We start from the raw sequence: 260,697 nt of genomic DNA, 5'->3' as shown, positions 1-260,697 counted from the left end.
TTTCCAAAAAACACAGCTGTGTAGAAGGGGGTGCGCATTATACACGAATTTATGAGTTTTGATGTTTTTTCCCCCATGGAAAGACATTACCGTGAGCACGTAACACAGGAAATACCACATCAACAAATCCATACTGAAGTACGCAAATTAGTCATGTAATTACACTGTCTGGCTATAAAAAGTGTTCTTTGTATATCTGGACTTATGTTTGTAACTTATTTTATTAATTTTATTCAAAATTCCTTTTAATATTGTTTTAATTAATTTCGGCGAAATCGTGTGTGAAGCGATCTTCCGATCGCACAACTCACCGCTTGGAGATGAAGCCAAGCTTTATTGTACTCACAATTGTTAATTTTTATCTTGATATCCCGTATATCGCCGTCTATAAACCAACCCCCGCCTATAAGGCGACCTCCCTGTACAAGCCTTCACAATTGATGCTAATTTATATACCCCGTCTATAAAGCGAATTGGAATGAAGCACATCACCAGCACATACAGAATGTTTGTAAAGAATATTGAATTAAATTTTGAATAAAATTTATAAAATAGATTACAAACATATGTCCAGATATACAAGGAACACTTTTTATAACCAGACAGTGTAATTACATGATTAATTTGCATACTTCGGTACGGATTTGCTGACATGGTATTTTGGGTGTTATGTGCTCAAAGTAATGTCTTTGTGTTGGGGGAAAAAACATCAAAACTCTTCAACTCTGTGTTTCAGACGACCCCTCTTGAAAGCCCCCTAATTCTAGGTATGAAAAAATTTGCCTTATGCACAGCGATAAATGGTAGTACTGTCAGGCGTCACCTATCTGTCTTAGAGCATAGACAAGTTCTTGAGTGAACAGTTTGTGCATACAGAACTTTCCCCTTCCACTCCAACCCAGGTCCCAGGGATGTGGCACTGTTGTATAAATTGTATTGGCTGGAGTACAACATTGGGATCATGTTGTACTACATGTGATCCAAGTGTCACGCCTTTTGGATCAGTGCCTGTACTCTGTATACAGAAAGCTCACATCCTTGAGACTTTCTACACAAAGAGCTTCTCTGTAAGGTTTCTGGAGCTGATCTGTAATCAAACAGACAGCCTCTTGTTTGTAATGTCTATCCAGAAGATATAGAATATCATTCATTTGGTAGACAGGGCGCTGGGTTAGCATTGTCACTCAGAAGACCCGGGTTCAATTCGCCACATGGGTATAATGCGTGAAGCCCATTCCTGATGTCCCCCTGCCATGAATATTGCTGGAATATTGCTAAGTGCAGCGTAAAACTATAGTCACTTACTCACTTATCTACTAGACTGGCATTTAGTCCCAGGAATAAAGTTATCTTATTTAAAAATATAGATAAAATATTTAAAAAATCCAATGGAGTCCAGAACAATCCTAATTTCTTAATCTAGACTTGAGTTGGGCTACTTTTTCTATTCATTTTTACCATCTGAATAACTTAAGATAGCCATCAAGTGACAAGTTCACAGATGGCTGGAGTGTAGGTCTTGTGTAGCACACAGGCTACAGTGTTGCTCAAGTTTGCTCACTTATGTTTAAACCAGATGTTGAGCTGCTGATGTGCGCAGAAAGAGAATTCCATTTTGAAATATTTAGGCCATGTGTCACTTTAGATCTTCCAGCCTTTTGGGATAACTCAATGACTATCTTTAACAAGCATGACAATGTCAAGAAAGTCTTTATTTGAGAGTTGTGTGTGGAACCAATGGCACATTACACTGTACCAGTGATTAGTTTAATCTTGTTTATTTTCTCAGGATCGTTATTGTCTGGATTAGTCAGGTCTCAATGTACACAGTGTTAAATCTGTATTATGCAGTATTGTCATGGCTCAATTTAACAGCTGAGATGTAATGCTGCTGATCTGTGTAAGGTTCTCAATACACAACTCAACATGGGATCTGGATGTCCCTCTTGCTGAAACATCCTTGTTGATTTGACATCTTGATGGTTGGCTTCGTCATCAAGCGGACTGCCTTGTAAGGACGTGAGTTTGGATCTCGTGCAGATTATTTCCTCTGTTGTTAGTGAGTAGAAGGACTTGTTCTGCATGTAAGACCTACACAGTCACAAATGGCATGAAATCCTTTTTGGGCCAACATGCTATACGATGTACAGCTGAAGTTCATACCATTGTATGGTACAGCTAAAGTTTATACCATCGTATGGTACAGCTGAAGTTCATACCATCATATGCTGCAGCTGAAGTTTATACCATCGTAGTGTACAGCTGAAGTTCATACCATCGTATGGTACAGCTGAAGTTCATACCATCGTATGTCACACCTGGATTTCATACCATTGTATGCTGCAGCTGAAGTTCATACCATCGTATGGTACAGCTGAAGTTCATACCATCATATGCTGCAGCTGAAGTTTATACCATCGTAGTGTACAGCTGAAGTTCATACCATCGTATGGTACAGCTGAAGTTCATACCATCGTATGTCACACCTGGATTTCATACCATTGTATGCTGCAGCTGAAGTTCATACCATCGTATGGTACAGCTGAAGTTCATACCATCATACGCTGCAGCTGAAGTTTATACCATCGTAGTGTACAGCTGAAGTTCATACCATTGTATGGTACAGCTGAAGTTCATACCATCGTATGTCACACCTGGATTTCATACCATTGTATGCTGCAGCTGAAGTTCATGTCACTGTATGCTGCAGCTGAAGTTAATACCATTGTATGCTTCAGCTGAAGTTAATACCATTGTATGGTACAGCTAAAGTTCATACCATCGTATGTCACAGCTGAAGTTCATACCATCGTATGTCACAGCTGAAGTTCATACCATCGTATGTCACAGCTGAAGTTCATACCATCGTATGTCACAGCTGAAGTTAATACCATTGTATGCTGCAGCTGAAGTTAATACCATTGTATGCTGCAGCTGAAGTTCATACCATTGTATGCTGCAGCTGAAGTTCATACCATTGTATGGTACAGCTGAAGTTCATACCATCGTATGTCACAGCTGAAGTTCATACCATCGTATGTCACAGCTGAAGTTCATACCATTGTATGCTGCAGCTGAAGTTCATACCATTGTATGCTGCAGCTGAAGTTCATACCATTGTATGCTGCAGCTGAAGTTTATGCCATTGTAGTGTACAGCTGAAGTTCATACCATCGTATGGTACAGCTAAAGTTCATACCATCGTATGGTACAGCTGAAGATCATACCATTGTATGTCACAGCTGAAGATCATACCATCGTATGTCACAGCTGAAGTTAATACCATCGTATGCTGCAGCTGAAGTTCATACCATTGTATGCTGCAGCTGAAGTTCATACCATTGTATGCTACAGCTGAAGTTCATACCATAGTATAATACAGCTGAAGTTCATACCATTGTATGATACAGCTGAAGTTCATACCATTGTATGGTACAGCTGAAGTTCATAACATGGTATGCTGCAGCTGAAGTTCATACCATTGTACAATACAACTGAAATATGATATTGCTGAAATGTTGCTGATTAAGCTCCACTCATTATCCTGCTGATTAGTTACTACTTACATGTAGCTGACAATGGTTTATAAGCCGACATCACTCACTCATTCCTGTTATTTATGGCTGCGGGTGTATCGATCTGCGCTGGCTGAAAGTGATGGGTCCTACGCCTTCAGTCCTGTGATGCAAGGTATAATGTTGTGATAATGTGACATCTTTTAAGACATTTGAGGTAATCTTTTTCTCGACATCCATGCAGTCATGTCAATCACCTGTACATAACCTGTCAATCATTGTTTATATCACTGTCAAGAGTATCAAGCACTGCACTTCTGTGATACATTGTTGTCATGTCCAGCACGTCCATTTCCTACCCCTAACCCTGTCCCAGGGGCATGTATAGCCCAGTGCTGCCACCTGATGCTGTGAAGAGTTGTCACCCTTAGACTTGTCAGGATCAGATTAGTGGAGTCATCTCAGAGTCGACCAGACTATCCTCCTTAGTTTGTCAGCACCTTACCCGCACTCCTAGGTGTCTCCAAAGTGGAAAATGATCTGCATCACTTCAGATGTGCAGTGATGGAACTGAATACTGGCCAATGCGACAATACTTCTCATCTCATACATGATGTCATGTGGCAGTCTGATGGTGCATGTGTGTCCCACACTGGCCAATATTAGTGTGGAGCAGGTTGTCATGGAAACATCTGTAATTTGACGGGGAAAAAGACATGGATTTTGAAGCTACAAGTGACCTGAAAATAGTGATTTATATTGTATTATATGTTTTGGGAACACAGGAAGATCTGATGAATGCAAGTAAATTGACTTTGTTAGTTGTTTGTTATTTATTGTTACAGCCTCAGATGAATGCTCAGTGTGAGAGAAAGTGTCAACCATCTGCCATCTACAATTACAGAACAAATAACTTTTTCACAGAAGTTATCAAAGTAGGAAAATGCTTTCAATGTTATAGATAAGAAACTTATGTATGGCCAAGGATAAAATCACTTGAGTGATATATTTTAATATGGAAGCCTAGTATATTGAATATTTACCTTTATAGATAAAGTTGGATTGAAAAATTACATTGCAAGTAGAAGATTCCAAATGCCAAATACATTTTATGTATTACTGTATTCGACGTAATAAGCGCCCCGCTCTAATAAACCCTCACGGCGATATTTGCTAATATATTGACTAGTGAACAATCCCAATTAGCACCCCTTCGGATTGATCAATGTACACAAGACTTTTTTATTCGCATATAATACGCACTCGTGTGTTATATGCACCCTTAATTACAGGCAATTAAATTCTGGAAAAATATGTCTGTCGTATATAACATTTCAGGCTGTCAGTATAAACCACGAAATTTATCTTTCAACTCTGTTGTTTTTTCACCAGAATAATATTCTTATAAGAGCCCCCTTATTCTAATTTTGAGAGCGTCCTTGGCGCTTATTACGTCGAATACGGTAGTTATTGGAATACATGTATTATTGTACCCTAACGACCTCAGTTATTTTGAGATATTGTTTTTAGTTTAGAATGTACATCATTGCCTCCGTATCAAATGTAATATTCATAATGATGATTATCATTGCACATTGTTTATGACATACTGTATTCCTATCAACTTATTCCAGGAATATACTGCTACTCATCTAACAACTACTTCTGGGATAACACCTTCACATCATCAGGATAACACCATCAGCCATTTGCCATCCATTATGACCGAAAATAAATTTATGGGGCTCCATATATACATTACCAGTCAGATAACTCACCAATTTTCACAGCAAGCTACGTGTCGGGTGTGGAAGGAAGTAACTCACCTTTCAGTAGTTAGCGGAACTTTGAGCTGTTCACCAACATTCATAGTGTAAATCCCAGTTTCTCACACACCATCAGGAATTAGGCAGTTAGGTGATGGAAGACAAGACAAGCCTTTGAAATCATGCTGATACTGTCACCTGAAATTAAAAGTCATTTGCCTTTTCTTTTGAATTTATTTTATGTAATGACCCAAGCAGAAAAGCAGAATCAACACAACAAATGGATGCAAGTTTAATGTTTTGTGTTGCATGAGCTGTGAATAATTGTAATAGTTTCTACTGTATTATTATGTGATTACCATGTGGTTACGTTAACAGATTGACGGAGTCCTGTCCCAGGGGTAGATGTTTGGGTTGAGGAACGTACCACTCGGTTACAGGGATAAATTCTCCTGTTGTGAAAACCGTACACTGTGATGTGTGTCATGAATACAGCATATTCTTGAATTATATAGCATTGTGTTTATACAGATGGGTAGACAGCTTTGATAGAAAACATATTTTCAGTTCAGGGAGTGTCAGTAGAACTTGTTATTTGTTTGGCACAAGAAACATTATTCAATGTTTTTCTTATTAATAAATATATTTTTCACTTGTCTCAAGAGTTACAAAATGGCTGATTTCAAATAAAGAATTGTTCATCCTTCTATTCAAACAATCAAAATAATAGCCTGTACAATCTAGTAAATATATAATTTTCTTAAATCATCTGCCACAATAAGGACTAAACAATATATTCACTCTTTTATTAAAATATTTAAAACATATTAGCATATAAAATCTAATAAATAAAAAACCTTCATAATGCTTCTGACATATTCAGAACAAGTTTTCGACATATTGCTGGAAAACCGTGTATTGTATGCCCTACTCCCCAATGAATTCCGTGTTGTATATTGGACAAAGTTCTGCTGACAAATATATCTGTAGGAGGCAGTGGAAGTGTGGACCCGTTTCATTTTTATTTTTATTTTTCAAAACAATATGCTATTTTATACACAGTGTACCAAAGAATATATCCTGCTTGGGAGTAGTCCCATGATGTGGTTGTGGCATACATAACTGTATTTATGGTTTGTGTGTAAACAGTGCGATCAATGTTGCTGACGTATTAGCGTGATTAGCTTGTGAAAGGAAGAACTTTGTGATGCTCATAGTGAAGAAAACCACCAAATAAATTCAATCTCAATCTAATTAATTACCAGACCAATTGGTTTACAAATTTATTTTCCTGTTTTTATTATTTATCATCCAAAACTGGCTCCCACAGGAGATATCGCTTGGGTGAGATCGAGCGATAACCACAGTGTAGATATCGCTACAATGAAATTGCATCACAATGCTTTGCAGACCATTGTGATGTCATTGGTTACCATGACATCACAATCAAATGACATCACTAATGGCTCTGCTACTGAAGCTGTTAGCAGTAATTTTTACACTTAAGACACTACTTGTTACTGTCTGCAAACTAAAAAAGTTGGGAGAATGATGTTGGATGATAAATAAAAATCTGTTGATATATTTGATATCAAAAGACACTCGGATGAGATTCTCTATATCTCAAAATGATCAAAGTATAATCAGAAATTCAGTTTCACATTTTTTGAGTGTTACAGGTTGCCTCACATTTGTAGAACTGAATAATGGCCTATAGATGCAATCTCCACAAAGCCACATAACACTGAGAATCTGTAGAACATGCACTGTTATGTCACATCAGTCAAGATCCTATAGGTGCAAATACAGTATGTTTTCTGTGATGTTACGTCATAATTCATTTTCAATATATCTTTCCGCTTTGAAATCCTTGTTGTGCAATAAGAACAGCTGTTAATTGTCCCCATGCTATCATGGTTATAGTTATTTTACTCCACTAATCTGCTGTGATTGTGTGCAATATGATTGATTGCTAAACAATGGTTAATTTTCCAAACAAATAGGTGGTAGAGTCAGTAAGTTTTAACAATTTTTATTTGAGCTGATATTAGTTCTAGTCCAGGGAAATGCTTCAGCTATTGATGCTCCACTTGCATTTTATAGAATTGTTTCAGAGGGACATGGACAGGATGAAAGTAATTTTTTTTTAAAAATCTTAAAAAGGATTCTTCTTCTTTTATACAACTGAATATGATGAAAAATGACAAGGAATAACAGTAAAATGTCAGTCATAAAATTAGTAAGCAAGAGGTTTAGGGGAGGGGGTTACATATATATAGTTTCAGTTTCATACCCTCTTGGAGTTTCATGTAAGATGTAGTCGGGCAATCCACAATTTCATTAAAATCAGATCTTAGTTCTCACTACTGCTGAACAAAGATCTGAGGACATCCCATTACGGGTCACGTCAGACCGACCTTGCGCGAACTTTGACAGACAATTGGAATGACCAATCAGAAGCCAGCTTTGTTGCTTTACAGCACAAATTTCAAATTGGCGAAACATATTTTGACAAATTCTCGATAACAAGTAACGATCTTGATTATCGATCTTATTGTTTCGAACTTGGTGCCGCCATTTTGTTTGAAGCAAATGCAATATGAGAGGTGGAATCTGATTGGTCAATGTGAGGGACATAGAAGGGACATAACTCGTAATAGCCACTGGTGGCGCTACCATCGAGCCAAGAAATTCCAGTCTTTTTCGGCAAGGGTTGAAACTGGACTTTTATAGTCAGTTAACTCCCTTGCCTCAAGAAGATGTCAAGTCACCTATTTGTTGAAAAGGGGTGGGTATTGTTAGCTTGAGGGCAATGATGGTTTGTTTTCTACTGGTTGTAACATCTTGCTGTCAGAAAGTGAACTGATGACAATTTCTTTAGTTAGGTATGAGAGTGAGAATGTTTGTAGACTCTGTTTATTTCTAGGGGTGACTTTTGGTCTGGAAATCACTTATATGATAACTATTGATATTGAAAGAAACTATTGCGATAACTATTGATATTGCAAGCAACTATTGCGATAAATATCGATAGTTTTCAGTGTATCATTTTAGATGGATTTTAGAGTTGAATTAAACCTTGGAAGTGAAGTTTCCTTTGAATGTGATAACCATAACAACAAATAAAAAGTTTAGTTTGAGCTATTCCTGATTTGTTTTTTCTTTACTCTAATAATATAAGAAAAAGAAATTTCCACATTACCATATGTAAATTACTACCACTTATGATCAAAAGAAAAACAAATTTGAACAGCATTGCATATATTTTTAATTCAATCAAAACTATCGATATTCCTAACTGAAATCAATACTATTGATCGGAAACTGATATAACAATTGATTTATTGACTTCAAGTGCTTACCAATAGCAATATATCGATATTTCAATTTATCGTGACACCCCTATTTATTTCAGTGTGTGTGTGCGAGCTGATGGGTTGCTGTTTGTTTGTTAGCATGGTTAGCAGTTTGTTTGCAGTATGAAGTCTCACACAGATGTGTCATACTTGTGTGTGGCATCTCTCTTCATGAAAGAATTCCTGTTGAAATCATACATGTGTACATACGTTTTATGTATATACTGTAACTGAAGTTAATGTAATGACGCAAATAAATAAACTTTACCGTTTCAAACAGTGTGGTTATGTTGTCTGAAAATAACAGTGAAGAAGATGAATCTGTCACTCCTTGACCTTCTGTGCTCCCAGAACCTGGACCCTGATGTGATACTGGTGCAGAATAGGTCCCCAGTACTCCATGCTTGTCTTCCTGTGGGGTTTCTGTGACAGAATAGGTCCCCAGTACTCCATGCTTGTCTTCCTGTGGGGTTTCTGTGACAGAATAGGTCCCCAGTACTCCATGCTTGTCTTCCTGTGGGGTTTCTGTGACAGAATAGGTCCCCAGTACTCCATGCTTGTCTTCCTGTGGGGTTTCTGGGACAGAATAAGTCCCCAGTATTCCTGCTTGTCTTCCTGTGGGGTTTCTAGGACAGAATAGGTCCCCAGTACTCCATGCTTGTCTTCCTGTGGGGTTTCTGTGACAGAAGAGGTCCTCAGTACTCCATGCTTGTCTTCCTGTGGGGTTTCTGTGACAGAATAGGTCCCCAGTACTCCATGCTTGTCTTCCTGTGGGGTTTCTGTGACAGAATAGGTCCCCAGTACTCCTTGCTTGTCTTCCTGTGGGGTTTCTGGGACAGAATAGGTCCCCAGTACTCTATGCTTGTCTTCCTGTGGGGTTTCTGTGACAGAATAGGTCCCCAGTACTCCATACTTGTCTTCCTGTGGGTTTTTTGGGACAGAATAGGTCCCCAGTACTCCATGCTTGTCTTCCTGTGGGGTTTCTGTGACAGAATAGGTCCCCAGTACTCCATGCTTGTCTTCCTGTGGGGTTTCTGTGACAGAATAGGTCCCCAGTACTCCATACTTGTCTTCCTGTGGGTTTTTTGGGACAGAATAGGTCCCTAGTACTCCATGCTTGTCTTCCTGTGGGGGTTCTGTGACAGAATAGGTCCCCAGTACTCCATGCTTGTCTTCCTGTGGGGTTTCTGTGACAGAATAGGTCCCCAGTACTCCATGCTTGTCTTCCTGTGGGGTTTCTGGGACAGAATAGGTCCCCAGTACTCCATGCTTGTCTTCCTGTGGGGATTTTGGGACAGAATAGGTCCCCAGTACTCCATACTTGTCTTCCTGTGGGGTTTCTGTGACAGAATAGGTCCCCAGTACTCCTGCTTGTCTTCCTGTGGGGTTTCTGTGACAGAATAGGTCCCCAGAACTCAATGCTTGTCTCCCTGTGGGGATTTTGGGACAGAATAGGTCCCCAGTACTCCATACTTGTCTTCCTGTGGGGTTTCTGGGACAGAATAGGTCCCCAGTACTCCTGCTTGTCCTCCTGTTGGGATTCTCGGGCAGAATAGGTCCCCAGTACTCCATACTTGTCTTCCTGTGGCGTTTCTAGGACAGAATAGGTCCCCAGTACTCCATGCTTGTCTTCCTGTGGGGATTCTGTGACAGAATAGGTCCCCAGTACTCCATGCTTGTCTTCCTGTGGGGTTTCTGGGACAGAATAGGTCCCCAGTACTCCATGCTTGTCTTCCTGTGGGGTTTCTGGGACAGAATAGGTCCCCAGTACTCCATGCTTGTCTTCCTGTGGGGTTTCTGGGACAGAATAGGTCCCCAGTATTCCTGCTTGTCTTCCTGTGGGGTTTCTGGGACAGAATAGGTCCCCAGAACTCAATGCTTGTCTTCCTGTGGGGATTTTGGGACAGAATAGGTCCCCAGTACTCCATGCTTGTCTTCCTGTGGGGTTTCTGGGACAGAATAGGTCCCCAGTACTCCATGCTTGTCTTCCTGTGGGGTTTCTGGGACAGAATAGGTCCCCAGAACTCAATGCTTGTCTTCCTGTGGGGTTTCTGGGACAGAATAGGTCCCCAGTACTCCATGCTTGTCTTCCTGTGGGGTTTCTGGGACAGAATAGGTCCCCAGTACTCCATGCTTGTCTTCCTGTGGGGTTTCTGGGACAGAATAGGTCCCCAGAACTCAATGCTTGTCTTCCTGTGGGGATTTTGGGACAGAATAGGTCCCCAGTACTCCATGCTTGTCTTCCTGTGGGGATTTTGGGACAGAATAGGTCCCCAGTACTCCATACTTGTCTTCCTGTGGGGTTTCTGGGACAGATTAGGTCCCCAGTACTCCTGCTTGTCTTCCTGTGGGGATTCTCGGGCAGAATAGGTCCCCAGTACTCCATACTTGTCTTCCTGTGGCGTTTCTAGGATAGAATAGGTCCCCAGTACTCCTGCTTGTCTTCCTGTGGGGATTCTCGGGCAGAAAAGGTCCCCAGTACTCCTGCTTGTCTTCCTGTGGGGATTCGGGGGCAGTATAGGTCCCCACGACTCCATACTTGAGGGGATTCCAGGTCAGAAAAGGGCCACAGTACCTCATGCTTGTTGACTAAAGTGAGTATTGGTTAGTCGGGCTCTGTGACTTGGTTGATTTCATTGTTTCATGGCTATCAATCACTGATTTGCCTGGTTTGGAACCACAGCAAAACCTTTCAATCGTCATGTCACTTTAGGATGGTGTCCTAATTGAAGCCCTCATAAAATATAGTTTACAGGATGCAAATAAGAGAAGATAACTCTAGAAGGAATATGGACAATCAGTCGTGTTTGAGTACGAAGGGTCTGTACGTTCTTGAGGTCCAATGTTCAAAATTTGAAAAGGTTAAGAAATCAGTAAATTTCAGAAAGATCACAATACCAGCATCAGAACAATTAATCACAGTTCTAAAATAGGTTGTTTTTTATATAGAAGTTCCAAAAGACAGAAATATTAATTGCGTTTTTGTAGCTGAAAAATAAATGACCTGAAAGTTGAAAGTTTCAAGCACATTCTAAATTCTTATAACATTCCGTGGTACGGTAATCCTCAAAATAAATCTCTTCAGCATTGCTGTTGAAGATGGAAGGTCATATGATTTCAGATACAAAGCGAAATCTGTATAACAGAGCACTTGTCAATATGGCTGAAATATTGCCCACGCGAGGTTAAACGCTGACTCAGTCATTCATTCGTAACACATAAATTCACAAAATGTCACCCAAATACATTGGCTCACAAAAGACGGATTCAGATTTGTAACGATAATATTGCCATCCCAATAAATAGTCAAAGAACAGATGCTGTTTTCGTCAATTTTCATGCTCTAATTTTTTCAGCATCAAGACCTTGTGTCTGATGGTAGCGTCCCCTGTCAACGATCAATGGGCAATACACAACGTGGACAGTCCATGCTGCCGGCGTTAAGCCTCGCCCACATCTTTTTCTATGGTTTTCCACACTAAGGGACATAATTGACAGATATATTTATTCAGACATTAAGATCTATTTACATAACTCAGATTTAGTTTTATTCCCATTGTAATTGTACATGTAGGATGTAAAAGATTTTTCAGAGATGCGTATTTATTATTGTTATGGTCGTTAGGAATTTTGTTGGTAGTTAAAGGTAATGGCCTAGCGCGACTCAACTAGAACCAATTATTGTGATTAACTGAATCTACAACAATGTACCACAAAACATGGACAGGTACCATTGCTGTGGAACTATGGGCGCCGTCGCCAAGGAACATGCTAACAGAGCAACCTTAGTAGACTAGTCCTTTCTTCTGCTACACAAACTGGAATCAATTCAATGCGTGAAACAGCAAACACCAGGGAAGATTTCTTCAGAGAAATACGGTAGAACTGTGACACATCATGCATTTGCAATACGTCCCAATGTGATACCAAGCCGTTCAACTACAGAATACTGACTCCCAGCCGACCGGTCCCTTAACGCCGAGCGCCAGGCAGGGTTACAACAAGTACAATCTTTTAAAAGTCTTTTGGTATGACGCGGCCAGGTGTCGAACCAGCGACATTCCGCTCTCCGGGCAGACGCTCTATCCACTAGACCACTGAGACGGTATTTGGAATTCGGGAAACCGAACTCAGAGTCATACAAATACGAATAACCAGCAACTGGCTGATCATAATCACACCCTCAAATTTTAACGTCACAATTTCGTAATGTGTCACCAAGCATTGCAAACTGTGATGTTAAATAACATTCACTCTACCAACCAGGGTGATCTCCCTTTAAACACGAAATATATCATGAGCGAATGTGAATTTGTCGACAATGAGACCACTCACACCTCAAACTGCTAAACATAGATTTCGTGTACTCATTAATTGTTATGAGTTGTGTTTTTATTTTTCCATTTAATATGTCTTCATTTGACAAGAAACCACTTAAATGATTATGCCTGAAAGGACAAACTGACTCATGTAGTTTCTGCTTAAGTTGTCACATATTATATCATATACGGCTATAAAACAGACCACCTGTCAAATGAGTACAGGTGCAGCAGACATCGGATCACAAAACTGAGTCCGCTTTAACGTGATACCAATAATAAACTCATTATACGAATATTGTATGTTAAACGCACAACATTAACTCACATTGTCATCTTAATCACAACCTAACCTAACAGTAATAATACTACATACTATAAATATTGTATACACTTTGGAAATCTAGATAATTAAATCGTGCTCCAATAGCCCTCGGTTAAAAGCTGTCAGTTTGTTAAGAATACATGCACTAGCTAACCTGCTACAACAAATATTACCGGAATAGCGTCAAGGAATAAAAATCGATCCTGCCACGCATATTCTGATTGATTGAGTTCCGAATCGGTAGCGGGAGGGGGTGGGGTGTTAAGGGCACCTGTCAACGGTGCCTAATTGTTAGCTTTATAACAAAATGGAGGCCATGGTGTCACATATCACGGAGACTGACAGCATCATTTTTCATATTTGACAAAGTGTCAGCTTAGAGAATATACTTTAAAAAAATTCATTACTTACTGCCAACGACGGTAGGGCGCTTCATGAATTTTATGACAAAGGAAGTCCTGTATTTCGTATTTCGTGTCATGTGTTGTTTTTCGAAACTCATCATCAACATATTTAACCACTTTATGTTAAAGTCGTTAGCTCTTTAGCTTTGATTATGTAGAATACGGCCCCATGACCGGTAGCCCTTTGACCCACAACAGTATATCGAGTTATCCGTCTAGTTCGAGACAAACGAGTGCGATATGAAACATGAGCTAACAATGATTACACCAGGACGATGTTGTAACAAAGTCCAGTTAATGGAGATCCATATTTTGAAGTTTCACTGTAATGGGACACAGGCAAAACATATTGCCTAAGATATTTAAGACATTTATTGAAGATGAATTTACTATTATTGGAAATGAATAATCAATACATTAGTGACATATGTTGTATATTATTGATGGGAAAGGATTCACGTTGTCACATATAGAACAAAAGCCGGTTATTTGGGGGGGAAATGGGGTTCAGTTATAACTTCTGCAAACATATTTTCCTTATTAATTTTTCTTATTAATGTTTTTGCATTTTTTTCAGTGTCAGTATGTTAGGCTGGAATTGGTTTCTGTTGATAGCATGGCATTCCAATGAAGGTATCGATGTCCGAAACATTATCACAAGCCTCCGTTCAAGGCTTTTGTTAATAATCACGCCCAAGAAAAATCTTTAGAATTTTGACAACAAGGACCATTCGGTGGTTCTGTCATAAAACAATGCAAGTGGCACGTGTCAATGAAATCAATGACGTCGCGGCGTTTTATTAAGACAAGACCCGCCATTATGGTGAACGAGGTCGTCAACAGCGACATGGTGTACTGCCAATCTGGGGTTGTTTAGCTCCGAGGGACGTGTAGTAGAACAGGAACATATGGCGTGCCACGAATAACTAAACAGTCATGGCGGAGACTTTAGACTACAGAGACTTTAGACCAGGATGCATCGCAAGTGCCCCGTGTGTCGCCGAAACACGCAAGATGGATGGCCAAGACTGTGAAACAAGACATCAACTGTGTCGTCTGTTTGATTGATAGGGGATGCTGGGATTGCGTACTCCCGGGAACCTGTGTTACTTTAGCACCAAGTCACACTATCCGGAACACATCACATCATGTTTAAAGAAATCTTAATTTACGATATTCTTCCTTATTACTTTTTTATGTAAAAAATGTCAAACAAGGTGCTTTTTCGTAATTTTGAATAACGTTACGCTACCAGCGTGGACGTCAGTGTATGACATGGGATGAAAGTCGAATATACTATTGTGAAGTATTTGGTGACACATTACGAAATTGTGACGTTTTTAAAGTTTAAGGGGGTGATTATGTTCAACGAGTTGCCCGTTAATTATATGGCCTCCGTCGTCTACTGGATAGAACATCTTCCCGGAGGGCGGAAGGTCGATGGTACGTTCTCCGTCTACGTCATACCAAAAGACGTACTTGTACTTGTAGTTGTTACAATGTTACACTTCCTCGTGCTCGACATTAAGAGAAACTAACAAGGAACCGTCGTCTAGGAGTCAGTATACTGTGTCTGAGAGGTTAAACTGTTCAACTGCGGGAGGGTATCTCAGTGGGCTAGCACTAAAAATCCGGCATTAATCCGGACTAGTACGAGAAGCCATATACACACAATGCATGCACGTCGCTAGCTGGGGACACACGAAATAGCTTCTTCAACTGGAATCGAATCAAATCTTCAGCGCGACGAGTCAACGCAATAAATCTAACTGTTTGAATAGCATTCTAGATGTTGGTGAGTGAAGAAGAGCACGTGCACCTTACTGGATATCAACTTCTGGTTTATTGCACATAGGGACGTTTCAATGTAGATTCCAGCTTTACAATGGTGTAAGAATCTACACGAAACGTCGCTGATAGAATAAACCAGAAATGTTGTCCATAAGTCGTACGTTTTCTTAGGTATAATTATATACTTTATTCTAGCAAATATATTTAAACTGCGATGTACATGTTTAAAAGGTGTCTCTTAATCAATATTTGCTGGGTATGTATTCTTCTTACAGTGTCAAATGACTTTTGATTTACATGTATGTATTACGTGATACTATAATATACCATTCTCCTTCTTCCCTCTCGTCGTCTTTTTCTTCTTCTTCCTCCTCCTTCTTCTTCACCTTTCCTCCTCCTTCTCCTTCTTTTCCTCTGCCTTCTTCTTATCTTCTCTTCCATCTTTCTCTTCTTCTTCTCTCCTTCTCATTCTTTTCCTCTTCCTTCATCCTCTTCTTCTTCTCTCATCTTCCTCCTTCCTCTTCTTTCCTCTTCCATCTTCCTTTCTTCTTCCTCTTCTTCTCTCCTCTTCCTTCTTCTTCCTCTTCTTCTTCTCTCCTCCTCTCCCCTCCTCATTCTTTTCCTCTTCCTTCTTCTCTCCTCTTCTTTCTTCCTCCTATTCCTCTCTCCTCTTCTTCCTCTTTTCTCCTCTTCTTTCTTCCTCTTCTCTTCTCTTCCGTCTTCCTTTCGTCTTCTTCTCACATCTTCCTTCTTCCTCTTCTTCTCCCTCTTCCTTTATCTTCTTCTCCTCCCCTCCTCTTCCTTCTTCCTCTTCCTTCTTCCTCTTCTTCATATCTCCTCTTACTTCGTCCTCTTCTTCTCTCCTCTTCCTTCTTCTTCTTTTGTCTCTTCTTCCTCATCTTCTTTTCCTTCTTCTCCCCCTTCCTTCTCTCTCCCTCCTCCATCTTCTTTCTCTTCTTCCTCTTCTCATCCTCCTTCTTCTCTTCCTACTTCTTTTTCTACCAGAATCTACCAGAATCCTACCGCCTTTTATATTAATGAGGGTATTGTCTATGGATAAGTACACTATTGGATAATGGAGACCATCACCGCTTCCATTTAATGTGTAACCAGCTCTGTTTACTTAATGTGTTCAGAGTAACAAACGAAACCAAAACCATATCCAGCTTTAGACATACTGCTTTTTTTTAAAATGCGTTCCTGACAGAAGTTAAACATATGCCAGGTGAACAGACTTGGCTATGTTCCCATTCTCAACCCCGGGAAACACACAACTGACATTGTCATTCATAACCAGCCCTTAAACATGGTTCGCTTCATGGGAATCGGGCGCAGTAATGTGCCAACCCCAGTCTAACAAAATACAGACATGACCCCCTAGATGTCACAGTACAATAAAACCGCTGATGCGTGACATCACCTGCTGCGTATATAGGTATCATTATACTGGTGTCCCACCTATACTTACCCACATTCATGAATAAGCCCACATATCATGTTTTGTAAATCTAATATCTGCCTCATAACATCTATCTGTAGCGTTGTAGTGTAACTACACTAAGCATGGGCGGATACAGCTTTTTTGAAAAGGGGGGGGGGGGGGGGGGGGGGTGCACAATTAAGATCTATTTATTGTCTTTGGTGGTAATTTATACAGGAATAAAGATTTTTTTCGAAATAAAAAGGGGGGGGGGTGCGCACCCCCGCACCCCCCCCACCCCCCCCCCCCCCCCTCTGTATCCGCCCATGCTAAGATCGTATGGGAGATGTGTCATTTCATTGGTACATGTGACCACCCTTTATAGATATTTAAATTTAACGATCTGCATCAAATTTGTTTTTGTTTGTTTGCTTAACGCCACACTCAATATTCCAGCTATATGACGGCGGTCTGTAACTATTCCTGCCAGAACCAGACAATCCTGTGATTGACATTGTGAGTATCGATCAACGCAATTGGGATTAGATGACATGCGTCAACCAAGTCAGCAAGTCTGAACACCCGATCCCCTTTGTCGCCTCTGTCGACTAGCTTGGGCCGGGTTGCTGAAGATAATTTATGACCTGGATCTTCACGGGCCTCTGTATTACGTTCCCATGAATACAGACAACATATTTTTGAAGAATTATTTTTTTTAGCCGCAGTTGTAGTTATCCGTAGCACATTAACAAGTATGGCGATTGAAGTGTGGATAACACTATTACTGCTCATTCCTGTGACCGCCAAAGTTAAACCACGCGTGACCAGAAATATGAACATTATTACATAACACATCAGCCATAAACATGTATAGCTGAAAAGCTGTTCCTATTCTTCTAAATGCCTATTTTCAATTGGAAAACGACGTACGTTTTTATTGTCGAACTTTGATGTGCCGAACTTGACCTTGCCTCGAAGTAAAAGCTGAGACCCTGCGTATTCCTTCTTTATTCACCACTTTCGGTTGTGTCGAACTTCGCATAAATCGAAGTATTTTTATGGGTCCCTTCAAATTCGACACAACGGTGACTGTATTGAATTCTGGATGCAAATGTAGACAAGAACCATTTGATATTTACGAATGTTGCTATGAGACCATAAAATCCGTGTATGGTCTGCTACTTTATATATTAATATTAATTATATCACCATAACGAGCTGTTAACGCACAGATCGCAGAACTACCGTCGCAGCGTCCTAGTGACATCAGAGCCATCAAAGTCACGTTACCACAGCCCTTATATAACCTTGACCCCTATAGCACTTTTTCTCTACTCCACGTTGTGACTCAAACGTTATAACGAACTGATAGCAAAACATACAGAATCGATTCGAAGCCAAATATGTTCTTGACATGAAAATCCGTATGTGACCTGAAGCTGACAGACTTTGTTTGTCAACACAGCATTTTTTTCACTTGGTGGCTATTTTTGTTGATTTCATTGATATACTTCCGTTAGCATTGTGACGTCATTCAAATCATTAATTTTGTCGTAAATATGATACAGTATTTGCCATGTCTGGAAAATAAAACAATGCATAATTATCTTTATGATTTATGTTTCCGAGAAAAGGGTATTTGAACGTCACTTTAACTAAATCGTTGGTTGGGTCTTGGCTCGTTTTGAAAATTATGTATTTTACAAAGTAAGTGATATTTTATGTTGATTCACTGTAAAATGTATTCAGATCCAAAACACAAACCGGATCGCGTTCCTTGTATCAAAATGTTGCCGCGTTTTGGGTGTAAAGATGTTTAGGGTTGTGTTTAATAGCTAAACGTATTTAAGATCTTAATGTGGGAAAGATGCCCCGTCACTATTGAGAACGAGGTCGTCAACAGCGACATGGTGTACTGCAAATTTGGGGTTGTTTAGCTCTGAAGGACGTGTTGTAGAACAGAAATATGTGGCGTGCCATGAATTTACAATGTTATATATGTTGTCATAAACATGTTTAGATTCTAAGCAGAGTGTTGGGGTGCTGTGTTTAGGTGGTGTCAACTATAAGCTTTTTCACGATAACCCATTCTATGTGTTAAGACCCAAAACATGTTTAGATAGAACATACCAAATGTGTATTCCGTTTTGGATATACGGTTATAACGAACTAAAAATAGTAATCCCTTTGAGTTCGTTATAACCGTAGTTTACTGTAAATGCGCCCAAACATGTTAAGGTCACTTACTCACTCAAGGCCTGTTTTGAAATAATCACATATTATTATTAGATCAATGTCAATGTTGATTATTTCAATGTCAAAGCTTAGTTTACTCGATGTGGAATATGCATTACATACTCTACAAACTTCAAAGCTTTCATCAAGGTCCAGGCAGAACACATTGATAGGATCCACGACGACGACAGTATGTTGAAGGAAATACGATCGTCAATTAAAGCTGTTGATTGTAAACCCATCTCTGACGGACAACCTTCTTGACCCAAAGGATGACCTTGAGTAAACAATGTAAGATGATGTCTCACTTGTGTCTTTGATCCACACCGGTACCCACCTGTCACACGATCATTAACACAGTTCTCCCGAAACACACCGTCGCTGATCAAATACACTCATGGTTCAACGTCCTATAGAATAAACGCTGTATATGGGGGCGTTTTAGCAGTGAATAAAGATCCTTATCCGTCATAGTACAACAGATCTTGAACTAAAGGTGGATCTGATAAAGCAAACGGTAAGGACATCGGTACAACATATCAGAATTGTGTTGATGTGTTCTGTTGTTTTATACTGACGAATTGTTTGTTAGAACTGAATTGATCTTACAGTGAGTGAGTTAGTGAGTGAGTGAGTGAGTGAGTGAGTGAGTTGGGTTTAACGCCGCTTTTAACAGTATTCCAGTTATATCGCAGCGTGTCAGCTTAATGTGGGAGGAAAGCCCGAAGTGATGCAGGTCTCAGACGTTTACCACTTCGGTGAAACCCACGAGCACGGGTATGGTGCTGACAAACCTAGAAACATAATCGGGGCGAACCGGGATTCGAACCCACAATCATAGGTTTCTGGCGTGCCCAAGGGACGCAACTCTGCACAGCGAATCGCGGCGCCTTAGACGACTTGGCCACCCATGCCCCCTCCAATGATAGATCCCAGATGGAAATAAAAATAAAATAGTGTTTGATGGAACGACGTGTTGCAGTTATTCGGGACAACAAGAGGTGAGGTGAGGTGAGGTGAGGTGAGGTGAGGTGAGGTGAGGTGAGGTGAGGTGAAATGGGGTTTAACGTCGCGTCCAAGATTATTGCACTTATATAGCGACGTGCATGCACGTGTGTGTGTGTGTGTGTGTGTGTGGCTGCTTGTACTAGTCCGGACTGATGCCGATTTATAGTGCTAGCTCATTGAGATACCATGCCGCAGTTTAACATGAATACCCCTCTCAGACACAGTATACTGACTCCGAGCCAACCACACCTTGTTTTAGCCCTTAATGCCGAGCGCCAGACAGGGTAACAACAAATACCATATTTTAACGTCTCTTGGTATGACGCGGCCGGGGATCGAACCCCGAACCTTCCGCTCTCCGGGCGGACGCTCTACCACTAGACCACGGAGGCGGTCAGGGACAATAAGAAGCTGAGATCTACTTTTAGTGTCACACGCAGATTATATTCCCAGTGAAATAGCAATTCTCAATTCTCCCTGTATCAAAATCCTTAAAGATGTTACGGTACATACTGAACATATTTTACGCCATGAAGGAAGTATGTTTGAGACTGATCAGGTGATCTACAACATACGTCTCTTCATACAACACTATCGCCCAGAGCCAAGTATCCGGCACAAAGGACAACAGAATGCCAACACCCCGTGGTAAACATTATAGCTATGTATTTAAATGTTTTCAAAGCTTTATAGGAACATTTTTTACATTCGCACATTCGTTTCACATTATGTAGGTGACTGTGGGATATTGTTATGTACAGAGCCCATTCAGGTGTCACGCCCGAAAGGCTTGCTAGGATTGAATATGCCTTATAATAGGTTAATCGTGTCTGTCTAAAGCTGCATATCAGTCACATAGCGTAGGTGTCTAGATCACTCTAAATAATCGTGCGTATTGGTATTGCACAAGATGAGTGCTTCTTTGTAACAGGTGAAGAAATTAGGACGCATGGTTGGTTATTTCTGCTGTGGGAAATCATGAGTAGGTGGCTTTGAACAGTGTTTCAGTTGTGTCTGCATTCGGGGGTGGGGTGGGGTGGGGGGTGGGGGAAGCCACTATAGTCATCAACTATGGTAAAGTCCACGACAACAGGTGCAGTGCTGGAGCCGAGGAACATAATTGGGAGGAATTAGACACCTACGATCAGCAGATCCTGTTGTGAGTAAGAGACGATACTCCGAACAACGAGACATGACGCTTAATACAACTCAGACAGTCGTGCCTCCATAAACCATACCATCTTATCTCCATAAATATTTGTTAGATGTAGATATATTGCAGTCATGATATAACATATATGGTGGTCAAAAACAGCTCCGGCCGGTCGGTAGCCTAGTGGTTAAAGCGTTCGCTCGTCGCGCCGAAGACCCAGGTTCGATTCCCGACATGGGTACAATGTGTGAAGCCCATTTCTTGTGTCCTCCGCCTTGGAATTGCTGGAATATTACTAAAGCGGCGTAAAACCATATTAACTCACAAAACATATGGTCATGTTTTTCCCCCCATTTTTGACGACCAATACAAACTGCGGCAGAAAATGTCTCGAAACTAAATGATCAAAAGAATTACCAGTCCACCCGACAATCCTAAGTCATTGCATCTGTTTGTCACCAGAGGGCGTTGGGTCCTTCATGACGTCACAATCCCTAAATAAACACGAATCCAAACATATGAATCAGTGTTAGCGTCTGCCGTACAATGGTCAGGACGTGACCACGGCTCACGAGCTGTAGGTGTGGTGGGTCGCTAAATCAGAGCTGAATCATAAACCCAGCTAGAAGTATTCAATGATTCAGCAGTGCTGTGGGTAGGGGTGAGAGGCCGAGGGGTGAGGGTGAAGAGCGTGGGCGAGCTTTATGGGCGATAAATACTTCCTGTGTACTGTCCCCATAAGATCCCATTCATTGAACACTGTTTTGTCCTTGTCATTAAAAGGAATGTGTCAGAACTCCAGTCGTCACGCAGTCGTCACGCAGTCGTCGTTATGTTGTAGGCCTGTCTGCGTGTTGACTTCAAGTTTGCATTCTTTCGGAAATTAACACTCTGAATATTATTTTTGCACTGCCCCGATCACACAAAAACTGCAAAAATAATATTGTAAGATTAATTAATATCAAACTTCGTTATTGCAAACGGTTATGTGAAGCACGTATTAATTACTGTTATAACGTGTATGGGGGAAGAGTATACCCCTTCGTCTTGAGGCTACTAACGGGATCGAGTGATCAGGCTCGCTGACTTGGGTGAAGCATGTCATCGTATCCAAAATGAGTAGATCGATGCTCATGATATCAACCACTGGATTGTCTGGTCCAGACTCGATTATTCACAGACCGCTGTCATATAGCTGGATTTTTGCCGTGTTAAACAAACAAACCATGATCGTACTCAGTTCGGGTTTTCACACATTTATCTGACATGCAGTCATAAATCTGAATTACAGGCAGAGTTGCGACGATAGTGAAACATTTTGCCCGGCCGTTACGCACAGCAATGCCCCTAAAACGATATTTGAGATAAACATACTTGAAACCCCGACTGCGGGTTTTTATAATAAATGCATCTATTGAATTCCAGAATCTTACAAACCCGTCCTTTACTGAGTCACATACCAGATACCAGAGATTGTGAACACATCTCCACTTAGCTACAGTGTTATGGGGCAAAAGACAGTATACATCTATATTGACAGACACAATTGTCCACAGAGATTAATCGGCCTTCCTTGAAAGTGTCAAAATCAGGAATGAAACCCTGCGCCCGTGTGTGTCGCTACTGCGTGGGCAAGTGCAAACTATAGGATGTGTTTTGGCGGTCCACACACACCAGAGATTTATTTCCCCTTCTCACTGCTATTTATATTCTACGGCATATCTCCTAAGCTTACACTAAGAACAATATGTACTTTGAGGGACGCAATGTCCAGTTTGACCTGTTGGCTGACCCACTTCGACCAATGTCCCAATGTAAATGACACGGAGCAAACTGTCACGACATCTTTAATTGTAACCTGCATAAATCAACATTGTAACTACCTGTACAATCATTGTAAATAAAAGTACCAACACAGTTCTTCCAAAACACGCTGACCTCCTGATGAACCGATGCGACAGGTGCTTAATTTCATGTAACACCTCACTTCCGAGGTGTATCAAATACAATATACAATCCCCATTCTAGGCGGGTTCTGCTGCAAACGTCAAAATTGAATAAAAATGGACATTACTCATTTCCATGCCATTCGATAATCCGGTCTCATCTACTAAACATGATACGCTTTCAATGCTACAACTGTATGTATCATTGCTACAACTGTAGATGTCAATGCTACAACTGTAGGTATCAATTCTACAACTGAAGATATCAATGCTACAACTGTAGGTATCAACGCTACAACTGTAGGTATCAATGCAACAACTGAAGATATCAATGCTACAACTGTAGATATCAATGCCACAACTGTAGGTATCAATGCTACAACTGTAGGTATCAATGCTACAACTGTAGGTATCAATGCTACAACTGAAGATATCAATGCTACAACTGTAGGTATCAATGCTACAACTGTAGGTATCAATGCAACAACTGAAGATATCAATGCTACAACTGTAGATATCAATGCCACAACTGTAGGTATCAATGCTACAACTGTAGGTATCAATGCTACAGCTGTAGATATCAATGCTACAACTGAAGATATCAATGCTACAAATGTAGGTATCAATTCTACAACTGAAGATATCAATGCTACAACTGTAAGTATCAATGCTACAACTGTAGATTTCAATGCTACAACTGTAGATATCAATTCTACAACTGAAAATATCAATGCTACAGCTGTAGATATCAATGCTACAACTGAAGATATCAATGCTACAGCTGTAGGTATCATTGCTACAGCTGTAGTTGTCAATGCTTATTACTGGCAGTATCAATGCTTACAATAAAACTAGCACTTTCAATGCTACAACTGAAGATGTCAATGCTACTACTGTAGGTATCATTGCTTATAACTAGCAGTATAATGCTTGTGATATAACCAGCACTTTCAACGCTACAACTAAAGATATCAATGCTACAGCTGTAGGTGACAATGTTTATTACTAGCAGTATCATTGTTTACAATATAACTGGCACTTTCAATGCTACAAATGTAGGTATCAATGCGTATTACTAGCAGTATCAATGCGTATGATATAACTAGCACTTCCAAAGCTACAACTGAAGATATCAATGCTACAGCTGTAGGTATCATTGCTTATAACTAGCAGTACCATTGCTTGCAATATAACTAGCACTTTCAATGCTACAACTGAAGATCGCAATGCTACAACTGTAGGTGACAATGCTTAGTACTAGCAGTAGCACTGCTCATGATATAACTGGCACTTTCAATGCTACAACTGTAGGTGTCAATGCTTATTACTAGCAGTATCAACACGTACATCTTACAAGCTTCATTAATACTTATATAGCAGTATCCACGTTATACCTTACATCATTCGATACGTAGAACTACCGTTAAGAACAGTGGCTAGTGATGTTAATGCTGACGCTTGATTAAGAATCTGTATGTTTAATGCATGAAAATAGCAGCCAGGTGTTTTAATATACATTTGCATTTATAAAACCAGTCAGGACGGAACACACTGTGTGGCGTGTAGAGCCGAGAAGAGGTAGGCGTGTTTGTAACAAACAGACACAACACTGATACAGACATCTGCACTTGAACCTATCCACTCCCCAAACATGTAAACATTTGAACTTCTATTCAGATATAAATTTGTAGAAGCTGATATCAATAATAAGAGTGACAAAACCCTTTCAATATTCAAAAGAAATCTCCATTGTACGATTCCGACTATATCATGAGCACGTGTGTGTGTGTGAATCACTATAAAACAGTGATGATACCAGGTGTTCGTATACACATACAGGTGACACGATCGATTATATGAGTGCTACTGTGAGTGACGATGTGAAACGTACTTTCTTGTGGATTGAAACGTGAATAGACTGAGTCAAAAAGTGGATCACAGTGACTTCATCTCTAACCAACGCAAATTCCAAATAGTGTGTGTTTTAGTAGATATTTCTTATGAATATGGAAAGGGTTTTATCACTTTTATGTGTAGAAGTATTTGTATAAAGTAAGTCCTACACTAACTGGTTGGATGGTTACAGCACCGCAATTGAATTATCTGACTTTGGTTGACTCAGGTGGCGTTTGTATACGTATCCGTCATTCAATTAGTAGGTTTGCAGGTTAATAACATCAGATTTTGATAATTTCTCTGCTCTAAAGTAGTAAAACTGTTGTTTCCTAATGACAGAAATATAAATTTGATATGTACTTATTTCTCACGTATGATTCGCCATACTATAACAATAGCAACTCGAAATGTAACATTGAACTGCTGGACCAGTTTTTATCAGAAACATTAAAGAAATTAGTGATTCTTACACAGTTCTTTGTGGTGATATGAACTGACGTACAGGTGAACAAAACAACCAGTTTGCTAACTTTGATGATACTCTTGGTAATCACAACATTCCATGTAGAGAAAAGGAAGATATACCCGTTGATAATTGTAAATCCCATGACTATGTGATACACAGATTTGTTCAGATTATGTTAGACATGCGTTATTCATTTCAGTTATATATTCTCAACGACGGGGTATATGCAGACTCAAAAAGGGAATATACCTATTCTGGTCACCAGGGATGTAGTGTGGATGATTACTTTATCTGTTCTCCAGTTCTTTTTTCATTACATTGACATGTTAAACATTGGAGATCGTATAGATTCTGATCAGTTACAGTTATAAATGACGTGTAAATTGCCAAACATGAACAGCTCAAATGATAAGCCGACATTTGATTTTTTGGAATGAATCCTTTTGTGAAACCTTTTTGAACAGCCTGCAGGAAAGGGTGATGTCTTGTTATCAACTACTTCTGAGTAAACTGGAGGTTAACATAGATGGGGCTATTGATGATTTCGTTCATGTTATCTTAGATTCTGCAGATTATATGAAGAAATGAACTACATTTATCAACAAAGTAAGTCACCATTAAGTGACGAATGTAAGATTGCTAGACGAGAAGCTTTAGACGTAGACACACTGACTCTAATAGAAATATTTATTGCAGAAAGAGAAATTAATACAAAGCTCTCTGTAGGAACTATAATTCTGACTTGTGCACATTTAGGCTAAAACACCTCAGAGATACTCCATTCTCCAAGTTTTTGGAAACAAACACGTTCATTTAAAAAGCAGTCAAATATAAAAGATATTCTCTCAAAAGCCGAGTGGCTGATACCAGGTTTGTTCTAAAAACCTCAAAGAATTTGCTTGACTGTTTTACAATCTCAGAAAAGAACCCGGTTCAATTCTGTCAAAACATTTGATTTTTCAACTTTGTACACCACTATCCCACATGGCAAACTTAAGTCAAACCCTCATTCCTTGATCCATGGGGCTGTGGCGGTTCCTTGATCCATAGGGCTGTGGCGGTTCCTTGAACCATAGGGCTGTGGCGGTTCCTTGATCCATGGGGCTGTGGCGGTTCCTTGATCCATGGGGCTGTGGCGGTTCCTTGATCCATAGGGCTGTGGCGGTTCCTTGATCCATGGGGCTGTGGCGGTTCCTTGATCCATAGGGCTGTGACGGTTCCTTGATCCATGGGGCCGTGGCGGTTCCCTGATCCATAGGGCTGTGGCGGTTCCTTGATCCATGGGGCTGTGGCGGTTCCTTGATCCATGGGGCTGTGGCGGTTCCTTGATCCATAGGGCTGTGGCGGTTCCTTGATCCATGGGGCTGTGGCGGTTCCTTGATCCATAGGGCTGTGACGGTTCCTTGAACCATAGGGCTGTGGCGGTTCCCTGATCCATAGGGCTGTGGCGGTTCCTTGATCCATGATTTGTGTTTGTGACGGGTGCCACAGGGGAAGCAGGATACGTTCACCTTATTGCGAACAACTGGTATCATCACTTTTTGTTAGTGATTCCTAAATACATGCTCATGATATAGCCGGAATCGTACAATCGAGAGATTTCTTATGAATATAGAAAGAGAATATAGAGAATCTTATTCAACCAGATAGACACTAGCATAAACATATATTCAATTTCGGTTTGGACATCTCATGATAAATGAAGTAAGAAAAATGCCCACTGAAAAATCGAAGTGGTTATGCCTATTATGTCAAACAGTTTAACTTTGTATGTTCTTATTATTGTGATCTAAGAAACATGTTTATACTAGAACGCTATAAGTATCCTGTACCTGCTTTTGTCTCTTCTCTCTTCAAAAGTTATTTTATTATAACTAGCTACATATTTTAAAAATACAATTTCTTTCAGAAACGAACTCTTAAACATTGATTTATCCTAAAGTGTAAAACTACTTTTGTGTAACGCCTATGTATATGTTGGAGACCTTAAACACAATAGATATCTTTGACATATCCCTCCTTTGTATATACGAATTGCCTTTCATCAGAACTGCTGGCACCGGAGGCGATACAGAAGATACCTGATAGCAGTTCCACCCAAGAACATGACTGATAGATTAATTGTAGAGATTTAACATCTATAGGTTAAATCTGTCTTAATCCCTTCACCTTTTGCCCCCAAATACCCCCCACCCCCCATATGGAAAACCTAGATTTAAATGTTGAGTAATGTTGAAATTACGAAAGCAGCATGTTCAACGACAGTCCGTCGGTCTTAAGAATTAGAATAATATTTTTATAATTTGAATAAGAATAATAACGCACTTTTTGAATTCACTATGACTGTTAAACAATAATGCCATTAAATTTCTTTGACAGAATCGATTGTACGTCCTGTTATATGTGTGTGTGTGTGTGTGGGTGTGGGTGGGGGTGGGGTGTGTGTGTGTGTGTGTGTGTTTGTGGGTGTGTGGGTGTGGGTGGGTGTGTGTGTTTAACTTATTCATATTCATGTACATGTTTTGAAATGAAGAAAAAGATAGGCGAAAATAATTCTTAAAGATCTGCCCCCCCCCCCCCCCCCCTCCCCCCACACACCCCACCCAACCCCAGACCCACCCCTTTCTGTTGAAGTGGGGCTTTGGATGTAGTGGAGCTCCAATATTCAATGTTTTCTAAGACTAAATGATTCTGATAATTAACTTGGCAGATGTTCTTATCTGAAAGCGGACGACTTACTGATAATTAATTCTAAATTTTAGTTTTCCCTCTGTTGAGCCTCAAATGAAATGCCTATTCCCACAAAGAGATTTGAAGTAAGACAGAGATTTCAAAGCGCAAATACTTAGTTCTCTTTCAGGAGAGACAACAGGCACCGACATTTTAAAGAAATCAATTTAAAAACGCCTGAAGCAACTGCCAGCGTATCTCAATTTGATCTGCCCATTATCTCCTAAATGTCCCATAAACTGACCATTCAGCCCTGGGGCCGGAGGCTGGACACCAGGCATTGTTTGACGAGGGTTCAATCATATTTAAAACATGGACACGTGCTGGTGCCACGCCCTAAAGTCTAGACGGTCACGTGGTTTAAAACAGCATCTTAAACTGGTTAGATGTCTAGTTGATAAGACATGAATGGCGTGTTGTTTTACCCCTTCACTTTGATTGATGGGGTAAATCGTCGATCACGAACATCAAGGCGTGGATAACGAGAGAGGTGTATTAATTGATAGATAGTTTATTTTGTCAGAAAGGCCACATGCCCATATGCCATTCTAACATATGCATGTCATATATATGCAAACAAAATGACAATTGGTCCTGGATATTGAGCATTCTTTGAGCGTTCAGAACTAAACTGGGCGGCAAAAGAAAGTATATGTCGAGTTTCATGATCGATAAAAAAATAACAAGAAGAGGTTTTGTGAATTATAATATAATCTAGGGAGGGGTAACACATGATTGATCAACCACAGTTTGAATGAAATTGTGCAATCACAGGTAATGTAAGCTCAAGGTAAACAATGGTGGGGTAAGAAATTTTTAAAAGTTGTCTGAAATGTCACCTAAAAATTGTCAGACACACTACAAGTTCATTGTCCACACAGTTGCCTTCAACAGCGTGTCTGATGACGTCGACTGGAATCCCTTTGCATATCGTCTCTCAGGGCCTGCTGCAATTCTTGTCTGTTGACGGGAGGCTGATGGCGTGCTCTAATCTGTCTGTGAAGATGTTCCCACAGATGTTCAATAGGATTCATATCGGGTGAGTGGGCAGGCCAGGGCAAAACGTCAACGTTCTGCTGGCTTAAAAAAAGTTCCGAGTCAGTCTTGCAGTATCTGGCGTTGTCGTGTTGAAACAATGGCCCCTGCTGTTGGTTTTGTAAGCACGGAAGCACAACTGGCTTCAACACTTGGTCTCTGTACTGTACAGCGTGTATAATCACCAAATCAGTCTTCTGATCTCCACAAATACCGCCCCACACCATGACACCTCCCCCACCGAATGGATGGACCTCTCGAATACACGCCGGAGCCAAACGTTCCCCTCTGCGTCGATAAACTCGTTCTCTGCCGTCATTTTGATGAATTTGTTGAATTTGTTGAATTCTTAAATGGAATTCTTAAACGGAATACACATTTAGTTTGTTCAATCTAAACACGTTACAGGGTCCAACCACATGAAATGATATCGTCTCACAGCATAAACACCACCTGAACACAACTTCCTCATAATCTAAACTCGTTTAGGAGTTATCATTGCGTATATTATTCCGTATTATCCTAATAATCTGAACAAGTTTAAATAAAGTTCATATCAATTGGAATTATGTCAAATATGTATAAAATGTATACTCTATATTGAAATAAGATGTGAAAATCAGATTCATAGGCATCATGCTCATAAATGTGTTGCTATTGTGACTCAAAGTATTTCTGTCATACCGTAAACGGAAACCGACACTGAATTCGCACCGTTGTCCGAAAATAGAAAAGATCGTTTGTGAAACGGTAACGGCTCTTGTCAATATCCAACACCAGTTACACATTGGTAATACACTGGTAAAGAGCTGTTACAGTTTCACAAACGATAGTTTCTATTTTTTTACTACAGCGCATTTTTTTCTGACGTAAATGAACTCAATGCTTAAACATATTTTCAATTCACGCGAAGCCAAACAGTCCGTTTGAAATTGTATAGACTAGATTTTGAAACAGATGAAGAGATTACTCAGTGAATCCGACGGGCCAAAAAATGCTCCAAATACTTCTTTTTCCTGCGCCAGATTAAAGAACAGTTGGGCAATGCAATACATTGAGATGCTAATTATATGCAACGAATTAATTGTGATAACATTTTTCAAATCTTTAACCACACGTGCACGGTTTTAGCAAACATCGGTGATCCCCGGATGAGATTAAATGTCTTATTGTATCAGCCTAGACAAACACCATAATCAGTGGAGGATTACGCAACACACTCTGTTTATGTCGTAATGCTGAGAGAGACATACACCATAAAGGATATGTCTGGAATTTGAGTTCTTCCTCTTCTTCATCATCATCATCATCAACATCATCATCATCATCGTCGTCGTCGTCGTCGTCGTCGTCGTCGTCGTCGTCATTGTCATCAATATTGCCATCATGCAACTATTTTCCAAATGGACTGTGCTTTTAGCAGAGATCATTTATGATTGTGGAAAGGGTTTGGTCGGTTTTATTTATATTATTGTTCGTGTACTGCCACGTGTCATAAACAGAAACAATGCTTGTATTATGTTTGTTGACATTTAACATAATATTGTCACGAAGCAACGCCACTGAAATCTATTCCATGTCTGGAGACTATTTCATGCCCAAAACAACCCGTGACACGTCACATCCAGTACAACTAAACAGCCTCTCACGTGACAATAAGTCATTGTGACCTGGCTTGTTATGGCTGTCACGTCCATCAATCAAATGTCACTTTCAGTTTGAACTGTTAAAGTTTAAACGTTCAACCTTTTCACCCCCTACCCTGCCTTAATGTGCAACGTCTTTGGTTTAAAACGATTTGAGAAATATGTGTCGAAAGGCAAAATGCGACCCTTGACTTCGTTGACGGCGCTGGCTGCTGATAAGACCTGAACAAAATGCACGAAGGATCAGCTGGCGTATCGGGTGATGGGTGAGTGAGTTGGTTTTAACGCAGTATTTCAGTTATAAGAGTGAGTGAGTTGGGTTTAACGCCGCTTTTAACAGTATTCCAGTTATATCACGGCGTGTCAGCTTAATGTGGGAGGAAAGCCCAAAGTGATGCAGGTCTCAGACATTTACCACTTCGGTGAAACCCACGAGCACGGGTATGGTGCTGACAAACCTAGAAACATAATCGGGGAGAACCGGGATTCGAACCCCAAATCATAGGTTTCTGGCGTGCCCAAGGGACGCAACTCTGCACAGCGAATCGCGGCGCCTTAGACGACTTGGCCACCCCTGCCCCCTCAGTTATAAGACGACGTATGAGCAAGGTGTGGCGGGAAAGACCAGACGTTTACATCGGATATAGTGCTGAGAGATAACCTAGAAACATAATCAGGGCGAATGTAGGATTCGAACTCACGATCGTACGTGTGTGACACGCCTTATGGACGCAAGCTTGCACAGCGAGGTGATATGAAATGGGGTTTCACGTCGCGTCCAAGATTATTGCACTTATACAGCGACGTGCATGCACGTGTGTGTGTGGCTGCTTGGACTAGTCCGGACTGATGCCGATTTACAGTGGTAGCCCACTGAGATACCATGCCGCAGTTTAACATGAATACCCCACTCAGTAGACTCCGAGCCGACCAGTCCTTGTTTTAGCCCCTTAATGCCGATCGCCAGACAGGGTAACAACAAGTAAAATCTTTTATCATCTCTTGGTATGACGAAGTCGGGAATCGAACCCCGGACCTTCCGCTCTCCGGGCGGACGCTCTACCACTAGACCAAGGAGAAATTCCAACCACACAATCATGACAAGAATGCCAATTGGTTTTGAAAAGAATTTACAATAGATGAATAAATCACACAAATAAACTTTGCACAAAAAGTTTACACTTGAAAATTGGATTTACCAAAACATTACAAACGTTATCAAAACTTTACTAGGCTGAAAGCAGTTGCCGAAACAAGGCACACTTATATATATATATATATATATATATATATATATATATATATATATATATATATATATATATATATATGTTCTGTACTGTCCGTTAATAAACATAATTTTCTTTTATTTCTCCGCTTGAGAATGGTGTCATACAGATGTTGAAACATTTCATTTGATGTGTTAAGCAGGGAAAACGCCACGTGATTTGACTTTGTACATGAAAACAGGTTATTGTGAAAAAACGTCTTATGCATATATGAGAAATAAATATGTCTACAATTGGAAACAAAATATGTTTCTGACGTTAAGGGTGTAAAGGACAACGACCTGCATGAGAAATTACTCTCACAGTTTGTCAAACACACGCATTTACACCGATGTTGAGGGCTTCTGTGCGATGTCACTTCATCGCGTAAAACAACACTGCTTACAAGCGGCCCCTCGATGCATCATCCGGATAGAACAGCGACGCTGGGTATATAAGAAAGATAAGCATATATATATGAAACCACATTAAATTGTTGCATTGTTTATTTTTATGTACATGGATATATCGAAATGCAATAAACGTAAGTTCATTCGCAAAAAACCCTTATCATTACTCTATTGATATGTATAAGTCTTATCAATAACATTTTATTTGAAATAACTTTTTTTTCTGTGTTAATTGATATTCATGCGGAACGTAGTTCAATTTTCTTAATTTGTCTTGCATTTGGTGGATTAACAGCATTGTATTAATACAAAAACGATATATGTCACTCCCCTGTACACAAGACAGGCGAAGATACTGAGCGAACGTTGCTTTAAGACGTGGTCGCACCTGAAGAAGACCAACTCATGGTTAATAGGTTGAGCAATGACAGGGTCCAATGAGACAAGATGGCATTCCCATAATAGTATTCATGATTGGAAGACAGACCAACAAGCCCTCACTTTCTGTTCCGAAGTGTGCCTTATGGATAAAATTGATGCCATGTACAATGTCGTTCTTCTAGTTATCATGTATATAAACATTATATATATATAGTTTTATCATAAGTTTATATATAGAGAGCGTCAAAACCCTTTCCATATTCATACGAAATTTCTGCCCATAACCGAGTCGATTCCGACTTTATCATGAGCACATGTTTATGAATCGCTATTAAATCACTTTCAAACAATCCCAGTACAGCATACTTTAAAGAATAAGATTAAGATATATTCATCAGTTTTGATAACCCTTGTTAACACCGTGTCCCACTGGTGGCCACGAACACTAGGCTGTTCTGATAACGAACATGCTTATATGTATGTCACAAAAGAATGCCGATGTACAACATTATCAGGTTCCAAATCGCATAACATGCTTATCTTACAAAAAGAAATAATGAAATCGCTTGACAATGTTTAAGCTTAAGTTCGGAAGGTTGCATGTATACTCCTTTCTGTTGTTTATCAAAGGAGTAATCTCAACGAACGTTCCTGTTCAGTTGACACAAATCTGAATTTATGTAGAATTTAGATGATTATTACAAATGTCCGTTTGATTAACTGTTACTGTTGGTAACTCAGCATAACATATGAGATTAATCAGTAGTCAAGGTCATATAATTATATACAATGGTCACTAACAAGCATAGCCTTATTGAGGTAAGCTTAATATCTGTTCATTGCCAGGGGCATTCATACTCTAGGCAAGGCGCCTCGGGTTAATGTTGAAGTGGCGATCTGGGCTATTCTAATTAATATGCGAGGTTTCACAGCCCAACTTAAAACACAGGATCTCCCATGGCCACTTCTCTACAATACCTATAAAATACCACTCCTAAAACAAATACCTTCCTGTTAGAAGTCGTGATATTAAAGAGCAGCGATTGGGAGTTTAACAGTCTCCCTGTGCTAGCTACGTCACATTGATTTTGTCGTCTGCACACTCTCTCACAAGGCAGCCGACAGCCGCTGGGAGCAGACGATATTTGTCAACGCTGAGTCTGCCTTATTTGGAAACCAGTCCGACCGGTCGGCTCATGGTAGGACCTAAATAGCATAGTAAGTCGCTAGCGCTTCGATGATACGCATTGCTTCACACCGATCTCGGGGACACTCGCGGCTCGGACATGTAGACAACATGGCTGCCACCAGTGACACACCTTCAACCGTGTCCCCAGAATGGGAGACGGATTCAGTGACTTTGAAGGAGTTTTCGTCCAAGAAATCCTTCCCTACATACGCCAAGGTGGTGAAGGGCTCCTATATGAATATAGGATCGTCGAAATTTTCGCTACAGCGTCAACACCAGGATGTTTTCATTCACTCAATCAAAATGGGGGTGAAGGTGCTAGCTCATTGTGTACGTCGGATAGACACTACCCAGACTAGAAGAGGCTTCCCGTGTACCCGACTACAGACACTAGACCAGAGATTGGCTATCCCTGTGTCGTACCAAGGATGGTTTGAACTACTTTCCGAGGATGGGAAATCTGCTAAGCCTTATACCAGTGTACCAGAACTGGCCAAGATATTTCCGGAGAGGTGTTTGGTACGAGAGAATGTAAAAGCCTATTTGGCAAGCTCGGAGGGGAAACATACGTTTGATAAAACCCGTATTGTGCCAGCAGGGGAGCAGCTGACGTTGTGTGGGGAGGTGTCGCTCCCGTCCCCGGCTCATAACAAACGTGTGAAGCTGCTCAAATGTACGGACTCAAAAGGTGAGAGCTTATATCTCAGTTTCGATCAAAAGGGAATATTCACCCCGATCGCTGGGCCGGATGAGTTTACCGGCGTGTTTACAATTCGGGATATCATACGGAGATTTCGTCTACCATTGACTGTCAAACTTATTCAGGGGGTGAAACCAAAAGTTGATTCCTCACGTTTCACAGGATTAATACGTCTGGATTGGGTGTATACCGACGAAACAGCTTTCGTCTGTCCTTTGGAAAAGACACATGTACGTATGTTACCAGTGCCTACAGACATAAACCTCATGATATCCAAGGCCAAAAATCAATCGGATATCAAGGATACAGAAGCATTTAGGACTTTGTTGACAAAATGTAACCGCATGGTGTCTAACTACAACAATACTATCCATCTTATCGTGTCACTTCCGGATTCGGTAGTGAAGAACAAAAACCGTTCCAGTTCAAATGTTTTCTCCGTTCCTCAACGATTTGACAACAGTGAAACTAGGTCAAGTTTGAAGAGATCCAAGAGCAAAGAGGATATGTTAATGGACGAAATTGACGATCTTTATCAGTTTGTCAGGGATGGTGGACCAGCACCCAAAGCCAAATTTACTTATGATTCAGACGAGGAAAGTTATTGGGAGGAGCCAGCTTATGAACCTATTGATCAGTTCCGCGCAAGGCTTATGGCTCTAGAAGCTGGCAAACCTTTCACCCACCATGAGAAATACAAACCAACAGATCCAAGCAAACTTCATCTTGACAACGACCCCGATGTTGCTGCAAGTGGGGGACCTATATATGGCCAGCTTACAAATGGGGGCTCGGACAGTTCTTCCACCCCGTCAGCTCCCCCTCCTTTACCCCCAAGGCCTTTGTCCGCCGCTGTTGAGGGGTTCGAAGTGGATCAGATGAAAGGATCTCCCCCTCCCTTACCCCCAAGACAATATGTGAGATCTAACTCTGTATCCGCCATACCTTCAGCTTCTTCTGCTGGTGGTGGATCTCAAGCAAGAAGTGGTAGCAGTGCAGAGAAGAGCAAAAAGCAATCCAAAATGAAGAAATCACCTTCTAAAGACTCGAAGGACTCCAACAGCAGTAGCAGTGGTGGTCACAGGAAAAGTCTTGGGAGGGACTTCCGTGATTCAGACATCAGTTCACGAACAAGAGGCTCTTCTGGAGAGCAAGGACACACTAAGAATATGAGAAAACGCATGCAAACGTTGTATCTGTAATCGCAAACCAGATAGTGGGACAGTTCTGAAAGTGGTATATGAGATAAAAGTGATCTCATGATCCATTTTAATTATGATTATTGAGGGGATGGTGGGTTTGGGGGGCGGGGGGGGGGGGGGGGGGGGGGGGGGGGGGGTGTATCGCAGGCTACGGGTTGTCTTGGCGATTATATTATAGAATAAATATGAATAGGACCATAATAAGGGCACAAAACAATTTTATGTTATAAATGCTCATAATTAATGACACAATTAGCCCTGGCAAATCATTATGTTGTAAATCAATTTGACCTTCTCGCTTGTGAGGATTAGGACATGAAAAATCAATGGCATTCATAACTTATGGGTATGTTTATTAATGCATGACAAATGAGCAATAACATGACAAGACTATTAAATATCCACTGTTATAACCACCGTCTAATATCGTCATGTTTATTGCTTTACAAAATATGTGAAAACCACAATACTGGATATACAGCAACATCTGTGATGGCTCAATAGACAGCTATGAATACCTAAGAGCATCCATGCAATTATGTGCACGAAAGTTTTAAGGGGAACTGTAGGGAAAGACACGGACAGAGAAGAAATCCCGTGATGCCACCAGCAATGGATAGAAAATTGCAATAGGCGGGCGTGAGCCTTCTTTCTGTGATATGTGTAGAATGACGAATGTTTGTGTGTGATTTCGTCTTCCATGGGTCATATCATGGCCAGTGTTGTCTGCGTCTGATAAGAAGAGCTGTAGCTCACCTGGTTATTTATATATTCACATAAAGGTCCATGCACAGTCACTCGATTGTCGGGTAGGACTGTCGAACCGAACTGAAAGTGTTTTAAGCTGACGAGCGGTGTTGAGCATTGTTGCCTGGATATAAATCAGTTTTTATTGCATGTGTTATCCCTACCCAGCACTGGATTGAACGTTCATGGGCTTGTGTTTTGAGAATGTCATGGCATTGTTTTTTGTTTTTCGTTAGAGTCATATTTATGCAACGAAAAATTGAGATAAAAGAAATATTATCAAACATGTGAGTATGTTTTGTATTTAAACATTTATGTACTGTAAACGTATATTTTGTTAATAAAACACAGCTGATTTAAAAGCGGCAAAATGTAACCTACTGCTTACTTGGTATATTTGAAGTTTGAAATTACTATTATAAACTACAGGGTACCTTAGGCCTCTCTGATAATGTGTCTACGTCTGTCAGCAACATCCACAAACTAGGGGCTTAACAAATGTGGAAAACGTGTAAATATTAACGTCAAATCCAAAAAATAATCAGTCTCGATTATGTGCCAAAAAAGACATTCCATTGGGCGTAAAAGGCAAGATAGTGGTGAGGATTATATGAATGGATAATTAAAAATCAGAAATGACACCAGGTGTTCGCGAAAAGCATTACAACCGATATCAAAGTAAAACACAACCTTAAGATTTTTATTCTTGAATGGTCTGCTGTCCTATATATATCATTGCTTAAACAACATAAACACATGTTATCTTGAAGTCTTCCTATCTCAACTTTCTTTCTCACGCGTAGTACAGATGAGTCACACAAATGTGATTGTCATGTATAGCACTAGAGGGCAAGTGCTTCCACATAATTGCAATATATTCCCAATGACCCACCCTCGTCACGGGGGCGTTAAGAACCTAGGTATGGATATTCAAGTCTACTGTATACCATTGCCGTCCACAGAAGGTCTCACCGAATTACATGAAGCAGTTTTTAAGGATGTGGTCTCCGAAATATTTGAACAAAGCGTCAGAGAAGGTTTGCCACAAACGTGCCTTGAATTCATTCTGAGAGGTGTGAGCAGTTCTAACAACGATAAATGTCAAACGGACAATACAGAAGTTGTGAAGGGTCACCCCGTCCTCTCTATATCAATAAAATACACACAGTATGCTTCAGAAATAACCAGATATGCTTCGTTGAGGAAGAAAAACAACAAACGGAACCTTGTACAAACGTGTTTTTATCGTCCAAGGAATGAATAATGCAAGATGACTTTACAATAGTAAATGTTGCCTTTTGACAACGTAAGCCTGATTTCATATTCTAAGTTTCATAAGTCAAAGTTTGCCATCATAAATCGCTTACGAATTGACATCATTGTGTCTTGTGTAGTGTTGTGGACTTTTGGCAATTTGAGGATACGGCTACTGACTTCTGAAAAAGAACATTGTAGATCTAAATGTCATGTTTTGTCGCTGGTTGGTTTTAGAACTGACACAACGACCCGTATTGTCGTTACTGTGATATCAGACAAACAACACTGACAGCAACCCTAACCCTTTTTTCTGGAAGTGTTTGAGAACATGACGAAACGATTTGATATCCAGCAAAATGAAACAAAACAATCAGCCTTGTTTGGGGGAGAATGATACTTGATACATAACACTCGTGTTCTTTTCACACGTACAAAATGAATGTAGGAAGGACGACGACAGTTGTATTAAAGCAATTCTTGCAGCGAAGGTTAATAGGGAGGTTTACATTGTGGTCGACAGTTGTCGGTTGATTAATCAATACAACGTTAATACAATATACGATCGCTAATCCTTTAGGTTTATGTTATGTAAATGCAACATAACCACCATTAACCTCACGTTATATTTAGTGTATACGCCATGGCTCACTAACACCAATGATATGGTTGAGTAATTCTGCTAAGGAGATTTAATTACTAATGTCTGTGATTAGTTTGACAAGTGCTTGCTGAAACATGTCCAAACAAGTGTAATCCTTTTTATTCTGTCCTTGCTCGAGTATGATTGGATAAGTCTGAGGCAGGTTACTTACATTAAAACCTTTGTTTCCCTGGCTAGTCGGACTGCTCATGAACATTTAAACGCACAATGTTCTCAGGTTTCAACGCGTACATTCTTGGTCGCCATGGTAACTCATAATATTTTTATTGATAGTTTAGCGCCATGTACTTCAGAAATAAGGAGTGGTTGACGGGATACGGTTGTGAATGTTTAGGGATGAAGGAAGGCCCATCATGGAAATAGATTTTGTTTAAGAAATGCTTAATTGCTTTGCTCTAAATGTAACGTCTGATATGGATTCAAATGACTGCAATTAATTCCCGTTTGGGACAATGGTGTCTGTTGCGTTAATGATGAGAGTAAGCAATAAAATGACAAGTCGAACAAAACATGTCCTGGCTATTCCCTGGCCTCAAAAAGAGAATATACAGATGTCCCATTTTAGTTCAAGGAATAAGCAGGACAGTTTGTCTTCGACTGTACTTTACATAATGTATAATTCCGAAATGACTACAAGGCAAAGAGACCCGTGAAGATTCCGGGGTAGAATAGGTCTTCAGCAACCCATGCTTGCTGTAAAAAGTGACTATGCTTGTCGTAAAAGGCGACTAACAGAATCGGGTGGTCAGGCTCGCTGACTTTGTTGATGCATGTCATCGATCCCAATTGCGTGGATCGATGCTCATGATGTCAGTCACTGGATTGTCTGATCCAGACTCGATTATATACAGACCGCTGTCATATAGCTGGAATATTGCTGAGTGCGGCGTTAAACAACAAACAAACAAACAAGGCGAATATATTTGAACTCTGGATATACTATTTGTAATGTAATTTACAATAAAATTTAATGAAATTTAGCTGAAATAATTTATATATTTATAAAACATTTCGTGAGCAACTACTTAATCTGATGTAAGTATAACTTATACAGAGGGGAAGAGAATAATAATATACTAAGTTCGTACCGTTCTGCACTAAATACACCCGAATTAGCAGTCAAACACGAATTTAGGTCTAGGAAATAAAAACAATTTCGGGACCACTATTAACGAACATTTTGTTCCCTCAAGGTTTTTAATTCACGAATAATCGGACAGTGCTCGGCAAGAGCTATAACAAGAGGACAGCTCCCCACGGGATGACAATAAAGAAGTCCAGTTTTAGTAAGTACAAACCGAGTGTAGAAAGAATAGCATAATATTTGTCGTCGTGGATGTTGTGTCAGACTTATTGAATTAATTAATCGTCGACATTTAACATCAAGCGTGTCTAGTAACCATTCTAACATTACATAACGTCGACGCGTCAGTGTTAACCTCCACATACCATAGACACGTAGCCCTTCCTCTATAATCTAACTCGGGGGTCTATAAACATAAACTGCCGGAAACAAAGTAGAAACTTGACAATAGGGTTTGACCAAAAAACCCAAACGTTATCAAAACGTTACTAGGCTGACCGGTTATATCCATTGATATTATAATGTAATATCGCCTATAATACCTGTAACAAATACATCGCCATCGAATAACCATTTCTTGTTTATTTTTTCAGTTTTAGCACCATCAAAATGGTGTATACTTTCTTTTGTCCAACAAACAACGACATCGCATTGTTCAGTGACGTGGAACAATTCACACTCTTACTCATTTAATCAATAGCTCTTAAGCTGTTTCCTATTAAGTAAGTGAGTTGGGTTTCACGCCGCTTTTAACAGAATTCCAGCTATATCACGGCGTGTCAGCTTAATGTGGGAGGAAAGTCCGAAGTGATGCAGGTCTCTGACGTTTACCACTTCGGTGAACCCACGAGCACGGGTATGGTGCTGACAAACCTAGAAACATAATAGGGGCGACAATCATAGGTTTCTGGCGTGCCCAAGGAACGCAATTCTGCACAGCGAATCGCGGCGCCCTAGACGGCTGGGCCACCCGTGCCCCCTCCTATTAGGTTCACGTGAAAACAGTGGCAACGAAGGACGCGAATACAGGCCCCACAAGACAACGTACGCATGAAGTACTTCACATTTAGCTACACGTGAACACGTAAATATGTACTGTGGTTATGCTTTCACTACATAATACCGTACTGATAAAGAGTTAAATATTTAACTACACTTGGACCCACTACTGGAGTCATGTACCAACTTCACCTAAGCACTGTTTCATCCAATCCACACGGGGGCACGGGTGGCCCAGTCGTCTAAGGCGCCGCGATTCGCTGTGCAGAATCGCGTCCTTTCGGTACGCCAGACACCTATGATTGTGGGTTCGAATCCCGGTTCGCCCCGATCATGTTTCTAGGTTTGTCAGCACCATACCCATGCTCGTGGGTTTCACCGAAGTGGTAAACGTCTGAGACCTGCATCACTTCGGGCTTTCCTCACACATTAAGCTGACACGCCGTGATAAAACTGGAATACTGTTAAAAACGGCGTTAAACCCAACCCACTCACTCCACACGCGAAAACTAAAACACCATATCTGTAAACATGTTGGATGTGGTGTGGTTCCATGTCGTCTAGAGATACCAGACATGTTTAGTAATAATGTTTTTGTTATTATTCATAAACACATGCTCATGATATACTCGGAATAGTACAATATATACTGCTTTCAGCAGAGATTTCTTCTGAATATGGAAAGGGTTTTGTCAAGTTTATTTTAATAGACCATCGTTGCGTCTGGCCCTTATGCAAAGGCTTATGTGGCCACTGAAACGTTACATAATGTACTGTTCCTCAGAGGGTCACTGCGTTTATCACATTAACATAAATATATAATAATATAAGTTTACTGTGTACTTCATTTGTACCTGAAATGAATAAAATTCTCTCACCAGTTCGAGCAAAACATTCACGAAATACTCAAAACATAGTAAACTATAGTTGCATGAAATACTCAAAACATAGTAAACTATAGTTGCATGAAATACTCAAAACATAGTCATCTATGGTTGCATGATTTGACAATATTCATCAAATAGTTTTGAAATTTATTTGAGTTAGTTATTGTTGGAATGAAGTTCAAACATTTCAATCTTATACATGGAACAGGAAATTTATCATGACAAATTGATATCGATGTTATAGTTTTCTAAGACTACAAAAACAAGAATTCTATTCAGGTTCATGCAAGATGTTCATAGCAACGAGCTATATAATATACATTAAGCAAAACATAATACATGTAACATTTAATGTTTCTTTATCTTTGAGGTAGTATCGAGTGCAAATATACTTTGCAGGTTTACGACTTAAAAAAGCCAGCAAATATTTTTCATTTATCTTACAACCATATCATCCTATATTGCTTTACCGTTTCACTTACCTATATTAACTTATATAGGAGGAAGACCTCATCTCGCCAAGTATAATGGAACGTGGAAAGTAATTTACAGTTTAAGAGGCAATTTTCAATAGCGCCAGATCACCCATGTTTCGAACCTGCCCAATAACAAACAACAGGTGAATGTTCACTTAGGTTTATTTTGGCAAGCTTAAATAAAAGTTAGCCGTAGCTGCGCACCTGCCAGGTTGTCATGGAAACGAGGGGGTCTAAGGTAAACAAATGTTGCTGAGTGTTGTTTCTTTAAAAAATTGTTTGAAATGTAAATACTTGCGAGTCGACAGAATATCTAGCAAGGGGCGGTTCTGTATGGGTAAATTCGTCTGTAAACATCACCTGTTTGTGTGTTGCGTGGCGGCAACAAGGGGAAATTACAGGTAAAATACCGTAGACTATCCAAAATATATTGGAAATAAAAGCAACCATGTTGTAATTGAATACGTTTTATGGTGTCCGGGCTTTATTGACGGTTGTACAAGTAGTTCACATTGTCTTTGTTTGTTTGTTTGTTTGTTTGTTGTTCAACGCTGCATTCAGTACTTGTCCAACTATATGCACGCGAAAATTGTTTGATATGCATTACTTGTTGTTGACAAGGTAGACACAATTTTATGGATAACAACTTCTTTAATAATGTAAAAAGCGACGTTTCGGTATAGATCCTTATACCGTTGTCAGGCAAGGACATGCGGTCTGTAAATAACGAATCTGGACCAGATAATCCAGTGATTTACATCATGAGCATCAATCTACGCAATTGGTACGATGACATGCATGAATGAGGCAGCGAGCCTGATTACCCGATCCCGTTAGATTACATGTGTCACATGAGGTGAGGTGAGGTGAAATTGGGTTTAACGTCGCGTCCAAGATTATTACACTTATATAGCGACGTGTGTGGCTGCTTGTACTAGTCCGGACTGATGCCGATTTATAGTGCTAGCTCACTGAGATACCATGCCGCAGTTTAACATGAATACCCCACTCAGACACAGTATACTGACTCCGAGCCGACCAGTCCTTGTTTTAGCCCCTTAATGCCGAGCGCCAGACAGGGTAACAACAAGTACAATCTTTTAACGTCTTTTTGTATGACGCGGCCCGGGATCGAACTCTGGACCTTCCGCTCTCCGGGCGGACGCTCTACCACAAGACCACGGAGGCGGTCTATGTGTCACATGACAAGGAACATATGTGTCGGCATGTACGTGTAATTGGCTTGCTACGTCTTCCTTTAAGGAACGTCTCTTTGTTAAAACAGGATAGGCATCTTGAATATGCGCTCAACACACGGAACACGATTGAATGAATGAACAGTTGAAACATGGCTCTTATGTTTCTAATTATATTCAGAGAATGACCCCATCCTGATCATCGTCATCATCATCAACACATGTGCTATGATGTCACGGAGACTTTCGATGTGTCACATCTGAAACAACTAAAACACATTTGCTGAAAGAAGAATGCATTTAATCTAAGGGTTATCAATATGATTGTCATTGATCAATTGGAAACAAGCATTGTACTTATATTTGTCTAAACCATCAATTGTCAATTGTTCTTTTTTCGCTTTGTCACATATCGTTTGAAATCACGTTGGTCATTCGGAGAATTCACGTGAACTATCTAAATAAGCCACAGGCATTCCAGAGCCAAACTGGTATCCAATTCATCACGATTCCAATGCAGGGAAACTATGTCCCACTGTCTAATACTCACGTTCTGCCTTGGTCTAGACAGTGTAATTAATACCACGTGTGAAGTTTACACATTCTCTAATTAGTATGAACGTCACAAATGGTACTTTTTTAAAAAAATAGCCAAAAGACCAAAGAGTTATTTGATGGACGTGAAAACAAAGAGCAAGTTATACGAGCCTAGGCCTCCTTTTAGAGTCAGTGGGCATGGAGTGGTCATACTGGCAGCTGAATAGAAATAATGTTTGGTCAGTTGACAAGGAATAGCACATTTCCAACTGTGACCTGTCTGATAGTGATATCAACCACCAGTTTGTGTGTTTTGTCTTGGTTATCTACAGGTCACCGTGAAATTGCTGTAACGGCCATTCCTTCCGTATCAAGATGTGAAGCGCGCATTTTGTGTTGACTACGGCCTGGGCGTTCTTTTTGAGGTGTTGATCCAGCACGGGGCTATTGTAATATGCTTTTATTTGTCTGTCCCAACAATCCACGTTACAGAAGGGAGACGTTGTGCGATTATAGAATTATTCTAGATTTGTATCTGAGAGACAGGAATTCGTCACCTCACTAGAACATTGACATGACGTAGTGGTTGAAATTTCCGGATATGCCCGGTGTAAACTGGAAAAGAAGTCCTAGTGCCTTTACAATTTCCGAACACGATGCAGAAATACTGCTTTTGTATAAGAATATAATACTTTCAAACAACGTTTACATAGAGCGCGGAAATTATGGCAAAAACTTCCTTTATGCACTGTCCCTTCAAATTAGTTTCCTCGACATGCAAACACGGAAATTTGATTTTGACGGTTGGGCGTGAAATGCCAATACTGAGCGTGACACATAACGGGAGTGAAGTCTGCTGTATGATGTGGTTGGACAGGGGAATGGCTACATGCATCCCACACGCTCAGTTGCTTCCATCTGGGCTTAATCCATACATGTGTATATGGGTACCCGGTAGGTTAGATGGTAATGTGACTGTTAACCTTTTAGCACCTTACATGCAGCTTGGGTTGCATACTACCCAGGGAGCCGAGAATGAAAACATGACGTCGTACCTTTATCATGTTGTAAAAGATGGGTATAAAGTCTTTCCTTTGTTAAATGGGTTGATGATTAATAATTTTTATCATGTAATGGGAAGGTGTGTCGACAGGATAAAACCAACGGATAACGATATCTGTAGTGTATCATTTAAGGATTGACTGTGTATTTTTTTCGGTTCATTGAGGTATGAATCGAAAAACCAATGTGCAAACTGTATGAATCCGCGTAGCGGATTCTTATAAAAGTTTGCACATTGGTTTTTCGATTCATACCTCAATGAACCGAAAAGAATAGAATACACAGTCAATGCTTATAATTAAATTCGATAGCATAAAACATGTTTTATCTACAAAAGTTTAACCAAAAACAGTTGTATATATCAAAACAGACAAAAATGACGAGATTGATAAACGTTCCAGGTGTAGGAATACATACTGTGGCGTGACATGAATCAGGTGATTGTTTAATTTATGCACATAAATTGACACGCCTACACTGTCAGTAGCCAATCAACGGAGATCAGGATCAAAACAATGTTCATTGGACCTGTCAGTTAAGACAAGAGGCGAAAAGAACTGCAACAGTCAGACTGTAACGAACTGAAAGAAATATGTCCGGGAGAAGGCGACTGTTTCAAATAACATGGTCAGTTACCGCCAGATTCAAACATTACTTCCCTGATTACGGTAAAACACAGTTGGAAAAATGCTAGTTAGAAAGGAAACCCGAAGACATGAAAGTTGAGCCGAGGCGAGCAGAAAAAAAACAGGCGAGCGAGCCTGCACGTTTGCTGTTTCATTCATTCTCGGCCATCGGTTTCAAAGGGTAGTTTGGACAATGAATATGCATGAAAGTCGCTAAATGTCATGCGCATGACGATACACGTGAGCAGAAAGGGAATTCCCTCGGCTGTAATATTGGGATTCCCCGACATTCCGAAGTAATAAAAGTAGTGCGCCGCGGTCGGCGTGGCTTAATTTTTTACATTCATTGGGAAATGAATGCAATAACACGTGACCAATTCAGCTAATCAGAATACAGGAATTTCAATGAACACAACGAAAATTTAATTATTTGCGGATAAATAAGCAACTGACAGGATCAGGTAGGTACTACTGTAAACGTTTACACACAAACATGGCGTCGTTCTGGTCAGTGATCAAGTCAGAATTAACCATCGGGATCTGGACAAATGCCTGGGATAATTGTTATTATTATCTTAATGATAGACTAAGATACCGAACATCAGTGTCTGACAAGCGTAGCTGAGACCTTCTACAAGTGTAGGAAACGTGGGAGATATAAATTGCGAATCAATTTAGCGAGTTGACTTTCCATATCAATGCTTAAAGACCTCAGGGGCGTGGCGTCTTTTCCCAAATTTTAAACTGTTGGCCGGAATATGGCCGAAGTTTATTTTGTTTCAATTTGACGTTGTGCAAGAAGTCATGTTAATACAATGGGATGACAGATGCTGAACAAACGTGACTTCTCATAGCCTAGAGTAGCTTCCCTTTGATAAAGGGCAATTACTCTAGCGATTATTGTAAACTATTCCGTTAGGACTAGTATTGCATGTAGTCACTGTCAGACTGACTTATTGTCATTGTTCATTGTGCCCACGCACCTATATAACCCCGCGTTGTAACTTAATAGATTAATGTCCACATTCCTGGAAAACTTGCAAGCTTTAGGTAGAGTTTGTAAGAGAGAATAATACCTTTTTTCGACGACAGAATTTAATGATGGCATTAAATGATTATATGAGGTAACAAAACCGTTGTGTGTTTTGGGATAGTAAATATCCTCTTAAGAATAAACATTGTGTATTAGATAAAAGCTAAAAAAGCTAAAGCTAAATATTATGATTGTTCCTAATTCAAGATATTTACCATCCCAAAATACACTCGCGTGATAACCGCTATTTATAAACTATTAGGTTGTTCGTCTTGCTCAAATGCCATGTATAGTCGTTTCTGTATGAATATATTATAATATTATAAATATACGATATATGGCCTATAGAACAGTTCCTTTTGGGGGACCTGATTCTACAAATGCTCAGTTATAACTTGACCTGTAATGATAGAGTGAGTGAGTGAGTCAGTTCAGTTAAAAGCTGCTTTCAACAGTATTCAGCTTGACGTGGGAAGACGTCGGAAAGGGTGCAGGCCTTGGACGTTTTCCATTTAGGTGAACCCACGTGCTCGGGTGTGGTACGACGAACCTAGAAACAAAATCAAGCCGAATCTGGGATTCGAACCCACATCCCTGGGTTTCTGGAACGCCTTACAGACGCAACTTACAGCGAATTGCGGTGCCTTAGACGACTGCGCCATACGCACTCAGTAAGGATACTTTCCAGTGTATAGTGAACTTAGGCCATGTTATTATGTCATACAGAATATAAAAACGAATGTTTCTTCCTTTTATGGTAGGTTGGACAAGTAACTTCACGACGATACACTTAAATCAGTAATACACTTGTCCGGAGGGCGAGTGTTTTCAGTTTCAACTAAATCAGTAAATGCTCTATGGTGTCGCTGGATTGTCTTGTCCTCTATTACTCGATTGTCTGGTCAGTTGTTGATTTTTTATTGTTTGTTTAAGTGAATGAGTATGGTTTTACGCCGCTTTTACAATATTCCAGCAATATCACGGCATGGGACACCAGAAATGGGCTTCACATATTGTACCCATGTCGGGAATCGAACTCGGGTCTTCGGCATGACGAGCGAACGCTTACACCACTAGGCTACCCGACCGCCCCTTGTTTGTATAAATGCCCCGTCGAGGGGAGCTGATCAGGCAACAAACACTACGTCTTACATTCTCACGCAAATTGAATGGCGGGTACTCCCGGTAGAACAGAACATGCTTGCCCTTTTCTCGAACACCTGGTGTCATCACTGATTTTCAGTGATCCAATCATTTATTTTTTATCACTATTTTGCATTTTGGCCCAGTGGAATCTGAATATTTTCTGTCGATTACATTTTATTTCAAATCAGTAATACGCCTCTACACAACGTGCGTGCTTTCCATAAATGGCACCTTTGTCCCCCAGGACCTTCTGCTAATGATTAGGGATTAAAGTAATCCTCTGTAAATCCCAAGCACTTCAGGGTGAATACACTGACACCTGTCTGTGGTCAGTCGGTCAAGTAACAATCAACAATGTCCACCTGATGGACGTAAAGGAGGAGGTCACTCACCGGACTGCTGTCTTAACACAGCTTGGACGCACAGCCGTGTTTGGTTACCTGGCGTTAGCCTCTGTTGACTATTACGCGTGAAATGAAAAGTCGTTTACACACCAGACAGGTTAAATGGTAAATCAGTGCTTCAACGTATATTTACACTTCATTAGATCGATGAAGACAGTTTATGCAATACATGGAATCAAGTTACATGAACGAGAAGTGATTAAACCTTGTTATGCAAAAATGGTGTTGTGTGTATGCGTCAGTTTGTAAATACATGTACTCTGACTTTGGTGTCAAGGTTCTTTATTTTCCAGTTTGATCAACGTCGTGGTAATTACAGTGTCGTATACATGTAGCACTGTAATGAACTCAGTTGTAGCTTTTGTCCATTTAGTCAACGTAACAAAAGAGGTTTATATTTATAGAAGCAAGACAACACCAGCACTGCTTAACATTACATAAGTCTGAGCTACATAAGTAATAGGGGAATGTTGTTCGAACAGATGCCCACCTGATGGACGTAAAGGAGGAGGTCACTGACCGGACTGCCGTCTTAACAGCTTGGACGCACAGCCGTGTTTAGTTACCTGGCGTTACTCCTATGTTGAAAGAAGTTTGATAAGGAACCTATTTGGCCCACTTAACTATAGAATTAACAAATGCGAAAGTCATGTAACAAGAAAACCATATATTTTCGAATGTGTTCAAATACCACCATGTAACTATGTGATAATTCAGGTATAGTATTATTGTTGAAATCCTTTAAAGGACTGATTTCACGAACTTCTAGAGGAAAACTAATTATCACTATGATGGGACCAAATATTTTCTATTAAAATCTAAGAAAACGACTTCGATCAAGTATTTGCTCATGTGTAACTACTTTTATATGTGTTTTTGTCACACATTTATTTCATTTCAACCATGAAGGTGATGTTATAGTTTGAAACTTGGCAGTGTTAACACGCATGTCGGCTGTCAGAGAAAAAAACAACCATTTCAACAATTAAACAATAGTCATTATTTTTCAAGATTTCACCAAATTGGAAATTCGTTTGTTCTTGTGAACGAGAAACGAACATTTAATACCCAGTCATAAATCATACTAAAAAGTACATTATTTAGCGGATGAAACAATAGCAGTTTAGATTATAAATTCTTTTCCCCTGACTGCATCGGTGTTTATTGCGACCATTGCGATGGCAATATCACAATGTTCTATAAATGTTATTTTTAAACGGATATTAATTAAAGTAACGATGTACGTGAGAATATATTTATTAAAAAAACTAATTAACTTTTCAAACTGTTGTCAAAATTGACTTTTTACAATATCACATTTGCAACGCATTGTTGTAGCTTTCAAACCTATTATAAATCTTGCGAAAAGCACCCGAGGACAATATTGACAATTTGGCAATAGACTAAAAACGTGACAATTCCAAAAGAAGAAAAAGAAGAAGAACGTATCGTACATTTAATTTGAAAAAAAGGTGGGAAATTGTGGACAACTCCCGGTCGTATAGAGCTTCGAGACACTATATATAGAGAGATACGTGACAGTTAAAATGTTAAAATATGTACATGCCACTGGCTCGGCCACTGTGGCACTCTACAACAAACTTACATAGTGATCAAACGGAACTTGCATTTCCGCAGTGAACATATTTGGGCAAAAGAACATATGAGGAGAGACAGGCATGTAGAAACAGGACGATCCCTCTACACAAGCATCCATGACGTACCCTCGTGACATAGGTAACACACAACAGCAGTGTGTATGGGAATATTATTGGGTTGATTCGAAGTCTAACCCAGCCACTGCAGCAAACATGCATGTCTTACCAAGCGGGGTCAGCGTGACCTTGGACATGACCTCCCGGGTCACACCTGTGTACCGGCCTCAACTGTCTACAAATTCCTCAAACTCACTCAAAAATGCCCGACCTGTTTTGAGCAATTCCCATTGAAAGATATACGCTTGGTGTGAATGTCAACACACAGAACCCAGTGTTAGAGCGGCTGAGCCGGGACTATTTGCTCTACAATATTCACACCCCCTGTGAAATACCATGCTGGCTTGTCGCTGCTATCTCGGTGTACATGCACGGCATTGTCAACGTCGTGGTATTCCCCCGCTCTCTCTCTCCCCAACCCCCCCCCCCCCTATCCCCATACCCCCCTCCCCCTTACACAGTTTTTCATTTTGAAGATAATTCAGATTTAGGAGAAACACGAGCAGGAACTAGAACATAGAATCTACATTTTGCCATCTGCATCACGAAGTCTACACTTATAGTATTATTACGAACTTATAACAGTTAGATACAGTTGTTTCTATCAACAACGAGGAAGACACTGTTAAGCCACTAATAAATCAACGTCCCGCGTCATAGGGCACTCCACAACGCAACATAACGATTTAAATACAACATTAATTGTCATGTATACGACTGAGCAGCACGGTAATGGCTGTGCAACGCCGGATGTAAACTGTCGTCTTGATAAATGTACATGCACGGAAAGCAGACACAGTGTTTTTGTTTTTTCAATTAAATCGGATCTCTCAGTCGAGATATGAAACACTCCCCGGGGCACGGTGCTGACATGGCGACTACCGTCAGTCATGGGTGTGGCATGCGTATACCCGACAAGTCACATCGTGTGGGGGCGGTCGGGTAGCCTAGTGGTTAAAGCGTTCGCTCGTCACGCCGAAGACCCGGGTTCGATTCCCGACATGGGTACAATGTGTGAAGCCCATTTCTGGTGTCCCCCGCCGTGATATTGCTGGAATATTGCTAAGAGCGGCGTAAAACCATACTCACTCACTCACATCGTGTGATTGGTTTCTTTGTTATTAGTCCAGCTAATGACTGCGACCTGTAAATAATCAAGACCAGACCAACCAGTGATTGATATTGTGAGCAGCGATCCACACCGTCAGAGTATCATGTCAGCCAAGCAGTCATTTCACTGAGACTGATCATTCCATCCATTAAGTTGCCACTACATATCACCGTAGGTTACTGAGGACCAATTATACCCGGAATGTGTTTTCATGCTGGTTACAGAGTGGGAAGAGAGAAGATATTAGCTGCTGCAGCCGTGGTTGTAGCACTGGTTGTATCGATGGTTGTAGCCTTGGCCGTAGCGGTGGTTGTAGTAGTGATTGTAACGTTGGTTGCATCGATGGTTGTAGCGTTGCTTCTAGCGTTGGTTGTAGCTGTGATTGTAGTGTTGGTGGTAGCGGTAGTTGTAGCTGTGGTTGTTGCGGCGGTTGTAGATTAGTGAACTCGAAGATGTCTTATATTCCCCACAGATGCAGAGACAGTGGGCGCCGGCGTGCTTTTAGTTTTTCAACCATTATGCATAACTTGTGTGTCCTTTTAAAACATCGTTATTTAGATCGGCTGGTTGGAGATACAGCCACGTATGTCATATGTTAATGTTAGTGGTGTTTACAAAAACCCTAATATATTTTTTATAAACGACTACTTTTTATTAACAGAAACATTCAGAATATAAATATATGCTTATTCACAGTACACTCAAATTCGGATATTAATCTCATGATTATGATAAAAATAAAATAAAAGCGACAAAAATCCTTTCCATATTCAAAAGAAATCTTAACTCATAACTCATGCTATGTTTTTTATGAATATTCATCGTTTTGAAAAATACGCTTTCGTGTTTAAACGACGCACAGAATGCTACACGTTAATGTTAACCATTAAATTGTTGCAGCAAAACGGTTGGGTGTCGTCTTCACATGGTGATCGACAGTGTAGGGGAGACAACTCTAGCCGAGATTAGCTGCTCTGTACCACGTGTGGGTTGGACGTCCCGGCGAGATCCGTGAAGAACGAAGTCTTGTACACAACAAGAGGCTAAAGGGAAAGTGTGTTATGAAATAGAGAATTCGCCTTGTTGCCTTCTACCCTTCATGGCGGAGTTACGGTGACATAGCGGCTTGGGAGTCTGCAGTTTTGAGATGCATCTCTAGTGTGTCACTCAGTGTTACATATTAGAATATACATTTGTAGCTTGCTAGACTTCACTTTACTGATCATGACTTTCAGGAAGTCTACAAAAGACTTAAAATCAGAAGCCCCGATTTACGGTAGCTAAGTATCGAATGTTAGCAAGAGCTAATTTGTGTTCATACTTACAGAAATTGAAAAATCCACCAAGCACTGAATGAGACTTTGGTGATATTGAAATTATGTGCAAACTGTGTATAAGATCATATAGTAAATGATGACGTATTTAGTACACAGATTGCTACCTAGGAAAGCATTTATAAAGTTAAACTCAACTCAACGAAAAAAATGATTTAAATGACAGCTTCATCTACTGGCAACCTAGTTCCGACCCATAGACAAACACTTAGCCTATGAAGAGATTTCTTTAAAATAATTGTATTTTATTTTGTTCAAGAGAAGCTTTCCTCGTCTGGAATCAAGGAAACTAGACTTTGTTTAGGTTGGTCTAGACGAGCCAAGATTTTTGGTAAATTAAAAAAAAATCAATTGGGGAATATATGTATAATATATATCTCACAGTCATGGCAGGGCTATCAAAACCATTGAATCGGTATTGTACGCAGGAACAGCCTTGTGGCAATGTTGGCAATGCTCTTAATAACAAAATAGTCACTGAAACTTTCAAAATTCACATGAGCATTATGACAGTTTTATAACATGTTTTCCGAATAAAATATTTTTGCGAAATGACATAAAAAAAATTAATTAAATATAAAGAACAAACTTGTTCGAAATTCATCGATCTCTTGATAAATAGTAAGCATTTGTCAAATTAAATTAGTAAATTCACGATAAGTATTCTAATACGTGGATCACTACCTGTATGGAGTGAGTTTTCTGCATGCTTTACAGTGTAAAGGTGTTTACAAGCGGATATCGTGTCACGTGACTAGAGATGAATGTCACGTGGAAGACGTAAAATCCAAAGTATTGACAGTTCTCTGTTTGTAAGGGTGACAATCAGAACGGCAGCAGGCAGCTCCCTTGTCGAACGTCGCGGCTCTATAGCTCAGTTGGTTAGAGCGTCTGCCTAGTAAGCAGAAGGTCGAGGGTTCGACTCCCCCTGGAGCCTTTTTGCATTTTTCATTAAAACAAAACCACATTTTGCAGACACATTTATTGTGTAACACAAGTATGATGTTATGATACTGAAACGATAACAAGCTAAAATTAACTACAGCATGTAGTTTAATATGGTAATTGATATGAAATGTAGAGAGTTGAATGAGGAGAAGTGAATATATACTAATGGCACATGTCTTTATACCAGGCACAGTGGGGTAGCCTAGTGGTTAAAGCGTTCGTTCGTCACGCCGAAGACCTGGGTTCCTTTCCCTACATTGGTACAATGTGTGAAGACTGTTTTTGTTGTTCCCCGTGGTGATGGTGATGGAAAAGTGTTAAAAGCGGCGCAAAACAATACTCAGTAGCGATTAATTTTAAAATCATGACAAGAAGTAACAGGTTCTTATAACCCTTCATACTGTTGCATTTTCATATCGCGCATAATTCATGAATGTTGGTGTAGATTAACAAAGGAGTACCGTTTTAAACAAAAGCCCGGGCGTATATTCCTTTAAGACACTCTTTATCCCCGACGTTTAATCACAAACTAATAATGGGGAGAATTCTGTGCATAAATACTACCCAGCGTTCACTTCCGGCGTTTAATCGAGACCCTGACTTTTATTCAACATGGACTTGACTTGTTACAGGAGAGTGGATACAAAGTGATGTTTGTTTACAAGAGATTAAATGAGTTGATAAATATGATATTAATATTGTATGTTTGTGTATATATGTCATGTTCTCCCACTCTGCCATTTCGGTGTGTATACCAAAGAGGTTGTTATCCATACTAGACCTTGTCATCCTACGTCTAAAGGCCTATCAAGATTGATACTCTAATTGTTGTAAAGGGTCTGCAAAAACGGGAAAACATAACAATATGTAGCCAAACATGGTCATCTGCATCACGAAGTCTACACTTAGTACAATTACGAACCTGTAACAGTTAGATACAGTTGTTTCCATAAAAAAATGAGGAAGACATTTCTAAGCCACTAATAAATCAGCGTCCCGCGTCATGGGGCACTCCACAACGCAACATAACGATTTCAAACAACATTAATTGTAATGTATATGGCTGAGCAGCACGGTCGTGGCTGTGGAGCCACGCCGGATACAAACTGTCCTCTTGATAAACCTTGCTGGTTGCATCGATGGTTGTAGCGCTGCTTCTAGCGTTGGTTGTAGCGGTGATTGTAGTGGTGGTGGTAGAGGTAGTTGTAGCTGTGGCTGTTGCAGCAGTTGTAGCGGCAGTTGTAGCGGTGATTAGTGAAGTCGTAGATGTCTTAGATTCCCCGCAGATGCAGAGACAGTAACCATGGCAGTAGCGGTGGTTGTAGCGGTGATTGTAGCGTTGGTGGTAGCGGTTGTAGCTGTGGTTGTTGCGGCGGTTGTAGATTAGTGAAGTCGTAGATGTCTTAGATTCCCCACCAAAGCAGAGACAGTGGGCACCGGCGTGCGTTTAGTTTCAACCATTTTACATAACTTGTGTGTCCTTTTAAAACATCGTTATTTAGATCGGCTGGTTTGAGATACAACCACGTATGTCATATGTTAATGTTTCAGTAAGTTTCTGATAAAATCACAAAGAAACATGAAGTCAAGTAAAAGTTATAAACGAAAACATAATAAGTTAATAGTATTGTGTGAAGTTCCTTTTTATTGCGTCAATGGTGTTTATAAAAACCCTAATATATTTTATAAACGACCACTTTTTATTAACAGAAACATTCAGAATATAAATATATGCTTATTCACAGTACACTCAAATTCGGATTATGATTAGAATAAAAATAAAATAAAAGCGACAAAAATCCTTTCCATATTCAAAAGAAATCTTAACTCATAACTCATGATATGTTTTTTTATGAATATTCATCGTTTTGAAAAATACGCTTTCGTGTTTAAACGACGCACAGAATGCTACACGTTAATGTTAACCATTAAATTGTTGCAGCAAAACGGTTGGGTGTCGTCTTCACATGGTGATCGACAGTGTAGGGGAGACAACTCTAGCCGAGATTAGCTGCTCTGCACCACGTGTGGGTTGGACGTCCCGGCGAGATCCGTGAAGAACGCTGTCTTGTACACAACAAGAGGCTAAAGGGAAAGTGTGTTATGAAATAGAGAATTCGCCTTGTTGCCTTCTACCCTTCATGGCGGAGTTACGGTGACATAGCGGCTTGGGAGTCTGCAGTTTTGAGATGCATCTCTAGTGTGTCACTCAATGTTACATATTATAGCTTGCTAGGCTTCACTTTACTGATCATGACTTTCAGGAAGTCTACGAAAGACTTATAAACAGAAGCCCCGACTTACGGTAGCTAAGTATCTACTGTTAGCAAGAGCTAATTTGTGTTCATACTTACAGAAATTGAAAAATCCACCAAGCATTGAATGAGACTTTGGTGATATTTAAATTATGTGCAAACTGTGTACAGGATCATATAGTAAATGATGACGTATTTAGTACACAGATTGCTACCTAGGAAAGCATTTATAAAGTTAAACTCAACTCAACGAAAAAGTTGATTTAAATGACAGCTCCATCTACTGGCGACCTATTTCCGAACCAAAGACAAACACTCAGCCTATGAAGAGATTTCTTTAAAATAATTGTATTTTATTTTGTTCAAGAGAAGCTTTCACCTCTGCTGTTAATACCTCGTCTGGAATCAAGGAAACTAGTCTTTGTTTAGGTTGGTCTAGACGAGCCAAGATTTTTGGTAAATTTAAAAAAAATCAATTGGGGAATATATGTATGTATATCTCACAGTCATGGCAGGGCTATCAAAACCATTGAATCGGTATTGTACGCAGGAACAGCCTTGTGGCAATGTTGGCAATGCTCTCAATAACAAAATAGTCTCTGAAACTTTCAAAATTCACATGAGCGTTATGACTGTTTTATAACATGTTTTCCGAATAAAATATGTCCATGTATTGAAATTTGCGAAATGACAGAAAAGCAATTAATAAAAGATAAAGAACAAACTTGTTCGAAATTCATCGATCTCTTGATAAATAGGAAGCATTTGTCAAATTAAATAAGTAAATTCACGATAAGTATTCTAATACGTGGATCACTACCTGTATGGAGTGAGTGTTATGCAAACTTCACAAAGTGAAGGTGTTATGAGCGGATATCGTGTCACGTGACTAGAGGTGAATGTCACGTGGAAGACGTAAAATCCAAAGTATTGACAGTTCTCTGTTTGTAAGGGTGACAATCAGAACGGCAGCAGGCAGCTCCCTTGTCGAACGACGCGGCTCTATAGCTCAGTTGGTTAGAGCGTCTGCCTAGTAAGCAGAAGGTCGAGGGTTCGACTCCCCCTGGAGCCTTTTTGCATTTTTCATTAAAACAAAACATTTTGCGGTACAGTTATTGTTTAACACATGCATGATGATATGATATGATTAAAATTACCTACAGAATGAAGTTTAATATGGTAAATTGTATGAAATGTAGAGAGTTGAATGAGGAAAAGTGAATATATACTACTGGCACATGTCTTTATACCAGGCGCGGGTGGTAGCCAAGTGGTAAAGCGTTCGCTCGTGAGGCCGAAGACCTGGGTTCCATTCCCCACATCAGTACAATGTGTGAAGCTTGTTTCTGTTGTTCTCCGTGGTGATGGTGATGGAAAATTGTTAAAAGTGGCGCAAAACAATAATCAGTAGCGATTAATTTGTTTATTATGAAAAGGAGTACATTGTAATATGTTCTTAAAACCCTCCATACTGTTGCATTTCATATCGCGCATAATTCATGAAGGTTGGTGTAGATTAACAAAGGAGTACCGTATTAAACAAACGCCCGGGCGTATATTCCTTTAAGACAATCTTTATCCCCGACGTTTAATCACAAACTAATAATGGGGAGAATTCTGTGCATAAAAACTACCCAGCGTTTACTATCGGCGTTTAATCGAGACCTTGACCTTTATTCGACATGGACTTGACATGTTATAGAAGAGTGGGAACAAGGTGATGTTTTTATACAAGAAATTAAATGAGTCGATATATATGATATTAATATTGTTTGTGTATGTATGTTATGTTCTCCCACTCTGTCATTCCTGTAAGTATACTAAAGGAGTTGTTATCAGTACTACACCTTGTCATTTTTCTTCTTAAGGCCTATCAAGGTTGATACTCTAATTATTGTAAAGAATCTGCAAAAACGGGAATACATAACAAGCTTAAAAACTAATTGGCTTAAAAACGAAAAACATTATTAAAAACACAATTTGGACGGGATCAAGTTTTATATGAGGGCACTGACACACAGAGAACAAAATGCACACAATCCTATATCAGTTCAAGTATGCACTGAAAACAGTTTTTTTCCTGCTTCATTTCCGTTTATTTGTGTCGATCTTTGCGGCACAGCAACTGGGATCTCTTGTGTTTCAAAAATGCTTCTTCAGTGCTACGTTTTGTTTTAGTTTGGATAAGCCAGGTTCCGGAAAATCCAACATTGTGTACGCATATATTCCAAAAATGGTTATCAACAATAGGAATGATATTTAGAATGACAGGTACGATGATAAGATATCAAGCAAGTCATCAAGCCTGACCACCCGAAGCAATTTACTCGCCTCTTATGACCAGATGTATGATTCAATGACCTACTCGAACTCGGGCCACCGCCGGGGCATTCATCAATCGACTCTTCAAACAAAGGAATCTGTCACAGACAGCACAGGTATCGATTGTTGAAGAATGCTTTGCCTACCTTTATATCTTTATCTCTAGTTCTTCAGAATTTACATGTCTAGAATTAAAAAACAAACCCAGAATTACATCTTCTAGGAGACGGTATACTGTTTTGTCATTTACTGTTCAATAGCACTATGTATTTTCAACCAAAGAAAACAAACGGAAATGTTAAACTGCCTTAGCATTTAGCTCTCATCAGTCAACTGACAGAAAGGTTTAGACAAATAATGATGTACTGTTTCAGTAAAATAATTTATGAAAAATACCCGTTATATGGGAACCAATTAATATTTAAATTGTGTTGTCAATTAACGATGACGTATTCCATCATCTTCAACAACACATTAAAAAAATTATTCATTCGCATTACTTTCTTTGTTAGCTGTTATCAAAAAAGGGAGGCAACTCTACCCTTTCTCTATACATGTCCGGTCATTCTACTCCTTGACGTAAAAATACGCATGAAGAATTTCAAAAATACAATATTCTAACAACACTGCGTAATTACCTAGAGTAGCCGTTTCAGGCTGCGGACACTTATGTCTGAAGAGGCGACTAATGGGATCGGATGGTCAGGCTCGCTGACTTGGTTGATGCATGTCATCGTTTCCCAATATAGCTGAAATTGCCGAGTGCGGCGTTAAACAACAAACAAAGCAAGAAACAAGCATGTACTCTTTTCAGATATTTGGTTACTTTCGCGAGCTATCATGATGATCTCAACGGAGTGAATAATGCACAAGACCTCTTTGTCCTGCTTATCCACGTGACACTTATCCATGCACACTGCGCAGTAGTGTAGACCCAATGTAACCAATATGAACTACTATCTAAAGAATATCTCTATAGGTATATATGCCGAAATCCAGAAAAGTGAGAAAAATACGATATTTTTTTACAGTCCGCACACAATAAGTTGACGTCTTTCTTTACGACGTCACAGCACAATTGTATCCTAGCACCCATAAGGTCCCTTTTCTCCTGGTGGGTCACATGTTTTAATGGTTTTTGAAACCGTTGAGGATCACTTGCCCTCTTGTAAATGAAAGAACTTCACCTAGTGGTAGTTTTCCACAGTTTTTCAAAGGTCTTTGAGTAGTTTTTAAATCATTGAAATAATTTTTACCTCCATTTTCAGAAGCAGGTTATTATTGAATATTAGAATTTTTGTAAGCAGTTATTAATAACCTGTCACGGCGCATGTTCACCCTACTGACTTCCAAATATTGGTTTCAGTGCAGAATTGAAGGGATATAAACTTTTGCTATTGTACTCGCGTATTTGTCTGTTTAATCCTATGTCAATAAACACGGATTCACGAAACTTCATTACTCAAAATAACGTTGACTTTCACATTGAGGAGCCGATCAGACTCATCACGCTTCTCAACTGAATCCGTCTTCGATTGCATTCTTGTCGCTTTCATCCTGCAAAATAGAGATATGGTTGTACATTAAAGTATTTTCATCATCATCAAGCAACACCCATTGTATCCTTAGCTTCCACATTATCTTGGAATGTCACTAAACACAATCTAAAACACAAAGACAACATGAATATGTATATTGTAAAATCAGTCAATTTGTAAAATGGCTGAAATTGTCAGTCATTTTGTAAATTGACTGAAATATCAGACAGCATATTTGACACATTGGCGTAAACGTATTATGCAACATAACGGACTTCGAGTAACCAGGTACAAGTGGTACATCCAGTTGGTCAACTGGCTCAAACAGAATGCATGGTAAAGCACAGTTGAGTAGAACTTGTTGCTGGCAACCCTGGCGATAAAGACACTGTTCCCATTCCTTTAACAGAACCTCGAAACATCCTGGCTGTCACCCTGGACACCCTCAATAAATTTCATTTGATTCTGCATGTTTTTGTATTTCTTTTTCAAACAGAGTTGTTGTCATCATGTATGTGGTATGTTGAACGGAATTAAATGAATTATTTCTGCATTTTGCTGTATCGCCAGTATTGTGTGATGTTGACATACCTGGTGATGGCGATGCTGACGATGATGAAAGTTATTACTGCAGATAATACAGCAACGCCAGTGAGGAAATATGGGGATATTGACCATCTGTCACCAAGGGGTCTTGACGTCATTGCAGAGTGTTGATGTAACTCTAAAACAGAAAAAAACCCATTGTACTCACACATTGCTTTTGTTGAAATTTAGTAAGTTGATACACGTTGATGTGGACCTTCTGTTATGTGAAGATCCAGGTAAAGAGGTCTCCAACAACCCATGCTTGCCTTAAAAGGCGACTATGCTTGTCGTAAGAGGCAACTAACGGGGTCGGGGGGTCAGACTCGCTGACTTGGTTGATGAATACCACCGTGTCCAAATTTCGTGGATCGATGCGCATGATGTCAATCACTGGATTGTCTGGTCCTGACTCGATTATTTACAGACCGCCGTCATATAGCTGGCATATTACTGAGTGCGGCGTTAAACAACAACAACCACAACAACAACCAACAACAACAACCAACCAGTTATGTATTACAAATGTAAACAATGAGGAACAAGGAACTGTTGATTAAATTTAAAAAAAATTATATGTGTGTGTAAAACAATATTTTTTATGTAAATAAACATTTAATCGGTTTGGAGGGTTCTTGACAGCCCCTTACCTGCTTTGTGAATGTCGTGTGTCTTGTTCACGTGACTGCTGTGAGTCTTGTTAATGTCGATACCATGTGTCAGGCTTAATGTGATTTTGTGTATTATCGGCAATAGGTCTGCATCAACAGAAGTGTTAGGCAAACATACTCCGTTGTTTTTGTCACATCGGGAACAGGTATATGGACATCGCTGTAAGCATCCAGGTCCGTAGAAACCATCCCTGCATCGCCCTACACAGTCTCCAGTGTATCTCCCACACTCCCGACAAGGATACTTACATCTAGTACTACACGTTAACCCCCGCCACCCCTCCACACAACCCTCCGTACAGTTGACGGCTCTACCATTGGCCAGTAGGGCACACCTTCCATTCAAGCAGTGTCCTCGGCAGCTCCTCGTACAGTCAGACCCATAGAAGCCGCTGTCACAGTAGGTACATTCCTCGGGACATTGGTCCTCGGGACAGTAGTTCATACAGCCATCCTTCAAGAGTCGGCGAGTTTTGTACACGCACTTGGTGTCACCTGCAAAATACGACAGCACATACACATCAAAATACGACATGGTTTGAAGCTATTCTTATCAACTTGACTTTTGATCAATAATGAACTTAGTGCTGGTAAGACCCGTGAAGATCCGGGGTAGAATAGGTCTATAGCAACCCATGCTTGCCGTAAAAGGCGACTAACGGGATCGGGTGGTCAGGCTGGCTGTCTTGGTTCATGCATATCAGTGTATCCAAATTGCGTGGATCGAAGGTCATGATATCAATCTCTGGATTGTCTGGTCCAGACTCGATTATTTACAGACCGCCGTCATATAGCTGGCATATTGCTGAGTGCGGCGTTAAACAACAAAAAACTAGTACTGGTAAATGTAAAATATTGTGAAGGACAAAGATATTACAGACAGAAATGCAGTCCACCTCATCCATACATTGAAATATCCTTAAGTAGTGTGAGCTGTAGTTTTAAATACCCTCCAATAAATATCCAAGCGTTGATCATCGTTTTCCACATGGAAAATAAGTGAGGCAAATAGATGTCTGCACACTTATAGCAATTTGAGAAGAGTGTTTCATTGGCAAATGTTTAAGAAAGGGAAAGCGAAAAAAACAAAGGGCATAATACATAAAGAAAACAAGCTACATGTATCAAGCTACTGTTGTGCTTATTAATATTAATAAATACTTTCCCAGTGATTTAATGTATTCACGTTTCAACTTCATAGGTGTGATTGATCTTACCGTGATACATCAGGAGAAAAACGTACACAACAAACAGAAATGTTGGTAGCAATCCTCTTTGTCCATCCCGAGTCATTTTGTCTAGAGAAAAGAAATAACTGTATGCACAAATATTAAACCATCAAGCCATGTCCTGTTTTTCAACGTTCTGAAGCATAACTATTTTCTTCAAGAATGTTCGGGACAATTTATTTTTTTCGATAAAATCCCATTTGGCTCCACGTTTCCTGTACAATCCAATAAGTTTATGGATAAAGCTGGACAGTAAGTACTTCTAGTTATAGTTAAACATCGAATTACAAGAATACATGTGTTTATATAAATATATAGTATTAATGCAGGAGAATACCCAGCCTAGATTCTCTGTCTAAATAGATTCAATTTGGCGTAAAGGGCAAAATAACTGTGGACATTTTATGAATAGACCACTAAAAATCAGTGATGACACCAGGTGTTCGCGAAACGTGTTAGCACATCCTGTCCTACAGGTTGCACCCACCATTCATACAATATGCATAAATAAGTACAGTAAACTACGTTTATAACGAACACGCTTATAACGAACTGACGGATATAACGAACTTACTTTTTTGTCCCGACTATTTGCTATAGTTATGCTGTATATATGCTTATAACGAACTACGGTTATAACGAACTAAAGTTAGTGGTCCCTTTGAGTTCGTTATAACCGTAGTTTACTGTAAGTATTTATTAGCATTACTCCTGCCATGCGACATCAGCCTGTAAACAAAACAGACAATCAAATGATAGATGTACCAGAAATCCAGTCACACGATAGTATTATGACTGATTTTGTTGAAAGTAATAAAAACGATATGTTACTTCTTTATTACGTCTGCTGTGTACACGTGTACAATACTGCTGCTTGTAAGTAAAGAAAAAATACTTTTAAGAAATATGTTCGCTTTGCAACACAGGAGGGCGCAGTTTTAAAGTCTCCGCCCAAACATTTCTTTTGTAGTTGACTCAACATAGATGAAAACTACTGAGCTTACGGTGATATAAATAATCTAGTTGTGATCTTTGATTGCTGAACATATTGTAGGTTATACACCTCCACAATCAGTATGTCGCAGTGTTTCGTCTGTCTTCATAGATTTAGTAATTTCTAATTTCTTATGATATAAAATTAATTCAAAGCAAGACAAATGTTAAATTTATATAGAAAGGAGATACCATTTCGGTTACACAATGACTTACCATAACAGACCGCCTGACCATAATCATTATATATAGCTGCACAAAATGGCGGCAAGTATGCTATGCGGATGAGTACGTAGGCAGTACAGTTTGCGCTTGCATATAACTTCGATGACCTACTTATTTTAGATTTAGAGATAGAGTTCTCCGAAACAAGTGACCTACTGTCTCATACCACCACGTATATTTAGTTTCAATGTCATAGCAATTACATAATGGCGGAGTACATGAAGAATTGTTTGTGGTGACACGAAGCAGATCCACGGAGATTAAAATAATTCAAATTCATTTTTTGCACAGCATATTCATGAATAATGTGTTTATTAACGGGTGCCACCAGTGGGGCAGGATTGAATTTTTATTTATCTTTTATATTTCGCTCACCGTTCAGCACAATGTTATTCAGAAAGTGGTCAAATGTAACAAATGTTATATTTGGGATAACACTCTATTTGGTTGAGTCCCGAGAATCTGTACTTTACTAAGAAAGTGTTACACTATATCTATGACGCATCTCATGTGTTATACGTAAAAATAAATGCAAATTCCCATATGCATGTCGTAATGGAGAAATCATAACCATCTATGATGCGAGTGATTTGTCGTACTTAAACCATGTAATGGTTGATGAGAAGTTATGTTATAAAATCAATTGCATAATGACTTGTAGTTAAGTCAGTTTTACTTCTTTAAAGTGTATGTTCAGAATGGCCATTGGATTCCTCGCTCAGAATCAAGTGCAACAACAACAGTGTGCATTACAGTTTGAGGGCAAGGACACATGTTGTTATTGGGATCTGACATAAGAACACCCTGCCGTGCCTTGCAGAACATTTTATCCAATATATAACGCCGACACTACTTGAGAATGTTTTCTTGTTGAAACAGAAAGAAGTGGAGTTCATGTTACTTCCCTATCGGTCTGCCTCGTTATGGTGAATATAGAGGTTATCACGCTTGTGTGTTTGGGGATGGTAAATATCCTGCATTAGGAATAAACATTGTATTTAGCGAGCCTTGGCGAGCTAAACACGTGGTGTTTATTCCTAATGCAGGATATTTACCATCCCCAAACACACAAGCGTGATAACCTCTTTATCATATAATGTCATTCTTTAATTCTGTGATTCAAAATCGCTTTCCCTCTGTCCCGAAACATTGCGAGTTTTCCTGGAATGGGCGCATTAATATTTATTACGTCACAGGGTAAGTGATGTGTCAGTCGGACAGTGACAGTAGCCAATATAGTTCCAACTGAAATCTGTTTCTTATACAGTGGCGAAGCAAAACAAAAAATGTTTTTTAATTGCCTCTCGTGGCAATCCATCGGTCTGTCCGCTAGAGTAACTGCCCTTTGTCAAAGGGAAGCTACTCTAACCCTAGTCTATAAGACGTCACGGCCACGATCAGACGTTGTTGACAGTCGGTCTGTCCTGTCATAACGTTAAGTAGTGTAGTCAGATGTACACACAGCGACAAAACGAAACAAGGTAACAATTCAAACATATTTCGGCCCAATCCAACTATTTTAATATGTGGAGAAGGTTTGAAGCCGCAGAGGTCTACAGGCACAGATATGGCTACTGGTCCCGCTTGGCTAGACCTCGTGCCCTCGCAAAATTGTTTCGAAATTTATATCTCCAAAGTTGCCAAAACTTATAAAATGCCTTAGATACGTCAAAGTTAGACACTGATTTTCAGGATATTAGACTGTTCTTTTGATAATTATAGCAATCATCTCTGTAGTTTATCTAGATTCCCGATGGTTAATTCTGACTTGATCGCCGAATGACGAGGGCGACGCCATGTTTGTTTATAAACAGAAAGTAGTCCCTACTTGACCTTTGATATTTGCATATCTTTCCGCATATGACCCGAACGGATATCGTTTTTTATCCGTTGGCTTTATCCTGCCGAGAAACCTACCCATTATATGATAAATGGTTTTACGCCGCTTTTAGCAATATTCAGGCAATATCACGGCGGAGAACACCAGAAATAGGCTTCACACATTGTACCCATGTCGGGAATAGATCCCGAACAAATGCTTTCATCACTAGGCTAACCAACCACACCTTGCCTCTTGATGTCCTGCATTCTGGCGTATGGATATGAATAAGTTATGATCAACAGCCGTTATACACTGAAAACACCATACATTTGTACATCGAAAAGGGAGATATTTTCATAGATATGTAATGAAAATACCCTGTCATCAATTCCTATATGTTAATCTAGAGAGGATGTGTACTTACGTATTTTCTTACAGATATTCGTGACCTCATTATTGTACAGACATTACATGTTGTTCGTGCTTCGCAGTGAATAACTTCCTTGTTACTGTGTAGCATACTGATAAGCGTCGCTGTGTTTGCGCAATACAGGCGATTGTAGAGGGCGCTGGATTGTGTCTGTATTTATTGCCAATTCACTTACAGGCGGATATTGTTAGGAACGACAAGTGGAAATAACGACTCAGTGTTTTGGGGTAAGTTCAGACTAGATACTTTGTAAATATGTTTCATGATGATGATATGTGATGACATGCATAATCCAAAATAAAACTGGATCAATGAATTATCATTTTTATTGCATTGCGGTTAGGGTTCAATATCAAAAAGGATAATCACAGCTCAGTGGTGCGAGTGAGCATATCCTGAGAAGGAATATCGGCCCCATGCATGTATTGTGAGATGGTTTTGTCTGTCTTCTTTTTCTATGCAGTAAATATCTCAGGTTCTCAGTTAAGATTTTATGATATTATTCTGGGATTGCCTAAAAGTCGGGCCAAGAAAAGGGGGCCCGGGCCGGGTCAGCGGGTAATTCTAAAAAAGGATTGCAGAATAATAAAACGAAACGCGCATATCTAGGCAGATCTCAAATGTCCACAAACGTATAGTTTTTCTCATTTAATTGAGTTTGAATAAAAATGCACCTTCAACAATGTAATTAACTGATGATTATGACTACATACCGTGAGTCTCGTAGAAAAGTCAGCGTCTTGACTGTGTGTATTCTTTGATTAGAATGCTTCTCACCGACCTTAGCGTGTAGGGGTGTGATGTCCTGGGCAGGAAACGAAAGTGTTTTGACTACCCTTCTTTCATTAATTAACGTGTTAAGGTAATTAACCTTTACTAATTCGTGTTAAACCAACACAGGATGTTTTCTGGAAGTGGATATTCGCGAATGTCAAAGGACTGACACGACACGTGTTAATAACTGTCCAAGCACTTCTAAAGTTCCTACAATTATTTATATCTAAAGACTAGTATTATATCTAATTATTTACCACTTTATTGTCTCATATTTCAGTAGTTAAAGAAAACACAGAGCTCAAAGTGAAGCCTTTTTCACTCCACATTCTCAACATAGTCTCTATCAGAAGTGTTTGGCTTGTGTTGGGTCCGACTTGGCCCGGGCGGTCAAAATCAACTTTAAACACACATATGTATCTTCAAATGTGTTTACATCTATAGATTAGTGTTATATCTACCTATACACCACTTTATGATGTCACGGTACATCGTATTTAAAGAATACAAGGTGCTCAAAGTGAAGCATTTTTACTGTATTTTCTTAAGAAAATCTATGTCAGAAGTGTTCGGTCCGACTTGGCCCGGGCTGTCAAAATCAACTTAAACCTCACAGATGTAACATCAAATGGATTCACATCTATAGATTAGTACTATATCTACCTAAATACCACCATATAATGTCACAGATGGCTCAAGGTGCTCAAAGTGAAGCCCTTTTCCCCTCTACATTCTCAACATAGTCTCTATCAGAAGTGTTTGGCTTGTGTTGGGTCCGACTTGGCCCGGGCGGTCAAAATCAACTTTAAACACACAGATGTATCTTCAAATGTGTTTACATCTATAGATTAGTGTTATATCTACCTATACACCACTTTATAATGTCCAAGTATATCGCATTTAAAGAAATCTGCGCCGTTAAAGTGAAGTATTTTTACTTTATTTTCTTTAAAATATCCAAGTCAGAAATGTACGGTCCGACCTAGCCCGGGCTATTAAAATCAACTTAAACCTCACAGATGTATCATCAAATGGATTCACATCTATAGATTAGTATTATATCTACTTATACACCACTTTATAATGTCACAGATTGCAGTATTTATAGAAAACAAGGTGCTCAAAGTGAAGCCCTTTTCCCCTCTACATTCTCAACATAGTCTCTATCAGAAAAGTTGTTCTTACGATATACGTAGCATGACCGCGTCCGTAGCATGGCAGGTGTATTGTTGTGCGGCGTCAGACATAACACTTACTTCCTTATGCAAATTATGTTTTCGCCCAACAACTGGTGTTATCACTGATTTTCAGTCATCCATTCCTGTGATGTATTGACTTTATACGTCCAATGGAATCTGTTTAGGTGAGTAATCGAGTTATTCTCGTTCACGTTTCATAAATATGTGCAACATACTCGGTAACAGAGCATGGCAGGTACTATGTTGTGACGAGTTCGAATATAGCGTCGAATATTTCGTGGTAACCAACAATCTTGCTAGTTATATTAATCATATTATTATACAAAAGTACGATAAATACAGACGTATCTCCATCTAGTCTGACAACAGAAACACTCTTTATTTTTTTACCCTTTGTTGTTAATTATAGTTAATGAATCGCCGATAACTGCCTTTTAGGGAATCATATTCTCTTTGCACTCAGCTACTTTGAAGACACAGGACCCGAGGCCACCCCGAATGAAGATAGAACAAACCTCTATTTGTTTACTTCTCAAGCACACATCATTATGGCAAAGGAATGAAGGTCTCATAAAACCTCAATTTTGCACGTGTCTTTGGAATCTGCAATACCATATTTAAGTCGATTTCCACACACGCTTTGAATATTTTACAATAGAATCTTAAACCTACTTAAGTATATGCTACTGGCTATCGGTATGGAATGAGAAATATTTTTCTTTTGTGGTCATCTGTTTGTTTGAAGAAAAACATGTAATTATAAAACGTCTCATGGAATCTCTCGTGTTTCCATTTTGGAATGGTGTGTGGGAGCTTTCTTTGTTATTTCATGTAATTGTATATTTAGACTGCCCGGTCAAATTCTTGTATTCTACAAAATCACGGTAGAATGTTCAATGATGCGTTGTACATTGCTGCAGAACACCAACCTAACCATACACAGCGACAGCCACATAAAATCTGATTTATGGATATGAAGATGAACATACTCAGTTAATTGAAATGTTTTATTAAATGTTATTTTGAAGTTTCACATTTATGGTTGGACACAAACCTTATGTACTAACATTTTAGGACAGGTATAACAAGTACAAACCTTTATGTTGTTAAAGTGTTATTTTTCAAAGATGATATTTAAAAGGTTAGTTTGATTGTTGTTTGGTCGCATCTGGGGATATAATCTAACCCGAAATCCCAACGGGGGATTCAAAATTTGAAATCTCTGATGTACAATGGAAGCAATAGCCACGAAGCAAACTATTATATTTCACTTTTCATGTTAAGAATTGATTTTGGTGTAATTATACACCTTTTTGGTACATTTATGATTTGGAACGGTACAGTTATCAATTACAGTTTGATCTATATATGTTTCGACATGTCAGTGCACTGATGGGACATTGAAAACTTCAGAAATTGAATATTGTCAGAAATAATATTGAAAACGTTAGTTACCCATTGCTATATTTTATATATTTTAATAACAGTAAAATAACTATACAATGTGCAGGTATTCTTGTAAAGTTTGTAAAGAGGTTCTTGGTATATTTCCCTGTGCAACCTTGACCCACACATACAAGATTATTCAAATGTTGTCCAGGAGGCAGAGGGCAGTGCACGTATTTTATAGTGTTTTTATCGATTACGTCGTCGCTATATGGCCGAAACAACTTCAATGAAACGTTAAAGTTTAACTCTGTCACTATTTACTACGTCTGTTATTTTTTGCAAAATAAATGCTTTGTTAGATAAACAAAACAAAGACTCACGTTGACCTTCAAAAGACGCTTTGGTTAAGACAAAAACATGCAGTGTCTTACCTTCATTGGGTCCAATAATACTGTGGTAGACATCTATATGGATTAATATAACTATTACTATTACACAAGCGATAGTAATGAACTAGTATCTTCACCCGTTTTGAAGTAACAGCCGTTATTTAGGGCGCTTTCAACTTTTACAGCGTTTGTTGCTTTCAACCAATGCAATCACCCTGATCGCATGACCTCCTTTGCTGACACGCTACCGGATTAGTATTACACAACGTAGCATCACCTGCCCCGCTTGCCCTATCATTTACAACGTTGTCCTAAGACATATTAGTTTTTCGATACACAAAGAAATCGTTTACTTGGGCGCTTGAACTATAGTACATGTCTCTTACGCCTGGCATCGAGGCTACTTTTCATTTAAAGTGATATAGTTGTCAGCCAATACGACACAAATTCAGATGGTATAATAGACAAAGAGCTATATTGCACATGATTATGCAATCTCTTACGTAATTACATTTGCTGTATTAGAAGTGTCTTAGTGGTATCTAATAATAATATTTCCAGTCAATGTTTGTTATGTCTGCTGACGCACTTTTTAGAAACTCGAAATATATCACTCAGTGTACACATAAAGATGTCATGTCCGTTAAAACAGTTTTGATATTAAATCCATATAGTCCTATGCTATACATACATGTATACATAAACAAACCAAAAGGTGTGTATTGCTAATATCAACAAATTGGCATATATACAGTACAAAAAGTCTTTTGTTTATCATAATATTCAATGTTCCTATTCCAATTATGGAATTGTCTTTTCTTGTCATATAACATGTTTATCACATCGAGTGACCTGACTATGTTGATATCTTCATCAGTAGCACAGAAAGATTATGTCTACTTGATCACGTCACGAGTCGGTGATACAATACTATTTTCTTCATATAAACGATAAAACCCTTTTTATAATCATAAGGAATCTCTGCTTATTGAAAAATATGATTCCGAACATATTATCAGCATGCGTTTATGAATCATAATGAAATAGTGATGATACCAGGTGTTCGCTAAAAGGTGCGCGTATCAGGCCCCTTCGGTGGCACCCGTAACAAACACATTAACATAAAAAAACAGATGTTCTGTCGACTCCACCCCTGTAGACCCTCACAATGTTTCTGAGGCCGCTTAATGCCAGACTTAAACATAACTATCAACAGACGTACAGACAGACATATTTATTCGGTATAAGGCCTTACGTATCTACAAACGTTAATAATTTTATAGACATAGCACAGAAATAAACCAATGTTAAAGATGGCTTCATGGTTTTCATTTTTACAAAAGACTAACTGTTGTATGCATGGTATAAGGTTCATGAATAAAATTACCAATATAGTTTTTTCCTAATTTTTAATTTCTAATTCATCGTTAATGTTAGAATGACTCCTTGATTTGCAATATGGACATGATCTTTCATTATGTTCATATATTCATTTTCAGTATATCTACAAGTTTCAACTGCAATATTATGATTACTCCACCTGAACCTAGAGATAACTATTCTTAAGTGTTTTGGAATATCTCTACAAAAGTATCTGTCAACATTTAACATAGTCATATATACTTTATAAAATACACACTTTGAAGATGCATTAACTGATGAATACCATGACTGTTTTAAATTATCACCTAATCTCTGCAAAAATCAAGTAAAAAAAATACTTTGCAGTCCCAATTTCTTGGACTTGTCAAACATAGCCAAAACCATACTGAAAGAGTATTTGCCTGACTTTTGATGCCAAAGTAATATGTCCTACATCATCCAAAGAACTTAACAACAACTATCAACAACTGCAACATACTTTCCCCTGGCACCCTCATGTGTTCCACTGTAGAGATATATTGCTGGGTCACCACATCCTAATATTTGTATGAAATAAAGCGACAAAACCTTTATCCGTAATCATAAGAGTCCATTGTACGACCCCGACTATATTAAAAGCAATGTGTTTATGAATCGTTATCACTGGAAATGAAAATGGGACTGTTACGGCAAGCTTCAATGCGGTTACTTAAAATAACTCCTCAATTGGTATGGCGTCAGCTATCACGGTATTCATTCCTACATTTCAGGTGAAGTGATATAACAGTTATTACGGCCGAAAGATAGGAGTGTCAGATATTCGTCACCTGCCATGAAGGTGATTGTCCTTTAAGCAAAAACTTACATAAACAAAAATGTAGATATTTGTTTCTCCATAATCATCCCCGATAATCATAAGACATGTCTGCGAAAAGCAGAGTCCATTGTTCGGTTCCAAATAATATGACATTGTACGATTCCAAATACATATGACCCGTGAAGACCTGGGGTAGAATAGATTTCAGCAACCCATGCTTGCCGTAAGACGCAAAAACGGGATCGGGTGGACAGGCTCGCTGACTTGGTTGATGCACGTCATCGATCCCAATTGCGTGGATCGAGGCTCATGATATCAATCACTGGATTGTCTGGTCCAGACTCGATTATTACAAACCGCCGTCATATAGCTGGAATATTGCTGAGTGCGGCGTTAAACAACAAACCAACCATCCAACCAAATACATATGTATGCGTGTGCTTATGAATCACTATCAAATATATGATACAAGATGTTCGTGAAAAATTGAGCGAAAAGTGCTCCATCGTTGGCACCTTTCATAGCACAAACACTCGCAAAGGCAAAGCAATTGTTCACCTGAAAAAAGGACTCGGAAAGAAGTGTTGGGGCCTTCAAATAATGTAAAACTGGTCAAACAACTTTGGAGCCAGAGTCGTACGGTGCTCTTTGACATCTTTGTGGACGATGCATAACAACGGGCATTGGTACACCGGCTAGAAAACCGAAGTATTAGAATTAGGTTTGTTTGGCACAACAGATTAATGCCTACCTCATAGATCAATTAACACTTCGAATTGTCAGTTGAATGAAACTAAGTATAGAGGGTCTACAAAATGAATCTAAGTTGATAATAACCACACTACGTCGCACTCTTATTGACACTATACCCAGATCATTACCATTGTGATGAACAGATTCAAGGCAAACTGCAAATGATCTAAAACGTCTTTGTTGTGTTGTGTATTTCCGAGAAGAGACTGGGTTATACGTAACACATGGCCAAGCTATTCACAAAGTTAACACAATATCGCGGTAGCGGATGAATGTACACACTACGCGTTGTATCCGTTTTACTAAAGAGACACAGAGGTTATCACGCGAGTGTGTTTTCGGGATGGTAAATATCCTGCATGAGGAATAAACATTGTATTTAGCGAGCCTTGGCGAGCTAAATACCTAGTGTTTATTCCTAATAATTATTGGCGAAGCAACATATACGCAAAACAAACAATTTTTTTTGCTTGCCTTTCGCGGCAATCCATCGGTCTGTCCGCTAGAAGGGAAGCTACTCTAAACCTAGTCTACGAGACGTCACGGCCACGGTCAGACGTTGTTGACAGTCGGTCTGTCCTGTCATAACGTTAAGAAGTGTAGTCAGATGTACACACAGCGACAAAACGAAACAAGGTAACAATTCAAACATATTTCGGCCAAATCCAACTATTTTAATTTGTCGAGAAGGTTTCAAGCCGCAGAGGTCTACAAGCACAGATATGGCTACTAATCCCGCTTGGCTAGGCCTCGTGCCCTCACAAAATTGTTTCTCCAAAGTTGCCAAAACTTATAAAATGCCTTCGCTACGTAACAGTTAGACACTGATTTTCAGTATATTAGACTGTTCTTTAGATAATGATAGCAATTATCCCTGTAGTTTATACAGATTCCCGATGGTTAGTTCTGACTCATCGCCGAATGACGAGGGCGACGCCATGTTTGTTTATAAACAGTGAAAGTAGCCCCTACTTGACCTTTGATATTTGCATCTCTATCCGCATATGACCCCAAGGGATGGCCTTTATCCGTTGGCTTTATCCTGCCGAGAAACCTACCCATTATATGATAAATGGATGTATCGCGGGTGTAGTCTTAAATAATTAAAACATATTCTGTAGTTTTGATGCTTTGAGTGAGTGAGTGAGTGAGTATGGTTTTACGCCGCTTTTAGCAATATTCCAGCAATATCACGGCGGGGGACACCAGAAATGGGCTTCACATATTGTACCCATGTCAGGAATCGAACCCGGGTCTTCGGCGTGACAAGCGAACGCTTTAACCACTAGGCTACCCGACCGCCCCTTTGATGCTTTGAATGATAACAGCGACATTAACATATTCAGTATAGTCTAAATGGGGGTTTAATACAAGGATACGCCAAAGGGACTGAGAACTCTACCAACATGACGACTCACCTCGTGACATGAAAATAGGTTCACGGCTTCTTGTACAGGTACCCACTATTTTATACCTCTGTGCGTTATACACGTAGCTGGAACTACGCTGTCGTAATCCTGACTAGTGATGTAAGCAACTTTGTTAGTTCCACGTATTTTTACTTTCGTCAGCAAAGGAAGGTGAGTAATGGTTTATAAGTGACTTCTTTTCTATACATAGCTCATTAAAGTTTGTTGTGTATTTTCAAGCTTCAGCATCATAGTATTTAATTTTTTTTAGATAGAAAAATTATATATGTATCATGAAATTCACAAATGAGCCAAGAATTTTAAATATTATTTTTAACAATAAGTTATAGGCGCGTTAATGGGGAGGGGAAATCACACTATCCCATACAGAGTTGCTCGTTCACTTCCGTTCACGGGATACTAACTAGACTGATGGAAAACCTATTGTTTTGTCGCTACGTTGCCAAGTAGGTATTGGCTGCTTCACCAGGAAGAGTGTGGCCTGAACTACAAACGATCAATCTATTAAGCAAGTCAATCTTAATCTTTTGTTTGCCTAAACTCCTTATAGTGAATCACAAAAACTTACTGCACTCAGTAACAAAACTAATTGTTAATCATTTTCATATAATAATATGGACATTCATACTTTTCAGTTTCAGAGGTGATTGATTATATTGTCACGAGTAGCAAGCCAACTGCTCGACACATGCTTGTGTACATGCATAGGCATATTTAATTCCAGGCAAGCTCCTATCATTACATGTCACAGGCTTGTTTACGACAAGAGTAGACTCACCCATTTAGGCAAGGACGTTCACGTTGGTCCCGCTTCAGGTCCATTGATCATACATTTACAGTTATGGAGGCTTATTATATTTATTTAGTTCTTATATTTCAGTTCTTGTCAGCCATTCCAAGTTACAATTGACATGGCATTTAATGTTTGTATATATTGTTGCAGGCTATTGATTAGATAATAGTAAGTTAAAATGAAACACTATCATCATGGGCGGATACAGCTTTTTTTAAAAGGGGGGGGAGGGTGGTGGGGTGCAGTATTAAGATCTATTTATTGTCTTTGGTGGTAATTTATACACTCCTGTCCCCCGCTATTTCCGGTGTCGCGTTGGATCTGAGCTGTGGCTATTTATATCCCCTATCCCCTATGCCCCATTCGAAGTCGAGGCTAAAGGTTTTACAAAGCTCGAGAATACCGGCTCAGCTACCGGCTAGTTCAGGTATGTAGTTTATTAGATGTCATATACAGCATGATATTCCCCACACTTATGTGAAAACCTAGAGGTGTTTTTTCATTGGATGTTTTCAGTATATGAAGTGATCGTTGCCTTGAAAATCTAGATCATCCGACAAATATATGTATAAATTTACCCATTGGTCTGGTCGGCTTTTTAAAGGAATTTGTGTGAGTGGTGGGTGCTACCCGTGGGGTATGACATGCTTATCCTTTCCGCGAACACCTGTTGTCATCACGGATTTCCGTGATCCATTCATATACTTTTCACCACTAATTTGCCTTTTACGCCAAATAGAATGTGTTTCGACAAGTCCCCGAGTTTCATCAGAACCTCAATAGCATGTATCTATGCTGAGTCAACCAAAGAAATGTTTGGGCCGAAACAATAAAACTGACGTAGGTACGCACGCACCGATGTCACATTTAAAAAAACTCTTCAGTTTATTGTTATGTATGTAAATCGATACTGAAATTCAGTTTATTGATGTATGGTTTTGTACATCTCGTGATATTGCCTAATCATATCCGCCTTGTGCTTTGATGTGTTTAGGTTTATTGTATTGGATTTACTGTACAAAACCCTCAAAATTCAGCTCACTGTGTACAGAAATCCATGGAAATTGTTGATCTACTATTTGGACAAAGCTTTCGTTTTTCAAGCATCGGTTTTTTTAATTGTTATTATTTAATATCAGATCCCATTTTAATTTAATACAAACACATTTTTCAGTAAAAATAAGATCCTAAGGAGGCAGAAAAAACAATATCAAGTAATGCAAACACTGCACACAACTTGATTTTGGCTATCTTTAAATTTAGCTAATGTTAAATTAATTAAGATTCCTTACGCTGTAAAAATGATTTTAGAATGTAGTCACGTACAAGATATGTTCAGATCTAGATCCTAAACGGAATACAAATTTGGTGTGTTCTACCTTAACAGGTTTATGTTCTATACACATGAAATGAGCTATCGTTTCACAGCCTATACATCACCTAAACACAACATCAACATGATCTAAACATGATTAGAATTTCAGCATGGTTAAACATGTTTATAAGAAAGTGCATATCGTTGTTTATTACTTGCCCGTGAAGAGATCACCCGTTTAAACATACAGCTGTATTACACATTGTGTAATACCAAAACGGGTGCTTGCGTGTGTACTGTCGGAACAAGTTTCACCAACAAATATAGAAAGCTCTCAACATACCTTGGCTTATTCAACGACATTGGGTGTGGAGATGATAGATCACTGAGAGGAGCTTATGCACACACGATGACCCCAGCAACCTTGTTGCCAGGCTGACGTCACATGGCATTGTTTCGCCGATGGATCTTGCAACAAAATTCCACAAATTACGTCATCGGGTATTGTGACGTGAGTGTAAACTTTGTGGTGCAGGGCCCCGTTCCACAAGGCGATCGTACTGTAGCGCAACGACAGTCGTAAGTCTATGTTAATGTATGTGAGTTGCGATAACCTTAACGCTACGATAACTCTGTGGAACGGACGCCTGAATTCTAAAGGTGGACCGTTGTATGGTATTAAAATAACACGTTTCAACTTTTGACGTGTTTTAAGTATTATTTTGTTAAACTCAATTGGATTATGCCGTGAATCGTGTAGGTGTCAGCCTATTCACACTCAACAGTATAATTCTAAAAAAGTTATAAATGGCAAGTAATAAATAAAAGTTCTATCAATCAACAGTATATTTGCCTTGCAATTTCAAATGAGCTCCCGTGTTATACCAATTTTATGAAACGAGTGAATAGTTCTGGTGAGCGGAAGCGAGTCAGATACCCCAACTATTTACGAGTTTCATAAAATTTGTTTTACACGGGAGCGAGTTCTATTCGTAATATGTCTCAAAGTATGTTTACAGTGTTTGGATAAATAAGGTTTCTCATATATCTATCCATGGTGACGTTTCTTTTGCGGTTCAGTATATATTAGATAACATGCACAGTTTTCCATATATGTAACTTCCTGGTTGTGTCGTCGCTTTCTGCATGGAAAGGACCTCGAGCGGATCTGACGTATGCGTAAGATTGAGATCTCCCGAGTTTAAGTTGATACACAGACGAACGGCAACGAACCTTGAACCATACTGATCATGTTCTTTTATATTTCGAATACAAGGGATCCTGTTGCAACGTTTAAGACTGAGGTAGTACGTTTGGTTGAAATTCCAAGGCAAATATATTGTTGATTGATACAATTAAAGGTTAAGCCTCACCGTGAACTCTCTTGACGATACTTAAGATATTAGGTTGTTTTATGGATTCATTAAACGACTCTCAGATTGGGAAGTCTGTTTGAAAATAACTGTTTTGAGGACAGTCCTTGTTGTTTTCTCCGCGTTGCTTCGATCGTTGATCTGATGTGTGCCTATTTATATCAGCTCTGAAGTGTGTAAAGCAAAGGAACTTAGGTCTGATTAGTATGTAAACAACACTATTGTAGAAGTGCTAAATGTAGACATTTCTACACAAGAGTTATGGAGAAGTACCAGACATTTCTCAAGAAAGGGAACCAGTTCAGTACAATTCACCCCTGGAGATTGGTATGAACACTTTAAGGGACTATAAGTAATGCCTTGGTTGGAGTAGACCATTAGTTTAATCTTACGTTGATAAACACACTACAAGGTGTTGAATGTGAGCCCAGTGATATTTCGGTAGTACCTGTAAGATCGAGCAAGTTATATGTGAATTGCCAAAGGGCAGGGCACCAGGACCTGGCGGTATTTTACATGAATACTTGACATGTGCAGTATCACCATATCACCATATTAGCACTTGCCTTTTAACAAAATACTTACAGAGGGTGTGCTTCCTTCAGTATGGGCGAAATCGATAATCGTCCTACTGCAAAAAAAAGCAAGTAAGACTGTCCAGACAGCTACATAGACATATAATTGATGTCTGTTATTGAAAAAACAAACTATTCACCAATCAGTTAAACAACAGAATCAGTCAATGGTGTGATGTAGAGGACAAGACATATAGAAATCAGGCTGGACATAGAAAATGTTTAGTACCACAGGTATCATTGGTGTTCTTCAATCCTTACATTCAAAAGACGTTGCTATTGCTTGGTGATTGATTTTCCAAGGCTTTTGATTGTGCACAGACTCACCTATGTACTTCTACAAATATGACAAGTATTTTCGAGTGATATCATCCCTAGACTGTCAACTAACATCATGTGTAGTGATAGACAGATTGATATTAAAGGAATACTTGCATTGTACAGTGAGTTGTGTGATTTGCCCCATAATGTTAACTCTATTTCTGAATGATCTTGTTAAACTACTACAATCAGAAAACTGCAAATGTATACTAGTTTTTGTCAATGAGTCAGTTGATAATATTAGCACATTGATGTTTGCTCATGATAATATGAAGTCAAGTGACACTGGTTTTAGAATGCAGAAACAGACTGTGTTGCAAGCTTTTGTGTCAAATCTGTTATGAAATTAAATTTGGACAAGACAAATATTATTGTATTCCGCAGAGGAAGATTAGTCAAAGAAACTGAAAATTGGTGGTTCAGAGGCGAAACACTTGAAATTGTATCAGCAGACACATATTTGGGAATTTTCTTTACCCAACAGTTATGACTATGTTGCTCAAATTTGTATATACTATGAAAATTCAAATAAATTCTTTGTGTTTGTCTGACAGACTGATTGTGCCAATCCTTTGTTGTAGATCAAAGCTAGAAATGTGTCTTTCATGTATAAATAGTAGAATCTTAAGCGTCGTCTTCATTGTATTCAGATGTTGAGATCACAAGCTATATATAGAAACAGGGCGCTGAATGGGAGTAGACAAGCATGATCGCACTGTTAATATTGTCCAAATGACTTGCAGTATGCAGTTGTAGAAGATTAAGTGCGTGTGTCCATGATATGAAGCTGTTACCATGAAAATTAATTTATCAGCGCTATGAAAGATAATTCACGCTAAAGGTATGAATAATCAATGTGTTATACAAAGTGCCAAGATCAGGGGAACCTTTCATATAGAAAAGGGGGGTAATTTATGCATTGTACTATTGATGCAATGTGCCAGATAAGTCTGGTTAAAGGGACATAATATTTTAAGTTCCATTGTTAACATCGATCCTATGTACATGTACTTATATACTACAAGTTTGTTTGTAGTGTTGCACATAAGCTTGAGCATATAAAATGTCTATATCAGTGTATACATTGTAGATCTGTATTACATTACAAACATGACCTTTAGACCAAAATACCCTGAAAACTGAATAATATTTGAACTGATATCAGCTATTGAGAAATTGGGTCATAGCGCGATTGGGCGGATGGGCGTTTGAGTGTGGTGTAATATTCTTTGTAAGAATTTGTGTGTGTTTACAGTATTGTAAACGTAAAAGTCCAGCATTTCGTTGACCTTTGCTCCCGAACTGAGCTCACACAAAATCATTTAACTGTAAGCTCTCATATAAATCATTCACTCCAATAGCTACAAAACATAAAGCAGAATTTGCGCGTTTGTGTAAATACTGTAACAATTATTAGTGGATGTTGAGTGGCATCCGATTGTTCCCTGGTCACGGTTCATCGCTGGCTGGTGTCTCCTGATGTCAGTGGCTTGTTGTACTTGACTTCTTTCTACTTATAATATCTGATTCTTTTTCAGTTGACTATGCATTTCATCAAGATTCTGGTATTGGGTCTCTATTGTCTTCAACTAAGGATAATGTCTGTAACATGTAAGTGTCACAGGAAATATATCTATTTAACTTTAAACAACATATTTAAAGACGTGAAATATTTCAGTAAATGTTGAAATAAAAGTTTAAAGTTCATGTTAGTGGACGTTATCTAACAATTAAACAAAAAAGAAACACAAAAAACATATGTGTCATGAATAACAAGTGTTTGGCACAGTAACGACCTGAATCAACGGCGATATGTATTTCAACATAGCATGCTTTACCTCTCTTGACGGATTTCAGAATGATGAGATTGGAGGTATCAAAGTAAAATGAATACGAGCGTCTGTGAAAATCACTCTGTATGAGAATATTAAACACATAAAGCATGAACAAGTGGGTTATGCGTACTTTTTGTATGATAATTTTTATATCCATCTTTCTACAGGTTCTTGTGTCAAATTTGGCACCAACTGCCTTTATTGCAATGCAACACATTGTACTGAATGCTCCCGAGGGTTTTATGGAAGCGATTGTGCGTCGCCATGCATTGGACATTGCCAATATGACTGTTATATGCAAAATGGTTCTTGTAGAGAATGTACAGATGGCTTCTATGAAACCAATTGTTCACTCCGTTGTTCAGACAAATGTTCAGAAACGTCTTGTAACCGATCTACTGGGGCTTGTACAGGCTGCATTGCTGGACACTGCTCTCCTAGCACTGGATGTAAAGAAAAATGTAGTGGAAATTGCTCCAATTGTGACTTTGAAACATGCAAGTGCAGAACCTGCAACCCTGGTGATGATTGTTACGGAACGTCATCTACACTCCCTTCTACTGGCACAACTCCTTCCCCTACACACGGACAGAGCCTCATTAAAAGTAAGTGATTAGGAGGAGGATTCTTTTGTTTGTTTGTTGTTTAACGCCACAATATTACAGCTACAATGTATATGACGGCGGTCTGTAATAATCGAGTCTGGACCAGACAATCCAGTGATTGATATCATGATCATCGATCCACGCAATTGGGATCGATGACATGCATCAACCAAGTCAGCGAGCCTGACCACCCGATCCCGTTAGTTGCATCTTACGAAAAGCATAGTCGCAACTTCTTTATTACAATTAGGAGCGACGTTTCGGTGTACACCGAAACGTCGCTCCTAGTATAAGAGGGAATGAAATAAATGTAGGACTATAAATCATTTCAGAATAAAATGGACAATTAATGAGAAAATGTATGTCATCTTCTACAGCCTTATCAGTACATATTTACAAATTCTATCCTGTAAAGGGGTGATAGGTTTAGCAAATCTACCAAATTCACCTTATAAGGGTAATGTGCCGCAACGTAACTTGCTTAGGATACTACGATGAGACCTGTTCATAATACATGTAACATAGGGTTCAGCAGACAGCGAGTGTTTGAACAATCTATAACTACGAAGCTTATTTCCATTTTGTAAACATCTATCATTCCACAATTCTGAATACCATTATGCGCATCTAACGCTAATAACTTATATTTAACTGGGAAAATCGGATTGGGTTAAATGCATACCGCCAGAGACATTTAGATCTAAACTATTAAGCAAAGTCAAAACATTGTTTACCCAGGATTTAAGGAATTTTGTAGACCATTTACTAATCAAACAAAAAAGCCAATTGGAGTCGACCGCTTGAATTCGCCGCTAAAAACGAAATATTTCAATACGCTGTTTTGTGAGTGGGCTCGTCCACCCCATTTCGCCACGGACTGATAAATTTGGTGTTTTGTTTTTTTCCGCTAGGAAGAAACGAGCAGCTCTGTTTTGAACAGAATTAATACAGCTGAATTGCTTGGAGCCCCTTATAGCCGAACCGTACGAAAGTATAGGCTGAACAAGATTATCATAGAGTTTATGAAAAACTGAAAATGACACACCACCCTCTAATTCAAATTTACAGAGCTCTATTTGCTGATTTGCTTATTCCTTAACAGAAAAATTATAAAGAAGTTGTTCATCCATATATCTTATCCTCACTCATTATCGCCTTTTACGGTAAGTATGGGTTGCTGAAGATCTATTCTACCCCGGATCTTCATGGGTCCCACACTTTTGTATTTGAGCATGTCAGAAGTCCACAACTTGTATGTGTAATCAACCAAAAAAACATTTATAAATGTATGACACTTTTCATACCAAAATTGCAAAGTTATCGTTTCTAGTGGGCCAAAAAGGGATATTTTCATACCTCATTATTTACAAATATTTAATCTTTCTACATTCGAAACTTCGAAACTGAGATCACACTGTCGGTTAGGGTATCTACTAAATACCTGCAAACTTCACCTGAACATTAATGACCTCCATAAAGGTTTGGGTTGGTTACGTTTTTTTATTTAGCTCGGATAATCAGTAATTGACCCTCTCTTGTTGGTTTACTGGTCAGATTTGTTTTATGAAGACATTGTTCCTGTTATTTGCCTGTTGTATTCAATAAATGTTTTGTCACATATTTAATTAGATATGCTGATAATCTTTCAACTTGATTACCTTTGAGTAACATTGATGACCGTTGTCTCTATTTAGATGACTGTTCTGCAGCGTATTGGATCGGCACTACAGTTAACTCGGTGTATGTGGTTCTCTGGTTCATCTTCTACCGCTTTGAACAGATATTATGGGAAAAAATTCAGCAGTTAAGGTAAGTAGTTTTAAATAAACATTAAATATGTGCGTCAATCTTTTATTTAGTTTATTTTTTCAACTTAGAAACACGATTGTTGATATTGCTTACTTCTTTTGTGTTCATATATCATACAGTATCAAATATTATCTGACCTTCCTGGAGATCCGGGTACAAATCGGTCTTCAAACAAACGACTAATAATGTTTAAAGGGATGGGGTGGTCAGACTTGGTTAATGCATGGGCAACCTACCATTTGTAAGACAGCTTAAAACAGCATGTCCAGATGAACGCACAGCTAAGTTGCCTTCTGTTACCTTAGATAGATAGAGAATACATAACACCGAAGTAATCTGTATCATATTTATTGTTACTTTGAGAATGAATAATAATGATAATAATAAAATAGATTCAGTTGTCTTATTAGTGGGGCGGTTAAGGCTAAAATTGTGCACTTTGGGTTAAAGCACCAAACTTGGCACACTTATACATTGAACATTCCAAACATTTTTGGGTATGGATCCACCGCTGCAGAGCCCCCTGGTGGTAGAAAATCCAAGATGGCCACCAACATGGCTGAACTCTCTAATGGTATCAATATATACTCAATATATCATACTTATCCGATCCTTTTATACATATATCCATACTAATACATGCGGCATGAATTGCAGCAGAGCTGTATATAATTCAAATATAGTTTGCAGCGCCCCCTGGTGGTAGAAAATCCAAGATGGCCGGCAGCATGGCTGAAATCTCTAATGATATCAATCTGTACTCAACACATCATAGTTATCTGGCCAATTTATACAAATTATCATTGTAATGTATTTAGGAGTAATCACAACAATCCTGTATATAATTCAAACCTAGTATGCAGCACCCTGGTGGTGATGAAAGTCCAAGATGGCCTCCAATATGTTTTAGTTTTCAGAAATTGTCTATTTCTACAGCAGATATAGATATCATTTGATATCTTTGGACTAAGGATAAGTTGATAAGTTTTGATATGATGAATTATTTTAAATGACATTGTATCAATTAATATGTATTGTCTATGATCTATTCTCGGCATATTAATTTATAAATCGTCTACTGAGAAAGGTTCCACCCAGTTTATATTAGATCACCCAAAAATCATTCAACTGGGAATGGATTCATATCTTAAAAACAAGAATGTATGTAAAGGTATTATTGACATTATTGCCATGAACCTATGACATTGACTTACTTCCTACTTAAGTAGGACCAGGAATATCGGTTCAATGTATGTGTTTACGGTTCTATAATTCACTTACAGTGAACTCTTTCCTTCCAAGTATCACATAGCACTGTACAGGCAGGCAGTGTAAAGTTTACTAAGGTTTGCAAGATTTCTTGCAGGTGTAGTGTTAGTTTATGACACTTCTTTGTACCTGACCAAGTGTTGTCCACTTGGGTATCTATATATTACTGCATGTCCTCTCCCAACCCCTGGCTACAAGATTCTGTAGTGTGGGACGTTTGTCAAGCACCTATCCCCATATATGCATTGGTGCTGTCTCAGAGCTGCCTCTTTGGGTTGAAATGTCAATTGTCTGAGATCTTCATGAACAGAGATTTTGACCTTCCAAAGAAACCAGTGAGAACGACAAACCGCTCAAGATTCTGCATTTTGTTGTCAGAGATATCTGCTGATGATGGGAAAGCATTGGTGACTTCAGGAAATACTTGACACGTATCCCAAGCATATGAACCGGTGATGGCAGAAAATAGTGACAATGTCTTTGAATTCCGTGGGCCTCTAGAAGAAAACTCTCGGCTGTTTCAGTCAATCCAACTGCATCTCTATCTCCTTTCATACGGCTATTGAATTGTTCATGTGTCTGACCTTGTGCCACACAAGAGAATGTCCGTTTAGTCTTTAGTTTAGTGTGTCACGAATCCACGGGAACAATGTTCCTTCCTCTTAGCTTTTGAACGCTGCTGCAATAGTGAAATGTTGGTACCATGAAGTGGATATGTTGCTGTTGTAGAGCAGGGATTATGATAGATGTTATCTTTTTAGAATGTTGGTGGGTATACCACACCTTCGTCTTCATAAACACCACAAACTGTGCTATATCTGTTCGAATACACCATATTTTGGAATGTGTCAACAAGATCACGTTTTCTTGTTAATACCAAGTAAACTGGGACTTGTATTTCTCGGTCTCAGTGGTGTCTTTGTGTTGATGAGCTGATACACCCAGATTTCACACTTTGAAGACAAGATGTCCTGAGATACAGTAAACTATGTTTATAATGAACATGCTTAAAACGAACTGGCGGAACTGGTTTTTTGGTCCAAGCCATTTGCTGTATATATGGTGTATATATGTTTATAACGAACAACGGTTACAACGAACTCAAATTAGTGGTCCCTTTGAGTTCGTTATAACTGTAGTTTACCGTAGTTTTTTTCATACCTGGTCCTACAGATTTCATACTCACTAGAGCTTTCAAAGAGACAGGTACAATCTGTTTATGGCAGTCAGAAGGAAATGTTCCTCTGAAAGTTTGTTGCAACCTTAAATCACGTCTGTGGATAAGTGTTGCTTGTTTAGTTAGCCTTAATGATTCAGAATCAAAAAGGCATGTTTAAGTGCTGGTCCAATATTTTTATCACATTCCAAGTTCTGTTACCGAATTTTAACCAAGTTCATGCAGTCCAATATATTCCCCAGATCTGCCTTACGGAATACAGATCTTGCTTCAAGTGAATGAATTTTAGTACCAAAAGCTTATACATTCAGTAAAGCATTACTTGGAATGGTTTTGAAGCCATATTTGATTGCAGTGATTGCAATGAGCAAATGCTACTGATATAGTGGACAAACATTTGACATTTTTTGAAGATTAAGTCATTTTGGCGGCCATCTTGTATTTTCTTCGCCACCAGTGGGCGCTGCATATTAGATTTGAATTATATACAACATTGACTCAATTACTTTTATATAAATGACTAAAATTGACAACATAATGATGATATATTGAATATAATTTGACGTCATAAGAGATTTTAACCATTTTGGCGGCCATCTTGGATTTTCTACCACCAGTTGCTGCTGCTGAGGTCGATCCATATCCAGAAATGTTCGGAATGTTTCGATGTATAAGTGTGCCAAGTTTGGTGCTTTTAACCCAAAGTGCACAATTATGACTAAAATCCAGCCTTAACCGCCCCACTATATGTTTTGTTGAGACACGACAGCAAACCATTGATCTCACAATATTCGAATGGCATCACATCTCACGTATTGTTCACCAATAGTTTTCCAAGAGTTTATTTACCCAAGTAAGGTTGCCGAAAGCCTCCAGTCTTCTGTTCATGGGGAAGGTGTCCCTTTAGTCTCAATATCCTGTTTGTTTAATATTCTTTTCTGGCTTGGTGGTACAGCTCCGAAGTTGAGCTGCGCAAGCCTGGCCCTGTCCCTTAATTCAATTCCCTTATTACTTCAAAGAAACATTTTGGCATCAGTTCAATTTGTATATCTGTTAGAGAGCACACGTATTATCACTTGAATGTTCTGAATGTCTTGAATTGTAGTTTATGAAATGTATAATAGCTGGCACATCCAGGTCACGCATGGATAATCACCAGAAATATTATATGGGGACGGCCTTATCCCCACGTGTGGAATGAAATGGGTTTGTTGATGTTAGAGTGAATAGACTAATTGAACAACGAATGATGAAGTTCAGGATAACCACTGTGATATTAATACATCGTAAACATACACAAGTTTATGTTTTACCAAGGTAGCAATATAATAATCATACTATGAAAGCTGAAAACCATATGTTTTAAATGATATCACAAATACTGTAGAATACTTCTTGTAGACGTATTTACTTGCACATTTTCCAAATGAAATATTTGATTTCAGGTGTAAAAAGACGCGAGGCGAACAGGGGAAACGCACTGATCCAGCGGGACGTAAGATTGTTTTCTCCTTTGTATCTGTGTGGAATGTGTCTGTTTATATCAAGTTTATGTTTCTTTTGTACTCAGATAAAGGGAAAAAAGCCGAACCAGATATTTTGCGAGGAGACGCGACCATTACACCGGGCATCCAGTTTGGGAGTTTCAGTCAGTAAACAAATTAAATGGATTATGGGTTTTCGTTATGTTGCCTCAAATAGACTTCCATTCAGATGGTCCATGGAACATAGGAATTCAAATAATTGTGTTTTGTGTATGGTTAAGTAAAACATAAATATATGAAAACAGACATTCTTGACCACAGACCAACTTACGCGTTTCCCAGTCACTGAACATTTCCAACAGTGTTATTAGCATGTGTTCCTTATAACATCGTCTAATAGAAGACAGTTTACGACCAAAGAGTCCGCTAGATGCGCTGAACTTGATATCAGTTCCTGAATTTTGCACTAGCGCTGAATATCTCAAAGCAGTCATGGTAATCAACGAATATTTATAGTCTATGACTGAAAATGCGAAATCTTATTGATACAGCCATAATGGGTTTAAATTGTGCTTTTAGTTAAAGAACCCAATGAATGACAGGATAACCTTCGCAGAAAAAGAATTCGATTTAGAATACAAATATAGAATAGTCCCCCAAAAGTTAAACATTTGTTTTGTAAGCTGGAGAGTCACTGTCAAATTGTCACTTTCTTCAGAGCTATCAATTATTCAAATATATTTTGTGCAGAAAATATTTGATGTCAAAGCAAACAACAACAACAACAACCTTTGTTGTTCACGGCTATTTTGCCGTTTACCCCAATAGAATATGTTTCGACTGTTGAGGTCCTCAGTAGCATTTATCAAGTTTCGGCCAGGGATAACATGTAACTGTTAGTTTCAATCGGATAAGTAAATTCCTGCGTTTTCATGTCATAGATTGTTTGGTGTGCATATGCTGCCGTCGCATGCCAGGAATACCGCTGTATGGTGTGAGACAACAAACACATACTATTTATGCAAATTGTGTCAGTGGCGGGTGCTACCGGTGGGGCAGGACATGCTTACCATTTTTGCGAACATCTGGTGTCATAAAACTGATTTTAAGTGATCCAGTCACATAATTTCCACTATTATTTTGCCATTTACTCTTAAAGGTATCTGTTCGTCCGATAATCGAAACGGGTATTCTTTGGCGTTATATTGAAGTGGCACGTTGTATTCAGTTGAGTGATTTCATACTTGAGTATATAGAATTTGGTGATGAAAACCCCAAGAAAAATCACTCATACTGCTTTACAGAAATTGTGACTACATTTAACTACAACATATGCAAATCCGGATGCAAAATATAAGCTTTCAAACGAGCTGTGATGTGTCTGTATCATTTTCGGGGGTATAACTTGACAAAATACGCCTTCCTGCCTCTCTTCTATACCTGCATTAGATGTGATAGTAAGGAACAGTTTACTAGTGCAACATGGTTGTGATAGCATGCTGAAAACAATATCATCCGTAGTCTGGATTTCCCTTTGTTATTCGACATGATTTCAAGAACTAACACGTCTGTGCAGTAAAATGTTAAGGAAGATGTTCACAGTTGGGAGAGTTTGCTATCATTATTACCTAATATACGTCATATTTCTTAACAAAGCGTAATTGAAACTAATAAACAGTATATTATGTATATTTACCTTTGATAGTATTGATATGAATTTATATCAGCTGTTATTTTAAACACTGTCTTTGGCCATCGGATTATTTGCAGATCATCGATCAATCGGTACTTCGTTGTTTCGTCTTTTATTTCGGCCTTCCAATTGATATTTTGTGTGATCTAGGGCGTACCATCAATTCATATTGTTACGTAGTTACTGCTATGAATAGTGTGGATTCAATACTGAAGTGTGATAAAATAGTTATTAGACGAGACTACAATTTAACGATATAAATGTCATCATTATTTAGATATATTTCTCTAATGCAGTTTCTTTACCTCTTTTGCACAAGCAGAACCCTTGGCCGACGACACAATAGAGAAAAGGTTTCAGGTATTGATCAAAATTGTTTTTGAAAAAAACTACTAATGCAATATTCACATATTGAAAAAACAATCAAGTATGATGAGTCATATTGTTGCGACTTTGTAAATCAATCCCAACCGTATCTGTATATATCTCTTACTAACGGCTGCTACTGGTAGGGTAGGACATGCTTACCCTTTTCGCGAACACATGGTGTCATCACTGATTTTCAGTGTTCCATTCATGACATTTTCACCCCTATTTTGCATTTTACGCCCAATGGAATCGGTTTCGTAGCAAAATTGAGACTGGTTATTCTCTAAATTTACAAAAGTCCTGGCGCCAGCACATCAGATTCGATAATATGATCCAAACAATGTATTTCAAGGATGAAATAGCAACTCTACAGATAACCAGTGATTCTTAGTTACGTGGTCTAATAATGTTCCTGACCGAGGCTTGAAAGCGCATTTTCTAACTTTACATATATGTTTACTGCTATGTTATATGTATTTGATATTTACAGGAAATACCGAATGATGAAGACGACGAAGCCGCTAGCGTTGCTTTGGAGAACAAGGCCAAAAATAACAACAGATATTCGTATCCATGTAAGATCACTAGTCTTTCCTTTATGGTTCAAATAACAGGTAGAAATTTATACACGCTATTCAAAATACACCTTACCTCTGAAGTGTTCATTATGTAAAGTATTCAGCTATACCAGGTCACTCCCATTATACAGACATGTCAATAGTAACACATCCAGTTATCAGGGATGCCTAAGACATCAAATTCTGTTATCATTCCTAAGTCGGATTGTTGATCAACTTCAAACAATAAAACCACACCACCTGGTGTCCTCACTGACATTCAGTGATCCATCAATAATCTTCACGGCTGTTTAGCTTTTTACGCCTAATGGAATTTGTTTCGACGGATAATCGAGCATGGTTTATCTCTGGCGTTGGCATTCATGTTTCACAGCTATGAGCAACGGAACACTTTTACTTAGCAGTTTTAAACTAACAGGGTGGACGTGCCAATAATTACAAAAAAAGACAGAATACATTTATCATGCAAATAATACAAGATATTTTTCAAAATCTAACATAAAAATCAATAATATTTTCTCTTGTTCGTGTTATCTGTCAATCTGTAATTGAAGGTCCATACGGGTTTCGCCAATAGGTAATAGCTAAAAGACAAACTAAGTGGCTATTGCAATATTGTGTTACTTTAAGTTGTCTGGACACTGGCATGTCCAGCTTATGAGAAGACCACTTGTAAAAACATGGTTCACATGTTTCGTAAAACAAATCATAACATTATTAATTTGTTTATTCATTTCATTAACGATACTAATGCAGCAACAGGACATGGTCATATTAACCATGTTTAAACGGGTTTTCTTTCTTTCATTCTGTATATTTCTTCTTTCCAGATGATTGCAATCGTGTCAGACTCTCAAATGACGAGTACATCAACGCATCTCTTGTAAACGTAAGTTGTGTTCTATTCCTGTTGACTGGCATCTTTCGATTTTTGTGTGAGGTCTGTGGTGACTCCCGGATATATTTTTATAGTGTGTCTGTGTTCTCGACTTGTTGCTGAGACCTCTGCGAATTTGTGTCATGTACATGTACTATGATCTTTGTTCTTGAGTACTGGACATGCTTTGTAGAGATATGCTTTAGGTAATACTATTCATATGCCAATAGAAATATTTGAAAAAATTCCTACCGTTTGGGACTGAGAATAAGTTCTCCTTTATAAACACTTTCTTCACCAATGGTTGCTTGAATCAGAATCAATATACAATGTGAACTGAAACCTCTTATCTGTATTACATTCAACGTTGCTTCTCAAATTACACCTTCCTAAACATCGTCAACGCGTTTAGGTAAAGATATAACGGACAAACATGATAATGCAATATGATTTTTGGAATTCATTCGTAACTTGATGAGGAATATATTTCTTTCAGGGTACCAATTTGGGAGTTTCAAGGTCTTACATAATCACGCAACGTAAGTAAAATAAACACATCTTTATTAAAAATCCCGTCACATCATCGTTTTACAGTGCAGAACCACAACTGTCTGAATGGAATTTGTTGTTTAAAAATGATGGCACTGTGCAAGCACATGCTTTCTGATTAATATACGAACAATTGATTACGATTGAATATCTCAATTGAAACCGTTTTTTTCATATTGAATGTCCCAGGAGGTTATAATATCGCTGTACATTTAGATACTTATTACATCAGTCAAACACGTGCTTATATTGTTATCTTGCAGAACCGATGAAGAATACCAAAGATTCCTTTTGGCGTATGATTTGGGAACGACACGTTGGTACAATTGTTGTCTTGTCAACAAAACCAACCAATGAGGTATGTACCACATATAACGAATAAGTATCTTTCAAATTGAGCACATCATAAAGTTAAGCCGTTGAGATTTCAAAGCAAACAATTTCATTCCAGTGAAAATTATCTTCACTTATTTGGCAATAATAATAAACGTACATAAATGTTTTTGGTGTTTAATTAAATTATGCAATGTAATGCATTCAAGGTTGATCGGAAGCTGAGAGGGGTAAACTGTCAAGTAGACTTTGGGCAAATTCGTGTACAAACGAACGGAACTCTCACCAAGAAGACGTCATACACAGTTCGGAAACTCAAGATACAAAAAGTGCGTATTTGATATATTTTGTGGTTATTTTGAATTTTGATGTTTATGAAATCTGGTCATTTCATTTCTGGTGAAACAACGTTCGACCAGAAGGTAAATCGATGATTTTATCCTTCATAAAAATAGCACATGCTGAAGTCAGTTTACTCACTCTGAAACTTGAATATGTATAAGTCGTTGTCTTTTGTTGTTTCATATTTAAAATGTACTTGTTGATCGTTGCAAACTTATTGATCGATGAAACAGTCAATGGACGCCCTTTTCTTGTAAATATAAATTTAGTATGACCTGTTCAACTCGATAAGGTGATATCCAGTCATGTCAATGTGCGATTTAAGCAGGTCCTACTTTGACCAAAGACAGTGGCGTCCTTTCTCTTAGCAGAGTGGTTTAATCACAAAAAAAACCCGCAGAAACTAAAAGCCCAGCGTCTGTGGCGTATCAGTTTCTTTAGGAAAAACAAGAAACAAATGCATCTTATTCCTATAAATCTTGACAATGACATGAAACATGATTTTACTGACATAATCTTGTCCTCCAGACAACAGAGCACGGCATAGAGAGGGATGTGAATCTCTACCTCTTGCACAACTGGTATCGGAAGAGCAGCTTATGTGATTTTCTGAAGGAAATGAGAAACGTCTCAAGCTTTAAAAGCAACGAATCACCAGTAACAATATTTTCGAGGTAAACCTGATATCTTTACTGTAGGTATTTGATTCAGACAGATACATTTTCACCAAAATACGAAAATCGAATGGTCAACGGCATTATGGTAATAGCGCTCCATGATACATAATGCATGCTGCAAATGAATTAAGCATGCCAAGCGAGATCTGTGTATATGGTGAATGTATTTGCAGTTTATTTATCATAAATTCATCTACTAAACTGAAAATTTGTCAGTTTTTAATATATGATTTGAAAAGAATCTAAAATTGGGATTTAGTCAGCCTTACCCAAATATGAATTTCAGAATAGCAATGTTTATAAAGAGTAACAATGTTTTTAAAATACATTCATTTCGAAGAATACAGTAATGTGTAAACACAAAAAAGATTGATATCCATAGGAACCAATTTTAGTATCCTAAATATGTGACAGCCTATTTTACTGATCTGCGTTAAGATAGCTGCATCCAAGCCTAAAGGCATCATGAATAATTTGAGATAAGCTGTTTCTATAATATAAATCCTAGTACGGCCAAGCCTGTAACTATTTTATATGTGATCATTTTGAAAATTCCACCGGATTATCTAAAGATTAATATTGTTACAAACTACTTTGGCTCTGTCTCCTCGTTTGTAGGAGATCGTTCTTACTTTTCCATACGAATGAAAGACGATATACTGTATATCACTTATACGTTTAATGTTTAAGCGAGGGTGAAGGACCTGCTGCTATTTTTGTTGCCTTGGATTACCTCATGGAAAGGATGAACCATCCTCCACTTGACATGTATGGATGTGTCCACGATCTAGCTTCGCAGAGAAGATGCATGTTTCCAGATACGGTATGAAAATCATTTCAATCCTTGGACGTACAGTTATGTTACACAAGACGATTGTCCTACTGGCATCTCAACCAGTATCTATCATTCAGTCCAATCTTACATAGGAAGTACAGAACCGTTGTGACATCCATCCCAAAACATATTTACAATAGTAGATTTCCTGTATCTAGGATAACGAGGGTGATAACTTAAATGACATTGTAGTTTCCGTAATTAGAACAATAAGCCTAATTTATCTCTGTATTTCAGACAACAGTGAAGAGACTGAGGGAGTGCTATATGTTTCTCCAGAAGGAGAAAGATGTGTCAACATTAACATCAAGATCAACAGGACGAAAATGTTGGATCGGATTTTTGGTGACGGGGGCAATACTTGTCTATATTTTGCTGAACTGGACGATTGCAATCAATCTGTAAACCTATATAAGGCAATTCATGTGTGTCAGTATGTAAGCAGCAATGCATTCGTGTGAAGAAAACTTCGAATTTTGAACAGGATATAAAACAACACACATTAAAAATGATTGAATGTTTCACCATATATTTTAAAATAAGCATTGTGGGCATGTGTTTCTAGATTTTTCTACCAAATTATAAATACACAAGTGCGTTGGAGAGAACCTTAATTGAGAAAGTGTGACAAAACTCTAGGAGCGGACCATTTTTGGGGTGGTGGTTGTGTGTGTGTATGTGTGTGTGTGTAAAAACAAAAGCTCCTAGATTTGTGTAAACAAATGCAGTCTCCATCTCTGCTTGAAAAGAATAACAGCCAGTATCGACCACAAAATGGCCATCCTCATCAACACAAAATCATTCGTGAGCAGTGCCATAATCTTTGACAGAGAGACATGACAATGAGAGACAGTATGCCTCTAACCCTTATTTATTTATAATCATTTCATCTATAAATCTTCCATTTCAAGAGACCATAACAGTTTTTGGCAATTTAGCATTATATACCCATGCTTGGAAACTGACAAGCAAAGGAAACGTTACCAATCAACAAGAAGATACTTGTGTGGTCAAAAGACATGAATTAACAACATCATTCCAAGTAATGTCATGGGAATCAAGTTGGCCTAAAATGTACTCTATTGCAGTTTGAGATGCATCAGTTGTGAAGCTGAAGGGTTTTTGTGGTCCGGATGCAAGGTTTGGGGCATGTTGGCAATTGTTGGACCATTTGAAAGACTCATCATTTTTCAGAAGTTTGTATAGAGGGAAGCCGATGCCAGAAAGGTTCGCACAAATTTGTAATAATACGAGGCCAAATCTAAGAAACGACACAAGTCATAGACATTTTTAGAGGGCGTGATCTGTGTGAACGAATCTATTTTTGAAGGATCGACAATGGTGCCATCGTGATGAAGATATGCCCTAAGTAGGTGACTAGTTTTGTTGCGAATTTACATTTGCCTGGTTTTAGATAGAGTCCTGCTTTTTTTATCTCTGGGAATACTTCCTTGAGGTGATTCAAATGTTCAAAAAACGTTTTAGAAAATATTATGTAATCTACATATATTAGTATGTAACGCCAATTCATTTCTTTATTGCCTCTGAAATGGTTTGCAGAATTGCCATAGGAGCATTTTTGAGGCCGAAAAGGGAGGAGATTCCATCGAAAAACTCCATCGGTTGTAATTTAGGCCGACTTATGTTTTGCATCTGGTTGCCAAAAGCCACTAGCACCATCAAACACACTATAGATATTGGCAAAAGTGGTAGAGGGAGAAAAATAGATTTGTTAACTGCATTGAGGCGTCTATAATCTACGGCAAAGCGGTAAGAGCTATCATGTTTTTTAACCATGACATTAAGAGAGTGCCATTCAGAAGAACTGAGCTTGCACTTGTCCTAATGGGTGAGTTGTGCCTATAAAAAGGGAGTCTAATGGGTCTGGTGTCACCTGTTTCTATTTTATGATGATGTCAGTGAGTGTGTCATTATTCTGACCAGTCTCAGGCAAAAACTGATCTTAGTGATTGGAGAAATGCATGAGTATGTGGACTTTCAATATTTATGAAATGCTAATGTAATGACGTTCATGGGTATTGTTATGTTGTATGACTAGTCGTGGTGTCGGCCAAGGTTGCCGCCTCACCAACACCATCAACGTTGAAGTATCGTCTGTCTCCCGTCCATCCAGTGTGCCTATAATGGACCATCTGCCTGGTGACTATCATTCCAGCTACAGACAAAACTCCTTGCAACGTGGTCATGCGTTACTTCTTGATGTAACATACAAATGGCTTGTTCTTATTTTAGTACCATCAATCTTAGCATGTTATTTGTCACCGTCCAGTGGTTTGGGTGTGAATAACCAGTACATCGTTCCTTTCATATCACCATCTTTGTAGGCTGGCATGCTGCAAGTGCAGCAAAGGTTTCACTGATCTGGGTGATCTAGCACGTTCATTACACAGCAGGCTGGTTGTGGTTAGGCGATTGATTCTCAACCATTTTGTTACATTATTCGGGGTTTGTACAAAACGTGTCCAACTTTCAGTTTGGTAATGTTTATCTTTACGTCTGTTTACATCAAAAGTAATGCTCCTTATGTCCATCATCCCCAATCTTAGAAATTGAAAAGTACATTCCTTCAGTAGATGTGAGTACAAACATGTCATGTTGACTGGGTTTATCAGCAGGTGTTACTTCAGAAATGCAATGAGATATGGCCTAATATTAACATGGAAGATGATATAGTCAGAACTGATTCTATTTTTTCAAGCCAGTTATAAGTAAATATGTGTGCCAAAACCTGTAAACGTATTTTAGATACACATCAGCAATTCCTGTATCAAATCTAGAATTCTGTGGGTTTTTTTTATTGCATCGATATTCATTTTGTATCTGACACTTGTATATAAGATATGGTACGCTATTTTATCAGTACGTTTTTTCACCACTGTCTCTCACATTTTTATTCCTGTGAATTTCATTTAATGTAGGTATATACTCGAAAAAATGAGGAGACACGTTAATGTATTATCTGTCTGTCTGACAACAGTGTAATCTGCCGCTGTCTTGTTAGCTTTGATGATATGTAGCTGTGGTTCAGTAGCCTTTTTCGGCACTGCAATATTGGTTTTTTTTTTGGACATGGTATGGTAGACACCATATCGCCTTTCCAGTCATGTCAGGTCAGCACCTTTGTACCTAAATCTTGCATGCTTTGGCACGGTGCACTGTCTATTACAACAAGAGCTATTTTGGGTAAGGCAGGCAAAGAATGAAGGCTATTTTGTAACAAAGTGATAGCATGTCCTATGTCACTTGATGTGCAACAGTAGATTGATAGATTGGTTTATTGTTTAACGCCGCACTCAGCAATATTCCAGCTATATGACGGCGGTCTGTAAATAATCGAGTCTGGACCAGACAATCCAGTGATTGATATCATGAGCATCGATCCAACCAATTGGGATCGATGACATGCATCAACCAAGTCAGTGAGCCTGACCACCCGATCCCGTTAGTCGTCTCTTATGACAAGCATAGTCACCTTTTACAGAAAGCATGGGTTGCTGAAGACCTATTCTACCCCGGAATCTTCACGGGTCATGTGCAACAGTGACAACAGAAATAGTCCCTATTAGATTTTCCGCGAGTGTTAATGTGCAACAGTAACAATCTCGGGAAATCTAATAGGGACTTTTTCTGGCATCTTATTTCGTTTGTCCTAAGGAATATCAGTCATGACATTTACTAAAGGCATTGTTACTTACAGTATTGACTTATATTACCTTTTACAATATTTATATATACATTAACCATTAAAGTAATGTTGTTGCCATTTACAGTTGTTACGAACATCCATCATCATCCATGTACGTGGTGCCACATAGATATTGACCATAAACAAACTCATTATCTCAGGGATGTTGTTGGTAATGAATGTTTGTTAAACAACAACGCTGCACACATTAATATATGATGACGACCAGTAAATAATCGAGGCACAATTCAGCTGTGGGTATTATGAGCAACGATCCACGACATCAACCATGTCACAAAGCCTGACAATTCATTAAGTTGCCTCTTAAGACCGGCATAGGTTGATTGGGACACATTTTGAGCCAGAACCCATACGGGATGTCGGTGATGTATTTTATACAGTCGTAGATGTATCCATCTGCAACATATCTTTAGGTTTTATATATAGTTTTCAATATCTTATGTTGGGAATCGAACCAAAGCCTTTGGTGTGACGAGCCAACGCTTTAACAATTTGTCCATCCCACCAAACGACAATTCGGATCTGCTCAGGATCTATATGGGATTTGTGAAGTGGATTAGGACTTAGATGTAGGCGATTTATTACCAGCTGATATATTTTGAAGGTTACAATGCTTTATAACACATCCCCCCTTATGTGTAGCTAGACTAGTACTCCATGCACATCAATCACCCATTAACTATATTTCTTTATAATTAGCACACATTCCCTGTTGACGAACTCATTATCTAGAGAATGTTAAACCTGATTCATTGGATGAAAATGTAAACGACAGCTGTCTTCAATGAAAACATGTCACGGTTTGGGTGAATATAGTATATGTAAAGTAAAATGAGTGTATTGATCTGGTACAATGAGTTTAGTGTAATGGTGTCCATGTTCTCGTAACTCGTAGGTGAGACGCGCCTTTATTTTTAAATATAGACACCCCCTGTTTACATCTACTGTAAGTTATTTTTATGATGCTTCTACGTGTGTATGCATACACAGTGTACACTCGCGAAGTGGACCTAGCAAGACCCGTCCATGACAAATAACATATTTTATATTTGTATGTTTAAGGGTTGTTAAAGTTCATATATATAAATATAATTAAGTTTGGCGTTGATTTTCTAAGAATTTTTTAAGATTTGTATTTGTTTAATAGCTTCTATGACCTCATGTTAATTACCACTGCTTGAGTTATCAAATTGTTACAAATATATATTGAAAATAGTTGCACTGCACATTGTACATATTTTCACATTCTTCATATTGGTGTTGAAAAGCCGAACATGCAACAATTCGATTGATCTTGGTGTCTTGATCTTCCAATTAGGAGAGCATCTCGAAAGTCTCCTTTGTCCAATCACATTGTGCCTTGTCAATAAACATCGTTTTCAAATCCATTTTTTCTTAATATTCTTGGTTTGATCACCACAACGAAGGCTTTTAAGATGCAATCAAGAGGTAACCTACATTTATCGTTCTGTTTAATAGACAGAACATTGCTTTGGAGTTTTCCTAGTTTTGATTTTATTCCGGTTACCTCACTATCTTACTGTCAATGTGATGTAAACTTTAATTGAACTACACAGAAACAGGGGTACGTGTACCTTTCATACATTAAGTTATTAGTAATCATGAATTTTGTGATTGATTACAGACAGAACATCAGTAATAAATCACAAGGAAAAAAATAAGAGTAGTATGATCTTTTGTAATATTTAGCTTCACATTATTAGTTCAAGCATTTCGACAGTGTGATTAGTTGCCACAGTGAGGGTTCCCGAATCTGCTAAAATATATATGTACGAAACCTTATGGGTTTTCACTCTTTGTTGTGACGCTATCACATGGACCCTATCAGAGGGGACCGATGCAGCTTGATCCGTTAAAGAAAAGCATTACAGTTGACGGCATTGATACATGTTGTTATTGCTGGTGATCTGACATACAAAGTAAAGAGAAGCGACATAACCCTTTCCATATTCATGAGAAATGTCTGCAAAAGCAGAGTTGACAGTACGATTCCATCTATATCGTGAGCATGTGTTTATAAATAGTGATGATACCAGGTGTTCACGAAAAGGTGGGCGTATTCTTCCTACCGTTGGCACCTGTCACAAACACATGAAAATGCAAGTCAATTGTTTATCGGAAAAAGTACGTAAACATATGGTACAAGTCTAAGTCAGGAATTGCACCGGACATACCTTTTGGAAATCTGGAAATGTCCTCAATATATCTACCATAAAACATTTGTAATGAGAAGGGATGTTGAATTTCATATTGTTTGCCTCTCAGTTTGCTTTGTTATGCTGTTATGCGTTGATGACATATTATCACCAGCCAGTTACAAATATACATCGAAAAGGCTGTTATTTCATAGATATTTTATTAAAACTACACTGTCATCAGTTCCTAGGTGTAAAGAAATTCAGCATTTCTACTTATTTTCACGAATTTCTTACTGATTTTCAAGATCTCATTCTGAAAATCATATCACCATTGTAGTAGTTCCACAATGTGATGTTATTTGCCTCCTGTGAAATATTGATCTTTTATTACTCGCCCTTGAAGAGATAATCAGTTTAATAGTGAGTTGAGTTTGGCATGTCAGATTAATGTGGGAGGAAAGCCCGAAGTGATACAGGTGTCAGACGTTTACCCCTTCGGTGAAGCCTACGAGCACGGGTATGGTGCTGACAAACCTAGAAAGTATAATCGTGGCGAACCGGGATTGGAACCCACAATCATAGGTTTCTGGCGTGTCCAAGGGACGCAACTCTGCACAGCGAATTGCAGCGCTTTAGACAACTGGGCATCCCGTGCCCCCAAGGACATCAAGTCTTTGAAAGGCAATTAGTAGTGATACACATAAGGGAGAGAATTTTTGGATGCGAAGGAGTAAGCATAAACTCCGAACAGTTGTGTTCCTCATTATAAAGTTGACATCCAAACATTGTCTTCCTTGTGTTAGGGACATGTTCGATTGCGAACATACTCGGAACAGGCAATTTCATCATTGAAACAAGCGACAATGAAAGTAAAACATAACAATCTAAAAAAGTGTTTATTCATGACAACATGCCATCTCCGTCAACCACCACTGTAAGGATTAGGCAAGAGGGGATTTGAAAGTCCATAAGACAATACTCCTCCCTTCAAAAGGTCAAGAAAAAAATATCCCGATATCACTGAAAACACAGCACAGGGAATTGATCATAACTTATCAAACTTATAATGACTTATCAATCATTTCAGAACACGCACAATTAAGCAAATCATACGCGAACCAATGTTGCTGGGCCACAACTGTCACATTAATTATTCTTCACACGTTGACGTTGATACCGTGAAATCTTGAAATTAGATTACTTGTGTCAAAATAACCGGCTTGTCTGCAGCCTAAAAAGTATCTGTTCAGTCATACTCCAGTTCCATTGGTGATCACGTTGTGCCAACAGGCTCATTACCATTCAGTAAATATAGATTCATTACAACCCATAACTTTTGAATTTGGGGAGCCGATTAGACTCTCCATGTGTGGGGAGTTCCCTAACAGAACCCATTTCTTTTTTTGCACCATCGCCACTTTCACTCTGTATAATAGAATATGATTATACCGTTTAAAGAAATAAAATTTAAATAATAACTATCACAAGCTTTAACTTTATATTGTTATTCACCTCGAAATCATCCGGGAATGCCACTGCTGTAATGGCTAAAGACAGCTTTTACGCTTTTCATTCATTTGGCAACGTGTACATGCAAATAGATCCTCTTTATTCTTTATAATTTTTAAAGCCAGTGCATTTGTGGTAATAAATAACTGTGGTAATGAACGACAAAACATATGTCATTGTCTACCATTCAGGAAAGTGAGTGAATGAATGTTGGTTCTTCAGCAGTCAACAGCATTACAGTTATGTCATAGCTTGTAATTAAACTCATTTGGCAAATGTAGTCATTAAGGGATAAACAGCATACAATGGTTTTACATTCCACTACTGAGGCAAGACACACAGTGTACACTACAAAACTGATGTGGTATGTTTGGGGTTTATCCTGTACCAGAATTCCCAGTTGGGGTCTTTCCAAAGGACCATTAGGTATCACCTGCTACTGGTAAATTGAATGAATTTAATCGAGAGGTTGTGTGATCAAAGGAATGCAAATGAATCGTGATGTTTCTACTTTTCGTGGTATAGCCAGTATAGACATACCTGAAGATGGTGAAACTCATGACAATAAAAGTAATTACTGCAGATAATACAGCAACGCTAGTGGGAACCTGTGAGTTGAATGACCAACTGTCACCATGGGGTGTTGACGTCATTGCAGGGTGTTGATGTAACTCTGAAACATATTTTAGTACACACATATTGCATGTGTTGAAATGCATGTTGATACATGATGATGTGTACTTTAGGTTATGTCTTACAAAAGTCGGGGAGGTCGAGTAGCCTTGTGGTTAAAGCGTTCTCTCGTCACGCCGAAGACCCGGGTTCGATTCCCGACATGGGTACAATGCGTGAAGCCCCCGCCGTGATATTGCCGGAATATTACTTCAAACGGCGTAAACTCACTCGCTCACTCTTACAAAAGTAAACAATAAGGAACAAAGAACTACGGATTGCAAAATATTTTTTATATGTGTGTTATATTGTTTATGAATATACATTAAATCGATTTCTTGCAAAACCCCTCACCTGCTTTGTGACTGCTGTGAGTCTTGTTGATGTCACTACCATGTGTCAGGCTTGATGTCATTTTGTGTTTCGTCGGCGATAGGTCTGCATCAACAGAAGTGTTAGGCAAACATACTCCACTGTTTTTGTCACAGCTTGAACAGGTATATGGACATCGCTGTAAGCATCCAGATCCGTAGAAACCATCCCTGCATTGCCCTACACAATCACCAGTGAATCTCTCACACTCCCGACAAGGATACTTACATCTAGTACTACACGTTAACCCCCGCCACCCCTCCACACAACCCTCCGTACAGTTGACGGCTCTACCATTGGCCAGCAGGGCACACCTTCCATTCAAACAGTGTCCTCGGCAGCTCCGTGTACAGTCAGACCCATAGAAGCCGCTGTCACAGTAGATACATTCCTCGGGACATTGGTCCTCGGGACAGTAGTTCACACAGCCATCCTTCAAGAGTCGGCGAGTTCTATACACGCACTTGGTGTAACCTTCAAAATACGATAGTATTATGATTGAAACTATCTATATGTCCAAAACTGGGACAACAATTTGGTATAACTACATGTAACATATTTTGACAAACAAAGTTATTTGAGAGAGAAGTGAGTTCGGCCTAAACAACACATTACATACATGTGTTTATAATAGGGTGTTGATTGCAGTTTCAAATATCTTCGTTGTTTATTTCTTTAATGTACCCAAATAGCAACACTAGATTCACGTGTAATGGTATCTGGACACCATGAATGTTTAACAGCTACCCCATCCCTGACTTTTTTCGACATGGTCTTGACATGTTATAAGAGAGTGGATACAAGGTGGTGTAGATGTCTTAGATTCTCCACAGATGCCGAAATCTCTGCCAAAACTCATAACTCATGATATGTTTTTTTTATGAATATTCATCGTTTTTGATAAAAACTGCTTTCGTGTTTAAACGACGCATAGAATGCAACACGTTAATGTTAACCATTAAATCGTTACAGCAAAACGGTTGGGTATCGTTTACAAGAGATGATCGACAGTGTAGGGGAGACAACTCTAGCCGAGATTAGCTGCTCTGCACCACGTGTGGGTTGGACGTCCCGGCGAGATCTGTGAAGAACGAAGTCTTGGACACAACAAGAGGCTAAAGGGAAAGTGTGTTATGAAATAGAGAATTCCCTTTTTTGTCTTCTACCCTTCATGGCGGAGTTACGGTGACATAGCGGCTTGGGAGTCTGCAGTTTTGACACGCATCTCTAGTGTGTCACTCAGTGTTACATAATATAGCTTGCTAGGCTTCACTTTACTGAACATGACTTTCAGGAAGTCTACAAAAGACTTATAAACAGAAGCCCTGATTTACGGCAGCTAAGTTTCCAATGTTAGCAAGAGCTAATTTGTGTTTATACTTACAGAAATCATATGGTAAATGATGACGGATTTAGTACACATATTGCTACATAGGAAACCATTTAGAAAGTTAAACTCAACTCAACGAAATAGATGATTTAAATGACAGCTCCATCTACTGGCGGCCTAGTTCCGAACCATAAACAAACACTCAGCCTATGAATACATTTCTCTAAAATAATTGTATTTTATTTTGTTCAAGAGAAGCTTTCCTCGTCTGGAATCAAGGAAACTAGACTTGCTTTAGGTTGATCAAGACGAGCCAAGGCTTTTCGTAAATTTAAAAAAAAAATAATTGGAGAATATATGTATATATATTCCACAGTCATGGCAGGGCTATCAAAACCACCGAATCGGTATTGTACGCAGGCCTTGTGGCAATGTTGGCAATACTCTAAATAACAAAATAATCACTGAAACTTTCAAAATTCACATGAGCGTTATGACAGTTTTATAATATGTTTTCCGAATAAAATATATTTGCGAAATGACAGAAAAGAAATTAATCGATCTCTTGACAAATAGTAAGCATTTGTCAAATTAAATTAGTAAATTCACAATAAGTATTCTAATACGTGGATCACTACCTGTATGGAGTGAGTGTTCTGCATACATTACAATGTGAAGGTGTTTATGAGCGGATATCGTGTCACGTGACTAGAGACGAATGTCACGTGGAAAGCGTAAAATCCAAAGTATTGACAGTTCTCTGTTTGTAAGGATGACAATCAGAACGGCAGCAGGCAGCTCCCTTGTCGAACGTCGTTGCTCTATAGCTCAGTTGGTTAGAGCGTCTGCCTAGTAAGCAGAAGGTCGAGGGTTCGACTTCCCCTGGAGCCTTTTGGCATTTTTCATTAAAACAAAACCACATTTTGCAGACACATTTATTGTAGATTAACAAAGGAGTACCGTATTAAACAAACCCCCCGGGCGTATATTCCTTTAAGACGCTCTTTATCCAGCGTTTACTTCCGGCGTTTAATCGAGACCTTGACCTTTATTCGACACGGACTTGACAAGTTATAGGTGAGTGGATACAAGGTGATGTTTTTACACAAGAGTTTAAATGAGATAATAAACATGATATTAATATTGTATGTTTGTGTATAAATGTCATGCTCTCCCACTCTGTCAATCCTGTATGTATACCAAAGAGGTTGTTGTCCATACTGTTGTCCATGTTGTCATCTTACGTCTAAAGGCCTATCAAAGTTGATACTCTAATTATTGTAAAGGGTCTGCAAAAACGGGAATACATAACAAGCTTGAAAACTAATTGGCTTAAAAACAACAAAAAATTGAACGGGATCAAGTTATATATGAGGACACGACACGGACACACAGAGAACAAAATACATACAATTCTTCATCTGTTCAAGTATGCACTGCAAACAGTTTGTTTTTGTCTAGCGTTTTTTTCCGTTTATTTGTGCCGATCTTGGTGGCAGAGCAACTGGGACCTCTTGTGCTTAAAAAATGCTTCTTCAGTGCTACGTTTTGTTTTAGTCTGGATAAGCCAACATTGTGGACGCATATATTCAAAGAATGATAATCAACAACAGGAAAGACATTCAGAATGACAGGTACGATGATAAGATATCACCAAGCGTAACCACCCGAAGCAATTTAATCGCCTCTTATGATCAGTTGGATGATTCAATGACCTACTCGAACTCGGGCCACCGCCGGGGCATTCATCAATAAAGTCTTCAAACAAAGGAATCTGTCACAGACAGCACAGGTATCGATTGTTGAAGAATGCTTTACCTACCTTTATATCTTTATCTCTAGTTCTACAGAATTTACATGTCTAGAATATAAAAACAAACCCAAAAATACATCTTCTAGGAGACTGTATACTGTTTTGTGATTCACTGTTCAATAGCATTATGTATTTTCAACCAAAGAAAACAAACCGCAGCGAATGTCAACAAACGGAAATGTTAAACTGCCTTAGCCTTTAACTCTCGTCAGTTTCTTAAATCAAAATCAACTGACAGAAAGGTTTAGACAAATTATGATGTATAAATGATGTTTCAGTAAAATAATTTAAGAAAAATAACGCGTTATATGGGAATCAATTAATATTTAAATTGTGTTGTCAATAAACGATGACGTATTAAACCATCTTCAACAACACATCAAAAAATTATTCATTCGCATTACTTTCTTTGTTAGCTGGTATCATAAAAGGGAAGCAACTCTACCCTTTCTCCTGACTTTAAATATAAATATCCGGTCATTCTACTCCTTGACGTAAAAATACGCATGACGAATTTCAAAAATCCATTATTCTAACAACACTGCGTAATTACCTAGAGTAGCCGTTTCAGGCTGCGCACACGTATGTCTTAAGAGGCGACTAACGGTATCGGATGGTCAGGCTCGCTGACTTGGTTGATGCATGTCATCGTTTCCCAATTGCGTGGATCGATGCTCATGATGTCAATCACTAGATTTTCTGGTTCAGACTCGATTATGTACAGCTGGAATATAGCTGGAATATCGCTGAGTGCGGCATTTAACAACAAACAAACAAACATGTACCTCTTCGTAGATATTTGGTTACTTATCGAGAGCTTTTATCATGATCTCAACGGGTGAAAAATGCACAAAACCTCTTTTTCCTGCTTATCCATATGAAACTTACCCATGTTTATTGCGTAGTAGAGTAGACCCAATACAACCAATGTGAACTACTATCTAAAGAATATATTGAACTCCGAAATGTATAATAAGCTGCTATATATGTGTCCAACCATGAGATGACGGACCTTATGGGTGAAAAATCACATTTTGATTTCTTATTATATGTTAAAATTACAGGATCGCAGGGCCACGAAAATACAGTTGATAAGCTTAAATTCATATGTATTACAGAGACACATGAGTTCAAACATTTGGACTCATTTTCAGACTTATGACTGTTTATGTAATAATGTCAGTTTTTAGATATAATGTCTGATTGAAACTAGGTATATATGCCGAAATGCAGAAAAGAGAGAATATACGATGTCCGCACACAGTAAGTTGACGTTTTTTTCTTTATGACGTCACTGCAAACTTGTATCCAAGCAACCATAAGGTCCCTTTTCTCCTGGTAGGTCACATGTTTATGGTTTTTGAAACCTTTGAGGATCACTTGCTCTCTTGTGAATGAAAGAACTTCACCTAGTGGTAGTTTTCCACAGGTTCTCAAAAGTCTTTGAGTAGTTGTTAAATCATTGAAATACATTTTTACTTCCATTTTAAGAAGCAAGTTATTATTGAACATTTAACTTTTTGAAAGCAGTTATTTAAAACCTGTCACGCCCTACTAACTTTCAATACACTTTTGGTGTACGGTATTTTACTCGCGTATTTGTCTGTTTCATCCTATGTCAGTTAATACAGATTCACGAAACTACATTACTTATAATAACGTTGACTTTCACATTGAGGAGCCGATAAGACTCTTCACGCTTCTCAACTGCTCCCGTCTTCGATTGCATTCTTGTTGCTTTCATGCTGAAAAATAGAGCATGATTATTTTCATCATCCGTCTCACAAGCTACACCCATTGTATCTTTAGCTTCCATATCATCTTGGAATGTCACAAAACATAAGCTAAAACACAAAGATGACATGAACATGTATATTGTAAAATCAGTCAATTTGCAAAATGGTTGAAATTGTCAGTCATTTTGTAAATTGACTGAAATATCAGGCAGAATATTTGACAAATTGTCTAAAACTTAATATGCAGGAAAGATGATGACTCATACCGTTTAACAGACTGTGCTAATGAGATTTACAAATTGTCTGATGTTACACATTGACTCTAACTTGACTATATATTAATTAACTTCATTTGACTCCGTGTGTGTTTGTATTTCTTTTTCAAACAGAGTTGTTGTCATCATGTATGTGATATGTTGAACGCAATGAAAGGAAGTTATTGATAGTTATCGCTGTATAGCCAGTATTGTGTGATGAAGACATACCTGGTGATGGCGATGCTGACGATAATGAAAGTAATTACTGCAGATAATACAGCAATGCCAGTGAGGAAATATGGGGATATTGACCATCTGTCACCAAGGGGTCTTGACGTCACTGCAGAGTGTTGATGTAACTCTAAAACAGAAAAAACCCATTGTACTCACACATTGCTTTTGTTGAAATTTAGTATGTTGATACACGTTGATGTGGACCTTCTGTTATGTGAAGATCCAGGTAAATAGGTCTTCAGCAACCCATGCTTGCTGTAAAAGGCGACTATCCTTGTCGTAAGAGGCGACTAACGGGATCAGGTGGTCAGGCTGGCTGACTTGGTTGATGCATGTCATCGTGTCCAAATTGCGTGGATCGATGCTCATGATGTCAATCACTGTATTGTCTGGTCCAGACTCGATTATTTACAGACCGCCGTCACATAGCTGGAATATTACTGAGTGCGGCGTTAAACAACAACCAACCAGTTATGTATTACAAAAGTAAACAATGAGGAACAAGGAACTGTGGATTAAAAAATATTTTTTGATATGTGTGTGTAAAACAATATTTTTAACTTTTAAAAATAAACATTTAATCGGTTTGGAGGGTTCATGACAGCCCTTTACCTGCTTTGTGACTGCTGCGTGTCTTGTTCACGTAACTGCTGTGAGTCTTGTTAATGCCACTACCATTTGTCAGGCTTAATGTCATTTTGTGTTTTATCGGCGATAGGTCTGCATCAGAAGAAGTGTTAGGCAAACATACTCCGTTGTTTTTGTCACATCGGGAACAGGAATATGGACATCGCTGTAAGCATCCAGGTCCGTAGAAACCATCCCTGCATTGCCCCACACAGTCTCCAGTGTATCTCCCACACTCCCGACAAGGATACTTACATCTAGTACTACACGTTAACCCCCTCCACCCCTCCATACAACCCTCCGTACAGTTAACGGCTCTACCATTAGCCAGAAGGGCACACCTTCCATTCAAGCAGTGTCCTCGGCAGCTCCGTGTACAGTCAGACCCATAGAAGCCGCTGTCACAGTAGGTACATTCCTCGGGACATTGGTCCTCGGGACAGTAGTTCACACAGCCATCCTTCAAGAGTCGGCGAGTTTTGTACACGCATTTGGTGTCACCTGCAAATACGGCAGCACATACGCATCAAAATACGACATGGTGGAAGCTATTCTTATCAACTTGACTTTTGATCAATAATGAACTTAGTGCTGGTAAGACCCATGAAGATCCGGCTTAGAATAGGTCTTCAGCAACCCATTATTGCCGTAAAAAGCGACCTTGCTTGTCGTAAGAGGCGACCAACGGGTTCGGGTGGACAGACCGCCGTCATATAGCTGAAATATTGCTGAGCGCGGTGTCAAACAACAAACATAAACCAATAACTAGTACTGGTAAATGTAAAATGTTGTGAAGGACAAAGATATTACAGACAGAAATGCAGTCCGCCTAATCAAAACTTTGAAATATCCTTACATAGATTGAGCTGTAGTTTCAAATACCTTCCAATAAATATCCAAGCGTTGATCATCGTTTTTCACATGGAAAATAAGCGAAATAGATGATTTATTGCAATTGGAGTATTTCCACTGGCAAATGTTTAAGAAAGGAAAAGCGAAGAAACGATGGTCCTTATACCATAACTCAAACAAGCTATCAACAAGCTAATCTTGTGCTTATGGGTGTGAATAAAAAGTTTCCAGTGATTGGCATTATTCACGTTAAAGGCGTTAACGAGCTTACCTTGGTGTATCAGGAGAAAAACATACACAACAAACAGAAATGTTGTTGGTAACAAACCCTCGTGTCCATGCCAATTCATTTTGTCTGGAGAAAAGAAATAATGGTATGAATAAGTATTAAACCGTCCAACCATGATAACTTCTTAGCTGCGGATAAGCATGCGTTGGCAATTTGTGCTTGTGTTTAGGGTGTGGATGTGCGCGCTTGGGAGCTGGGATTTGGGGCTGGGATAGAGGCATGGGGTTCTGCTTTGGGCTGAGTTTGGGCGTTAATGGTCAAGGGAATATATGTGCCATATGTCAAGATATGTTGCCAGAACAATGCTCCATCTGGAATAGCTACTTAAAATAATTACTTGTGGTATAAATGGTATTCAAAGCAAGAAAAGTGTTAAAACTTGGATAAAAAAAATAACAGTTCACAACATCTCTTACCTTAATATAACGGGTGATCATAATCATTATATATAGATTCATATGATGAAGTATGCATATTTTAACTGCAAAATAGGAAGTACAGTTTGCGCATGTACAGGATTACGTCGACACCTGTCAGATTCCCGGGAGAGGTAGATTTCTCCGAAACGGGTGACCTAGTTTTTGTTAAATTCATGTCTGGCAAGGCGTTACCTGATACCTGCTGTCCTAACAACATGTATCAGAGACCAGTGTTATATCCCTGAAATTGAGTCTTGTAATCGGATGTAAGTGTATTCTATCGTTGCACCCATCAGATTATAATATAGGCTGTTATTTCGTGGTATCAGCGAATTAATTCGAAACCATAGCACAAGAGAATGAGATGCCCCAAACAAAAGAAACATAAATGTCGTTGTTGTTGAGAATAGCCACTGACGTATGACCTACACAGTAACAGAGGACATGTATCTCTCAAATATTACGTCATTAGTAATTATAAATTGTGTCATTGATAACAGACAGGTTGTGAGGTATTCGTCAAACAACAAAGAAGAAATATCAATATAACTTGTAATATTCAGTGAACATATATTTAATCCAAGTTTTTCCAGCAGTGTGACTACTGGTCACAATGGGGGTTCCCTCATATACTAAAATGTACAAAACTTAATGAGTTATCACGTTAAGGCGACTCCTTGGACCATCACAGGGACCCTATCGGAGAGGACAACAGACGCAGTTTGATTCGTCAGGGAAATGCATTACAGTTGGAGCGCAAGGATACATGCTGTTGTTCCTGGGATCTGACATACAAAGTGAGAAAATCCTACCATGTCCTGCAGAACACTATATCCAATATATAACGCCGATATTGCTTGAGAATGTTTCCCATGTAGAAGGGAAGTGGAATTTCATATTGTTTCCGTGTCGGTATAGCTCATTCGGAAAACCACAGGCCTTGGTAATTTTTAGCAGTTCCGCATTACGTATTTATGTTAAACGTGTGTGAAAAAAACATCGATATTTTATTCAGATAACACAGTAAATCTAATAAAATATATACAAACTTGGAAAAGCTTCTGTTGTACAGAAGTAATTATTAGAAATTCGGGAGTTGCTGTGAATAACTTCCTTGTTGAACCGTAACCTATCGCGAAGGGATATATCTCCGCAGTGACTGCCTAATACCGTCTGTTGTGACGTCACTGTCTGTATTTATTTTCTCTATCCTAGTGTGATGTGTGACTCATAGCGGACGGCGCGTGGGGAATACCGTATCAGCGGCTTTGGTATGTTTAAAACAAGTTTGTATAATATGTTATATATCGGCTGATATTTTCATGAAGTGCATATACAAGTTATGGTGGATAATTATATCATTTTGAAAGTTACTATTAATTCTCTACCTTTAGTGTTAATGATTTTTAATGTGGATTTTACTCAGATGTTAAAGGTTTGAAGGAGTACTGACAACTCAATGGTGCGATTGAGTTCGTACAATTCCTTTAGAGCAATATCGGCCCCAGTAGCCAAATAGTGGGATACTAAAATTTGTCTTCTTTGGAAGGCAGTTTATGCGGCCGGAATCATACGTCCTCAGTTAATATTGATTCACTGTTTGCTAACGCGACACATTTGGATATTATTCTTATATAGCGTATAACAAGTAGGTTTGTTTGAAATAAAGGTTCAGATTACATTCTAAACCTAATAGTTCTATTAACAAATCGAATCATGAGTTGAATGAAATTATGTGTGGCTGTGAAGACGGTCTACAAATCTAACTTAATTATAACCACATTACGCCACACCATTATTCCTTTATGATAGTACAGCCTGATGCTTGCCGTTGTTATGTATAGATTCTAAGGTATCTGCACGTAATCGATGACGCCTTTGTTGCGTTGTGTATTTCCGAGAAGAGACTTGTGAATAATGGATGACCTACCTATTTGAGAAGCTCCACGTTATTTTAACGTTAGCTGATGAATGTACATAGTACTACGTTTTACGTTTTAAGTCTTAAATATTTGAAACGTTATCTGTTCTTTTGAGTTAATCACAATACTCCAAAGGGACTGAGTACGATACCAAGAAGGCGACTTACCTCGTGACATGAAAATAGCTTCACGGCTACTTGTACAGGTGTGTATATAACATACAGCAGATGTTACACAATATTTCAACGTCGGAAAGTGAGATACTATACCTCTCTGTGTAGCTGGATCTATATTTATCCCATTCCCGAAGAATGGTTCTTTCCCAAAGAATGACGCCATCAGCTAGTTATGCATGGTAAGTGATGTCATGTTTGTAAATGTCTTATTTGTTGTCGTGTATTAAGCACAAAACACGCATAAGTCAAAGTCGTTGTCATGAAAACTAGAAAAAATACATTTTTTTTAAAATTCCAAGCTATCAAAAGACACCGGTTCACCACTAGACCTATCTATGTGTCAGGTATGGTTAAGATATATCTAATGTCTTTTTAGTTCTGTTCCTTAAACAAAACGTGACGGAAGAACAGACGGACAGCACCCAATCCTATATCCCCGTTCCACTTCGTGACGGGTGATAATAAGCGACTATAAACAATGTTTACTGAATAATATTGATGAAGTCTAGATTTCTATCTGTATATATACGGTATTACTAGGCGTTAAGTGGTAGATGAAATCACACTTTTTCATGCAGGGTTACTCGCTCACTTTCGTGTTGGGGATTTTTGACCAGACTGGAAGGAAAACCTGCAGTCTTGTGACTTTGCCAAGTACGTATTGACAGCTTTTCCAGGATAAGGGTGGTCTGTCAAAAACCCCACAAACAATCAAATCTATTAAGCAATTTGATCTCAGTCGTTTGATAGGGTGAACTCGACACGGAGAATAACCTAAACGTAACACACGCATAAGAAAATCACTTGTTATTCATTTCTAAATCATAGAAATAAGGTGGACATTCATACTTTTCAGTTTTAATCGGTAATATCACATTTAAAATGTAAGTCAAGTGAAGATACTTGGGAAAACGTGTATAAATATTATGACCATGTGTATTAATAACAATATCCGTATCTTACAGTTTAGATTTTTCTTCAGAGAAATCAAATATTGCATTTGTCGGTTTACCTGCAATAGGACCCTTGTTTTTTCATTGATATGAACAATCTCTTTATTCCACGTTGTGATCGGAGAAACATTTATTTAATGGAGTATTTATAGCACGAAGTGGGTATCCAGATATAAAATCGACTTATGGTTTGGTATAAGTATTTATTTTACCTGGAATCTTTTTTGAAAGACAGAAATAAAGGTTATATTGAACACAAGAACACAACATGAAGCCAATTATGTGACGAGGAGTTCATATTTTTGGTCACCTCGCATTGGTCTTGCTGGTACTTTTCTGATAATAACTATAACGCAAAAAGGGTTTATTGACGATCAAATACAGTTGCATTGGTCTGCACAGCACTTCTAATGTGACAAATTACAGTGCAGACTTGAAGACGTTGCTCTCGTGACCTTCATGAACTGTCTCACTTGTTAAACATCTCAGCTATTAGTTCATTTGGGTTGAACGTCGAGGGTCGAGGGTTTCACCAGAGTCTTTTGCATGTCTGATCAATTAAACATTTAAGTAAATCGAGGTGTGTTAGTGAAAATACTGACATACAGGGATAAACATAACTTTGTAACATTAATGCTGGAATATGTCTGAACAGGTTTAAGACTAGAATATTGAAGATATGAAGTCCAACCGTACAAGACATCGTCTGTATTTTCGTCATCCCACATAGATTAAGTACATGATTTAAGATGATGGGTACGCTTCACGAACACCTCGTGTCACCACAATTTGGTAGTGTTTATGACATACTCGGAATCCTACAATCAACTCTGCTTTAGGCTGATATCATTTCATGATTTTAGGAAGGGATTTAGATGATTTTATCCAAGACGTATGAAAGAGTGAACGCATTTGATTTATCTCACTGCTATGGTTTATTATTAACCAGTCTATCTAGCAAACCCCGCTTAACGTACAATACTTGTTAACATACCAGTAGATGGCGATACTGAAAGCAGTGAAGACAATAACTGCTTCTGTCACACACAAAAACGCATTGGAAAAAAACCCGGGGAAGGTGAACCAGTGTCACTCCGTGAAACAAGTTGATGTTCCCCCCCTAGATTATGCTTTCCCCAATGATAACATTGTATATTGTGAAGCAAGCTACCTGTTCACACGCTCTTGTACATGAATAGGCTCACTGGATGGGTAGTCAATCTCACATTGTTGTCACAGGCTTGTTGTCCACATTGGTAGACCGACCAATTTGGCGTTGATCGCGCACATTTTGATTTGTCGCATGGGGTGTGTGTCATTTCATGGGCACATAGATGTGCGACCATCCTTTTTAAATATTATAATTAATGATCAGCATTGCAGTTGTTTTTTGTCTGGTTGGTGAACGCCGCACTCAGCAATATTCCAGCTATATGACGGCGGTCTTAAAATAATCGAGTCTGAACCAGGCAAGCCAGTGATTGCCATCATGAGCATTGATCTACGCATCAACCTAGTCAGCGAGCCTGATCACTTGATGCCATTAGTCGTCTATTACGACAGTCACCGTTGTGTTTTACGACAAGCATGGGTTGCTGAAGGCCTTTTCTAACTCGGGTACACTTTACACAGCTTCAGCAATGGGGGCAATAATATATTTGCCCTGTTTTAGTTTCGTCATCATTACAAGTTTAAGCTGACATTGTTGATAACTTGAGTTGATTACGACATATATGTGTTTGATATTGTGGAAATAGGATGTATTTGATGGCAGTATGAATGATCAGAGATTTAAATGTACCTACTTTACTGTTACACAAAGCTGGCTTGGACCTTTTCATCCAACATTTTAATATTTCAAAATGGAAAGCGCAACGTAAAAGCCGTTTCTATTTTTAGTGTCGTGTCGTGTCTATTAATATCCATATCCGAAGTCAAGAGGGAAGTTTCAAAACGTGGAGAATACCTGCTCAACTTGATAGTTAAGGTAAGGAGATCATTATATGCCATAAACAGCATGATATCCATCGCAATGATGTAAAAACCCAGTATCAAGTGCAGTACACTGTATATCAAGCGCAGTATACAGTACATGACAAGCAATATACAGAATGGCGCTGCGAGACGCGCTAGACGATCTCGGCTGCCTTGGAGTGGCACACTTGTTGAAGCGTGAACTTGTCAGTGTTTGGGGGATTCAGATCTATTACAATGGAGTAAAATAAGGTATATTTAGCCCCTCTCCCCTCGAAACTAACCTATAACAGCAAATAATACTAAAGATAAACGCTGCTTGATTTAGCTTGAGAACTGTTTGATCCTCACAGTTTATTTTATGAATCCATGGGAAAGTCTACCATCTGAACACGTGCTTTATATTTCATGCATTTGTTTTATGTTATGCTTTTAATACATGTGTCATTACTATGAACAATGAATCTCATCGAGGTTTGGGCAGATAAGTATAATATGAAATAATGCTGTTTTATATGAAAGCCTAATGGTGCCACTTTGGTAGCATTATTTTTTTGTTATAAAATAAAATATTCTCGTTATTTCAATTATTTTCTCGAAATTTCGATTTTTTTAAATAAATATAAATAGACAGATAAGCGAAATTACGAGAAAATAATCGGGGTAACGAGAAAAACCAAGAAAAAACAACGAAATACCAAGTTTTTGAAACAAACTTGAAATAACGAGAAAAAGTCCACGCAGCGAGAAAATAATCGAAATAACGAGAAAAATAACCGAAGCAACGAAAACAATTCGAAATATCGAGAGCTTAGAGCTTAGAGATACGATATGGTTTCATTTGAGATGACTATTTCAACAGGATATTTAATTTCGCTTTCTCTGTTTGTTAAGAATGTTGTTGCTCTTCTCAAGTACGTTATCCCTAACGAATAAATGAATGCAAAACCATGATTTTGATTGTCTCTCATGTAACTCTACAACATGTAATGTGACACGGCCGAGAAGACTTGGTCACGAGTAACACATGGCCTATTCACAAAGTTCACATATTATCGCGGTAGTTGCTGAACGTACATATTACACGGTGCCCCCGTTTTACTAAAGAGACATGGGTGTATCACGGGTGTAGTCGACATTAACATATTCATGATTAGGCTTAATGGAGATTTAACACCAGGATACGCCATTGGGACTGACTCCTCCACCAACACGACCACTCACCTCGTTACATGACAACAGGTTTACGGCTCCTTGTACAGGTGCAGATATTACATTACCGGGGGTACACATAACTGGGCTGAAAGGGTAATGTTATACCTCTGCGTGTTATACAAGTAGCTGCAACTATTTGTGTCCCATTCTTGATAAATGACGAAAGCAACTTTGTTATTTCCACGTATTTTTACTTTCTGTCGGCAAAGGTAGGTGAGTAATGGTTGATAAGTGACTTCTTTTCTATACATAGCACATTTGTTGTCATGTATGTTCAAGCTTCAGCATCATAGTACCTGTTGTTTATTTTTTAAATAGAAAAAAATGTTTATACAGATTTGAGCCAAGAGCCAAGAACCCCAACAAATATTTAAAATATTATTTTAATGATAAGTGATAGGCGCGTTAATGGGAAGGGGAAATCACACTATCCCATACAGAGTTGCTCGTTCACTTCCGTTTATGAACCTAGATGGAAAACCTATTATTTTGTCGTGACGTTGCCAAGTAGGTATTGGCTGCTTCACCAGGATGAGCGTGGCCTGAATGACAAACGATCAATATATTAAGCAATTCAATCTTAATCTTATGTTTGACTAAACTCCGTATAGTGAATGACCTAAACCTACTGCACAAGGTAACAAAAGTAATTGTTTATCATTTATAAACCATAATAATGATATTGACATTCATACTTTCAGTTTTAGAGGTAACAATACATTTGAAATGTACGTCAAGTGTAGATACTTCGGATAACTTTTATAAATAGTATGTTCATGTACATAAAAATTCCCATGGCCTTAAATTTAGGACATTTCTTCAGAGAAATCAAAAACGGTATTGGATTTGTCGGTTCATATGGAATCGGACCCTTGTTCTTTCGTATATATGGACAATCTCATTATACCACGCTGTGATCGGGAGGATTTAAAGGAGTATATATCATATGAAGTGCATAATGACATATTGACATGTGTAGTGGTGGACAGATTGATATTATCCGAGTAATTTGATATTCACATTCACATACTCTACTACATGACGTACACGTGTCAGTACTATTGAACATGTTATACACCTGTCACATACTCTACTACGTGACGTACACGTGTCAGTTCTATGGAACATGTCATACACGTGTCACATACTATGCTACATGACTTACACGTGTCAGTGCCAGGAACATGTTATACACGTGTCACATACTATGCTACATGACGTACATGTGTCAGTACTAAGGAACATGTTGTACACGTGTCACATACTCTACTACGTGAGGTACACGTGTCAGTACCATGGAACATGGTATATACACGTCACATTCTATGCTACATGACGTACACGTATCAGTACCATGGAACATGTCATACACGTGTCAGATATTCTACTACATGACATACATGTGTCAGTACTATGGAACATGTTATACACGTGTCACATACTGTGCTACATGATATACACGTGTCAATACTATGGGACATGTTATACACGTGTATGTATAGTAAGCAGTTAAACCCTCTTTCTGTTCTAGCTTCTCCCTGCTGTGTGCGCACTTACATCTCTGTTCTTGAATACAACTGAACAAACAACATCCTCCAATGACATAGAAGAATGTTTGATTCTGACTGGTTAAAAAGATGTTTCCATTTTGCAACGGAAACACCTTTTAAATATATTAAACTTTTTCACGTAAAAAAACGTGCGTATGAATACACCGATAACGTATTTCGATTCATAAGAAAATGGGTGCCGATCTATCACCCATAGGAACTAAAACGTATCGATATTATTTCTATTACACACTAAGCCTCTAAGCCAAGCCAGGTCCCTAATACAAGTGAAATTAATAGACGGCCTCGTGTCTATAAGAGGAAATAGGATTGTTTTATTTCGTATGTTTTCGGCGACGATATGATGTTCGGGGCGGTAACCCTGACTGTTTCAATGATGGGATTACAAGACTTTACCAAGGCAAACATTTTGCATACAAATGCAATGTTTATGGTTCAGTTAGGAACAGGTTACAGGCAACTTCGTCATTGAAACAACCAACAATGAAAGTAAAACATAACATTATAAAAAAGTGTTTAAAAGTAGTCAACTCATGACAACATGTTGTTTGCAAACCTTTTTGAGATCGATATTCATTGCCATCTCTGTCAACCACCACCGTAAGAATTAGGCAAGAGGGGATTTGTAAGCCCATAAGAAAACACTCCAAAACAATGTCCCGATATCACTGAACACACAGCACAGGGATTTCATCATAACAACTTATCAAACTTGGTGACATTAATTTCAGAACACGCACAATTTAGCAAATCATACACGAAACACGAAACAACTATCACATCATTTTTTTTATTTACACGCCTACGTTGAATACTTGGAATCTTGAAATTGAAAGGGCAAATCAGATTCCCCCTGTCTAAATAGCCCGCTTGTCTGCAGCCTAAAAATCATACTGCTGTTCAGTCACACTCCAGATCCGTTGATATACATATTGTACAAGCAGGCTCGTTCCCAGCATGTCTACAGGTTAATGTTGAACCACATCATAGATCAAGGTTGTCACCTTGCTTTGCGTTACTTGTCTGAGGCTCGGAGAATGTAAACAACAACATTGGCAGCCATTGACAGTTGTGAGGTGTGAGTATCCGTGATGTAGGTCAAGTTCTGCCACATCCCTGTTAAGGAAGGAGAGGCATGTATTTTGAACTTGTATTATTTACCGGGAGTAATTGCCAACTAACTAATAAGGCTATTATTTTAAATAATTAGTAGAATGTTGATTAAAAACGTTTGTTAGAGATAAACATTACCTCTGCAAAGGGAAATATATTCCATTTCCAAGAAATGACTTGATGAGTCCAAAGAGTGTGAAGCAGGTTGCGATGAAATTTTAACATATATGTTTGGGCTACGTTAGGAGCGTTATTTGTCAACTTCCTTGTGAAAAACTAAGTGTTTTGAACACTTATTTTGAACTCGAGAAGACTATGGGTATGAACTTTAGTAATATTTGTTGCATATACAACTACCTGTTATCCCTTTTCTGAATGTTCAGCGATAGAGAACCTTTGTACCCTGTGTAATTACGCGCTGCTAATGCGCTCGGTTCCAAATTAAAATAAGAGGTATCTAATCTACAGGGGGACTGCATAAAATTTCAAAAGACTGTTGGTTTATGTCCTAATTGATTCATGACATCGTGGGGCGGTCGAGTAGCCTAGCGGTTAAAGTATTCGCACGTCACGCCGAAGACCCGGGTTCGATTCCCGACATTGGTACAATGTGTGAAGCCCATTTTGGGTGTCCCCCGCCGTAATATTGCTGGAATATTGCTTAAAGCGGCGTAAAACTAGACTCGCTCACTCACTCACTCACTTCAAGACATCGTTGTGTCATCACTGGGCATTATTCCGATCAAACACACAGAAGGAATTGCGTTATAATCGTGAAATCGTGTTGAGGCCATATACATGATGTAACAATATCAACTAAGCTGCGACAAGTCAGTATATTAAGTGAGTGAGTGAGTTGGGTTTAACGCCGCTTTTTACAGTATTCCAGTCACATCACGGCGTGTCAGTTTAATTTGGGAGGAAAGCCAGAAGTGATGCAGGTCTCAGACGTTTACCACTTCAGTGAAACCCACGAGCACGGGTATGGGGCTGACAAACCTAGAAACATAATCGGGGCGAACCGGGATTCGAACCCACAATCATAGGTTTCTGGGGTGCCTAAGGGACGAAACTCTGCACAGCGAATCGCGGCGCCTTAGACGACTGGGTCACCCCTGCCCCCAGTATATTAAGAAGCAGGGGATCTGTGACCTTTCGAGGATGGAAAAAACAACTTGAGGACGTTTTCAAGCAGGTTCCTTTATTAATGATGAATTTTACGGTACAGGATATACATCAGTAATTTTGGATGCATTACAACCCATCCATCACTTTTGAATTTGGGGAGCCGATTAGACTCTCCGTGTCTGGGGAGTTTCCTAACAGAAGCCATTTCTTTTTCTGTGGCATGGTCACTTTCATCCTGTAAAAAAGTATATGATAACACACTTTCCAGAATAAAAAAATTAAATTATCCAATCACAAGATTCAACATTATATTCTTATTAACCTCGAAATCATCTGGGGATGCCACTGCTGTAATGGCTGATGACAGCTTTGACGCTTTTCATTCATTTGACATGTGTAGATGCAAATAGATGTTCTTTATTATTTGTGATTTTTAAAGCCAGTGCAGTTGTGGTAATTAATAACTATACAGTATAGTAATGAACGAAAAAGCATGTATATCAATCTCTCACTTTCAGAATAGTGAATGAATGCTGTTTTCCTCAGCTGTCGACAACATTACAGTTATTTCATTAAACGTAAATAATGAAATGAAAATGTTTGGGGCATATTCCGTACTAGAATCCCCAGTTGGGGTCTTTCCAAAGGGTCAGGAGGTATCACCTGCTACTCGCAAACTGAATGAATTTAGTCTAGACATTGTGGGATCTAATGAATGCAAATGAATTGTGTTGTTTCTACTTTTCGTTGTGTTGCCAGTATAGACATACCTGGAGATGGTGAAACTGATGACAATAAAAGTAATTACTGCAGATAATACAGCAACGCTAGTGGAGACCTGTGAGGGGAATGACCAACTGTCAACTGTTGACGTCATCGCAGGGTGATGATGTAATTCTGAAACATATTTACAGTACAAACACATTGCATGTGTGTTGATACATGATGATATGTATCTTCAGTTATGTATTACAAAAGTATGGGCGGTCGGATTGCCTTGTGTTTAAAGCGTTCTCTCGTCACGCTGAAGACCCGGGTTCGATTCCTGACATTGGTACAATGCGTGAAGCCCCCGCTGTGATTTTGCCGGAATATTACTAAAAACGGATAAAAACCAAACTCACTCACTCACTCTATCACTCTTACAAAAGTAAACAATAAGGAACAAAGAACTACGGATTGCAAAATATATTTTGATATGTGTTTGATATATATTGTTTATAAATATACATTAAAGAGACATCTTGTAAAACCCCTCACCTGCTTTGTGACTGCTGTGTGTTTTGTTTATGTCATTACCATGTGTCAGGCTTAATGTCATTTTGTGTTTCATCGGCGATAGGTCTGCATCAACAGAAGTGTTAGGCAAACATACTCCACTGTTTTTGTCACAGCTGAAACAGGTATATGGACACCGCTGTAAGCATCCAGGTCCGTAGAAACCATCCCTGCATCGCCCAACACAGTCTCCAGTGTATCTCCAACACTCCCGACAAGGATACTTACATCTAGTACTACACGTTAACCCCCGCCACCCCTCCACACAGCCCTCCGTACAGTTGACGGCTCTGCCATTGGCCAGGAGGGCACACCTTCCATTCAAACAGTGTCCTCGGCAGCTCCTCGTACAGGCAGACCCATAGAAGCCGCTGTCACAGTAGGAACATTCCTCGGGACATTGGTCTGGGGGACAGTAGTTCACACAGCCATCCTTCACGAGTCGGCGAGTTCTATACACGCACTTGGTGTCACCTTCAAAATACGATAGTATTATGATGAAACTATCTATATGTCCCAAACAATTTGGTATAACTACATGTAACATATTTTGAAATACAAAGTTATTTGAGAAAGAAATGCGTTCGGCCTTACCAGTACAATACATACATATGTTTATAATAGGGTCTTGATTGCAGTTTCAAATATCTTCATTGTATATTTCTTTTGTACCCAAATAGCAACACTATACATGGCATGTACTTCAATTCACGTGTAATGTATATAAAACAAATATGGCATATTACATTACAGTAATTAAATTAAAGTAGTGTGGAATTTGTCATGTAAAATGGATGGTAGATTGTTATTAGGATAAAGTCAAAATATGTATTAATAAAATATTGTGTGTAATGATATTTGGAAACAATGAATTATAACAGGTACAGTTCAAGTACACTTGATATGAATTTGTCATCTTCATATATATTTATTATTTCTCACTTGATGTGTTATGAGATAGGTATTGCGTTCTCGAATTGAAAATCATACACTAGGCACTGTAGCAATGAGATAAAAAGTCACCCTGTTTCACCTGATATGTCAATAATATATATATATATATATTTTAAAAAATAAATAATTTTTTTGGTTTATCATTCAGGAGAATAGTTTTTGTCTTCAAGCAGTGACCAAAACTATTTTGTCTCTAACAATATCACAACTACTCTGCCCCCGACACGCCCCCACCCACCCATTCCCAAGGTTTAATTATGCCATCTAAGAATAAAATAATATTACCGTATTGGCAGAGAAGGCCATGCAGCAGAGCAATTATAACGAGACCTGGTGACGAGGTCACGTGTCCACTACATTTCATCTTGCCTGGAATAAATAAAAACACACTATTTATGTAAATAAAATGCATGTATTAAATCAACGGTTTCTACTAAGGTTTCTGAACGTTGAACATTTGGCTGAACTTTGATGTTAGGTTGGGGTTGGTTTTGAGGGGCGGGGAGTTTGGTGGACGTTTGGATGTCAATATACTTAATCTGGCTTTGAAAAGAGATGGAGTATTTTTACTCTATTTTGACCCTAAGTTAATGGATGGAAATAAACGCGTGTTCCTCTGACAGATCAAACATATAGATAAAGCGGTATTATGGGTAAATTATAAATCATTTAATATTAATGTTGCAGATTTTGTGTGTGGTATCTAACACTTTCATTAACGTGCTATAAATTGTTTTTTAAATACGTTTGCAATACCGTTGGTGGAGATGCTATAAAGGACAAACTATAAAGCTAACTACAATTAAATGGGAATTATGGTTGTGTGACTGATCCATACATATTTATTGTAATGCATAATTAGACGTGGTGACAATAGTTCAAGATTGAACAATATTAATATTGAAATCGTCAAACATATTCATTTATAAGTACCTATGCATGTAGTAAGTCACATGCCCATATATATATACTCCTGTCCTGTCTAATGCCAGTAGTTAAACAGCGCGTTAGTTGCGCTCGATGATATAAAAAGAACAGATTGTTTGTGTGCATGGTTACGTGAGCGGTATGTCAGGTTCCCGGGGAGAGATAGATTTCTTGGAAGGCTGTGACCTATTTTTCAAGTGTTCTAAAAATAGCGGCGCTGTTGCATGAACATATGTCCCATGTAAGAGAAGTCTGAGGGGATGAATGTTAAATCATCGGGAGCCAGGACAGCAGATGTGGTGAGGTGAAATGAAGTATAACGTCACACGCGTTCACAAGTACTGCACTTATTTAACTACGTGTGTGTGTGTGTGTGTGTGTGTGTGTGTGTGTGTGGTGTGTGCGTGTGCGTGTGTGTGTGTGCGTGCGTGTGTGTGTGTGGTGTGTGTGCGAGTGTGTGTGTGACAAACCGGGATATAACTGGTATATGTTATGGAAAACGTGAAACAGCATAGCTATCGGTACAAAATGGCAGAAATATCATGATATGTTTAATCACTAAAATCAGTTTGAGACACATTTGTATCCAACTGATCGTGTAGGTATAGATTCTAAGCCCGGACATCCTATAATGGTTTAATGAACATCCCCCGACTGTTGGTAACCTCGGTACTCTTCACACACCTCACGATAGAGTTAAACACATTTCATATATACCTTTACTTTTCACAGTAAATGCTGGTATAACAGAGATACTCTGACATATATAGATACACGTTTAGTGGTTTAGAAAAAGTTATTCCTTTCACAGCATCAGAGGATTACATTCAGATATCTCTTTGCAATTCTACAAGACTGAACTAAGCTCATAGTGTACACAACTCGCGGGTATGTGGACAGCCTGCGGAGCACACAAGACAACGACTTACCATTTGTGTGATAACAGTGGCATCAACATTGGGTACATATGTCCGTTGGAGGTGTTAATTGCGTGAATAGGAGAGGTATTCATCGGAAAGTACGAGACCTATTCTGACGGCCATTTTGTGTATACATTCCATTCTGACGTAGCGGTCTATTTTCAGAACATATACACACAGCTTTGCGTGAGTACATGATTATATAGTGGTAGCAAGTTTACTTATGTATGAATCGACGTATGCTCAGTCTCAACATTGATGCTTAACCTCGTCATATGTTATTATCTTCCTGTACCTTCTCCAACTATTTCTGGTGTCCCCCGCCGTGATATTGCTAATACATGCGCGAGGAGGGTGTATTCGATCACAGTTATATTTTTATTTCTTCAACGCCGCACTCAGCAATATTCCAGCTATATGACGGCGGTCTGTAAATAATCGAGTCTGGACAAGACAATCCAATGATTGACAACATGAGCATCGATCCACGCAATTTGGGTCGAAGACATGCATAAACAAAGTCTGCAAGCTGACCACCCGATCCCGTTAGTCGCCTCTTACGACAACCATAGTCGCCTTTTACGGCAAACATGGGTTGCTGAAGACCTATTCGACCCCGGATCTTCACAGCCATATGTAACAAAGACGGGCTGCTTGTCTGCAGGTTATCGTGTATATGATACCGCCACTAGGTCGACTATAATATTTCGTCTTTATATACTGTCCATTATTTCTAGTTTGATTGTTACATTAAAATGCATTTATCAATTTATTATTTGATACAAAACCTTCCCCACCCTCATATAGCGTTTTGAATTAATATATTCGACACAAACCCTCCGCCACATATCGTTTTGAATTAATTCTGAAATGTATTCGATACAAAAACATTGTCATATATTGTTCTTTATCAAATAAATTTATCAATATGGTCTATACATGCTAACATTTTGGGTCGTCATTTTGGTGTGGGTTTGTTTGTGTTTGGTGTTGGGATAGGGCATAAATATACTAAATCGGCAATGCATGAGAAAAAACAGTCTAGATTACCATTTTACCACTGAAAATGTGATGACACCAGGTGTTCGGAAAAGGAGTAACACGGTGTTATCTCATACCTGAGCTTATGATGAAACTCGGGGACTTAAAGTGCACATGCAGAAAAATCTAGATTACCCGCCGAAACAGATTCCACTTGGCGTAAATGGCAAAAAAGCTATGAAAATTCTACGGACTTCTGTTCTATCAACACGACAGTGTTAAAGAGTCTTGACACCGGATGTAAGTGTATTCTATCGTTGTATAAACTGACAGACAGACGTACAGATTATTCAGCAAAAAGGCCATTCAGGCCCAAAATACAGCCATTGCTTGATTGCATGTTAATAAAGTAATCAATTAAGTTTCTTCTATGCCTTTGGAATGTATAAATATAAACGTGTTAGATACATCAAAGTTTTTAGATGAAAAGAAATCCGTCAACGATATTACAGTTTGAGACTTAAAAGACTGATTAAGATAGTGTTATATAGTGGTACCAGAGAAATGTAGACCATAGCACAAGAGAGTGCTGTGCCCCAAACAAAAGAGATATAAATATACTTCTGTTGTGAAAAGTCACTGACTCATGACCTACACTGTGACAGGGATGCATGTATTTTTATTACATTGCTTTGTTAGTGATCATATTTTTGTCGTTGTAGAAATATATTTATATGACTTGTAATATTCAGTGTGCATTTTTAGAGGTTGTGAGTTATTCGGCAAACACCAAAGAAAAAATACATAGTAAATATAACTTGTAACATTCAGTACACAGGTTATGAAGTATTCACCAAACAACAAACAAGAAATAAAATAAGGTATATATGACCATTTATAAATTTGTTCAAGAATTTCATAGTGTGTTTACTTGTCACAACAGGGTTCCTAAATATTGAATATAAACACATCCAAATCCTACTGGGGTATCACATGATGGCCACTCCTTCAGCTTTCACAGGGTCCCTGAAAACTGAAAGAGTGGCCATCATATCACAGGTGTCAGAGAGATACAGCGTGGTGTGTGTGTTACAGTTTTCGGGGCAAGGATACACGTTGTTGTTCCTAGGATCTGCATACAAAGTAAGAACATCCTACCACGTGTTGTCATTACATCAAATATTTAACGACATAACTGCTTGAGAATGTTTTCTATTTGACAGAGAGAGGAAGTGGAGTCTCGTGTTCCTTCCCTATCGGTTGGCCTCGTTATGGTGTTATGTAATAATAACCTATCATCAATAGCCGTTATACAATTCATACAATTACACCGAAAAGGGTTATATGTCATATCAGTTCCTATATGTAAATATAGATCTATTTTCTTACTGATATTCATGACCTCACTCTGAAAGTAGTCCTGCGATGTTATGTTATATCAAACTCAAACTCAGTTTGAAGTGAGACGAGGGAAGTTACAACTCTGCTTGTCTGGTATGTGTTTCAATTTAACTCACAGACAGATGTGTAAAATATTCTTCTATAAGCCAACACTTTATGAAATACCTATTATCATTATAAGGATCTATACCGAAACGTCGCCTTTACAGTAAATAAAGAAGTTGTTATCCATAAAATATCTCTACTTTGGAATAGTATGGTTATAATTATATCTTAGACATTGATCTTCATTTGTATCTGCCCTTAGGGGGAATTGGAAACTGTTAGAAATATTCTTTGAAACATTATTTACACATTATTGTATTCTTCATTGATAGTAACAATAATGTGCAGATAACTGCGACCTTAACCCACCTATGTTTATTTGAATGTTATGCAGGTCCCAGTTGTGTGGCTACATTATATTTCGTCGCCGCTAATTCGACGGCATATTTTACCCACACACTATGCTCCAGCTATTATGTTTTTGCAAAAAAAGATGTTTTGTTACATCAAACAAATAAATGCTGATATAGACCTGCAAAAGACTCTGAAGAGAAAAGTATATTCAATGATTGTCTTAACCTTACCGGGTCTGTGGCAGACATCCAGATGGTTTAATATGAGTTCTTTTAGTTCACAGTTAATATTTCCTTACCATTACGTAACGAGGGAGGTATGGTTAGGGAGATATAGACAATATAGATTCCATGTAATAGTTTCGTCAAACGTTGTCACTATGGCGGCCAATGTTAATTTTGATCGCTTACAACTCTGACGTGTTTGTTGATATCAGCCAATGCAACGGCCCTGACCTAATTTGCTGATAGTCCTTTGGACTGATATTACGCAGCCAGGCAACAAACAACCCGCTCGTCCCTCCTGTTAACAATCTGCCGCGGTAGCAGTTTAGAGGTATAACATGGTTTCATTTTCAGTTGGCTATTTCAACTGAATATTTAAGTTCGCTTCTCTAGTTGCAAAGGATTTTTTTTTTTTCTTAAGTACATTATCCCATGTTACAACGCCGAAACCTTCTGAGACTTAGCAGAATACATGACTATAACTACCTCTTATGTCACACTATAACATATATTGTATTAAATCCGTGTCGTCCTTAACTTCGGGACGGATATGGCACACTGTAGGAAGTTATCGGGCTTAAGATAAATAAGTAATACAATTATATATTTATGTGGGCCAGTCGTTTAAGGCCATGCAAGACTCTGTGCAAGTTCGAGTCCCTGAGATGTGCCATTTCTCAGATTATATTCCCTGATTTGTCAGCATCATACCCGTTAATTATTGCCTTAAGTTTGGCTTTTCTACCAGACCTGGCTTAGGCAGTTTGACAGAACTAAACTTCTTTTCTCAGCGGGCCCTTCTCAGCGCAGCACACGGCCTGACTATACTGGATGCCCGCAGATACATACACTAGTTCTTTTGAATGAAAAATTTAATCAGTTTAATTTTCATACAAATAACTTTTCTGCACTCCAACTCACCATGGATGTTTGGTATCTTGTCAATAATATACGATTGAGGGTAGGTCAGAAGACGTAGTGGACATTCAGAAGCATCTGATACCGGTACTGCCAATACACAGCTTAAAGGATACTATATCAAACTTGTTTGTTGTTTTACGCCGGACTCAGCAATATTCCAGCTAATATTCCAGACGGCGGTCTGTAAATAATCGAGTCTGGATCAACCATGTCAGCGAACCAGACCACCCGCCTTTTACAGCATTCTAACCCTGATCTTGACGGGTCACTATATCAGAGATATCTACTCGCGAGTGTTAAACAATATTTTGGATTCTTAATAGAGTACCAAAATGGCGTCATCGGATAAAACCCCAGAGCTTGTGTAAATCTTAGCATATCATGATTCATATGTACACGAAAATGACTCACCCACGTTGATGGTAATTGCGGGAAGGATATCTGACAATTCTGTATTTCGGCTGCAGTAACTGTTATTTCACATCACCCGGAATACTTTTAAAGTGGAATGCATGAACCAATACTGTGATAGCTGAGGCAATAGCAATTCTGGAGGTATTTTAAGTAACCGTCAGCTTGACGTAACAGTTCTATTTTCAATTCCATCTCATTAGATCTCAAATAATGTATTCAGTTATGGCCCTTTCTTATTTTGGCAGCTAAAGCAATCACGTTTTACCATTACATAATGTTTGGAATCTAAGTATTGTAAAGACATTATTCCACAAGGTAGGATTTAAGGTACATTAATTAAACAAGTCAAATTATCTCACAAGTTTGATGTTTGTTCTACCACAACTAACTTTACTTACTTACTTATATTAAGGGATTTTACGTGCGCTTTCCGACTGGAGCGTATTTCGCACATGTCAAACTTTCTTTTATACCAGTTGAACAGTTGAAATCAAAGCAAACTATACGAATGAAACTTAAATATCTGCGCTATCGTTTTGCATTGAGCATATTAAACGTAAATATACTATTATTCAATTCATGGAAATGTCAATCATTTTGTATAAATTTAACACAAATATATTTAAAATAATGATGATTGTTCTGGCACAACCAAGGGAAGCAATTCTGTAAAAGTACAGTGTGGTTGGTATGAGTACTGGGACACCGTGTCCCAAGGTACTAAAATCGCAACGCTTTGTGAAGAAGTTTGGATTAGTTGACATATCTCCAACCCCAAAAGCCTACTTTGAAGAAAGTATTATTGCCGTGAAAGTAAAAATTAAAAAAATGAAATCCCAGCCCCATGATAGCACGACGCAATTTCGACGAGTCATGAACCGGAAGCGGATTGATATTGGATTCATTTTGATGCGATGGCTATTATAAGCTGTTTCAAGGACTCATTTTTAGGTATATTCAATTGGTACCTAGTCAAATGTAGCATATATCAACATCCGCTGTAAAGGGAGAAGATAATACGTCCTTGTTAGAGTGTTGATTTCCGAGTAGGGAGTCTGACATCTTTCCACATGATTCAGCTCCTCCTCCAAACGGATGGAACAGGCAGTGTTCTGTTGGAGTGCCAGTCTCTCAAGTGTCTCAAGTGCCAAGTATCTCAAGACACACATATTCAAACATATTGTAGGTTCATGGAAAAATACATCTGAGGTACTATATACATGTATCTCTATTGAATGTACACTGTGGTTGGATAGTAATCGTTGAACAGTTTCGTCGTTTCTTTATGTGTCCATATTTAAATCACTGACGCGATATGCATAAGGACGAACACGTGAGAAATACTGCCCGTCTGGTCATATATCTCACGCTTCGAATCCTAGAATGCTAATTTGAAATCTCCTGGCCATCTTTGTTGAAAGGTTGAAATAGGATTTATTGGATATTTGTTTCAGAATACGATATTTTAAATAGATCAGAGTTAGAAAACACATGACTAAATTCAATGTTATTATGGAAGACGTGTTGTTATAAGTTAATACCGTTTTAAGCAATGCAAGTCAGGCGAATCCACCATAACCCACAGGGGCGAGGCGAACCCCGTGATGGCGAACACCTGGTATCATCACAACTCGATAGTGGTCGGAATCGTACAATGGATATGTCTTATGTTAAGGAAATGGTTTTGACGCCATGTGTGAACATTTATATACATAAGGACTGGAAAACTATTATCATACTACAATTCGCCTCGTATCTATACAAACTAAAGCATCTTTTAATCAGATATATTTCATTGGATATCTGTCTTCGGTTAGGTATTTGAATTTGATAAACTGTGTGTAATTGTAAATATGTTGTGCCTTTTTTATTGTGTTAACCGCGTGTAATTGTATATATTTCCATTGTTATCTTCGGAATGACATCTGGAGGAAATACAGAATCTTACATTCATCTGATCGGCATTACTGTAGCCCTGTAGATAGTTTTAATTATGATACCGGGACACAGCTATAGAATTATACACGCCAGGGAAATATATAACGATGTGATCCTTTGTTGTTATTGCGCAGGTTGTGCTATGGTGATCGCTAGCGTTGACGCATAATTATGTTTATTTTTAGCAGGGATTATTGCCGCGATATCCGTTTTCGGAGGCTTCCGGGAACTGCTATTACTCAAGATTGTAACAACCGCTACTCACACCACGAACATGGTATGTACTTTGTATTAAAATTGCATACACTCATGTAACTTGAATTCCTGAACCTCGTATGTTTAGGTATTACAAATTGTGATCTGACGTAATATAAATGTATTTCTATGTGGGGCGCAGGAGGCCAAGTTGTTAAGCGCTGCAATTCGCCGTGCCGAGTTGCGTCCGTTAGGTGTGCCAGAAACAGATTATCGTGGATTCAAATCCTGATCCGTACTAAACCTGCGATTTGTGGGCTTTATTAAAGTGAGAAAACACACTAGACCTGCATTACTTTGGGTTTTCTCCTCACTTGAAGCTGACACGCCGTGATATAGATGACATAGTCTTTAAAACGGCATTCTTTCACTAATTATCTATCTGTGGCTGCACTCTTTGAAGTTAGTAGAAACACATGTTTGTATGAAATGTAATCCTTATACTGACATGACGTGTGGATAATCATATCTAAGTAAGTTAGAATATCCGACATCATTCATTGGATTAACATATATGTTACGACATCAGCTATATGTGAACGAGTTACCATAGCACATATTTAAAAAATCGCATTAAAAATTAACTTGTATACAGTAATTGTAGAGACATGTTTTCGGAATAATCATTGAAGAGAGGTTTCACTTTTTCTATAAAATAAGGGTTTAAAAATGCAATTTTCGAGTGAATTATCGACCGTATCCGGAGTGCATCCTCGAATCTATGGAACAACTCATTTCTCTGTGAACATGTTAAATTTCACGTCACTCCTGTTCAGGTGTACATGTCATAAATTATGTCAAGACCCGGGTAGAATAGACCTTCATGCAGCAACCCGTGCTTGCTGTAAAAGGCGACTATGCTTGTCGTAAAAGGCGACTAACGGGATCGGGTGGTCAGGTTCGCTGATATGGTTGATGCATGTCATCGTATCTCAATTGCGTGGATCGATGCTCATGATGTCAATCACTGGATTGTCTCGTCCAGACTTGATGATTTACAGACCGCTGTCATATAACTGGAATATTGCTGAGTGCGGCGTTAAACAACAAACAAACAAACATAAAAAGGCCGCACACAACTACAACACACCTTTAAGCACAAGGCACATTCACGCGCGTACACACATTGAAATTGATTTCCTTTAAGATTAATGGCATTCAAGGTTCTTTATGAATTTGTGTCATACAAATTATTCAATATCTTGTTATTTTACAAACCTAGATCACCATGGCGAACATGATGCTGATTCTTCTGCTGATAACTACTTCTAAATGTAAGTACAGAATTAATCATTTTACATCATTACATTTATTCTGGTAGGTTCGAATCCAGGTTAGCGATTGTGTTTCTAAGTTTGTCAGCACCATGTCCAGACTCGAGGGTATTCACCAAAGAAGTAAACGTCTGATACCTGCAACACTTTTCTCCTTAATTAAGCTGACACTCCGTGATATAGCTGGAATATTGTTAAAAGCAATTATTATGATAAACCTAACTCACTCACTCACTCTGACCAAATTGCAGGGTCGGCGGCAGGCATATTCGCGAAAAAATATGACATACATTCACACATTAACACACGCACGCACTCACGCGGTAATGTTAGTACCTCTGAATCGAAATTGAAGAATCTTAACATGCATGATCTTCAGGCTGGGTTGTCCTACAATATAACCACACAACATGGCTCAAAATTTGAACAAAAACATATATACGCCAGACGTGATTGTTGTGTCCAATGTCAAGGTTCCTTTGGAATTCGTTCAATTAATTTCATTGTGGTCTTGGTTCCACCACAGACGCCTATAAATAGAAGTGCTTTTTGCATGTGACCTGCGATGATTGAAGGTCAGAGTCACTCAGTGTGGAGAAGACGTCCTTAAAAGGTTGTGTACACACTATCACTTTTGAATGGAACTTAATTGGGTTCTAAATTTGAGAAGGTCCCTGCTTACCCCTGAGAGGCGTCATTCACAGATTGAAAGACTATATTTACAGTATGCTACAGTGAATATATATTTGTAACAACACTCAAATATGTTTGCAGTTTGAGTATTTGGCATCTCTTGTCTAAAAGTGAAGGTCAAAGCCATTAGGCAGATAGTAAGAGCATATAACTGTATTAAGGTAGCTAGAGCCTTACGACTTTATTTTTCAAAGTTGTACTGCATTTGTCATGGGGTAGAATAGGTCTTCAGAAACCCATGCTTGCCGTAAAAGGTGACTAAGAGGATCGGGTGGTCAGGCTCGCTGACTTGGTTGATGCATGTCATCGTATCCCAATTGCGTGGATTGATGCTCATGCTGTCAATCACTGGATTGTCTGGTCCAGACTCGATTATTTACAGACCGCCGTCATAAAGCTGGAATATTGCCCAGTGAGGCGTTAAGAGGATCGGGTGGTCAGGCTCGCTGAATTGGTTGATGCATGTCATCGTATCCCAATTGCGTGGATTGATGCTCATGCTGTCAATCACTGGATTGTCTGGTCCAGACTCGATTATTTACAGACCGCCGTCATAAAGCTGGAATATTGCCCAGTGAGGCGTTAAACAATAAATAAACAAACAAAACAAAACATTTGCCATGTTTTACCGAAGCGGTACCGATTTTAGTAAATAGGAAGTGCTTAATACTTTCAAATAATTAGCTAGAGGCATGTCATTTTGTAATTTAACTGTATTTAGGTTATATTGCATACCGTCTCCCCAAACAGCAAATGATGCTATCAAACTGGACGTGTTCATAACTATTATGGCAGCAAGAGGCATTTCTTTTCGATTTTTAATTTGCACAGTATTAGACAACATTTGGGATATATATACAGTAGACTACGGTTAAAACGAACACGCTTATAACGAACTGACGGATATAACGAACTTACTTTTTGGTCCCGACTATTTGCTGTAGTTATGCTGCATATATGCTTATAACGAACTACGGTTATAACGAACTAAAATTATTAGTCCCTTTGAGTTCGTTATAACCGTAGTTTACTGTAATTAGATATCACCTAATTTTGTGAAGTCCAAATAATTCATGATAATGTTTCTGGTATGAGAGTTTCCGGGCATTAGAGGTATTGCTTGCATGTAATTGAAACATGCTTCTCGTTTTCACTTAATTTGACATGTCTACATGTCTCCTTCTGCAGGTTCCAATGCTACTCAGATTTGTGTGGAACGAAACTTAACCCATTGCGATCGTCAGGAGGCCAATGGACGTTGCACGTTATGTCATAAGGGTTATTACGGGCCTACATGCTCTAGTAAGTGTATTGGAGAATGCGACTTTCAGTGTGATATCGACACTGGGTTTTGTGAACAGTGCAACGATACATATTATACAAAAAGCTGCATGGTTAAATGCTCAGAAACATGTGGTGAACAACTCTGTAACAGAACTACAGGGGAATGTACCAATGGCTGTGAGAAAGGACATTGCTCTGACTTTTGTAAAACACCTTGCGACGAAAGCTGCAAGGACAAAGAGTGCCACTTTAAATCTTGTAAATGCCAGAGATGTAATGACGGTTACGTTTGTAACGAAGCTGCTAAAGGGGGAAATTGTACACAGTGCGTCAAAAACAGTGAGTACAGCATATCTACTTAAATACGAATCCCAAAAGGGCCCTTTTGGCCAACTGTATATATCAAATGTTACAGTTAAATATAACTTGAAATATACTATTTCATTGAAGAAATAGGACCTATTCCTAAGACTGACTTTTCTTTTTCTTTCTTACACATGCAATTATTGAACTTGATATGATCCTATATAGTATGGCCAAAATTAGAGAAAAAGCTCGATAGCAAATCTACTCTCAACGAGTCCCTTAACCAAGATGTCTTTTGCCAAATGTTTGTACTTTTCCTTCATTATCCTAAGCTAATCAGCATCGGAAAACGATGTGCTCATGTTCAAGGCAAACATTTCCCATAGACATTCAAAGACTTCAGGCCAAATAGTATTATGATTAAGTATACTTTATAGTCTCTCTCTCTCTTCGATTGTGTCCGCCAACTCTACGTCAAGGTGATAGTGAGACTTCATCTAGGAATGATATTTATACTCTTGGTGTTTTGGTAATAATGTTTCAAATTCTGATTGGCTTCTGGCTGCCAAACATCCAAAGGATGACATTTTTTCTCAATGATCCTGTGGTTGTTTTGACAGATACATGTTGTTACATCAGAAAAATATTATATGTCATCTTTCTGCAGCATCTGATGCTCACTTGCCAACGATAAACGACTGCAAAAAATGTAAGCACAAGTTTTTATTACTATTCTTAATGCATTATTGAGGCTTCATTGATAGGCATTTAGAAGTTGGAGTACTAAGTAAGGATAAGAATTTATGGATGAACAACTTCTTTATTACAATTAAGAGCGACGTTTAGGTGTAGGTTCTAACGCAGTTATCAAGCAAGTGAAATACGGAGTGTGGTCAACCGTGACCATGGCTATAACATACCCCCGGCGTACATGAACTAATCAAAGACCCACATCAGCCATGATCCTATTGTTTATATTACTGCCTTCATTCTTTGTTTATGTCACTGACTTCACCGATGATTATCATCACCACCCTTGTGTGTACATAACAGGCTTTTCTACCCCGATATAACTATATCTACTCTACTGTATAAACATTGCCTCCTACTTGTATATATATTTGTCAACCACACTCTGTATAGAACAAGAACAAGATATTAAGACAGGACAACTAAATAAACAATATACCACAGGCATCTTCTTAGACTTCTCTAAAGCTTTCGACATGGTATGGCACGATGGGCTAATACAAAAACTTAAAAAAATAGGACTCAAAGGTCAGATAATAAACTACATCCAGGACTTCCTAAACAATCGTAAAATAAACGTGGGTATAGACCAAACTCTATCGGACGAATGTCCCCTAGAAAATGGTACTCCACAGGGCAGTATCCACAGCCCCACCCTCTTCAATATAATGATAAACGATCTATTCGAGGGCCTATCCCCTAAAGTAAACACATCAAAATTCGCGGATGATGGAGCCATCTGGATCCGCACTAAAAGCATGAACATGGTCCAAAATTTACTCCAAAAATCTCTTAATAAAATACAACAATGGGCTGACAAATGGGGCTTCTCCCTTAACTCAGAAAAAACAACAGGAATAGTATTCAAACATAAAAACATGAAACCCGCCTCCCCAATCCTCCAGCTAAACAATCAAACAATCAAATTTCAAAAACAAACCAAATTCTTAGGACTTATTTTCGATGAACAACTCACCTGGGATGCTCACATCCAAAACCTAACAACTAAATGCAGTAAAGACCTAAACACCCTAAGATGCCTAACTGGCTCTAACTGGGGAGCATCCAAAGATACCCTCCTCTCTCTCTACATATCACTAATTAGATCAAAACTAGACTACGGCTGCGCCATATAGAACACCTTAAACAACTCTCTATCTAAAAAACTTGACTCAATACAATATCAGGCTCTCAAACTAATTACACGCACCCAACATGGCACCTCCTACACCTCACTTCAGGCCTTAACAGGAGAAATGCCACTAAGTCTACGCAGGGAACAGCTAAGCTTAAATTTCTGGGCCGCGTCCCAATCAAACCCTCTCATCCAAAACTTAATAAACCAAAACATCAGCCCCAAAAACCAAGCTCTAGCTCGTAAACACCCCTTACTTACCCCAATATCCCAAAGAATAACAAACTACCTAAATGAACACCAAATTAAAAATCTTAAACAAAACTGCAAACAATCAAATATCTTCACCTCTAAACTTTAAATACCCAAAATAGACACAACACTAGCTAGCCAAATAAATAAACAAACCGACCCAAACATAGCTATAACTACCACACTAGCATACATACACGAAAATTGGCCAAATTGGTGTCACATTTACACGGACGGATCCTCAGATCCGACCTCCAAACACGCAGGTTTCGGAGTCCATACCACACAACCAACTAAAACCACACAATCCTTCCGACTCCCAAACAACCAATCAATATTCACGGCAGAACTAATGGGCATGGCCTCAGACATCCATAATCAAGAATCCAAAAACCACTAAAAAAATCCTAATACTTACCGACTCCCTAAGTGGACTGCAAGCCCTCCTAAACAAAAATTCCAAAAACCGACCTAAATTAATAAATCAAATACTTAAAAGCTCCAACGACCTAACTAAGGCAGGCATCAAATAACCTTCTTGTGGATACCCGCCCACGTAGGAATATACGGTAATGAAAACGCCGATAAAGAAGCTAAACTATCCCTCAAAATCCCAGAAATAAGCTTAAACTTACCCATCTCAAAATCAGAAATTAAAAGTGTAAACAAGCAAAAAATCACCAAAAATGGCATAACCTATATCTAAACTCAAATAGCCAAATAACAAAAATGCTCAGCAAACCACTAACCAAACCAAAAATTCTCCATCCATCCAAAAAAATCGACAGAGTAATCACTAAACTCCAAACAGGACACACCAACCTAAATAACCACCTAAAAAAATTAAAAAACACACTACAGGTAACTGCCCACACTGCAAACAACCAGAAACCCCAGAACACGCACTCATCTACTGCACACACTACCTAACACATCGAACCGCATTACAAACCACCCTCAATCTAAACAAGGCTCTAACTCTAGAAGCAATACTAAACCCACAAAATAAACTAGAAAACTTCAAGGCCTTAGGCGTATTCTTAATAAAAACGGAACTAATAAAACGCATCTAAAAACACAATAACCTACCAAATCAAAATCACATAAACAAACAAACATCCACCATACCCAGCTCCCTTAGTTCTCCTCCCCAATCCCATCGGCATCTATTCCAAATCTCAAAATTCCCAAATTCTATATAAGCAACCCCTAAAACCCCCCTCTTGGGTTGCACAGACCACTTTCGCCCCTTTCGGAAACACATTAAATGGCCTGGCCGGGCCCGTGTGCGAAATACGCATCAGTCGGAAAGCGCATGTTAAATCTCCAAAGTAAGTAAGTAAGTAAGTAACTGTATATCACTTGCTTGATAACGGTGTTAGAGTGTAATTAGCATCAGGCTCTCAAGCTAATTACACGCACCCAACATGGCACCTCCTACACTTCACTTCAGGCCTTAACAGGAGAAATGCAACTAAGTCTACGCAGGGAACAGCTAAGCTTAAATTTCTGGGCCGCGTCCCAATCAAACCCTCTCATCCAAAACTTAATAAACCAAAACATCAGCCCCAAAAACCAAGCTCTAGTTCGTAAACACCCCTTACTTACCCCAATATCCCAAAGATAACAAACTTCCTAAATGAACACCAAATTAAAAATCTTAAACAAAACTGCAAACAATCAAATATCTTCACCCCTAAACTTAAAATACCCAAAATAGACACAACACTAGCTAGCCAAATAAATAAACAAACCGACCCAAACATAGCTAAAACCACAACACTAGCATACATACACGAAAATTGGCCAAATTGGTGTCAAATTTACACGGACAAATTCTTATCCTTTCTAATTGTTGAGACTGTTACTCAAACTGTGTCATCCCAAAGAAACAGCTCATGTGAAATCAAAATGACAAAATCTTATATCGTATTTTTGTCTACCACCTGTTAATTACAGATACTGAATACAAATGCACGATGTTGATATCGACTGTCAAGGTCACTACTTATGAGATTGGACTTCCTGATAAATGTCAAACATAATTTGGTTTGTTAGTTAGCATGTAGCCAAATGTGAATCAAGGGTATGATATAAGTTCGATATGGAATTTTTACACCTCCTCTTCATTTTAAAATATTGAATGATTTCATTAATTTCTTTGTGTCAATGTATCTCACAAGGTAATACCACAGCGTTGGTTGTGATGATATTGGCGATTGTATGTCTTGTTGGAGAAACTATCTATACGAAGATAAGGAAATGGAAACAGTCCTTGATGAAAAGTACGCCCGAATCAAGGTAATCGAATATAATCTCCTAAGTTGTATTCATTATTTACAAAATGTTACCAACTGAACTTAACTATGAGATTTCTATTTGTGTATTCCATGTGTGAAAACTATATAAAAACAAATTTGCGCACTTAATAAGAGAGAATACACACAATAAACAAATATCTAAAGAGAGTGGTGGATGCTACCGGAAGAGTAGGACATGGTTACCCTGGTGTCGTCACTTATTTGCAGTGTTCCATTCAAATATATTTCTCCATTATTTTGCTTTTTATCCCCCAAGAAATATGTTTCGGCAGAAAATGAAGACTGTATATTCTCTTCAATGACATGATATTATATTTCCCGGATATTTGGAATGACGACATGAGCATTTTACATGTGAACGACGTGATAACCTTACACATTTCCTGCTTGTGATTTTTGTGATTGATTATTTAAGATAAGTTTGTTGGATATGTGTATGTTATTTCCTATGTTCGGTTGCTATTTTGTTTGAAACCTGGATGCAGTTGGATCGCAATAGCAAAATAAGGCAAATTGTTTCCATTTTCACCATTTCTTTTATATCGTTAGTTTATTCCTGATATTGATGTCATTGTACAATTTCTTTCAGAAACGGGAGTGGAGAAACAGCACGACTATCAGAAGGTAATATGAACTATTGGAGCTTTCGAATATGGATTTGTTCATGTGTACGCTTGTGCACTGGTCGACAGATGCCTATAATTAATAATGTTTCACGAGTACACATCCTGGCGTTAAAATGACTTTATTTTTAAACTCATTTAGACTGACATAGTCGACTGATGTACGATAACAAGGGTTATGGGAATTGCCAAATATCAACTGTGTGTACTTCAGATATAAAAGTTTTTGATATTTTCAGATTCGGATTCACCCCTTGAACCCCAGGAAATAGATCCTGGCGAATTTCCCAATGCTTATCCTTTTACTGTAAGTTACAATGGTTAATTCGTCTCACCTCTGTTTGTTCTCGTTTGATATGTTTAAACAATGAGTGAGTAAGGTTTTACGCCGCTTTTAGCAATATTCCAGCAATATCACGGTGGGGGACACCATAAATGCGCTTCACACATTGTACCCATGTCGGGAATCGAACCCGGGTCTTCGGCGTGACGAGCGAACGCTTTAACCACTAGGCTACTCTACCGACCCTGTTTTTAAAAAATGTCGGTTAGTAGTTCATGTGTCGTAAGAGGCAACTAACGGCATCGGGTGGTCAGGCTCGCTGACTTGGTTGAAGAATGTCATCAATCCCAATTGCGTGGATCGATGCTTAAGATATATCAATCACTGGATTGACTGGTCCAGACTCGATTATTCACAGACCGCCGTCATATAGCTGGAATATTGCTGAGTGCGGCGTTAAACAACAAACAAACAACCAGCGTTAATATAAGAAAAAATATCTCATAATCTGTGCAAGAAGGTGTAGATTCTTACTTTCGTTTTATCTGAAATTATACGTTAAACACTAACGGTTAATTTATGTGTAGATACAATCATGTTCTGAATGTATAATAAATATGGTATGCTTTCAGGGAATCCAGGGAAGAAATAGATACATTATGACTCAACGTACGTTGGACCATTTGTAATTTTGTGTAAACTTATTACTTTCCATGTTACTTCTTTACCTTCCGGTATTTAATATTTCAAATATAACATTTTCGTAATATAATAATAACAATAATAATAATAATATTTGTGAAGCATTCTAAATTAATGTCTCTGTTAAATGGATATACATATTGTAATGATTGCTTCTGTTTGTTATCATTATATTTTAGTGCCCAGCACTCGTGAACGAGATGATGAATTTCTGAGGATGATTTGGAAATATGACATCAAAGTGATTGTTTTCATATCTTCTGGACAATCGCGCATGGTAAGTTCGATTTCAAGATTATTTTTCCCTTGAATGTAACCTGGTCCAGATAACTATATTAATTGCTACAGTAGTAATGTAACCATTACAGAGTGTTGTTCATCTAAGTACGCATGATCAACAAACTCCAGCACGCTGTGATGGAATCATTCACATGAATGCGCTTAAATAGTTACTGTTTGAGAATGTATGCTAAGAGGCGACTAACGGGATCAAGTGGTCAGTCTCGCTGGCGTGGTATCGTTTACCATCGCGCGTATCATCATATCATTCACTGGATTGTCTGGTCCAGACTCGATTATTTACAGACCTCCGTCAAATAGCTGGAATATTGCTGAGTGTGGCGTTGAACAACAAACAGACGAAACGAAGCTAAATGAACCCTTTTGTATGTTGGAATTATCATGTTATAATGAGAACACCCAGATTATAAATAGGTCATCAGCAACCCATACTTGCCGTAAAAGGTGACTCTGCTTGTCGTAAGAGGCGACTAACGGATCGGATGGTCAGGCTCACTGACTTGGTTGATGCATGCCATCGATCCCAATTGCGTAGCTCGATGCTCATGATATTAATCACTGGATTGACTGGTCCAGACTCGATTATTTACAGACCGCCCTCATATAGCTGGAATATTGCAGCGTTAAACAACAAACAAACAAACATCATTATTAAATTGAAATAAATAAATATTCTACCATTTCGTTTCTTTTAGCTTGATGGTTATCTAACAGCTCCTTGGCGGAATACCCCACGTAATTCTCTTGTCCTAACAGCTGAGAGTGGAGATAACTCTGACGATTGGACTTTAGGGGTAAGTGTGTTTTTATCAAAACGCTTGTAAATGTGTGTTTTGATATGGTTAATAGAGTATATACTGTTCATATTGAATCAAACGGAGTTTATTAAATTACAAAAATGATCAATCATGAAAGAAATAGTATCACAAATAATTTGACACCATCAAGCAAGGCATAATTAAATACTATCAGAGCTTATATTTGACAAGTTGTGTTAATCACATGTGGATATTGAAATATTCAAAAGTTAAAGATTAACTTGGAAGTTTGACAATCTCAGAAGTTTTTATTCTTCCAGACTTTTCACCACTATCCATCATGATAAATTTCAAGAAATTACATTCTCTAATTAATAGGGCGCTCGTTTCCAAGAAATTTCCGGAAGTTTAATTTTAATATAGTATTCAAATGTAGATAGTCAAATAATTAATACTGAACGTAACCCTGTTCAGAAATATTCAGATAACGAATAATGTGAGTTATTGGATTTCCTGATATTTAGACACGTTGTTGGTTGGTTGGTTGGTTTTTTAACGCCGCACTCAGCAATATTCCAGCTATATGACGGCGGTCTGTAAATAATCGAGTCTGGACCAGACACTCCAGTGATTGATATCATGGGTATCGATCCAGGCAATTTGGATCGATGACATGCATCAACCAAGTCAGCGAGCCTGACCACCCGATCCCGTTAGTCGCCTTTTACGACAAGCATAGTCACCTTTTACGGCAAGTATGGTTGCTGAAATCTATTCTACCCCGGAGTCTTCACGGGCCTGACACTTTGTAGGTATCCTTATGTATACTAATTGTATCTCTCCTAGCTTCTCGCTTTCTCTTTGCCTCACCTCATCAACCAACCAGAGTTAGAAACAACTAAGACTATATTCAGAGTTTTATCTTGATCTGTGCATAGATATTCAAAACTATGGCACCAAGCTGTACGACAAAAGGGATCAGGTGGTCAGGCTCGCTGACTTGGTTGATGCATGTCATCGATCCCAATTGCGTGGCTCGATGCTAATGGTATTAATCACTGGATTGTCTGGTCCGCCGATTATTTACAGACCGCCGTCATATAGCTGGAATATTGCTGAGTGCGGCGTTGAACAACAAACCAACCAACCAACCAACCATGACTCTGTACAGTCTTTCTAGGTGGCCCGTTCTCTAGCACCGGAATTGACGTATATCACAAGTGACGTCGTCACTTCGTGACATGAAATGCGCATGGTATATGAGCATGTTAACAATAATATGATATCATGACATTAACTACTATAGTCTACTAGTGTATGTGTGTGTTGTCACTGTAAAACTTAACAATTAAATATTCGGTTATTTTTGTTGATTACCAGTTTTCAGAGAATGGCATGAGGAAAACAGCCCATCTGTACCACCATCCTAATTGGTTTGACAAACAAGGTTTCTGCAAGTTCATGCGCAGAATCAGAGGAGACCAAAATTTCCATAAAAAGCAAATTGTAGTTTGCTCAAGGTAAACACATATATACACTCTTCCAAAAAAGAAACGCACAGGTAGTATGTAGTTCATTGAAAACTGACTACACAAAAAATCCGGTATATAAATTGGATATGTTATTGGAAAAGGTTGGTGGCCTGATATTCGACAAACGCAGCCATTGTCAATTTGCAATGTCTTAAACGGCATTGTTTTCACACTTGTTAAAAAATGTCAATGGTTTGAGGAGGATATGGGACCATACTGTCAGGAACCATCTTCGCCAGGCTCGAATCCGACCCAGAAGACCAGTTATCGCCCCTGTTCACCGGCGAGATGGAACACAACGTGTTTATCGTCGACGAAATGAGCGTTTTGTGCCACATTGGGTACATGAATCCGACAAATTTAGTGGCGGTAGCGTCATGGTGGCTGTGTGTGTGTGTGTGTGTGTGGGGGGGGGGGGGGGGGGGGGGCGTCAGACTTAGTTGTGGTTCAAGGAAACTTTACAGCAAATCACTACGTGAATCAAATTCTTCAACCTCACCTTCCAATCATAGAGGGCCCTGTTTCAACAGAACAACGCTCCACCGCACACAGCTCGTGTCACAGTAGACTGACTACCTTCATAATTGCAACATCAACGTCCTGCCCAGGCCGTCGAGATCTCCAGATCTCAAACCAATCGAACAGACAATCCACAACTGGCCAACTCGTTACAAGCAGAATGGCGCAGAATTCAGCAGGACAGAATTCGTACACTTATCTAGTCAGTGCCGAGGAGATGCAGAGCCGTGATTGCTGCCCTGGGCGGTCACACGGGATACCTTGTGGCCATATGTGACATGACAATGAACAGTTTTGAATGCCTTTATACAACGACAATCTATGATATTAAATTAAATATATCCACATTTTATTGAGTGCAATGAATTTCCTAAAAATCTACCTGTCCTTTCCTTTTTTTTTGAAGAGTGTATGTTATTTGATATTAACTCTAATCAGTCTGTAAATTGAAAATGGTTCCAAAACTGCAAAGACAACTATGATTATTTACACACTAATTAAAAAGTAAAGACTCGTTCGGTTACATATTCAATTTTGCATTAAAAAGGAAACCGTTACAAAGTTTAGTTCACTGAGCCACTTCCTTTATTGCGCGCATCACTCATTGTGAAAAGGGAAAGGATGTGACATTACAGTCGGTGACAGGGAAGTTCAAGCTTTTTGAACATTAGACACACACTCTTGTTTCCTGGAATGTTTTTGTCCCATTAGATTCTTACCTTCTGATTGACCTTCAGAGTTGAGTACTTTCATTGACATAATTCACGACTTGTACTAAAAAAGGTAGTCCTTCCATTGTTATGGTTGTATTGCTCATGTTCCATGATATTATTTCAGACATAAATAATACCGTACTCTTGTTTCAGCGAGGGCGATGGCCCATATTTTGTTTACTGCGCTCTGGATTGCATGTTGGATAAAGAAGATGATCTGGATGAATGTATAAAACGTCTTGAACGTCAGAATATATCAAAGGTTTCCAAAAAGGTAAGGGGAACTCTACTGTTCATTCTGTAGATACATGTTCGTTAAGTTATGTATATTGAATGTTTATGCATCATGACTCATTTATGTTTTACAGAAAAACATGCAAAGACTGAAGGCGTGTTGGGAATATGTTTCACAGACCAGCCCGACACACTTCCAAAGAACCTTAAGTGCAAATCCCCGCTCATGCTACATGTATATAGATGTATGTGTGTCAACAATTGCCTTTGTCGTCATCATAATCTGCATCATTATCATTATGATACCTTCACTTTGACAATCTACTGTTCCAAGTGTGCCATATGGAACCTGGATGAATGGCAATATGTGCCAATTTTGAACAATCGATTACCATCTGTTGATTTTTTAAAATGATATGTAAAATATACATCTTAAATCCCTTTTGCGTTTCTTTCTTGCAGAGTATATTAGGAAAAACTTTCATTATCGGAAGTGAATACCATTTCATGATAGAATGTGGTTAGTTATTCACCCTTTTGGTGAATGTATGATTTCATTCATTTGTGTAAAGAATGTTTGTGTTTTTTTGTGTTGTGTCTTAATACATTTCAGACAGTATGTTTTATCCCCCTTCACGAAATGGGTCGGGGGATATAGGAGGGAGTTCGTCAGTCCGCCCGTCATTCCGTCTGCTTCTCAAAGGGGACACATTTTCTCAAAAACTATTTAAGTTAGAGAACTGAAATTTTACACACTGATATTACTGGTCATGATCTTAAATGAGTTCGAAATTGGTGTCTTAAATTCATAAAGATCCTTTTAACAGAGTAATGGCCCTGGCTCCATGCTTTTCTTAGTGCATAGTGTCTGCAATGAAGATAATTTTCTCTCAGAAAGTACGAAAGTTACATGAATGAAACGTTGTATGCTTATCTGAGAGATGCTTGTCAAGACTGACTTCAAAAAATGGTACCATAAATTAGTTTTTTACAGAGTTATTGCCCTTGCTCCGTGTTTTCAACTTGGTGCATACTGCGTGAAATGGGGATAGCTTTTCACAGAAACTACTAAAGTTACATGCATGAAAGTTTTCATGCTTATGTAAGAGATACTTGTCAAGACTGAGATCGAAACTTGGTGCCTTAAGTTATAATTTTCCAGAGTTACATCCCTTGCTACATTGTTTTAGATTTTGTGCATACACAGTTACGGCCCCTGATCCATGTAATCGTCTTCTATTTAGTACATAGTGTCTGCTATGGGGAAGATCAATGAGTGTCTCATGACATAAAGCCAGCCCAGTGCCTGTCCTCTTCTTAAGGATAATTACACAGGACTCTTTGTTTTTATAGCCAACATTAATCATTGTTCCCATAGTTTCATACCCTGTACGTCTCATTAAGTATAGAGTTATGTAAGAATGATACATCAGTTACATGAAGTCAGTTATTTGTCATGGCTACGCGATATAACAGTATGAACAAGTCAATTTTGGGTCACATTTTCAAGTTGGGGGCACTCGAGTTGGTGTCTATTGGGCATGTCAGAACTTCGTGAGTTCGAATCCCGACTGGTCATTATTATTTTTCTAGCTATAGATTCGTCAGCACCATACCTGTGGTCGTTGGTTTCACCAAAGTTGTGAACATTTAAGACCTACATCATTTCGGGCTGTCTTTTTACATCAAGCTGACACGCTGTGATATAACTGAAATACGTCTCAAAGTGGTGTTAAACCCGACTCCCTCACTCACGGACTATTTGTGTGAAGACATGTCCATTCCATTTCTGTAACAGACTCCAAAGCTACATACAAATGCGAACAAAGAGAGAAACATTACTGGGTCACCACCACCATATCCCTGTCTCGGCTTAAACGTCAAAACCCTCTCAATTATCGTGGGAGTTCTTTGTAGGATTAAGACAATATGATCAACATGTGTTTATGAATTACAACCAAATAGTCATGCTACCAGGTGTTCGGGGAAGGGTTTGCCTTTCCTGCGAGTGCCCTTTTTGTCCTGAACGTTTGAAGAAGAAAAATGAAATGATGAGATATTTTCATGATTATGGAAAGACCTTCGTCGCTAGAATTTATATCAATATGAAATGAAAATGATTATTGCATAATAAAATATATTTTCACATATTTGCGAGTTTTCATTTCTTTTAAGAACCAGCAAATTGAAAGCCAACACTATTTTAGCGAAATGCCTGATATATGTCTGCAAACCTAAGCGAAACTTGCAGCAAGGGATAATTCTAGGACAAAACAAAAATACATTCCATAACGACCTCCCCAACGTTAAATTTGCGACCTACCCAAAGTAAACTTTATGATATTTGCAAACATTCGGACAGAATCTTCACAGCTTTTCCTTTTAAACTTGGACTAAAGGTGTGCAACGCCATGCGAATGGCTAACATCTCTCTGTTGTTTGAGTGAAGTCTGCTTATCTTTGGAGGCCAAAATCCTGCTGCCTGTTTCCCGTTGCGCACCGCGCCGTAACCTGTCGAACTTGCGTCTATTACAATTTGCACTTCAGGTTGTCGAATAATTACGCTTTGTCCATTCCAGTTATCAAGAGCAGTAAACCACCACAATATATCCTCCTCAGCTGGCGAATCTAGTGTCAATTTACCGTCCCAACTATTTCTTCTACTGTATGTATTTCTAAGCATATAGTGTCCCTGGGGCAACAGCCCGGAACATTGATACACACTGACCAGAGATGCGAGCCAACACTCTGGCCTCAATGCTAGGTAAAGCAAGACAACGTCTTATGTCTTTTTTCAGTTTCCTTACCCGTGATGATGGGATTCTCAATTGAGGGAATTCTCCGTCTGTGCACACTATATAACACAAATAAGACGTGGTGTTGCTTTGTTCTAAGTCACACTTATCCCAATTGATAAAAAAAACCAAGCTTTGAAAGAGTGTTCACTAATTGTTCGTTTTTGTGATACGATATGTGCAGGAGTACTCATAAGTAGAACTTCATCTACATAACACACAACTCTCATTCCAAGAGATCGCAGATACGTAACAACTGGTTTGAGTATTTTACCAAAATAGTACGGAGCTATTGATAAGCCAAATGGGAGAACCTTCCATCCATAAAATATATTTTGCCACTGAAACCCAAGATAATCTGTCATCTTGGTGTATGGGTATATGATGAAATCAGTTTTTAATGTCAATTGTAAGTAAACAATCACCTGCTTTAACACACTGTCTAACCGTTCTATGTCCTCACATTGGTATCCCTGTTTTAAACATGTACTGTTCAGCTCCGGTAAATCATGTTTCAATTTCCCCCCCTTTTTAGGTACAGTTCCAAAAAGCGATACACATTTTGGTTTTCGACTGCATATTTCACTTGTCACAAATTGATATTGTTTATTAGTGAATTTGTGGTTAGACATATGAAAAGTGTGTGGTTCTTTAGTAAATGGTAATTTTACGCCATCACAAACACATTTACAAACATTATCTGGAGCTCCTATCTAGCGCCAGGCATCTTCATGTCGTTGAATATTACCTGCCGTGAAATGTAGGGTAGTTTTTGGAAAACACATTTTAAACATCAAATGTAAAATACCCAATCGAAATGTTTCAAAGCAGAAACATACACACATGTCTAAATGAACATAAACTAAGACACTTGCATGAAAAACAATACAAATAGGGAAAGAAATTAAAACATCAGTGTAGGAGAGGTAATCCAACCTCTAACACCAATGGAAATCTAGTGTATACAAAACAAGGGAGACTACTCGTGTCACCTTAAACGCTCTCTTGGCAATGGTCAAACGTTTAACAATGTTGTACAATGTTATAAAGAATATATTTAATGTCTGACTACAATAAAATCAAACTTTCTTCCTCGACCGCTGACATTTTATAACTGGAATTTGTTGCCATGTCTTTCGATATTTATTGTCCCCCTTCATTATCGCGAGTGGTAGGGATGTTTCGACCCGTGAAAACACGTCTTGTGAAGAATGTGCTTGTCGAAAGTTAAAGTCACTGCGTCCAAATCCACGTGATCTGAATCCTCGACCTCTTGGTCGGAGGGGATAGCGTCCACGGTAGGATCCCCGATCTTGCTGTACTGATACTGACGCTACGGTTGCGGTTCTCAGGTCGTTTATTGCGTCTGGAGTAAAACAAGAGGTTTTCTTCTAAATGTTCTGAACAATCGAGCGGTTTCAGGGTTAACTGCACCACTAACTAAAAGAGCAGCATATTCATCTTGTAGATAACGAATATTAGCTAACAGTACAACTTAAAGTTCCTGAATATTCTCAATCTCATTTGACTCAATGCTTTGTAATATTTTTAAACCTGTTTTAATATACCGCGCACACTTTGCTATTATAGAATAGGTTGTTTGGTCCTGGCGTTTTATTCACATAACATACTACATGGTATACACGTGTCACATACCATGCTACATGGTATACACGTGTCACATAACATACTACATGGTATACACGTGTCACATACCATACTACATGGTATGCACGTGTCACATACCATACTACATGGTATACACGTGTCACATACCATACTACATGGTATACACGTGTCACATACCATACTACATGGTATACACGTGTCACATACCATACTACATGGTATACACGTGTCACATAACATACTACATGGTATACACGTGTCACATAACATACTACATGGTATACACGTGTCACATACCATACTACATGGTATACACGTGTCACATAACATACTGCATGGTATACACGTGTCACATACCATACTCCATGGTATACACGTGTCACATACCATACTACATGGTATACACGTGTCACATAACATACTGCATGGTATACACGTGTCACATAACATACTACATGGTATACACGTGTCACATACCATACTACATGCTGTAAACGTGTCACATACTATCCAACTAGAGGAACACCTGTCAGAACTATACTATATGACATACACGTGTCACATACAAAATAACATAACAAACACGGGTCACATACTATATTACATGATTTTCACGCGTCACATGCTATACTACATGACGCACATGAGTCAGTACTATGCTACATGCCATACACGTGTCACATACTATACTTATTGATATACACGTGTCACATACTATACCTATTGATATACACGTGTCCGTGGTGTACTACATGATATACAAGCCAAATGCTATACTATATGTTGGACACGTGTCGAACACTATACTACATGACGTCATACACGTGTCATATAGTGCACGATATACACGTGTCACATACCATACGAAATGACATACACGTGTCAGTACTATAGGGCTTACCATTCACGCGTCACATACTGTACTATATACAGTATACACGTGCCTAATGCTGTACACGTGTCGAACACTAAACTACATGACGTGTCAATACTATGCTACATGACATACACGTGTCACATACTATACTACATGACATATACGTGTCAGTAGGATACTACATGACATACACGTGTCACATACTGTGCTACATTACATACACGTCTCACATACTATATTACATGTCATACACGTGCCAGTAGTATATTACATGACGTACACGTGCCGCACACTATACTTCATTACATACACTTGTCACATACTAAATTACATGTAAAACACGTGTCACATACTATATTACATGACATTCACGCGTCACATACCATACCACATCGTATACACGTGCCACATGATATACTACATGACGTACACGTGTCAGTTCTATACTTCATGACATACATGTATCACATACGATACTACATGACATACACGTGTCACATGATATACTACATGACATACACGTGTCACATACTACATGATATACATGTGTCAGTACTATACTGCATGACATACAAGTGTCACATAATATATTTTATGACAAACACGTGTCAATACTATGCTACATAACATACACGTGTCAAATATTATACTTCATGACATCGAGTATCTCTTACGATATTACATGGCATACACGTGTCACACACTATACTACATGGTATACACGTTTCACATAATATATTTCATGACAAACACGTGTCAATACTATGCTACATGATACACGCGTGTCACATACTATACTACATGACTACTCGTGTCACATACTATACTGCATGACATACACGTGTCACATATTGTAGTACATGAAATACATGTGTCACATACTGTATTACATGACAAACCAAACACGTATCACATTGTATACTACGTGACATACACGTGTCACATTCTATACTATATTGGCACGCATGAAGAGCAGACTCCACATGGTGAGTGCTTGGTAGCGCTAATCGCTCTTCCCCCAAAAAACATCCCTCTCTAGTAAAGGCAGTGTTAGAGACAGAGTCCGTTTTCCAGCGGACATGTCTGAGGAGGAGATAGTTGATGAACGTACAGATCAAAATATTACTTCTGTCAAGCGCTTCGCTTTCAAGAAACAAGATTGTATAAGAGAACCAAGCAACACATACTTGTTTACATTTGCTTCATGTACTGTGCCCGAATCAATAAAAGCTGGTTATTTTATTGTATGTCCCCAATCCACTCCGATGTTATACCTGTCAAAAGTTTGGACACGGTTCCAAATCTTGCCGTCAGGCTCCACGTTGTCATCGTTGAAGTGAGGATCACCAAAGCTCCGACTGCAGTAAAGATCCTAAACGCACAAACTGCGATGGTGCACATCTATCATTTTCAAAGTCATGCCCTGAGTGGCAGTAACAATAAAAAAATTCTCAAGTTGAAATACAAAAACAATATTTCCTTCTTTGAAGTTAAAAAGCGTATTCTCAGCAAGACTCCAACTAAAGATTCTCCTACTACCAATTACACAGCTGCTGTCTGAAAAAACAGTTTCTGTATCCTGCCAAACTGATCTGTCTTGGACTCAGACCAACCAGTGCACATTGTTACTGTGCCTACTACTTCTGACAGTCATTCCAATTTGGCAACGTCTCAGACAGTGAGTCAGTTACAACCTGAAGTTATCCAACCAGCTGTGGATGATTATATATATGTTGAATTGTAAAAATGAAAGAAATCTTCTTAATCGTAGACAACAATCTCAAATCCTCTCTACAGTTGAGGCTCGTAACTCCTTTGACCCTCTGGAGATGGAAGTCACGCCATCTTCAGAAATCAGAAATAGGAGTCCATCCTCCTCGCGTACACGTGAAAGATCCCCCATAGAATCTCCATGAGCGAATCTCTTAATTTAATTCAGTGGAATTGCAGAGTGCTCAGGAATAATTATAATGAAGAATAATTATTACCACAAGATTATAAACCATCAGCATTTAGTTCACTAATCTTAAGCACACTAATAAATTTGAATTGCGTCAGTATAATTCTTATCATTCTTTTTTCCCACCCGGTGATAAAGCAGCTGGCGGTGCTTCCTCAATACTGCAACCTTCAGGTTGTTCCTGTCCGTCTCACTTTACAAATAACCTTCACAATTTGTATATTTCTCCATCTTCAGCAGTCTGTATACATCAGGATGTATTTGACCAGCTTCCTAAGCCCTGTATCATCATGGGTGATCTTAATGGACATAAGCCTCTATATGGGGAAGTTCCGTTACTAACATTAAAGGGAAACGTCTTGAAGATTATATTTTAGTTAATTTATGCATATTCAACGATGGTTCAAACACATATTTACATCCTGCAACTTGAACGTACTTTGCTTCAGATCTGTCAATCACAGATTCAAACACATATAATGAATTTGAATGGTCAGTCCATGATGAACTTTGTGGCAGTGACCATTTTCGGACAGTAATTACAGCTATAAATCCCACCTTTGATCCACCTACAACACGATGGAATTTTTCCAATGCCATTTGGCCATTATTTCAGACCATCTGTACTGACAAATTGCAACAAGACCTTTTTATGGATGTTCCTGACCCAATTCAGTTGTTCTCTGACAAACTAAAGGATATAGCTGATGAAACTATTCCTCTGTAAACCCAGGTAGCATGTGCCAATGCCGTTGGACCAAACCATTTATCATCTAGAATACCATACAATACTTGTAGCTCTTTTTTCGCTGCTGAGGCCAGTGCTATCCCTACAGCCTTGGCATACATTCAATGACAGTCTGCATGTAAAAATATTTATCTTTTCTTATTCTCTATCTTGTCGTTATGCACTGAAAAATGTCTCTTCTAATCATCCAATTATTTGAAATATTTTAGAACTTTATAATGATCCTTCAACTGGCCAATACGACATCGTCTTTTGTTGGTTGCATAAAATGAAAAACAATGGCTGCTGCTGCAAAAGCAGCACTCAACAAATCTATGACACCACTTTTTATCCCATACAGTGATTACAAAACTGTGATTAGATATTACATCCGACATCTCATGTAAAAGAAGTGGGACACCCACGTAGGTATTAATAAGTTACATGAAATCAAACCAAATATCGGTTACACATACTTGGATTGTCAGCCCTGATTTGAAGAGGTCATTTTATGACGATGTTGTATTGGCCACAGCAGATATACATTGCATTGCCTGTCCAACAGATTTCAACAGAGCTCGCGATAAGCTGCTTATTTGCATGTAAATATTTATCAAGAGCCCTCTAGATGTTTTATACAATAGTTAGTTATTGTATAATGGCAGTATGTATAGTAAGCAGTTAAACCCTCTTTCTGCTCTCCCTGCTGTGCGCGCACTTACATGTCTGTTCTTGAATACAACTGAATAAACATAATTCTTCCATGACATAGAAGACTGTTTGATTCTGATTGGTTGAAAAAAGGTTTCCTTTTTGCAACGGAAACGCCTTTTAAATAAATTAAACCTTTTCACACAAAACAGGTGCGTCTGAATACACCGATAACCTATTTATCGATTCATAAGAAAATAGGTGCCGATCAATCACCCATGGGAACTGTAAAACATATCGATATTATTTATATTACACACTAGGCCTCTAATACAAGCCAGGTCACTTATACACGTGAAATTAATAGACGGCCTCGCGTCTAATAGAGGAAATAGGGTTGTTTTATTTCGTAACTTTTCGGCGACGATATGATGTTCGGGGCAGTAATCCTGGCTATTTAAATGATGGGATTACAAGACTTTACCAAGGCAAATATTTGGCATACAAATGAAATGTTTATGACTTTGTTAGGGACATGTTCGATGGTGAACAGACTCGGCAATTTCATTGAAACATCCATCAATGAAAGTAAAATATAACATTATAAAAAAGTGTTTAAAAATAGTCAACACATGACAACGTGTTGTTTGCAAACTTTTTTGAGATCGATATTCATTGCCATCTCTGTCAACCACCACCGTAAGGATTTGAAAGCCCATAAGAAAACACTCCTCCCTTCGAAAGGCCATGAAAAGAATGTCCCGATATCACTGAACACACAGCACAGGGATTTCATCATAACAACTTATCAAACTTGGTAAAATTAATTTCAGAACACGCACAATTAAACAAATCATACACGAACTACTGTTTCTGGGCCACAACTATCACATCAATGTTTATTTACACCCTGACGTTGAATACTTAAAATCTTGAAATTGACAGATCAAATCAGATTCCTCCTGTCCAAATAGCCCGCTTGTCTGCAGCCAGAAAGGCGTCTGTTCAGTCACACTCCAGATCCATTGGTATACATATTGTACAAGCAGGCGCATTCCCAGTAAATCTACAGGTTAATGTTGAACCACATCATAGATCAAGGTTGTCATCCTGCTTCGTGTTACTTCTCTGAGGCACGGAGAATGTAAACAACAACATTGGCAGCCATTGACAGTTGTGAGGTGTGAGTAACCGTGATCCAGTTCTGCCACATCCCCGTTCAGGGTGGAGAGGCATGTCATGTATTTTGAACTTGTATTATTTACCGGGGGCAATTGCTAACTAACTAATAAGGCTTAGACATTTAAAATACTTAGAAGAATGTTGATTAAAAACGTTTGTTAGAGATAAGCATATCCTCTACAAAGGGAAATATATTCCATTTCCAAGAAATGACTTGATGAGTCCAAAGAGTGCGAAGCAGGTTGCGATGAAATTATAACATATATGTTTGGGCTACGTTAAGAGTGTTATTTGTCAACTGACCACTTATTTTGAACTCGACTATGGGTATGAACTTTAGTAATATTTGTTGCATATACAACTACCTGTTATCCCTTTTCAGAATGTTCTGAGATAGAGAACCTTTGTACCCTGTGCAATTACGCGCTGCTAATGCGCTCGGTTCCAAATTAAAATAAGAGGTATCTAATCTACAGGATGACAACATAACATTTCAAAACACTGTTGGTTTATGTCCTAATTGATTCAAGATATCGTGGGGCGGTCGGGTAGCCTAGTGGTTAACGCATTCGCTCGTCACGCCGAAGACCCGGGTTCGATTCCCGACATGGGTACAATGTGTGAAGCCCATTTTTTAGTGTTCCCCGCCGTGATATTGCTGGAATATTGCTAAAATCGGTGTAAAACTAGACTCACTCACTCACTCACTCACTTAAAGACACCGTTGTGTCATCACTGGCCATTATTCCGATCAAACACACAGAAGGAATTGCGTTATAATCGTGAAATCGTGTTGTGGCCATATACATGATGTAACAATATCAACTACGCTGTGGCAAGTCAGTATATTAGGTGAGTGAGTGAGTGAGTTAGTGTGTGAGTTGGGTTTAACGCCGCTTTTAACAGTATTCCAGTCACATCACGGCGTGTCAGCTTAATGTGGGAGGAAAGCCCGAAGTGATGCAGGTCTCAGACGTTTACTACTTCGGTGAAACCCGCGAGCACGGGTATGGTGCTGACAAACCTAGAAACATAATCGGGGCGAAACGGGATTCGAACCCACAATCATAGGTTTCTGGCGTGCCTAAGGGAAGAAACTCTGCACAGCGAATCGCGGCGCCTTAGACGACTTGGCCACCCGTGCCCCCCCAGTAAATTAAGAAACAGCGGGTCTGTGACCTTTCGAGGATGGAAAAAACAACTTGAGGACGTTTTCAAACAGGTTTCTTCATTAATGATGAATTTTACGGTACAGGATATACATCAGTAATTATGGATGCATTACAACCCATCACTTTTGAATTTGGGGAGCCGATTAGACTCTCCGTGTCTGGGGAGTTTCCTAACAGAACCCAATTCTTTTTCTGTGGCATCGTCACTTTCACCCTGTAAAAAAGTATATGATTACACACTTTAAAGAATAAAAAAATTAAATTACCCAATCACAAGATTCAACATTATATTCTTATTAACCTCGGAATCATCTGGGGATGCCACTGCTGTAATGGCTGAAGACAGCTTGGACGCTTTTCATTCATTTGACAACGTGTAGATGCAAATAGATTTTCTTTATTATTTGTGATTTTTAAAGCCAGTGCAGTTGTGATAATAAATAACTATAGTAATGAACGACAAAACATACCTGTACATGTATATCATTCTCTCACTTTCAGAACAGCGAGTGAATGAATGTTGTTTTCCTCAGCTGTCGACAACATTACAATTATTTCATAGCACATAATTAACGCATCTGAAATGAAAATGATGTGTGGGGCATATCCCGTACTAGAATCCCCAGTTGGGAAGTGAGTGTGAGTGAATATGGTTTTACGCCGATTTTAGCAATATTCCAGCAATATTACGGCGGGGGACACCAGAAATTGGCTTCACACATTGTACCCATGTTGGGAATCGAACCCCGGTCTTCCGCGTGACGAGCGAACGCTTTAACAACTAGACTACCCGACCGCCCCTCCCCAGTTGGGGTCTTTCCAAAGGGTCATTAGGTATCACCTGCTACTGGCAAACTGAATGAATTTAATCCAGAAATTGTGTGATCTAATGAATGCAAATTAATTGTGATGTTTCTACTGTTCGTTGTATAGCCAGTATAGAATAACCTGGAGATTGTGAAACTGATGACAATAAAAGTAATTACTGCAGATAATACAGCAACGCTAGTGGAGACCTGTGAGGGGAATGACCAACTGTCAACATGGGGTGTTGACGTCATTGCGGGGTGTTGATGTAACTCTGAAACATATTTTATAGTACACCCAAATTGCATGTGTTGAAATGCATGTTGATACATGATGATGTGTACTTTATGTTATGTATTACAAGAGTAGAGGAGGTCGGGTAGCCTTGTGGTTAAAGCGTTCTCTCGTCACACCGAAGACCCGGGTTCGATTCCCAAAATGGGTACAATGCGTGAAGCCCCCGCCGTGATATTGCCGGAATATTGCTAAAAACGTCGCAAAACCAAACTCACTCACTCACTCTTACAAAACTAAACAATAATGAACAAAGAACTACGGATTGCAAAATATTTTTGATATGTGTGTTTATATTGTTTATGAATATACATTAAATCGATTTTATGTGAAACCCCTCACCTGCTTTGTGAATGCTGTGAGTCTTGTTAATGTCACTACCATGTGTCAGGCTTAATGTGATTTTGTGTTTCATCGGCAATAGGTCTGCATCAACAGAAGTGTTAGGCAAACATACTCCACTGTTTTTGTCACATCGGGAACAGGCATATGGACACCGCTGTAAGCATCCAGGTCCGTAGAAACCATCCCTGCATTGCCCCACACAGTCTCCAGTGTATCTCTCACACTCCCGACAAGGATACTTACATCTAGTACTGCACGTTAACCCCCTCCACCCCTCCACACAGCCCTCCGTACAGTTGACGGCTCTACCATTGGCCAGGAGGGCACACCTTCCATTCAAACAGTGTCCTCGGCAGCTCCGTGTACAGTCAGACCCATAGAAGCCGCTGTCACAGTAGGTACATTCCTCGGGACATTGGTCCTCGGGACAGTAGTTCACACAGCCATCCTTCAAGAGTCGGCGAGTTCTATACACGCACTTGGTGTCACCTTCAAAATACGATAGTATTATGATTGAAACTATCTATATGTCCAAAACTGGGACAACAATTTGGTATAACTACATGTAACATATTTTGACAAACAAAGTTATTTGAGAGAGAAATGAGTTCGGCCTAAACAACACTTTACATACATGTGTTTACAATAGGGTGTTGATTGCAGTTTCAGATATCGTTGTTGTTTATTTCTTTAATGTACCCAAATAGCAACACTAGATTCACGTGTAATGATATCTGGACACCATGAATGTTAAACAGCTACCCCATCCCTGACTTTTTTCGACATGGTCTTGACATGTTATAGGAGAGTGGATACAAGGTGGTGTAGATGTCTTAGATTCCCCACAGATGCCGAAATCTCTGCCAAAACTCATAACTCATGATATGTTTTTTTTAATGAATATTCATCGTTTTTGAAAAAATATGCTTTCGTGTTTAAACGACGCATAGAATGCAACACGTTAATGTTAACCATTAAATCGTTTCAGCAAAACGGTTGGGTATCGTTTACAAGAGATGATCGACAGTGTAGGGGAGACAACTCTAGCCGAGATTAGCTGCTCTGCACCACGTGTGGGTTGGACGTCCCGGCGAGATCTGTGAAGAACGAAGTCTTGGACACAACAAGAGGCTAAAGGGAAAGTGTGTTATGAAACAGAGAATTCCCTTTGTTTGTCTTCTACCCTTCATGGCGGAGTTACGGTGACATAGCGGCTTGGGAGTTTTGAGACGCATCTCTAGTGTGTCACTCAGTGTTACATATTATAGCTTGCTAGGCTTCACTTTACTGAACATGACTTTCAGGAAGTCTACAAAAGACTTATATGCAGAAGCCTTGATTTACGGCAGCTAAGTTTCGAATGTTAGCAAGAGTTAATTTGTGTTCATACTTACAGAAATCATATGGTAAATGATGACGGATTCAGTACACATATTACTAGCTAGGAAACCATTTAGAAAGTTAAACTCAACTCAACGAAATAGTGGGAAATTTAAATAACAGCTCCATCTACTGGCGACCTAGTTCCGAACCATAGACAAACACTCAGCCTATGAATACATTTCTTTAAAATAATTGTATTTTATTTTGTTCAAGAGAAGCTTTCCTCGTCTGGAATCAAGGAAACTAGACTTGCTTTAGGTTGATCAAGACGAGCCAAGGCTTTTCGTAAATTTAAAAAAACAATAATTGGGGAATATATGTATATATATTCCACAGTCATGGCAGGGCTATCAAAACCACAGAATCGGTATTGTACGCAGGAACAGCCTTGTGGCAATGTTGGCAATACTCTAAATAGCAAAATAATCACTGAAACTTTCAAAATTCACATGAGCGTTATGACAGTTTTATAATATGTTTTCCGAATAAAATATATTTGCTTAATGACAGAAAAGAAATTAATCGATCTCTTGACAAATAGTAAGCATTTGTCAAATTAAATTAGTAAATTCACAATAAGTATTCTAATACGTGGATCACTACCTGTATGGAGTGAGTGTTCTGCATACATTACAATGTGAAAGTGTTTATGAGCGGATATCGTGTCACGTGACTAGAGGCGAATGTCACGTGGAAGTATTGACAGTTCTCTGTTTGTAAGGGTGACAATCAGAACGGCAGTAGACAGCTCCCTTGTCGAACGTCGCGGCTCTATAGCTCAGTTGGTTAGAGCGTCTGGCTAGTAAGCAGAAGGTCGAGGGTTCGACTCCCCCTGGAGCCTTTTGGCATTTTTCATTAAAACAAAACCACATTTTGCAGACACATTTATTGTGTAACACATGCATGATTTTATTATACTGAAACGGTAACAAGCTAAAATTGACTACAGCATGTAGTTTAATATGGTAAATTGTATGAAATGTAGAGAGTTGAATGAGGAAAAGTGAATATATACTACTGGCACCTTTCTTTATACCAGGCACGGGTGGTAGCCTAGTGGTTAAAGCGTTCGCTCGTCAGGCCGAAGACCCGGGTTCCTTTCCCACATTGGTACAATGTGTGAAGACTGTTTCTGTTGTTCCCCGTGGTGATGGTGATGGAAAATTGTTAAAAGCGGCGCAAAACAATACTCAGTAGCGATTAATATTGTAATCATTAAAAGGAGTAATATGTTCTTCAAACCCTCCATACTGTTGCAAATATCGCGCAAATTTCATGAAGGTTGGTGTAGATTAACAAAGGAGTACCGTTTTGAGTGAGTGAGTTGTGTTTAACGCCGCTTTTAACAGTTTTCCAGTTATATCACGGCGTGTCAGCTTAATGTGGGAGGAAAGCCCGAAGTGATGCAGGTCTCAGACGTTTACCACTTCGGTGAAACCCACGAGCACGGGTATGGTGCTGACAAACCTAGAAACATAATTGGGGCAAACCGGGATTCGAACCCACAATCATAGGTTTCTGGCGTGCCCAAGGGACGCAACTCTGCACAGCGAATCGCGGCGCCTTAGACGACTGGGCCACCCGTGCCCCCGTACCGTTTTGAACAAACGCCCGGGCGTATATTCCTTTAAGACACTCTTTATCACCGACGTTTAATCACAAACTAATAATGGGGAGAATTCTGTGCATAAAAACTACCCAGCGTTAACTTCCGGCGTTTAATCGAGACCTTGACCTTTATTCGACATGGACTTGACAAGTTATAGGTGAGTGGATACAAGGTGATGTTTTTACACAAGAGTTTAAATGAGATAATAAACATGATATTAATATTGTATGTTTGTGTATAAATGTCATGCTCTCCCACTCTGTCAAACCTGTATGTATACCAAAGAGGTTGTTGTCCATACTGTTGTCCATGTTGTCATCTTACGTCTAAAGGCCTATCAAAGTTGATACTCTAATTATTGTAAAGGGTCTGCAAAAACGGGAATACATAACAAGCTTGAAAACTAATTGGCTTAAAAACAACAAAAAATTGGACGGGATCAAGTTATATATGAGGACACGACACGGACACACAGAGAACAAAATACATACAATTCTTTATCTGTTCAAGTATGCACTGCAAACAGTTTGTTCTGTCTAGCGTCTTTTCCGTTTATTATCTTGGCGGCAGAGCAACTGGGACCTCTTGTGCCTAAAAAATGCTTCTTCAGTGCTACGTTTTGTTTTAGTCTGGATAAGCCAGGTTCCGGAAAATCCAACATTGTGGACGCATATATTCAAAGAATGATAATCAACAACAGGAGAGACATTCAGAATGACAGGTACTATGATAAGATATCACCAAGCGTAACCACCCGAAGCAATTTACTCGCCTCTTATGATCAGTTGGATGATTCAATGACCTACTCGAACTCGGGCCACCGCCGGGGCATTCATCAATAAACTCTTCAAACAAAGGAATCTGTCACACACAGCACAGGTATCGATTGTTGAAGAATGCTTTGCCTACCTTTATATCTTTATCTCTAGTTCTACAGAATTTACATGTCTAGAATATAAAAACAAACCCCAAAATACATCTTCTAGGAGACTGTATACTGTTTTGTCATTTACTGTTCAATAGCATTATGTATTTTCAACCAAAGAAAACAAACCGCAGCGAATGTCAACAAACGGAAATGTTAAACTGCCTTAGCCTTTAATTTAACTCTCATCAGTTTCTTAAATCAAAGTCAACTGACAGAAAGGTTTAGACAAATTATGATGTACTGTTTCAGTAAAATAATTAAAGAAAAATAACCCGTTATATGGAGATCAATTAATATTTAAATTGTGTTGTCAATAAACGATGACGTATTACACCATCTTCAACAACACATTCTAAACATTATTCATTCGCATTACTTTCTTTGTTAGCTGGTATCATAAAAGGGAGGCAACTCTACCCTTTCTCCTGACTTTAAATATAAATATCCGGTCATTCTACTCCTTGACGTAAAAATAGGCATGACGAATTTCAAAAATCCAATATTCTAACAACACTGCGTAATTACCTAGCGTAGCCTTTTCAGGCTGCGCACACGTATGTCTTAAGAGGCGACTAACGGTATCGGGTGGTCAGGCTCGCTGTCTTGGTTGATGCATGTCATCGTATCCTAATCGTATCCCGTCTTTCTTTATGACGTCACTGCACACTTGTATCCTAGCACCCATAAGGTCCCTTTTCTCCTGGTGGGTCACATGTTTTAATGGTTATTGATACGTTTGAGGATCACTTGCTCCCTTGTGAATGAAAGAACTTCACCTAGTGGTAGTTTTCCACAGTTTTTCAAAAGTCTTTGAGTAGTTGTTAAATCATTGAAATACATTTTTACTTCCATTTTTAGAAGCAAGTTATTATTGAACATTTAACTTTTTGAAAGCAGTTATTTAAAACCTGTCACGCCCTACTGACTTTCAATACACTTTTGGTGCACGATATTGTACTCGCGTATGTGTCTGTTTCATCCTATGTCAGTTAATACAGATTCACGAAAATACATTACTTATAATAACGTTGACTTTCTCATTGAGGAGCCGATTAGACTCTTCACGCTTCTCAACTGCTCCCGTCTTCGATTGCATTCTTGTTGCTTTCATCCTGAAAAATAGAGCATGATTATTTTCATCATCCGTCTCACAAGCTACACCCATTGTATGTTTAGCTTCAATATCATCTTGGAATGTCACGAAACACAAGCTAAAACACAAAGATGACATGAATATGTATATTGTAAAATCAGTCATTTTGTAAATTGACTGAAATATCAGGCAGAATATTTGACGAAATATTATATATATATATTATATAATATGCAACATTATGGACTCCGAATAACTAGATCCAAGTGGTACATGATAACATTCTAGGGAACCGCAAGAGGACAACAGTTGGTCAACTTGAGACATTCAAGGAAACCGCAGGAGGACAACAGTTGGTCAACTTGAGACATTCTAGGGAACCGCAAGAGGACAACAGTTGGTCAACTTGAGACATTCTAGGGAACCGCAAGAGGACAACAGTTGGTCAACTTGAGACATTCTAGGGAACCGCAAGAGGACAACAGTTGGTCAACTTGAGACATTCTAGGGAACCGCAAGAGGACAACAGCTGGTCAACCCTGGCGACAAAGACACAGTGACTGTTCCCATTCCTTTAGCAGACCGCGGAAAAGGTGAACCTCGAAACATCATGGCTGTCATCCTGGGCAGGAAAGATGATGACTCATACCGTTTAACAGTCTGTGCTGATGAGATTTACAAATTGTCTGATGTTACACATTGACTCCAGCATGATTGTATGTTAATTAATTTCATTTGACTCTGCGTGTGTTTGTATTTCTTTTTCTAACAGAGTTGTTCTCATCATGTATGTGATATGTTGAACGCAATGAAAGGAAGTTATTGATAGTTATCGCTGCATAGCCAGTATTGTGTGATGAAGACATACCTGGTGATGGCGATGCTGACGATAATGAAAGTAATTACTGCAGATAATACAGCAACGCCAGTGAGGAAATATGGGGATATTGACCATCTGTCACCAAGGGGTCTTGACGTCATTGCAGAGTGTTGATGTAACTCTAAAACAGAAAAAAACCCATTGTACTCACACATTGCTTTTGTTGAAATTTAGTATGTTGATACACGTTGATGTGGACCAATGCTTGCTGTAAAAGGCGACTATGCTTGTCGTAAGCGGCGACTAAGGGGATCGGGTGGGCAGGTGATGCATGTCATCGTGTCCCAATTACGTGGATCGATGCTCATGATGTCAATCACTGGATTGTCTGGTCCAGACTCGATCATTTACAGACCGCTGTCATATAGCTGGAATATTACTGAGTGCGGCGTTAAACAATCAACCAGTTATGTATTACAAACGTAAACAATGAGGAACAAGGAACTGTGGATTAAAAAATATTTTTTGATATGTGTGTGTTAAACTATTTTTATCATTTTTAACTTTTAATCAGTTTGGAGGGTTCGTGAAAGCCCCTTACCCGCTTTGTGACTGCTGTGTGTCTTGTTCACGTGACTGCTGTGAGTCTTGTTAATGTCACTACCATTTGTCAGGCTTAATGTCATTTTGTGTTTTATCGGCGATAGGTCTGCATCAGCAGAAGTGTTAGGCAAACATACTCCACTATTTTTGTCACATCGGGAACAGGTATATGGACATCGCTGTAAGCATCCAGGTCCGTAGAAACCATCCCTGCATTGTCCCACACAATCACCAGTGTATCTCCCACACTCCCGACAAGGATACTTACATCTGGTACTACACGTTAACCCCCGCCACCCCTCCACACAGCCCTCCGTACAGTTGACGGCTCTACCATTGGCCAGGAGGGCACACCTTCCATTCAAACAGTGTCCTCTGCAGCTCCGTGTACAGTCAGACCCATAGAAGCCGCTGTCACAGTAGGTACATTCCTCGGGACATTGGTCCTCGGGACAGTAGTTCACACAGCCATCCTTCAAGAGTCGGCGAGTTTTGTACACGCATGTGGTGTCACCTGCAAATACGACAGCACATACACATCAAAATACGACATGGTGGAAGCTATTTTTATCAACTTGACTTTTGATCAATAATGAACTTAGTGCTGGTAAGACCCATGAAGATCCGGCTTAGAATAGGTCTTCAGCAACCCATTATTGCCGTAAAAAGCGACCTTGCTTGTCGTAAGAGGCGACTAACGGGTTCGGGTGGACAGACCACCGTCATATGGCTGAAATATTGCTGAGCGCGGTGTCAAACAACAAACATAAACCAACAACTAGTACTGGTAAATGTAAAATGTTGTGAAGGACAAAGATATTACAGACAGAAATGCAGTCTGCCTAATCAAAACTTTGAAATATCCTTACATAGAGTGAGCTGTAGTTTCAAATACCTTCCAATAAATATCCAAGCGTTGATCATCGTTTTTCACATGGAAAATAAGCGAAATAGATAATTTATTGCAATTGGAGTATTTCCACGGGCAAATGTTTAAGAAAGGAAAAGCGAAGAAACGATGGTCCTCATACCATAACTCAAACAAGCTATCAACAAGCTAATCTTGTGCTTATGGGTGTGAATAAAAAGTTTCCAGTGATTGACATTGTTCACGTTAAAGGCGTTAACTAACTTACCTTGGTGTATCAGGAGAAAAACATACGCAACAAACAGAAATGTTGTTGGTAACAAACCCTCGTGTCCATCCCAATTCATTTTGTCTGGAGAAAAGAAATAATTGTATGAATAAGTATTAAACCACCCGACCATGATAACTTCTTAGCTGGGGATTAGCATGCGTTGGCAATTTGTGTTTGTGTTTAGGGTTTTGATGTGTGCTTGGGAGCTGGGATTTGGGGCTGGGATAGAGGCATGGGGTTCTGTTTTGGGCTGAGTTTGGGCGTTAATGGTCAAGGGAATATATGTGCCATATGTCAGGATATGTTGCCAGAACAATGCTCCACCTGGAATAGCTACTTAAAATAATTACTTGTGGTATAAATGGTATTCAAAGCAAGAAAAGTGTTAAAACTTTGATAAAAAAAATAACAGTTCACAATATGTCTTACCTTAATATAACGCGTGACCATAATCATTATATATAGATTCATATGATGAAGTATGCATATTTTCCCTGCAAAATAGGAAGTACAGTTTGCGCATGTACAGGATTACGTGGACACGTGTCAGATTCCCGGGAGAGGTAGATTTCTCCGAAACGGGTGACCTAGTTATTTTTCAAATTCATGTCGGGCACAGCGTTACCTTATACCTGCAGTCATATCAGCATGTATCATAGGCCAGTGTTAAATCACTGACAATGAGTCTTGTAATCGTATGTAAGTGTATTCTATCGTTGCACCCATTATAATATAGGCTGTTGTATCAGCGAGTGAATTCGAAACCATAGCACAAGAGAATGACATGCCCCAAACAAAAGAAACATAAATGTTGTTGTTGAGAATAGCCACTGACGTATGACCTACACAGTAACAGAGGACATGTATCTCTCAAACATTACGTTATTAGTAATTATACATTGTGTCATAGATTACAGACAGGTTGTGAGGTATTCGTCAACAAAGAAGAAATATTAACATGACTTGTAATATTCAGTAAACATATATTTAATCCAAGTTTTTTCAGCAGTGTGGCTGCTGGTCACAATGGGGGTTCCCTCATATACTAAAATGTACAAAAGTTGATGAGTTATCACATGGAGGCCACTCCTTGTCCCTTGGCTATTACAGGGACCCTATCAGGGAGGACAACAGACGCGGCTTGATTCGTGAGGTAAATGCATTACAGTTGGAGCGCAAGGATACATGCTGTTGTTCCTGGGATCTGACATACAAAGTAAGAAAATCCTACAATGTCTTGGAGAACACTATATCCAATATATATATATAAAATCCTTCCCATGTAATTGAAAAGGGAAGTGGAATACAAATTGTACGGTGTACTCATTCTGAAAACTACAGGCCTGGATCCATTTTAGCAGTTCCGCATAACGTGTTTTGTTAAATGTGTGTGAACAAATCTATATTTTCTTTCAGATAACACAGTAAGTCTAATAAAATATATGAAAACTTGGAAAAGCTTCTGTTTTACAGAAGTCATTATTTTAAATTCGGTATTTGCTGTGAATAACTTCCTTGTTGAACCGTTACCTATCTCGAAGGGATATATCTCCGCAGTGACTGCGCAATACCGTCTGTTGTGACGTCACTGTATTGTGTCTGTATTTATTTTCACTGTCACAGTGTGACGTGCGACTCATAGCGGACGGCACGTGGGAAATACTGTATCAGCGGCTTTAGGTATGTTTAAAACATTGACAAGTTTGTATAATATGTAATATATGAGCTGATATTTTCATGAAGTGCATATACATGTTATGGTGGATAATTATAACATTTTGAAAGTTACTATTAATTCTCTAGCTTTAGTGTTAATGCTTTTAATGTGGATTTTACTCAGATATCGATGTTAAAGGTTTGAAAGAGTATTGACAACTCAATGGTGCGATTGAGTTTGTACAATTCCTTAAGAGCAATATCGGCCCAAGTAGCCTATATTGTGGGATACTAAAATTTGTCTTCTTTCGAAGGCAGTTTAAGCGTTCGGAATCATACGTCCTCTGTGAATATTGATTCACTGTTTGCTTATGCGACATATTTGGATATTATTCTTATATAGCGACAACAAGTAGGTTTGTTTGAAATACAGACAACTCGTAGTTGGGAAAACCCGTGTCTATATTTAGATGTTGGAACAGAGTTTTTCAACCATTATAGTTTACACATTATACCTATGTAGCGATCATATGGTGGCAATACCGACGGGCGTTAAGGGTATGTTTGTGATCACTTAGTATACGTTTCCAGGTGATTAACACCATTCACAACATTCTCTGTAATAAAGCATTTCCAATTCTTTGCTGTACTTAATTCTAGTTTGAATATAGTTTCGATTATTTTGAATATGAGATTACTACATCCTAAATAGCAAAGAACAATGAATAACAGACGTGGTTTATTTCACGGCAACTTGTTGACCTCACAAATTGGACGAGGTTATTATTTAGAGGGAACTGTTGTTCCTCATAGATGTAGCTGGGCTAAGCTGATAAACGCAGTGCCCGAACGATCGCACCCAAAAGTGGGAGAGATATGACATTCGGTATATGCATAAGGAGAAAAGGTACAGATAATCGACGTAAGGGTTGTGAGAATATGCGGGAACTTAACCCACCTTTTCGTAAAATGGACTGTCCGAAATTACCGAGGTCGGATTCTATTCAGGCAGTCAGCATTAATTTATCTAAATGCATGTAAATATTTTTAACGCTTGTACGTTTTAACTTCTTAAAGAGGTTGTAAATATTATTGATATCACATATCAGAAATAATCGACTCGTGATCGTTCTTTATCACGCAATACAACACTGCAGGGAAAATAATTCACTCGGGGCTGCGGCGCTCGTGGTTGATTCTCCGTGCAGTGTTTAATTGTACGATAAACAACTCTCACTCATCGTTTATTTCTCATGTAATCAACGAACTTCCAACTTATATTTATTTATTATGTATAATTTATAGTTCAATTGTACGACAAGTTCAGACGTATCTCCCTTCTAGTCTGACAACATAAACACTCTATATTATTTAACCCTTTGGTTTTAGGTCTGTTAATTGTAATTGACGAATCATTGATCATACCATTGCCTTATAAAGAAGTACATCCTGTTTGCTCATCGATAAAATGTAAAAAAGAATATCTCAGCTGCTTTGTAGATACAAAACTTTATGCCATCCTGATTGAAAATGAATATAGCGTTGTTGGTTTAGTTCTCAAGCGCACATCATCCTTATGACAGAAGCACGAAGGTGGCTTTTGTTTGTAAAGCTTCAATCTCTCGCTTGTCTTTGGAATTCTCCGAGGCGATTTCCACATATTATTTGAATGTTTTTTCCGCAATTGCTTTGAATATTATATTTCTATATATATATAATATTATATTTTTTTCTGATTTTGTAATATGGTTGCGTAAATTCTTTGTATTCTCCATGAATGATCAGTGCTCGTTGTTCCGTGACATATTGTTACAGAACACCATCCTAACTATATTCAGTGATATTCACATAACAACTGCTATATGAATATGACTATCAAAACACTATTAAGAAAATTAAAATGCTATACTTAGTGTTTTTTTGAAGTCACGACACACATTAATGATTGATAACAGTTGCTCATAAGCTAATGTATAAAAAAAACAATCCTGTATGTTGTCAAAGGTTTATTTGTAAACATGACATTCAAAGTTTTGTTTTATTGTTGCTTGGTCGCCTCTGGGGACCTATTCTAAACCGAAATCTCCACTGGGGATAAAAAAATGAATTGAAGAATAACAACGCAAGTTTTTGGTGTAATAATACACTTCGTTTTAATACATTCCTGTTTTAGAATTGTATAGTTATAATTTACATATTGATCTTTATGTGTTTGATATGTAAGTGCATTTACGTGAAATTGGATTTTATCAGAAATAATATTTAATAACCTTAATAACGCATTACTATATTTTGCATCAATACCAGTAATAGCTGTACAATGTGCAGGTCATCTTAGAAAGAGGTTCTCGGTATCTTTCCCTGACTGCAACCTTGGCCTACTTACATATGATTATTCATGTGTTGTCCAGGAGGCCGAGACCAAGACACCTATCTTACAGTCTTTTATTTATGTGATCATCGCTTAATGACTGAAACAACGTTTTTTCTCGCTCACGATTTACTTGGCTGTTACTTATAGCAAAATACATAAACCAAACAAAAGCTCACATACATGTACGATGTAGGCCTTCATCTGACGCTTGGTATAAAAGAAAATAACCATACGATGTCTTACCTTTATTGGGTCCAGTAATACTGTGGCAGACATTTAGATGGCTTAATATGAGTATTACTATTGCACAAGCGACAATAATAAATTGGTTTGGCAGCCGTTATATTGAGCGCTTGCAGCCTTAAAATGTTTGTTATTATGAACCAATACAGCCGCACTGATCACAATCATGGACCTCATTCGCCGGCACGCCCCGTACTGATATTGCGCAACAGAGGGACACTTGTCCCTAGGCGTCCTATCTTATCCTGACTGATATTTACAACCTTCTCCTATGACATATTATTTTTTCGATATACAAAGTCATCGTTTACTTGGAAGCTTGAACTATAGCATAAGTGTCGTAAACATTTAAATCATTAGACTGAAAACAGTTGATTTCAAATGGCCAACGGTTCAAAACGTTAAGATTTATACGAGATGTAGAAGAATAAATTTGATTTCATACTTCGTCATTGATTCAAGTCGACGAGGACATACGCTGTGCTTTCGCATTGTATTAATGCGCGTTAAAGGTAATTGAGAATGCTGTATTATCACCACAAAGAGTATTGTTTCTGTCGTTTATTCTCTATCGAATAAGTAGGTATACAATATTATTTATGTTTCAAATAAAATAACGTAAATTGCTGTGAGAAAGGCTTTTTTCTGATTCTGTTCAAGCGCAGTACTAGAGAGAGAGGATTTAGAGTTTAGGTTATATAGTAAGAGAGAGAGAGAGAGAGACGATTTAGAGTTTAGGTTATATAGTATTTCAACCCGCAGAGTCAGTTTGGAATTGTTGCACTGAGTAATGAGATGATAATGCATTCACAGAAACACCAGATGTTCTATCCTTTGTGTAGTTACTTGATACATGTTGGTTTAATCTTAAGCTATTACATAAGTGCAAATCTACCAGAATCCAGGATGTACATATGGACCGAAACGTCGCCATTACAGTATAACACTGAGGTTGTTATCCATACGTTTTTGTCTACTCTGTGTAGTTTTTGACTGATCTTAGTCTGAGGACCACAGTGGCATTAAATCAGACTGAAAGTAGTTCCAGCTTAAAGTGTCCCTTCATTCAGTGAAATATCAATTTGACACTTTCAGACAAATATAGTATTTCATCTCTAAAACAATAGAGATATTGCATTTTCCTCCAGTAAAATAGAATATGTAACTGTTTCCTGTTACATACGCCGTGTGATATACACCTTAAATCACATGGGCCAAATTGTATTAACTTCTTAGCAGATGTGTGGAACGGTTATATGAACGGAAGTTTGTGAACGCAATGAAACCTTTAAAAAATCCCTTCATTTTCGAAATATTTTCTAATTTTACAAGGTAATGACAGGTTCCTTTTCGAATATCATAACCATTTTAATAACTATGCTTACCAGAATGAAAAATCAGGAGGATAAGTTATAACACATAAATAAAAAACATCAACCCCAGAGAATAATCAATCTCGGTTATTTGCCGAAACAGATTCACTTGAGAGTAACAGGCAAAATCAATGATGACGCCGTGTGTTCGCGGAAAGGGTAATCAGGTCCTACTCTACCGGTACTACCCGCCACCCCCACAATTTACCACAACACATGTATATTGCTGCTCACAATCCCTGTTGCCCTTTTATGTTGCCTGAGAAAGATAATACTAAAGGTGTAAAAGTAATTGACTGGAAACTTTAAATTGCATGGTATGAAATGGTGATCATTTTAGTGTACGATGCTATTTGAAATGACATGATGAATAATGCATGAATGTTTTGGGTTTATTTTGTAAATATTGTGCATATTTGTACCGAGGAGGAACATACGGTACACATCAAAATAGGGAATTGCATCGGACTTCAGTTTGGTCACAGAAACGTTAAATTCGGAAATCCCCTTACATGTCGTTTTGAAAGCTTCACGAAGGCCTTGAGCCTGAAACCCTGATCAAACATGATCAAACAACTTAGAAACATTTGAAATCATCGTAGATGATGCATCACAACCGGCACATATATGAGAATTCTGTATATTTGCTTTCACGCATAAATGCCCACCTTATAGTTCAGTTAACAAATCGAATCATGAGTTGACTGAAATAATTATAGTTGTGAAGAGGGTCTACAAATCTAACTTAATTATAACCACATTACGCCACACCATTATTCCTTGATGACAATACAGCCTGATGCTTGCCGTTGTTATGTATAGATTCAAAGGGACCTGCACGTATTCGATGACGCCTTTGTTGCGTTGTGTATTTCCGAGAAGAGACTTGGTTCTGAATAATGGATGACCCACCTATTCGAGAAGCTCCACGTTATTATAGCGTTAGCTGCTGAACGTATATAGTACTACGTTTTACTCAAAAGGATGAATCCCGGTTCAAGTCTTAAATATTTGAAACGTTATTCTGTTCTTTTGAGTCAATGAATGATAACAGCAGACAGACATTAGCATACTCATTATTGGGGTAAACGCGGATTTAACATCACAATACTCCAAAGGGTACGATACCAAGAAGGCGACTTACCTCGTGACATGAAAATAGGTTCACGCTACTTGTACAGGTGTGTATATAATATACAGCAGATGTTACACAATATTCCACCGTCGGAAAGTGAGATGTTATACCTCTATGTCTGGCTGGATCTATATTTATCCCATTCCCGAAGAATGGTCCTTTCCCGAAGAATGACGCCATCAGCTAGTTATGCATGGTAAATGATGCATAAATGTCTTATTTGTTGTCGTGTATTAAGCATGAAACACGCATAAGTCAAAGTCGTTGTCATGAAAACTCGAAAAATACATTTTTTTTAAAATCCCAAACTATCAAAAGGCACCAGTTCACCACTAGACCTATCTATGTGTCAGGTATGGTTAAGATATATCTTATGTTTTTTAGTTCTGTTCCGGAAACGAAACGTGACGGAAGATCGGACAGACAGCACCCAATCCTATATCACCCTTCCACTTCGTGACAGGTGATAATAAGCGACTATAAACAATGTTTACTGAATAATATTGATGAAGTCTAGATTTCTATCTGTATATATACGGTATTACTAGGCGTTAAGTGGTAGATGAAATCACACTTTTTCATGCAGGGTTACTCGCTCACTTTCGTGTTGGGGATTTTTGACCAGACTGGAAGGAAAACCTGCAGTCTTGTGACTTTGCCAAGTACGTATTGACAGCTTTTCCAGGATAAGGGTGGTCTGTCAAAAAACCCACAAACAATCAAATCTATTAAGCAATTTGATCTCAGTCGTTTGATAGGGTGAACTCGACACGGAGAATAACCTAAACGTAACACACGCATAAGAAAATCACTTGTTATTCATTTCTAAATCATAGAAATAAGGTGGACATTCATACTTTTCAGTTTTAATCGGTAATATCACATTTAAAATGTAAGTCAAGTGAAGATACTTGGGAAAACGTGTATAAATATTATGACCATGTGTATTAATAACAATATCCGTATCTTACAGTTTGGATTTTTCTTCAGAGAAATCAAATATTGCATTTGTCAGTTTACCTGCAATAGGACCCTTGTTTTTTCATTGATATGAACAATCTCTTTATTCCACGTTGTGATCGGAGAAACATTTATTTAATGGAGTATTTATAGCACGAAGTGGGTATCCAGATATAAAATCGACTTATGGTTTGGTATAAGTATTTATTTTACCTGGAATCTTTTTTGAAAGACAGAAATAAAGGTTATATTGAACACAAGAACACAACATGAAGCCAATTACGTGACGAGGAGTTCATATTTTTGGTCACCTCGCATTGGTCTTGCTGGTACTTTTCTGATAATAACTATAACGCAAAAAGGGTTTATTGACGATCAAATACAGTTGCATTGGTCTGCACAGCACTTCTAATGTGACAAATTACAGTGCAGAATTGAAGACGTTGCTCTCGTGACCTTCATGAACTGTCTCACTTGTTAAACATCTCAGCTATTAGTTCATTTGGGTTGAACGTCGAGGGTCGAGGGTTTCACCAGAGTCTTTTGCATGTCTGATCAATTAAACATTTAAGTAAATCGAGGTGTGTTAGTGAAAATACTGACATACAGGGATAAACATAACTTTGTAACATTAATGCTGGAATATGTCTGAACAGGTTTAAGACTAGAATATTGAAGATATGAAGTCCAACCGTACAAGACATCGTCTGTATTTTCGTCATCCCACATAGATTAAGTACATGATTTAAGATGATTGGTACGCTTCACGAACACCTCGTGTCACCACAATTTGGTAGTGTTTATGACATACTCGGAATCCTACAATCAACTCTGCTTTTGGCTGATATCATTTCATGATTTTAGGAAGGGATTAAGATGATTTTATCCAAGACGTATGAAAGAGTGAACGCATTTGATTTATCTCACTGCTATGGTTTATTATTAACCAGTCTATCTAGCAAACCCTGCTTAACGTACAATACTTGTTAACATACCAGTAGATGGCGATACTGAAAGCAGTGAAGACAATAACTGCTTCTGTCACACACAAAAACGCATTGGAAAAAAACCCGGGGAAGGTGAACCAGTGTCACTCCGTGAAACATGTTGATGTTCCCCCCTAGATTATGCTTTCCCCAATGATAACATTGTATATTGTGAAGCAAGCTACCTGTTCACACGTTTTTGTACATGAATAGGCTCACTGGATGGGTAGTCAATCTCACATTGTTGTCACAGGCTTGTTGTCCACATTGGTAGACCGACCAATTTGGAGTTGATCGCGCACATTTTGATTTGTTGCATGGGGTGTGTGTCATTTCATGGGCACATAGATGTGCGACCATCCTTTATAAATATTATAATTAATGATCAGCATTGCAGTTGTTTTTTGTCTGGTTGGTGAACGCCGCACTCAGCAATATTCCAGCTATATGACGGCGGTCTTAAAATAATCGAGTCTGAACCAGGCAAGCCAGTGATTGACATCATGAGCATTGATCTACGCATCAACCTAGTCAGCGAGCCTGATCACTTGTCGCCTCTTACGACAGTCACCGTTGTGTTTTACGACAAGCATAGGTTGCTGAAGGCCTTTTCTAACTCGGGTACACCTTACACAGCTTCAGCAATGGGGGCAATAATATATTTGCCCTGTTTTAGTTTCGTCAGCCATTACAAGTTTAAGCTGACATTGTTGATAACTTGAGTTGATTACGACATATATGTGTTTGATATTGTGGAAATAGGATGTGTTTGATGGCAGTATGAATGATCAGAGATTTAAATGTACCTACTTTACTGTTACACAAAGCTGGCTTGGACCTTTTCATCCAACATTTTAAGATTTCAAAATGGAAAGCGCAACGTAAAAGCCGTTTCTATTTTTAGTGTCGTGTTGGAGATGAGCTGTCTCTATTAATATCCATATTCGAAGTCAAGAGGGAAGTTTCAAAACGTGGAGAATACCGGCTCAACTTGATAGTTAAGGTAAGGAGATCATTATATGCCATAAACAGCATGGTATCCATCGCAATGATGTAAAAACCCAGTATCAAGTGCAGTACACTGTATATCAAGCGCAGTATACAGTACATGCCAAGCAATATACAGAATGGCGCTGCGAGACGCGCTAGACGATCTCGGCTGCCTTGGAGTGGCACACTTGTTGAAGCGTGAACTCGTCAGTGTTTGGGGATTCAGATCTATTACAATGGAGTAAAATAAGGTATATTTAGCCCCTCTCCCCTCGAAACTAACCTATAACAGCAAATAATACTAAAGATAAACGCTGCTTGATTTAGCTTGAGAACTGTTTGATCCTCACAGTTTATTTTATGAATCCATGGGAAAGTCTACCATCTGAACACGTGCTTTATATTTCATGCATTTGTTTTATGTTATGCTTTTAATACATGTGTCATTACTATGAACAATGAATCTCATCGAGGTTTGGGCAGATAAGTATAATATGAAATAATGCTGTATTATATGAAAGCCTAATGGTGCCACTTTGGTAGCATTATTTTTTTGTTATAAAATAAAATATTCTCGTTATTTCAATTATTTTCTCGAAATTTCGAGTTTTTTAAATAAATATAAATAGACAGATAAGCGAAATTACGAGAAAATAATCGGGGTAACGAGAAAAACCAAGAAAAAACAACGAAATATCAAGTTTTTGAAACAAACTTGAAATAACGAGAAAAAATCCACGCAGCGAGAAAATAATCGAAATAACGAGGAAAATAACCGAAGCAACAAAAACAATTCGAAATATCGGGAGCTTAGAGCTTAGAGATACGACATGGTTTCATTTGAGATGACTATTTCAACAGGATATTTAATTTCGCTTTCTCTGTTTGTTAAGAATGTTGTTGCTCTTCTCAAGTACGTTATCCCTAACGAATAAATGAATGCAAAACCATGATTTTGATTGTCTCTCATGTAACTCTACAACATGTAATGTGACACGGCCGAGAAGACTTGGTCACGAGAAACACATGGCCTATTCACAAAGTTCACATATTATCGCGGTAGTTGCTGAACGTACATATTACACGGTGCACCCGTTTTACTAAAGAGACATGGGAGATTTAACACCAGGATACGCCATTGGGACTGAGTCCTCCACCAACACGACCACTCACCTCGTTACATGACAACAGGTTTACGGCTCCTTGTACAGGTGCAGATATTACATTACCGGGGGTACACCTAACTGGGCTGAAAGGGTAATGTTATACCTCTGCGTGTTATACATGTAGCTGCAACTATTTGTGTCCCATTCTTGATAAATGACGAAAGCAACTTTGTTATTTCCACGTATTTTTACTTTCTGTCGGCAAAGGTAGGTGAGTAATGGTTGATAAGTGACTACTTTTCTATACATAGCACATTTGTTGTCGTGTATTTTCAAGCTTAAGCATCAAAGTACCTGTTGTTTACTTTTTTAAATAGAATAAAATGTTTATACATAATTGTGCCAAGAGCCAAGAACCCCAACAAATATTTTAAATATTATTTTAATGATAAGTGATAGGCGTGTTAATGGGAAGGGGAAATCACACTATCCCACACAGAGTTGCTCGTTCACTTCCGTTTATGAACCTAGATGGAAAACCTATTATTTTGTCGTGACGTTGCCATGTAGGTATTGGCTGCTTCACCAGGATGAGCGTGGCCTGAACGACAAACGATCAATCTATTAAGCAATTCAATCTTAATCTTATGTTTGCCTAAACTCCGTATAGTGAATGACCTAAACCTACTGCACTCAGTAACAAAAGTAATTGTTTATCATTTATAAACCATACTAATGATATGGACATTCATACTTTCAGTTTCAGAGGTAACAATACATTTGAAATGTACGTCAAGTGTAGATACTTCGGATAACTTTTATAAATAGTATGTTCATGTACATAAAAATTCCCATGGCCTTAAATTTAGGACATTTCTTCAGAGAAATCAAAAACGGTATTGGATTTGTCGGTTCATATGGAATCGGACCCTTGTTCTTTCGTATATATGGACACTCTCATTATACCACGTTGTGATCGGGAGGATTTAAAGGAGTATATATCATATGAAGTGCATAATGACATATTGACATGTGTAGTGGTGGACAGATTGATATTATCCGAGTAATTTGATATTCACATTCACATACTCTACTACATGACGTACACGTGTCAGTACTATTGAACATGTTATACACGTGTCACATTCTATGCTACATGACTTACACGTGTCAGTGCCAGGAACATGTTATACACGTGTCACATACTATGCTACATGACGTACATGTGTCAGTACTAAGGAACATGTTGTACACGTGTCACATACTCTACTACGTGAGGTACACGTGTCAGTACCATGGAACATGGTATATACACGTCACACTCTATGCTACATGACGTACACGTATCAGTACCATGGAACATGTCATACACGTGTCAGATATTCTACTACATGACATACATGTGTCAGTACTATGGAACATGTTATACATGTGTCACATACTGTGCTACATGATATACACGTGTCAATACTATGGGACATGTTATACACGTGTATGTATAGTAAGCAGTTAAACCCTCTTTCGGTTCTAGCTTCTCCCTGCTGTGTGCGCACTTACATCTCTGTTCTTGAATACAACTGAACAAACAACATCCTCCCATGACATAGAAGAATGTTTGATTCTGACTGGTTAAAAAGATGTTTCCATTTTGCAACGGAAACACCTTTTAAATATATTAAACTTTTTCACGTAAAAAAACGTGCGTATGAATACACCGATAACGTATTTCGATTCATAAGAAAATGGGTGCCGATCTATCACCCATAGGAACTAAAACGTACCGATATTATTTCTATTACACACTAAGCCTAATACAAGTGAAATTAATAGACGGCCTCGTGTCTTTAAGAGGAAATAGGATTGTTTTATTTCGTATGTTTTCGGCGACGATATGATGTTCGGGGCGGTAACCCTGACTGTTTCAATGATGGGATTACAAGACTTTACCAAGGGAAACATTTTGCATACAAATGAAATGTTTATGGTTCAGTTAGGGACAAGTAACAGGCAACTTCGTCATTGAAACAACCAACAATGAAAGTAAAACATAACATTATAAAATAGTGTTTAAAAGTAGTCAACTCATGACAACATGTTGTTTGCAAACCTTTCTGAGATCGATATTCATTGCCATCTCTGTCAACCACCACCGTAAGAATTAGGCAAGAGGGGATTTGAAAGCCCACAAGAAAACACTCCTCCCTTCGAAAGGCCATGAAAAGAATGTCCCGATATCACTGAACACACAGCACAGGGACTTTATCATAACAACTTATCAAACTTTGTGAAATTAATTTCAGAACACGCACTATTTAGCAAATCATACACGAAACACGAAACAACTATCACATCATTCGTTTATTTACACGCCTACGTTGAATACTTGAAATCTTGAAATTGAAAGGGCAAATCAGATTCCCCCTGTCTAAATAGCCCGCTTGTCTGCAGCCTAAAAATCATACTGCTGTTCAGTCACACTCCAGATCCGTTGATATACATATTGTACAAGCAGGCTCGTTCCCAGCAAGTCTACAGGTTAATGTTGAACCACATCATAGATCAAGGTTGTCATCTTGCTTTGCGTTACTTGTCTGAGGCACGGAGAATGTAAACAACAACATTGGCAGCCATTGACAGTTGTGAGGTGTGAGTATCCGTGATGTAGGTCAAGTTCTGCCACATCCCTGTTTAGGAAGGAGAGGCATGTATTTTGAACTTGTATTATTTACCGGGAGTAATTGCCAACTAACTAATAAGGCTAATATTTAAAATACTAAGTAGAATGTTGATTAAAAACGTTTGTTAGAGATAAGCATTACCTCTGCAAAGGGAAATATATTCCATTTCCAAGAAATGACTTGATGAGTCCAAAGAGTGTGAAGCAGGTTGCGATGAAATTATAACAGATATGTTTGGGCTACGTTAGGAGCGTTATTTGTCAACTTCCTTGTGAAAAACTAAGTGTTTTGAACACTTATTTTGAACTCGAGAAGACTATGGGTATGAACTTTAGTAATATTTGTTGCATATACAACTACCTGTTATCCCTTTTCAGAATGTTCAGAGATAGAGAACCTTTGTACCCTGTGTAATTACGCGCTGCTAATGCGCTCGGTTCCAAATTAAAATAAGAGGTATCTACTCTACAGGGGGACTGCATAAAATTTCAAAACACTGTTGGTTTATGTCCTAATTGATTCATGACATCGTGGGGCGGTCGGGTAGTCTAGCGGTTAAAGTATTCGAAAGTCACGCCGAAGACCCGGGTTCGATTCCCGACATTGGTACAATGTGCGACAAGTCAGTATATTAAGTGAGTGAGTGAGTGAGTGAGTGAGTTGGGTTTAACGCCGCTTTTTACAGTATTCCAGTCACATCACGGCGTGTCAGCTTAATTTGGGAGGAAAGCCCGAAGTGATGCAGGTCTCAGACGTTTACCACTTCAGTGAAACCCACGAGCACGGGTATGGGGCTGACAAACCTAGAAACATGATCGGGGCGAACCGGGATTCGAACCCACAATCATAGGTTTCTGGGGTGCCTAAGGGACTAAACTCTGCACAGCGAATCGCGGCGCCTTAGACGACTGGGCCATCCGTGCCCCAAGTATATTAAGAAGCAGGGGGTCTGTGACCTTTCGAGGATGGAAAAAACAACTTGAGGACGTTTTCAAGCAGGTTCCTTTATTAATGATGAATTTTACGGTACAGGATATACATCAGTAATTATGGATGCATTACAACCCATCCATCACTTTTGAATTTGGGGAGCCGATTAGACTCTCCGTGTCTGGGGAGTTTCCTAACAGAACCCATTTCTTTTTCTGTGGCATGGTCACTTTCACCCTGTAAAAAAGTATATGATTACACACTTTACAGAATAAAAAAATTAAATTATCCAATCACAAGATTCAACATTATATTCTTATTAACCTCGAAATCATCTGGGGATGCCACTGCTGTAATGGCTGAAGACAGCTTTGACGCTTTTCATTCATTTGACATGTGTAGATGCAAATAGATGTTCTTTATTATTTGTGGTTTTTAAAGCCAGTGCAGTTGTGGTAATTAATAACTATACAGTATAGTAATGAACGACAAAGCATGTATATCAATCTCTCACTTTCAGAATAGTGAATGAATGCTGTTTTCCTCAGCTGTCGACAACATTACAGTTATTTCATTAAACGTAAATAAACGCATCTGAAATGAAAATGATGTTTGGGGCATATTCCGTACTAGAATCCCCAGTTGGGGTCTTTCCAAACGGTCAGGAGGTATCACCTGCTAATCGCAAACTGAATGAATTTAGTCTTGACATTGTGTGATCTAATGAATGCAAATGAATTGTGTTGTTTCTACTTTACGTTGTGTTGCCAGTATTGACATACCTGAAGATGGTTAAACTGATGACAATAAAAGTAATTACTGCAGATAATACAGCAACGCTAGTGGAGACCTGTGAGGGGATTGACCAACTGTCAACATGGGGTGTTGACGTCATTGCAGGGTGTTGATGTAATTCTGAAACATATTTACAGTACAAACACATTGCATGTGTTGAAAATAAGTATGTTGATACATGATGATATGTATCTTCAGTTATGTATTCCAAAAGTATTTGGCGGTCGGATTGCCTTGTGTTTAAAGCGTTCTCTCGTCACGCTGAAGACTCGGGTTCGATTCCTGACATGGGTACAATGCGTGAAGCCCCCGCTGTGATTTTGCCGGAATATTACTTAAAACGGCGTAAAACCAAACTCACTCACTCACTCTATCACTCTTACAAAAGTAAACAATAAGGAACAAAGAACTACGTATTGCAAAATATATTTTGATATGTGTGTTTATATTGTTTATGAATATACATTAAATCGATTTCTTGTAAAACCCCTCACCTGCTTTGTGACTGCTGTGAGTCTTGTTAATGTCACTACCATGTGTCAGGCTTGATGTCATTTTGTGTTTCGTCAGCGATAGGTCTGCATCAACAGAAGTGTAAGGCAAACATACTCCACTGTTTTTGTCGCAGCTTGAACAGGAATATGGACACCGCTGTAAGCATCCAGGTCCGTAGAAACCGTCCCTGCATTGCCCTACACAATCTCCAGTGTATCTCTCACACTCCCGACAAGGATACTTACATCTAGTACTACACGTTAACCCCCTCCACCCCTCCACACAACCCTCCGTACAGTTGACGGCTCTACCATTGGCCAGGAGGGCACACCTTCCATTCAAACAGTGTCCTCGGCAGCTCCTCGTACAGTCAGACCCATATAAGCCGCTGTCACAGTAGGAACATTCCTCGGGACATTGGTCTGGGGGACAGTAGTTCACACAGTCATCCTTCAAGAGTCGGCGAGTTCTATACACGCACTTGGTGTCACCTTCAAAATACGATAGTATTATGATTGAAACTATCCATATGTCCAAAACTGGGACAACAATTTGGTATTACTAAATTTGACATATTTTGAAAGACAAAGTTATTTGAGAGAGAAATGCATTCGGCCTAAACAATACATTACATACATGTGTTTATAATAGGGTGTTGATTGCAGTTTCAAATATCTTCGTTGTATATTTCTTTAATATACCCAAATGTGAACACTATAGATGGCATGTTCTTCAATTCACGTGCAATGTTTATAAAATAAATATGGTATATTACATTACACCAGTAGTGTGGAATTTGTCATGTAAAAATGGATTATAGATTGTTATTAACATAAAGTCAAAATATGTATTAATAAATTATTGGGTGTAATGGTACCTGGAAACCATGAATGTTTAACAGCTCCAGTTCGAGTACACGTGATATGCATTTGTCAACATGTTAATATAATATTCTTTCTCACTTGATGTGGTATGAGGTAGGTATTGCGTTCTCGAATTGAAAACCATACACTTTACACTGTAGTAATAAGACTTAAAAAATCACTTTGTGTCACCTGTTTCACCTCAATAAAATATACATTTGTAATAGAAATAAATAATGTTGACTTATCTTTCAGGATAATTGTTTTAGAAACAAAACACTTTTGGTCACTGCTGGAAGACAAGCAGTGACCAAAAGTGTTTTGTTTCTAACAAATATCACAACTACTCTGCCCCAACCCGAAATCCTAACCACGCACCCATTCCCTGGGTTTAATTTATGCCATCTAAAAATTAAATAATGTTACCATATTGGTAGAGGAGAAGGACATGCAGCACACTATTTACAAGGAGAGTTGGTGACGGTGACGTGGGTCCACTACATTTCATCTTGTCTGGAATAAATAAAACGCAACATTTATGTAAAAGATGTGCATGTATTAAATTCCAATGTTTCTGCTGAGTTTACTGAACGTTGACCATTTGGCTGAACGTTAGGGCTGGGTTTGAGGATGATTTTGGAGGGGCGGAGGGGCGGGGGGGGGGGGGGGGGGGTCGATGGGCGTTTGGATGTCAATATACTTAATCTGATTTGAAAAGAGAAGTACTAGTTTCACACCATTTAGTGCATTGTTATGGGTGGAAAATAACTTGTATTCATCCCACAGATAAAACATATGCCCCTTAAGATCAAGCGGGTATATGGGTAAATAATAAATCATTTTAAATTAATATTGCAAGAGTTTTGTGGTATCTAACACTTTCATTAACGTGCTATAAAATGGTTTTTAAATAAGTTTGCAATGCCATAGGTGAAGATGCCATAAAGGCCAAACCATAAAGCAAACTACAATGATATACGAATTATGACTGCGTGACAGATCCATATATATTTATTGTAATGCATAATTAGACGCCATTTTAGTGACATTAGTTTTAGAGAGGATAACATTAATAGACACACTGCATTGAAATCAGCAAGTGTGTTCATTTATAATTACCTATACATCTGTAAGTCACATGCCCCTATAAATACTGGATAGGACATCTTCTTCTTGTGTAAAATTCCCCATAATTACATCTAACCGAAATGAGGACATGATAAATGCATTGGTATATCGCACCCTAACCTTAACACACCGCCTTGTATAAAGTCCCCGTCTTATGCCAGTAGTTAAACAGCGCGTTTGTTGCGCTCGATGGTTGCGATATAAAAACTGTACAGTTTGTGATTGTTTATGTGCATGGTTACGTGAGCGGTATGTCAGGTTCCCGGGGAGAGATCAATTTCTTGGAAGGCTGTGACCTATTTTTCAAACGTTCTAAACGTAACGGCGTTGTTGTCTGGACATATGTCCCGTGTAAAAGAAGACTGTTTGGGTGAATGTTAAATCGCTGATCGGGAGCCATGACAGCAGATGTCGTGAGGTGAAATGGGGTTTAACGTCACACGCGTTCACAAGTATAGCACTTATTTTGCTGTGTGTGTGTGTGTGTGTGCGTGCGTGTGTGCGTGTGTGCGTGTGTGTGTGTGTGCGTGCGTGCGCGCGCGCTTGTGTGACACACCGGGATATAACTGGTGTATGTTATGGACAACGTGAAACGGCATAGGTATCGGTACAAAATGGCACAAAAACATGATATGTGTAATCACTATTGTCTGTTAGTAGGTAAGTGTGAGACAAATTGGTATCCAACTGTTCGTGGAGGTATAGATTCTAAGCCCGGACATCTTATAATGGTTTCATGAACATCCCCCGACTGTTGGTAACCTCGGTACTCCTCACACCTCTCACGATAGAGTTAAACACATTTCATATATACCTTTACTTTTCACAGTAAATGCTGGTATAACAGAGATACTCTGAAATATATAGATATACGAGGTAGTGGTTTAGAAAATGTTATTTGTTTCACAGCATCAGAGGATTACATTTAGATATCTCTCTGCAATTCTGCAAGACTGAACTAAGTTCATAGTGTAAGCTACTCGTGTGTATGTGGACAGCCTGCGGAGCACAACAAGACAACGACTTACCATTTGTGTGATAACAGTAACATCAACATTGGGTACATACGTCCGTTGGAGGTGTTAAATTACATCACCAGGAGAGGTTTTCGTCCTATTCTGACGGCCATTTAGCTTCTACATTCCATCCTGTCGTAGCGGTTCTATTTTCAGAACACATACAGACAGCCTAGCGTGAGTACATGATTATATAGTGGTAGTGAGTTTACTTATGTACGAATCGACGTATGCTCAGTCTCAACATTGATGCTTAACCTCGTTATGTTTTTTATCTACTCGTATACCTTCTCCAAGTATTTTCGTTTGACATAGATGAGGAAATTGACCACCCATTGTCGCAATGTTAATACATGTGCGAGGAGGGTGTAATCGATCACAACCATGTGTAAAGACAGGCTACTTATCGTGTATATCAACTGCACCCGAACTGCAATATTATATCGTTATATACTGTCTATTATTTCTAGTTTGATAATATGAACTGATTGCATTGGTCAGTTAACATAACTGTCGCATCACAGAAAAAAACAACATTTATCAATGTAGTATTCATAACAACAGTGTTCTGAACTAATGTATTCGATACCAACCCTTCGCTACATATCGTTTTGAATTAATTCTAAAAACAACACATTCGACCCAAAACAGCCACATATCGTTCTGGATCAAATATATTTTTATGTGTAATCCATACATGCAAACGGCTGCCTGGAATACACTTGGGTCTGCAATTAGTAGTGTGCGGGGTTTGGGGTTTGGGGTTGGGATAGAGCATGATTGGTTGGTTGGTTTGTTGTTTAACGCCGCACCCCGCAATATGCCAGCTATATGACGGCGGTCTGTAAATAATCGAGTCTGGACCAGACAATCCAGTGATTGATATCATGAGAATCGATCTACGCAATTGGGATCCATGACATGCATCAACGAAGTCAGCGAGCCTGACCACCAGATCCCGTTAGTCGCCTTCTACGACAAAGCATAGTCGCCTGTTGCGGCTAGCATGGGTTGCTGAAGATTTTTTCTTTCCCGGATCTTCACGGGTCCTGAGGTTCTGACATGTTAAAAACGGCGTTACCTCAAACCCTCTGTCCCATTAACGTGTCTTCGTGGACCAGTGTTAAAGTCTTGACACATGGTGTTATTGTATTCTATCTTTGCACCCCACCAGATTTATAGGTTGTTGTATAGTGCTATCAGAGAATGAAATCAAACCCATAGCACAAGAGAATGATTTACTCCAAACAAAAGAGATACAAATATACTTTTGTTGAGAATAGTCACTAACGTATGACCTACACAGTAACAGGGGTACATGTATCTTTATTACATTACGTTGTTAGTAACCATGAATTTTGTCGTTGCAGAAATATAGTAATATGACGTGAAATATTGAGTATACATTGATTGTGAGGTATTCATCAAACGAAGAAGAAATATAGTAATATGACATGTAGTATTGTGCATACATAGGTTGTAAGGTATTCGTCAAACAACAAATAAGAAATATAGTAATGTGACATGTAGTATTGACCATACAGAGGTTGTAAGGTATTCGTCAAACAAATAAGAAATATAGTAATATGACATGTAGTATTGAGCATACATAGGTTGTAAGGTATTCGTCAAACAACGAATAAGAAATATAGTAATGTGACATGTAGTATTGACCATACAGAGGTTGTAAGGTATTCGTCAAACAAATAAGAAATATAGTAATATGATATGTAGTATTGACCATACAGAGGTTGTAAGGTATTCGTCAAACAAATAAGAAATATAGTAATATGACTTGAAATATTCTGTATATACAGGGTGGGTTTTTTTCTTCAAAACATAGGGAAGCAATATATTAATTTGACTTGTTTATGCAGTAAACACAGGTTAGGAGGTATTCATCAACAACAAGGAATAAAAATAATAAGTATTATGACCATTTGTAATATTCAGCATACACATAATTAGTTGAAGTATTTCAGCAGTGTGTTTACTTGCCACAATAGGGTTTCCTAATATAGGCACATACAAACACGGTGGCCACTCCTTGTCAAGATGATTTCACAAGGACCCTATCACAGAGGACAGACGCAGCTGGAATCACACCAGAAGTGCGTTACAGTTTGAGCGAAAGGATACATGTTGGTGTTTTTGGGATCTAACATACAAAGTAAGAACACCCTACCGTGCCTTGCAGAACATTACTTCCAATATATAACGCCGACACTACTTGATAATGTTTTCTATTTGAAACAGAAAGGAAGTGTCTCATATTGCTTCCCTGTCGGTTTTTGCCGCGTCATGATGTTATGCATTGGTGTCGTATTGAATAAACTATCATCAATAGCCGTTATGATACACTCCATACAATAACACATGTACATCGAAAAGGTGATATTTCATATCAGTTCCTATATGTAAATGTAGATATCTTTTTTAAACTGATCTTCATGTCCTTATTTTGAAAGTAGTTCCGCAATGCCATGTTATTTCACTCGAGTGAAATATTGATTTTTTTCCAAAGAAATACATTTTTCTTCACGAAATACGTAATAAATGTAATAAAATATTTTATAGTCAAATTTGTCATGTTTCTGTTGTAGAGAAGGTAGTTATTATTTGTTCACGCGTTACTGTGAATAACTCACTTGTTTGAGTGCAACGTACAGCGGAGGGATATTTCTCCACACTGACTGCACAATACCAGTCATAAGTGGTGGCAGTGCGGTCCGGCTATATTTATCACCAACTCACTAGAGCAGGTTGAGGTGACACGGATTACAGGGAAAGAGCAACTCAGCGTATGTGTTACACATTAATCATAGGATTTACTTGATGTGCTGGTATTTTATCAAATGTCTATCATTATTTATGCTGGAGTAATGATTCACAATCTGGGAAGTTACTACCAGTTCACAAGTGTGAGTGTTAATCTTGCATTTTGGTCAGACGTTTCAAGGATCGAATCCCAGAAAGAATATTCGCAACCTTATGATTGTATTGAGCATGTCCATATCAAGGGAATATCGTATCCAGTAGCCTATTATGTTTTTCTCTTCTATTAATGGTGTTTAAGATGTAGGAATAGGTTCATTGTTAAAATTGATTTGTTGACTGCTAAATGTGACATTAGTCTCACATAAAAACTTAGTTGAATGCTTGTTTGAAATTGATGTTCATACGCATCGTCTTCACAGTGCGAAGTTTTGGAAAAACCTATCTAAATTTAGCCTGAGCTAAACTGGGCGATACCGGCCCAGAGTTAAGGGTATGCTTGCAATCACTTGGCAAAGAATTCTTATGAATACGATAAGAGTTTTATCGCTTTTATCTACAATATTCACAACGTTCTCTGTAACAGAATTATGAATTCTACTGTGTAATTAATTTGTGTTCGAATGGAGTATTGAATGTTTCCAGGTAAACAAATCAATTATTATCGAAGATAAACAGGATGTTCATACATTGCGCTGAAATGAGCGCAAGGGTACTCTTTTCGTATGAATATGGACTATTTGATATAGCCCCAAAATTCTTCAACTTCTTCAACGCGCAATGCTCCTATTTATATAAGCGCCTTTTTCTATGAATACGAATTACATTGAGAGGGTTGCTCTTTGATATGATAAAGTGCTGAAAGACCACACACACCTTCGCAATGATATGATTATTAGCTATGAATTGGTAGCTACACTTACAAAGGTTTTTTGTCAATATCATGCTGAAAAATACAACAAATCCAGTTTTATCTCCATTCTGGCATGACAACATTAAAACCTATTGTTAATAATATTTTTTGTTTAAGGTGGGTTGAGTCACCGATATATATTACCTCATATTTTGTTTATACTTCTTCATGATCGACAGGCTTAGAGTTTGAAGATGTACATGTTAGGTACTTTCTAGGTAAAACAAAAACGTGTCAGTACATGTCAATGCAGATACGGCTCATACTTTTATTTTTACTGTTTATTCAACTATTTTTGCAAGTAGTTAATGATAAAGTAACTAGAATGAACGTTCTTTATGTCAACCTTAGACCAAGACTCAGTCTCTGAAAATATATATTTTTGATAGAAACAAGCAACTATATCTAAATAGGAAAGGAGCCCCCAATTTAGACTTCAACCAATGTCTTTCTCTTTGGTCAGATTTTACGCATAATCTACCATAACCAAGCTGATAATATGTAACACGTTAATTAGTAATCACAAACATCGGTCGATACCATGTAACTAAAATGTTGGTATTTTTAGTTGGTTTCCAACACGTGAATGCCCCTTACTGTATTCCATACCGTCATGCGTCTTCCCGAAATAGTCTGTCACGTTGAAAATAACTGCGTGGCGAGAACCTGTGCTGTTTTATCCTTCAGGCATAGTACGATTGTTTGGAATTGCAAGGCTATTATATTATGGATTGGTAAAATAAATTAAATGGCTTAGCCTTACCATGAACTTTCTTGGCGATACTTTAGGTTGTGTTCATCAAACAACTTCCTGGATCAGGCAGTCTATTTCGAGTCTTTGTTCTTTTGGCCACGTTGCTGTGATCGTTGACGCGATGCGTGTATTTTGTTACCAGTTGTCATTGCAAACGGGGTCATAGCTAACTCATTCGCGCAGGGAGTGGAGACTACGCGTAGGAGAAACCATGTCTCGGGGGATTACTATAGATCGTAAACCCTCACATGAGGGAACGTCCCGAGAGGGCCGTAGCGTAATGGACGCTCAGTGGCATCTGATAACCTTGAAGATCCGTGGTAGATTAGGTCTTCAGCAACCCTTGTTGGCGTAAATGGCGACTATCCTTGTCGTAAGAGGCGACTAACGGGATCGGGTGGTCAGCTAATTTAAATAAGACCACACTTTTTTGTACTTGCTTTACAAAATAAAATATGCTAAATTATCAATTCATTATGACCATATTTTATACTCTATTTTTTAAAGAAACCTTCTTTACATAAAGATAAATATTTAAAGAATAGTACTTAAAGACATTGCAACAAACCGAATAATCAGGGGGAGACTTTAAACTGAGGGGGGCGCGAAATATATCCGAATTTGTACGGGGGAGAGTTTATTCCAGGACACCGGCCATAAATTTTCTTGAATCTGATAGTAAAAACATGCTTTATAAAAAGTAGGCACTGAAAAGGAATGTTTATTTTGTGAGTTGATAGCATTTATCATTAACATTTCAGATTTATAGTCATTATTCAAGAAGGGGAGATATGTAGATCTTAACTTGGAATACTTGTTACACTTAAATAAGACGATCTTATTAATAACTTGTCTGGTAAGACAGATAAATTCATTTCCTGTTGAAGATGTGACTTTAGTTCACTATAATTGCCAAGGAAATGCGAAGATAAAACAGTTTCTTTCACTCGCTTCTGAAATATTCCCATTAACACTTAAATGTTACCAATTTCCAATGCAATCCACACACAAGAAAAAACACATGTAAATAATAGATTTCTTACTTCAGATACCCAGTTATGTTTACCTTTATCATCCAACTGCTTTAACAATTTGAAGAGGATATCTAAATTCTTCCATTTTTAGTTACTTTATCCAGTATTTAACTACTCTTACTTGGCTATGCACAAACATATTGAGGCGTCCAGTTTCACCAATTGCTTTATTTGAGGTATGAGGTATGTACTTTTTCGATGGCAGCATATTATTTTGTTCCCAATATTTCCGAACAATACAGTAATATCAGTGCAATTTTACAATAAAAAATAGTGCATGCTGTTGCAAATGATATATACTTATTTTGAATAAACAATTTATACATAGGCATACGTGCTTTTGAAGCTTGAATAGCAAGTTGTTAACATGCTACTGACCATATGAATATAAAAGAAAACATTTTTCGATAAATGTAGGCTTCATCTATCACCCCAGGACCCCTGGGAACTAAGTGTCATAGTAGTAACAGCTTCTGGTTAACTGGTATTGAAACGGCTCTGTTTAAGGCTCTCCTTCCACATTAAACTATTTTGATGTTGGTATACCAGCCAACCAATAGTGGATAAGAAAAATAAAACAATTAATTGCTCTTCGCCCCTCCTAACAACAGGTATTTTCCTGTAAAAAGCCGTGAAGCAAGTGAAAAAAGAAGTGTGGCCTGAGGTAATGACGCATGACGTAACAGATCTCGTGGAAGAACAAACTTAGATAACACAAACAAGTAAATGTCCCTAAATATTTTCAAATAAATACTACCCCCACCCCCCACCCCCCTCCCAACACTCCCCTCCCCCCACCGCCACTACAACCATCACCACAAAATATAACTATGTTTAGAATATTGATAACAGCACACATATGGTTACTCCAGTGTAATTCACCACGACAATTAAAGTCGTCATTCGTATTGAATTCACCCTCCTATAGCAGAGATGACATAACAGTTGTCCAGAGTTAAGCATTCCCGAGTTATGCCCCTTTTTATTTCGCTTGTGCGCACCTCCCTCGTCGCGAATCAATCATATCTTGCACTTCATTTCACATCATGGGTTTGAAATTGTAATGTCTACATAATTCCAAAGTAAGAGGTAGATCTAGTTTTACATGTCCGTGACCACAAACAACATGATACTGCTGAGTGCTTCGTTAAACCACAAACAAACAAACCAGCGCCAACATCAGAACTATTCATCCTTCACGTTCATTCAAATACCCACAACGCAAAGTCTAAGATTACATCTGATTTATTCAAGTGAATCACAGATCTCTCAGCAATATTAACCCATCTAAGCTGCGTAAAATAATCTGCTATTATCACTAATTGTAGGGTGATATTAATCGTCTCTAAGAATTAAAGATTACATGTGGCACTATATAATGAGGATAATTCTATTCTTGTCATCTAAAGTAGACATGGAACTACAAAGTATTCAGTTATTAATATGTATTTTCTCATTGATTATCTTGATGAAATACTCTGCAAACCATCATCTCATTAAGGCAGACCGAAAGTAGTTCCATCATATTGTATTATTTTAACTTAAGCAATGCCAGCCTGCCAAGTAAGTGAGTGAGTGAGTTGGGTTTAATGCTGCTTTTAACATTATTCCAGTTATATCACGGAGTGCCAGCTTAATGTTGGAGGAAAGTCCGAAGGGATGCAGGTCTCAGACGTTTACCACTTTGGTGAAACCCACGAGCACGGGTATGGTGCTGACAAACCTAGAAACATAATCGGGGCGAACCGGGATTCGAACCCATAATCACAGGTTTCTGGCGTGCCGAAGGGACGCAACTCTGCACAGCGAATCGCGCCTTAGACGACTGCGCTACCCGTGCCCCCTCAGCCTGCCAAGCGCCGAATAGGCAGCATGGTGAAATTGCTCTGATGTTATTTTTCTGTTTTACGCTAGATAAACTATTCCAACATTCCTTAATTATAGCTAGCGTGTTGCTTTCAAGTCCCTGTACATTGTGTACATTTAGCAGTTGAAACATTGCAGTTTCTTATTATTTATATAATCTAGAAATTATGATTTAAACTAATAATTATTGCCATAGAGGCTTGTGCAAGTCTGACTTATGCTCTCCAGAATAGATTCATGCGGGAAACTCAGGCTTAAACATAAGCAGATTGCAACATCTATAAAACACTGCAAGACGTATTGTGACTCTAACCCTCACTTCAGTGGTTGCCAATTTCAGAGAGAATTGCCTCACTTAAAAACTTCTCGGTTTTGCTCGAAGTTAATTGTCAGATCTCATGTTTTTTGGATTCATATATTTTCATATAACAGCAGCCATGGAATGGAACAGACTACCCCAAAAGCATTAAAAAAATATCAACAAAACTGGATGCATTTTTGTAGCAAATGAATACTTACCTCTAAAAAGGTATCTAGAAAGCAAATAGTCAATGAATAAATACTCTAAAACATCACCGAGTTTCATGCCGGAGTTGTCAATGAGTGCAGCGCTATGAGCATATGTATGGAGTTTGGCGCGGTATTAATTTACATATTGTTACAAACTGCATATCAATTGATTTTTTCAGTTATATAAAATATTACATAATACTAATATTACTACTAATATTTTTATAAACTTAGTCATTTGGTTATAGTGACATTTCTTCTCTTGAGACCCCGAATCTGTTTACTGCTGTTTACGTTCCTCCATTAAAAAACAACACTCATAGTCTTTCAGTCGTTGTATTTTTTTCTCAGAAATCCTATTGCCACATTTCGCTTTTAGTGGCTATTGAATAGAATTATGCGTTTATCGCTCGTACTAGGTTTCTACTCAAAGAAAGAAACGCATAGGTGATTGGTTTCATTTATTTATAAGTGCAAACATTGGAGTTACATGACAATTAGGAATATCTGTTGTTCGTGTTAATATAACAGAGGGAAGAGGTGGTGTGCAACAATCACACATGAAGAAAGGTCATGTCAAAGACTGTCAGCAACGGTTATGACCACAATTAGCGTTAATGAATGTCTGGCATCGTCGTCCCATAGATTGAATCAGATTCAGGATTACAGGTCCTGGAATGTTCTGATACTCATCCCGCAAAGCCAAAAACAAAGCTGGTTAGGTCTGCGGCTGGAGATGGCGTCTTCGCACACGTTCATCCATTTCGTCCCATATATTTTCAATTGGGTTGAGATCTGGTGATCTTGATGGCCAAGGAAGGACACGGATGTTGTTCTGGCCCAAGACACTTATGGTTAATCTTGCGGTATGGGGTGGAGCATTGTCCTGCTGATACATGAAGTTTTGACGGTTCATGAATTGAATGACGTGAGGTCTGATGCTTTCATCACATTAACGTCGCGCTATGAGATTGCCTTGCACCTGGATGAGATCCGTTCTCCCACTGTACGAGATGCGCGCCCATACCATAACACTCCAACCACCAAATCTATCCACTTCCTGCACGCAGTTCGGAGCATACTGTTCATGGCGGCAAAACCGTAACTCATCACTGAAAACGACAGTTCTCCATCTCTGTAATAGGCAGTTGAGATGGTTTAAACACCACTGTCTGCGTAGTTGGCGATGCTGTCGTGTAAGGATTGGTCCCCGCGCTGGTCTCCTTGGACGTAAACCAGCGTCACGCAGACGCTTCCTGGCGGGTTGATCCAGATTCTCCGGAGTCCAGGTACTGCAGATGTGGTAAGGTTACTGTAGAAAACCTTTGCCGTAAATGTCGTAGCCGAGTGAACCTGTCTTGTGCGGTGGTGACACGTGTTGTTCCATGTTTGTAAAATATGTGCCAAGGCTTCCAAAATGTGCTCTGGGACTCATTTAAGCGCCAGAAACCGCCGATTGCGACTCGTCCAATTGCATTATTTCGCTGCGCCTTTGTAAGTCTAAGCATAACTTCACATGAGAATTCACGTCTTTAAACTGTCACGAAAGCAGGCAGACCCCCTGGCTTTTATTGGTAACGGTGCAAATGATGCACATGCAAAAGCAAACGCATGAAATTCTTCCCCGATTTTCCTCCCGCCCTTTATTGATAAAAACAGACGTGGATGCGTTTTTGCGATTGGTAAACAGTGGCAATGGATTCAAACTCTGAAATGACTCAGGGTAATGTTAAACAAGGATATAAAAAATGTACAGATACTTAAGATTCCTTTTTGTTAAATCAGGAGAGAAAATATGGTCTACTGTTTCTTTTTCAGAAGTATGTATGTTTTAGTGTCATCCATCGCTAAACTTCACTTTCTTCATCATTACAGGATGACAATGGGATATCTAGCTGTCCTGCTTTGCTGTTTCGGATTGTTACCACATATACACAGTATGTACGAGATCCTACAGATATGGCCCATAAACAGAGATAATAATGTCATTTATTGGTCAGAACATATATCGAGAACACAACCTATATTCAATTATAATTAATGTGCCACAACATACACCACAACGTTCCGATTGTGGAAGTGTCCAATTCCATTGAATAATTTATTCTATTGAAGTGTTTTCAAAGTAATGAGTAGTAAACCTGATACACTCGTGAGTAATGACTGTTTGATTCATCTGTATGCACTGATGGTAGTTCGACGTTCGATGATAAACGTTGCTCTTATCACATCAAGCTTATGGAGCGATAAGCATGCTATGTGTCCAATGTTATCAATTCTCTTCAACCAAGACCCAAGAAGGGAGTTTGCAAACGTCATGATGAGAAACAGTGTTAACTTATAACGCACATATGATACATTTTCCCTTTCTTTCAGGCGAAAGTCGTTCCCCGTGCATGGTCAGATATGGACAGCACTGTGTTGGTTGCAATGACAATGAGTGTACCGAGTGTGACAAAGGGCACTGTGGTTCAAGTTGCGAGGATAATTGTACTGGACAGTGTGAATATACTTGTCATAAAACAAACTGTTCTTGTGAAGCATGTGCTGATGGATATCATGGGGATGGTTGTTTAACGCCGTGTTCTGGTAGATGCTACATGAAGGATCTAAGCAAGCCGGCACTTTGTCAAAGAAATGGGACGTGTTCAGGCTGTAAATATGGATTTTGTTTGCCCAACACGATGTGCGAAAAACGTTGCAATGAATGTTTGGATGATGATTGTGATGCTTATACTTGTGAATGTCGTAGTGGTTGTAAACTTGGTTTCGATTTTTGCAACGAAACGTCCAAACTTCCATCCAATACTGACTGTAAAAACTGTAGAAATCAAACATGCAAAGGAGATGTGTGCAAAGGCTGTATTGCTGGGCGACACGGAGTGCAATGTCAGCACAAATGCGACAACTGTGAAGTGTGTTATCAACTGGACGGAACCTGTATACAAGTAAACCGTGAGTCCTGGGAAGTAGCCTCGTAATAATATATTTTTATGTAGTCCCGTGCTATTATTTATCTCATGAACACCTGGTGACTGTTTAGTGATCCATTCGTATAATATTCACCACCAGTATGCCTTTTACGCCCAATGGAATCTATTTCGGCAGATAATGGAGACTGATTATGCGCTGCCGTTGACGTTATCTATTTACTTCAAGGATAGGATAGCAATTAGTGTTATATCATTGACTTTCGTTTTCTAACTCCTTCATTCACTGTAATTCTGACATACTAATACAGCTATATTCAGAATACCAATACCATGATGTCATTTCTTTCCTAAAACGATGTGAGAATATGAAGTACGCTGTTATACGAAAACCAAGCCCATTTATCTTCCGGAGTTCTAACGGGGTTTGATCACAAAATTTCATTCTTATGATATCCAATGCAACTACATGCATACCGTAGGTATTATTCTTTTTTTAAATCGTTCAAGATAAAACTCGGAGCAGATTTCATAGAATTCTTGAAATAGACAAGTTGAAATAACAGGCCAAAAGCACGCAATAATAGTCAAAATGTACGAACATGATTGAGTGAGTGAGGTAAATCCATACTCATACTCAAAGGCAGGTCACCATACTGGGGACATTATAGTGATTATGAGAAAGGGCTGTAGATCGTCAGCAACCAAAGGTAGGTCACCATACACGGGACATTACAATGATTATGAGAACAGGCTGTAGATCGTCAGCAACCAAAGGTAGGTCACCATACACGGGACATTACAATGATTATGAGAACGGGCTGTAGATCGTCAGCAACCAAAGGTAAGTCACCATACACGGGACATTACAATGATTATGAGAACAGGCTGTAGATCGTCAGCAACCAAAGGAAGGTCACCATACACGGGACATTACAATGATTATGAGAACAGGCTGTAGATCGTCAGCAACCAAAGGTAGGTCACCATACACGGGACATTACAATGATTATGAGAACAGGCTGTAGATCGTCAGCAACCAAAGGTAGGTCACCATACTGGGGACATTACAATGATTATGAGAACGGGCTGTTGATCGTCAGCAACCGAAAGTAGGTCACCATACACGGGACATTACAATGATTATGAGAACAGGCTGTAGATCGTCAGCAACCAAAGGTAGGTCACCATACACGGGACATTACAATGATTATGAGAACAGGCTGTAGATCGTCAGCAACCAAAGGTAGGTCACCATACTGGGGACATTACAATGATTATGAGAACGGGCTGTTGATCGTCAGCAACCGAAGGTAGGTCACCACACTGGGGACATTACAATGATTATGAGAACGGGCTGTAGATCGTCAGCAACCAAAGGTAGGTCACCATACACGGGACATTACAATGATTATGAGAACGGGCTGTAGATCGTCAGCAACCAAAGGTAGGTCACCATACACGGGACATTACTATGATTATGAGAACGGGCTGTAGATCGTCAGCAACCAAAGGTAAGTCACCATACACGGGACATTACAATGATTATGAGAACAGGCTGTAGATCGTCAGCAACCAAAGGTAGGTCACCATACACGGGACATTACAATGATTATGAGAATGGGCTGTTGATCGTCAGCAACCAAAGGTAAGTCACCATACACGGGACATTACAATGATTATGAGAACAGGCTGTAGATCGTCAGCAACCAAAGGTAGGTCACCATACACGGGACATTACAATGATTATGAGAATGGGCTGTTGATCGTCAGCAACCAAAGGTAGGTCACCATACTCGGGACATTACAATGATTATGAGAACAGGCTGTAGATCGTCAGCAACCAAAGGTAGGTCACCATACTCGGGACATTACAATGATTATGAGAACAGGCTGTAGATCGTCAGCAACCAAAGGTAGGTCACCATACACGGGACATTACAATGATTATGAGAACGGGCTGTTGATCGTCAGCAACCAAAGGTAAGTAACCGTACTGGGGAACATGATGACGTACATCACGTCTGCTACCTGTATGGTACCCCAACAGGATGTACTCATTGCCTCTAGCTTCTGGCGATTGTTTGCAATCTAATGTTTTACTAATAAAGGTCGAAATACAAAACAAATAGACTCCAATTGAAAGAAAGAACAATGTCTAAAGAACGTCAATGCACAGGAAAGGACACCAAACGCTAAATGTCTACGTTGACAAATAAAGAACGGTAGATTTGCAATTTGTATAACATTCCGAGTTTAATCGCCTTGTTCCGCTGTGTATATGATGCATTCTGCAATCAGCAACACGTAACCGAGGTTCAAAATGTAGGACGCTATTCTTCGTGCAACACTGTGTGACTTCATATACATGTTGCTATTATATCGAGCTTTCAAAGTTATCGCCACCGACGTTTATATTGTTTCATCATTGATAGTCCGTTCCCACGTGCTATGTCTAATGGAGGGAACAAGAAAAACTGAATTTGACCCTGACAACCTTTAAAGCCATACAGACCAGTGTCTGACCTAAACCTTCTCTCACTATTGAACGAGTTGTTGCATCGATCACTTAGAGACGTGAAAGGGCAAAATATTGGTGAAAACTATGCTCAATACCAAAAGGTCCTGTGACAACAATATTTTAGTTTATTTTTCAAAAGTAAAGTTTGGTTTTCAATATTGTAGTACATGTATGGAATCAAGTCACAAACACGCAACTGCTACAGAAAATCATGCATTCCATGCAAAAGTTGACTTCTATGCAAACCCCATGCATTTCACTACCCAAGAATGGGTATAAAAACATGTGCGTTAACGGGATTCCATATGCGTATGACAACAACCACTCAGACAAAATTACGCAATTATTCAACTTTACGAAATGCCACGCCTGTCCGAAAATGATCGTCTGCGAGCCATTGGTATGCTCGAAGCAGGATCGATTCAACGTGATGTTGCAAGACAATTTAACGTCCACAGAAAAAAAACATTTGGTGTTTATGGCAACGTTGGCAACAGACGAATGCAGTCAGAGACCATCCTCGGAGTGGCAGGCCACGCGTAACCAATAATCGACAAGACAAATGGATTGGAACAACACACCTACGAAATCGATTCCAGCCAGCAACAGTGACTGCAAGAAGCATCCCTGGCCTTCGACGAATATCTTCACAAACCGTACGTCGTCGCCTCAGATGTGCAGGGATTGTCGCCAGAAGACCCGCAAGACGTCCAATTTTGAAAGGAAACCTACGCCAAGCACGTCTAAAGTGGTGCAGACAGCGTCTACGCTGGACGGCCATGCAGTGGGGACAAGTTCTATTCACTGACGAGTCTCGTTTTCACCTCAGCCACAGCGATGGACGGATTCGAGTGTACCGACCTCGAGGTGAACGTTACGTCAATCATTGTGTCATGGAAGAAGATCGTTTCATGGACGGCAGTGTTATGGTAAGGGGTTGGATTACAGCAAGACAGAGGACCCGTTTGATAGTGGTAGAGGGAAATCTCAATGGACAGCGTTGCCGCGACGAGATCATCGGCCTTGTTGTTCAACCGTGTTTGCATCGTCATGGCCCAGGCATTACCTTTCAACATGACAACGCCCGGCCTCATATTGCTCGACTTGTTCAGGAGTCTCTTCAACAAAACAACGTGAATGTCATCCCCTGGCCGGCTCGCTCCCCTGATCTCTCACCAATCAAGCACATGTGGGATGGGATGGATCGGCGCCTTCGACGTCAACCACGTGTTCCACAGACATTCCAGGAACTTCGAAACATGCTCCAGCAGATATGGACAGATATCCCACAGGACTTTGTGCGACGCCTGGTCCATTCTATGAGACGAAGATACGTTGCTTGCATCGCAACCAGAGGTGGACACACACGTTATTGATTTGTAAATTAACATTTTGGCATGTTCATGGTTTTTTATGAAATCACGCATTTTCTGAAGTCAGTATGACAAATTAAACCATTGGAACACTTACATGAGTCGTTTATCTGTTGCAAACCGAAGTTGTTTCAGATTTGGTAAAAAACATACCTTTGCATTAAATAATCTTATTCAATGTCACAGGAACTTTTGTTGTTCAGTATATATGAGTGGATCACTAAAAATAAGGACACCAGGTTTTCGCGAAAAGGACAAGCATATTCTGCTCTAACTGTAGCACCGCCACTCGCACAATTTGAATGAAAGAGTAAGGTTTTGTGTCCCAAAATCGCAGAGCAGTACTGGTGCTAAACGACGTATACACGAAGCTTTAACTTTAAAATGCGGTTTTGGGATTTTTTTAATATCCAAATAATGCTGAAATTATGTTATGTTCAACATGAACAATAATCAGTACCTATTGACGAAATACATATTTGATAACCTAATTAATAATTGCTCCTGACTGGAAGGGTCGCCACAGAAATGCCGGGGATAGCTGCCCGCTAGGCATTTCACATTTGCTGTTACTTAATGCTGTGTTCCTCCATAACCACAATAACTATGCTACAACGTTGCACATTTTTAAATGAAAGCGACAAAACCCTTTCCATAATCATAACACATCTCTGCTAAAAGCTTATTCCATTTTCCGATTGCGACTACATCAAAAGCGCGTAAGCAACCCATGCTTGCCCTAAAAAGGGACCATGGTTGTGGTGGGAGGCGACTAACGGGATCGGGTGGTCAGGCTCGCTGACTTAGATGATGCATATCATCGATCCCAGTTGTGTAGATCGTGATCATGATGTCATTCACTGGATTGTCAGGTCCAGACTCGGTTATTTACAGACCACCGTCATTTAGCTGAAATATTGCTGAGTGTGGCGTTAAACAACCAACAAAAAATCATAAGCGCGTGTTCATGAATCTATCAAATAGTTATGACACCAGATGTTCGCGAAAAGGTGAACATTTCCTGCCTAACCCAAGGCATCCATCACGAACACAGACAAAGGCAATTCAAGTCTTCAAACTTCGAACAAACACGGGAACAAATGGCACATGTCAAAATAGGGAATTGCATCGGACGTCATTGTGTCACTGACATGTTAAAGTTGGAAAGGTTATCCACCTCTCTGCCATAAAACATGTTGAAATCTTTTCTAAGGTCTTGTTGAATGCTGTTACTTTTATCAAACGTTTGTGGCGTGCTCGATTGTACGTCAACGTTTGTGAAATTTAGACACCATAGGCTGGAGCTGCTGCAATATTCCTCGACATTATGGGAAAGTTGGCTGTTGAGAAGTTGAAGTCCTCCAGCTGGATAGTTTTTGTCACTCTGAACCTTTTAATGTAAATAAATTTGAACATGTTTACCTTCCTTAAAAACTCTTGCGAGGGCTTAATCTGAGGTATGTTTACAAAGGTAAATTGAATATATACCTTATATTGATAAACTTAATTTGTGTATTCTCAGAAAGTCATACCAGAACATCTTTGTTTCTAACCCTCCATCTTGCAAATGTATTTTTCATGTTTTCCAGAAAACAGCTGGCATTGGTGTTGGCCCTGCGCAGCATTTGCTACTCTGTGTTGTATTTTGTTGGGGGCATATATATATAAGTATCGGGTCGGAACTCCTCGCTGCTGCCATGACAAGCCCTAGAGATTATTTTTCAAACAGATCATGCGACATCTATCCATCCTCGGTCCACATCACAACTGTATTTAAGTCAACCTGAAGAATGAGTACTGAGAACATTGACCAAACTGTCTTTGATCTGTGCAACGGAAACCTCACTTTGGATGCTTTACATGTGATCTTTATTATGGTATATAAGTTAGCTGTGCGTTAAATAGCAAGAACAATGAAGAACTAAGCAACGTTAATTTACGATAAAACATTGTTCTATTATGACGTCATTTCAGGAAATTGTAACTTTGAAACTTCAAAGCGGGAGAGATATGACAATCGGTTAGGGGAGAAAAAGTATAGATAATCGACGTGAAAATTGTTAGAATATCTCGGAAAACCAAACTTAATCCCCCTGTTCGTAGAGAGACTTGTCCAACATTGCCGAGATCGGGTTACATTAAGGGAGTCATCATAATGTAAATAATTTAAATATTTAAAGCTTGAACATATTATTGACATTCTTAAAGAGGCTGTGCAAAACGCTGATGTCTCATAGAAGAAATAAACGACTCGTGGCCACTGTTTGTCTCCCTCCAGTGTTTTATTGAACAACAAACAACTCCCACTCGTCGTTTATTTCTTAATTAATACGTGTAAATATGTGACAGCAAATGATTGAGGTGCTACTAGAAATGTCCAGTGCTGTTCACGGCAGCTTAGAATCATCTACCTCTGTAAACGAACTTGGCGGGCTCGACCATTTCGGGATGAGACGGTTTCTAGAAGGCTGGCTGAATAAGAGCGGAACAAGGGAAAATCGAGGCCTTTTTCTACCTGAATTCCCGCCAGGTTCCAAAACTATTCCAAACGCAGACATTAGACAGTGACAGAAGCATGGGCATTTGTGAGTACACTGACATTATTTCTACCTGTCGCCACTGATATGACTTACTGTCATGCCTGTGTGATTGTAAAAACTGTGTATTTGAAGATATATTCTTTTATTATTCAATGATCATGTGTGGCCATTAACTGATTTTACAATTAAGTTCTGTATTAGCTGATTTCTGGGCTAGGTTTTGTGTTTCAAATTGGAGATCACCTCGTTACAGTACTTCACATGTTTGCGTACACTACGTACCTCCATTTCCATCAAAATTCACAATAAAACGTAAGTGATTGAACACGTTTAAGTTTACCACCATCAAAAGCAATGGAAGAATGTGTCACAGAGTGAGTGAATGATTGAGCACCACTTTGAAATTATTCAGTTATATGAGTAAAATACCACGCAATTGGGATGGTGATGACAAACCAAGGATCATAATCATTTCTTATGATTTATGATAACACCAGCAAATATTATACTACACAAAATTGCTTGTAAAAAGTATTATTTGGTGATATAAAAAAATCATCCAACAAATAAAGATTGAAATATTCCGGTACAAAATGATTAGGTAACCCCTATAGAGCCTCGATTTCATGATGAACGGACAGAGGCATGCGTGCACTAGGTCAACACAGCGTACCATTGCAAACGTCTTTGGTGTGATAAGCAGGGCATGGAATCGATAGCAGACGTTTTGATCAGCTACCCAGTGACATGCAGGTGGTCGACATAGTTTAACCACACAGCAGGTTTCTCCCGATTGCAGCAATACGTCATCCCTTCGTGTCTGCCATCACACTCAGAAATGACCTGTTGATAGCCAGTGGCGTTAACATTTTTACTCAGTGCGTAATCGACTTCGTGAGGCTGGTCTCCGATCATTGAGGCCATGCATTCGCATCCCACTGACCCGACATCACAGGCAGGCACGTTTTGATTGGGCTGAAGATCACCTCAGTTGGACTGACGAGGACTTGGCTGCAGTTGGTTTCACTGATGAATCGCGATACTGACTAGCCTTCACAGATCTTAGCGCTCGAGTGCGGCGTATACAAGGAGAGTCAGGATTCCAATGAAGCCGAATATGTCCATTATGAAGGGGGCTCACTCATGATTTGGGATGTGATCAGTAAGTCTGGAAGAACCGATGGCCGTGTCCTGCAGCGGGGCACGATGGCAGATGTGAGATTCAGTGATGACATTCTGGATGTGTACGTGTGACCGCATGTTGGTGCAATCGCCCCGCACTTCATTCTCACGGACGATAACGCACGTCCTCAACCTGTCAGGGTCGTTGATACCTTCTTAGATCAGAAGGCCATTGTCCGTAGGGAGTGTCTAGATTGGTCACCATACCATCATCTTTGGCTATTTCAATTAGACACATTGCCTTTCGAAGTGGTGATCATTAGCAAACTTTGAGTAGTATATGTTATCAATATCGATAAGCCTGTCGGAACAGTATGGCTACTCGAGTGTAAAGTTCCACGACAACTAAAGTCGAATTTTATTGAATTCACACAACGACAGCTGAGACAACATTGAGCGGTCAACAGTTGAGCATTCCAGAGTTGTGCCCCTTTTCTATTTCGCTTACGTGCACCTTTCTCATCTGGAATAAGTGAATGATTGCGGGTTAAGACGCTTTGAACAGTATTTAATTTGTATTGCAGTGTGTTAATGATGAAATTATTATATGATCATATATTCAATTCCTAATACTCTGAAAATAAGGTGGGGGGTATTCGAAACAACAGATCATTACAAATATACAAAGATGTATCCAATGACGGTAATGCGCACACGCGGCTAATGAGAGATGTGGAAATTTATGCTCGTGAAATTGAGTGTTACTGGAACAAAACCAAGTTCAATATTAACACTTAGTGGATTCAGTCATGATTTTATTTCAACGGGATTAATCTGGGGCTACGTGGAGGAAGGATTGGATGTCTTAAGATGCCAACAGGACACGGAACGTTCGAGCGTATTCAAGCCAGACAAAATGGACGCCGGTTACGCTTATATAAACATGGGGAAAATAGACAAAGTTTTACATTTTATCACGTTAAATGCCACATATTTTGAATTGGAAATTGTGAAATAAGGGAATATTACAACTAACGACCACGTTCCATTATCTTTAAAATGCCAAGGGTCAACCTGATCTCTCTCACTAGTACTGTGCTTGTCAGACAGACTTAGGCAAACACATGTAAGACGTTAATATCTTTATCTGTATCTGCAGCTGTTTGTCATCCACACCAGGTAAGAAACGTTACCATCTTGTACTATGTTAAATCTTAACTATATGCTATTATCCTTGCCAATATACCAGCAAGTTTAATTTGTAATTGTAACTTGTGTGTATATCTTAGACATTCCCGTTGTACTACTTCTGTGTATAGATTATGTCAATTCTGTTAACTATATTAGTTGTTGTATCTTGTGTGAATGTCCACTCGGAGTATTGTATTAGTTAGAGTGTGTCGGGTATGCCAGATTCAATCATATGTAAGCTGTTGTATTACATTGTGTACCTTGGAATATGTATCGTAACTAAAGTAGTATGTACTTAGTATCTTGTTTAATGAGTCTATGTCATGTTCACCTATTGTTCTTCACATAATAGAATCATTAAACAAGATACTAGGTACATACTACATCAGTTACGATACATGTTCCAAGGTACACACATAATACAACAGCTTCGAATGATTGAATCTGGTATACCCGACACACCTCATGCTCTACCCCGTGAGGATCCGGGGTAGAATAGGTCTTCAGCAACCCATGATTGTTGTAACAGATTACCATGCTTGTCGTAAGAGGCGACTAAACAGGATCGGGTGGTCAGGCTCGCTGACTTGGTTGATGCATGCCATCGTATCACAATGGGTTTGATCGATGCTCATGTTGTTAATCACTGGATTGTCTGGTCCGGACTCGATTATTTACAGACCGCCGTCATATAGCTGGAATATTGCTGAGTGCGGCGTTAAACAACAAACAAACAAACAAACATTCTTCACATAATGTGTACTTCTGCTCTAATACTTGATTGTAAACATTTCTATTTGATATTGAATGTAAATAAGATTCTGTTGCTGTCTAATAAACTGACTGTTTATTCACTCAGGTCTTGTGTTGTTGTGTGGTTTGAGTGGTACATGTACCTCTGCTGAGCAAGCGGATTCCCCATCTCTCGTTTTAATACTTATAGTTGGAGTAGTAGCTGATAAATGTACCCAATAAATACCCTGTAAGCAACAACACTGATAGGACAGATTACACTTCAACGTCAGTGACGAGAGATACGTGACTTTTACTGATGAATTCGCGCTGATTCCCTATTAAAAGAGACAATGTATATGTTTGGCAATAACTGTACTAGCTAGTAGATCATGTCCCTGACCCACTATCTTCCTGACGGTGTGTTTGTCAGAACAATAGGGCTAGCTGATGATGTGGAGGGTAGTCAACACTATCATTAACAATTATGGAGGTAAAGACAGTTCGTTGAAGTATGTAAGTTCTTTGAACTTGTATTATCACCCGCCACGAAGTGGAGCGGGCGATTGGTCCGTCCGTCCGTCCGTCATTCCGTCCACTTGTCAATGGGGACAAATTTTCTCAAAAACTATTAAAGTTAGAGGAATGAAATTTTGTTCACTGATGTTACTGGTCACGACCTCAAATGAGTTCGAAAATTGGTGTCGCTCATTCATATCTTACAGAGTTATGACCCTTGTCCCGTGTATTTCAACTTGGTGCATAGTTTTTGCAATGTGGACAAGTTTTCTCAGCAACTAGTGGAATAAAATTAATGAAAGTTTTTATGCTTATCTAAAAGATACTGTTATTTGTGCAACGGGGACAGGCCCAAGTGCCTTCCTCTTCTTTAGGCTTTACGGGGCTCTTGTTCTACTATATGAACAAACAAACTTCTTATGTGCCTCATGGCGCTGTTAACGCTGTTTTGTTGTTTTAAATAGAAGATTTTACTTTTGTAGGCGCAAATGGTTCATAAAAGTGACAAAATCCTTTCCAGCTTCTTAAGAAATATCTGCTAAAAGCAGAGTCGATTGTATATCAAAAGCGTATGTTTATGAAGCTCTATCAAAAAGTGATGGTACCAGATGTTCGCGAAAAGGTGGGCGTATCCTGCCCCACCGGAGGTTCCCGTCACGAACACATGCAAAGGCATGACAATTGTTCACCTGAAAAAATACACGGGAAAATATATGGTACAAAATACGGAATTGCATCGGACATCATTTTTTCATGAAACCGTTTGAAACCTTTACTGAGACCTTGAATGTTGTAACCTTGATCAAGCAACTTCTGAGCAAGAGTCTTATGACGCTCTTTGAAATCTTGGTAGAAAGGGCATGCTCGATTCTGATGATAAACGTGTCCGTCAAAACGGTAGATGCACGTATTTTTTTTACTTGTGGGGAGTTACATGTATATGTGTTGTTTTTAACGCCGCGCTCAGCAATTTTCCAGCTATATGGCGGCGATCTGTAAACAATTGAGTCTGGACCAGACAATCCAGTGATTGATATCACGAGCTTTGATCCACGCAATTGGGATACGATGACATGTATCAACCAAGTCAGCGAGCCTGACCACCCAATCCTGTTTGTCGCCTCTTACGACAAGCATAGTCGCCATTTAAGGCAATCATGGGTTGCTGAAGACCTATTCTATCTCGTATTTTCACGGGTCGGGGAGTAACATGTCGACAATTTGATGAAGGATCCCAGATGACAAGATAAACGCTCGTATCACGCTATTTGAAATCTCGGTGAAAAGATCAACGTCGATTGTACCCTAAAAGTTGTGAAATGTAGACACCAAGGGCTGGAGCTGCAGGAATAAAGCTGCAATCTTTATACATAGATTTAAATATGAGGGGTCTCACTGGTCTCCTTTATATCAAGTTCAGGCTGGTAAATCAGTAGAAGAGAATTGGTTATTTTGTGGTTATTGATGTAACACCGTCAAGAAGCAACAAGGAGACGACTTGAGGGCGTTTTTGTTCCCTGAGAATGAGAGCTTGTCTGCACTAGATGGGACCACAACAGGAACGTCTATGCCTTGTACTGAGGCACCCTTATAAAGCCATATGCCATCTATTTAATTTATCTGCTACCACCTGCTACATCCGCAGTTGACATATTAACAGCTTTTAAGGCATACAGCGGCCTGATATAATCTTGAATAATCTCGATTACCCACATGTACAGTGATGGCATCTCTATATCATAATATATGTACAATTATTAGTTGTTCTTATCATGTCTTCGCTTATCGGGAATATTGTTTTTACTTGTTATATGTTGGCCGCAAAGTGACCCTTGGTGCACTTTGTTACATTGAACGATATCAGTTCATTGATATTCCTGAAGCCTTGAACGATATCAGTTCATTGATATTCCTGAAGCCTAAGTTACATGTCTTGGACAAATTGTTTCAACTTTGCTAATCCGAGCAGAAATTCTGATTCATTTGCATAAAGAAACAGATCACAAGAAGGGAGGCACAATCGGTGCCCACTTCTTGTCTAAATGTCTTACCCTCAAATTTTACTGAGATGTTATCAAGGAGGAAATCCGACATTTCACATGTAGTTTTCTCAGTAATCTTCAGTTTTGACAAATTGTCCTGAACCTCTTTAGATATATATGTAACTATATCTATGGTCACCATATGTAACAAATGCCCCATGAATGAAGTAATGAAGTTTTCTTTAAGTTTGTCATGTGGGATAGTTGTGTGCAAATGTTTTGACAGAATTGAATTTCAAGCAAATCCTTTGATTTTTATAATCTCCCCATAGTGTTAATTCCAAGGGTCTCAAATACGTTCTGTGAATATAGAGAAAGTCCTTCCTTGATAGTACTAAGAATACTGGTTAATCTTTGAGACAGGGATTTCGTGGTACATTTGCTGGACCCAGCAATACATCTCTTTGTACGGATTTTATGGAGCTTTAGAATCACGTACAAAAGAGGAATGGAAATGTCTACAAATTCAGAGTCGAGTCAAATGACAAGACTAATGCATGTTTTTTGCAGATTTCTTACTCGTTAATTGAATCATACTGGCTTTATATGTGGCATTATTATCACCCGCCACAAAGTCGAAGGGTAACATAAGAATGGGTGCCGCCCGTCCGTCCTTCCGCCGGTCACGTTTCGTTTCCGGAGCAGAACTCAAAAGCCATGAGAGATATCTTAACCAAACTTGGCGCAAGGATAGGTCTAGTGATGAACTGGTGCCTTTTGATAATTTGGGTTTTTAAAAAAATATATTTTTCGAGTTTCCATGGCAACGACTTTGACTTAGACCTGACATATCATATTGGCGGGGGATATGAGTATTTCATGCTTGTTTGTCTTGTAATTTCTACCAAGTTCTTTTATCAAACAATAAACGTTGTAATACTTTCATGTAATAGGGGCGGTGGGGTAGATGAGTTGTTAAAGCGTTCGCTGGTCACGCCGCAGGCGCGGGTTCGATTCCTCACATGGGTACAATGTGTGAAGCCCATCTCTGGTGTCCCCCGCTGTGATATTGCTCGAATATGCCTTAAAGCGGCGTAAAACAATACTCCCACACATATATTAGTTATGTTATTTTGAAAATTTTGTGTACTTGCTTGCTAAATGGTGATTTTTTACACCGAGAGTCGCAAATGCCTTAATAGGGCGTCACTACTTCGAGTATGTTAACATATCACTCCAGCCCGGTTTTCCATTTGCATAGAATTGTATAACGGCCATTTAAGCAGAAAATATGAATTTATAGAAAAAAGACAACACGCGTCAACCTTGAATTTTAGGAAGGTGGTTTCACGTTCTCTACAAATGATATCTTGAAGTGCGAGTCATATTGGTGCGTATGCATGGTTATGCATAAAGTAAGCTGAACACTGTCATAAGAACATGTACATGTGTTCACGAAAGACAAAACCGACCTTTTATGAAAAGGTTCAAGGTCATTCTTTTCTAGGCATACTGGTGTAACTTTTCCAACTCTTGTCTCGATGGGATAAATTTGCTCATTCCGTTGTGGAAAAGGTCCTCAGTAACCTTTGCTTGGCGTGAGAGACGACGAAATTAATTGTATGGTTTGGCATGAGAATTGGTTGATTGCATGCCATCGTATCCCAATCAATGCCCATGATGTCATTCACTGGATTGTCTGGTCCAGACTCAATTATTTACAGACCGCCGTCATGTAGCTGGAATATTGCTGAGTGTTGCGTTAAACAACGAACAAAACAAAGCAAATAAAAATGTATGGTATTCGCATTTCTTTTGTCGGGGAGTATATTCGATGATGGTGATTTCAAGCGAGAGTATTATATGTTCTTTGTTATAAACAGGTGATAAGCATAATTCTTATACTGTTTTAGTATTTCATCCCCATGTCATCCCCATGGGCACCATTTGTGCTACCATCTTGCAGTTCTCTTTCTTTCTGCACATGAATCGATATTTCTTCTGGCAAAATCAAAACAAGGGAATTTGGCCAAGTTTTAACTTAAGCTATATCGATGATCTGATATCGTTCAATAATGGTCAAACACCCAGTTTCCTTCGACTGATTTACCAACCTGAGCTAGAAATAAACTAGGCCACACCACCTGTGGATTTGTGTTTTTGATGCACTTAAATATTTATTGACCAAAACATGTGACATAAAATGGAAGAAAACAGTTGCTGATCAGTCTTGGGAGAGCCGTAGGAGGCTGAACGTCCCAAGAAAATAAGTAAGTAAATATTATTTGGATGTAGCAAGTGTTGACATTCTATGGTGACAATGTAAGGCCGAAAGTAGCAGGCCAGTCCCAGTTCTTTCTCAGGACACCAGGGTGGTCATTTTACCACTGTTGTCGCATGGCAGGAGCACTGGTAAAACATACTTCCTTTTCATCACTGTTTTACAGTGCACCATTCATATCATGTTCACAGCTGCCCTGTGTGCAATATGGAATCTGTTTCGGTGGATCATCTTGACTGGTTATTCTCTTGGATTGACAATGTATATTGTGATACAGTACTTTTTGTGTCTTGGTTGAGAACAATTCTCAGAAGTGATTCATGTATTTTGTACTGCGTGCTAAATGAACATTTTTTAATAATGTTGTTTAGCCTTTTGTAAACATTTTCCAGTTGCTTACAATTCCACATGATGATGATGATGATGATGGTGATGTACACTTTAAGCTTAACAGTAAGTAGTCAACTTTAATTGCTGAACATTTTGTAATTCGAGAATGCTGATTTAGACCCCTCTCGTGTCATACATACAGTATTGTGTAGTACAGTAGAGCGTTTCGTCCCTCTTAATCTTTAAGCATGTATCTAAATATGAAACAGATAAGATGTTTCACTGGTACCTCTTATTGTCAGTGAAGGTGGGTAAGTCATTGGGAATGGGCTATTGACCGTTATGGCATAGGTCCAAGCCTATGCCATGCTGAAATTATGTTTCTTTTGTAATTTGGATACTCGGTCTGCGTAAGTTCCATTTTTATGCCGCCATGATAATCTGATTACGGCTTGAACATTACTCGCTTCTGATGATTGTATTCCACGCAAGGGTCAAGCGCTGGATGGACAAGATGTGTGACAAGTCCCCTCCCTCTGTCTGTCGTCTTCATTGCGCTCCCTTAAGGGAAATGTGGGCATTTGCTGACTGTTCGCTGTGATTTCGCAGTTTACTAAATCCCAAAACAGCTGGTAGACACAGCGACTAGGTGCGACTCAGTCAAAATAACGAAAATTAGTTTGTGCGTTTTATCATTTAATCACGTTATTAAATTATTAATTAGAAACATGCATACATAATGTGGATGTATGTTCTAGTAAGTATTGGATTTTAAAGCCTTACACTGCAGTGAAACAAATTGAATCTTGTAATGCATATGTGCAAATACCACAGCTTTGTATTATCTTGTATTTCCACCTTATAAGACAATAATATTTCACAATTTTGACATACCTGCGCTACAAAATTGACCATAACATTAAAATATGAATACTTTATAATCTCATAAGATAATCCTCTAAATTCTCTATTTTAACCTTTAAAAATTATTTTCAGAACTAACGGAAAAAATTAACTGTGCTTCATATTAAGTTCATATAAAATATATTTATTCTGAAATTAAACAATCCATCTTTACATGCTCAGGAAGACATCTCCTCGACTTTAAAGTCGTGATTCACAGAATGCACGTGCTTAAAACTTGCACGGCGCAAAACCTGGATGTTTGTCTTCTTGTCGGGAACATGACACTCATACAGTGATTTTTAAACGTGAACAGCACACGCTGATTGTTTACCTTCAATTAATACAAACATTTTTGTATAACCGTAAATAACGGTTACGGTCGTCCATGTGTGACGTCACGTCAACAAGACAACCATATTCGGTTGGTGCATCTACGGAATTATTACCAAACTGACACATTAACAGCTACAACAATAAATGGGTTCCTGGACGCAAACGGTTGGGTGAACACAACATCCGGGCCCGACGTGCAGCTTGTAGACAGCATCTGAGGTTCAGAAGACAAGACTGGGACAGTATACTATTCACAGATGAGTCATGGTTTTATCTGGATATCATTGATGGTCGTGACCCGTGAAGATCCGGGATAGAATAGGTCTTCAGCAACCTATGCTTGCCGAAACAGGCGACAATGCTTGTCGTAAGAGGCGACGAACGGGATCGGTTTGTCAGGCTCGCTGATGCATGTCATCGCTTCCCAATTGCGTGGATCGATGCTCATGGTATCATGTTGTCTATGTTGCCTATGTTGCACGTGACGTAACACACGTTTTGAGGCAGTGTAACACTGCTGTACTGTTATGGTCGGCTATTGTTTACAGACCCCTCGCCCATAGAACATGGCTGGGACGCGATGGCTCGACGCCTACGACAAGAGCAGAGCCAGCCGGTAACGCTAGCTCAGTCGGGCCAATCTTTGATTGACATTTGGAACAATATCCAGCATGAGGTTTTCAATCATCTGGTGTCTCAAATGCGCCACCGCTACCTCGCCTGTACCAACGGAAATGGTGGTCACGCCCAATATTGACATGGTTAATTGAGTTACTACACCTCCCGTCTTTAGGGCGTATCGCTGTTAACAGGTATGTTCTTTTCCAATGAATTTGTTATAAAAACATTTATCAGACGATGGTCCAAATATTTAGTTATTTCCCATAACATGACATTTTCGCCACTTAATATGAAGCATGATTACTTTTTTCCCGTTAGTATACCTACCTCCCCATCCCGCACCGCCCCCAAAATACCAAATGGTCTCCCCCTTAAGAAATAATATTTCATCATTTCCTACACCCAATTACTTTTCATCCTTTCCTATCAAATAGGACAAGGACACACGAGGAACTTACATATTCATATATACATTAATCACATGGCCATGTGATAAGATTTTCTCACAGCCTTACACAAGAATGGCAGGTCGCAGTACAGAAGCCCCGACCGTGACGATAGTTGTGATGGAGGACCACAGAACAAAGGGAGGCAAGCATGATCCACTGGTCTGCATCAAGACTTCTGTTGGAGATACGGAGAAATGATATTACTGGCTCGTCTTTTAAATAAAGCATTCACTGACCCTTATATCTCGGCTTCTGAACGTACACAGATAACAGAAACATCCCTCATTGCACTCATACATACAGTCAGGGCCATAGGTGCCCGTGTCACATCCTGTCGTGAAAAGGAAAATGCTTGCACAGGATGAACAGATTTGTATTTTTTTTGTCACTTAAAATAACTTTGCTTGGTTGGTGTATTGTGTAACGCCGCACTAAGCAATATTCCAGTTAACGAGGGTGGTTAGTAAATAATCGAGTCTGGACCAGACAATCCAGTGATTGACAGCATGCGTATCGATCCACGCAATTGGGAAACGATGACACGCGTCAACCAAGTCAGCGACCCTGACTACCCGACCCCGTTAGTCGCTACTTACGACGAACATAGTCGCCTCTTAAAGCAAACATGGGTTGCTGAAGACCTATTCTCCATTCGGATCTTCACGGGTCAGTTAACATAATGGAATATTGTTGTACATAACACAATTCACACCGTTTTGCTTGTTGTTTACATCAGAATATATCAATGTCATTTCGTTATTACTATCCTTTTCTATATATTGTATAATGTCTTGGGCATAATACCATAACGATGATGCAACTTCAGAGAAAAACTATTCTTCATCAAATATTATGTTGCCTTGATTTATTGATCTAACACCATAGATTTACGTATTATATTTGCAATTGATCGTGTCAGAATGAGTTCGTGACAATTCAAGTTTTGCACCTCTTTCACACCTTAATAAAAGGTAAACGTTGCTGGTCGAAAACCGAAAAGTGGACATACGTTTACTTTAGCTTTTTGGGACCCCTTTGTATGGATATATCAGTACCACTTACTGTTGTCGCATTTGGCCATGTTCCATCCTGGCAGACACACGTCACAGGTGCCATCAACTCGGTCACATGTCTGGTTGACACACCCAACAGAGCAGTTCAGCAGACAGTCTTCCCCATATGTACCAGGCGGGCAGGCTGGTGAGAAATGATGAGGAATGCAACACGTAGGAACCCCCATGCTCATGATGTACATGTATAACACGTCATGCTATAAAGGTAGATGAGATAGATGAACAGGTATTTCCCGATAAATCATTCATATGTGTCTGCAATACTAGTAGAGACATATGCATAACTGTATCTCGGACACAAAATGTCGTCAAATTAACCTGTTATGTACTTCCTTGGTGGACACTTATTGTAACTGCATTACATTGTTTCTGTTGAGATTCGGTAGAAGCTCATTGCATTGTATTTGGACATTAGTTGTCCGGAATGTTGTTATGTTTAATGTAATCAGTTTTGAGGAAGTTACTATATTTAGACGCTAAAAAAACCATATCACACAAGTCAATACGAAATAAGACAACAGTAATGTATAAAGTCTGACACGTACGTATTGCACATCCCGGTACTCTCCACCCAGGTCTACAAATACAGGTCCCGGTATTAGCGTTACAAGTCCCCCAATCACATCCAGCACCACACTCTACACAGTCAGCTCTATCCATGTAATAGCCACCTCTATCCTTGTAATAGCCGCCCTCGCAGTCTGTAACGTAAATGAATAACACATGTTTAATGATGGTATGTGACGTTATATTGTGTTATAGGCTTTCAGTAAATTAACATTATGATAATATCCTTGGACATGAAACACGAACAGAGAACACACCAAAATGGTGGTGTTTTGTGAAGCCCAGACACTCCTTCACGTCTATCCATGTCTATCTTTTTCCGCATTCTGTAACGTAAATGATTAAGCGGCGCTTAACGCATGTTTCATGAAGTCATGTGACGTTAGATTGTGTTACACCTGGTGACATCAGCATTTGATACTGATGCAAAAACACATGCATATGATCTGGTCTAAATCGTACAATGCATTATTGTTTAAGTAAAGAGTTTTCTGGCTATATATTGATATGCATTAATTGAATCAACATAATATTTCCTGTACACGTACAGAGAACAAACCAAACGTATGGTGTTTGTGAAGACCAGCCCCATCTCAGCCAGCAATTATCGATGATGAGTGACGTCCAAGAAACTTATCACCATTTTAGGATGACAAACTATTTTTTTCTAATCCGTTTAATGCTTTTGTGATTGCTTGTTAAATGGGCATTGTCAGAAGGTTTAACATACATAAGGTACAATTGAACAGGGAAGTCGACTAGGGAGGGCGCTACTAGAGCGCATCGTCCTTTGCATCATATCTGCCAATGAGCACATATAGGGAGTGAAAGTAACGAACATGTTCACTTGTTTTCAAAAAGCCTTCCATGAAATTTCCATATTGTTGGTGGTTCCTCTACATCCAACTTTCTTCACATGCAGTTGTGAAAAATAATAACTTAGAATTCTAAAAAAAAAAGAAAAAAGAATGCTCTAAACCGTTTATTGATTAAATCAACCGTCAGGCCCCTCGTTTCCCCTAGTCTTGACAAAATAATGGGATGTCCCTAACTCTAAGGTCAGGGGTAATAGCGAAGAAATACCTAAGGATTGTCCCCAAATGCAGAATTGGACGAACGGGTAGACATGTACGTGGTCGGGAACTGCCCCTGAAACGTCGTTTCCAATATTATAAAGTAAAGAGTGTCACACCCACTTTGACCCCTCATCGTCTTATTTTAGCACACATTCTTTCACAAAATAGACACCATGAATATTGTGAAAATGACGTCTAATATGTACCTTATAAATATAACACCTATCCTCTATTAATTAAGTTGCAGTCGAAAAAACAAGAAATTACAATAAAGAATGTAATAATATAATTGGTGCATCACTTTTGTTATTCGATAACATAACGAGTACAGAAAATAGTAGAAAGGAAATTAACACAAACAACAAGCAAACAATAGTTCAAAGACAGTACTTACTGTTGCATCGAGTTCCCGTCCAGCCAGTTTTACATGTGCAGTGACCGTTCGTGCCATCACACCCTCCATTACATCCAGCTCCACACTGTGTACAGTCTTGTCCGTCTTCGTAATACCCGACACTGCATCCTGGAAATTAACACATATTTAATGTTGACTCCGAATGAATTACAAGTGGGCTGTGGTTGATAATTGAGAGTGTTGCGAAACATCATCAGCGTTGTGTGATAAGCTTGCTGTATCGTTTGATAATGTACAACATCCTCGAACTTCCCCCAAATATGACATCAATTTCCCAGTACCGTGATATCTGTGGTTGAACAAATAGTTATTCCCAACTCAGTTACCGGAATAATTCGTGAAACGACGCACCTCCCCGTAAGAAACTAACGACAGAGAGCCATCACTACCATAACAGTATATAAGTATCATTCAATGCAAAGTGGACCTATGATTTCAAATCGTCAGGCAGCATTGACTACACCTTGAGTCGATATCTATTAGACAAAATGTATACCAGTTGTAAATTGTCCTCCAGATATTTCAAAACAGAACATGCCTTTTTAAAAGCCAACACTCATTACGTCCTTTGTCACAATAGGCCGTTGGCCAGGTATGATCCAGCTGAGATGACAAGCCAAATCCTGAGCATACATCCAAGCGTTGTTCCGATGTAGCTAAGACGATATCCTACTCTGATATTATAAGAGTTAATTTGTTCCAAATTGTGCAAAAGATTTTCACCTGGTAACATCACATGTTAAGAAGTACTTCAAGAGATGTACTGGAACACGTAATCATACCCCTATGTGATATACGGCAAAACCGGGCGAAAACGCGATATAGGGTACCATACTTTGAAAGGCTGTAACAACAAGTTCGTCCCAACTTTTTTCTTGTTAACATCCAAAATCATGTTTAGTATGTTTATGGGCGTTAAAAAATAGTGGGGTTTGGATGGTGGGGGTGGGGGGGGGGGGTGGGGGGGGGGGGGGGGGGGGGGGGAGGGGGGGCTCGTGGGTCATACCTAGCCCACGGCCTTCTGCCCCAGAAGGAAATGATTACGGATGGACAGACTGGCTGATCGCTATACCCCTCCCCCCACCCCCGCATTATATGCCGTGGGGATAGAAAAGGCTAGCATAAGCCAATAATTTGTCATTCAATTGTCAATATGTTTCAAGTTCCAAAATGTCGAGACTCAGCGCTGCCGATCGGAACATCGCCGAGGAGGAGAATCGCAGTCTTCTGTTGCACGCCACCTCAACGTCCACCACAGCACCATTTGCCGCCTTTAGAACCGATACACACTGTTCAATTCCACTGCAGACCGTCCGAGAACCGGCCGACCAAGAGCTATCACCCCTGCACAGAATCGCTACATTCGACTGTTCCACCTACGTCATCGCAATGCCACAGCTACGGAGACTGTCGGACGCATCCCTGGTTTGAGGAGATTATCGGACCAGACTGTCAGAAACCATATTCGCGAGGCTGGAAACCGACCCAGAAGACCAGTTATCGTCCCTGTTTTGCAACAGATCCATCGACAGCGACGCTTGCGTTGGTGCCATACCTGACAGCCTTGGAATTTGAGAATCTGGAGACGAGTGTGGTTTAGCGATGAATCACGCTTTCTTCTTCACTGGCGAGATGAAGACAACGTTTTTATCGTCGTTGAAATGAGCGTTTTGCCCCACATTGTGTACGGGAATTCGACAATTTCGGTGGCGGCAGTGTCATGGTGTGGTGGGTCATATCCTACACCACGAGATCTGACTTGTACATGTGGTTCAGGGAAATCTGACAGTAATTAGATACATGAATCAAGTTCTTCAACCTCACCTTCTTCCAATCATTGACCGCCAGAGGGAGCTGTTTCAACTGGACAACGCTCCACCGCACACAGCTCGTGTCACGGTAGACTACCTTCATAATGCCGACATCAACGCCTTGCCCTGGCCATCAAGGTCTCCAGAACTTGATCGACGTGTACGTCAACGTCAGAACACGCCGAAGACACTTCAACAACTGGCCAACGCGTTACAACCAGAATGGCGCAGAATTCCGCAGGACAGAATGCGTACACTTATCCAGTCAGTGCCGAAGAGATGTAGAGCCGTGATTGCAGCCCGAGGCAGTCACACGAGATACTGAGTTCAGCGCGACCTTGTGACCTTATGTGACATGACAATGAACATTTCAATGCCTTTGTACAACAACAACATGTGACTATCGAGCTCCAAATTTTCATATTTGTATCTATGATATTAAACTAAATATACCGACTTAGGTACAATATATTTTAAAAAATCTACTTGTGCGTTTCTTTTTCTGGAGAGCGTAGTATATAAATCTACAACTTTGAAGCTTTGCTTGAGATAACATACATGAGGAAATGCAAGAAATGCGTACGTTAATCCCCGAAAAGGAAAACTAATTTGTAAATTATTTCCTAACAAGACAATTGCAGTGTGGGAATTATGCTTAAATGTAGACTACTCGTAGATTAAACCACACATAACTGTGACAGATAGCTGACAGACATAACTGAAAGGATTCATAATATCGCAACACAGCGATGAAGAAATATGAAAATGTATGTGATGTATTAAATTTAAGCCCAGGGACAAGGCGATGCATATTGTCAACGAGAGTGCGAGTTAATGCTGCTGTTCGCAATAAGTGTCTATGATAGGTAAACCAATGGTTCATAGCACTTATAGCCGCCGGGAAAGGCTGACACTTAATAAGCCAGGGTGCCGTTGTACAAAACAACCTTATCACTACGACTGTTGTAAGTCGATGTTAAGGTATGGGAGTTACGATCAAAGCTAAGATCGCTTTGTACAACGGCACCCAGATCCCATTTAGACCAATCAACACTTAGTAATCCTGTGACAAGCATGATGTTCCTTGGACGTAGTCTTCCCAGGCGTCCCTACAAGGATCAATATTTTGAATGTAAAATTATTGCTTGAAACAGAGACCATTGTTTGATATGGAATTCAAATGTCTCATGTCTACGTACAACATTCAACAGATCACATCAACTTTACACATATCCTTATGGGTGGAAACGTTCCCCTGAATGTCTGTCTTTATGAAGTCGGAGGCCCAGTCAGTCACGCAAGACGTTTGTCAGCACCATTACCGTGCTCATGGGGTCCACGTGTAAACATGTAAGACCTGCATCCCTCAGGGCTTTCCTTCCAGGTCGAACTTAAACTCTGTGATATAACTGAAAACTTATAGTGTTCAAATCTGCGTAAATCACTCACTCAAATATTGAATATTGTATCCACATCACTCCTGAAAGTCCAAATACTATCTAAAGAATCCTTTCACTTGTCATTATATGATCATAACGTAATTTGGTAAACTTGATCGTCTATATCAATCAGTTTTATTCAGTACTTAAAAGGCCAATGCCTTTTTTTTATGTAGGTGACGTGGTTGTTAACTAACAATTCTGTTTCTATGTGACATCGCGTGGTTGACAGGTTACATAACATAGTATCATTAGGTGAAGTTAAAAGATCTACAAACTTATGGACATTCGGGTGTACGGAGTAGAAAGATAGCAAATGTTTATCACGTAAATGTTTGTAAGCTTGACATACCAGGAGAAAGTGAAACTCATCTTCAATTGAATTGGTATTACACAATGTGCATATTCTGTCTCTTCTATCAGTGTAATTATATCTACCAGTCTCGATATACAGGTTGTGAGAGGAACATTTAAATCGTGCTAGTGCAATTCTATTTTTGTTACAGAGTTTACAGAGGTACGCCTCAATTTCAATATTACTTTTCATGATTCTTTAATATAAACATTTATTTGATTTGGATATTAATTCTAACCATTTCTGCAAATACATATCTTTTAGTCTCTTGGTGAAGGACATTGAAAAGAGCGGTTCTGATTCTACACACTGATTATACCACCCATAATTAAAACCCGTAATAAATAATAATTCTTTTACATTTGTTACCAAATTTCGTTTTCCAGTACTGTCGTAGAGTTTTAACATATCATAGCACTTCCTGGGGTTTCTATCATTAGTCATGTTTATCAAGCGAAGCCAGTCTTTAATAACTTTTAAGTAGGATTGAATATACAGCGGGTATCGTCCCGTTTCTCCATATACCATTATGCTGGACGTACTATTTTTAACTCCTAAATATTTCTTGCAAACAAACAAATGTACTTTTTCAATTTGATTATGAATGTTTAAACCCCAGATTTCAGCACCATAGTGTAGTATTGGAATTATCGTTGTATCAAAAATTTTAAAAATTGATCTAAATGAGATGTCTCTTAGAAATGGAGACTGTCTAAATATACCAGTCCTAACCTTTTAGCTTGTATAGCAGCTTGATTGACGTGAAAATGCCATGAAAGTTGATTTGTGAAATAAACACCAAGATATTTATAGGAAGATGTGGTTTCTCAAATTTGTCAATTGTGAAACCATTTTTCAGTTGATGCTAGTTTTCCCTCATTTTTATAGACTATAACTTTTATTTTTTCTCTATTTACAACTAAGTTTGTTTCTTTACAGAATTTTTCAAGTTCAATAATTTGCCTTGTGCAATCAATCACTGTCGTGGAGAAATGTATGACATCATCTGCGAACAGCTACAGATATAAATCCGTATGATCTGTATGTAACTGTATACCATGGGAGAAATTTTCTTGTATTTGAGTAGCTATTTCATTAATGAAAAAAGAAAATAGAAACGGACTCATTAAACAGCCTTGTCTGACACCTAAATCAATAGTAACACTATCTGACAGTTCGTTATTATTTCTCACCCAGGCTTTGACATTGGTGTATATACTTCTCAAAAGATTACTCATTTTCAAGCTAATTCCGTGCGATTCTAACAGTGTCCATAGTTTTGTTCTATCTACTCTGTCAAATGCCTTTGAAAAATCAACGAAAAGTGCATAAACTTTTCCTCCTCTTATACTGAGACATTTCTCTATTAGACTCTGATCGTCGATAAATAGTTGTAACACGTGTTGTTGTTTCAGGGGCGGTGGGGTAGCCTAATGGTTAACGCGTTCGCTCATCAATCATGAGACCCGGGTTCGATTCCCCACATGGGTACAATGTTTGAAGGCCATTTCTGGTGTCCCCCGCCGTGATATTGTTGGAATATTGTTAAAAGCGGTGTAAAACAATACTCACTCACGTTATTGTTTCTTGGACACATACTTTTAAAACTGCTTTAGGTTCAGGAATAGTTCTTTCTGTTACAGGAACAATAAATATTGTGGGTTTCGAATATATTATTAATGAAACGATGCACACAGGACATCAATGTAGTGAGTTTGTGGTCAAAATCAGTCTGTCCTTCTCCCATCGTGTATTGTTTGTTATGTGACGTGCAGGACACATAACTACTTTAAACAACAAATACGAATTAATGTTCCCTTATACATATAACCTGTCCTTTAAACATGAAAACGGAACTGTAACGGAACGTGTACGTGTGTAAGAAAAACCACGCAGAAGTCCTTCATTAGCATACTTAAGGGCGACCTCACGTTAAATGCAGGAATAAATGGCCAAAAGACATACCCGTCTTAAATAATACATCGGGTGGTCAGGCTCGCTGACTTGTTTGATGGATGTCATTGTATGCCAATTGCGCGGATCGGTGCTCATGATGTAAGTCACGGGATTGTCTGGTCCAGATTCGATTATTTACACACCGCCGTCATATACATATAGCTGGAAACATGCTGGCGTTAAACAACGAACAAACAAACAAAACAAAACAAAGAAGAACCAAGTTTCCGTATGGCCAGCCGATGTTCCTATGATGTGGAGTGTGTGGTCTCATGTAACATACGTTACATGACATATAATCGTAGTAAGATCTAATTGTTACAGAGACTGCAATCCCACGAAGATTAATGTGTTTGGTGGTTTGTACTTGTTACTGTCTCCACTGTACATACATTATATGACAATAAGTGGAAGTACTTCACTTGAGGACAAATTACTGCATTAACATCATACAAATGTGATGATAATCCGTTTAATGCTTTTGTGATTACTGGTTAAATGGGCAGAAGGATTAACATACATAAGGTATAAATGAACAGGAATTCGACTAGGGAGGGCGCAACTAGAGCGCGTCGTCCTTTGAATCATGTAGGGTGTGAAAGTAACGAACATGTTGTTTTCAAAAAGCCTTACATGAAATTTCCATATTGTTGGTGGTTCCACTACATCCTAATTTCTTCACATGCAGTTTTGAAAAAACTAATAACTTAGAATTCTTAAAAAAGAAAAAAGAATGCTCTGAACCGTACATTTATTAAATTACGTCAACGCATCAGCTCACTCGTTTGGAAACCACACCAACTCTTTCACTCATACAAAGAAAATGCACACACCAATCCCCCCCCCCTGGTCTTGACCAAACAAAGGGATGTCCCTAACTTTAAGGTCAGGGGTAATAGCGAAGAAATACCTAAGGATTGTCCCCAAATGCAGAATTGGACAAACGGGTAGACATGTACGTGGTCGGGAGCTGCCCTTGACACGTCGTATCCAATATTATAATATAAAGAGTGTCATTCCAACTTTGACCCTTCATCGCTCTTGTTTAATCTTGTTGTAGCTAACATTCTTTCACAAAATAGACACTATGAATGTTGTGAAAATGACGTCAAATATGTACCTTATAAATACAACACCTATCCTCTATTAATTAAGTTGCAGTCGATTAAATAAGAAATTACAATAAAGATTGTAATAATATGATTGGTGCGTCACTTTTGTTTTTCGATAACATAACGAGTACAGTAAATAGTAGAGAAAAAAATAACACACAAACAACAAGCAAACAATAGTTAAAAGACAGTACTTACTTTTGCATCGAGTTCCCGTCCAGCCAGTTTTACATGTGCAGTGACCGTTCGGGCCATCACACCCTCCATTACATCCAGCTCCACACTGTGTACAGTCTTGTCCATCTTCGTAATAGCCGACACTGCATTCTGGAAATTAACACATATGTGTAATGTTGACTCCGAATGAATTACTGGTGGGCTGTCGTTGATAAATGAGAGCGTTGCGAAACATCATCCGCGTTGTGTGATTAGCTTGCTGTATCGTTTGATAATGTACAACATCCTTGAACTTCCCCCGAATATAATATTAATTTCCCAGCACCATGATATCTGTGGTTGAACAAATAGTTATTCCCAGCTCAGTCACCGGAATAAATCGTGAAACGACGCCCCTCCCCGTAACAAACTAACGACAGAGAACCATCACTACCATAACAGTATGTAAGTATCATTCAGTGCAAAGTGGACCTATGATTTCAAATCGCCAGGCAGCATTGACTACAACTTGAGTCGATATCTATTTCACAAAATGTATACCAGTTGTAAATTGTCCTCCAGATATTTCCAAACAGAACATGCATTTTTAAAAGCCAACACTCATTACGTCATTTGTCACAATGCCAAAAGTTCTGTGTTTCTTACGGTAGGTCTTTCCATACCAAACTGTTTAAATAATGACCACGCAATTTCAAAAAAAGAAACGCACAGGTAGTATGTAGTTCATTGAACCTGACAACACAAAAACTCCGGTACAGTAAACTACGGTTATAACGAACTCGAAGGGACCACTAATTTTAGTTCGTAATAACCGTAGTTCGTTATAAGCATATACACAGCATTTATACAACAACTGGTCGGGACTAAAACATATGCATAGGTTCGTTATATCGGCCAGTTCGTTATAAGCATGTTCGTTATAAACTGTATAAAAATTGGATATATGTTATAGGAAAATGTTGGTGGCCTGATATTCGACGAACGGTGCGTCAAAACGCAGCCATTGTCGATCTGCAATGTCTTAAAAGGCATTGTTGTCACACTTGTTCAAAAATGTCATGGAGGAAAACAGTTAAGCAAAATGTACATGCAAGGTATGGCATTCGTAACTCGTGGTATTGCCTATAAAAAGGCAAGCATAAGCCAATAATTTTGTCATTCACTTGTCAACATTTTTCAATGACAGAACAAGCCGAAGACACTTCAACAACTGGCCAACGCGTTACAACCAGAATGGCGCAGAATTCCGCAGGACAGAATGCGTACATTTATCCAGTCAGTGCCAAGATGATGTAGAGCCGTGATTGCAGCCGGAGGCGGTCACACGAGAAAACTGAGTTCAGCGCGACCTTGTGGCCTCATGTGACATGACAATGAACAGTTTTCAATGCCTCTGTATAACGACACCATGTGACTATCGAGCTCCAAATTTTCATATTTGAATCTATGATTTTAAGTTAAATATACCGACTTCATTAGGTACAGTATATTTACTAAAAATCTACTTGTGCGTTTCTTTTTTTGGAGAGTGTAGCTTAGAAATCTACAACGTTGAGGTTTTGCTTGGAATAACATACACGAGGAAATGCAAAAAATGCGTACGTTAATCCCCGAAAAAAACAACTAATTTGTATATTATTTCCTAACAAGACAATGCAGTGTGGGAATTATGCCTTAATATAGACTAGATTAAGCCACACATAACTGTGACAGATAGCTGACACACATAACTGAAGGGAATCATGAAATTGCAAAACAGCGATAAAGAAATATGAATATGTATGTGTTTTATTATATTTAAGCCCAGGGATAAGGCGATGCATATTGTCAACGAGAGTGCGAGTTAATGCTGCTGTTCGCAATAAGAGTGTAGGAAAGGTAAACCAATGGTTCATAGCACTGATAGCCGCCGGGACAGGGTGACACTTAATAAACCACGGTGTCGTTGTACAAAACAACCTTATCACTACGACTGTCGTAAGACGATGTTAAGGTATGGTATGCGCTAGGATCGCTTTGTACATCGGGACCCAGATCCCATTCAGACCAATCAACACTGAGTTATCCTGTGACAAGCATGATGTTCCTAGGACGTAGTCTTCCCAGGCGTCCCTACAGGGATCCAAATTTTGAATATAAAATTATTGCTTAAAAAACTATTGCTTGAAACATAGACCATTGTTTGATATGGAATTCAAATGTCTCATGTCTACGTACAACATTCAACAGATCACATCAACTTTACACATATCCTTATGGATGGAAACGTTCCCATGAATGTCTGTCTTTATGAAGTCGGAGGCCCAGTCAGTCACGCAAGACGTTTGTCAGCACCATTACCGTGCTTATGGGGACAACCTAATCGGTAAACATGTAAGGCCTGCATCCCTCAGGGCTTTCCTTCCAGGTCGAACTTAAACTCTGTGACATAACTTAATACTGACAGTGTTCAAATTTGCGTAAAACACTCACTCAAATATTGAATATTGTATCCACATCACTCCCGAAAGTCCAAATATTATCCAAAGTATCCTTTCACTTGGCATTATATGATCATAACGTAATTTGGTAAACTTTATCGTCTATAAATAGTTGTAACACGTGTTATCGTTTCGGGGGCGGTGGGGTAGCTAGTGGTTAACGCGTTCGCTCGTCACGCATGAGCCCCGGGTTCGATTCCCCACAATGTTTGAAGGCCATTTCTGGTGTCCCCCGCCGTGATATTGTTGGAATATTGCTAAAAGCGGCGTAAATCAATACTCACTCACGTTATTGTTTCTTGGACACATACTTTTAAAACTGCTTTAGGTTCAGGAATAGTTCATTCTGTTACAGGAACAATAAATATTGTGGGTTTCGAATATATTATTAATGAAACGATGCACACAGCACCGGTCATGTGACAACAATGTAGAGAGTTTGCTGTCAAAATCAGTCTGTCCTTCTTCCATTGTGTATGTTTGTCATGTGACGTGCAGCACACATAACCACTTTAAACAACAAATACTCCCTAGTTCCCTTATACATATAACCTGTCCTTTAAACATAAAAACGGAACGTTAACGGAAGGTGTACGTGTGTAAGAATAAACACGCACAAGTCCTTCTTGAAAAGCTTCTTGGAGTCTTTGACGTTGGTTATAAGGGCGTTGATTTTGATAAAATTCATATTGCTATTTTGTCAATAGTGTGGACTGCGAATCTTCATAAATAGGTGCAGTAGGTATGAAGAACAGGTTGTGCTTTCGTTTTACAAAATAAACTATTCCAAAATGTATTTATGTGCAGTTGTTTGTGTTAAAGTAGAAAGGCATTAATGGTTATTTAGGTAAACGTACTAATGCTAAGATTACAGGGAGTATTCTTTCCATAATGTAGCCCATGCGAATCTAATAATGACATTGCATTATTTAGGAGTATTAACTTAGTTCTAAATTTTAGAAAATCTCTCATCACGGGTGGCCCCTTTCCTTCATTTTGGTCATACTAAACTCATTGTATATCTATACAACCATTATATCCACAAGAGTCAGAGTATATCATAATACATGGAGAAAAATCTGAGTCCATGATCGGGACGTGAATATCAATCGTTTTAATTATAGTCCGGTCGATATAGTGTCAAATCCTACCAAACCTACAACAAATTGCAACAGAAATGATTCTCCTGTTTTATGAACAGAAGGCATCCCCTTACAACATAGCAAAAACCTAGGAAAATCTAAGTTGGGAAAATTGTTTAATTTGTTAATGATCTTTAAGGGGTAGTAAATCAATATATAATACATAAAAAACAAAACATTTAATGTTTCATGTTTTGTTTAACCATGTTACATATCAAATGAAAGCTGGTGTCTCAAGCAGTCCTTGTATATCTATAGTTTGTATCTATTTTGCATAAATGTAATATAATCGGCCTTTGAAAAAAAAAATGGGGGGGGGGGGGGGGGGGGGACACGTATATCAATATTTATTTATCTATATAATTTTTGTTAGTTTGAACTATATTTATCTAATAATATAAACAATTGTTTATTTGTTTGAAAACCTTCATTTTAAAACATTTCCTTTTTAAAACATATATGTCAAGGTAAGGTCATCAATAAATGTTTACAAATATGTTTCCCGACAAGCAGCACTTCGGCAGCCATGTTTACCAAGGAGACAGACTTTCATGTCCAGCAGGTATATACCACAAAGTAGTTTACAAGATAAACCATAATGGATATTATAAACAAATGGAATGCTGTATAAAATTGACTAAATCATGATATATATCAAGATAAAGAGTCTGTTTGTAAATGTTTCCTGCCAACCCTTTTGAGCTAAGTACTATGTACCTAACAACAAGTTCCACTTGAGTGATTAACCTGGAACCTTGAACCGAAAGGTATATTTAATTGTTTCATAGTAATCTTTTGCATTTGAAATTGTATAAAGTACTTTACAAATTACATTTTCTAGTTACTTTATTTATCTGATGTACCTTGAGAAGTTATAAAGTTGTGAGAACTGGGGACATCATGTCAATGTTAACATAACTGAACTGTTTGTTTTGCGGAAGATCTGCAAACTATTCCAGTAAAAGGAAGATTATAGATGTGTTTCCTGTAAGAACTAAAGAATTTGAAGACAAGATTAGAAGCACATGCTTGACAAGAAAGGATAGTTGGAGTGAGAAAGTATTTTCGAGATTAGAGTTTGCACAAGACCTCGATGCTGTCGATGCTATATATCATCAAACTTAAAGTGTAAACTTTAGGACAAACAGAGATATCCCCCGTCAATTTTCCAATGAAGATAATACACCGAAAAAAGTTAGGAAGACATGATTTGAAAAAGAGGGAAGCTTTCTTGAAGACAGCTGAAAAGCTAGAACAAGTTGATGGTGAACAGGTCTCAGTTCAAGATCTCATAATGAAGATGCAAGAGTGTCAAGGTGATACTGATGCCTATGTATTTACCTACATGAAACAACAACTACTAGAATATTTTGTAGACATAACGGACATTTTTTCATTCCGGTTTTCATGACGGAAATAGTTTGCATGACTGCAATAAATGGGAAACCAAATGTTGCCAGACTCAGAACAACAGCATCAAAGATATTACAAGAACATTATCCGAAGCCAAGAAGTCAAGATCCTGAAAAGGAAAAGATGAGACTGTTACAAACACTATCTAAACTTATAAAGAATTACATTGAATCTATGAATGTCCAAACCAACACATATCCCACACCAGACGAACTTTCTAACATTTTGAGCAATGAAGAATATCTTCCCTCGTCATTGAAACTTCTATTACAAACACTCTTTGTTGGAAAGGGCATCAACTTGAAACTGAGCACCCCCTCCCTGCAAATCGGCTAAGGAATACAGCTACATCATCACTTTGCCTCTAAATATTTGATTGACACCCTTTCAAGTCTTGGATTTTGTAGCTCTTACTTCGAGGTAAAGAAGTTTGAATACTCTTCTGCTGTGAACCACGGTTTAGACCGAACATAACATCTGGCAGATTTTTTACAATTTGCTGACAGTCATTGGAGAGTCATTGGTGGACGAATGATTCCACAGCTGACAGATGTGCCAGCAGCTCCCAAAGAACTATTCACCATAATCAAATGCAACTGTAAGACGAGCATGTGTGGTTCAAACAAATGTAGCTGTAGGCATCACGGATTGCAGCGTTCTTCACTGTGTGGCGAATGTCGTGGCATGTCTTGTTTGAATTGCCAACAGCCCGCGGCATTTGAAGATAGTGAACTGTGGTTAATACATTTGCATACCTGTAACTATGCATGCGTGTGTGCTATATTGACAACTTGGTGGGGTGTATCGGTCAGCACATGATCGTTTCTTGCTGTTTGGAACAAGATAGATTACTATTATTGAAAGCTGAAAACAGATTTTTGCTGATTTCTATCAAACAAAATAAGATAGAATATGGAAAGGTATAGCATGATGAAGCCTGTATTCGTAGCTTTTATTTGATATGTAACAAAGTTAACATTGTATAATTTTAAAAAAAATGAATATCTATATTTCAGTAAAGATGACTGAATTTGAAAGTGTTCCCTCCACTTAGATTTTTTTACATTTTTTATATGATGTTAGGGAGGGCTTGTTAAATATGAATCAACTTAAAGCATTTCTGCTGCAATTTGTGGTTGGTCTATCGTTATTTTGACGGGGATATAAGAGAACTATGTAAATCAATACCCGTTTTCTCTCTAGTTTTAACAGGTGTGGTAATAGATGCGGAAGACTGAAAACGTCTCCACTGGATCAGACTGATCTTCTGTAAGTACATGAATCAAGAGTACATCTTCATATTGCATAAACCACATGTACTTACATTTAACATATATGTAAAGCTCATAGTAGAGTTTAAGCGGCCACGTGACCACAGTCTAAGCTTGAGATTCACCTAAAACTGCCAGTTAAAAATAGCTTTTCACAGTTTACTTTCATATTTCATCAAATGCATTTCAGAATACATGTACTCATTAGATTATCCTTTGAACAACAGGTTGACATGATTCATTGCATAATTAAACACAGTCCCAGTATCTGCCCGCAGAACAACTTGAGTCACACATAAACTATTTCGCAAATTGACATAATCGTCTTCTGATCGCTCATTACATCGATCGTTACATTAGAGCTCAAGTTGTGCAGTCTACATAAAACCCTACCAGCAAACATCCTTTTGTGCAAATGTTTATTTAAGAAGAGACTTCTTCCATGTTGGACGAAAGACGTGTTATTACTTATCAAACAATACACCTGGCAACCAATACACAATAGAAAAGCGCCATATACCAAGTATTCATGAGTATTCATACTTGTTTTCCTTGTAACATCTGTGTAATAAGTAATCTAAATGTTCGAAATGCAATGAGCCATATTGGCAGAAGAATGTATGATCCACTGTTAATTCACATCCTTTGACACACGGTAAAGGAAACAGTTACATATCACCACACAGAGTAATGTCACTTACCATATGATAGCTCTACTTCACACACTTTTCCATATAGGGGCAGTGTAATATCAGTGACGTTGTTTGGTTCAAAAGTGAACAGCAGTAGGCCAGGTTCACTCTTGTCCTCAGTTGCGGTTAGTTGTTTGTTCCCTTTCTTTAACTGTACTTTAGCAAATAGCGGGTGTTCTGAAAATTAGTAACGCATGCCAGATCACAATAACTTGATATTTTGTGAGTCGAAAGCACTGCATCTGAGTCAGGACCAATTGCCAGAAATGTTGTGTTGCGGTGAGTTCTGTTTGTTCCTTAAACAACTTACCTTTCTGAAAATTATATATACACATTTGGTCACAATTAATTCATAACATGCTAAGAAATTGCATCTTAATACGTCGTGATTTTGTTATGAAGGCTATGACGCTATTGAAACAATAAGCTAACCCAGAAATCTATAGAATACAGAATTCAATATGAAACCAACAAACAACAAAGAAATTGACTGGACATTAACTGGATTATACAATTAACTAGTTTACAAAAACAATACAAATCATTGCAAAGTAATTCTGCAGTACACAACAGAGTGGCAGTAAAATATTCAAAGGCAGTACAATTACACCGGTGATATACTAGCATTGGTAGCATCCGCTGGTCTTGAAACCTTCGACTTCTCTCGTTGGAAGTAGGCGAATTTTTCGACCATTGAATTCCTCACAGCACCAACACATTTGAAAATGCTTAATTTAAATATCTTATAATGGTGTCCGCCGACGAAATTTTCTGAAAGGTGGTGTGTACAAGTGACATGGCGACATGTATGAAACATGGTCGGAGCGTGTGTTCGAGCTTATTCGACGGCAAACAGTCCGAACTGTGTGTCACTCTACGGTATGGTATGCAGTTACATGCATGGATATTATCGAAAAAAATAGGAACCTACCAGATGGAAGGCAAAAGCACGATCCTCGGATATTTCGGTTGGCCTACCAGTACCACCGTACCACGTACACAGTACCACAAACATTTCAAACACGTGAAAATATACTCTTCCAAAAAAGAAACTTGACATAGATGTAAAACCACCTTTTGCCAAATATCTAAAATAATTACATTAAATGTGAACCAAATAAGTCAAACAGAAAGATGATGTGTCTATAATTCGCGAAAACACATACAAAGCACATAAACGTAGCGTTTCGGGATCAATTTTACAGCTTCATCCAAACGCAACCGCCTGTAAAAAAAACGTGCAGCACATGATCCTGTGCAGCCCCCCCTGCTTAATGGGTATAAAAATCCACATCAACGGCTGTTCATACAGTCCTTATAACGGCAGTAGAGGCGGTGACAGAATGCCAAGACTGAATGCACCTCAACGGAACAACGCCATTGGGAGATTACAAGCTGGAGCAACTCAACAAAAAGTGGCCAGGCACTTTGGCGTATCCAGAAAGACAATCTCCGCACTGTGGACCCAATACAACAACACCAACAGAGTTGACGATAGTCCAAGGTCAGGAAGACCAAGGGTGACAACCCAAGCACAAGATCGATACATCCGGCTGCGACACCTCCGAGACCGCACTACCACAGCCACGTCTAAAATCCCTGGGGTACGCAGAATATCAGATCAAACGGTACGCAACAGACTGAGGGAGGCTGGACTTTTTGCACGAAGACCTGTTCGACGTCCTGTATTGACCCCACGTCATCTGGCGGACCGTCTGCTTTGGTGCCAACAGAGGGTTAGATGGGCACGTGCAAGTTGGAGAAATGTACTGTTTACTGACGAGTCCCGTTTCCTACTCACACGTGCTGATGGGCGCGCACGTGTCCACAGACGTCGGGGTGAACGTTACGCCCCCAACTGTATGCAGCAGGTTGTCCCATTTGGCGGTGGGAGTGTCATGGTATGGGCCGGAATTCATCACGGTGGTAGGACGCCTCTCGTGCATGTGGCAGGTGCATTGACAGGTGTGCGTTACAGAGACTTGATCCTACAGCCTTACGTTCTTACTCACGTCAACATTCATGGTGGACAGTTCCAGCAGGACAACGCTCGACCGCATATTGCACGTGTTTGTCAGGACTTCTTACAGCACAACAACATCCAGACATTACCTTGGCCAGCCCGGTCACCAGATTTGTCCCCGATTGAGCATCTGTAGGACGAGTTGGATCGACGCTTTCGCAGAAGGAATCCACCGCCCCAAACACTTCCGGCGCTTCTTGATGCACTTCAGCATGAATGGCAGCACATCCAAAAGCGTGTTATTGACAACTTGATTGCATCTGTGGGTCGTCGGTGTCAAGCGGTGATTGATGCACGTGGTGGGCACAACTGATACTGACATTTTCTGTACCCCTGTGACATTAACTGTATCGTGTACATGTGTCTGTCTAGGTGACACGATTAATGTTTTGAACATTGTGTACATTGATCTTAAACCAGTGTTTCAATTATGGTTTCTGTGTCATATTTTGAAACAATCGAATTATATTACATTTTAAAAGTCAGTGTCAAGTTTCTTTTTTTTAAGAGTAGATTTGTAGTAATTTGTTGCCGCTCACACCGGTGAAACAATGCCTTGTGAAGTCAGGGGTCATCCAGTGTGCATAAACTCCTCCTAGTGATCTATCCTCTCTACACGCAGTGTCATTGAATACGCCCAGCTATATTTTGAATATTTGTTTACTAAATATAGCCTGCGACGGCGCATTTGAAAGAGGGCGCTGGTTTAGGACAGCACGTTTATTTTCAAGATGTGTTTTATTTCGTTTTTTCGTAATTCATATGGCTAAAATGATTGTAAATGGGAATTAATATACATATATTCTTTTTTCGATTGTTGATTTTTATAACATGCACAGGAATGCAGTTTATGAGGCCTATTGTATTGGAATACAACACATCCAAATGTTGCCGATGTTTGGGGAGGGTACCCCGGGCCCGAACTCTATTCTTAGCCCTTGGATCCTCTTTTCGATCAATCACCCCTTTACGATCATTAGGGTTAGGAATATCCGTTTAGTGGCCATTAGATTACACGAACTCAATTCTTATCCCTTGGATCCCCTTAACGATCTACCAACCCTAGCTTTACGATCATTAGGGTTAGGTAGCTGTTTAGTGGTTATGATAGATTCTTTAGCGGCTCCCAAAATTCTTCACACAAAAACGTCGAGAAAAAAGGAAGATAGGGTTTAGTGTCGAATATTTTGTGTCCTGGAAACTGTCCTGGAACATTCACACAAGTCGCTTTCACCCGCAAACTTTATTCATTTACTGATTCAAAAGCGAACTCACACTTGTGTCGTCACCAACCATGCTTATGGCTACCTCGTTCCTTACAATTATCCAGTTATCCTTACAGTGTTCCCTGCCACACCTTTTTGTCACATAAATCACCCGACGAATTATTAAAAGCCATGTCATTCATGCCTACCCACGAATTCGACACCTGACGCCTGACGCCTCAGGTCAGTTCGCGTCCGACGGATTCACACTAAAACTGGTTGCTTGTCTTGAGACACGTGAACTACGGCAGAGATCGCGAAGTTGTGGTACTGTATTCTAAAGGTGCTCCTAATGAAAAAATACACATTATCGTCCTCAATACTCAATACTCAGACGATAACATTACTTCGGGCTTTCCTCTCAAACCAAGCTGAGAGGGCATGATATAACTGAAATACTGTTGAAAGTTAAGAGTCACTCACTATCTTTTGATAAGGTTTTACAGTTGTTTGGTCAAACATTAACAGTTCAAAAAGAGAAACGAAAATAATGTTCAGCCTACTTATTGATTGTATTTCAACCTGATTACCAAATAAATCTTAAAAAAGGTTTCGTGATTCAAAACATGTCCTTTGTGGAAGTGTTTTAGAACCCTGAAAACATTATTAGTGAATGAGTAAGTTAAGATTTATTGTCACATCGGCAGTATTTCAGCAATTTAGACATTAATAATAAATACGTTGAGAATATATAAAAACATGCCAACAAAGGACACAACAATAACAAGACCATCACAGACTTATATTTAAAACGAGCATATAACCATAAAGAGATATCACTGTATATAACAATACATGATAAAGATGGGCAATAGGTCACCAGCAATCAAAGTTAGGCCATACTTTTGCTACCTGCCTGGAATCCTTGTAGGATTTACGCCACCCCTCTGGCTACTGGCGAGTATTAGAAAGCCAAACAATTAATCATACAACGGTTTAAAGCATGGAGAGAAGCAAAATACCTTGAATGATGTGGAACATATGTACCCTCTCAGGGGGACAATATTTTACGTTACATTTACAACCTTTGAAGATACAGTCACTAACAATCTAAGTTATTTTGTTCATTCGATCCAATTAAAAGATCACTTACTTTCTACTATACACATTTTATAAACAAAAGTATCAATTAAAAAAAATGAAATAAAATTAATACAATGAGAACTGACCGTAAAAAGAATCTGTATGCATGAAACCTTGAAAAGTCAACACAGTCAAGCAGGACATGAATCTGGATTTTGTCCAGTTCTCTCACCATCAGATGAAGAAACAGCATTTGTTCCTACATGACTTCTTTTGTTTGCATTTTTATAGCGAGAACCGATGTATTTTGGGTTACACATGTTGAAAGAAAGGAGATTCGACGGTTAACAAGGAGCGATGTTATAGTTGAAATCGACTGCAAAAAGCAGGGCTTCAATGTCGTTATATTCCGGCAAAACAGACCCTGTATCTATTTCTGACAATCAGAATGAAAGTGAGGCTGGTTCGGCCAATGTCAGTTACCTGAAGACATGTACAAATAGAACCCGGAGGTTAAACATGCCAGATTGGTCGTTTAGCCACCGGCCTTAGCATATGACTCTAGGCAAAGTTGTATTACAAAGTGTTGCTGATTATTTTCATGAATTGAATAGGTTTGTATGGACACATTCCAAAACACAAGCTTTCCATGCTTAGGGCGTGGCGTGACTAGCAGATTGATAGAATTGGGCCCATTCTGCAACCTGTCTTGGTGAAGTCCCTAAATGGATTGTTACCAAGATGAAATGGAACAATTACTGAAACATTTTTTTCAGAATGTGTTTCTGTCCATAATACTTTTGAATTGATTTCCTGTTCATGTACTTATAGAGAAGATTGTTTCACCTTTCAGATCACTCCTTTAGAGATAACTAAGAAACTGATAGTTAGGATGCTTATTTGAACTGTAACACATTAACACATACAAAATATACAAAGTTCATTTTAAAGGTAATTTACTTTATGAACTACGAAACATTATAAACTTGATTGCAAATTTATAATAATTGACACATCATTACATTAACTTTCATTAACCTATCAATAAAGGTTGTGATACCATACACATTGTAGCCCACTATATAACAATTTAACAAGAAATGAACAAATCTGACTACATATTGATATTCATGATTAGTAACTATATCACTAATAATTTAAAAATGGATATATTAAAACTGTATTGTAATACACGGTTGGAGGAAGTGTAGAATTGTGGAGCAATTGTACACTATGAGATAAACCTAGATCACATGCTCGACCTCATGCATAGGTTAAAACATTCATTATTTATTTCATTTCATAGTCATTTTTTCATTCATCTCGTGAAGACTGACAGTGAAAGAGTGGCATGTTTGATAGCCCATGAAAACATCATACCTACTTGTCGCCCTGTGGCGGTAAACACAAACGGTGATCGATCTGTCTGGCTTTCAGTCATTGTTTTATTCAAATCTGATAGTTACATGTAATGTTGTTCACATATATATCTGTTTGCACTTGCCAGTTATCTATGCGCCCGTGATGCGGGCCAGCTCGACACAGAAAGGCACTGTAACTAAATTCACGTCGTATGTACAATTTGTACTTCTGGTCTGATGCTGTAACAGCGCGCCAAGTGATTATAAATAGACGGCGGACCTCATTAGTTCCTGTTAACCTAATCTTTTCACCATCACTGAAGTAATGTCATGCAACGACGCAATTGTTGAATACAAACAAAATGGTCCCATTTCATGATCATGCGTTAAATGAAATGAACAAGGCACACTTTCAATGGACCATTTAGATCATCTTATATGTAAAAGTCGCGTTCTTCAAATTAATGACAGAGCAAAGTTATGCATGATAATAATTAAACAAAAAAAGAAACAGTGTCTTACCACATCCACATCCTGATAACTACATCCTGTAATTAGATGAAATATGTGTTTATGTATGATTTTTCTCGAAATAGGTTTGGACAAGAAGAAGACGAACACCTACTGTATTTGCATAGTGGACCCATATAGCCCCTGCGACAACCATCTGGACATTGAGTCTTGCACAGCTTCCATTCTTTACACCCGCACAAAGTACCTGCATTAAATGACAAACATAAAAGGTGAACTCACGACTAGAAAGGTGTCTTCCTGGCAGTTAATTAACTTGTGCTCGTTTTATACAGCGATGCGAATCAAACTAAAATCTGCCTGAATGGAACTACAAGTTACGTGGCATTATCGTTTTTCTATTTGTGATTTGTGTACACTTTGCTGACTGTTTGTTGCGTATCAATCTTTTAGCTCTGAATCATAATAAATGTGTTTTTTATTACTTTCAAATTAACACTAGCGATAAACACATGCCAACAATATGCATAAGTGTTAACATATGATGGTTGAGTTAATCATTCAATGTTTCGTAGATCTGATTCGCCACCAATCGATCGACGGTCGAACCCGTTCAAGGCGTTCCAGGTCAACAACAAGAGTACGGTATCGTTTGACCCGACACGAAATCGATCACGAAATCGAGCTCAAACGGCCAATAAAAATGTTGCAAACATTCTTCAGGCTAATGGAGGACGAGTTACGAATCAGAAATCGTCTACATGCAGCTCATCGCGTGTTGTGCCTGATTATGGGCCCTGATTCACTTTACACTTCCTTGGTAGGCGTGGTCGTATCGGTCGACGTCGAAGTGAAGGTCAAACCATGTCGACCTGAGACCTCGTGACAGATTTGGCAGTGGATCGGTTATGTTGTTGGGTGGTATTACCATGACTGAACGAACCAATCCCAATTTTGTGCAAGGAAGGATTACACTACTATTGGCACAACATGCTGACATCCTTTATTGTCCCGTTTGCAAGGCGCGTGGGTCGACGTTTTGTGTTTCAGGACGACAACGCCCTTACTCACCGTGCACCCAACTTCAAGACCAAGCCCATCCTGTTGCAACCATCAAGCGAAAGACAAAATAGGAAATACAGTCATATTTTTAAATCCAGACCAACATCCTGTTAGCGTTGCAGACCACCAATTTATGCATTAGCCAAGCAGATCATGTGGCATCAGCCAGATTGCTATGAGAAAGGTGTTTGTTCTCATGTTTGGGGGCGGGGGGCGGTCGCGTAGCCTAGTGGTTAAAGCGTTCGCTCGTCACGCTGAAGACCCGGGTTCGATTCCCGACATTGGTACAATGTGTGAAGCCCATTTCTGGTGTCCCCCGCCGTGATATTGCTGGAATATTGCTAAAAGCGGCGTAAAACCATACTCACTCACTCACTCGTGTTTGGGGGATTGCACATCGAGATGGCGGCTCTGATGTCAATTGGAACCTTGCAGTAGATGCACTGGCGTGTCATCATCTGAAACTGCAGACTCCTTCCTGTCAGCTTCAAGTGTTTCTGTTTCAAGGAAACGTCAAACCCTTCAAATAACAGCATGCAGTCTCTACCAACCGATGACAGCATCATACGTAGATTATTGAATTTCGAAATTTGGGTAACTGACTTTAACTTCAGAGTCTTCAATTTCATTTCTGGCACCTTGTCGTGACAATGGAGCTGTATATTTTCACACTGATCGGGTCGTTCAGAGAATATAATTTTGAACTCTATTGTGGGGCAATAGCTGAAAGCTTCCCATACATTTTTGCCATCAACAATAATGTGAATTATGCTCGGTGGCTTCCCGTTTAACTGAACTGTGGGTGTACATGTTATTCACTACACAGCTCTATGCGTCTGTTCATGCTCAAACTAACCTTCTCAAATGACAACAAGAATATAGTACATGCAAATTGTTGTATTTTTGTGTGTTTCATGTACCTCCAGTGCATTCTGGATAAAATAGTTGTAATACTATTGCGTGTGTTTTAGGAAGATACCAACTATTGAACTAGAAAATTTCGTGACTACAGAATAAAGGAACCATGTGAAACCACTTTTAGATCTCAAGAATCGGATAGCTGTATCATGAGATAAACATGTAATGGCATAAATGGCGCCCATCTAGGATTTTTAAGTGGCCAACGCGTTTTCCAATGAGAATACACATCCCAGTTGTGTTGCTTGTATCATCCTTTTTAACGGTTGTTCAATAATCTGCCCAGCTAACAACCACTTATTCTCACTGCCTCTCTACCTCGATTTTGTCATCCCGTCAAATATGGTTTAAGAGAGACAAAGTTGATTTGAGATAGATATTTTATAATAGCATAAAGGGCCAATACTATACATAGACGCAAGATAAAACCACAAAGCAAACTCACTATTCACTGGTAAACAGACATATTGATATATACGTGATTTTGTGTATCACGTTTTGAATCTTTAGTCGAAAATTTACGGTTTCATCTTGCACTTCCCAGGGACGCAGATAGAACATATACAATCACGTTGTGTTAGAAATTGATGTTTTATGATAATGTTATAAATGGCATGTGTTACCTGCTTCATATCGAATCCTCAATGTGTTCACTCTGTCTGCAGATTTGATGTCTCTTGCATATATCTTTCTGTGGTAGGAGGAACAAGTCGTTATATTGCCATCCACAAGTTTTCGGTTATATGGATCTAGGGTGTGCCCCCTAAGTATGTTTTCTGAAAGCAAGAGGTACAAACAAATAACAACGGCAGCACCTTTGAAGTAGAACTATGTATCCATGTGAACACTTTTATTTTCTATATTATGTGTCCCCTCTTCATTGTTAACTTCATAGTATGTAAATATTTTACCCTGGCATCCACTCCTACATGCATATTCTATCACAAATCTGACATACTCACTGAAGGTCAATTGCCACTGCATGTTAATACCTGAATATAAGTCCTCTAAAAGCATTCTTAAAAAATAGAAAAGCATAGGCTAACTTTGAACTTTTTACTGAGTACAATTAAACGTGCATATTTCTTTTAATTCTTCTCCATTATACCTTCAACGCTTTGGCCAGTTGTCCAAGTGTCTGTCGCGTATGTTGTCGTTGACGTACACGTCTGTCGAGTTAATCCCACAGATGCTCTATCGGGTCCAGATCAGGATATCTGGAAGGCCGTGGCAAGAAATTGACGCTTGAATTATGAAGGAAGTCAACAGTGACACGAGCTGTGTACGGTACAGCGTTGTCATGTTGAAACAACTCCCTATGTTGTTGATAATCGGAAGTTGGTGACATTGAAGATGTAGCGATTTGCTGTCACATTCCCTTGAACCACCACCAACAATCTCCGTGTGAAGGATATGGCTCCCCATAGCATCACATTTCCGACACCGAAGCTGTTGCCGTCTATGCAATCATTTCAATACAGGGACACATACCGGACTTCTGGGTTTAATTCTCACCTCTCGCAGATGATTCATGTTTGTTTGGGCCCATATCCTCCTCAAACCAGGCATATGTCCTAAAGTCTCGGTGGCAGTAGCATGTCGATGACGTAGATGAAAGACTCGAATGTAGCGATCTTGTTCAGGGGCGGTGACACTTGGTCTAAAACTCGGATGATTTGATTTGATTTGGGGCGGGTATACCAATCCAATAAACAAGATGTTGTGTTCTGGTGTCCATCTGAGCTTATACCTTGATTTGTTATAAAATGACTGATAGTTGGGGTGTATGTAATCAAGAAATATTACCCATACACAATGTTGCAAAGGAATATTTACCAAACAGAAAATGTTTCAGAGAAACATCACCCCAAAATTCACTAAGTCGGACATATATCATGAAAAACGGAAAAATGAAAAATATCAAATGCCCTGATTGGCAAAGGACACCAATTTTCCCCAGGTCTGTACACATTCAAAGTCCAACTTGTTTCCATGGAAACCAGAAACATTAAAATTGTTTAAAAATCGTCAAACGTGACGGACGAACGGAATGACCGAAGGACGGATGACGGACGGACGGCTCCCATTCCTATATCCCCCTTCCACTTCCTGGCGGGGTTTACAATGCAGCTTCAATATACATTCACGAAGACAACTCACACAGGTGATTTTGTAATGTGAACAGCATGCAATGATTTATTAGCTATTAGGTGCTCTGATAGCTATTAGGTACTCTGACACTTTTAGTTAATTATAAAAAACGCTCTGCCACGACTTGCTGAAAATCCACGTCTACGCGAAGTAGGTATGCAAACTGGAATGGCACAACAAATCTACAGCATGGCAACATTGAGGATGACGTCACGTTAACAAGACAATCATATGGTTGTGGAGCTTCGGAATCAATACCAAACTCCCTTATAAACTGCTCGGACAATTCCTGGGTTGACCAATCAGTGGTAGAGCCATACGTAACCGGTTGAGGTATCACAGGATCCGGCCCCGATATCCAACTATACGCTCAAGTTTGCTTCCAGGTCACCGTCATGCAGGCCTTGCTTTATGTAGACAGCATCTGAATTTCGGAAGACAAGTCTTGGAGAGTATGCTGTTCACAGAGTCCAGGTTTCATCTGGACAGCTCTCATGGTCGTGCAAGGGTGTACAGGTGTCCGGGAGAACCAGAACAAGCTTGTAACGCTCGCTCTGGAGATTTGGCTTGCAAGAGTAATGTTGCGCCACCTTGCTGCCTCAGACAGTCGACTGCAGCACTAGCTCTGAGGACGTGAGTTGTCATCCTGGATCTCAGACTTCTGACCAACGCGCTTATCAAATGGTATGACCACTGGACATAAAACGTGGTCCACATAACGTTAATGATCAAGTTCCCTTGCAAGATCTTCCAAACGTCCTGTTGTCATATAGGATGCCAGCTCAGCCCATGCTGCCAGCACTGTACATTAAGTACTCTTCGATAGTTCCTCTCTCCACGCTGTCTCCAAACACGTCATCTACCATTTGTAACGCGTAAACCGAACATCAATTCATCGAAAAACATGGCGTGTCTCCAAGTCCACCGTTGACGACCTCCAAACTGCACACATTGTTGTCTGAGGCGCCTGTGTACCACAGTCATGCTCATTCCTCTGGAAGGACGTCTTGAATTCAGACCCGCAGTTTTCAACCTGTTTCGTATCGCTGACGTCAAAAGTTGGCTTCCCGTGGCAGCCTCAAAGTTGTCCCTCATTTCTGGTGCAGAAATGAATCTTTTCCTTTACACATTGGTGAATCCATATTGATCCTGCCACGTAGCATCCTTCCATGTTGTTTTCCATCTTCCCCAACCGTTTGCCGATATTGTTCCATCAGTCGGGATATCACACTTTTACACATTTACCTAAGTGTGTGACAAAAGCATTCTGTGATTAGCCATCTTCAGTCATGCCTATTACGCGCAATCTTTCTGTAATCATTTTCTCTAATGTACACTTTGGGAGGCATATTGGTTGTGACGTTAACCGGCACATGTAATTAAAACATGACGTATCACCGTGGACGACAAGCTCTACATGTAAAATGTGCAAAGTTTGATTGAGTTTGCTATGCCCGCTTAGTGACTGGTGCAACAAAGCTGGCCAATTCATTTTATATCTGGAACGACAAGGTTCCCTTAAATATTGTTCCTCGTATGTTAACTTTGTCCCAAATCGGACTTATTGCAATTTTGCCAAGCACCTAAACGATGTCCATAAATACTGAGCCGCAAAAGAAACGTCACTTCATGAAAATACTTTTCCCACTGGAAAAACAATGCATTTTTGGAGACACTCTTTTTTTAAATTGGTCTGTATCCAAATTTAGTGTTAACGAACACAAAGTGCCACAAATGAACATATATTGGTCGCCAAAACGTCAAAATCAAAATGCATTTGGGTTTCCTTGTGCCTTTTCTGATAAAAGGGACGCCAATACGTGGATCCAACATTCTTGTATCGATACTAGCGTCATGCCAAGACTTACGAAGAATCAGAGAAACCAGGCTTTAGGACGACTGCATGCTGGCCAGACGGCAGGAATGGTTGTCAATGCTTTTAATGTCCACGTGAGAATCATCTACAGATTACAGCAACGATACCAGGTCACCAACAGCTTATCAGAAAAGGCGTTATTTTAAGTAAAAACAACTTACAAGTGTTGATAAGTCTAATATTCTTTCACCTAAATATATCTGATAACTTTCAAAATGATTTCTAAACGTTTTGCTCATTTCTTACAATATGTGTTTGTGTTGGCCAAAACAATTCCTTATCATCCCTTGTCCAATGTAAACTGACGCTCTAAATGGCGGGTGATCTGGTTATGTAAAATTATTCTTACCATACTGGCATCGACTTCCCGTGAATCCAGCCTCACATCCCGACTCACATGTTGTTTGGTAAAGGTCGCACTGGCTTTTTACACGGCAGTGGCACTCACCTGTAATGTGAACGTAACCAGAAGTATGAAATAGAACAATACCACGGTGGGTTCATTTGAATCAGCCCAAGGTCTTTTCACACCCGAAGACATAGTGATCTGCATGCTAAAGGAGCACACTTAAGGTGTCTACCACACCGTTGACCACCAACAACAAACAAATAACAAAACATAAAAAAACAATAATAAAACTAAAACAACCAACAATAACAACAGCAAAGCGACACATCGTCATTTGCGAAGTGTATGTTTACTGCCACTGAGCTAAGTGGTGCAGATATGTTGATAATACATAATATACACGTATTTTAACCTTACCTTACTCGCACATGCTCGTTTTTACTTAACTTGTTCTTAACAACTGACTTATACAAATGTTCACACTTAGTGTTCGAGCGACGCTTTATGGGAACCTAATTTAGTCATAAATAAGTTATGATTAAACACACAAGTGCTGGTATCTCAAAGATATGTAAAACTTCAGTTGGTGGGCATAATATTATATAATTAATTACGCTTAAAGTAAGCCCATAGAGCCAGGGCGTTCTCCTGCCGCAGGCACGCGTGGATGCAATTTTGCACATAAAGCGAACTAGGTAGCTACGTGTTACATGTATAAGCATAAATTGCTAATACGTACACCAGGGCTTGCTTTCCGAAGTAGGCCTGTCTCATATACCGACTTGAGTAAATAAAAGCGACAAGATCATTCCATGATCATAAGAAATGTCTGCTAAAATCAGAATCCATTCTTCGGTTCCGACTTCATTACTAGCATGTATTTATGAATCACTATGCAATAGTGATAATATCAGGTATTTACGAAAATGTGAAAGTAACCTGCCCCAACCCATGGCACTCGTAACAAACACATGCAAAGGCAAATCAGTTGTTCACCTAAAAGGCCAAGGACCACATTTTACTTAAGGATGGGTAGAAATAAACACAGTATTTACACACATGTGCTGATATGATCATCCTTTACTCTTCTTAACAACCGAGTACTGTTCCATCCGACTGTTTATTTGTCTACCGCCGCACTCAGCAATAATCTAGTCATTTGACGGCGGCATGTAAATAATCGAACTTTGACCTGAACCAGACTGACCAGTGATTGAGTCCCGCGCCGACGGGGTAAGATGATAGGGAAGTCACCGTGCCTGACCACCCGATCCACTCAGTGGCCTCTTTCAACAAACAGGTTGATGGAGACATTATCTTTTACAACACGGAATACCCATGGGTCCCCCCGACGAATCAACAGTGACATGACCGTTCTGGCGTTACTGGTAGCCAATGCTCTTTCAATTAAGGATTGACTTTCCCTTTGTGTGGGTTCATTGGAGTATGAACCTTCATAGAGTGAGGGCCAAACTGTATGAACGTCTGAGCTTGCGATGATGTCAATACAATGTTTGGCCCTCACTGACATGAACGTATGTATGCTCAACATGCTCTACAGGAACAACGTTTGTAGTTTCTTTACAACAGATTATTCAAATAATATTATCATAAGATGAGGAATGTCTGATAAGAACTACCTCAGTAAGTCAGTTACAATGACAGCGCGTGGTAATACATTACTTCAAGACGTCAAAATGGCCGACACAATAAACGTCGGGAGATATTTCGGAAGTTGTTAATGAACCTGTGGCGGATACATGTTTTAGTCATCAATGATCAACTGGTCGATCATTGAAAGGTGATTAAAGATGTTTATTAGACACTATGGTAAATTCATAGATTGCTGTAGACTGTCACTGTCAGCCTAGCTAGGATCGAGTCGATACTTCGATAGTGTGGATGTGCATTTCTTCGATTTGTTCACTAAGGTTCGGTCGTAGCGAGGGTATTCGTAAACGATCATACAGTCAAACTCTGTGACGTTGCTCAATGTATACTGAAACGCTGAGTTTAAGATTAAAGGATCTAAATGATGAGAAAGAACGCTTCTGTATGTATTCGTGCAAGGGAATTCCCAGGGGTTTCCCTAAGAATGTGGAAGTAGTCCGTCAGTGGTTACGTCATTTCAAGAACACGGTCTCGTTAAAAACGTATGAACGTCAAATTGTGTCGTTCATACACTTATGAACGTCAATTTCGCGGTCATATGACCGATTTCACGTCCAATGGAAAAGTCGTCTATCGTGTAAACTTCAAATTACAAAAATTATTACATGATAATCACTTTCGTGTACGACAGATTAAATGTAATATGGTTTAGTTTAGTGTGACTCAAGTCTCCGAATGATAAGTACAACAAACATAATTTTGAGATGAGGTGTAATGGGGTTTAACGTCGTGTTCATTATTGCACATATATATATACTGATCTACTGATCCAACTCAAAATGCTGACTTAGCCTTCTCCATAACGCTGTGTTTGGCTACGTTTGAATCCTGAATTATTCTCCTTGTCTACGCTTCAAGGCACGACAATCTGTGAAGTCTGGACAGCATCTCGATTCATTAGTGAAATGTACTTGAGCCAAGTCCGGCTCTGTCCAATTGATCTTTAGCTCAATCAAAACGCGTCAAAGGTTTTCAAGCACATCGTGCACATTGTAAACTTCGTGCCAATGAATGCATGCCTCTGTCCGTTCATCGTGAAATTAAGGTCCTGTAGTGGTTATTCAATCATTCTGAACCGGGATATTTCATCTTTATTCGTTGGATGATCATGAAACCTTGATCCTTTGCAAATTGTGAGTGGTATACTAGTGACAATATTGCTGTCATCTTTATCAAAATGTATAATTTATGCGCACCACAAACAATACAATTGCCATGGATCTTTTCAGAATGATGCATGATAATCACATATACAAACACTTTGTCATGCCTACTCATCGTGATCCCTGGAGCAAAGTGTCTGAAGGTTTGACATCATATTCTATTAGTTTGATGGCCTGTTGTAATGCATAATTGTGGTATCAGTTTTTTTAAATGGTCAATGCTTGTGATAGGGGTCTGTGTCGGAATCAAGGTTGTGATATTGCACCCGAGTCCACGGAATGTTTATAATGTATCTTATTGGTACTATTATATTCGTTGGGACCTCCTATGACCTTTTAGCAATATTTAAATCCACAATGGTTGCCAAGGTGGAATCCAAGATGACCACCAGCATATGTTTACTTTCTATGCTGTAACTTTAAAAGTACAGCTGCACAAATCTTCAACTCCAAAAATACAAATATCTTTTCCCCACTTGAACATTCTTAGTATCAATCAACGATCAAAGACAACGCATTTGCAATGCTCCTACAACACTATTCATTTCTACACGTTGAGTATCAAACTTGAGCAATCAAGTTTATCCAATCATGCATCCTTGGCATTTTCACAAACTTCGTCCTCCATGCAAACTTGTTTCTTCTGCACTGACACAGGTCACTCCTCGTGCATGCTAATTTCTTACATTTGCATAATGTGAGTACATCAACTGCAAATGGAGATGGTTCTGTTGACAACAGTTAGCGAGTAAGTTGGGTTTAATGCTACACATGACATAACTCCACACAAACGTTTCCCCATTCAGACACATTTGCTGGGCGGCAGAACCATCGTCAACTATCCGTGTCCAGCATGTTTGCTGGGCGGCAGAAACATCGTGAACTGTTCTTCTCCAACATGTTTGCTGGGCGGCAGAAACTCGTTCAATCTGATTAATACCGAAAGGTTCGCCTTGCGTATTAAGTTGGGTTTTTTCTTGAAAAGACAACACAGAGTAAGTTAGGCAGGATGCGGTGTCAATTGTTCAGTCATACTGACACCGTTCTATAAGTGGGGAATTAACCATGTGGGGAAATGTCAACGTCACATGGGGTTATGACGGAGCGAACATATCTCATTGTGTGGTTATCTAACAGTGGAGAAATGTCAGTTTCGAGTTGTGTGTCACTTGGGAAATGTCAGTGTGGGGTTATGTTTGAGTAGGGAAAGCGCAGTGTTGAGTTATGTCAGGGTTGATAAATGCCAGTGTCGAGTTATGTCCGACTGGGAAATGTCAGTGTGGGGGTCATGTGCGAGTGGGAAATGTCAGTGTGCGGATCATGTGCGAGTGGGGATATGTCAGTGTGGAGTTATGTCCGAGAGGGGAAATGTCAGTGTGGAGTTATGTCCGAGTGGGGACATGTCAGTGTGGAGTAATGTCCGAGTGGGGACATGTCAGTGTAGGGTTATGTCCAGGTGGGGAAATGTCAGTGTGGAGTAATGTCCGAGTGGGGACATGTCAGTGTAGGGTTATGTCCAAGTGGGAGAAATGTCACTGTGGAGTAATATCCGAGTGGGGACATGTCAGTGTAGGGTTATGTCCTAGTGGGGAAATGTCAGTGTGGAGTTATGTCCGAGTGGGGACATGTCAGTGTGGAGTTGTGTCTCAGTTGGAAAATGTCAGTGTTGAGTTATGTCCAAGTGGGGAAATGTCAGTGTTGAGTTGAGATCAAATGGTAGCCATGTTCGCATTGGGGTATGTCCTTATCGGGAAATGTCAGAATGGAGTGGCTATGTCTGACTGGGGAAACATTTTTGTGGACTTATATCATAGAGAAAAAATCAGATTGGGGTTATGTCCGAGAAGAGTGAGTGAGTGAGTGAGTATGGTTTTACGCCGCTTTTAGCAATATTCCAGCAATATCACGGCGGGAGACACCAGAAATGGGCTTCACGCATTGTACCTATGTCGGGAATCGAACCCGGGGCTTTGGCGTGACGAGCGAACGCCTTAACCACTAGGCTACCCGACCGCCCCTATGTCCGAGAAGAAAAATGAAGTGTGCCTCAATGTTTTATAACTCTGCTTCTAAACTGTTCACTGCATGTGCTCAGTGATCACGAGATCACAACATTTACAAATAATAACGATGTAATAACTCTTAAGCAGCCTCAAACAATTATCCCACACAAAACAGTGCTGCCTGTGTTCGTACGTATCTTGAACAAACTAATTCGTCTATCCGTCATACAGGTTGTGTTTGCCTTATCAGTCGTGTTCGCAGTGGCGCTTCAACAATGCAAGCATTCAACTGTATGTGAGTTAGGAATCACAGTGCCATGGGGGTTTTCAACAAGAAGGAGCCAGCTATTTTCACAACAAAGCAAACCTTGATATACATTCACATTTAGTCAATGGAAAGTATTTTTAATTTGCGGATTAACGTATTGCTTTTATTATCGGTTTGAGGATCGAAGGTGATGCATATTAATGTATTTGAACTATTTCAAAAGGCGATCAGAGAACATACTTTTGTCCGTGTGTGGAGGTATGATAGCTGTGGATCTGCAGGTTAATTGGTCTTGGGTTTAAAGCCCGGCATGCGAGTATAAAGAAGGAGAGGCTTGTCCTTCTTGTGTGACACCAACTGTCTTAGGTACAGTGTCTGGTAATGTTACAATGTCTGGTAATATTGGTCGGGAGGTACCATAAAGTCTGGGGACAAACCTGTCACATGCTCAGGCAGAAATACTCAAACCTTTCCGCTATCTGGGTTGTTGCAAAGAAAAGTCTACCAACGTCACCTTTCAAAACCAACATGGAGGGAGAGCATACATATTTGAGAATGAGAAGCGGACAGACTTTTGTAGCTATTATTTTGGTATTTGCATTCAGACGAAAATCTTGTAAAGAAAATGAGCAGTCTGATTGGTAGTTTACATGCAATCAAGTTGTAACATGCGGACACACGGTCAGTTAAAGTTGAAAAATCCTATATCTGCCCAAAGCAGAATCCATTATATGATACCTAGAATATAATAAGCGTGTGATTTTGAATCACTGTACAATAATGATGATACCAGGCGTTTTAGTTTTTCTGGTCCAGACACCGATATTAACAGGCTTGTTGTTTTTCGTTAAACAAGATCCATTAGGTCACGTCACTCTCTTCCTAATAACATAATCATATTAAATCTTCAGAGTATAACTGTCATCCTACAATTGCTTGTGTGGGCCGTTTTCCTGCACTGAGTGACCACCTTTTCATCGACCTCGAGCCTAGTGTAAGCTGATCCTTATTCGCCCGCGCTGGTTTCTTTAAATTACGGCTTCAGTTTGTCTCGGATTCTTTCGTGGGAAAGAGATTAGAATATGTGTTTATTCTAACGCGAACTACATAAGCCTAAAGTTACCCCATATGGTAATGTACGTTTATTGACTATACAGAAGGATAATAACACATAGATTTGCATCCCTCACCGTACGTGTGACGAACGTAAACACATACGCACTTGTTTATATGTGCATTAGATGTAGGAAGGACGGAGTCAGAGTGAAAACAATGCCTACATTATAACATAATTCTTACTTACCGAGGCTTAGCCTGCACTGCAACAGGAGAAACCATATCGCAATGATATATGATATATCCATTCCGAAACTACAACACACTGACCTGCGAGTACTGTGTAACTACTTACTACAGTATGTGCATTCTGGATTTAAAGGTCGTTATCGGGCGTGTCAGGCTGAGAAAGTCGGAACGGGCCGCGATGGTGGGATTGCTCAAATAGGATTATGGAACTTTAAAACAAAATATGTTTGGGGCGTTTTATTGAATCAGGAGAACTAACGAAGATGAAAACAGTATTTAACGACTGAACGTGATCACTATTCTACAGATATCTTTTCTGTTTATGTTTGAAGTCAATATGATCAACGGCTTTGACTACTCGTCAGTTTACTTCTGTAGTGTCAACAGTGACCACCAGAAGAACAAGTGCAGTTCTGGGATGTGTTTCAGAGACAGGATATTTGTTCTGTCACTGCTTCAGAACTTACGCTTTTACAACACACTATGTTCAGAACATTGAACAATATAATTTTCATCTTAAGAGATCTGAAACAGGGTTTTTTCAGAGTATTTTCTCCAGAATCATTATTATTATTATTATTATTAGGTTCAGATTAAAATTTTACAAATGCAGCAAAGAGGGTTTGGGTGATCCTTGCACAGTCAGGCTGGTTAGGCTCATCATCAGCTCAGGACCCTTGCCCCCTCTACACGCAGCCTAGACAGCAAATGGGACTTCTCCCAGGAAGCGCTGCCTAGTCAAACCCAAACGCCAGAAGTAATGGCGTTAGGACACAAGTACCGGTTTCGAATACCATCATGGCTTGGCGCCGTATTAGATTTGGTCTTTTTAGGCAATCAGAACCTAGGATAGGTAGAGACTTAATTCTGGTGTCTACACCCAAGTTTTGGGGGTCAACGTTATCGACTCATTTCTTAGCATAAGTTCAAAATGGCGGGCATTGTATTTACATCCTGTTACCATTTCTTCATTTTCAATTTGCATAATTTCAAAATGGTGGCCATTTAAAAAAAAAATCTTTACTCTTTTATTGGATATGAGACTGGCAAAGGTGTTGTCAATAACTTTTTTGAGTGCATTTGGTGTCATTTTCAAGTTCCTTCTAATTTCAGGTTAAGTAAAGATGGATGTACCCCAATGTGCCCTCTGCTAAAGTCATATCCAAAGACCAAGAACATGCTACTCTCACCCAAAAAGGATGTGACGGGATCCAGGGAGCCAGTGAACAAAGAGGTGTGGATACCAGTACAGTACCTGGACAGAAGGTGCACAAGAAGTGCCGACAAGAACACTGCAATGCTAAGTGTATTGCATCATACAATCACAAGAGGAAATGTGATGCTGACATCTCCCACATTAAGATCTGCAGACTCCCCCTTCAAGTACTATGAACACTCCATATTTTGTGGTACGGGTGACAAATATTGTCAAGTTAGTACCAGTCAAAACATTTTACTTTCAGACATCAGTGTTACAAACTTTACAAATAGAAATGATAACTGGGCACAGAAAGTTAAAGCCAGAATAGACTTTATCACTGACCTCATGCGGCAGATGCAGTCTACCATCAAGCTTGCAGTGTGAATTTCAGAACACAGAAGCAGATTCCTCAAAAAGTATCTTGCAAGTGAAAGTAGATCTGCAAAGCAAGCCAAACTTGGAAGACCACACGATGGAGTGCAAGCTGAAGCTTTCATGAAAGTAATGAAGTACCTTGGGGTAAATGATGAGGAGCAGACCACCATACATGACCCCATAAAAATTTTGGGTGACTTCCTAGTTGACACTAACGCCGAGCCCCACAGCTTTCCTCACATGAAGAAACAGATCAAAAAAAAAGTTCTGTGACAAAATTATAATAACTGAGATAGATGTGAAGCCAAATATTGTCACCTTTTGGAGCACTGCACAAACTGTAATTAATAAATTCCACTTAGACCAGGCACATCCAGCTGAGAGCTGTGGGGAGATAAGCTACTGCAAAGCTGATCAAGAATGACGTGAAATCTGTCAAAAAAGCAGAAAGAAACCTATCCTACTTATACAGAAATGGCTTCGGTTGAAGAGGACAACTCATTCCTGCCAGAATATTTGAGAGTTTTCCTCCAAGGTCTATTTGCAGGTACAGATGCAATGCAGAATGCAGCTACCCAGAGGTTGCATTGTATGAGCGCAGTGCAACAGTCAACAGTGGGGTGGAAATTCCAAATCTGACACTCAATAACTTTGTTCAATATGCACCTGACAACGTGGATCATAATGTTGTTTGGTTGGTTGGTTTGTTGTTTAGCGCCGCACTCAGCAATATTCCAGCTATATGACGGCGGTCTGTAAATAATCTAGTCTGGACCAGACAATCCAGTGATTAATATCATGAACATCGATCCACGCAATTTGGATCGATGACATGTATCAACCAAGTCAGCGAGCCTGACCACCCGATCCCTTTAGTAGCCTTTTACAAGTATAGTCGCCTTTTACGGCAAGTATGGGTTGCTGAAGACCTATTCTACCCCGGAATCTTCACGGGTCAGATTATAATGTACGCACCCTAGATGGTCATAACACAGGAACCCCTGGTACATTCAGTTCAAAGCCTATTTCAAGACTAACTACCACCTCAGAGCAACTTGCTACTTCTGGTCGCATAGAGATCAAGCAATTTGTGCCTGAATGTGATGGTCTGCAGTCACTACGATATGGAGTGAGTGAGTGAGTGAGTATGGTTTTACGCCGCTTTTAGCAATATTCCAGCAATATCACGGCGGGGGACACCAGAAATGGGCTTCACACATTGTACCCATGTCGGGAATCGAACCCGGGTCTTCGGCGTGACGAGCGAACGCTTATACCACTAGGCTACCCGACTGCCCTCACTACGATATGGAAAGTTACAAGATCATCTTGCTGAGGATGCATGTGGGAATGTTGATCTCTTGTGGAGCATATCTTTGCCTCTCAGATCACCTCGCCCTCTCTGGTCAGGGTTGATGCAGTTGGTGCAGGGAAATCATCCATACAGTTTTTGCCGATGACTGACATGGACCAAACTGGCAAGACCTGTCGGTACTGAACGCTGCTGTTTGTTACTTCACATGCCAGGCAGTACAATGTCACACCAATTCACATTTGTTCAACCACTGTTTCAGAAAGCTCTGATAATTCAAGAAAGTGCCTGCAAGAACGACGAGACAAAGGAACTTGTACTTAGAATGGGTGGCTTTCATACAGAAATGAGCTTTGTGAGTGCAATAGGACATCTTATGGTAGACTCAGGTCTGAAAGAATTGCTAGAGTGCATATATGCAAGCAATACAGTCGTGCACATATTAAGTGGTAAAACGATTTCTCAGGCTGTACGTGCACACTTACTTGTAGTGGGAGCCCTTCATGCTATGCTTGTATCTCATGCATTTAGCATTCCACCTCTGTGTGTTACATCAGACCAGAAAGGTACTGAAAACACAGATACATCTGCAGAAAGTGATCTTGAATCTGTGCAAGTTACCACTGAGGCATCCAATTTGTCTATGTCATATGATATTGTTCATCAGAGCAGTGATCAAGAAAATGGCACAGCAGATCAAGAATCAGAAGAAGGTAGTAGTAAGGCACAGAATGTACTATAAATGCTGGTAGATGATTCCACAGTGTTTGATGAACAAAAAGGAACGACCTCGGATTCTTCACGTGAAACTGAAGATTCTGCAGGTGAAAATGCAACTTATGCACCAATGCCAGATATCCTGATAGCTGCTGGTAAACTCTATGATGACTTGATGGCTGGGTCTATTACCATCGAGAGTATACAGGATTCTCAGGTGTTGCAAGACATAAAGCAACAACTGAAAGCAGCAAGATGCCATGTAAACCAAACACACTTCTATTATGAGGCTGCAGTATATCAAAGCTGAACGTACTGGTAAATGGAACCTACTTCTGAAGTCAATGCAAGATATGTTCACCCTAACTACACTAAATCTGTTCACATCTACTTGAGCAAGATGGAAAATCTTGAGAAATAGCATAAAGAAGTTTATCAGCACTGCCAAAATGGTTTCCACGTCGTTACAAGGTCAGATAGATACTGGGTCGGGCTCTCTGAAGATATACTTATTGAACAGGTAGTGATGAGAAGTCTGAAGACTACTTGTGGCCTTACAAGAGGTTGCAGTATTACCCAGACACAGCGTCATATGTGGCCGCTATCATCTAATGCCTGTTCTGAGGTCAACTTGGCAATGCAGGATTTCTTATCGGTAAAGTACATGACCAGTGAGCAGCATGATGAGGGGCCAGAGCAAACAAAGAAGAAGGACCAACACAAGGATATGTCCGAGGCAGGACAGAAGAAGGACATGGCAGACACAAGAGTGCTCCTGAACTTCTTAACACAAAGAAACCACTTTAATGAGAATCCAGCACAGCACAGTATTGTGACTGGTGTAACAGCTGATTGCACTGTCGATATGAACTCTGCAAGACAGGTGGGAGAGTAGATCTTGAATAATATGGTTGGAAAACGTGTTGCAGAATATACATTCAGGAAGAAGGATCAAGCTGTCACCTTGTCTGATAGCATCTCAGTAAAAACAAAAGAGGGAATGGTTCAAATAGATCCCTAGCTGCTCTTTCAGAGACTTATAACATTGGGAACAATCAGAAGCATTCCAATATGAGTTATGTAGCTATCCCCGGCGCTCTTCCAGAATAAGTGGACTAGCAAATAAGGTTCAACTTATTGATGAAATTTGGAGTCTGATGCCTCAAGGAATGTTCATACCGCCTGGAGACGTCCAGTATGTCCTAGATGGAGGAGTTTTGCTTCACAGAATCATGTGGAGCCGAGGGTCAACATATGATGAGATATCTGAGCAGTATGTCAAGTATGTAAGCCAGTCGTGGTATTTGACGGTTATCTCAGCGGTCCAAGCACCAAGGATACAACGCAACAGCGAAGAGCAGGATCACGTGTTGGAGCCTCTGTACAAGTCTCAGGGTCTATGGTCTTCAATGGAAAGAAGCAGGACTTTCTTTCCAACAAGGTTAATAAGCAGAAGTTGATCACCTTGCTTGATGAACATCTACGACATCATAGATGCCGCACAGATCATGCTATAGCAGATGCTGATCTACTAATTGCGCAGACTGCCATTGACACTGCTGAGAGAACAAGAAAGCTAACGGTTGTCGTCGCAGATGATACAGATATCTTTGTTCTGCTCTGCTTCCACTCTGAGCTACCCCAACAAATGTGTACCTTAGACCCGAACCTAGCTATGGTGCAAAGAAGCAGTCAAGATGTTGGAACATAGCTGTTCTCAAAGCTACCTTGAGCACACAAGTATGCAACAGTATACTTTTTGTGCATGTATTACTTGGTTGTGACACAACATCACACATTCACGGTTTTGGAAAGGAAGCTGATTCGCACTAACAAGGTTTTTCAGGAGCAAGCTGAGGGATTTGGAAATCCAAACAGCACGAAGGCATATATTATAGCTGCAGGGCAAAAAGCTTGGTTGGTTGGTTTGTTGTTTACGCCACACTCAAATATTCCAGCTATATGTCGGCGGTCTGTAAATAATCGTGTCTGGATCAGACAATACAGTGATTGACAATATGAGCATCGATCCACGCTATTGGGACCAATGACATGCATCAACCAGCGAGCCTGACCACCCGATCCCGTTTGTCGCCTTTTACGACAAGCAAAGTCGCCTTTTACGGCAAGCATGGGTTCCTGAAGACCTATTCTATCCCGGATCTTCACGGGTCCGGGGGGAGAAAGCACTAGTTATCTTGTACAAAGGCAAGCTTGATGATAAGTTGGATTTTCTTCGCCTCCTGCGATTCCAGCAGAAGGTCAGCAGTAGTACAACATGTGTGAAACTTGAAGTCGTTCCTCCAACCTCAGCAGCAGCTAAGTTTCACATCATGCGGGTCTACTTGCAAGTACAGCAGTGGGTGGGGAACGGAGATGAAATGCAGCCTACTGAATGGGGTTGGTGTGAGAAAGCTGATGAGTACATTCCTGTTCTTACAGACAAAGAAGCTACCTCTAAACTTCTCCTGAATGTAATTAGGTGCAAGTGCAAAACAGCTTGAAGCAACAGGCAGTGTACCTGCAGAGCAAATGGTCTTGAGTGTACCGACGGAAGTGAAGTGTGTAGAGGTGTATGTAAAAATGTCAGCACAGTCCTTGAAGAAACTGAAGATGACAATGGTGACTAAAGGAGGTGTACCAAAATGCCTCACTTCTAAAGTAATATCATTAAGGTGTTGTTTGACCCTGTAAATGGGGTGTAGGGGATATGAATCTACCAGTGTTAGATACTGTAATATTACAGTCGAAGGTGGTTTCACAATGGCTATCAGTTTAAATTTATACAAATTAAGTATTATGCAGGGAACCAATGACATAAATAATGTTGAACATGGAATCTTTGACCAAACAACATGTGTATAGGATTAGGTGTCCGCCAGTATCAGATCCTAAGATAGTTAATGGTTTATAAATTGCAAATAGATTCGGTCCGTCTCGACACGGTCCGACTTCTGGCAATCCCAACCAAACGAATGGAATGCCTGCAGCATCGCGTGTCCTAAATACGTCACAGTGGAATTCCTTTTCTGCACACGGTACCAGTGTAATAGCTGCCAGTAGATCTTCGCTTGGTGCATATCGGTAAAGGGACCTTCCACTCAAACACTGACGAAGTGTCAGACATGTGTTCCACTGATACTCTTACTGCGGATTATCGCTGACAAATGTTGACTTGGCTCTTGTTTGCAAACATTTTGCGCAAGGGCTCATCGGTAGAAACCGAGCTCGATTCTAAAAAAAGTACAGCCAATATCCCTCCTCTTGGGATGACGCGGATCTTAGGCGATAGCGAGGGGAAATATGAGATTTCACAGGCATACAACATGCAAACCTGTTATCACTAAAATGGAACAGTGCTATTTACAAATCATTTTGTTGAAATCTCCAAATAAGCATTAAATGGTATGAGCCTGAACATATGCAAATATAGATTTGAAATGTCTGCTAGTGACAAAAAAAAGTCAACACGACGATATTCAACGCACCACGTATAATATTGGTTAAAAATATACTAACTAAAGCTTGAACCACAGCGCAGCAACAAACACCGGATCACAATGTAGATAAGTGTATAAGTATGTACATAAGTAAATAATTTGGCTTTGGTAAAGGTTAATTACTACTAACAAGAGCTAGCAACAATGTAGTTCAATTGATATTTTGGGGTGGCCCAGTCGTCTAAGGCGCCGCGATTTGCTGTGCAGGGTTGCGTCCCTTGGGCTCGCCAGGAACCTATGATTGTGGGTTCGAATCCCGGTTCGCCCCGATTATGTTTCTAGGTTTTTCAGCACCATACCCGTGCTTGTGGGTTTCACCAAAGTGACCTGCATCACTTCAGGCGTTCCTCCCACATTAAGCTGACACGCCGTGATATAACTGGAATAATGTTAAAAGCGGTGTTAAACCCAACTCACTCACACTGACATTTCTCCCCATGTGGCAAGGTATTTTTAAGGACCGTCAGTTTATGATAAATCTGCTAAATTCTGAAAATCCTGATATGATCCATGCTGTTTCTGTTTTCTTAAAACGTGTCTTTATAACGAGGAATGTGTAACTAAATTTAAAATCGAATCATGTACATCACGTGACAAATGTTAATATCCAATCTGCAATGTACTATGGGACTTGATGCCTTAATTACTGAATAAACTGTCTGTCTTTCTGTATGTCTGTCTGAAATGTTTGTACCACCAGGATACTTCAATATGTTATGTGTTTTGATGATGACCTTTCGCTGACTTGGTTGATGCATGTCATCATATCCCAATTGCGTGGATCGATGCTCATGATGGCAATCACTGGATTGTCTGGTCCAGACTCGATTATTTACAGACCGCCTTCATATAGCTGAAATATTGAATATATATTGTGGCGCTAAACAACATACAAACACACATTATATTTAAATCTCATGACTTACTTTTATTTTTTTGAAAAAAAATAGAATGTTTAAACTTGTTGAATTGATGTCCAGTACTTCTCGACAAAGTATCATAAAGTTATGTAAATATATCAAATACTGATGGTAACATTAATTTTCGGCCCAGCCTAAAAAATAATGCAAATAAGAAAATGCTATTAGCCACATTATTAATTTCTTTAAAGTCAGATTTGTGCATAAATAGATAGTGAGTGAGTGGACACTATTTATGGACGACAACTTCTTTAATGCTGTAAAGGCGACGGTATAGAACCTCATACGGTTGTCAAGCAAGACTGAATGAGGAACATTGTACAGAATATATATAGTAGGTGGAGGATTAACAGCAACAACAATTGCAATCATGAGTGGGATAACATGAGAAGGTATACGTAATGACAACGGAGGGATAACACTGCAACAACATGATGGACAGGGAACACATATCTGGAAGCCAATGGGGCATGAAGTCAATTAAACAGGATAATTCTTACCGAAACGTCGCCTTTACAGTATTAAAGAAGTTGTTATCCATAAATTGTGTCTACTTTGTCATCCGTCAACTTCTAAGTAATGCCTATCAAACAATTCAAAGTGAGTGAGTGAGTTCAAATTTAACGTCGCATTGGCATTATTTCAGCCATATAGCGATTAATCGGATCTGATATAAATATATACTAAGGGACTGACCGTTTGATATCCCGTGGGCGGGGTAGGGGGTTAATGTGGCTGGTGATTTTGAATCGACATTAGATATTTTTTCAGCTACAGTTGCAAGACAGATACTTTTTTAATCAAAGCTATAAGCCTATTTCTTTTTTTAATAAAAAAAACCCATCATGCAACAATGTATTTTTTGTGGCTGACAACATCTTTATTTTTCAACAAACTAAAACGTAATTAATTTGTTCAAGCTTTTCTGTTACAATGGTGGTGTCACGAAAGTATCATTTAAAAGCGTTCGTAACCAATCTAGACCGTAACCAATCGGCGCCAGGGACTACAGCAGGGTCCCTTGTTGCTTGAGACCCTTAAGCTTGTCATTACTGAAACGCATTCGTGTTCGTGGTTGAAGAAGCTGTTGTCATACTACTGTTGTAGTAATCGTTAGTGGCTGCAAAAGTCTGATGTGCTGGAAAAATGACGAGTGCTATCAGTGCAAATCTATACCTTTGTCTTTGAATAAGATTTGTTGATTATAATTTATCGATCTTGCGTGGTCATTTGTGGATTTCTTTAGTATTAGGAAAGGTTTCTGTCGCTTTTATTTAATTTTGTACGAGCCCATTTCTTGGTTACCTTTGTGTTACATCGTTACAGAACTTCATGGCTCGTTACAGAACTTGGTATGTGTGTAACATATAAGGTCAGTATGTTAAATGAGGAAGAAATATGCCAAAACCATGCATCACGCATCAGTCAACTTTCGACTTGACTATAAAACCCGCGGGACCGAAGAAATGTCCTTTCCTCTTTTGTACTAGGATTCCAAAAACTCGACATACAACCGTACACAGAGATATATTGCTGGGTCCAACAAATGTACCACGAAATCCGAAATCTCAAATAATAACCATAACCAATAATACAACCAATACAACAACTTTTTTATATTCACCGAAAGTATTTGAGACGAGTGCAATAAATACCATGTGGATTCCAAAATACTAAAAGGATTTGCTTGATTATATTTGTGAAATCTCAGAAAAGAGTCAAAACATTTGATTTTTCAACTTTGCACACCACTATCTCACATGGCAAATTTTAGGAAAAAGTACTTTCCTTGATCCATGGGGCTTTTCTTTTGACCTAGAAATAAACGAGACCTTTGAGACCGCCTCGCCTCTTTCATGTTTAAATTTATGCATAGAGATTCAGAGTGACAAATGTCAAGAGGGATGATTTCAACTCTACCGTTATGTCGAGCAATATTCCTGCTGCTTCAACCTTTGGTTTTCATAACTTTTGAGGCACAACCGGGCATGCTCTTTCTACGAAGATTTCAAACAGCGTCATACGACTCTCGCTCAAAAGTTGTTTGATCAAAGTTACAACGTTCACGACCTGAGTAAAGCTTCTAAAACGTTTTATGTTCCAAATGTGACGCATCAGTGACAAACATCATGTCTGATGCAATTCCCTATTAAGACTTGAACATACGTTCCCGTGGGTTGTTTTGGGTGACGAGTTGACTTGCCTCTACATGTTTTGTGACGGGTGCCAACTGCGGGCAAGGATACGCTTTGCTTTTCGCGAACATTTGGTATCGTCACTATGTGATAGTGTTTCAAAAACACATGCTCAAGATACTGCCGGGGACCGTACGATCGACTCTGCATGTAGCTAAGCTCAGTCTGTATTTTGACCATCATCTTTACGGAAAAGATCTACATTTATTTCTTGCAATCTAATGAAAGTCCACGCTTAAATTACAAATAAGAAATAGACCAATACATATGAATAATCACTGACGTAACATGGCAAGGCAACTTCGCGCTCTGTCACTCGGGTTTCTGGTTACTATTGCCCCGACCCTCAATGTGATTTGAAGTTTTAATGTTCTACTACACTATTTACTTTTGTCACACCTGGATATGTTTATGTAGAAAGGAACAAAACCAATTTCCATGATAATAATAAGAAATCTCTGCTGAAAGTATGGTCTATTCTACAATTCCGACTACACCATGAGCATGTGTTTATGAATCACTATCATATAGTGATGATACCAGGTGCTCGCGAAAACATTAGGGTGTCCTACCCCACCGGTAGCACCCGTCACTTCACACTCATTATATTCTCGCATGCAGAACACAGTTGTCGTTGATTAGAGGTGCTACAGAACTCACCAGTTGGTAAAATTCAGAGAATGCTGCACTAAAGAAGAAAAGACGTATGTGACATTCTCGTACGTGGGAATTGAAAGCCTGGACTTTGGTGCATATGAGAAAAAGATAATGTGTGAAAAATGACATGCATGGCACGCTGCAATATTGTTATCTTGAGTCCAAATCAGTCCAACTATTTGGTGGAGATGTGTCAAAGGGACTTAAAGGTATCGACAAGTCTTACAAACTCACCAACCAGGTGGTAATGCCGCGACAACATTGGCCGGCACAAGGACGCCCTTTTCGAGGTTAGCTCAGATTAATCCAATCTTCCAGACAGAGCTACCGTGGTCACAACGCACAAGACTTTTTATGGCGCAACGCCAATGGAACACTAAAAGAAAAGGCGATGTGGGAGGAACGATAAGGTCCAGACTTTGATGAGTCTGCGACAAGTGCTCATGTTGATGCACAGTTATTTGAATCAACCGTCTCTGTTGTTGAGGGGTAAGGCTTTACAGCAGATATACTGAAAGAGTTTTACAGAAAGTGGACAACAATGCGTATGGTCCACAACTACTGAAAATGAGATACCACAACAAAATCAAATCTCAAATCAATAGCCAGCCTCCATTGTGGGATAAAAATTGAGTGAGTGGTTTTAGGCCTCTTTTAGCAATAATCCTGCAGTTTCACGTTTGGGGACATCATTAATGGGGTTCACACATTGTACTCATGTGGGGAATTGATTCCGGGTCTTCGGCATAATAAGCAAACGCTTCAACTACTAGGATACCCCAGTGGCCCTGATGGGAAAAACAGGAAAGGTATCAAGAGTAGATAGATATTACGGAATGAACTTTGGAGATGTTAGAAAGTCAGGAAATCAGTTTAAAGGACCTGTGCAGACAGTGTGTACAATGAGAGGGTATGTGAGATGTATTTTTATTGTATTACCCCTACTGCTTTTGTTGACATCATGTCTCTTAATGATTAGATTCTTATAAAAGGCACCTGGCCCAGGCTTTTCAAGAGATCAAGAGACCATATCATGCCAATATTACACCAACATATATTTTTGAATAAATAATAATATTATAGTATTATATGTTCTTTGTTTTAAGGGGCGGTCGGGTAGCCTAGTGGTTAACCCGTTAGCTCGCCACGCCGAAGACCCGGGTTCCATTTGCCACATGGATACAATGTGTGAAGCCCTGGTATCCCCAGTCTTAATATTGCTGGAATAGTGCTAGATCGGCGTAAAACAATACACCCTCACTCACACTTTGGTATAATCAGGTGATAAGCATAATTCTTATAATGCTTTGGTATTTCTATTTTAAAGGTGTAGCACATGTAGGCAAGAAGTAGGCATCTCCATGGGGACCATTTGTGCTACCATCTTGCAAATCCTTTTTTTTCTGCTGGCAAAATCAAAACAAGGGATTTGGCCAAGCTGTTTTCGTTCAATAATGGTCACACAGCCAGTTCCCTTCCACTGATTTACCCACCTGAGCTAGAAATAACCTAGGCCAATGCGCAGTTAGCTCCCTTTTATCAGAATCCAGCTGTGTGTGTTGATGCACTTGAAGATTTCTTGACCAAAGCTTGCGATATAAACGGAGAACAACTGTAAATACGCATCAGTCGGAAAGCGCACGTTAAATCTCCAAAGTAGGGAAGTAAGTAAGTAAGTTACTGGCCAGTCATGTTAAGCTTTAAAAGCATGTATGTCCCCAGAAGTTAAGTTAGTGAGTGAGTTGGGTTTAACGCCGCTTTTAACAGTATTCCAGTGATATCACGACGTGTCAGCTTGATGTGGGAGTAGAGGCCGAAGTGATGCAGGTCCGAGACGTTAACCACTTCGCTGAAACCCACGGGCACGGGTATGCTGCTGACAAACCTAGAAACATAATTGGGGCAAACTTGGATTCGAACCCACAATCGTAGATTTCTGGCGTGCCCAAGGGACGCAACTTGGCCATCCGTGCCACCCGAAAAAAAGTTAGTAAAAAATAGTATTATATGGATCTACATGGTATTGAATTCCATGGTGACTATTTAAGGCCGAAAAGACCAGGGAAATCCAAAACCTGCTGCAAGCACAGTTGATGTACCAGTGAGGGGACTTTCTCAGGAAACCAAGGTTGTCATCTAACTCCTGTTTTCGCATGGCAGGGTCACTGGTGTGCGGCGTAAGGCAGCACATTCTTATTTTTATATGCAAATTGTGTGAATGGCGGTGCAACAATAGGGCAGGACAAGCTTACCCTTTCGCGAACAAGTGGTGTCATCACTGATTTACAGTGCGACATTCATATAATGTTCATATAAGCTATTTTCCCTGTACGCCAATTGTAATCTGTTTCGGTAGATAATCTAGACTGGTAATTCTCTTGGATTGACAATGTATACTGTTATGCAGTACTTTTTGTATCTTGTTTGAGAGCTATTGTCAGAAGAGATTCATGTTTATTGTGTTGCATGCTAAATGAACTTAATCTTTTTTTAATAATGCTGCTTAGCCTTTTGTTAAAAATCTACAATGCGACCTGATGATAGGTAGTCAAGTTAAATTGCTGAACATTTTGTAATTCAAAAATGCTGATTTAGTTCCCTCTCATGGCATACATACAGTATTGTGGAGGGTTTTTTGTCACTCTGAATCTGCACATGTCTAAACATGAAACAGATAAGACGTTTCATTGGTACCTCTTATTTTCGGTTAAGGTGGGTAAATCAGAAGCAGGGAATAAGCTGTGTGACCGTTATAGTATACGCCAAAGCCTTTTCCATGCTGAAATTATGTTTCTGTTGTAATTTGGATACTCGGTCTGCGTAAGTTCAATTTTTAAGCTGCCGTGATAATCTGATTACGGCTTGAACATTACTCGCTCACGAATTATCAGCTTTCTGATGATTGTAATCAACGCAAGGGTCAAGCGCTGGATGGACAAGATATGTGACAAGTCCCTTCTTTCTGTCTGTTGTCTTCATTGCCCTCCCTTCCTGCACATGTGGGCATTTGCTGACTGTTCGCTGTGATTTCGCAGTTTACTAAATCCCAAAACAGCAGGGAGACTATAACACAGCGACAAAGTGTGACTCAATCAAAGTGACAAAAGTCAATTGGTTCGTTTTATCATTTAATCACGTATAGATGACTAAATAGAAACATGCATCCATAATGTGGATGTATGTTTCAGTAAGTATTGGATTATAAAGTCTTACACTGCAGTGAAACAAATTAAATCTTGTAATACATATATGCAAATACCATAGCTTTGTATTATCTTGTATTTCCACCTTATTAAAATAATATTTCACAATTTTGACATACCTGCGCTACACAATTGACCAATTCATTAAAATATGAATAAAATAATACTGTTATTATTTCAAAAATCACAAAACTATATAATCTCATGAGATAATCCTGTAAAAACCAACAACCAGAAGACAAAATTTGTTAATAAACACCACACTGAGCAATACTGCAGCTAAAATACGGTAAGGAAGATAATTTGTGGATGTCAACTTCTTTTTTATGAGGAACACATCGTTTCGGAGTATATACTCGCTCCTTCATCATGGGATTTTTTTTTAACATGATGAAGGAGTAAGTATATAAAGAAGTTGACATCAACAAATTCTCTTTGTTATATGTATCACTTCTAAATGCCGTTCAAAGACTTGATATATTACGGTAAGTTTTTAATAAACGTGTCTGTACCATACAACCCAGTGATTGATCTTATGCTTAAAATTCCATATATTGTCAGGGAATGATGTCACACAATAACCCAAGTCACTGAGCCTGACCACCGAATCCATTAAGCCACCACCTCTTACACGTTTAGTTGGTGGGAAACTGCACAGGGCCATATGATGTACCACGTCTAATTCAATACAAGGTTTCATCGTGATTTTTCGAACCGTTATACTCTGGAAACGAAGGACAACATGTTGCTTTGGGAAACGCAAAACAATTTTTAAAAAACTTGCCAAACACTTGAATGGCACAAGGCACTTGTTTCATGCTTGCCTTTTGTGCACCCATAGCGTCACCAAGAAATAATGAATTGTATATGAGTTATGCAATGGAAATCCTACCCTCATTTCCAACTTGTAGCCTTGGAAACGTACAAAACTGTCCAGCGCTTGTTTGATGTGTATTCAAAGTTTAACAAAGACATCAGGAAGAACTGTATAAGGATCTATACCGAAACGTCGCCTATATCGCAGCATTAAAGAATTTGTTATCCATAAATTGTGTCAACCTTGACATTCTGAACAGTTTATGAAATAGTCCTGAAATTTGTTAGCAAAATCAAAATCAAAATATGAACAAAAACTCCTGAATATCAAAAGACATTAGCTCAGCGCATGCCTGGTGTTTGTTTCGCGAAGACATATTGAACAGTTTATTAGTTTATGCTCCGGAAACGAAACGTGACTGGCAGAGCCTGTGTTTATATTATCAGCAAAAACTCGTTTGGGCGAGTCAGAAAACACATTCCACGTCGTCCATGACAAGGGTATCATAATATAACAAACACCTGTATACTCATTAAATGTATGTCAGGTGGGGGGGGGGGGGGGGGGGGGGGGGGGGCATTCATTGAGAGAAATGTAAATGCGAGAATACGTTATCATCATTGAAGGGTCTTGAGAAAATAACATTTTGAGATAAGGAAACAAATTAAATCAGTCCATATTAAATTCCAGGAAAGTACCTGCCCAGAATACATATAATGTCATGTGGATGATTTGTAAGAGACCGACCATTTAATATGGAGGAGACCGACCAT

At 39.1% G+C, this 260,697-nt stretch overlaps 10 protein-coding genes, 2 long non-coding RNA genes and 4 other non-coding genes across 50 annotated transcripts; 8 read left to right on the top strand and 8 right to left on the bottom strand.

Moving 5' to 3' along the window:
• Positions 1 to 34,194: 34,194 nt before the first annotated feature.
• LOC124134552 lies at positions 34,195 to 36,251 on the top strand. The gene has a single exon (XM_046499444.2). It carries the CDS (start codon positions 34,308 to 34,310, stop codon positions 36,159 to 36,161), a length of 1,854 nt encoding a protein of 617 aa, XP_046355400.1. The 5' UTR covers positions 34,195 to 34,307; the 3' UTR covers positions 36,162 to 36,251.
• Positions 36,252 to 53,299: 17,048 nt separating this feature from the next.
• Trnat-agu lies at positions 53,300 to 53,373 on the top strand. Its single transcript has one exon. It is a non-coding gene; the product is annotated as a tRNA-Thr (tRNA).
• Positions 53,374 to 56,637: 3,264 nt separating this feature from the next.
• Trnat-agu lies at positions 56,638 to 56,711 on the top strand. Its single transcript has one exon. It is a non-coding gene; the product is annotated as a tRNA-Thr (tRNA).
• A 336-nt stretch (positions 56,712 to 57,047) lies between these two features.
• Positions 57,048 to 73,580, bottom strand: LOC124134545 (multiple epidermal growth factor-like domains protein 10). 6 transcript variants are annotated; one of them, XM_048400417.1, is made up of 7 exons: positions 65,449 to 65,598; positions 62,676 to 62,713; positions 62,472 to 62,498; positions 61,973 to 62,053; positions 60,735 to 61,250; positions 60,091 to 60,223; positions 57,048 to 59,518 (listed from the first exon to the last, which is right to left on the bottom strand). In XM_048400417.1, the coding sequence occupies exons 2-7, from the start codon at positions 62,707 to 62,709 to the stop codon at positions 59,407 to 59,409; spliced, it is 903 nt and encodes a 300-aa protein (XP_048256374.1). In that variant the 5' UTR covers positions 62,710 to 62,713; positions 65,449 to 65,598; the 3' UTR covers positions 57,048 to 59,406. The 6 variants fall into 6 exon arrangements, with proteins under 6 accessions (XP_048256374.1, XP_048256375.1, XP_048256378.1 ...); XM_048400418.1 differs by lacking the exons at positions 62,472 to 62,498; positions 62,676 to 62,713; positions 65,449 to 65,598 and adding an exon at positions 73,556 to 73,580; XM_048400421.1 differs by lacking the exons at positions 62,472 to 62,498; positions 62,676 to 62,713; positions 65,449 to 65,598 and adding an exon at positions 69,248 to 69,398.
• LOC124134541 (receptor-type tyrosine-protein phosphatase epsilon-like) lies at positions 72,755 to 95,145 on the top strand. The gene is made up of 14 exons (XM_046499420.2): positions 72,755 to 72,773; positions 79,483 to 79,555; positions 79,947 to 80,384; positions 82,079 to 82,193; positions 86,085 to 86,134; positions 88,139 to 88,176; positions 88,676 to 88,760; positions 89,594 to 89,652; positions 90,137 to 90,179; positions 90,453 to 90,547; positions 90,732 to 90,851; positions 91,393 to 91,538; positions 92,232 to 92,364; positions 92,614 to 95,145. Exons 2-14 carry the CDS (start codon positions 79,489 to 79,491, stop codon positions 92,779 to 92,781), a joined length of 1,557 nt encoding a protein of 518 aa, XP_046355376.1. The 5' UTR covers positions 72,755 to 72,773; positions 79,483 to 79,488; the 3' UTR covers positions 92,782 to 95,145.
• Positions 95,146 to 99,139: 3,994 nt separating this feature from the next.
• Positions 99,140 to 101,586, bottom strand: LOC124134506 (tenascin-like). Its single transcript, XM_046499352.2, has 4 exons — positions 101,563 to 101,586; positions 100,798 to 101,323; positions 100,312 to 100,444; positions 99,140 to 99,687 (listed from the first exon to the last, which is right to left on the bottom strand). Exons 1-4 carry the CDS (start codon positions 101,584 to 101,586, stop codon positions 99,558 to 99,560), a joined length of 813 nt encoding a protein of 270 aa, XP_046355308.1. The 3' UTR covers positions 99,140 to 99,557.
• A 1,376-nt stretch (positions 101,587 to 102,962) lies between these two features.
• Trnat-agu lies at positions 102,963 to 103,036 on the top strand. Its single transcript has one exon. It is a non-coding gene; the product is annotated as a tRNA-Thr (tRNA).
• Positions 103,037 to 103,066: 30 nt separating this feature from the next.
• On the bottom strand, positions 103,067 to 114,679 carry LOC124134544 (multiple epidermal growth factor-like domains protein 10). 6 transcript variants are annotated; one of them, XR_007222341.1, is made up of 5 exons: positions 109,185 to 109,354; positions 107,936 to 108,019; positions 107,154 to 107,313; positions 106,180 to 106,312; positions 103,067 to 105,703 (listed from the first exon to the last, which is right to left on the bottom strand). XR_007222341.1 is itself a non-coding variant. In XM_046499429.2 (5 exons), the coding sequence occupies exons 2-5, from the start codon at positions 108,012 to 108,014 to the stop codon at positions 105,592 to 105,594; spliced, it is 840 nt and encodes a 279-aa protein (XP_046355385.1). In that variant the 5' UTR covers positions 108,015 to 108,019; positions 114,622 to 114,679; the 3' UTR covers positions 103,067 to 105,591. The 6 variants fall into 6 exon arrangements, 5 of the variants coding, with proteins under 5 accessions (XP_046355385.1, XP_046355383.1, XP_046355381.1 ...); XM_046499429.2 differs by lacking the exon at positions 109,185 to 109,354 and adding an exon at positions 114,622 to 114,679 and having other exon boundaries at positions 106,798 to 107,313; XM_046499427.2 differs by lacking the exon at positions 109,185 to 109,354 and adding an exon at positions 113,229 to 113,309 and having other exon boundaries at positions 106,798 to 107,313.
• LOC124134540 lies at positions 108,538 to 144,865 on the top strand. Of its 12 annotated transcripts, none has more exons than XM_046499413.2 (17): positions 108,538 to 108,638; positions 109,042 to 109,169; positions 109,588 to 109,643; positions 113,323 to 113,410; positions 128,967 to 129,058; positions 130,259 to 130,310; positions 132,192 to 132,626; positions 133,261 to 133,302; positions 136,914 to 137,031; positions 137,641 to 137,675; positions 137,914 to 137,981; positions 138,590 to 138,626; positions 138,839 to 138,936; positions 139,655 to 139,753; positions 141,098 to 141,237; positions 142,635 to 142,755; positions 142,850 to 144,865. In XM_046499413.2, exons 5-17 carry the CDS (start codon positions 129,056 to 129,058, stop codon positions 143,030 to 143,032), a joined length of 1,431 nt encoding a protein of 476 aa, XP_046355369.1. In that variant the 5' UTR covers positions 108,538 to 108,638; positions 109,042 to 109,169; positions 109,588 to 109,643; positions 113,323 to 113,410; positions 128,967 to 129,055; the 3' UTR covers positions 143,033 to 144,865. The 12 variants fall into 12 exon arrangements, with proteins under 12 accessions (XP_046355369.1, XP_046355367.1, XP_046355373.1 ...); XM_046499411.2 differs by lacking the exon at positions 108,538 to 108,638 and adding an exon at positions 111,049 to 111,124 and having other exon boundaries at positions 108,875 to 109,169; XM_046499417.2 differs by lacking the exon at positions 108,538 to 108,638 and having other exon boundaries at positions 108,875 to 109,169; positions 128,970 to 129,058.
• Positions 118,481 to 126,970, bottom strand: LOC124129818 (scavenger receptor class F member 1-like). Of its 4 annotated transcripts, none has more exons than XM_046493214.2 (5): positions 126,841 to 126,970; positions 120,942 to 121,025; positions 119,685 to 120,176; positions 119,195 to 119,321; positions 118,481 to 118,659 (listed from the first exon to the last, which is right to left on the bottom strand). In XM_046493214.2, exons 2-5 carry the CDS (start codon positions 121,018 to 121,020, stop codon positions 118,551 to 118,553), a joined length of 807 nt encoding a protein of 268 aa, XP_046349170.2. In that variant the 5' UTR covers positions 121,021 to 121,025; positions 126,841 to 126,970; the 3' UTR covers positions 118,481 to 118,550. The 4 variants fall into 4 exon arrangements, with proteins under 4 accessions (XP_046349170.2, XP_048256381.1, XP_048256382.1 ...); XM_048400424.1 differs by lacking the exon at positions 126,841 to 126,970 and adding an exon at positions 125,583 to 125,654; XM_048400425.1 differs by lacking the exon at positions 126,841 to 126,970 and adding an exon at positions 125,515 to 125,576.
• An 8,878-nt stretch (positions 144,866 to 153,743) lies between the features above and the next one.
• LOC124134550 lies at positions 153,744 to 154,938 on the bottom strand. The gene is made up of 2 exons (XR_006861112.2): positions 154,657 to 154,938; positions 153,744 to 153,922 (listed from the first exon to the last, which is right to left on the bottom strand). It is a non-coding gene; the product is annotated as an uncharacterized LOC124134550 (long non-coding RNA).
• A 2,366-nt stretch (positions 154,939 to 157,304) lies between these two features.
• Positions 157,305 to 157,378, top strand: Trnat-agu. The gene has a single exon. It is a non-coding gene; the product is annotated as a tRNA-Thr (tRNA).
• Positions 157,379 to 158,695: 1,317 nt separating this feature from the next.
• Positions 158,696 to 172,348, bottom strand: LOC124134548 (multiple epidermal growth factor-like domains protein 10). Of its 6 annotated transcripts, none has more exons than XM_046499440.2 (5): positions 172,267 to 172,348; positions 162,727 to 162,810; positions 161,589 to 162,104; positions 161,036 to 161,168; positions 158,696 to 160,186 (listed from the first exon to the last, which is right to left on the bottom strand). In XM_046499440.2, the coding sequence occupies exons 2-5, from the start codon at positions 162,803 to 162,805 to the stop codon at positions 160,075 to 160,077; spliced, it is 840 nt and encodes a 279-aa protein (XP_046355396.1). In that variant the 5' UTR covers positions 162,806 to 162,810; positions 172,267 to 172,348; the 3' UTR covers positions 158,696 to 160,074. The 6 variants fall into 6 exon arrangements, with proteins under 6 accessions (XP_046355396.1, XP_046355393.1, XP_046355395.1 ...); XM_046499437.2 differs by lacking the exon at positions 172,267 to 172,348 and adding an exon at positions 169,520 to 169,544; XM_046499439.2 differs by lacking the exon at positions 172,267 to 172,348 and adding an exon at positions 167,003 to 167,189.
• LOC124134551 lies at positions 163,610 to 201,578 on the top strand. Of its 5 annotated transcripts, XR_006861116.2 has the most exons (6): positions 163,610 to 163,945; positions 164,353 to 164,409; positions 172,361 to 172,459; positions 191,185 to 191,246; positions 191,686 to 192,264; positions 197,723 to 201,578. It is a non-coding gene; the product is annotated as an uncharacterized LOC124134551 (long non-coding RNA). The 5 variants fall into 5 exon arrangements; XR_006861113.2 differs by lacking the exon at positions 164,353 to 164,409; XR_007222342.1 differs by lacking the exons at positions 163,610 to 163,945; positions 164,353 to 164,409; positions 172,361 to 172,459 and adding an exon at positions 180,762 to 180,859.
• Positions 177,219 to 181,632, bottom strand: LOC124134549. Its single transcript, XM_046499441.2, has 5 exons — positions 181,470 to 181,632; positions 179,740 to 179,826; positions 178,450 to 178,941; positions 177,943 to 178,075; positions 177,219 to 177,397 (listed from the first exon to the last, which is right to left on the bottom strand). The coding sequence occupies exons 2-5, from the start codon at positions 179,819 to 179,821 to the stop codon at positions 177,289 to 177,291; spliced, it is 816 nt and encodes a 271-aa protein (XP_046355397.1). The 5' UTR covers positions 179,822 to 179,826; positions 181,470 to 181,632; the 3' UTR covers positions 177,219 to 177,288.
• A 5,942-nt stretch (positions 201,579 to 207,520) lies between the features above and the next one.
• Positions 207,521 to 245,158, bottom strand: LOC124134542 (protein draper-like). 2 transcript variants are annotated; one of them, XM_048400413.1, is made up of 10 exons: positions 245,026 to 245,158; positions 238,618 to 238,716; positions 234,865 to 235,017; positions 232,416 to 232,508; positions 226,128 to 226,295; positions 219,142 to 219,270; positions 212,250 to 212,378; positions 210,758 to 210,913; positions 210,202 to 210,336; positions 207,521 to 208,283 (listed from the first exon to the last, which is right to left on the bottom strand). In XM_048400413.1, the coding sequence occupies exons 1-10, from the start codon at positions 245,084 to 245,086 to the stop codon at positions 208,195 to 208,197; spliced, it is 1,212 nt and encodes a 403-aa protein (XP_048256370.1). In that variant the 5' UTR covers positions 245,087 to 245,158; the 3' UTR covers positions 207,521 to 208,194. The 2 variants fall into 2 exon arrangements, with proteins under 2 accessions (XP_048256370.1, XP_046355377.2); XM_046499421.2 differs by lacking the exon at positions 207,521 to 208,283 and adding an exon at positions 209,101 to 209,314.
• Between the last annotated feature and the right edge of the window lie 15,539 nt (positions 245,159 to 260,697).

This window comes from Haliotis rufescens, unplaced genomic scaffold, assembly GCF_023055435.1.
Source record: "Haliotis rufescens isolate VD_foot unplaced genomic scaffold, xgHalRufe1.0.p SCAF_2, whole genome shotgun sequence".
Taxonomy (NCBI): Eukaryota; Metazoa; Mollusca; class Gastropoda; order Lepetellida; family Haliotidae; genus Haliotis; species Haliotis rufescens.
This window is presented reverse-complemented; position numbering and strand designations above follow the sequence as displayed.

What these genes read in the sequence shown, in the direction of transcription:
- LOC124134552 (XM_046499444.2), top strand. Translation starts at nt 34,308, where the DNA reads ATGATACGCATTGCTTCACACCGATCTCGGGGACACTCGCGGCTCGGA.
- LOC124134545 (XM_048400417.1), bottom strand. Translation starts at nt 62,709, where the DNA reads ATGTCGCATGGCAGGAGTAATGCTAATAAATACT. An exon ending in GAGTAATGCTAATAAATACT is followed by an intron (nt 62,499 to 62,675) that starts TACAGTAAACTA and finishes CGTAGTTTACTG; the next exon opens with TACTTATTTATGCATATTGT. An exon ending in ACACGACATTCACAAAGCAG is followed by an intron (nt 60,224 to 60,734) that starts GTAAGGGGCTGT and finishes TTTCTGTTTTAG; the next exon opens with AGTTACATCAACACTCTGCA.
- LOC124134541 (XM_046499420.2), top strand. Translation starts at nt 79,489, where the DNA reads ATGCATTTCATCAAGATTCTGGTATTGGGTCTCTATTGTCTTCAACTA. An exon ending in CGGACAGAGCCTCATTAAAA is followed by an intron (nt 80,385 to 82,078) that starts GTAAGTGATTAG and finishes GTCTCTATTTAG; the next exon opens with ATGACTGTTCTGCAGCGTAT. An exon ending in CCAGTAACAATATTTTCGAG is followed by an intron (nt 91,539 to 92,231) that starts GTAAACCTGATA and finishes TTAATGTTTAAG; the next exon opens with CGAGGGTGAAGGACCTGCTG.
- LOC124134506 (XM_046499352.2), bottom strand. Translation starts at nt 101,586, where the DNA reads ATGTCGAAAAAAGTCAGGGATGGG. An exon ending in TCACAGCAGTCACAAAGCAG is followed by an intron (nt 100,445 to 100,797) that starts GTGAGGGGTTTT and finishes AATATGTTTCAG; the next exon opens with AGTTACATCAACACCCTGCA. An exon ending in ATGAGTTTCACCATCTTCAG is followed by an intron (nt 99,688 to 100,311) that starts GTATGTCTATAC and finishes TCTATTATACAG; the next exon opens with AGTGAAAGTGGCGATGGTGC.
- LOC124134544 (XM_046499425.1), bottom strand. An exon ending in TTTTCTCCTGATACACCAAG is followed by an intron (nt 107,314 to 107,935) that starts GTAAGCTCGTTA and finishes CCGTATTTGCAG; the next exon opens with GTGACACCAAATGCGTGTAC. An exon ending in ACGCAGCAGTCACAAAGCAG is followed by an intron (nt 106,313 to 106,797) that starts GTAAAGGGCTGT and finishes TTTCTGTTTTAG; the next exon opens with AGTTACATCAACACTCTGCA.
- LOC124129818 (XM_046493214.2), bottom strand. Translation starts at nt 121,020, where the DNA reads ATGAAATGTAGTGGACACGTGACCTCGTCACCAGGTCTCGTTATAATT. An exon ending in TGGCCTTCTCTGCCAATACG is followed by an intron (nt 120,177 to 120,941) that starts GTAATATTATTT and finishes CGTATTTTGAAG; the next exon opens with GTGACACCAAGTGCGTGTAT. An exon ending in ACACAGCAGTCACAAAGCAG is followed by an intron (nt 119,322 to 119,684) that starts GTGAGGGGTTTT and finishes AATATGTTTCAG; the next exon opens with AATTACATCATCACCCTGCG.
- LOC124134540 (XM_046499408.2), top strand. Translation starts at nt 124,915, where the DNA reads ATGTTATATCAAACTCAAACTCAGTTTGAAGTGAGACGAGGGAAGTTA. An exon ending in TACACAGTGCGTCAAAAACA is followed by an intron (nt 132,627 to 133,260) that starts GTGAGTACAGCA and finishes ATCTTTCTGCAG; the next exon opens with CATCTGATGCTCACTTGCCA. An exon ending in CAAATTGTAGTTTGCTCAAG is followed by an intron (nt 141,238 to 142,634) that starts GTAAACACATAT and finishes CTCTTGTTTCAG; the next exon opens with CGAGGGCGATGGCCCATATT.
- LOC124134548 (XM_046499436.2), bottom strand. Translation starts at nt 162,859, where the DNA reads ATGGTCGGGTGGTTTAATACTTATTCATACAATTATTTCTTTTCTCCA. An exon ending in TTTTCTCCTGATACACCAAG is followed by an intron (nt 162,105 to 162,726) that starts GTAAGTTAGTTA and finishes TCGTATTTGCAG; the next exon opens with GTGACACCACATGCGTGTAC. An exon ending in ACACAGCAGTCACAAAGCGG is followed by an intron (nt 161,169 to 161,588) that starts GTAAGGGGCTTT and finishes TTTCTGTTTTAG; the next exon opens with AGTTACATCAACACTCTGCA.
- LOC124134549 (XM_046499441.2), bottom strand. Translation starts at nt 179,821, where the DNA reads ATGAAATGTAGTGGACCCACGTCACCGTCACCAACTCTCCTTGTAAAT. An exon ending in CCTTCTCCTCTACCAATATG is followed by an intron (nt 178,942 to 179,739) that starts GTAACATTATTT and finishes CGTATTTTGAAG; the next exon opens with GTGACACCAAGTGCGTGTAT. An exon ending in ATCAGTTTAACCATCTTCAG is followed by an intron (nt 177,398 to 177,942) that starts GTATGTCAATAC and finishes ACTTTTTTACAG; the next exon opens with GGTGAAAGTGACCATGCCAC.
- LOC124134542 (XM_046499421.2), bottom strand. Translation starts at nt 245,086, where the DNA reads ATGGATATATCATATATCATTGCGATATGGTTTCTCCTGTTGCAGTGC. An exon ending in GAGGATTCGATATGAAGCAG is followed by an intron (nt 232,509 to 234,864) that starts GTAACACATGCC and finishes CATTTAATGCAG; the next exon opens with GTACTTTGTGCGGGTGTAAA. An exon ending in AGTACCGGGATGTGCAATAC is followed by an intron (nt 210,337 to 210,757) that starts GTACGTGTCAGA and finishes ATTTCTCACCAG; the next exon opens with CCTGCCCGCCTGGTACATAT.